This window comes from Molossus molossus, unplaced genomic scaffold (genome assembly GCF_014108415.1).
Source record: "Molossus molossus isolate mMolMol1 unplaced genomic scaffold, mMolMol1.p scaffold_m16_p_10, whole genome shotgun sequence".
Lineage (NCBI taxonomy): Eukaryota > Metazoa > Chordata > Mammalia > Chiroptera > Molossidae > Molossus > Molossus molossus.
In genome coordinates, this window is record NW_023425345.1 from 108608581 (window position 1) to 108846400 (window position 237820).

Sequence of the window (237820 nt, forward strand, 5' to 3'; positions counted from 1 at the left end):
CAGGTGGCGGCGGGACCAGGAAGCGCGGGCGGGGCCGGCGGAGCGTGACGCGCGGTCACGTGACGCCCGTGGAATGCCAACAATGTAGCGAATGTCCCACTTGGGTCTGCGCGTCGGAGCGGCGGCACGAGCGCCCGGGAAGATGGAGCCGCCGCCGCCCGCGCCGCCGCCCGGGGCGCCCGGGTCTCCGCGGGGCCACCAGCCGCTGCCGCCACCGGCGCCCGGTCACGGGGCGCGCGAGGCCCCAGAGCCGCGGACGAGGGCGCCCCCGCGGCGGTAGACGGCGCCGAGGTGAGCGGGCGGGCCGGGAAGTCGGGCGCGGGCCCCGCCCGGAGCCGCCGCGTCGTCGCGGTCCTGACTGCCCGCGCGGGCCCGAGCCGGCGGCCGGAGGTCGGGCGCGCGGCGCCGCTTTGTTGCGCGGGGCGGGCTGGCGAGGGACGGCGTCCGCGCGGGGCCCGCCTCCCCCGGAGCCCGGGACGCGTCCCCAGCTTGGGCCGCCCGTCGCGTGTCCCCTGCCCCGTCTGGCCGCGCCGTCGCGTGTCCCCTCTCCCTCCCCGGGCCACGCCGTCGCACGTCCCCTCCCCCCTTCGGGTCGCGCCGTGGTGTGTCCCTCTCCCTCCCCCGGCCGCGCCGTCGCATGTCCCCTCCCTCTCGTCCCGGGGCCACGCCATCCCGTGTCCCCTCCCCCTTCCTCTGGGCCGCGCCGGCTCCGGGGGCCTCGGGCTGGCCTCCGTGACGCGGCCTCGCGACAGCCCCGCGGGACCCGGGCGGGCGGCTCCGCTGGGCTCTGTCCCCGCGCTCCCTCCGAGCCTCGCGGGGACGCGAGGAACTCCGCTCGCGTCGGGGACGCCCGCCCGCGGGGACCCGCCTGCCTGCTAGTCCCGCGGCCGGTCGGCGCACCCGCGTGCGGCGAACTCACCTGCCCGCCGGGCGGGTCCCGGGCTCCGGCCGCTGGCCTGGCTCGGCGGCCCCCCGGGAACAGGCCCTCTCGCTGGGACGCCGTGGGTGCACGTTGACCAAGTTTCCCCCTCCTGTGGGACGCGGCGGGCGTTCCGAGTGCTGCAGGAGCCCCGACGAAGGTGCTTCAACCTTCCCTGGGACGGTGTCCGCCGGGCCGCAGCCAGGACCGTGCGCTTCCCAGCAGTCAGCCCGTGTGCATCTGTGCAGGACAGTCGTCCGCCCTGTACCAAGAAACTTGATTGTACTGAAAATTGAGTGGAAGTCACAGAATGGGTGTGATCTTCATGCAAATAGTCTCTTAAAATTGTTTTGAAAATCCTCGCTGGAGGACATGCTTAGAGAGAGGAAGGGAGAGAGAGAAACATCAATGGGGCCGCGCAGCCAACCGAGCCACTCTGGCTGGGCTGTTCTGAAACTTTTACTCGGTACTTGAGGAGCCTTTTCATAATGGAGAAAATAATTAACTGGTGGCTGATTATTAGGAAATTTGCATTAAATAGATCTAGCTCCCTATTTTTAGTGAAATTTCCCCATCATCCCTGTGTGATGGATTACCATTTATTTTTATTTTTTTCTTTATTGATTTTAGAGAGAGAGGAAGGGAGAGGGAGAGAGAGAGAGAAACATCGATGAGAGAGAACATCGATTGGCTGCCTCCTGCGTGCCTCCCACTGGGGATCAGGCCCACAATCTGGGCAGGTGCCCTGACCGGGAGTGGAACCGGCAACCTCTTGGTGCAGGGTCAATGCTCAACCACTGAGCCGTGCCAGGCCAGGCACCATTTATTTTTTTAATTAATCCTCACCTGAGGATGTTTTATGGATTTTTTTTTTTTTTGATTGAAAGAGAAAGAAACACCAGTGTGAGAAACATTGTTGGTTGCCTCCTATACATTATGTGTCTTGATAGGGAATTGAACCTGTAACCTTTTGGTGTAAGGACAGGGGCTCCAACCAACTGAGCCACCGGCCAAAGCATACTGTTAATGAGTGCCAAATCAGGAGACTAAGCCATTTTATCTTTTATATTTTTTGTTTAGCAACTGTTGTAATAAGGAAACAGAAAAATCTTCCAAAATAAGAATGCAGAAACTGTTTAACAAAGTCTTTTAGGTTATAATTGACAACCCTGGCTAGGGGTTAGAGCGTCAGGTCACAGGTTCGATTCCTCGTCAAGGGCATGTCCCTGGGTTGCAGGTTCGATACTCCACTCTGGTCGGGATTGTCCAGGAGGCAACTGATCTCTAGCATCAATATTTCTCTCTCCCCACTTTCTACGCTCTTTAAAAATTAATGGAAAAATATCCTTGGGTGAGGAATAACAAAAAAAATTATAATTAATAAGACACTATATTAGCTTCATACAGTTTGGTCTCATTTTATCCAGGTATATAGAGTGCTGTTTAATGAATAAATCTCCAAATTCAAGCAATATAAAGTGGTATATGAGCAGAAGCTGTCATGCAAAATTATTATAGTGAATTACTAGAATCGTGGCGTTTTAGAACTGGAAAAGAGACTCTTCTAACCTCTATCCAGTTTGAAATGGTTTGACTCAAGTGTAAATTAGAGCTGAACATATTTCTTTCTTTTCTTAGTAAATCACAGGGTTGGTGGGAGGGATTTTCCTTTGGTGGGAGGGGAATGTTTTTACAATAAAATGCCTTGTTATTTTAAATGCTGTGTTGTAAATAGCTAGTCCTGAGCTCCCAAATCCCACTGTGTGTATGTGGAGGTGGGGTAAGTGTTGACATTGATAAATTCACTGTAAACACGAATAAAGGATTTGGGGAAGCTTGGTGGGGGGCGGGGGGTTCTGCTTTGTACTGGAAAATTCAGACCAGCACAGATTTTGAAAAGCTGCCTTTTAATTTTATTTTATGGTTATAATAATATGAACCTTTTAAACAGTATTCCTTACTGACTTATAAAAAACTGTGGGCTTGAAACACAGAAGATAATTCTGTGCATTTACTTTGTCTTGACTGTAAATCTGCTGTACCAAGAACAAAATATTCTAGTCAACAGAGTGAAGGATTGGGCTTGATAATTCCTGCAATGACTGACTTCCAGCTCGAAACATTCTCTGAATTTCCTTCCTTTTTAAAAAGCCGGTTGCTTAGTAATTTCTCTCAGCAGAACTGGGCCTCCAAATTACATAGGTTGGGTGTTGCCATCTCGCGGTGTGCTGGGTGGTGCAGCCCTGTGAAGCGGGTCTTTACCATGGGGAGCACCTGTAAGTGGCTCCTGCGTTTGCAGGTGGCCCTGCTTGGCCACTGGTTTGACTGCTAGTCGGCTGTTCTCTCGGTATTTGGAAGGCTAATGGTACCTGATTTATGGTTGCATTTTATTAAAACAAGGTAATGTTGGAAATGATGGTTATCATGCTAAAATTAGGATGGAAATTTGATGTTGCTTACTGTTTGCCATTCACTATATGAAAATTTTATGTCGCTTACCATTCTAGACCATGTCAACTTAATTGTGACAGGTGATTTTTTTTGTTAATTGCTTACTTTTGGATCGTATGCCAATTTTTGACATTCGTAGGAATTTTTCTGGAGGCCAGATGAAACGTCTCTCAGTAGTAGTGGTTTGTATTTATTGTCGACTGATGGGTACTATATTGTGGCATAGGCTTATTCTATAGCCTCTAAATTACTTAGGATGCTAAAGATCTTCTTAAGAACATAAACTGGGCCCTGTGTGGCTCGGTTGGTTGAGCATCGACTCATGCACCGAAAGGTCAGTGGTTCGATTCCACTCAGGGCACATGCTTAGGTTTTGGGTTCAGTCCCCGGTCAGGGTGTGTAAGGGAGGCAGTGGTCGATGTTTCTCTCTCACATTGATGTTTCCTCTTTCAATTTTCCTCTCCCTTCCTCTCTCACTAAAGTCCATAAAAACATATTTAAGAAAAACAAAGAATATAAATTGGCTTTTGAATGGTGTAGGCCTCCCTTTGGAGCGAAGGCCTCACTGCCTCAGGCAGTTAACTTGAGCAGGAATGTTAAGGGCCAGCGTGTTCCATCACTGATTAGCCCATCATACCTCATGGTCTCACTCCAGTGTTTTCACTAAGTGGACGCAGATAGTACGTGCCCCTCCCCAACATTGTCTGCCTGCTCATCTTCTTCTGTGTGAGCCTTTTCACAGGAAGTTCCAGATTCCAAGAATAGCTTCACACTTCCTCCGGCGAATCACATCCTTTAGCCTTTCCAATTTTGGTGAAACACTGCTTTCTCTAGGAGGTTTTCTCCAAACAGGCATGTGCACTGGGATTCTTTGGAAAGCTACAGTATCACCTCTGTTCTGACTTCCCACCTGGGATATACCCGGAACTTGGAGGGAAGGGGTGCACAGGAGGGAGGACTTTCTCAAAGACTGACAAACCTCTGCTGGGGACTGTAAGGAGACCCACCCTGTGCCTTGTATCATGTGGCTATCATTTACAAAGGCAATGCAGGATGTGCTGCTTTTTTGCGAGATGGCGAGCTTTATTTAGAGATGAGACCTATTTTTCCTGGGTGAGACCTCCTAATGCCCGCAGAGTATTTGACACACATGGTACTTCTGAACCTGCGGTGATGACACTATTCGTTGGAGAGTTCGCCTGGATTCCCAGAGGAATGTAATCACTGATCTCCTCAGAGATCCTCCTTGTGGGGTTAGCCTTGTCCTGTGGTTTCCAGGCCAGGACAGCGCTAAGAGGTCCGTCAGCCTCGTGGCTTACGACTCTGACATGCCAGCAGCTGGCTGCAGACCTGGCCTGTCTGCCTTAGTTTCATCTTTGCTAGGTAATTATAATAAGGATATAATTTTTAAAATAATTGGAATTTTAGGTCTAAGAAATTCTGTTTTTAAAAATGTCAACGGTGTCATTAGTGCAGGTCCTGTAATACACAGATTTGGTTGGTGCTTGATTTTGTTTGGCAGCCAGTGTGGGTTTGTGAAGCACTAGGAAAAATTAGAATAAAAATTATTGAACATTTGATAGCGTTTTCTAGAATTGGATTGAGAACTGGGATTGGGTTGTGTAGGGCCAAATTAAGGGATGTTTAACATGTTGCTTTCACATTGTTTTACAAGAGCCACTGATATATTTTATACACACACACACACACACACACACACTAAGTGTAGGATTCAGTACTTGTCTCAGCTCCAGATTTAAAAATGAGGTGTTTTTGTCCTGTGAGTTGTGTTACAGTTTTAAAGTTCCAGTGTCTTGAAGTTTCTTACTTTTTTCCCCCTTGATTTTTAGAGAGAGAGGAAGGGAGAAGGAGAGAGAGTTAGAAACATCCATGAGAGAGAACATCGATTGGCTGCCTCCTCCATGCCCCCCACTGGGGATCTGGCCAACAACCTGGGCATGTGCCCTGATTAAGAATTGAACTGACAGCCTCTTAGTGCATGGGTCGATACTCAACCACTGAGCTACACTGGCTGGGCACTTCTTTTTTACATTGATTTTTTTTTTTTTAGAAAGAGTGGAAGGGAGGGAGGGAGAGGGGAGAAAGAGAGAGAGATCAATGTGAGAGAGACATATTGATTGGTTGCCTCCCACACGCATGTGTTCCCCAACCAGGGCCAGGTATTGAACCTGAAACCCAGGTATGTGCCCTTGACCAAGAATCTAACTCACGACCCGTCAGTGCTCGGGCCAACGCTCTAACCACTGAACAACACTGACCAGGGCGATACCCCCATTTTTTTTAATCCTCACCTGAAGATATTTTTCCATTTATCATCAGATGGAGTGGGAGGGAGGGAAGGAGGGGGGGAGAGAGAGACAGAGACAGAGACAGAGACATCGACTGGTTGCCTCTCACAGGACCCAACCAGGTCCAGGGACAAACTGCAACCGAGGTACGTGCCCTTGACCGGAATAGAACCTGAGACTCATTGGTCCCAGGCTGATGCTCTAACCACTTAACCAAACCAGCCAGGGCTGATACCCCCGTTTTATAAAGTTCACATCAGTGAGGCCTTATAGTTATATTTATAAAATGTGTGATGAAGGAAAATTTCCATGTGTTAACTCTTATTAAAATGATATAGTAGTGTGTCAGAGTAGCTCATTTCTAGCTGCAAATGGGCATTAATTTGACTGGTGAGCATTCTCATGAAAAACATTTCAGAAGTTCATAATTTGGCCATGAAAGCCACTGTCTTAAAACTAAAGTCTAAAATACAAGGTCTCAAACTGAGAAAATACTTTCATTCTTTATGAGACCGAGGAAAGTTTTATCCTTTCCAAGTGGTTTGGGCAAGAGCACAAATTGCCTGTAGGAGCTATTTTACATATTTACTTAAAAGGGTAGGAACTTGCCCTGGCCGGTTTGGCTCAGCGGTTAGAGCGTCGGCCTGCGGTCCGGAGAGACCCGGGTTCGGTTCCCGCTAAGGGCACGTACCTCGGTTGCAGTTTGTCCCTGGCCCTGGTTGGTTGTGCGGGTGGCGACCACTCGATGTGTCCCTTTCACATCGATGTTTCTCTCTCTCTCTGTTCCTCTCTCTCCCTTCCACTCTACCTGAACAAAGAATGGAAAAATGTCCTCCGGTGAGGATGATAAAAAAAAAAAAAAAAAAGGGTAGGAACTTGCCCAGCTAGTGTGGCTCAGTGGATTGAGCGTCATCCCACGGACCTGGACCTAGAGGTCTGGGTTTGATTCCTGGTCAGGGGACATACTCAGGTTGCCGCTCAATCCCCAGTGTGGGACATGCAGGAAGCAGCAGCCTATCGATCGATATATCTCTCTCACATCGATGTTTCTATCTCTGTCTCCCTTCCTCTCTCTTTAAAAAAAAAAAATCAATAAAAAAAAATTTTAAAAAAGCCAGAAACAGTACCTCTGGTATACCTAGGAGCAGTGCACCTGTGAGACTGGAGGAGGATGAGAAGGAGATGTGGTGTATCCTCCTCCCTCCACACAAGGAGAGTCCAGTGGGGTTCATGGGGTGTCACTGATAATTCTTCCAACTCCTCTTATGTTTGAGAGTTCTTTTTAGTAAAGTGTTGGGGGGGGGGCAGGACACCAGGACATCAGATCTAGATTCTGTCCAGGGAGCATGCATTTGGGACTTCCCGGTTCCGGCATCAGCACAGGCATCGGCACAGAGAAGTGTGGTGTCACCTGAGCTGGTTGCTTTATCACTGGAGTGTGTGTGGTGCACGTGGGCTGCGAGAGGGGGCTCTGCAGAAGCTGCTCCCCAGTGTCTCAGGCCCTGATGTGGAGGTGACAGTGCATTCAGGGTATGTGTGCAGTGCGGGGCAGTTAGGCTCCACTCTGCCAGGGGCCTTTGTGCCCAGTCCCAGGGTCTAGTCTTCTCATCATGTAGCTATGTTTGTCAGGGGAACCATGGTTAAATACTAGTTATCTAGATATGAATAGTTAGGCAGCTTTTTTTCATTTATTATTATAATTTTTTTTTCATCCTCACCTGAGGATATTTTTTTATTTATCTTCAGATAGAATGGGGCGGGGTGGGGGGGGGCAGCGACGTGAGAGGGACACATCAACTGGTTGCTTCTTGCACAACCCTGACCAGGGCCGGGGATGAAACCGCAACCAAGGTAAGTGCCCTTGACCAGAATCAAACCTGTGACTCATTGGTCCACAGGCTGATGCTCTAACTGCTGATCCAAACCAGCCAGGACATTTTTTAAAAATCAAGGTAAAATTTACATAATAGTTATAATTTTAACCATTTGTAAGTGTGCAGTTCACTGGCATGAAATACATTCACACTGTTGCTGCAACTTTCACCAAGCTCTATACTCAAAAGTTAAAAAAAATTTTTTTTTCTTTATTGATTTTAGAGAGAGAGGGAGAACATCAGTTGGCCTCCTCCTGCACGCCCCCCACTGGGGATCTGGCCCACAACCTGGGCATGTGCCTTGACCAGGAATCGAACTGGTGACCTCTTGGTACATGGGTCGGCGCTCAACCACTGAGCCACACTGGCCGGGCAGTATACTCAAAACTTTTTCATCATCCTAGACAGAAGCTCTGTACCCATTGAAGGTAACTTCCCATTACCCCAGCCCCTGGTGATCTCCATTTCACTTGGTCACTGTGAATTTGACTGCTTGCTCTGGGTGCCTCGTGTAAGTAGAATCATACAGTATGTATCCTTTCATATCTAGTTTATTTTACCGAGCATAATGTCCTCAAGGTCTATCCGTGTTGTAGCATGGTAGTTGTCAGACTATAGTAGTAAAGGTCACTTAAGAACATTTCATTAGGACCTGCATCTTAAACTTCGGACAGAGCACTGTTACTTCCCGAGTGCCTTGTGCGTATGCAGCAGTGTAGTACTCAGTGCTCCTGCAGCACCTTCTTTCTTTGTTTTTCCATTTCATTGATTTTTAGAGAGAGCAGAAGGGAGAGAGAGAGAGGAAAAAAACATCAATGTGAGAAACATTGATCAGTTGCCTCCCCTGTGTGCCTCAAGCCAGGATCAAACCCGAAACCTAGATATGTTCCCTGACCAGGAATTGAACCCACAACCTTTTGGTGTATGGGATGACACTCCAATCAACTGACACTTCAATCACTTGGCCAGGGCAGCATCGTCTTTTTTCTTCCTCTTCTTCTTTTTAAAAATAAGATTTTATTGATATGTGACAGAGAGAGGAAGGAAGGGGAGAGAGAGAGAGAATAGAAACATTGATGTGAGAGAAAAACATCGGATTGGCTGCCTCCTGCGTGTCCCCTATTGGGGATTGAACCCGAAACCAGGGCACATGCCCTGACTGGGAATCCAACCGGGACCTCTCAGTCCATGGGACAACATTCAATCCACTGAGCCACACCGACCTGGCGATACTTTAACTTTTTAAGCATCATTTTCACTTACAGAGGAGTCACACTGAATGAGCATGAAATACCTCCACTTCTGCATTCACTTTGGTACCTTTTTCATTAAGCTCATCTGCATTTTGCCTTGGACTTGTCTCCTGATTTGATTAAAACCTTTCTGTCTGATTCTGAGTCCTGAACTTATCAGCAGTTCTAATCCTTATCCAGCGCCCTGCATTGCAGACAGGCATGATCTCACACGCACCGCCGCCGGTGGTCCTCAGAGCAGCTCTGAAACAGCAAGCGTGGTCAGCACAGGACCATGAGCGGGGACAGAAGCTCCGGAGGTGCAGTGCCAGCCCAGATCACACAGACCTACTGACAGTGCCAGGCTCCCAGCCTCTAGCAGGTTTTCTTTCGTTTTTTTTGGTTGTTGTTGTTACTCCTCACCTGGGGATATTTTTCTATTGATTTTATTTTTAGATAGAGTGGAAGGGAGCGAGGAGAGAGAGAGAGAAACATTTATGTGAGACATAATTGATTGGTTGCCTCCCTCACATCCCTGACCTGGGCCAGGGATGGAACCTGCAACCTAGATATGTGCCCTTAACCAAGAAGCGAACCCTTGACCTTTCAGTCCTCAGGCTGGTGCTCTAACTGCTGAGCCAAACCAGCCAGGACTGCCCTCTCCACCGCCCCCAAAACAGCCATCTTCTGAATTAGCCTTCCCCAGCTTTGTCTTCACCTCCCAACTGCTGCCCCCTCCATCCACACTCTGCCTGCTCTCTTGAAGGTCCCCAGTGTTCTGATGGTCGTATGGCTCAGAGAAGGCACCATCATCGGCTCTGGTTTCTAAGCCAGAAACTTTGGCTTCATCTTTCAAGCCCTCTCTCTAGTGAACACCACCAGCTTCTTCTGCCTCTAAATCACTACTGAGTCGCCTCTTCTTCTCTACCCTCCAGTTGCTACTATATTTCAGACGCCATAATTCTCTGGGCAAAATTTTATTGTCATTTGTATTATACTATACTTAAATAATTGCTTTATGTACCTGTCTTCCCCATCTTGAACTGTGAGCTCTTTAAAGTCAGAGGTTGGTCATTGTTTTCTGTATCCCTAAGACTTAGTAACAGGTCCACCTTGGGTGTTCAGGTTGTGTACTGCTCAAGGGGCCTGTGCATGGAGGGCCATGCCTCACATCACAGACATGTATGTGCGGGCATGCACAGCCCACTTGCAGACTCTGGGCTGCTCAGAAGATCTGGGCAGCAGCAGGGAGTCAGCGGCACAGGTCCAGGAGGGCGCGTGCGCTCACACTCCTCCGTGTGACTTCCAAGGAGGCCTAGTCCCTACTTTCCATTTGATTTAGACTTTACTCGCTCCACGGCACCTGGTGTATGTGCATGTGTGTGCTTGTGACATGGAGTCAGGGTGTGTCTGAAAATGGGCCAGGTTGCTGCCCCTAGGGCTCAGGAAGGCTCCTCAGGGCAAGAGCTGCTCCTGTTGTGCAATAATGCAGTCGCAAAACAATTGACTTGAGGAAGGAGTACCTTTTTATAATCCCACAAAGGCACCACATGAACCATCCAGGACTCTGCCAGTAACTGCACAGAAAGCATTTGGTGGTGGTGGTAAAGCAGCGTTTGGGAGCTGGCTGCTCACGCAGCTCCTCACAGCTGGGGGCATCAGCATCCTTACGGCAGCAGACCGTTTGCAGAGCCCCAGACCAGAACAACTCAGATGTCCTTCTGTGGCAGAATGGATAAATAAGTATAATATAGTTGGACCATGGAATATTACTCAGCAATGAAAAATGGCCAACTATTGCCACACACTGCATGTATAAATAACCAACCGTGGGGTTGAACAAAACCAGTGGGACCATGTACTTACATGGATATAAAGTTCAGAAGTGGTCAAACTAGCCCTTGATGTTAGAAGCCATGAGGGTGGCTCCTTGAGGCGGCAGTCTGCGGAGGGTGGGGTGCTGGGTTTGTACCGATAGACCCCTCAACCCAGATGCTGTTTGTAAGAGTGTGCTGTTTGTGAACATTTGTCAATCTATGTTTTGTGCACTTAATAAGAAAAGTATGGCTCTGGTGTGTTACTTCAGTTGTTTCCAGTGTTGTCCTAACATGCCAAGTTTGAGGGGCTCAGTCCGGTCAGGGCACATACAAGAATCAACTAATGAATGCATAAATAAGTGGGACAGCATATCGATGTTTCTCCCTCTCTTTTCCTTGCCCCCTCCCTCCCTTCCTCTCTCTAAAATCAATCGAAAAACAACAAAAAAGGTACATTAAACTTAAATACATTCCACCTACCTTCCCCCCAAGCCTTACTGCTGTCCCAGTTTTCAGTAGCTCCTTTTTGAACTGAATTCTAGGGAGCACATTCAAGCCTCAGAATCAACTGGGTCCTCCTTCCTCTGCTGTCCCCAACTCCCCTGGTGTCTGCCAGTGAGGCCGGGCAGCGAGGATGTCCCATGTCTGGCTCTGACTACCTTGTAGCTCTTTTTTTTTTTTTATCCTCACCCGAGGACATTTTTCCATTTTTTTGTTCAGGTAGAGTGGGAGGGAGAGAGAGGAACAGAGAGAGAGAGAGAAACATCGACGTGAAAGGAGCACATTGAGTGGCTGCCACCCGCACAACCGACGAGGGCCGGGGACAAACTGCAACCGAGGGACGTGCCCTTAGCGGGAACCGAACCCAGGTCTCTCTGGACCGCAGGCCGATGCTCTAACCGCTGAGCCAAACCGGCCAGGGCGTAGCTCTTTTTTTCTTTGATCTGGGCCATCTCTTGTGGCCCTTGCCCTTTCTTAGCTTCTTTTCTTTAGTCTGCTGGTGTCATTTGATGGTCACTGACTGCTGTTCTGAGAGATACCAGTTGGGAGGGACGGGAGCTCTCCCTCCCTCACCTAACTGCTTGCTCCATTTCATGGCTCTGTAAGCAGGTCACTAGCTGGGTAAATGCCCCAAGTGCTGGTGGCTTCCCATCTATAGATCTTTAAGCCTAGACCCTGGGCCACGGTGTAACTAGTTCCTGAATCCGACCCCCCTTGCTCCTAGGGGTTGCTGCTTCTCACCCAGGCTTCGTCACCTACCTGTAGTGCTCTGGTTGCCCTTGCTAGGTCACCTTCCCTATGGCTTCCAGCCTCAGCTCCCTAAAGGGTACTCTAGCCATGTCACTCTTCAGCTCAGCTGCAAACAGTGGTTCCCCATCTTCTGCACTGGGTCCAGGCAATTAACATGGCCTTGGAAATCCTTCTAGATCCAGCCCCTTGCACATCCTGTTCTCATCCCTCCTGCACTCTTCAGGGAGACCCTCTTGCCCGCATATCTAACTTTGGTGGGTGGGTGGCCCTGCAGATTTCACCTTCCCCTGCTGCTTTGTGTGTGCTGTTCCCTGAGGCTGGAGATCATTCTTCCTGCCCTCAGGGGCGGCATCTCTGCTTCCAAACGCTTCCTGGCTTTCTCCTCTATTCTCCCATTTGTTACAGGATTTGTTTCTCCCTTTAGGCATCTCTTTTTCTTTGAAATTTGTTTGCCTACCGCACCCTCACCTCTCACTTGACCTTGAACTTGCTAAAGGCAAGGTTTTATTGTTTATCCCCGCAGTGCCTGAGATTCGGGCATTTGGTAAGTATAGGTAGCCTGTGGGTGGGAGAGATGGGGGTGGGTATGACTACCTTTGCTATTGTCAGGCCCCTTCTTTGCCTTGATTGTTTATTGTGAAGATAGTGTGATTGATCTCTTCTGGGTTTTAGTTTTCAAAGAAAAGGAGGAGCAGGAAAGACTGCACACAAGTGATTTGTGTGAGTCCCCTGAAGAAGTCAAAGCTGAGACGGCCATAGCTGGTGCTGAATCTTGGGCACTCAGGGTCCCCGCTGTGCGGCAGCACCTGGCCCAGCTCTGTTGGGATGTGAGCTTGGGTTTCAGAAAGAGAGGTTTTCACAGCAAGTGCCTAGACCAGGAAGTCACTGAAACCTGTGGTTGCAATATGTCCCAGTTTACACCAGTTGGGCAGAGCTCTGGGCTCTGGCCCTTGGCCAACACAGACCCAGGGGACTCCGTCCCGGATCTGTCGTTTACTATCTGCATGGCCTTACAACGGTCCTTTCAACGATTTTAATGCAGTGGACGTCATGCACTCGAACATGGGTTTCATGTTGAAAATGTGTCCAGTCTGGTATTTTCTTTGTAAATGCAGTCAGTCTTCTCTCAGCTGCCTTCAGAAGGGGATGCTGATGACCCTGCATCCTCCCACCTTTAAAAAGGACTAGTGGTTCCAGTGTCATCTCTTTGGGTTTGCTGTTGTATACGAGTATATCATAGATCTAGATACATTCGTTCACATACAGCTCTTAGAACAAACCTGGCACGCAGTGAATACTGGGTAAATACTAGCTGTCCTGATTTCTTTCCACATAAGACCGTCTGAAGCAGTTTTATGTCATAGTTCTAAAATTCCTTCCTGAGACAAAGCCCAGTCCCCTGCATCCTTTCCTTTTACAAGACGCTCTTTTCTGGGTCAGTTTTTCTTTGTGCCTTTGCCACCTGTGGGCTTCAGGCAGGGGCAGTGGCAGCCATTTGAGCAGCGGTCTCCTCAGGACTGCCGAGACACCCCGTCTCACTCAGTGCTCGCCCCTTCCCAGGTGCTGCCCTCTGCTCCCTGGAGGAGGTGGGAAGGTTAGATAACTTGCACAAGGTCACCTAGATAAGTGACTTGAGCTAGATACTTTGCTGGCTGCTAAGGGCAGTCAGAGGTTGGTCTTGGTTTTCTTTTCTTTTTTTTTTAATTCCTCACCTGAGGATATATTTTTTTTCCATTTATCTTCAGATAGAGTGGGCAGGAGGGAGGGAAAGAAGAGAGAGAGAGAGAGAGAAACATCAATGTGAGAGAGATATATCGACTGGTTGCCTCCCGCACGATTTCCGACCAGGGCTGGGGACCAAACTGCAAAATCAGGGTATGTGCCCTTGTCTGGAATCGAACCTGAGACTCTTTGTTCTGTGTGCGGACACTCTAACTGCTGAGCCAGATGGGCCTGCTGCTGGAGATGCTGAAGGCACTGCTGATCGTGCTTGGAACCGGAATGTGTTCTTACTGTGGTCTCAGTGCATTCTAAGGAAATACCACGTGCCTCTCATATAAGTGTCAGTTTCTATAAGAAAGTCTCCTGACAAATTGTGCTGGAACTACTTTCAATTGCAATATAGCACACCTTTGGTGTGATAAGTTTTGTGGTATCTTTCAGGAAATTTGGGAGGATTTTATAAGGAAAAATGTCCAAAGAGATAGAAGGACCAAAGCTTCAGGTGGGTGAGAAGTTGGAGAAGCCCCAGGATAAAGAACAATGGTATGGACCAGGAGTTGATTGCTTATTAGGAACAAGCCAGAAATTCAAGACCCCATGTAAGAAATTTATCCCAAATACTTAAGCTGTGGATTTCAAAATGAAATTATATTATAATGAAGTATTATTGCCTTGAGTTGAATATTTATTAGTCAGTATCAGCTCGTGGAGGTTGGCTTTATTGCAGATTGCATAGTTGAGGAGGCATCTTGGGAGAACCTGGATGTCTAGCCGGACATCACGTGCTCTAGCCGGAGTCGAACAGTTTTTTTTTTTGTCGTTTCTGAGAGTTGATGTGTTCTTTCTTGGTCTTTCCAAGTGGAATGTTTTAAAGATCAATGTCCATTTCTGCAAAGTGTTGTTAACATGTGAAACCACAAGTGAACATTGTCTTCCACCCTCTTTTTCAGATAGCAATGATCTTCCCTATGAAGGCTCTGGAGACTTTTGGGTTCTCTGCAGGAACTACAGAAACTGAAGGAAAGAAAATGTTTAAAAGGAAATTGTTTTGAAACTATGTTTACAACTAACTGATATTGCTCACAGTTTTTACAAATAAAACCCTTTAATAAGATTGTATTTATGGTAAGAGGAAACTGGACTGACAATGAGGCCAAAGACTTTTCCTGCCACGACTTACTCTGGAAACAGCCGGCAGCGACTACAGGAGATTCGCGAGGGGCTGAAGCAGCCCCCGAAGTCTTCCACTCAAGGGTCACCTGTGGGACCAAGCAACACTTCCCTGGATACCAAGGTTCTGGGGGGCAAGGATGTTGCCCGGCAGCAGCAGCCAAGAGCCACTCCAAAGTTTGGGCCATACCAGAAAGCCCTGAGGGAGATCCGATACTCCTTGTTGCCCTTCGCCAACGAGTCGGGTCCCCCGGCTGCTGCAGAGGTCAACCGACAGATGCTGCAGGAGCTGGTGAACGCGGGCTGTGACCAGGTGGGTGAGCTCCCAGGCCTGTGTGGTCGGCGCGGTAAGGTTCCCCATGGAGCTGCTTTGAGGGGTCACTACTCAGAGGAGGGTTTCCAGGTCGGAAGCCCTAGGCCCTTTACAGGCATGTGGAGCATTGGACTGATCTCCACCTTCTCTCCAAAAGGGTCTTTTTAACAGCTTTCCCTTCTTAGGCAAGACCCAGAGCTTCTGAGTGCTGCTGAGTGGGCAGCTTGTGTCCTGTTCTGTTCTTGAGAAGGGCTTGCACACCGAGTCCTTGCTGTGGGGCTTCGTTGGGCTTATTCTGAACTGTCCCGGGGAAGAGGAGGCTGGTTTCCCTTATCTTATTTTTGGTTTGCGAATTTTTACTTAGTTAAGGGGGAGGTTGATTAACACAAATTACCAATTCCTTGACTTCTCTGCTATTTAAGGATTGAGGAAGACGAGAGAAATCTTCAAAATGGCAGCAGCACAGACTTATTTCTCAGTTGCTAAAGAATGAGGGATACGTTAATGGGGGTGGCATTAATCAGGCACAAATACACAACTTATAGCTGTACCTTTATGATCCTGTAGCAGCTCACAAAGATGGATGAAATCCAGGTAGAAGGGCAGGGCCATAGAAGACAGAACCGGAGCTCACTTCAGCAGCACGTACACTAAAGGTGGAATGAAACAGAGAAGATTAGCTTGGTCCCTGTGCAAGAATGACATGCAAATTTGTGAAGCATTTTATATTTTTATTGGTAATTACAAAGTAGTCACAGGGATGTAAAGTACAGCATAAGGAATATAGTCTATAATATTTCGATAACTATGTATAGTGCCAGGTGGGTACTGGAAATACCCGTGGGGGGGGGGGGCACTTTGTAAAGTGTATGAGCGTCCAATATTGTACACCTGAAACTAATACAAAATAATACTGAAAGTAAACTATGACAGAAAAATAAAAATAAAAAATGTAAAAAAATAGCCCTGGCCCATTTTGCTTAGTGGTTAGAGAACATTGGCCCGCAGATCAAAGAGTCATGAGTTCAATTCCGATCAAGTGCACATACCTCAGTTATGATTCGGTCCCCGGCCCTGGTCAGGTCATGCAGGAAGCGAACTGTCCATGTATCTCTCACACTGATGTTTCTCTCTCCCTCTCTACTTCCCTCCCACTCTATCTGAAGATAAATGGAAAAATATATTCTCGAGTGAGGATTTAAAAAAAAAACAGAATCAGGGTTGAGCCAAGGTAAAAATGTAATTAGTAAAATGTAACCAGTAATGTAGTTGCTTTATAAAATGACTTCCGAAAGCCATCCTTTATTATCATCTGTCATACGGAAAAAAATCACAGCTACACAAAAATGGAAGTAAGTTAGGTTTTTTTTTCCTTATCGATTTTAGAGAGAGAGAGAGGAAGGGAGGGGGAGAGTGAGATAGAAACATCACTGAGAGAGAACATTGATTGTCTGCCTCCTGCATGCCCCGCACTGGGGACTGGGCCCACAATCTGGGCATGTGCCCCGATCAGGAATCGAACCGGCGACCTCCTGGTGCATGGGTCGATGCTCAACTACTGAGCTATACCAGCTGGGCATAAGTTAGGTATTTTTGCTGCCTTGGAAAGTTATGATTTCATGCTCAAAGCACAGGATTGCTTCAGCACTTTTAGTTTCTTAGAAATATCCAAAATATGCATCTCAGTCACAGGAAAAGGCTAACAGTACCCTCTGTTATGTCCTAAGGTAATCTCAACCCTCCTCTTGTTGTTTATTACCACAGAACTTACCTAGAGAATTTATATTTCTCAGATGATATGTTCATGAAACTAACCATGTATTTTGTAGGGCCTTCCTTGACACTTTGGGACATGCGTGACTGACTTGTCTGTAGCGAGCATTGTGATGTTGAGAGTTGCTCTCATGAAGCCCAGGGTCATGAATGATGTGGTGTGGAGCATTCCCGCAGTGGGAGCTGGAACAAAGGCATGGCCTTCCTCACTGTGGACACACAAAGTTAGATGTGCTGCGAAGTGCTGGCCCTGACAAGCACAGCTTGTGGTTTGAAAGTAGGGTGATGGTCCTGGGGAAATGCTAGACTGACATTGCTGAGACTTGCAGCCCAACAGCAATGCTACAACTCTTCTTCTGTAAATAAAAGAAGTGATCGGAGTTGGCTGTTCTTTGCAGTTGTGTTTCAGCTGTGACAAAAAGAAACAACTCAAGCAAATAATCTAAAATACAGGTAAAATCCATTAGTGATCATTACAGTGCAAGAAGTAATGAAGCTGGTGCCCTTCCAGTGCAGTAAGATGCAAATGCAGTTAAACTGAGGCTCATGATACCAGTAGGGTTCCCATCAACATTTAATATATGTTCATTGTTAGCAGAGAAGACTCCATTTACCATATTAAATACTCTTGAAATGATTCAGTCAGTTTGCTGTATGGTGTCACTTTATAAAACTTAAAATAGCTCCTCCTCCATGGTTTTCCTCCAACACAGACTTGTTTGGTCTGATAGAGGGTGCATTTGCTTTCAGAGGATTCTAGTCGGAAAGTCACTTTGTGAACCCAGACAATGTGAGAGAAAAAGATCAACAGCACCTCTAGAATTGTATTGTATCTTGAATATAGCGATTGTTCAAATTCCAATATAAGTACAGAGAATTCCTATTATTGGAGCTTTTCCCCTTTGTCTCCCATGGTAGTGTCTTGTAATTGAGGTTCAGTTTTGTTCTCTTGTATTTTGAGTCTAAGTACCATTTTAAACCCTATATTCATCAGAATAGCAATGAACTCCATGTTTTCCTGAGGTCTTACCGGTGTGTAGTGATGATACACACTTTCACACTATGTCTGTTGCATGTTCACACACATTTTTTTCATTTTATTTGGACTAAGACTTACTGAAAATATTTGAGTGTTTATAGATAAGTTTGTTGTTGTTTTTTTAATCCTCACCCGAGGATATTTTTCCATTGATTTTCAGATAGAGTAGGAGGGAGGGAGGGAGAGAGGCAGAGAGAGAAACATTGATTTGAGAGAGACACATAGATTGGTTGCCTCCTGCACAACCCCCACCAGGGCGGGGGATCAAACCGAAAACAAGATACATGCCCTTGACCAGAACTGAACCCGAGACTCTTAGGTCCACAGGCCAACACTATAACCACTGAGCCAAACCACCCAGAGCTATAGATACGTATTTTTTAAAGCCTTTTGTTACAATAAAATTTATGTAAGAAAAGTACATGATTCCTCAGTGACTTTTACCCAACAAATTACATCTATATAACTAGCAGGTATAGTATATATATTTCAATCCTCACCCGAGGACGTTTTTCCATTTTTTGTTCATATAGAGTAGGAGGGAGAGAGAGAGAGAGAGAGAGAGAGAGAGAGAGAGAGAGAGAGAGAGAGAGAAACATCAATGTGAAAAGGGACACATCAAGTGGCTGCCACCCGAACAACCCAACCAAGGCCGGGACAAACTGCAACCGAGGTACGTGCCCTTAGCGGGAACTGAACCCGAGTCTCTCTGTACCGCAGGCCAACGCTATAACCACTTAGCAAACTGGCCAGGGCTATAGTATATTTTTAATTAAGTATTTTTAAATAGAAATTTCTAGAAAAGTAAAGGACTTTAATATTGTCTATGTAATGGTATAATGTAGATGTCAGATGATACAATGTTCATAAATCTTTTGCACATATATTACTAAAGACATGGACACTTTTATGGGAAAAGAAAATAATGTCAGTAGATTAATATTCCTTAAGGAAGGAGCTGTTATTTAAATACAGATGCAACGAAGTGGAAAGATAAGTGTTTTGGTTATGAGTGTCATTTTGTGTCTTTGGATACTTTTAAAAAAAAAATTTTTTTTTTCTTTATTGATTTTTAGAAAGAGAGGAAGGGAGAGGGAGAGAGAGATAGAAACATCAATGAGAGAGAACATCGATTGACCGCCTCCTGCATGCCCCCACTGTGGGTTTGGCCCACAACCTGGCCGGGAATCAAACTGGTGACCTCTTTGTGCATGGGTCGACGTTCAACCACTGAGCTACACCTGCCAGGCTGGATACTCTCATTACCTGAATAAGTAATAATTTCAGTATAGCTTTTACTTTTTATTTTATTTATTTTTATTTTTTATTGATTTTTAGAGGGAGGAAGGGAGAGAGAAACATTGATTTGTTGTTCCACTTTATATATTCATTGATTGCTTCTTGTATGTGTTCTGACTTGGGATTAAACCTGAAACCTTAGCATGTTGGGATGATGCTCCAACCAACTAAGCTACCTGACCAGGGCAGCTTTTACTTTTTGTTGTTGTTGTTGTTAATCCTCACCCGAGGATATTTTTTTCCACGGATTTTTAGATAGAGTGGATGGGAGGCAGGGAGAGAGAGAGAGAAACATTGATGTAAGAGAGACACATCAATTGGCTGCCTCCTGCACAACCCCGACCAGGGCCGGGGATTAAATATGCAACCCAGGTACATGGCCTTGACTGAATCAAACTCACGACCCTTTGATCCTCAGACTGACTCTCTAACCACTGAGCCAAACTGGCCAGGGCTGCCTTTACTTTTTATAGCACTTAGTTTCACTCATTTGATTTTGCAGTGATGTTGATATGTGTAACATTTCTGCTTCTCAGAAGCATGTGACTTGTGTTCTCAGTGCATGGCAGGGGGCTAACAGGTGCGAGGGTACTCACTGCACTCATGCAGGGTGTGCAGGGAAGGTGGGGCTTGGGGGAGTCAGGAGCTGATTCAGTGGTCATAGACCCTTAGAATAGCAAAGCACTTTACCATGTGTGTCCCCTGGAGGAAGACAGGTGAGAGATTTCCTTCAGACCTAGGAAATGCTTGAGCAGTTGCCATGTGCTTTTCTCTGCGGACAACCTGCATCTTGACCTCCCTAAGCCTCCCTCACTGATCTGGGCGAGGGGTGCCAGGTGTGGTGGCTTTGCAGACACTGGGGCCCTGGCCTGGCATACTGCGTTCACTGGCCCTGAATTTCTCTGTTGGTGTACTTTCCTCATTCTGATTTGTGTGAGTTGTATGTGTGTGAATAATTTAAATTTGCAATGGAATGAGGTTAGGAAGAAATGTAAACAAACAGATCTATTTATTACACCAAATTCAGCAGAAGAAAAAAGTCAGTGGTCAGGATGTGCAGTCAGAGGCAGGTTTCCTGAGAACAATGGTCACAACACTGAGCAAGTCAGGGTGATCTGGTTAGTAGGAAAAGGGGATGAATTCTTTGCATTCTCAGGCTAAAAAGTGCAGAAAGTCAAGCTTCTCAGCTATCCTATACATTACTCCTTGACGCTGGTCCTTTTGCCAAGTGAGAGAGACCTATAGGAGGTGAGAGCTGCTGGGGTCTTCAGACCTCCACAGGACACACCTGTTGTGTGAACAGCCTGGGGACCAAGCACTGCTTTAATTCTGAGCGTTGGCCACATAGCCTCGCCAGAACCACACAGCATTGGTCTGACATGGACGTCAGTGGTCCTCCCATCATCTCAGAGAAAGCTGTGGCTTGGGGGGAGGTAACACAGGTGGCTGGAGCTCTGCCCTGCTGCTGCCCTGCCCCCATTGTTACTACCTATGTTCCAAGCAGGTGCCATTTAGCTGTGCTTGTTTCACACATGTGAGGCAGGACAGCAGCACTCCATTAGTGTGGCCCGTGCATGCTGCTGTCTCCCCATGGTGGACTACTTCGGCCATTGTCCGTGTTGTTTGCTGATGTGTGTCCTGTCCCCTGGGCTTATTCTCTGGGACTTCTTCCTGTCTGGTCTGGCCTCCTGCAGCCCAATAGGTTGGTCCTCCTGGGGAGCCCCCTTACTGGTGGTGCCCTGTGCCCCATGACCTGGCCTGCTCCCAGGCACTCTCCCAGTGGCTTCTTGAGGGGTACTTTTGACATTTTGTTTTGTTGGCTGGTAATGTTGCCTCCCCCCTTCCTGTGTGTCTGGATTTGGGCATCTGTTGTGGTTCAACTTCAATTCTTGTTGCCACAGAGTCTTCCCAATTCTTCTAGCTGCATATAAGCTGCTCCTGTCCAAACGGTCACTGCTTTCTTACTCCTAGGGGTCTGGTGTGTTTGGCCTGTGTCAGCAGATTGCTGTGCCCAGCCCACTCCCCTGTTGTGTGCAGCTGCTCCCAGGACCAAGTGCTTGTGGGATGTGCTCAGTCCAAGGTGAACAGAGAGCTCTGCAAATATGGGCCGGTGGACTGGCCCTCTCAGGAGCCCAGCTCACGCATCAGATGCTGACATGGACAGAAACGTGACTTTGCTTCATTACTTGTTTAGCTCTAATGATGTGCCCGTCAGGAAAGCTGTGGAGGTGCAGAGAGGAAGGCTGCAATGAACCGCTCTCCATACCCAGTGACAAGACTCTGCCTCAGGACGGCTTCACTGTAATGTGGGCATTTGTTAACGGAAAGGTGAAGTCGATCCTGGTGAACGGGAATGACTTCTCAGTGTTCTGAGCGCCCAGTGGGCCCTGAAATGCTAATAAAAGGAGAAGGAAAAAAAGGAACACTTCAGTGTAGGAATGTCAGTAATGTCACAGGAAATTGTATTACAATGGGTTTTGGGTGTAGCAGTTCCTTGCCTCCCCCCCCTTCCCCCCCGCCCCCCGCTTTTTGACTTTCAAGTCAAATTTGGCCCTGCCAAAAGATAAACTATAGCTTTTAAAAGTAGAATTTAAAATTACTTTGACAAGACAAACAAATCATACTTTTCTACCATATTCCCCTGTCCTGCTTCTCCCTAGTTATTAAAGTAGTATGTGCTATTGTATAAATTTGGAAAATATAAAAAAGTATAAAAAGAAAATAATTCAAAAGTGCCTATATGACCACTCTGGACATTTTGGTATGAAAGTGGCCAATTTTTTTTCTAATGAAAGGAAATTAAGGAAACTGAGGAGGGATGTGCAATGGTGCCAGGGATAAAAGAGTTGATTACAAGAAATACGTATGTCCAGCCGTTGTGGTTCCGTGGCCTGAGCACTGCCCCGTGGCCTGAGCTCTGTCCCGTGGCCTGAGCACTGTCCCCGTGGCCTGAGCACTGCCCCGTGGCCTGAGCACTGTCCCCGTGGCCTGAGCACTGCCCCGTGGCCTGAGCACTGCCCCGTGGCCTGAGCACTGTCCCCGTGGCCTGAGCACTGCCCCGTGGCCTGAGCACTGTCCCGTGGCCTGAGCACTGTCCCCGTGGCCTGAGCACTGCCCCGTGGCCTGAGCTCTGCCCCGTGGCCTGAGCTCTGTTCCGTGGCCTGCGCTCTGTCCCGTGGCCTGAGAGCTCCCAGTTCGATTCCCAGTCAGGGCACATGCCCAGATTTCCAGCTCCATCCCCAGTAGGGGGTGTGCAGGAGGCAGCTGATCAATGTTTTTCTCACATCGATGTTTCTCCCTCTCCCTTCATCTCTCTCTAAAAAATCAATAAAAGCATATTTTAAAACATTTTTTAAACAATAAATACAATATGATCCCAATTCTTCTGTTACAAAATATGCATGCGTATATTTCATTATCTAAGGTGCCACCAAGCCCAGTCAGTTCTCTTCAGAGTGTGTCTGGTACCTGTCCTCCTCCCTCTGTCTTTCCTGACTCCTCCTGCCCTTCTCCCAGCCTGTTCCCCGCACAGAGCCCTCCAGGTGATCACCCTGCAATGAAACGGTTCTGTCACTTCCCTTCTGGGAGCCCTTTCCACTGTACTTGGGATGGAGTTCCTGGCTGGGCAGGCAGGCCCAACTGCAGCGTCCGTCACATCGCTTTTCCTGCAGTTGGTGCTCTGGTCCATCTAGCTTTACTGCTTTCCCCAGACTTCCCTACACTGGCCCCTGACTCAGTGATTCCCAGTCCTCGAAAGCTTGTCTGTGTCGTGGACTCAGAAAGCCTTTCTGATCCCTGAATCTAAAACAGATCCCTCTGTTTTGTTCTCTCTCATTACATTGTAATTTCCCTTCATAACATTTATCAGAATTGGTTATTAAGCAGTTGTGTATTTTGTTTAATATCTATCTCTGCTTTTATTTTATTTTCAAAATGATCTTTATTTACACGAAAGCCCTCAAAGAACCTACAAATAAATTATAAGAGTAAAAAGTTGAGCAACATTAATGATACAGTATCAGTTTGAAAAGTCAACTGCATGTCAATGTAACAGTCACGCCTATGAAAGGAAATTTTAAAGGTACCATTTACTCCCCCAAAAAAGCAACAGAAAAGCAGAAAACTGCTTATGCATGAATCTGACTAAAGATTTGTGCATCTATTGTTTTAAAAAATAAATTAAACTTTATTGAGAGAAAATATAGGAGACCACAACATACAAATTCAGGTAAAGAAAGAATAACATAACTATATTAATTCTTCCCCAAATAAAAATAAAGTCAGTACAATTCCACTTTTTTTTTATCCTCACCTGAGGACACTTTTCTGTATTTTGTTCAGACAGAGTGGGAGGGGGAGAGTGAGAGAGAGAGAAACATCGCCATGAAAGGGACACATTTAGTGGCTGCCACCTACACAACCCACCCAGGGCTGGGGACAAACTGCAACTGAGGTACATGCCCTTAGCAGGAACTGAACCCGGGTCTCCAGACTGCAGGCCGATGCTCTAACCACTGAGCCAAACAGGCCAGGGCCACTTATACCTTTTCATGTTCTAAATTTGTCATGGAACAAAAGGCCAAGAAAGTGAGACATTCATGAAGAACCAAGGTGGACAGACAGACATGAAAACATAATGTAAAGCTACAATAGTTAAGAAAATGTGTATTGGTACAGGCACAAACACATGAACAGAACAGAGATATAAGAAACAGACCCACAAATATAAAGCAACTTGATTTACAACAGAGCTAGCACTGCCGATTAGTTGAGGAAGGCAGAACAAATCAATACATGATGCTGATATAACTGCTCATCTAAATGCCAAGGAAAGGAAATTGGATTCCTAACTCACATCATGTACAAAAATAAATTTCAAATGAATTAAATTAAATATGAACAAAATGAAAACTCTTTTAAAGTACATAGGAACATATCTTGATTTAATTTTAATAGGACACAACAAATAAATTATTAAAACTTAAGAATTGACATGAAATGTCAGTATGTTAGATCAATATGAAAACTATTGATGGGACTCAAAATTAATACAAACACTCCTAAACATATTTCTGAAAGACCTTTTGTGAATTTAATTTTCCTAAATTTTGAGAATATGACCTAGTTCAGAAAACTTTTCTAACTTCATAAAACTCTCTTCTGTTATCTTCATGTGGCATTTAAAAATACAATGGCTTGCCCAGCCAGTGTGACTCAGTGGTTGAGCATCAACCCTGCACCAAGAGATCGCCAGTTGAGTTCCTGGTCAGGGCACATGCCCAGGTTGTGGGTCCCATCTCCACTGGGGGGCGTGCAGGAGGCGGCCAGTTGATGTTCTCTCTTGTTGATGCTTCTGTCTCTCTCTCCCTCTTCCTCCCTCTCTCTGGTGGTTTCTTTTCTCAGATCATGTATGTCTGTTAGTCCTCACTGTAGAGTCGTGCCCTTTCTTCACTGTACTGGAGGCAGTCAAACAGAACTGTCACTCAAGTGTCCTGTCACAGGGAGGACTGGATCCCAGCTCTCCTTTTAGATGTCGAGCTCCATGAGGCAGTGGTTTTGTCCTGACCACCATTCTTTAGAACCTAGAACTGTGTAACTTCTCAAAAATATCTGATGAATAAATGAAAGAATAAACATTTTGTTATAAATATTTTCATTTAAAAACATGTATTGATTTTTTTTTCTGGTTTTAGAGAGAGGAGGAAGGGGAAGGGAGGAGAGACAGAGAGAGAGAGAGAGAGAGAGAGAAACATTGATTTGTTGTTCTCCTTGTGCATTCATTGGTTGCTTCTTTTTTTCTCTTTAATCCTCACCCAAGGACATTTTTCCATTTTTTTTCTTCAGATAGAGTGGAAGGGAAAGAGAGGAAGAGAGGGAAAAACATCGATGTGAAAGGGACACATCGAGTGGCTGCCACCTGCATGACCCAACCAGGGCCAGGGACAAACTGTAACCGAGGTACATGCCCTTAGCGGGAACCGAACCCGGGACTCTCGGGACCACAGGCCGATGCTCTAACCGCTGAGCCAAACCGGCCACAGCTCATTGGTTGCTTCTTGTTAGTGCCCTGAAGAGGATTGAAGCCGCAACCTTGGTGTATCAGGTCGGTGCTCCAACCAACTGACCTACCCAGCCAGGACCAATATTTTCATTTTTGACTTCTGCATTTTAATTCCTTGTTTAAATAGATGTTCTGTAATTCACTGTAAATAACGGTGTTAGGAGCCAAACTGAAGGGGTCAGGATGGCGGGTAGGTAAACATGGTCCCGCCTCCTGCACAGCCATGTCCGAGTTACAGCTAACCTGCAGCACACACTTCGTGCAGAGCCGCCTGAAGCCTGGCTGAGTAGAAGCCCTACGACTAGGGAATTAAGGAAGCAGCCACATGGCCCTGGCCGGTTTGGCTCAGCGGTTAGAGCGTCGACCTGCGGTCCAGAGAGACCCGGGTTCGGTTCCCGCTAAGGGCACGTACCTCGGTTGCAGTTTGTCCCCGGCCCTGGTTGGGTCATGCGGGTGGCAGCCACTTGATGTGTCCCTTTCACGTCGATATTTCTCTCTCCCTTTCTCCCCTTCCTACTCTATCTGAACAAAATATAGAAAAATGTCCTCGGCCTTGGTAAGGATAAAAAAAGAAAAAAGATTTAAAAAAAAAAGAAGCAGCCACATGGAGACTGGTAGGAGGGGCGGAGGTGGACAGGCTGGTCCCACACCCATGTGTGGCGGGTAAAAATCAGGAGGACATCTGGGCTGGGAAGGTCCTCCCTGAGGACTGAGGGGTCCCCGTCCCACACCAGACTCCCTGCTCAGGGTTCCAGTGTCGGGAAGAGAAGTCCTCGTGTCTGGGGACTGTGGCTGAGTGACACGGAGGCTGCTGGAGTTTCAGGCAGTTCTTCTTAAAGGGCCCGCACACAGATTTACTTGGACTCACCCTCTGAGCTCCAGCGTTGGGGCAGCAGCTTGAACCAGGGATAAACAGGGAGAAACAAACTTCTCTGGCATCAGGCCAAGAGCCCGGGTGGGGAGGCAGATTTCTCCTAGAAAATAGTTCTGGCAGAGGCCATTATTCCTTGCTGAGCCCTCCCCAACACAGAGCTGATAGGCGGGCACCATACCTGAGACTCCATTAACCTGGTCCCCTGCCCTGGTGATTCCCTGAGACCCATCCCACCCAGCTTGCAGGCCCACCTGAGCTGTTACCAGTGGCTCTGCCAAAGGATTGGCCTGTCTTGGCTCCTGCTTCAGGTTTTCCTAAATTCTTTCAAACAACAGCATCTGTCCTCTGTGTGCCCTGTACCTCTCTAAGTAGCCCCAGGCCTGGCACTAGTGGCTGCTTACCATGGTTCACAGCTTGGCCTCTCCTGGGCACATCCAAGCCCAAAACAATAGCAGCCGTCTGAAGATTGCTTTGTAGCTCCTGCTGGGTGGCCCCAGGCAGGGCACAGGCAGTGGTTACTGCATCTCCCGGGAGGCCCCAGAGCCAGTCACCCAGTGGTCAGCCTCAGACCACAAAAGATTACAACCCTACTACCTCCACCAGCAACACACACAAGGGACAGACTCGGTTGGCACCAAAGCCCCACTGAAGCAAGTCCTGCTCCACAGGGTCGGCTCCCATTCAGCAGCTCTTCAGCTGGTCCTCACAGCCGATTGGCCTGGAGGTCAGTCCCTCCCAGTGACACCAACAGCAATCAGGGCTCAACTACAACAGGGCAGTGCACACAGCCCCCACCGGGGTGCACCTGGAGTGACTGGGGAGGCTGAGCCACTGGGCCCTAGAGAAGACGTACTACACGAGGCCACTCTACCAGGTCTGGGAGACACGCAGCTCTGTCAAATACATAGAACAAATGCAGGGAAACAGCCGAAATGCAGACACAAAGAAACGTGTCACACATGAAAGAACAGGAGACGTCTCCAGATAAAGAACTAAATGAAATGGAAGCAAGCAAACTACCAGATACAGAACTCAAAACAATGTTCATAAGGATGCTCAAGGATCTTACTGAGAACTCCAAGGAACTTAGTGAGACCGTCAACAACATAAAAAAGGACCAGTCAGGCCCTGGCCTGTTTTATTCAGTGGTTAGAGTGTCAGCCCTTGTACCAAAGAGTTGCAGGTTCGATTCCAGTCAAGGGCACATACCCCAGTCCTGGTCAGGGTCATGCTGGAGGCAACCAGTTGATGTGTCGCTCTCACATTGATGTTTTTCTCGCTCTTTCTCTCCCTCTCTCTCATTCTATCTGAAGATAAATGGAAAAGTATCCTCAGATGAAGATTAAAAAAAAATTATTAAATTGCATTTATATTTCCACGCTGACCAACAATGAATGCTATTACTACTATAAAAAATAAATAAATAAATAAATAAACATGTTTGTGTCAATTTAATAGTTTGTTCTGTGTTTTTTTTAAATTAAGGTATAATTGATATACCTCATTATATTAGTGTCAGGCATTAGTGATTTAAATGTGTGTATATTGTGAAATGATCACCAAAGTAAGTTTGGTTAGAATCTATTGCCACACATAGTTGACATTTTTTACTTGTGAGAACTTTTAAGATTAATGTTAACTTTCAGATATACAATGCGGTATCATTACTCCAGCCACATCCCCACGACTGACGCATGTGATAACTGGGTGTCTGTGCCTTTTGACCTCCTTCACTCACCCCCCCACCCCGCCTCTAGCAGTCAACAGCCTGGTCTCTGTATCTATGAGTTTAGTTCTTTTTGTTTTTTAAGATGTTTTTGTGCCCTGGCCGGTTTGGCTCAGCGCTTGGAGCGTCGGCCTGCGGTACAGAGAGACCCGGGTTCGGTTCCCACTAAGGTCACATACCTCGGTTGCAGTTTGTCCCTGGCCCTGGTTGGTCGTGCGGGTGGCAGCCACTTGATGTGTCCCTTTCACGTTGATGTTTCTCTCTCTCTCTCTCTCCCTCTCTCTCCCTCCTGCTGTATCTGAACAAAAAATGGAAAAATGTCCTCGGGTGAGGATAAAAAAAAAAGATGTTTTGCCCTGGCCGGTTTGGCTCAGTGGTTAGAGCGTCGGCCTGCGGTCCTGAGAGACCCGGGTTCGGTTCCGCTAAGGGCGCATACCTCGGTTGCAGTTTGTCCCCGGCCCTGGTCAGTTGTGTGGGTGGCAGCCACTCGATGTGTTCCTTTCACTTCGATGTTTCTCTCTCTCTCTCTGTTCCTCTCTTTCCCTCCCACTCTACCTGAACAAAAAATGGAAATATGTCCTTGGGTGAGGATTAAAAAAAAAAAAAAGATGTTTTTGTTTTTAAAATTATACGGTATTTGTCTTTCTCTGTGTGATTTATTTCTCTTAGCATAATGCCCACAAGGTCCATCCATGTTATCCATGTTGTTGCAAGTGGCAAGATTTCATTATTTTTTTAATTAAAAAAGTTTTTTATTTTTAATCCTCATCCAAGGATATTTTTACATTTATCTTCAGACAGTGGAAGGGGGAGAGAGAGAGAAACATCGATGTGAGAGAGACACATTGACTGGTTGCCACCCACATGACCCCAACCGGGCCGGGGACAAACCACAACCAAGGTACATGCCTTTAGCCGGAATCAGACCCAGGACTCTTTGGTCCACAGGCCGACACTGCTGAGCCAAACCGGCCAGGGCGATTTTAAAAAAGATTTTTTTGTTAATCTTCACCCAAGAATATGTTTCCATTGAATTTTAGGTAGAGTGGAAGGGAGGAAGGGGAAGAGAGAGAGAAAAGCATCAGTGTGAGAGAGGCAAATACATTAATTGGTTGCCTCTCTCACGATCTTGACTGGGGATTGAACCTGTAACCTAGGTACGTACTGTTGACCGGGAATCAAACCTGACACCCTTCAGTCCTTGGGCCAGCACTCTAACCTCTGAGCCAGACAGGCCAGGGCAACATTTAATTATTTTTTATGGCCAAATAATATTCCACGTGTGTCTGTGTGACATCTTCTTTTATCCATCCATCTTAGGACACTTACGTGGCTTCTATATCTTGGCTGTTGTAAATAATGCTGCAGTGAACATGGGAATGCAGATATATTTTCGAATTAGTATTTTTATTTTCTTCAAATAAATACCCAGATGTGCAATTGCTGGGTCATAAGGTAATTCTTTTTTAGAGGACCCTCCACACTGTTTCCATAGTGTCTGCACCAGTCTGCATTCCCACCAACAGTGCATGAGGGTTCCCTTTTCTCTATATCCTTGCCAACGTTTGTTTCTTGTCTTTTTAATAATGGGCATTCTAAGAGGTGTGAAGTGGTAGCTCATTGTGGTTTTGATTTGTATTTCCCTAATGGTTAGTGATGTTGAACATCTCATGTACCTGTTGGCCATTTGTATGTCTTCTTTGGAAAAATGTCTATTCAGGGCCTCTGCCCATTTTGTAGTTGTTGTTAATCTTCACCCAAGGATATTTTTCCATTGATTTTCTGAGAGAGTGGAAGGGTGGGGGAGAGAGAAGCATCGATGTGCGAGATACTTCAATTGGTTGCCTCCTGCACAACCCCAACCAAGGCAGGAATCGAACCTGAATCCCAGGTATGTGCCCTTCACTGGGAAACCTAAAACCCTTTGGTCTGAGAGACCACATTCTAACCTCTTGGCCAAACCAGCCAGGGCTATTTTTATTGATTTTTAGAGAGAGAAAGAGAAACATTGACACAAGGTGATCGGACACACCCCTAGTAGGGGAATGGAGACCAAAACCCCTGCATGTGCCCTGCCTCGAATCAAACCACAGTCTTTGGTGCACGGGAGGGAGCCCGACCCACTGAGCCGCACCTGCGGGCTTCTTCAGGCTTCAGTAGCAGGAAACTCATGCTGTGAGGAAGCCTCTTTCTAGTGTCTGAGATTGGCCCTGTTTTCCTGTTAAAATGAGATGCCAAGTTTAGAACATTAAGACCAGAATATACCTTTTCTCTCTCCCCTGAGTGACTGACATTTGTGCATGTACAAGTCCCTAGAGCAGCGGTTCTCAACCTGTGGGTTGCGACCCCTTTGGAGGTTGAACCACCCTTTCACAGGGGTCACCTAAGACCATCAGAAAACATATTTCTGATGACGATTCATAACAGTAGCAAAATTACAGTTATAAAGTAGCAACAAAAATAATTTTATGGTTGGGGGTCCCACAACATGAGGAATGTATTGAAGGGTCGCAGCGTTAGGGAGGCTGGCCTAGAGTGACACAGGAGCCTGCCCCTGGGGGAGGACGGCCCTGAGGCCGCAGGAGGGGCAGCAGCTGGTGTTCCGCTTGGTTTGCTGTAGGAGAGTTTTGTGCAGAGCAGAGCTTCCTGGCTGCTGCTGAGGGACAACGGGCTACAGGTTTGGGAGGAGTTGGTTCCTGCTGCCCTAGGAAGCTGGGTTCTGGCTTCCATTTCAGGCAGCCTTGTCCCTTGACCCTGTCGTGTAGTACACATATCAGCGTTTTCTGTTCGTGTGTAAGCTGGTGGGTGGTGTCGCAGATGTTAATTTACCACTTGTTATGTCACACTGAGCAGTATCTTTCCTGCAAGATTATTTGTTTTGTGGTCATGTGCCATTTGATGGATCCTACCATCCTCATAGGTGACAAATGGTCATTTTCATCTGCTCTGTAGCATCCGTCTGTACTCCTTACCGAGTGTGTGTAGGCAGATGTATCACGCTGCTGTAGAAGGACCTGAGAATGTAGAAAAACACTTGCCTAGGTCCCCACTCCAGAGATAGGATATTTGGTGAGGAGTGGGCCTCAGGCACGAGCCCTTCTTAAGGTCTTGGGTAGTGACACATGCAGTCAGAGTAGACCTCGTTGTGCGCTGGATGGACTGAGTCCTGCAGCTGGGCTCCAAGTTGTGCATCTCGTTTGCATACAGCCTGTCTGGCTCTTACACGGTTTGTCATCGTTATCCCGTTTATGAATGTAAAGAGAAGGGAAAACCCAATAAAGAAATTCAGTTTTGCCCTGGCCGGTTTGGCTCAGCGGTTGGAGCGTCGACCTGCGGTACAGAAAGAAGTTCAGTTTTTTTATACTTACCTGGCAGGGGAGATGCCGTGATCGTGAAGGTGGTTTCCCAGGGCGAGGCTTATTCCTTGCCCTCCGGATATGCTGACCCCTGCGGTTCCCCAGGTGTGGGAGACTGGACTGCACAATTTGTGGTAGTGGGGGACTGCGTTCGCGCTCTCCCCAAAAAATAAAAAAAAAGAAATTCAATTTTTAATGTCATTTAACAATATGTTTTAGAACTATTTTTAACAGGGTAATTATGAATTTCAAACTTAAAGCCACATCCATTATTAAAGTCACTACCCAGCTTCTTTTTATATGGATATTCAAATTTAGTTACCAGCCCTGGCTGGTTTGGCTCAGCAGTTAGAGCATCGGCCTGTGACCAGAGAGTCCCGGGTTCAGTTCCTCCTGAGGGCGTGTACCTTGGTTGCAGTTTGTCCCTGGCCTGATAGGGGTCGTGTGGGTGGCAACCACTCGGTGTGTCTCTCTCACATCGATGTTTCTCTCTCTCTCTCTTCCTCCTTCTCTCCTTCCCGCTCTATCTGAAGATAAGTGCAAAAGTGCCCTCGGGTGAGGATAAAAAATAAATTTAATTACCAGATGTTCGTAGTTTTCGAGTTTAAAGCAAAATGCGATTACCATGCAATTTTTATGTTAAGTTGTACACATCTTGGATTTATTTTATTATTTGGAAGGGAGATGTTCTTCATAATTATATTTTCCCAATTTGTAATTTTATATAAATGACTTATTTTTCAGTGCAGTGATTTGAATGTTTATGTGTTCTTGATATCTTTCTTGTAGTTATGGGATACTACTGGGAATCTCTGCTTTGTGCCCCTTTTCCATCCCCACATTCCCCAGCTCTGACACAGCCCTGGGTAAGAATGAATGCAGGTACTTCCAGGGGTCAGGGCAGACGGGCTCTGTGTTAGACTGACTGAGCCTGCTTTAAGTATGATATGGAATTACATTAAACTGCTGGTCATGGGCCTGGCCGGTGTGGCTCAGTGGTGGAGCATCGACCCAGCACCAAGAAGTTGCCAGTTTGATTCCCGGTCAGGGCACATGCCCAGGTTGTGGGCCTGATCCCCAGTGGGCAGTGTGCAGGAGGCAGCCAATCAGTGTTCTCTCTTATCGATGTTTCTATCTCTCTCTCCCTTTCCCTTTCTCTCTAAAATCAATAAAGAAAAAAATTTTTTAATGAATTAATTAAACAATAAACTGCTGGTCATGGGTCCCCATACCCATATGTGGAATGAAAAGGAAGGCTCAAGGTTGGCATGATGTGGCTGATTTGGGTTCTGTGCGTCATCAAGGACCCGGGTTCCTCCTCTCTTTCTGCTCTGCCATCCTGATAAGAGGCCAGCTTCAGGTGCACCCGGTGGCACCTCTGCAGTTAGTACCCATGCCAGACGCAGGTGGGCAGCGAGAACAGGCTACTCTGGCTTTGGCTCTTTCTTGAGGACTTTCCCCCCACCCCCCACTTCACTGGCCAGAACCTAGTCACTGGGTCCCTGAGTCTAAAGCAGCCTTGGAAATGTGGTGCCCTAGAAAGCTGGGCTCTGCCAGTAGGTAAGAAAGGAAAAGTGGATCTCGGCTAGGAAACCAGAGGGTAGCCAGGTGCTGTGCTGGCTGTGTCTCCAGAGCCTTCCTCTTCCAGGCACTTGGGACAGTGATTCTGTCCCATGGGTGTGCTGCAGACCAGAAAAAAGTGTTTAAGTGCCTGGCACATGGTAGGCATGCAAGGGATGGTGCTGTGTGCCATCCGTCTTGGAAATGTGGAGTGGCCAGAGAGCTGGGCTTCAGATGCTTCATGTGAGATGTGTCCATTCTCAGCAGTCTCCGGGCTGCAGGTCCTCTGTCCCCCAGGAGCTACCCAGAGATTTACTTTAAACTGTGCAATGTGTACGCCCTTGTGGGTTTAAAAACATTTTTTTAATCCACACCCAAGAACATTCTTTTCATTGATGAGAGAGAGAGTTATCAGTGTGAAAGAGAAACATTTATCACACACACTCCAACAGGGGATCAAACTAGCAACCTGGGTATGTGCCCTGATGGGGAGTCGAATCTTTGATCCTCCAGTGCATGGGACAACACTCTAGCCACTGAGCACGCCGGCCAGGGCTGCCGTGTGCTTTTGGCACACAGTGGAACCTCAGTTCTCAAACTTAACTCGTTCCGGAAAGCTGTTTGAAAACTGAAGCATTTTTTTCCCTTGGAAATAATGTAAATTTAATTAATGCCCGGCCAGTGTGGCTCAGTGGTTGAGCATCGACCCGTGCACCCAGAGGTTGCCGGTTCAATTCTCGGTCAGGGCACATGCCCAGGTTGTGGGCCCAATCCTCAGTGGGGGGCATGCAGGAGGCAGCCAATCAATGTTCTCTCTCACCGATGTTTCTGTCTCCCTCTCTCTCCCGTCCACTCTCTTTAAAACCAATAAAGAAAAAAAAAAAAAAAGAATGTAAATTTAATTAATCTGTTCCAGACCTTCAGATGATTCCCTGTTTTTTTTTTTGTTTTTTTTTATCCTCACCCGAGGACATTTTTCGATATTTTGTTTAGATAGAGTGGGAGGGAGAGAGAGAGGGAGAGAAACATCGACGTGAAAGCAACACATCGAGTGGCTGCCACCCGCACGACCCAACCAGGGCCGGGGACAAACTGCAACCAAGGTACATGCCCTTAGCGGGAACCGAACCCGGGTCTCTCCGGACCACAGGCCGACGCTCTAACCGCTGAGCCAAACTGGCCAGGGCTGATTCCCTGTTTTAACCTTTCTTATATATAGTACTTGTTTAATATACTGTTGAATTTATAAACAAAAACTTTAAAGACAAAAAGGACATGAAATGTAAATGAAAATTTAAAAGGAAATAAAATGTACAGTAATAAATGAAAATTTAACAGTAATAATAATGAGCAGCAACAAATATCCACAGCACAATTTCCTGAGGTGTTAGCAGCAGTAAATTGACTCATACTGGAGAAGTCTCCTCTGTCACCTGAGAGACCGTGACTGATCACACAGGTATCAGCATGTAAGTTGTTGGGTTGAGAAGCGAAGTGTTTGAGATGGGAGACGTTCAAAAACTGAGGTTTGACTGTATATTTGGCCAGTTATAACATTAGAAAAATTATTAATCATGTGGCAGAAATAAAGGTTGTTTTGTAAAAAAGGTAATGGTTAACAGTGACATTTCCCTAGCCAACAAGTGAACATGGGATGTAAATTGCAAGCAGGTTCATGTGACTTATAAAAGCTTTTATTCAGCAGAGAGCCATTGTAAAGCTAGTGGCCTTTGGCATCTAGAAGGCCCAAGAATGTGGCCAAGCATATTGGAGTGGGTCAGCCTCTATGCCAGCCATCCACCTCCAGTGACCTAGCTCAGGCACAGGCTAGTGCATGGGCCTCGGCTTCATCCAACTGCTGCTGTTGCTGGAAGACAATTCCCACTGTCTTTCTGTTGTTTTCGGCTGGAAATGTTATTAGCACAAGAGGTCCCAACGTGTGGCTGGGGATCTATTAGTAAATCTTGATATGTTTGTTACCAACCTGCCATATTTTCATCCATTCCTTTTGGGCCAAAGTTTCTGAGATCCCCCAGAGAAAGGGGATTCACAGAGGCAGAGACTCCGCCCTTTTGGCAGGATTTCACAGGCAGATTCAGAAGTCTCTCCTGCTGTGTGAAGGTGTGTACTCTCTTGTCTCTCCCTTTACTCTCTTTCTTCATCTTTCTGTCTCTTCAAGAAAGGCTGAGAGTAGTTCCTAATAAAGGCCGAGAACTCTATCTTAGATTTGTCTTTAACTATGGTCTCTGCTTGAGTCATTATATTAATGAGTACTTTCCCCAATAACTGCTATTTTTCCCCCCTAAGTGGCTTTCAAATGTGTCTTTTCAGTTGCTAACACCTTGTACACCTGGATTCTTCTAAGCCGTCTCCCTGACCTAGTACTTCTCCAGTGAACTTTTTAAAAAACGAGACCATCAGTCACTGTCTTGCTAATCACTGCTTTTCTCCTCCTATCATCTGGTCTCCACCTCTCAGACTTCATGGTTTCTCTCAAGACCAGCCCGCCCACCAGCTCCAGCTGTGTCTGTCTCTACGCACCAGCTGCCATCTAGCTGTGTGGCTTTCTCCCACGCTGGCTTCACTCCTGCTGTTCACCCCACTGGGACTTATTCCCTTAGCCCAGCCACATCCCACCCACGCCAGGCCCACTTCTTCCATAATTCATCCTGTGACCTTCTCCAGCTATTCTTTCCAGACCAGGCTGAATTCTCCCTTTTCTCAATTCTGTTTTTATCAGTATCCTCCAGACAACCATGATGGCTACACAGGGCCTTAGGGGTCACCCAGCCCATCCAGCTCTTCTCACAGGTGAGTCCCTAAGACCCAGAGAGGTGATGTGATCAGTTCCAGACTTTACAGCAAGTTGGGGGGGCAGAGTTGAAGCTAGAAACAGCTCAGTCTGGGCCATGAGGCTTGAAAGACAGAGAAAGACAAATAACTGCCCCCCCTATTTATAAAACTAAGATAATTTCTTATAGTAAAATCATCCATCCACTATTTAGAGGTAATCATTACTACTTGGTCTGTGTGTGTGTGTGTGTGTGTGTGTGTGTGTCATTTTGCTTAGCTTTTAGTTTGGAAAAATTTTAATAAATAAAATAACATAGTGAAAGACCGCACATACCCATCAATTAGCTTCAACATTGGTCACTCTTCTTTTCTTGTTTCATCTGTCTCTGGAATAGTTTTTAAAATAAACATTTAATTTAAGCATGAGATCAAGGATATTTCAAAAATAAGTACTAAACATCAATACTAGGCATCACTCATATAATTTATCACCTATATATACTTAAGTAGGTCTCTAACAGACAAAACAAAAAAGATTGAAAACCACAAAAGAGCCTGGCCAGTGTGGCTCAGTGGATTGAGCACTGTCCCATGGACTGAGAGGTCCCAGTTGGATTCCCTGTCAGGGCACAGGCCTGGGTTGCAGGCTCCATCCTCAGCAGGGGGTGTGGAGGCAGACGATCAATGTTTCTGTCTCTCTCTTCCTCTCTCTCTAAAATATCAAAAACATATTTTTAAATAAGACAAAAGAGAAAGTAAAATATAATCCCCATACTGTTACCACATATACAAAACTAACATATATTTTTAATATGTTTTATTGACTTTTTTTTTTAGAGAGAGACAGACAGAAACATTGATGTGAGAAACATCAACTGTCTGCCTCCTGCACGCCCCCTACTGGGGATCGCGCTGAAACTCAGGCTTGTGCCCTGACAGGGAATCCAACTAGGAATCCAGCTGGGACCTCTCTTTCCATGGGACTAGCTCAGTCCACTGAGCCACACCAGCTGGTGAAGTTAACATAATTTTTATGACTTCTTATTTAACACTCTACAACTACTTACTGTATAAGTGAAATTAATATTTTTTGTGCAAAATTAGCGGAACTAGGAATTAAATCCAGATCTGGCTGTGCCTTGTTTTATGTCTTGAATTCTTTCCTCACAAATTAATATACAGAGCATTTCTTCATATAGATAAGAACATTATTCTACAATGTTTCACATGCCATGTGGTAGCTATTATATTCCAGAAGTTTTTCCTTTTTTTTTAATCCTCACCAGAGGATATTTTTCCATTGATTTTCAGATAGAGTGGGAGGGAGGGAAAAGGAAGGGGGAGAGAGAAAGAGTGAAACATCAACATCGATTGCCTGCTTCCCACACGACCCCAACCAGGGTGGGGGATCAAACTGCAACCGAGGTGCATGCCCTTGACTGGACTCGAACCCGTGAGTCTTTGGTCTGCGAGCTGATGCTCTTACCGCTGAGTCAAACCAGCCAGGGCATTCTCTGCCAGAATTGAACAAGTCTCTTCTTTTTAGACTATGAGATTGTTTCCAGTTTTTTACTATTATAAATAAAGCTACAGTGAACATGTTTATTCATAATATTTGAAAGACCTCTCTATGGTTTTCCTTAGGTCAGATTTAAAAAAAAAATTTTTTTTTCTTTATTGATTTTAGAGAGGAAGAGAGAGACAGAGACATCAATGAGAGAGAACATCGATTGGCTGCCTCCTTCACGCCCCCCATTGGGGATTTAACCCACAACCTGGGCATGTGTCCTGACTGGGAATTGAACCGGCACCCTCTTGGTGCATGGGTCGATGCTCAACCACTGAGCCACACCGGCCGGGCCTTAGGTCAGATTTTTGAAAGTGAAGTTACTCCAGGAACTTGATTCTGTCATTGTTCCATGCAAGTTAGTTTTGCCTAGAGTAGATCACATAGTAGTAAATGACAAGTGAACTGGAAGTAACCCCAAGTCATGTTTTTAGTCATCTTTTAGCACGCATTCACTGAACACTTTTACTGGGTGCCATGCACCATGTTAGTTCAAGCATTGAGAACTCAGAAATATGAGCCTGAGACCCTTTCTTTTAATACCTGGTTGATTCTGGACTCTTTCTCATTTACCAGTTAAACTCTGTGGTTGGTGTTTTCACTAATGGCAGAGGAGTTAGGGGGTAGCAAGAACCCTCATTCTATAACCATTATAAAAACTAGATTTTAAAAATTAAATATTTAAAGACACTGGAAAGTGTCTGAAAACAGACACCACAGGAGAGATTTAATCTCCAAAAACTAATGGAAATGGTAAGAAACGGGAACTTGTGGCTTGTAGCCCAGGGGTCTTGTCTAACCCCCACAGCTGCAGGAGATGGGATGGCAGAGTGATAGCTTCAGCCTTACCGACCAGAGTTCAGGCAGCTGGGGATGTGAAAGGGAAATTTAGGCAGGAGAAGATTACAGAAGCCATGAACCTGAAATTTCGAGTGCAAACTCCCCCAAATCCCTGGCAACAGTTAAACTGTACATGTGTGGCCCTGGCTCAGTGGTTAGAGCGTCAGCCTGTGGGGTGTGGGTTTGATTCCTGGTCAACTGCATGTGCCTGCTTTGGGGTTTTGACAGTCAGGATCATTCAGGAGACAACCAATTGATGTATCTCTCTCATGTTGATGTTTCTCTCTCTCTCTCTCCCCCCTCCACCCTCCCTTCAACTCTATCTAAAAATCAATGGAAAAATATCCTCGGGTGAATATTAACAACAAAAACTGTACATGCGTAGGGGAGAGCCCAGGAGGCTCAGTCAGAAAGCAGGCATAGGCCGGAAAGAAGAGCTGTGTGAGCCAGACTTGTTTCCTTTTACTGTGCTTTTAAACCATGTGCAGTGTAGGTGGCAGACAGTAAAATCCTTATGGACTTAAAGTTTCAGAGGGCAGAGCAACTAGAAATTAGTGGTGAAATGGGAAGAAGTCCCTAGAAGCAAGAAAATCACAGACAAGCCAAGCCTCAGCTCTCCCTATAGCCTTTGCTGATGACTAATTAGGTAGGCACAAGAGAGACCACCACAAGGGTGCCAGGTTAAAAAAATTGGGAAGCCTTAAGAATAGAACGGAGATACCAGTTTTTATGTGCTGCAGTTTGAATCCAGTCAGGTTACTTACTGTCTGTGATAACAAAATTACTAATCTCAGAACCCAGCAGAATGAAATGTTGCTGCAGTGTGTTATCCACAGTGTTCAGTTTGTTTGTTTATTTTAAATCCTCACCCAAGGATATGTTTTTATTGGAGAGAAAGGAAGGAAGAGAGAAGCATCGATGTGAAAGAGAAACATTGATCAGTTGTCTCTCATACACAACCCAGTCCGGGATAAAATCCACAACTTAGGTACGTGCCCTGACCAGGAATTGAACCCAAAACCTTTTGGTGCACAGGAAAATGCTCCAACCAACTGAGCTACTTGGCCAGGGCTCCAGTGTACAGAATTTTAACATGCAATGTAAAGGGAAGTGAGACCCTTTCTCAGAAATAAGGCAACCAGTAGAAACTGACTTTGGTGGCACCAGATGTTGGCTTTAGCATAAAGATTTAAAGAACATGTTTTTAAATGGTTAAGATGGTAAATTTTATGTGCTTTAAAAAAAGCCCACAATTTTCAACAAACTATTAAAAATATATCCAAATAACGAAAAGTAAATGTGTGAAAAGAATTCAGAGAAAATAAAGTATTGATGAGTGCACAGACAGAAAATTGCAGCAGGGAAATGGAAACCACAAGAACAGAAATTCTAAACTTCAGAGTACACTGACTTGGGGGGAGGTAGGAGGGGGTAAAGGGGCCGCAAATGGTGATGAAAGGAGACTTTGGATGGTGATACACAATAAAATATACAGATGATATATTATAGAATTGAACAGTTGAAACCTATATAATCTTATTAACCAATGTCACCACAATAAATTCAATAAAAATTAGAAAAACAAAGTACACTGACTAAAATTTTAAAATTGGCCGGAGGGGGTCAGCATAAGATTAGGTACGACAATAGAAAGAATCAGTGAACTTAAGTATAGATCAGTAGACATTACCGAACCACAAACAAAAGAGATTGAAGAGAAATAAACAGAATCTCAGAGACCTGGTCAATATCAAGTGGTTTGGTGTGTGTGAAATTAGAGTTCCTAAAGGAGAGGAGCAATAGAAAGAGGCAGAAAAATATTTGAAGCAATAATGGCTGAACACTTCCTAAATTGTTGAAAATCTTCTAGGTACAGACTCAAGAAGCTCAGGGAACTCAAAGCAGGACGAACTAAAGAGAAAGCCACTCCTAGACATAGCATAATTAAACTAATGAAAACCAGAGATAAAGACAAAATTTTGAAAGCATCCAGAGAAAAATGATGTGTTCCACACAGAGGAATGTACAGGATTAACAGCTGACTTGTCATCAGAAAGTGCAAAAGCCAAATGCATTGGAATGACATGTTCCAAGTGCTGAAGGGGGGATGTCTATCCACTGAGAAGTCTATGTCTAGCAAAATGTCCACCAGAAATGAAAGTGAAGATATTTCCAGAGACACAAAAGTCTGAGAAAATCTGTCAACAGGAGACCTGTGCTAAAAAAAAAAATGCTAAAGGACATGCAAGCAGGAATCAAGAGCTCTAGAAGTGGTAGATGTCAGTACATATAAAAGATGGATTTATTCTTTTTTTCTGTTAATTTTTTTATTTAATTTTTTTTTTTTATCCTCACCCGAGGACATTTTTCCATTTTTTTGTTCAGATAGAGTGGGAGGGAGAGAGAGAGAGAGAAACATCAACGTGAAAGGGACACATCGAGTGGCTGCCACCCGCACAACCAACCAGGGCCAGGGACAAACTGCAACCGAGGTACGTGCCCTTAGTGGGAACCGAACCCAGGTCTCTCTGGACCGCAGGCCGACTCTCTAACCTCTGAGCCAAACCAGCCAGGGCATCTGTTAATTTCTTTAAAAGATATGTCAGTATTTAAAGCAAAAATAACACTATTAATAGGATTATCACACATAAAGATGTATAGAACAATATGGATAGGGGTTGATTTGAATTATATTGCAAGGTTTCTATATTTTTTCTGACATTAGACATTAACATTTAAGCCCTGGCCGGTTTGGCTCAGCGGTTAGGACATCGACCCATGGTCCAGAGACCCAGGTTTGGTTCCCACTAAGGGCACGTGCCTCGGTTGCAGTTTGTCCACAGCCCTGGTAGGGGTCATGTGGGTGGCAACCACTCGATGTGTCTCTCTCACATCGATGTTTCTCTTTCTCTTCCTTTCTCCCTCCTGCTCTGTGTGAAAATAAATGCAAAAATTTCTTCTGGTGAGGATAAAATAAAAAAAGAAATTAACATTTAAGTGGATTGTGATAAGTTAAAGATGTATGTTGCAGTCTTTGGACTAGAGCAATCACTAAGATGTAATTTGAAGACATAGCTAGAGGGTCAACTGAGGAATTAAAATGGAATGCAAAAACACCCAACTGATTAATATGAAAGTAGCCAGGGAAGGAGGGACAAAGAAACAAAACTTAGATGAGATAAATAGGAATGGCAGACCTAAATAAAACCATATTAATAATTATATTAACTGTAAAGGGATAAAGCACTCCAGTCCAAAGGAGAGATTGTGCTGAATAAAAAAGCAAGATCCAACTATATTATATCTATAAGACACACTTGAAAAATTTATTTTAGTCCGGCCGGTGTGGTTCAGTGGTTGAGCATCGACCCATGCAACAAGAGGTCGCTGGTTTGATTCCCAGTCAGGGTACATGCCCAGGGTGTGGGCCTGATCCCCAGTGGGGGGCGTGCAGGAGGCGGCCAGTCGATGTTCTCTCTCAGATGTTTCCATCTCTCTCTCCCTCTCCCTTCTTCTCTCTGTAAAATCAATAAAGAGGGAAATTTTTTTTTTAATTTCTTTTAATTTTTTAAATTAAATGTATTGGGGTGACATTGGTTAATAAGATTATAGGTTTCAAGTGTACAGTTCTATGATACATCTTCTGTATATTACACTGTGTGCTCACAACCCAAAGTCTACTCTCCTTCTGTCACCAGGTATTTGACCCCTTGACCCTCTTCTACCTCCCTCTACCCCCTTCCCTCTGGTAACCCCCATACTGTTGTTTGTGTCTATGAGTTTTTTGTTTGTTCATTTGTTGCTTTCTGTTTTATATCCTACATATGAGTGAAATTATATGATTTTTGTCCTTTTCTGTCTGACTTATTTTGCTTAGCATGATACTCAAGATCCATCTGTTGTCGCAAATGGCAGTATTGCATCCTTTCTTATGGCTGAGTAGTATTCCATTGTATGTATGTACCACATCAGTGGCAAAATTGATATCAGGGACCCTTCAAGATGAGTATACTTGAGACAAAGAGGGATACTTAATAATAAAAGGGTCAAGACACCAGGAAGATGTAGTAATGAGTATGTACCTAAAAACAAATCTTCAAACTATAAGCTAAAAGGAGAAATGGGCAAATTCACAATCACACCTGGAAATTTTTTCTTTATCCTCACCCAAGGATATTTTTCCACTTTTTGTTTAGATAGAGTGAGAGGGAGAGAGAGAAACATAGACGTGAAAGGGACACATCGAGTGGCTGTCACCTGCACAACCCAACCAGGGCCGGGGACAAACTGCAGCCGAGGTATGTGCCCTTAGCGGGAACCGAACCCGGGTCTCTCTGGACTGCAGGCCGACCCTCTAACTGTTGAGCCAAACCGGCCACGGCCACACATGGAAATTTTAACCCACCTCTGTCAATAATGGATAGAACAAGGAGAAAAAAGTATCAGTAAGGATATAGGAGATTTAAATGACACTGTCAACCACTGTAACTTAATTGACACCCATGAAACACCACACTCAGTGACACACACGCTCTTTCCTGCAGCACACGGGTGTTCACAGAGATACGCCAGCTGTTAGGATTGATGTCTCAGTAGCTTTTCAAAGATTGAAATTTTATAGAATGTTCTCTGACCACAATGAAATTGTTAGGAAAAAAATAAAATCTTGAAAAGCCCCAAATATATGGACATTAACCAACTCACTTCTAAACAATTCATGACTCAAAAGAGAAGTCACAAAGGAAATTATAAAATATTTGTTCTAAGTAATAAGAATAGAATACATCAAAATGTTTGAGATTTTGGTAAAACGGTACCTAGAGGAAAATTTATAGTTTAAAATGTTTATTTTAGGAAAAAGTGGTCTAAAAACAATTCTCAAAGTTTTTTCCTGGGGAAGCTAGAAAAAGAACAGTAAAAAGTAAACTCAAGGTAAGTCGAAGTAAGGAAACAATAAAGAGAACAAACAGAAAATCAGTGAAGCTAAATGCTGGTTCTTTTAGAAGATCAGTAAGATTGATAAACCTCTACCTAAACTTACCCTAAAAAATTAATAAATGAAGAGATAAGAAATTTACAAAGCACAGAGGAAACAAAAGACCAATTTCAGGAGTGAACGAAGGGATCCTACAGATATTAAAAATGTAAACGTAAAGGAAGACCGATGTAATTGATAATAAATTCAGACCGAAGTTAACGTGGGAAGCCCTAGTTTCCTGGCCTGTGCGTGCTTGTCTGTGGCTCAGAGGACACAAAAGTGCCTGTTGTCCTGCCCAGCTTGGCGCTGGCCTGAGCCGCTGTGCATGGGGCCCTGGAAACGGGGCTTCTGAGTTGAAATGCTGACTGAGTCTGTGATACACATTTGACTTGGAAAACTCCATGCAAAAAGGGAATGTGAAACATCTCAGTATATATATATATATTTTTTTTTAATCCTCACCCGAGGATATTTCTCCATTTATTTTCAGAAAGAGTGCAGGGGTGGGGGTGGGGGGTTGTTAGAGGGAGAGAAACATTGATCTGAGAGAGACACATCGACTTGCTGCCTCCTACACGACCCCAGCCAGGACCAGGACCAGGACCTGAACTGCAACCACGGTACATGCCCTTGACTGGAATCTAACCTGCCACCCTCTGGTCTGCTGGCCAACGCTCCAACTACTGAGCCAAACTGGCTGGGGCAACATCTCAGTATTTTTAATATGAGTTACATGTTGAAAAGCTGTATTAGGCTACATAATCTATATTAATATGAATTCCACTTTTAGTTTTTTTCCTTCTTTAACGTTGCCACAAGAAAACTGGGAGTTATTTTGTGGCTCACGTTACGTTTCCACCAGACAGTGCTGTGCCGGTCTGGGTAACAAGCAGAGCTGAGCGTGTCTGACCCCCCTGCTTGCAGGAGAGCCCCCCCTTCCTGCTCCTTTAGAACAGTGCTTTCAACTGTTTCCATCCCCTGGCACACAAACTAATTCCTAAATTCTGCGGCACACCAAAAAATATATTTTTTTGCCAGTCTGACAAAATAATAGGTGTAATTTTGATTGATTCACACCAGACGGCTATTGCTGTGCTGGCTGTTGTCATCATTTTATTAGACAGTCTCAGGGAAAGAGGGCAGTGCCCTGGCGAATAGCCAGGTATTGCACACCGGTTGAGAATCACTGCTTCAGAGGTTTGCTGACCAGACCACTGGCACTAAAATCATCCTCATTAACACTTCAGCCAACTTAGAAAGGGTAACTTTTATAATCTTATTATTTTTTAGTTTCATTATTTTAAATATATATATTTTTTATTGATTTTTAGAGAGCGAGGAAAGGAGAGGGAGAGAGAGATAGAAACATCGATGAGAAAGAACATTCATTGGCTGCCTCCTGCATGCCCCCCACTGGGGATCGGGCCCACAACCTGGGCATGTGCCCTGACCAGGAATCGAACCGGCAACCTCTTGGTGCATGGGTCGACGCTCGACCACTGAGCCACACTGGCCGGGCAATTATTTTAAATGGTAGTTTATACTCATTGTAGAAAACATTAGGCACTGGAGGTAAAGAAAACAAGCAACTGCCCTGGCCAGTGTGGCTCAATCTCTAGATGGCTCTTGCACCGAAGGGTCTTAGGTTCGATTCCTGGTTGCAGGTTCAATCTCCGGCCCCATTGGTGGCACATGCAGGAGTAAACCAATCTATGTGTCTCTCTCACATCGATGTTTTTCTTTCTCCCTCCTACTCTATCTAAAAGCAATGGAAAAATATCCTTAGGTGATGATTAACAAAAAAAACAAGCAAACAACGGAGACTCTTTTCTCTGAAAGACAACCGTTGGGAAGATTAAATTGTTAACATGAATATTTTGATATGTACACCTTCAACCTTTTTCTATGTGTATATTTTATAAGAGAACAAACTAGAATTACATTGTTTTGGAATCTCACCAGCTTTCTGATTTTTTATCCTCACCTGAGGACATTTTTTTTTTTTTGCATTGATCTTCAGATAGAGCAGGAGGGAGACAGGGAGGAAGAGAGAGAGAGAGAAACATCGATGTGAGAGAGACACATTGAGCCTTGGGCGGTTTGGCTCAGCGTTGGCCTGTGGACCAGAGAGTCCTGGGAGAGTCCTGGTTTCGGTTCCCGCTAGGGACACGTATCAAAAAAAAAAAAAGAGAGAGACACATCGAGTGGCTGCCACCCACATGACCCCAACCGGGGCCGGCGACAAACTGCAACCGAGGTACGTGCTCTTAGCGGGAACCAAACCCAAGACCCTGGGCGGCGGGCCGATGCTCTAACCGCTGACCCAAACCGGCCAGGGCAGCTTTCTGATTTTTACTAGAGGTTTTATGAAGGTTTATCATTTCATGGATTGCTTCTTCTCCATATTTCACTTCTTTTTTCTTGTGTTTAAACCCATTCATGTCATTTTTCAAACTGATGTTTTGTTTCATAGTCAAATATTTTACTTTTCTCTGTGAAGGCTTATGAACTCGCCGTGGGGCCCTCCTCCACAGGGTGCCACAGTACCTGTGTTAGTTTTTCCCAAAGTCTCCTGATTTTTTTCTTAGCTAGTTAAAACAATGTGTCATTAATTGGATCTCATTTCATTGTTGGTCCTCGATTTCAGCCGACTCGGGTTGAGTGTTCTCATTAAGGGTGTTCCACCACTGCCTGATGTCATTCGGTGTGCTGAGCAGGTGGTCTGGATGAACACCGGTCCAGGCTGCAGGGGGTCTGTGTGCAGCAGGGCCACAGATGGGAAGCCCAAGGGTCTAATTCTCTTGCAGCTGTGTTTTATTCTACCCCACACTTTTGTTTCCAACCATTAAAAACCAGGAGCTTTCACATTAAAAATTGGGCTTTTTGCTTCCCTTGAAAAGCAGAAGCCATGACTCATCTCTTCTTGGGAAGCTGGTTCCAGGGCTCTTGGGTGACTTCTGAGCCCTCTGTCAGTGCTGACGCAGGAGAAGTAGGATCTAATGGACTCTACCCTAAGCCCAGGGCAGCTGCTTACCTGAGAGAGCAGTGAGCGAGGAACTGTGCTGGGGACACAGTGCTGGCTGCAGGAGCACCCGGCAGCCATATCCCTTCCAGAAACTGCCCACTCCTTCTTCTAAGCAGTTAGGAGCTCAAAGCCTTTGCTAAAGAAGAGGAAGATTAGCCCTGGCCAGTTTGGTTCAATGGTTAGAGCATTGGCCTATGGACCAAAGAGTCGCAGGTTCAATTCCGGGCAAAGGCACGTACCTTGGTTATGATTTGGTCCCCGGCCCTGGTCGGGGTCATGAGGGAGGCAACTAGTCAATGTGTCTCTCTCACATCAATGTTTCTCTCTCTCTCTCTCTCCCTCTCTCCCTTCCACTCTATCTGAAGGTAAATGGAAAAAACATCCTTGAGTGAGGATTAAAAAAAAGAAAAAGAAGATCAAAATGCTCAGGTGCAGGGAATACAACACACGAGTCACTGCAAAGCATCCAGCTGAAGGATAAAAGGGAATTTTTATTCTTTATTTATATGCAATCAAGATAATAGCTGTGTCTCAGAAAAGTGCTGATCTCCTTTCAAGCAGGGTACTCTGGTGTGTTTCTCCCCCAGAGTAGCTGATATCTGGAAAACCCCTGTGCGAGGGTGATGAGGATCTTTCATTCTCCATCAGGGTAACTGTGTACATCGACTGCAGTTTCTCAGAAACACATAGGTGAACCCCCACTTTTGTTATCTGCGTCGACTCTGTGTGCTTCTGTAATGTTCCTCGTCTGTATTTCCCCGCTTGCTTGAGTTTTTCATTTCTCTGACTCGGGTGGTAAACACAGGATTCCTAAAACTCCTTGACAATGAAACAGAAAGCTTGACTCTGACTTCAGTGTAGCTCGCTTGTCTCTTCAAACATTTGGAAAAGGCGACAAGATTTACTCTGTATGTTTAGAATGAGGGTCAGTGGGAGCGAGGTCCTGTGCAGGACACGGGAAGAGCTTTCCGACCGCAGTTGGAAGCTGCCGTGTCGGGCGAGCCCCACCGGCAGTGGGGAGGGAAGGCGGGCGCACTGAGGACGGCTGGACATCCAGCCAAGGTCTCATCCCTGACCACAGTGGACTCGCGGGGAGCTCCGGGAACACGAGTCATGCAAGACGCACACACATACATATACTCACACACGTTCACATACACTAGCATATACACACACACTCAACACTCATACACATGTACATGCAAACACACATTCAAATGCACACACATGCAAACTTACACTCGCACATATGCACACACTTACATTTACATATAAGCACATGCCTTTACATGTGAACACACACATGCGCATTTACACATATACATGCATACACACACACTGACACACACACACTCTCACATGACACGCAGGCACAGGCCTGGACACCAGCCCCATGGGTACAGATTTAATTGCTGTCTGGTAAGTTCTGGCCATTGATGTTTAAAACCTCTTCACCAGTTTGAAGACCCCCATGACCCCAGTAACATGGTGTCACCAGTGAAATTGAGCGCTGTGATTTGAGGGTGACAGTGTGGAGCACGTCCTGGTGCAGGTTTGCAGCACTGAGGTCAGGAGTTCCCACTGCTGCTCGGTGGTAACAGCCTCTGAGGCTGTGCGGAGCTGCCCTGGGCGGTCCAAGAGGCCAGGCGACAGGCCCAGAGTGTGCGGTGCAACAGCGCCTGCTCGGCAGGGGCCTGGGCCAGGCCGTGGGAAGTTTTTACTGAGGGCAGCAGGAAAACTAAACATCTGAGTTAAATTGAAGCACAGGAGAGTCAGGGTTTGGAGAGGGTTTTATTATTTTCTCTGGAACCTTTATGCACATATCAGAAATGCTTCTAAAAGCACTTTTTTAAAAAATTGAATTTTAATTTCTTTTTTTATTGATTTTAGAGAGAGAGGAAAGGATAGGGAGAGAGAGATAGAAATATCAATGAGAGAGAACACCGACTGGCCGCCTCCTGCATGCCCCCCCTGGGGATCAGGCCCACAACCTGGGCATGTGCCCTGACCGGGAATCGAACCGACAACCTCTTGGTGTGTGGCTCAATGCTCAACCACTGAGCCACACCAGCCAGGCTAAAAGCACTTTTCATCATGGAAATGTTCAACGTGTTCAGAACTAGGGAGAATGAAATAATGATCTCTTCAGTATCACTGCCCAGCTGTAACTGAGCCCATGTGCTGATCTCTTCTTCCCAGCCTCCCTTCAGATAACCCAGACATCGGACCGAGAAGTGCTCTCCGTGTGTGCCAGTCGGGGACCTCGCCCACCCCCGCGGTGCTCACAGATGATGGAGGGCAAGTGGAGAGAACAGAAGGGTTAGGTGGCGTCCAAGCTGTGGGCCAGCGGGTAGTGAAGACTGGTGTGACGGAACTGGTGGTGGCAGTGTGACAGAAACACAGGGACAGGACGGCATGTCCGTGGGAAAGGTGCTGTGTGAGAGGACGGGCTAGCACCCGTCTCCTGACCTGGGCAGACACTCCCTGTGACCAAAGCACAGTGCTGACCAGTGGCAGGGACTGACCCTGGCTGGGCGGTGTGACTCAGGTGCGCCCACTTCACGCAGGGCAACGTCTGTGACATCGAGCCAGCTTTGAGAGCCCTTCATGGAGGTTTTTCTCACTTAGCATTCTGTTGTAAGCAGAAGTGAGGTCTTGTGAATCGGAAATGCCATTTTATGTGTGGAGAGGGGTGTCCTCACAGACCCTCTCTGAGTGCTTCCTGTGCACACTCCGGGCCCAGAGGGCGCGCCAGGCTGGCTGTCGTGCGAGGACTCGAGCGGCCCTGGGAGCTGCAGCACCCTGCCCTGGCATCGTCACCTGCCTGGCACACTGAGGAGCGACTCGCTTGTGCAGGTGCCTTCTGCCTGTGGTGCAGTCCTGCCAGGCTCCTGTCATGGCAGGACTTCGTGTTGTGCTTTCAGGTACGTAGGTGAGGTCTGTGTGGCAGGAAAGGTCATACACCTCCTCCCTCTCACTGGAGCAGAGTGAGAAGCCATTAACAAGAGAATCCATGTCCCCTTCTCTGTAACATGTGCCACTAAAAACACACATAAGCAGTTTTGAGAGATTAAAGTTCTTTAATAAAATATTTAAGTAATGCCCTGGCCGGTTTTGCTCAGTGGTTAGAGCATCAGCCCACGGACCAAAGAGTCCCAGGTTCAGTTTCCACTAAGGGCACCTACCTTGGTTGTGGTTCGTCCCCGGCCCTGGTCGGGGTCGTGCGGGAGGCAGTCTTCCTATGTCTCTCTTCCTCCCACTCTATCTGAAGATAAATGGAAAAATATCGTTGGGTGAGGATTTTAAAAAAAAGAAAAAAGAAGTCACGCTGAAATACAACATGATTTCATGTTCCTAAACGTGCGATCCGGCGGTGTGCCGTCGCTCTGACAGCTGGCGTTCCCTGCTGCTGACGGCGCCAGGCACCACCGTGATGCTCAGACAGGAGAAGAGTGGGCGCAGTTGTTAGTCTGCTTCTCAGAAGAGACAGTGATTAAGGAAGGTCCCTCACACCGTGCAGGTAGCCCAAGGCTGATCCCAGGCTGCAGCCTGGAGGCTTGGCTCCTGCCACTTCCAGAGCAGTGGGGAGAGGGGAGTTGCAGGGGGGTCAGCCAGGGAGAGGGCCTTCGTACTTTCCTGAGCACATTGATATGAAATAGCCTATCATTGTTGGGCACCTGGGTGACAAATGTCAGAGAAGTCTTCCTGGCCTCCCCCTGCCCAAGCAGGTGTGGTTTGCCGGGTGCTTCCTGGTCTTCCCTTATCAAAGCCTGTAAGACCCTAGGGAGCGTCCCTTCCCCTTCTGATCCCTTGCTCCCTAGCAGTTTTCATCTGCCCTCTGGCAAGGTGTTTGCCTTATTACCTCAGCCTAATAAAGCCCTCTCCTGTCACTGCAGACCGAGCCCAGTAGCTCACACTTAAATGCTATGGGTATGATCTGTGCCAAGTCAGGAACAAACTTGCCTTTATTATTTCCTTAAAAAGTATTTTTAAAGTCATTGTTTATTTTCCCATCATAGTCTACGTATTTCACACATGCCTAAGGGTTGTCTTAGGTTGTAGAGATCTCTGTCAACGTGCATATCTGCTGGCTAGCCGGAGCCCATGTGCCATGAAGAGGACCCGAAGAGTGAGCTAGGCCAGTTTGCAGTCTCCTGCTTCTGCTGGCAGCTTCAAACCTGGAGGCTGGAAAGAGGGTTATGGCACTTGATTGAAGGGATGGCATTTTCCAAAGTCTACATTATTTATCAATTTTTAGAGAGAGAGGAAGGGAGGGGAGGAGGGGCATGAAGAGAGAGAGACTGAGAAACATCATATGAGAGAGACACATTGGTTGCCTCCCTCATGACCCCAGGTGGGGGATCCAGCCCCAGGCACGTGCCCTTGACCGGGCAGATACTCTAACCACTGAGGCAGACTGACCTGGGCAAGACATGCTTGACTCGTACTCGAGGTCGCGTAAGAGGCTGCTGCAGTGTCTTGGTATTTGCAGCAGAGTGATGATGTTTCCAGGCCGTAGGACGAGGATGAAATGAGAAGGAAGATTTTCTCCCATTTCTAAAGGAATGAAATGGTATAAAAAGAGAAATGGAGCTTTTGCAAAATGCTGGTTATAGAAAATTAATTTCACAATTGCCTGAATTCTATTTAATACATACCTAGGAAAGTTTTAGAAGTTGGGCATTAGTGAAGCCATAGATACTTTATTTGTCTTCTTATTACAGAAGTTTAGGGATAAGTTTTATTTGGATTTTAGGTGAGTGGATGTGTATAGTGTGCATTACTAACTACTATTAGTTATGTCTTAAGTATGTTTGGAAGTTACTTTCACACATCTCAGAAATTGTGCATAAGGGGGTGAGGCATCTGGGCCTTGCTGGAGGCCTGTCCTCACCGACTGAGGCACTGGGCCTCTTCGCGGGCAGGTCCTGGCAGGTCCTGGCAGGGTCCTGGCAGGGTCCTGGCAGGAGCAGCACACCTGGCGGGAAGCTGCCTGTGCTTTACCTCTTCAGCGCGCCTGGACTTACTGCCGTGGCTGCTGTCCACGCTCCTCCGAGTGAGGGCTCTGATGACAGGAGAGTGGAGAATGGGATGTGAGCTGCTTCTGCCCGAGTGCAGGACAGCTGACCCGTGAACAAGGTGTGAACTTCATGGTCCACTTACACACAAGTTTTCCTCAGTAAATACTGAGAATGTGTTTTCCTCTTCCTTATGATCTTTTTTTTTAATCCGCACCTGAAGATGTTTTTGCATTTACCTTCTGATAGAGCTGGAGGGATAGATGGAGGAAGAGAGAGAGAAAAACATCAAGTGGTTGCCACCCACACCGGGGACAAACTGTAATCGAGGTACATGCTCTTGGCAAGAACCGAACCCGGGATTCTCTGGTCCAATGTTCTAACTGCAGAGCCAAACCAGCCAGGACCTTTATGATCTTCTTTTTTTTTATCCTCACCTGAGTACATTTTTGCATTTATCTTCAGATAGAGTGGGAAGAAGAGAAGGAGGAAGAGAGAGAAGCATCAATGTGAGAGAGACACATTGACTGGCTGCCACCCACACGACCCCATGGGGCCGGGGACAAACTGCAGCCGAGGTATGTGCCCTTAGCGGGAACCAAACCCAGGACTCTCTGGTCTGAGGGCCGACTCTCCAACTGCTGAGCCAAACCGGCCAGGGCTGATCTTCTTAACATTCTTTTCTCTAGCTTACCTTATTGTAAGAATACAATATGTTATATAGTCAGTGTTATCAGTAAGGCTTCTGGTTAACCATAGGCTATTAGTAGGTTATGTTTTTGGGAAGTCAGAAGTTATATGTGGATTTTTTACTGTGTTGGGGGGTGGTCAGCATCTCTAACTGCCACGTGTTCAGGGTCAACTGTAAGTTCTCAGTCATCATCTGAATATTACTGGATCAACACAGTTACACAATTTAACCTAGAGCTCATACATTCGAAACTTCAAAGGAGTTATTAATGCCACTGGTCAGCCCATTTTATCGCGGTTCATCTGTTCCAGGCTCTACCGCGATAAATGAATTTCTGTGAAGTAGGATTCTTTATTTATAAATCGAATATTTTTGCAGTTAGAGCATAGAAAACTTGTTTACAACCTTCTAAATATGTTTTTTAACATTATTAGAGCCCTCTAGACATGAAGTAACACCCTTAGTCACCATTACACTTGCATTACCCAATATATTAGACAAAATAAGAGAAAATAAGACATTAGATGTTATAAATTATTCTACATTTAACTACACACACACAGTTCTTACAACCACTAACCTATGAAAATAGTGCAACTTGTTCGATGATGAAGATGAAGATGGAGAGATGTACTGCAGAGCAAAGGAGCAAGGTCACTGCTCCTCTGCAGGCACGACCTCAGTAGGAGAGTCTTCAGGTGGTGCGGTATCTTCAGCAGGTGTGTCGTCGCTTTCTGCTGAAGGAGCACTGGGAGCAGGCAGTGGGTGTCTGGGTGCGCGGCTGAAGAACATCGTGATAGGCAGTTGCTGGCGCTGTCTTTTCATATGTGTGAGGAGGCTTTTGTGGGGTTCTATCGCTCCATCAAGTGCATTCCAGAACCGCGATGCACACATCATTTGTGGGTCCCATTCGCCAATCATGTCCTGTACTACCTTCATAGTCCTCACGACTGGCGAGAGACACTCAAGTGTAAGGCCACCTTCTTCCTCCTGACCCCCAGGAACCTCTGGCTGCTCTTCCTCCTCCTCACTCGCAGACTCACTCATCTCCACCAGATCCTCATCAGTTAAGGACACCTGTTCTGGATGAAACTCGCCCTCCTCCAGGATCTTCTGGAACGTGCTGTTCACGTAGTCCTCTGCTGCAGGCTGGTCAGCAGAGGCAGCTTCTCCGTGGAGAATGACACTCTTCAGATGATACCTCTTCTGGAACTTCTCGAACTGACCCTTGCTCGCTGTGAAATCCACGAACATTGCAGAAGAAGGTCCTGGTTGAGGTTTGTCCCCCGTAAAGTGCTGGTAGAGCTGCCTCGCCTTCTCCCGGATGACCAGGGAATCCAACGGAATGTTTTTCTTGCGCTGTCGCTGATCCAAACGGCTAGGGCAGACTCCGTTTTTGCTATGAACTTATTACGACTTGTCACGATGCACTTTGCTTCCTTGTTGAAAGAGACAGTAGCCTTTGCACGGATGTTCTTTCCACCTTTATGGATGGAGCGAACGGTAGACTCATTCAAGTCGTAATGGCGGGCAACTTCCACGATTTTCTTGCCATCTTTGATCATATCCAAGAGTTTCACCTTCTCCTGGATGGTAAGCATCTTCCTCCGGCACTTAGTTTCATTGTCAGAAGGCTTAGAAGAAGCACACTTAGGAGCCATCGTGGGGCTTAGATAAAAGTTCTCAGAAATTGCAGACATAAGAGCAAAGATGGTTCTGATGCACAGCGATGTAGGATCGCCTATGAGAGAAACAGACTTGCGTGAGGCTGAGCCAATCAGTGGCCAGGATAGGAGAGGATAGGATAGCCAATCAGTGAACAGCATGCTCTGATTGGCTTGGTTTCACCACACCCGATTTTTTTTAAAAAGTAAGGGGTGGTCAAGCGGTTGCACCTGGCGTTGAAGGATTCCTGGGGTGCTCAAATACATAGGCCTACAGTCCATACATACAGTAATTTTAATTGTAATTGTAATACAGGGGTGTATAATTGACTCGGACAACCACGTGTGCACTGTATCATTTTCACTGTCGCGATTAACTTCTTAATGAACATATTTGAAAAAACTATGATAGAGTGAAGCCGCAAAAGTCAAAGAAGGAAGTGGTGGGGATGACTATATCAAGTGCCAGGCACCTTGTTAGGCCCTGGACGTACAAGAATGAACCTAAGAGACCTGGCAGACCCTCTCGGAGTTTACAGCCAGCCAACAAATACATTGTCAGTACCTTTTTCTCAAAATTAACATAATTATCACCCTGTGTGGCTCAGTTGATTTAGTGTTGACCCTGCACCAAGAGGTCACTGGTTTGATTCCCAGTCAGGGCACATGCCTTGGTTTTGGGCTCAATCCCCAGTAGGGAACATGCAGGAGGCAGCCAATGAATAAAAACCTTATTTAAAAAAACTGCCCTGGCTAGCAGTTGGAGTGTCGGCCAGTGGACCAGAGTCCCGGGTTCGGCTCCTGCTAGGGGCACGTACCAAAAAAAACACCCAAAAGACTAAATTATCATAAAACAGACTTCTTGGAATAGTTTATATTGCCCAGAAAAAAGAATGTTATGTGTCATTAGTGAATTTCTGAGAAAGGAGTTTCATTTGGTTAAATCTGTAAATTAAACCACTCAACAGACAATTTTTAAAAGTATCATTCATGTTCCATCTTTCCTGGGCCCTGTGATGTTTACTTTGTTGCTCAGACTGGACTTTAAGGCTGATAGCAGCAGCACTGGCTGCAGAAACAGCCTTTTTCAGTTGAGTGAAATCAGCAAAACTCTTGAGTTGCTGGTCGACGGCTTTCCTGACTGACGGCCCTTTCCATGCCCACCGCAGCCTCCAGCCACCTGGACGAGCTAGCGCAAGCCCTGCCCAGGTGTGGGGTTTCCAGGTGACCACCAAGCACATCCTTTCCATTCAGACATACTCCCTCCCCGCATTTCCTTAGAGACGGCCATGTTTCTCCACACCCCAGGGTTCTGCGAAGCCAGAACCACGTGCCTCAGGGCTTTCGGGTTGTTCCCCTGACTGTCACCGCGCTCTGGGGCCACTGGGTCAGTATTGGAATCTGTTTCTGATAGGTCGCTCCACCTGGGAGCATAGCTAATTGTCTTCTGGGGCCTCTCCCTGGGAGGGAACAAGTAAGAAGGCAGCTGCTCTACCTGCACTCGGAGTGGTGACCTGCGTCACAGACAGCACATCGGCCTTTTCCTGTTTTCTAGAATCGTTTTATTTTATCCTCTTTTTCTAAATTGTTTAGCATTTTAATTCCACTTATTTCATTTTAGTGACCTTACAAATGTAATGGGAGGACAAGAAAAAGGACATTTCAGAAAGTAAATAAGAATATTTCCACATGAACGTGAAAGAGGCTCAAGAAAATCAACTCTGACCCAGGGCCGTGAAACCAAGGTCTGGGCCTTTCTTTGTGCTGAAATCTTCTGCAGAAGCTCGGGCCGTCCCAGGGAGTGTGGATGCACAGACACTGCCCTGCTTGTGCGAGGTGGAATGATGCACGCCCTCAAGACATCGCTCACATGCTGAGCAATGGCGTGGAGCTTGGGCAGCTCTCAGGTGCCATGAGCTCTGCTGAGCACTGCTGGTCACCCTGGGAAGCAGTCCTGCTTCACCTGTCCCTGTAGCTGGTCGGGCTGCCTGCCCCAGAGGCCACCGTGGGGACTTGTACACAGGAACATCCCTCCCAGAAGAGTGATCCCCATGCAGGGGCTCTGTCTGCTGGCACTGCTGCATCACCAGCATCTGCAACAGGGCTTCTCACTGCTTGATGTGTAGTAACTGGGATGAGTGAAGTATCACAGCTGAGGCCGTGAAGTCACTGACTTGAACAAGGTCTCTGCCTGAACTCCTCACTTTGTAATAGAGACGAGTCTGTTGATCTCCTCTCCTGAGCACCACCCCGTCTATGATGGCTTTGAAACTTGGAGTGAATTTCTAACCTGCTTTGGTCTCAGTTTTTCTATCTTTGAACCATGGCTGGTAATGCGTGTTTCACTGGGTCATCGTGGGGTTGGCAGGAGATGATTTAGGTAAAGAGCCTGGTATAGCACCCAGCCCCTTGTCACACTGTCCACTCCATTGTCTTCTCAGATGGCTTGTTTTCCTTAAACACCCACCCACAGCTGACATTTGTGGCCTGACAGCAGCAAAGTGGCAGTTTCTGAGAACATGATCTGAAGGGAGGGACACTACTGGGTAGGGTATTTGACTACAAATTCCTAGTAGAGGAGTTGAAGCTTTGAGAAAATATTAATAAATGAAACAATTCTGTCATTGTGGAAATCTGCTCTACAGTAGCCAGCTGGTATTTTGGCCCCAGATTTTCCAGAGTCAAGAAACGAAGTGAGCAGCAGCAGGTGTGAGAACAAACACCATTTCGGCTGTCACCAGAGTCACTGGCTGAGCGGAGCAGCTGCCTTCTCAAGGAACAGCAGTGGTGGGCTGTGGAGCTCTGGAGGTGTTTTCTGATTTCTAGTGCACTGGCTCCCTGCCCTTCGTGGGCACCGTGCTCAGGACAGAAGCACGAGTCCCCATGTCATTGCATGCGTTGCTCCGGCTGGGTCATTTGCAGCAGTGTCAGAGTGGGACCCGCACAGGAGGGCCGAGGTTGGATGGATCGACTTTCTACCTGAAGTTGACACATACTTACCATTTAAGAAGCCAGTTTCAGCCTTTAATAAGGCTGAGGGAATACACCAGGTATTTCTGACTGGTAGCCAGAGACAGGTCCTGACGGAACGCGGATGCATTTCTGGAAAACGTCTTGTCATTGCCACTGTCCGTGTGATGGTAGATGCTGTTTCCATTTCACAAGCATGGGGTCGTATTGTAGGAACCGTCAACTTGTTGGTTTCGGCTTTGTGTTGAAAAACATTCTCGAGTATGAGTGATTCTTGCCTGTTTGTCCATATTGTGGGAGTGAGCACTACAGTGTGGATTGGGCCATGATTGTAGGTTGATCAGGTGGCCAGGCAGACCCACAGATGTTCGCATCTGACACAGGCCCCCCAGTTTTCCCAGAGGGTTCTCAAATCTATAAGGTATGGGGGATGGACAGTGGCAGGGAAAAGTATACCGAAGGCCTCAGGTCTGTCATTGGAGCCTTCCCTGCCAACCTTCTGCCTCGTTCCTGTGCTTACTGTTCTGCCCTCACTGTGCTACAGTCTCTGATTGGAGCTTCTGGATCGGTGTCTCCAGGGGTGGGGACTGGGCAGGGTGGAGACCCAGGCAGACCTCCAGCCAAGTGCCCCTTCCCACCCCACACCTCATCCTCTGCCCAGTGGGCACACCATGCACTCAGTGTGCCATCCTGTGTTGTGTAGGCAGCTACCCCTCCATCTGAACTCTGCTCACCGTGATATCACATAAGAGCTCTGATGACACAGCAGAGTGATGAGAGTGTGATTTGGTGTGGCTAGTGCACACGTATGAGCCAGATGCTGTGTGGTACATGTTTTTGTGACCCACTCTTGCTTATTTGTTTTTATAACAGTATGTTATAAACATTTCCCCATGTCATTAACTTTTGTTCTCTAGCACATTGTTTTTAAACAATGTTTTATTCTATTGAGTGGCTGGTAGACCGCAGTCTTTTGGGGAACACTTAGTTTGTTTGCAGTTTGTTACCCAGAAGCCACACTCATGTGGGAATACATTTAATTAACTGTTTCACTGCTGGGCATGACTGCAGAGCCAAGAGAGTAAATACTGTTTGAGACCAGTTGTCCAGCAGAGGGTCTGAACCAGTTGTGAGGATTCCCGATGGTCGCCTGAGAGGGGCGGTGGGGAGGCCGGAGCGGGTGCAAGGGTAGCGGTGTCTGGGGACTGAATCAGGCCTGAAGTGTGTTGTTGCTGCCTTCGGAGATCTTCAGCGTGCCTGGGAGGCCCTGTGGGAAGGGCTGTGCTTTGGGATGTGTGCCCTTGTTCCTTCATCGCCCATGAGCCTGGTCTGCAGCTCCAATTGGCCTGGCACAGTGAACCTACAGGACAAGAGGCAGGGCTGTGAAGAAAGAGCAAGGCCGTGGGACCAACAGAACTCAGGCCTTGGTTTTCCTATTAAATATATTTGGTGCCCATTGATGATGTTGTCATATTTCAACATTTATAAAAGTAGGGAGAACAATGGAGCATTTTTTTCTCACATTTGTTTCAGAGACTTTCAAACGAAATACTGTGTTGCACATGGAGCTGAGCTCATTCAGCCTCCCTCGCTCCTTCCCTCCCAGAGGCAGCTCCTATCCGAGGTCAGTTTTCTCATCCCCACTCATATTCCATACTTTTACTCCAGAAGCATACTGCAACCAAGCTGTACTATTGTTTTACAGGTTATCTTTAATTTAAAATTTTTTTTTTCTTTATTGATTTGAGAGAGAGAGAGAGAAAGGGAGAGGGAGAGAGATAGAAACATCAACGAGAGAGAACATCGACTGGCCGCCTCCTGCATGCCCCCCACTGGGGATCAGGCCCACAACCCTGGCATGTGTCCTGACTGGGAATCGAACCTGTGACCTCTTGGTGTGTGGGTTGACGCTCAACCACTGAGCCACACCAGCTGGGCATGTTTTACAAGTTTTTGAAAACTCTACACTATGACTTTGTAACTTGCTTTTTTTCATTTAACATTATGTTTTTAAGACTTATCCACATTGATAAAGGAGGTTCTGACTCATTTTAATTGCTGAATTGCCTCACATTATATCATTACACTGCCACTTACCTGTTTATTATCCTGTTGATGGCATGTAAATTGTTTCCAGTTTCCTTTACAGACAAGTACAGCCAGTATTCTTTTGCGTGTCTTCTTGTGAACGTGGAGGTTTCTCTGGAGTGTAAACCCAAAAGTGGAATTTCAGGGTTGTAGAGTTCGAGCACTTCAATATGACCAGATATTGTCAAAGCGTTCCCTGTGTGGTTAGCCCAGTTCACACTCCTTTCCTCTGCATCCTTGCCCACACTCGGAAGCATCAGACATTTTAAATATTTTTCACTGCCCTGGCTGGTGTGACTCAGTTGGTTGAGTGTCATCCCATGCATCAGAAGGTCAAGGGTTCAATCCCCGGTTAGGGCACATTTGGGAGGCAACCGATTAATGTTTCTCTCTCACATCGTTGTTTCTCTCCCTCTCTCTCTCTCCCTCCCTCTCCCTTCCTCTCTCTCTAAAATCAATAAAAACATAATTAAAAAATATTTTTCGCCCTGGCCAGTTTTGCTCAGTGGTTAGAGCATCAGACTGTGGTCCAGAGAGACCAGGGTTTGGCTCCCTCTAAGGGCATGTACCTTGGTTGCAGTTTGTCCCCGGCCCTGGTTGGGTCATTTGGGTGGCAGTCACTCGATGTGTCCCTTTCACATCGACGTTTCTCTCTCTCTCTCTCTTCCTCTCTCTCCCTCCCACTCTATCTGAACAGAAAAAAAAAAAAGGAAAAATGTCCTCAGGTTAGGACATTCATATACACACACACACACACACACACACACACACACACATATATATATATATTTTTCAATCTAATGAGTGAAATGATCCCTTGTTTTGAAAAATGAACTTCTCTGGCTATTGATGATGTTGGACTTCTATTGACTGGATGTTTGATTCTTAACTTTACTGCCGACTGCATGAACTTGGGAATGATTGCTCATTCTGAGCCTGTCTCCTGGTTTTGCTACAATGTGATTGCCTACATTTTAGAGTTACTATGAGAGCTAGAGACCCAGTTCCTGGCTCTATTTCTGTCTCAGTGTGGAGTGATTCTGCCAACAGTGCCCAGAGGCTGCCCCACCCCATGCAGAAGACCCCCCTAGAGCTCTGATCTGGAGCAGAGGAGTCAGTCACGGAGGTGGAGGTTCCCTTGCAGCGGAAAGGATGGTCCCTGGAGAGTGCCCACATGTGGACATGTGCTGCAGAGGAAAGGCGTCAGCAGTCTCCACAGACAGACAGAGTGATCCTCTGAAAACAAAAGCCAGATTTTGTGCTTAAAACCCTCTAGTGGCTTCCTGTCTTACTCAGGATAAAAGCCAAAGTTCTCATAATGTCCTGTGTGATGGATTTTCACACTGGTTTGTCACCCATTTAAATCCCGAAGAAATCAGCTTTAAGGATGATGGCTGTCATTCCCAAAACATGAAGTGGAATTGGGGAGAAGAGTGGGACTTGGAGCTGGTGTTGAATCAGTGGCCCAGTGATGTGCATGTGTGCTGTGTTTTCATGTAAAACGAGTTGTCTCCTTGGGTCCCTGTGAGGGGCCCCACCACCCCTGCCTGCCTGCTTTGTTCAGCCACCTGAACTTTCTATGCCTTGAACACACTAGTACCTGCCTCAGGGCCTTTGCAGTTGCTCCGCCCACTTCCTGCAGAAACCTTCAGGGCTCACTCTTCACTTCCTTTAGGTCTCTGCTCACATGTTCCTGCAATAGAAAGGCTTTTGAACACCCTTTATGAAATAGCAACCCACCACCCCAACACCCTTATTTGACATTTTTCTCTGTAGCACTTGTCACCATCCTACATATTTACCTTTTTTTTTTTTTTTTTTTGTATTGGTCCTATTAAAATATGTGCTCCATGCCGGACAGGTGTGGCTCAATGGATTGAGCATTGTCCCATGGACTGAGAGGTCCTGGTTTGATTCCTAGTCAGGACACATGCCGGGGTTTCATTTGGGGTTGTGCAGGAGCCAGCCAATTGATGTATCTCTCTCACGTTAATGTTTCCATCTTTTTCCTTTCTTCTTTCTCTAATAAAATCAATAAAGAACATATTTTTTTAAATGTGCCCTCAGTTTTGTTCACCCCTGTCTCCCCAGAGCCTGGAATGGTGGCTTGGCACAGTAGATGTATTTGGGACAGACAGTATGTGACCAGTAAGTACAACACAGTGGCATCAGCTTGATGATGACATGTGCCAGGTGCAGGTATAAGAAGATGGAGAAGTCCATCGTTTGGTCAGGGTGTCAGGAGGGCTCGCTGTGGAGAAGGCTGGCCTGGCTCTGCGGGGGGTCTGCGTCTGTCCCCCAGGCCTTGGCTGGGCCTGCACTGACCAAGGAAGTGGTGCGGTTATGGCGGCAGGACATTAAGCCAGGAAGACAGATTTCTATGTGCATTTCAGAGCGGTCCATGGGGTGGGTTAAAGCGGGGGAGGGCCGCAAAGGCCCGAAAGGGCAACTCTGTAGGGGGCTGGGGTGGGGGGAGGTGGCTCCAGCCAGTGTCAGAAAGGCCAGTCATTAGTAGAGTGGGGTGTTTATGTGTATGTGGGACGCACTTTTGCTAAGATTTTATTTTCTGAATATAAAAATAATATAGAATCATTATAGAAGATTTGGAAAATGTAAGAAAAGAGAGGACTGCCCTGGCCGGTTTGGCTCAGCGGTTAGAGCGTCGATCTGCGGTCCGAAGAGACCCGGGTTCGGTTCCCGCTAAGGGCGTGTACCTCGGTTACAGTTTGTCCCTGGCCCTGGTTGGTTGTGCGGGTGGCAGCCACTCGATGTGTCCCTTTCACGTCGATGTTTCTCTCTCTCTCCCTCTCTCTCCTTCCCACTCTATCTGTACAAAAATTGGAAAAATGTCCTCGGGTGAGGATTAAAAAAGAAAAAGAAAAGAGAGGACACCCTGGCCGGTTTGGCACAGTGGTTAGAGCGTGGCCCTGTGGTCCAGAGAGACCTGGGTTCGGTGTCCACTAAGGGCTCGTACCTCAGTTGCAGTTTGTCCCCGACCCTGGTAGGGGTCCTGTGGGTGGCAGCCACTCGATGTGTCTCTCTCTTCCTCCCTCTCTCCCTCCCACTGTATCTGAAGATAAATGCAAAATTGTCCTCCGCTGAGGGTAAAAAAAAGAGAGAAGACTAAAATTCACATCTGATCCTACTGCACAGAGATGATGGCAGTGTTAACACCTTGGGTTTCTTTCAGTACGTATTTAATCATATGTACTCATCAGTAACAGTTTTTCTGAAATTGTTTAGTTTTGTGAGGTGGTTCGGTTGTGAGCACAGAGGGCACCGAGAGTTGCGCGGTGGTGGCCGGAACCGGGCGTGCAGGCGGTGGTGGCCAGGGTGGGGCATGCGGGCGGTGGTGGCCGGAACCGGGCGTGCGGTGCGGGCGGTGGTGGCCGGAACCGGGCGTGCGGTGCGGGCGGTGGTGGCCGGAACCGGGCGTGCGGTGCGGGCGGTGGTGGCCAGGGTGGGGCGTGCGGGCGGTGGTGGCCGGAACCGGGCGTGCGGTGCGGGCGGTGGTGGCCGGAACCGGGCGTGCGGTGCGGGCGGTGGTGGCCGGAACCGGGCGTGCGGTGCGGGCGGTGGTGGCCGGAACCGGGCGTGCGGTGCGGGCGGTGGTGGCCGGGGTGGGGCGTGCGGGCGGTGGTGGCCGGAACCGAGCGTGCGGTGCGGGCGGTGGTGGCCGGAACCGGGCGTGCGGTGCGGGCGGTGGTGGCCGGAACCGGGCGTGCGGGCGGTGGTGCCACAGGGTCTCCTCTCTTCAAGCTCAGTCTTTACGGAAGATACTGAACGACAGATTTCAGGCCTCTTATTTCCAACCCACGGTCAGTATTTCTTCATCTGCCCATCTGTCTCACACACCCAGCTGCACCCAGACGTAGACTCTGTCCCCCGAGGGTCCGGCCTGCACCCCACCCCTGCACGGGGGAGCTTGCTGCCCTATGGAGCACTGTAGAGAGTCTTCACAGGCCTGGGAATACTCCCGAGGAACTGGCATTGGTAACTCCCTCCTTCCTAGGAACATTTGGGGCAGAGAGGTGTGTTTGTCAAATGAACTTGGTAAAAGCTGTTCTTGCTTTATTGGGTAGAGCAAGATCTTGAATGCAGCATTCTATTTATTTATTTATTTATTTATTTTTTATCCTCACCCGAGGAATTTTTTTGATATTTTGTTCAAATAGAGTTGGGGGGGGGTGGAGAGAGAGAGAGAGAAACATTGACGTGAAAGGGACACATCGAGTGGCTGCCACCCACACAACCCAACCAGGGCCGGGGACAAACTGCAACCAAGGTACGTGCCCTTAGCGGGAACCGAACCCGGGTCTCTCCAGACCGCAGGCCAATGCTCTAACCGCTGAGCCAAACCAGCCAGGGCTCTATTTATTTACTTTTAAACATTTCTTTTTGTTTGTTAATCCTTACCTGAGGATATTTTCCATTGATTTTTTTATAGAGAGTGGAAGAGAAGGAGAGAGAGAGAAACATCAGTGTGAGAGAGACACATCAATTGGTTGCCTCCCGCACGACCCTGACCAGGGTCAGGGAAGAACTTGTGCCCTTGACTGGGAATCAAACCCAAGACCCTTCAGTCCGTAGGCCTACGCCGCTCTAATCACTGAGCCAAACCAGCCAGGGCAGTGCAGCGTTCCATTTAATAATAAATATATTAAAATAAAATGTACACGCAGAATTTTTTTTCATGTAAGAAAATTTATATCACTATTCGCAGTGCGCATGTCCTGTGATTTCACTCTTAGCAACATAGAATTAAAAAAAAAATTTTGCCCTGGCCAGTGTGGCTCAGTTGGTTGGGCATCATCCTATACACTGAAAGGTTGCGTGTTTGATTCCCAGTCAGTGCACATGCTGGGGTTGCAGGCTGCAGGCTCCATCCCTGATAGGGAGCATGCAGGAGGCAGCCAATCAATGTTTCACTCTAACATCGACATTTTTCTCTCCCTTCCTCTTCGTCCCCCCAAAAAAACACAAAGAAAATTTCAACTGGTCTTCACAGCCAAGTCTTAAACAGAACTATTAGATGTTAAAGCACTGTTGAAAAAATGCAAACTGTCACAGGGATTCTGAGCCTTTGGTGATGAGAATTAAAAGTTAACCCCAGCCCTGGCCAGTTTGGCTCAGCGGTTAGAGCGTCCGCCTGCAGTCCGGAGAGACCCGGGTTCGGTTCCCGCTAAGGGCATGTACCTCGGTTGCAGTTTGTCCCCGGCCCTGGTTGGTCGTGCGGGTGGCAGCCACTCGATGTGTCCCTTTCACATCGATGTTTCCCTCTCTCTCTCTCTTCCTCTCTCTCCCTCCCACTCTATCTGTACAAAAAATGGAAAAATGTCCTCACGTGAGGATTTAAAAAAAAAAAAAAAAAAAAAGTTAACCCCAAAAAAGTATCCATTTCAAAGTTATACTGTCACTTTTTCTAAAAAAAAATACATAAAAATGTAACTAATAGGGCCCTGGCCGGTTTGGCTCAGCGGTTAGAGCGTCGGCCTGCGGTCCGGAGAGACCCGGGTTCGGTTCCCGCTAAGGGCATGTACCTTGGTTGCAGTTTGTCCCCAGCCCTGGTTGGTCGTGTGGGTGGCAGCCACTCGATGTGTCCCTTTCACGTCGATGTTTCTCTCTCTCTCTCTCTCTCTCTCTCCCTCCCTCTCCCTCCCTACCACTCTATCTGTAAAAAAAAAAAAAAAAAAATGTAACTAATAGGGAATTTCAGTTTTCACTTCATTTCATATGTAAAATATTTGTACATTTCAATAAATTATATTGTTTAATAAAGTACATTGTGTCTTTTAAGGATACTGAGTAAAAGCATATTCCTATCTTCTTAGATGAGCCTCTGGTTTTCTGGATCTTCCCATTGACTTGATACCATTTTTATTTATTTATTTATATTTTTTTTAGCAGGAGGGAGAGAGGGGGTAAGAGAGAGAGAAACATCGATGTGAAAGGGACACATCGAGTGGCTGCCACCCGCACAACCGACCAGGGCCGGGGACAAACTGCAACCGAGGTACGTGCCCTTAGCGGGAACCGAACCCGGTCTCTCAGGACCGCAGGCCAACTCTCTAACCGCTGAACCAAACCGGCCAGGGCTTGACACCATTTTTAAACAAGCACATGAGAGAGAGCTCTGTGTGATCTGCACCCAGTGACCCCCCTTGATGTGATGGGCCCACCGTCCCCAGTGAGTGAGACAGGCAGCAGGAAGGCTGTAGAACACAGAAAAACAGAACAGCCCCTCAGTTAAAAGGCAAAGGAGAAAGCTTGGGGTCTGGGACAGAGCTGGTCAGGGTGAAGTGGGCCGGTGCGTTTCGGGGGCGGGTTCATGGTGGAGCTTACAGGCAGCATTATCTGGAGGGGAGCAGCCAGTCCTCCCCACAGCTGACTCAGTTTCTCAGAGTCTCATTCAAGCTGCCTGTGTATTTCAGCATTGATGACTGGTTTGCCTTTCGGACACCTTGTGCTCAGTCACGGCACAGGTTCGTCCCACCTGAGTTCAGTCTCTTCACACCCAGGATCACAGTGCAGACAGTCTGCACAGAGCTGACCCACACCCTCTGGCCCTGTTCGAGGATGGACACAGTGGGCTTCAGGACCCGGGTCAGGCGCTGCTGCCTTCCATGATCACGTGTACTCCTGGAGTTGTGGTTCTTCTGCTCACCAGTGACATTGCTCTGCCTCGCAGACAGGCCACTGGCCTGTCACCTTTCTTGTGACTTTTCTTCCTCAAGCATCATGGGCTGAGGCATAGACTGAATTGTTTCCTTTATGAAGACCTTTTTCCTCTGAAGATCGAGTTCCCATCAGGAGTGTGAATTAAAGTTCCAAATTTATTCCCTTCATTCTGCTCCCGACCACTGAGCAGCACTCCTCCAGAGACAAGGGCAGGCAGCCTTCTGTGTGACCTTCAGTGTTCTGTCTCCATCCCTGTCAGAGATCGCATCGGAAGTTCAGAGCTGAGTTTCCAGTTGGCAAGCCCCTCTGGACACTTACCTGATCTCTGACCCTTGAAAGGGAGAGAGCGCCGCACTGAAGTCTGGGGTGAGTGCATCCAGGCGGCATGAGCCCTGCCCAGCTGGGAGCACAGGAGACTGGCTTTGGGCTCCTTAGCGTCTGACCAGTTTAGACCATACTCTGTTAAGGTCAGCTGTGTTCTTTCTACATTTGCTCCATCTGTGGTTTTTTTCCTGTCTCCCAGAAAGTGTATAAGCTACCTTCTGAGTTCTGCCCACCCCCAGCCCCACCCTCTACCCAAGTCCTTTAGCTCATACTTTCAAGTACCTGTCTCTCTAAACGCAGTGTTAGGTTTTCTTTTGTGCTGGGAAAACATGAACCTTTACCTTCTTGTGATGTCAGATCCTCTGGATGATGCTTGCCAGGATTTTCCCCAGAAGTCTATCTTCTGTGGGACCAAAATAATTCCTTTCTGTGCTGTCTGATAAAACTTATTGATTCCCCAGCACTGGGAACATGGGGGCTCGTTTCTGTTTCTGGAAGCAATGCTCTGGTTTCCTGCAGCTTGCTTTAGAGACCTTGTGAACAGGAGGTACATGTGAACTCCCTGTGCTTTTGTGTGCTTAGTTTTTTGGTGAATTATACAAGCCAAATTCTAGGGTTCCTATTGCCCTCCTTTAAAACAGGAGGCATGTTCTGGGGGTGGAGACACTGTGTGAGGTCTGCAGCAGCTGCTGCCTGGGGAGGCACTTGTGCAGTTTCTGTGGGGCTTTGACTCCTCGTTGGCAGGATGTGCTGGGACAGTCCCTGGGTGCCAGGGCGCTGCAGGTTGGGGTGCAGTGCTGCTTTCCCGAGCCGCAGCAGGCTGACGTGTGCATGTGCACAGCCTGGGCACGTGCCGTCATGCCTGCACACATGCCGTCATGCCTGCACACGGTCAGGACCCAGGAGTTCTCCTTCAGAAGACATGGCACCTACAGCCTGTTAGATTGTAGATTGGTTCTCCCATCCTTTCCTGAGGTGGTTTTATAGGTTATATTCTGTTTTTCTGTTGATTTTCATGATTTCCCAAAAAGAGATTGGACCTAAGTCATCATAGTCACCATATCCAAGAGTTTAGTTATCCTTTAAGAACAAAATCATTTAGCCCTGGCCATTGTGGCACAGTGGTCAGAGTGTTGGCCCATGCACTGAAGGGTCTCGGGTTTGATTTTCAGTCAAACCTGGGTTGCAGGTTCAATTCCCAACTCCCGTTGGGGTATGTGTGGGAGGCAATCGATCTATGTCTCTCTCTCGTATCAATGTTGCTTGCTCTCCTTCTCTCTCTCTCCCTCTTCCCCCTCCTTCCGTCCTTTCCACTCTCTCTAAGAAAATCAGTGGAAAAAATATCCTCAGGTGAGGATTAACAACAACAAACAATAACAAAAACACTTAAAGATAACAATAATAATTTGTGTACTCAGATGTTAACCAAACCAAATTTTATGTGAGGGCCTACAGAGTTGCAAGAGCACTTCAAAAGGCAGTGCATAATGCTGAACATGCAGCCCAATTAGGATAAGTAAATGTACAGTGAGTATTTTTTTACTGGAGGCATAATAGAAAAACTAGAATAAGCTAACAGAATACATTGGAATAAAACATGTTTGTTTAGGTTCTCAAATTTCACTAATCACTATTGGGATAATATTTCCATTTTCTGATGAAATAGTTTCTTGGCATCTTTTCAAATGTTGTTGTTTTTTTTCCCATTGATTTGAGAGAGAGAGAGAGAGAGAGAGAGAGAGAGAGAGAGAGAGAGAGAGAGATACATCAATCAGCTGCCTCCTGTTCTCCTACTGGTGATCAAGCCCAAAACCTGGGTATGTGCAGTGATCGGGATTCGAACCAGTGACCTCTTGGTGCATGGGACAAATGCTCAATCCACTGAGCCACACTGGCCAGGCAATGTGGAGAATTTTTATCTGCCCACAATTATGTAACAAGATAATATAACCAGTTTTATCATTTTGGGAATTTGCCATGTGCCAGTATTCTTATTGTCTTACTTTTTTTAAAAAATCCTCCCCTGAGGATATTTTTTCCATTGAGTTTTAGAAAGAGTGGAAGGAGGGGAGGGAAGGGGGAGAGACAGAGAGAGAAACATCAATGTGAGAGCGATACATCAATTGGCTGCCTCCTGCTCAACCCCTAGTGGGGATGGAGCCCACAGCCCGGGCATGTGCTCTGATGGGGAATCAAACTGGGACCTCTCAGTCCGTGGGACAGTGCTCAATCCACTGAGCCACACCAGCAGGGCCCAGCCCACTTCTCTTTAAATTATTTATTTTATTTTGGTGCTAACAACTGTTATAAAATGCTTTTATTAGTGTTTCTTTGATCATTGGCAAGGTTAAAAAATTTTTATGTTTGTTTAATTTGAGGCCAAATTTGTTCTTAACTCCATATGTATAAGTTACTTTAAAAATATTTTGTGCCCTGGCCGGTTTGTCTCATTGGTTAGAGCATTGGCCAATGGACCAGAGAAGTCCGGGTTCGGTTCCCGCTGAGGGCACGTGCCTTGGTTGCATTTGTCCCCAGCCCCAGTTGGGGTCGTGCGGGTGGCAACCACTCCATGTGTCCCTTTCACGTCGATGTTTTTCTCTCTCTCTCCCTCCCACTCTATCTGAGGATAAATGCAAAACGTCCTCGGGCGAGGATAAAAACAAAAAACAAAACCCAATGTTTTGTTTCCCACACAAGTGCTCACAAACACCCTGCCCCTGCCCCTTGCTGTGTGACAGTCTCAGTGTTGGTGCTGTGGCTTCACCAGCAGGCGTGTACGAGGCCACCCTGGGTGGGAGTCTCTGGAGCAGCACATCCCTGAGGCAGTGACTCACTTCCTTCTGCACACACGTTGGCCATTCAAAGGCAACTTCTTTGTTCTTCACTGCATTTTTCCACCATTGTTTGAGCACATACAAAACGAGAAGCCTTAAGAAGCCCAGTGGACTTCCGCATTGTCACTGGGAAGTACCCAGAATGCGGAGAGTGGAGCGCTGGGGGGCCCAGCTGGCCCGAGGCTCCCACACGTTGTGCCCAAGGTCCGTGTTTTGCCGAGACACTGTCCCACCGTGCCCCAAGGCACTGGGAGCCTTGGCCAGGGAGCAAGTGCAGCAGCGAGCCTGCCAGAGCTGTGGGCTCTGCTCCCCGTGTCACCGGGCGCTTCCTCTCGGGCTGTGACCATGCACACACTTCAGAAATCCCCTGCTTCTGGCTCGGTAGGCTTCATCTCGGTCCTCGAGAAATGTAGTTTTGGGTGAGATTTCTTTTTAAGGTGAAGGAGAGGAATACCACTCAATTTAAAGGCTGGCTATGCTATCTTCTTTTTCCTTGACAAGCTGAGGATGTGCTTGTTTATTTTAGGGTACAGTGTCTGGGGTCCTCAGAAGATGCTGGAACTGTTCCCCCCCAGGACAGCAGTGCTCAGGTGGCCACCAGGTCTCAGCTTCTTTGGCCAGCCCTGGGTGGGGACTCTTCCTCCACTGGGATTTGGAGCCTGAACTGCTGGTGTGTGTGAAAAAGACCGCGAGGCGGGTGGGCAGGCATGCGGAGGCCCACATGGACCCAACAAGGCCAGAGTTGTTCACTTCTCGTTTTTCAGCCATAACTGAATTACAGTGTGGGGATATAACTTTGCTAACATTCGGAAAATGCTTTCCTACCAGGAAGGGGTGGGAGAGGATCTCCAGGGGAAATTCTTTTCTTCGTACATCATAACTTCTCACTGAATTTAATTTGCGCTCGGTTCTGTGTTAATGCTGGAAGACAGCCGAGCTGTATGGAGCGTGTGAACCCAGCTTCTGTCTTCCTGTGAGTCATGAGTCATAAATTGTATGAGCATGACGGGGTGTGCCGAGGCTTTGCCCCTCGGAGGGTGACAGGCCAGGAGAGGGAAGGCAGGCGCACTGTGCCGGGCACCTCCGGAGCCCGGGACAGCGAAGCCGAAGCCAGCTGCCAGCCCTCGCTGCCCGGCGGTTCCTGCTCTGCAGGCCACAGGCTGGCGGGGGCCGGTCTTTGGGGGCCTTTTGGGACCTGTGACAGTTGGAGAGCTGGTCACTGGTCAAGAGGGAATCTCGCTGAGGTGCCCCCACCATACTCCCTGACCTGTGCCAGGAGGGGCAACTGGCCTTGGTGAGGCCTTCTCTCACCAGCCGCCGTGCTTGGCTCTCCGACAGCGCAGGGGGATGCCCGAGGTGCTGGCTGCGCCCCCACTCTGCGGCTCTCCTCCACGCAGGTTTGAAGTCACTTCTCAGCAACGCACCAGCCTGCTGGCTCTGCGTTTGAGTACTGCACCACAGGCCTGCGTGTCGCTCAGCCACCCACAGGGAGCAGGCTGTGCTTCTGGGTGGGTGCAGGGCTCACTGACGTCTTGCTGGGGCCGTGAACAGTCACGGCAGACGGGGAGCTGAATGTAAGGCAAGGCTGCATGTTCCTGGTGGGTCTGGGCACGGTTCTGTGTGTCCCATGGCTTGACAGCAAAGCTGTGTACATGGTACAGTCTCCTCTCCGCACAGTGCTTATAGAAGCTATGTTGGCTCAGTGCAGGGCAGACAGACAGGTGGACCCGCCGACTCTGGTTACTCCAAGGTGTTAACTGATACACGAGCTGGCTTATTCAAGGGGTTTTATGACTTGAAATGTTCCTGTGAACATTAGTCATTCTTTGTGGTCTCCTTGTGTTGATTTTCTTGGTTAAGTTCCTAGATTTGTACACAATTAACTTTTGGTGCCCAGTAAACAAGGTGAGATTGGAATATGTGCACACTTAACTTCGTCAGTCCCTCAGCACGGGGCAGGTTCTGGAGCAATGAATAAGCCTGTAGTTCGCCCTGACAGAGACAGGAGCTGGTGGCCACGCTGCAGACGAAGCAGGTTGGACAGTTCCTGCTGTGGGAAGGTCTTTCCTAATGGCACACTGTTAAACAGCTCCAGAAGCTCAGGGTGACCTGATAACTTCTTTCTCCAAGCTGTGGAGACCTCCGCAGAGAGGACCTCCTTGCAGAACAGAGGTGGGCGGGGTGGAGCCCGTCTGCCACCCTTGCAGGCGGGGAGGCACTGAAGGATCCACTTTGAACTCTGCCCCCTCAGCCGCTCATTCAGCATTCCGACACGTGCCCTTTCTGTCCTTACACCATCTCCCAGTCTGTAAACTGTCGCCTCGAGTTCCTCCTCCCTGGCATCGCCTCTCCAGGCCTTGGATGTCAGGATGTCGTTCCTGGCCCCTCCACGGCCCCTCTCTGCCCCGTCACCTTGCGGTGTCGCACGCTCGCTCCGCTGAGAATAGAGGCATGCGTTACAGCCAAGTACAGCCTCCGTGTTTTGTCCTACCGCTCATCTGGGGTGTTGCCAAGAAGGGCAAATTTGATTTTAATGTGATATAGTCAAATGACTATAAAACACTTAAGTTGTTCTAGTCTGGTAGGTGGGTGGATACAGCCATAAAGGACAAGGGAGTTTCCAGCCCTGCCAGCTTCTCCAGTCCTCAAGGGAGAGACGGTCTGACAGAGGTCAGGGCTCGTGATGCCTGTCCTGGGGCAGCGGAGCACAGTGGGCCTGGTCAGCCTGAAGGAGGGAGCATCTGGGATGGCGGCTGTCTCCTGGGTGGCCTTTTGCGAACACAGCCACTCTCTTTCTGCAGTAAGACAGCCCTGACCTGTCTCGGGGTGCTGGGGTCCCTGCACATCCTCACTCTCCCTTTTCCCTGTCTGACTTCCAGGAGCGCTCTCCCAGCCTTTGCCCTCAGAACTTCTCATCTCCTGTCATCACCCCCCTCCCAGATTTCATTTTCCTCCTCTCTGTTTGCCACCCCTTGACTGTCAGAACAGCGAGTCCCCTTCTGCTGCTTCTGCCTGCTCCGCCCCTGCCCCCAGCAGGCTGGCCTCTGTGGTCGTCCCTCTTGGCCCACAGTTCTGCAGCGCTCCCTGCCCTGTGCCCTCCTGTCTCCTCCAGCCTGCTTGATCGTTCTCCTCACTGACCTGCGTTCCTCTTGGGAAGTTTCTGCCACTACTTCAGATGGGGCAGACTCTGGGCCAGCTTCCCAGACCGTCCCTTTCTGCTGCCTCCTCAGGCCTCCAGCTGCCTTCCCACTAGGCCTCCACTCTTACTGTTCCACCTGCCAAGAATACCTTTTCTCTCCTGGGCTCCCCATCTGCCCAGATTATCTGTCCTGGGAGAGCCATCTCTCCCACAAGCAGCCTCTGGTGCCCACTCCCTTGGCAGGAAGGATCTGATTCCTCTGACCCTCATCCACTCCACCTGCATCTCCCTGTAGTGGCTGCCAGTGTCTGTCTTGTAGTCATCCCAGAGCAATTCTGAGGGACCTGTCTGTGCCACCCAGGGGTCCGTGGGCTCCTTTAGCCTGTTCTTTCCTTCTCCCGCTGGTCCAGGGCCCTGAGCGCGAGCCCACGGCTGCTGTGGGTGCACAGGGCCCTGCAAGCAGCAGGCACCAGGAGGGCTTTTACAAGTGACTGTTTGGAAACCCCCGTCCTCTAGGGCAGATCACCTGATCCTGACTTCAACATTGCAGTTGCCTCTGTCCGAGTCAGCTGGGAGTGAGCTGGGCCCAGCACGTTTCTCTGGCTCCCGCCATTCTCCACAGTACACTGTTCTAAGTTTAGGGTTATCCCCAGCCCCAATGTTTTCTGAGGAAAAACAGCATTTAAGATTCTTTCACGACCACTATCAAAATTCCTGTATGTCTTGACACATGCTGAACAGCCTGCAGTTCAGTGCAGCTTAGACCCTCATCATCAGGCACCTGCGGACATGTGACCAGCTGTGCCCATTCCAAGACTTGTCTGCGGTGCCCCCCCGCCCCCCCCAGTCCCAGGAGGCCAGGGTCACAGCAGTGAGGAGCGGGCAGGGACAGACACCCTGGTGCTCAGGTGCCCTGTGCTTCTGCAGGAGATGGCGGGCCGGGCACTGAAGCAGACGGGCAGCAGGAGCATCGAGGCTGCCCTGGACTACATCAGCAAGATGGGCTACCTGGACCCCAGGAAGGAGCAGATCGTGCGCGTCATCAAGCAGACCTCCCCGGGTGAGCGAGACCTGCGGCCGGTGAGAGGAGGTGGCTTGTACCCTAGAAGCACATAAGGGAGGTCCCTGGTCAGAAGATGGCCTCTGGGCACACGTGCGTGTGGTGGCTGAGCCGAGCCTGTCCTGCTCTGGCACTCTGGCAGGGGTGGGGGCACAGCTGCAGACCATGGGACCTGCCTGGGTGCCCTCCATCTGAAATAACCTGTGGTACTTCCTACAGGAGGAATTCTTGTTTTTTTGTTTTTAATGAAAGATTTAAAAATTCACTGGCTATTAAAATTAGGCAGAGTGAACCTAAAAATGTTCTTTGCAATTTCTCTTAAGCCTGTGGACGGGGTCTTTCAAAATCCAGCGACTGTAAAACATGCCACTTCCCATGCTGCGGGAGCGGCTGCCCAGTGGCGAAGGGGTGGTGCTGGCGGGCGCTCCAGCGGCAGCACTGCTGGCTGTCCAGTGCCCTCCAGGGCGCCGCAGGTGGGGCCTGCTCTGCAGCCCGAGGCCCGAGTGTGCTAGGACTCGTGATGCGCAGCAAAGGAGTGGGCCTGGGATGAACCCACTTCATTGCCGAGTGAGAATTATACAGGCTTTGTAAGCTGTGCCTTTGCTCTTAGGACAGCGGTTCTCAACCTGCAGCGCGACCCCCTTGGGGGTCGAACAGCCCTTTCACAGGGGTCGCCTAAGACCATTGGAAAACATTTGTGATGGTGATTCATATCAGTAGCAAAATTACAGTTATTAAGTAGCAACGAAAATAATTTTATGGTTGGGGTCACTACAATATGAGGAACTGTATTAAAGGGTCGTGGCATTAGGAAGGTTGAGAACCACTGTGCTAAGAGGACACAAACTCTTGATTTTTTCTTGACAGAAGGAGTCTCCTTACACAGTGCTGGGCCAGCTGTCCGTCAGGGTGCTTAGCTTTTCCCGTCTTGTCTCAGAGCACAGCTCCCAGGGGTCCGCGGGGCCATGCCCCTGGGGGTTCCTTCGGCCCCCTTTGTGCATGCTCAGGGTGCGGGCCCAGCAGTGGTGGCGGTGCCTGCTGCCCCTGGTGGCGCTGTGGAGGGCCTGCCTGTGCTAGGGCTCCAGGGAGGCTCCCCAGCAGGGCAGACCTTTGGGCTTCGAGGCCGCGGGACTGCGCAGCAGAGTCTCCTCTGCTCTGGTGCCTTCGGTCATGGAAGAGCCTGAAAATGCCAGAGCCCGATGGGCAGCCTTCTCTGATGCCACTCTGTTCTTCCCTCTGCAGGAAAGGGCGTGGCCCCCAGCCCTGTGCCACGGAGGCCAAGCTTTGAAGGCGTAGGAGACCCCTTCCCCCCCTACCACCCGCTGAGCGCGGCCTACGAAGGCAGCGGCGCGGTGGAGGAGGTGCCCCGGCAGTACGCGGACTTCCTCTTCGCCAGCGTCGGGCCCCACAGCGCACCTGGCGGCCCCCAGCACCAGCCCAAGGGCTACTCTGCAAGTATGGAGGCTGCCGGGATGAACTTCCCCGTGGCTGGGCCTGCGGGCCAGGGCCTCCCAATGCAGGGCCCACACTACAGGCCACACCTGCTGGTACCCGGGGAGCCCCTGGGCTACGGAGTCCAGCGCAGCCCCTCCTTCCAGAACAAGGGGCCTCCGGACACCACGGGGTATGCCAATCTGGGTGCCAAGGGCCCGGCTGGGCAGCCAGGGGCCGGGCACACTTTCCAAGCAGTGGGGGCCACAGCGGGTCTGTACGTGCCGCACCCACACCACAAACAGGCCCCACAGGTGCACGTGATGGTACCCCCACAGAGTCTGTTGGCCCCCTCCAGGAGCAGCCTCAACATGGATCTGTACGAGGCCGGCAGCGCCCCTGTCCAGCCGTGGCAGGTGCCCACCCTAGCCCGGCGCGACTCTCTACAGAAGCAGGTGGCGTTTCGGCCCGAGGGCTCTGTCCCCAGCAGAAGCAGCTCTTTCAATGGCCACCAGCAGCCCGTGGCGGTGGCTTCCCCCAACACCATCACAGCGGTGACAGCGGCACACATCTTGCACCCGGTGAAGAGCGTGCGTGTGCTCCGGCCTGAGCCGCAGACGGCGGTGGGGCCCTCCCATCCCGCCTGGCTGCCCGCGCCCACCCCTGCAGACGGGCCGGACTCTGCGGAGGAGCAGCCCCCGCCCTTGGTGGGCGCAGGGCCCTACCCGCGGGACGTGGACGTGAGGTGCCCACCCCCGCCCTACCCCAAGCACCTCCTGCTGCGGGGTGCAGCCGAGCAGGTGGATGTGGACTGCCTGTGTGTGGGGGTAGAGCAGCGGCTGCGGGGCACGCCCTCTGAGCCCCCCGACAGGGGTCTCAAAGGCGTCAAGGCAGACCGAATTGGGAAGGATAAGAAACTGATCCAGACGTCTCCAGTCCCGGTTCGCAAAAACAGCCCCGATGAGGAGAGAAGAGAGTCTCGAATCAAGAGCTACTCGCCCTACGCATTCAAGTTCTTCATGGAGCAGCATGTGGAAAATGTCATCAAGACCTACCAGCAAAAGGTCAACCGCAGGCTGCAGCTGGAGCAGGAGATGGCCAGAGTAATCTCTTCTCAGCCTTCCTAAGCCCTGAACGGGAGTTGCAGGAGGGTTTCTTTGCTTTATGTTTCCTGCGCTGTTGGCACCAACCAGTCATCTCCCTGCCTGGTCTGGGTAGGAGGGGAGGCCCTGGAGAGACCACAGGTTTCCCAGCCTCCCTTCCCTTTCCCTTGGCGGAGGGGTCATCTGTGGCTGTACACCAGGTGCCAATGGGAAATTACCAAATGGCTTTTATGTGTTTTTATTCATTAGCAGAATTCATTATGTTTTACTAACTAGTAACAAAACACTTGGGAAGAGTAGAAACAAAGTGTGAGGTTTTATGAATTGAAATTGTGGGATTTATGAAGAAAGTAGGGATTCATTTATCCTTCCTTTAAGTCCATAATTAATAAGTAGTGGTGTTTTTTGTTTTTTGTTTTCTGTTTTTTCAGGGAGAGAGAGAGAGAGAGAGACAGAGACATCAATGGGCTGCCTCTTGCACGTCCCCCACTGGGGATCGGGCCCAAAACCTGGGCATGTGCCCTGACTGGGAATCGAACCAGGACCTCTCAGTCCATGGGAGGACACTCAGTCCACTGAGCCACACCAGCCGGCAACAAGTAGTGTTTTAAAGAGAACTTACTTGACACAAAACTGCTAGAGAAGGTAATTAATGAAATTATTTAAATTAAGTCTTACAGCAAATTTAAATTACACAAACCAATAATTTTAAATTATAAAAATAAGATGTGTGCACTTACTTTCTGCTCTTCCATTTTCATTGACTTTTTCTTTTCTGTTTTCTCATTTTCCCTAAGCTACTAAAAAATGAGGTTGCTCTTAGAGTTCCAGGAATTTTGTGGTCCTCTTTCCACAGAATTTGTTCATAGAAGTTTCCTTTAGTTTTTAAGGGCCTGAAGTCACCCAGAGAGAGACTTCTTTTCTATTATTCTCTTTGGATTCTGGATTTGTGTCTGTATATGAATATAAAGAACAAAACAGATTGTTCTCTTGCTTGGAATATATTGGACCTATTCTCCTATCTAATTCTTATAGATCAAGTCAGGGTCCTCTCAGTTCCAGGGTATCTCCAGCCAACCATCTCGTGCTGGGGCTCCTCTGATGTGACCCTTGTTTTCCTGCTTTGCAGGCCGGACTCTGTGAGGCTGAGCAGGAGCAGATGAGGAAGATCCTCTACCAGAAGGAGTCCAACTACAACAGGCTGAAGAGGGCTAAGATGGACAAGTCCATGTTTGTGAAAATCAAAACCCTGGGGATCGGTGCCTTTGGGGAAGTGTGCCTGGCGTGCAAGGTGGACACTCACGCTCTGTACGCGATGAAGACCCTGAGGAAGAAGGATGTCCTGAACCGGAATCAGGTGGCCCACGTCAAGGCTGAGAGGGACATCCTGGCTGAGGCGGACAATGAGTGGGTGGTCAAACTCTACTACTCCTTCCAAGACAAGGACAGCCTGTACTTTGTGATGGACTACATCCCAGGGGGAGACATGATGAGCCTGCTCATCCGGATGGAGGTCTTTCCTGAACACCTGGCCCGCTTCTACATTGCAGAGTTGACTCTGGCCATCGAGAGTGTCCACAAGATGGGCTTTATCCACCGAGACATCAAGCCAGACAACATTTTGATAGATCTTGATGGTCACATCAAACTGACAGATTTTGGTCTCTGCACTGGATTCAGGTGGACTCACAACTCCAAGTACTACCAGAAAGGTATTGTCTCAGGCACACCACACCTGCTGTACATGTCTGCACACAACTGAGCCATCTGAAGGCAACTGTTTCCCACCCTGGTAGCTCCTAATTATTGTGAAAGTATCTGTCACTCCATTATTTTATGATTTGGTGTGACATCTTTCTCCCTAAAGAAGCAGTACGATATGTATGAGTGGATTTGAGCTTACAGTGATATTTTAGGGCAGTGGACCGAGGTGTCAGGGGTCCTTTGTGAGGGCCATCACTCTTCCCTACTGAAATGAGTCGTAAAAAGTAAGCCTCACCCTGGCCGGTGTGGCTCGGTAGTTAGGGTGTCAGCCCGCAGACCAATGAGTCTTGGGTTTGATTCCAGTTGAGGGCATGTACCTTGGTTGCAGTTTGTCCCTGGCCCTGGTTGGGTCGTGCGGGAGGCAACCAGTCAATGTGGCTCTATCACATCGGTGTTTCCCTCCCTCCCTCCCTCTCTATCTGATAATAAGTAAAGAAATATCCTCAGGTGAGAAATAAAATACAAAAAGAAAAGAAAAAATAAGCCTCACAGCCTCCTGAGGAGTCCTAGCCCCGCTTACCTAACTGTCCTGCAGTATCTGCAGCACCTGTAGGTGTGGGTGTGGTTATAGGTATGATCACAGTCAACTCCAGCTCCTGTTGTTCTGCTGTTTGGAGTGGAAAGAGGGAGAGATGCCATCTATGGTTTACCTCCTGTACAACCCCGATCAGGGCTGGGATTGAACCTGCAACCTAGGCATGTGCGCTTGACCAGAATTGAACCCAAGACCCTTCGGTCCTTGGGCCGATACTCTAACTACTGAGCCAAACCAGCCAGGGCGTGGCTCAGATTCTTGAAGTAGTTATTTTAGTACCATAGTTGAGGCTTCTGTTTTTTTATTCTTCACCTGAGGATATTATTTTATTTATCATCAGATAGAGTGGGAGGGAGGGAGAGAAAGAAACATCAATGGGATAGAGCCACTCATCGACTGGTTGTCTCCGTGTCACACGATCCAATCAGGGCTGGGGAGAAACCAAAACCAAGGTACGTGCCCTTGACTGGAATAGAACCCGAGACTCATTGGTCCATGGGCCGACGCTCTAACTGCTGAGCCAAACCGGCCAGAGCTCAGGCTGTATTTTTTATCTTAACGTAAATCTAATCCTAAATTGCCCTGGCCGGTTTGGCTCAGCAGTTAGAGCGTCGGCCTGCGGTCCAGAGAGACACTGGTTCGGTTCCTGCTAAGGGAATGTACCTCAGTTGCAGTTTGTCCCCGGCCCTGGTTGGTCGTGTGGGTGGCAGCCACTCGATGTGTCCCTTTCACGTCGATGTTTCTCTCTCTCTCCCTTTCTCTCCCTCCCACTCTGTCTGAACAAAATATGGAAGGATGTCCTCTGGTGAGGATTAAAAAAAAAAATCTAATCCTAAATCATTTAATTTATTCTCGTTTTTTTAAACTGCATCTAAAAATCTCCGTATGTGTTTCCATGCTCATCTTAAAGCACGTCTTGGGAGGTTCCCTGGGTTATCGGAGCCTCAATGCAGCTGGTCCCCAGGGCACGGCCGTCCCCCCCCCCCGCCCGTTCCCACGGCACGGCTGCCCCCCCCACCCGTCCCCACGGCACCGCCGGTCCCCCCCGGGCCATGCGCTGTTCACCTGGCCAGCCTCAGACCCAGATGTCAGGCTGCCCTGCTAGCAGCTGGGCAGGGTCTTTCTCTTGGTGTGTCAGGAGCTGAATTGAATTGTTCTCCAGTTTAAAGCTAGGGGTTTGTTGAATACTGAAAACTTACTTTGTTTTGTGTTCTTTTTTTCACTGCCCCGATTCCTGGTGAAAAAGGGAGCCACATCAGACAGGACAGCATGGAGCCTGGTGACCTCTGGGACGACATGTCTAATTGTCGTTGTGGAGACAGGCTGAAGACCCTGGAGCAGAGAGCCAGGAAGCAGCATCAGAGGTGTCTGGCACACTCCCTGGTTGGGACCCCAAATTACATTGCACCGGAAGTGCTCCTCCGAAAAGGTGGGTGCTGCGGGCACTCGCCTCGGGCGTCCCACACACCTGCCCATCTTGCTCCAGAGCTGTGGAGCCAGAGGACCTCAGGGAGCCTCCTGCTTGCTGAGACCCTGACCGTCCCCACTGGGACAGCCCACAGGAGTGCGTGTCTCTCCGAGTGGACCTGCCCTCGCTCCCAGGGTGGCAGCAGACTGGCACCTTTAGTCTGTCTCTGCCCCTTCCACTGGGACGTGAGAGGTGGGCATGAGCTCTCCCCCTGGAGCCCAGGAGGCTCACTGCAGCTGGGGAGTGGGGGGAGGGGGGAGGGGGGAGGGGGGAGGGCAGGAACCGCTCTGTCTGCCACGTCAGTGTCCAGGCTCTAGCTGTGGCTCCTTTTTTAATTTTTATTTTTTCCAATTACAGTTTGCATTCAGTATTATTTTGTATTAGGTTCAGGTGTACAGCATAGTAGTCAGACAATCATACACTTTAGGAAGTGGTTCCCCCTGATTTCAAGTGCCCCCCCACCGCCGCACTGTGCAGAGTAGTTGCGATGTCGCGGACTGTCTTCCCTGCACTGTGCTTGGCATCCTCACGACTGTCTGCTAGGCTGTACCTCTCAGTCTCGTCATCTTTGGACCCAGTCCCCCATCCTTCCTCCCCGCTGCAGCCTCAGTCTGTTCTCGGTACCTGGGAGTCTGTTCTCTTTTATTTGCTCGTTTATATTGTTCAGTAGACTCCACGTATAAGTGAAATCATGTTACTGGACTTTCTCTGACTGATGAATTTCACTCAGCATAATACTCTCCAGATTCACCCGTGCTGTTGCACAGCATACCGTTTCGTTCTTTTTTATGGCCAAGTAATACTCTGTTGTATATATGTGCCAAAGCTTCCTGCTCAAGTTCCGAGCTGGTTATCGAGTACGACAGAATACAAATATTATTTTCCTCCAGTACCAAAGCATCTTGAAGGTCAGCTTTGGGGACAGTAGTGTGCATAACACCACAAGTGCTCGGCAGAAGTGGTCCTGGATGGACTCTGTTCCATCAGACGTGACATCTGACTGACCACCAAAGGAATCGTCCAATCGTCAGTGGCTTATCATCCTGAGTCCACCCCGTGAATCCAGGGTCGGCGGTCTGTCTTTTCACACGTGCTGCTTCAAGTCTCTGCAGCCAGCCAGACTCAGTCCCAGCTGTTCCTTTGTTAGCTGTGGTGACCGAGGCAGTGGTGACCACTCAGAGCCACATTGTTGCCCAATCACGGTCTCAGTAGGAGGGAGGTGCTGGGCTGTGGGGACGACATCCTGTCTCCCCCCAACCCCTCTCCAGTGTCCAGCATGGACACTGTCTAGGAACCAAGGTGGGGTCACTCTGCAGCCCCCAGTGCCAGATGGGCAGGGAGGAGTGGAGGGAGGGCAGCCTGTTCTGCGCCCCCGTGGGGCTGGCTCCCACGGCCTCGGCGCGTCCTGCCTTGGCCTTGTCTTGGCAGCGTGGTGAGAGTCTGGCTGGATGGTGCCTTGCACAGAGGTGGTGTCTGCAGTGACAGTTGTTGTCTTTGCCAAAGTGACGCCTTTCCCCTCCGCATTCTTTAACCCCTCCAAACCTCTTGGGAAAGCCTGGCCAGGAAGGTTCATGCTGGACACACCTGGATTGGAGAGAGAGCCACTGGTGTGCGCTGTTCCACTTGCTCTTGCATTCACGGGCTGCTTCCTGTCTGTGCCCTGACTGGGGATCCAACCCACCATCTTGGTGTATCAGGATGTCGCTCTAACCAACCGAGCTACTCAGCCAGGGCAACAGTAATCTTTTTTAATTAAGGTCTTTTCTTCGTACAAAAGCATCCTGTGTTTATCACAGACCAGTGACTGAAAATAAGGAAAAGGACAAGTGACCCGTCCTCCTCCCCAGCACGTGCCCTTCCCAGCCCTTCCCGGAGCCGCACGTGCCGGAGCCGTCTTGTGTGGGTGGCTGCCCGGCCGCGTGCCCGGGCGGAGGGGCGTCCCCGAGGAGCCCTCTCTGGGAAGACTGCTGGCTGGCACTGACCGCGCCTTGCCTTCCAGGGTACACTCAGCTCTGTGACTGGTGGAGCGTCGGCGTGATTCTCTTCGAGATGCTGGTGGGGCAGCCCCCCTTCCTGGCGCCCACGCCCACGGAGACCCAGCTGAAGGTAAGGGGGTGCACCTGCCGGCTGCGAACAGTTTTCCGACCTGCTCTTCCGAGTGGGGCAGGGGCTCACTGTAGGCAATTTTTAAAGTATTACTCTTATTACCTATTTTGAAAATGTTTATTTTACTAAGTAAAGCCCCAGAGTTAGACCTGAGATTTTTTATTTATTTATTTTTTTTAATCTTCTCCTGAGGATATGTTTACTGATTTGAGAGAGAGAGGAAGCAAGAGAGAGAGAGAGAAAGAAACATCAATCGGTTGCTCAACTCCCACCATATACACCCCAACCAGGGATCAAATACGAAACCTAGGTGTGTGCCCCGACTGGGAATCAAACCCTCAACCGGCGGAGCCACCCGGCCAGGGCTAGACCGGAGTTGTGAAATACAGTATATGTGCGTCTGAAACTTGACTTGAACCATTGGTCACTTGCCATCCTGATGTCTCCAGGTGAGAACAAGCATGAATGGTCAGGCACGGTCAGGTCTGCTCTCTGCAGCACTGTGCCCATGGTGCCCACCGTGCCCACGGTGCCCCAGCAGGAAACTCGATAAATGGTCTCTAGCCCTGACAGGTGTGGCTCAGCAGTTGGAGCGACTCAGTGGGCATGTACCTCGGTTGCAGTTTGTCTTTGGCCCTGGTCGGGTTGTTTCGGAGGCAACCAGTCTGTCTCTCTCACATCAATGTTTCTCTCTCTCCCTCTCCCTCCCTCCCTCCCACTCTTTCTGATTATAAATGGAAAAATATCCTCGGGTGAGCATTAAAAAATAAATAAAAATATCAATGATCTCTAAAGAAGTTTGTCTATTTGATTGTTATATCATTACTTTTTGCAAATTATCAGCTGTGAGGTTAGGCTAGGTGTGCAAGTGAATTTCTAATAGTCACTTGAGATAAATAAATAGTTTTAGATGATGGCCATTCACTCTCTGAGATAAATGATTTGATTACTTAAGAAAGACTGAATTGAGAATCTGTTGAAATCTTGGTAATTTCTCAGACAGCGCCTTACCCACTGACACATATTTACTAACAATTCTAGGAAGAATCTATATGCCCTGGAGGTCATGGTAGACCCTAAGGTAATAGTCTCTTAGTTAGCCCTGGCCAGTTTGGCTCAGTGGTTGAGCGTCGACCTGCGGACCAGAGAGTCCTGGGTTCGGTTCCCACTAGGGGCACGTACCACCAAAAAAAAAAAAGTCTTAGTTAGAAGAACCCTAAATTAAGGCTTTGTTTCACTCTAGTAGCAATAAAATTGGAAGTTGGCATTACTGTATTCTCATTGGATAGCTAAACCACTCACTGATTTGCCTGCATGATCATAACTCAATTTCTATTGTGATAAAACTTACCATTCTAACTACTTTTAAGCGTGCAGTCCAGTCCAGGGAGCACACTCGCAGGGCCGGGTGCGGTCGGGACAGGGGGCACACTCGCAGGGCCGGGTGCGGTCGGGACAGGGGGCACACTCGCAGGGCCGGGTGCGGTCGGGACAGGGGGCACACTCGCAGGGCCGGGTGCGGTCGGGACAGGGGGCACACTCGCAGGGCCGGGTGCGGTCGGGACAGGGGGCACACTCGCAGGGCCGGGTGCGGTCGGGACAGGGGGCACACTCGCAGGGCCGGGTGTGGTCGGGACAGGGGGCACACTCGCAGGGCCGCGCACCCGGCACCACCATGCATCTCTAGTCACTCTTATCCTCCCTGACAGAATTGTGCCCATTGACATTGGCCCGTGTGGCTCGGCAGTTAGAGCATTGGTCTGAGGACTGAACAGTCTTGGGTTCAATTTCTGGTCAAGAGCAGTACCTGGGTTACAGGTTCAATTCCAGAACCTGGTTACAGTCATGGGGGAGGCAACTAGTTGATGTGTCTCTCTCTCTCCCTTTCCCTCTCTCTCTCTCTCTCTCTCTCTCTCTCTGTTGCTTCTCGCTCTCTCTTTCTCCCCCCCCCCCCTTTCTTCCTCCCTTCCACTCTAAGAAGCTATAGAAAATATTCTCGGTGGAGGAGGGGGAAAAAAAGAAACTCTACCCATTAAACAATAACTCCCCATTCCCTCCCCCACCCCTATAGCGTGTCTTCTACTTTCTGTCTGTGTGAGGTTGACTGTTGGTGCTTCAGATACCTGGACTCACACAGCATCTGCCTTTCTGAACGGTTTGTTTCACTGAGCATAATGTGTTCAAGGGTCACCCATGTTGTTACATGGGGAAGAATTTCTTTCTTTTTGTTTTTACTCTTTGGGTGAGGGGGGATTAATCCTCAATTGAGAATATTTTTTCCATTGATTTTTAGAGAGAGTAGAATGGAAGGGAGGGATGGAAAGAGGGGAGAGAGAGAGAGAAACATCAATGTGAGAGACACTTTGGTTGGTTTCCTCCCACACAACTCCTACTGGGGATGGAGCCTGCAACCTGGGCATATGCCCTGACTGGGAATTGAACCAGACCTCTCAGTCCATGGGGTGATGCTCCATCCACTGGGCAACACTGCCAGGCATTTTTTCTTTTCTATAGTAGCCATCTCAATGGTGGCTTCACTTCGTTCCAGTGCAGTGACATCTCACTGTGGCTCGGACTTGCATGTCCCTGCTGGGAGCAGTGCTCAGCGTCCGCCGCACACTGCTGGGCGTCATGTCCCTTTCTGCATCGGGCCATTGCTTTTGTTGCTCCGTTGTAGGAATTCTTCATACATTCTGAGTAATAACTCCTTATAAGATGCATGTTTTACAAAAGTAATCTTTCATTCTTTCAGTAGTGTCTTTTCATGAACTAAAGTTTTAAATTTTGATAAAGTCCAATTTATATATTTTTCTTTTGTTTCCTGTGCTTTTGTTATCATATGCAAGAAATCATTGCTGAATCCAATATCATGAAGATTTTCCTCTCTGATTTCTTCCAGAAGTTTTATAGTTTTAGCTCTACTAAAACTACTCAGCGTCAGACCAGCCCTCCACCCACGTGCCCCCTGGTGTTCAGCCAGCCACCTGGCAGCAGCACGTGCGCCTGGTCTGCAGTGTGAGCAGTGAAGTCCCTGGGCTTTTCCCTTCCCGAGACACATCCCCGTGACACATGCTCACTGCGCACGGAGGTGGCCGCTGGTGGTTGAGCCAAGGCCAGAGGGCAGGGCAGCTTCGTTCTTCTCCATGAGGTTGCTTCTTAAATCACAAGACCCCAGCTGACCACCTCTAGGCCGTAACAAGTGTTGAGTGAGAACCATGATAGTCAGCAGAAATCTCTTGCCAAAGCTAAAGAAATGACTCAGAGAGGATCAGTTTCCCGTGTTTGTGGAAAGCACGAAACTATTTTGCTAACCAATCTTTCTGATAGAAGAAGATCAGTCTCGCCCTGGCCAGTTTGGCTCAGAGGTTAGAGCGTCGGCCTGCGGTCCGGAGAGACCCGGGTTCGGTTCCCGCTAAGGGCATGTACCTCGGTTGTAGTTTTTCCCCGGCCCTGGTTGATCGTGCGGGTGGCAGCCACTCGATGTGTCCCTTCACGTCGATGTTTCTCTCTCTCTCTCCCTCCCACTCTATCTGTACAAAAAATGGAAAAATATCCTCAGGTGAGGATAAAAAAAAAAAAGATCAGTCTCTCTTGGTCTGTATTTGGCTTCAGCATCCCTGGCCTCAGGCTGTGCGCCCCAAACCAGAGCATTGGCCCTCTGTAGCTGCTCCGTCCTCAGCTACGGCTTCCGAGTCCATCCTGACTTTCCTGCCACCATGAAAACAAAACTATTTTACAGTCACGCCATCACATACTGACCCAGAACTGCCCATATAGGCCTTTTGAGATGTTGGGAGAAACTAAAACTTTGATCCTCTTGTCTCTTGAGGTGATAAACTGGGAGAGCACGCTCCACATCCCAGCCCAGGTCAGGCTGAGCCCCGAGGCCCGGGACCTCATCACCAAGCTGTGCTGTGCCGCGGACCACCGGCTGGGGCGGGGTGGGGCCGACGACCTGAAGGCCCACCCGTTCTTCATCGCCATTGACTTCTCTAGTGACATTCGGAAGCAGCCAGCTCCCTATGTTCCCAAGATCAGCCATCCCATGGACACCTCAAACTTTGACCCCGTGGATGAAGAAAGCCCTTGGAGTGCTGCTAGTGAAGACAGCACCAAGGCCTGGGACACACTCAGCTCCCCAAACAACAAGCACCCTGAGCACGCATTTTATGAATTCACCTTCCGAAGGTTCTTTGATGACAACGGCTACCCTTTCCGGTGCCCAAAGCCTTCAGGAGCAGAGGTGGCGCAGGCTGAGGACTCCGATTTGGAAAACCCCAGCCTGGTGGATCAGACTGAAGGCTGTCAGCCGGTGTACGTGTAGACACCCTCGGCACTGACACCCGGGCGTGGCCGGTTCCTTCAGGACCGAGGGGAGGGCCAGGGTGGCTTTGTTTTTAGTCAGCCCATTGATTACTTCACTTGAAATTCTGGTCTTCACCAAAAAACCAAACCAAAACAAAAATGCTATTTAAAAAAGGACTCAAGTTTAGCATATCTTCATTTCTAGACTCTGGTTGATAAGGGGATGGTGTCAACATGGCTTTGAATTGGCTTTTGAGGATCTTCACTGCATTGAAACAATTTTTTAAACATTTAGTACAGTTTAGAAAGAGCACTTATTTTGTTTATAGTCATTTTTCTTACTAAATTATAGGGATTAACTCTGACAAATCATGCTGCTGTCATTTTATACATTTGTATTTTATCACAGCACTTAGCTCACATTTAGGAAAAGAAATGAAAACTGAAGACCGTGATAAGAAATCTCTGTGCAATAAGTAAAAAAAAGATAACACTGTTTTGATATTACTGATACCATTTTATTCACACAGTGGTTTTTGTTTTATATTTTTCCGCATTTCAAAATTGTAATATGTTAAAAGCTGCTTTTTTTTTCTTTCTGCATATTATAGTATCATAGACAGTGTGAGCACGGTGACCCAGGGGTGTGCTTCCTGATGTCTGGCGTGTGGAGTGACGCGAGCCGGGTCTTCTGTTACAAATGACCTTGTCTTGCCATTCACAGCGGGTTCTGTGAAGACTTTATACAGTATCTATAAATGAGACATTGTAGACAGTGTGCGATGATGTGTTGTGTGGGTGCCTTCACTGTGATTGTATCCCTTACTGTTTTGTTAAAGAAATGCAGGTGTGTAACTGAGAATTGACTTTCTGTGTGTGTCTTGGGTATGGTTGGATTCTTTGGGGGCTAAACTTAAGCGTTTGTCATATACTAAACTTGTGTACATCTAAAGGGATTAATTTAGCTATGCCAAAAAGTTTGAAGTTAATCACAGAAGCCCGTCTGTTTCACCAGTCGTCTGCTCTCTCATTCTTGGCATAGCTGCTGTGTGGAGTCCAGTGGCTGCCACCAGCCAGGCCCCTGAGGTCCGCCTGGTGAGCTTTCTGCCGACACAGCTGCGCCCTAACCAGGGTGGAATTCAGTAACCTCGGCATTCTTTCACTTCTTTTTTTTTGGTGTGCTTTGAAGTATCAATGTTAACTTGGTTTTAAAAATACATTTTCCTCATCTTTGTAAAACAGCAAGGATTATTCAAAGTGACATTGGAATAAAAAAATTAAGCCATACATATTTTCTTAGATGTGTAGATGTATATATAAGTACATAGATAAACATACAAAATATTCCTTATCTTAAATTAGTATGATTCCTATTTAAAGTGATTTATATTTGAGTAAAAAGTTCAGTTCTCTTTTGCTTTTTAAAAATCCAATACATCATAATTTCATTATATTATTCCACATATTTTTCCTTGACGTTTTAGCATAATGTATTCATTATTTAGTACATATCTAGGCAACAACACATAAGTTTATCAATGTCTAACTATAAAAAAGATCCCTGTGTACCGGTTTACATTTTGTATGAATGGCAACCCTGATATCTGCTGTGCTTGTGCCGTGACAGCCAGTGTCCCCGCAACTTGGCAGCATTGCGTGTTGTTACTCACAGTGCTCGGACACACTTACGTGGTAGGCTCTTTCTCAGGAACTCAATTTAACTATTATTTATTGGTGTATCATTCATTGCCTTTGAAAGCTTCTACTGGCACAATTTATTATTAAAATTTTGAATACAAACCCCTTGGTGTCATGTTTTATTGGAATTTTAATATGTTAATTTTTTTCTTTATTGACTTTAGAGGGAGAGAGAGAGAGGGATAGAAACATCAATGAGTGAGAACATCAATTGGCCGCCTCCTGCATGCCCTGCACTGGGAATTAGTCCCTCAACCTGGGCATGTGCCCTGACTGGGAATCGAACCGATGACCTCTTGATGCATGGGTTGATGCTCAACCTCTGAGCCACACCACTGGGCTTTATTGAAATTTTTAAGTTCTTGATTTTATCAGTGTGTCATATGAGACAGTTAAAAGTAATTTTTTGTGTATCCTTAGAGAAATGAGACTTTATGTATATATGGCACAAAAAATATTTATACATTTTAGCCTCTTTTACACAAAAGGGAAAATTATGCATATTTTCCTGCATCTTTTTTCTCAGCAATCTATACCCACACATAAAGAAATTCTTCACCCTTTATTATTACTGGGTAATATTCCATTGTAAGGATCTATTATAAGATCAGTCCTGTATCAATAGACATTTCACTTTTTCCAGTATTTCACTACTATTTTAAATGGTGTTGGAATAAATAACCCTTCATAGCCATCATGTTGTGCACATACAAGTAAATATGTAGGATAGATCCCTAGAGGTGAAGTTGCTAGGTCGAAAGTTAAGTGTTTGTGTGATTTTTATTGCAAAGTAATCCTGGGCAATTGTGGGAGGAACTGATGTACCGTGCTGGTAGCTTAGAATGCATGCCCTGGGCCTGTCTTCACGTGCACCATTTCTCAGGGTGGAGTTTGCAGTGAGTACCTTCAGGGCCCAGGTAATGTGTCCTTCCAGGACCAAAAAAGCAAGCTTTCTTACTGCTTACTATGAAAGGGGCAGCTTCCTCCAGCTCAGGGAGCCTCCACAGAATCTATCTGGACCTCCTGTGCTTCCCAGAGGGGACCTGGGCCAGGAAGACCTGTGCAGACACTGTCGCATATGCTTCGTGTGCTGTGAGTAGCGGCGTTCTTGGTCTCTGTTCCCAGCATCTCTTGTTTTAGTCCAAGATCTATGACAGAGTAAGCAGGCTCACTTATTAGCTTGTGAGTAGGATGAAATCAAATCTTAGAACTGACAACAGGTATTGGTTAACATACATTCCCAACAGAAATATACAGCTAGTTTATCTAGAGCCTTGCCAGCCACACAATGTACAAACTTTTATGGTCTTTGCCCATTGACTAGATAAAAACAAAAACAAACAAACAAAAATAATACCTTGGTGTACCTTTACTTGACATTCTTCCTATTTTGAAAGAAGTTGATATACATTTGAATATCCTTGAAATTGATGGTCCTAATTTTATACATTAATTGAGTGTTGGTGCCTAAGACCTTCCCCAGAGACTCAGAAACAATTTCCATTCTCTTCTCTTCATCTTCTCTTCTTGCTCAGCAACATGAATCATTTAACTGGGCTAGTGGCCAGGCAACAGAGTACAGAGAACAGACTTCAGTGTTTTGACAGATCCCATAGGAGACAAATGCTCTCACACTCATCAACACTCTGCTCAGAGGGTCGCCAGGGCACAGTTAGGCCTGGCTTCACCTGCTTTATGGTCATTGTTGGATGTGATTGTAGTTTGTTGAGGGAACAAATAGCTTATTACATTCCTTCCAAGCTTCCTTCTCCACACTGGCATGCTATGCGTCCTTTGATAAGTCAAAGTGCAAATCATGACTTCCAGTCAGGATGGCGGGTAGGTAAACACAGTATCACATCCTCCCACAACCACATCAGTTACAACTAAACTGCAGAACAACCATCATTGAGAACCGCCTGAAATCAAGCTGAATAGCAGTCCTATAACTACGGAATTAAAGCAGCAGCCACATCCAGACTGGTAGGAGGGGCGGAGGCGGATGGGCTGGTCCCACACCCACGTGTGGCGGATAAAAATCAGGGGGACACCTCGGCTGGGAAGGTCCTTCCTGAGGACTGAGGGGTCCCCATCCCACACCAGGCACCCAGCTCAGGGTTCCAGTGCCTGGAAGAGAATCCCCATAATTTCTGGCTGGAAAAACCAGCGGGAACTGAGGTCCCAGGGAGGCTGAGGCGGCTGGAGCCCCAGGCAGCTCCTTAAAGGGCCCGCGCAGGGACTTATCGGACTCTCTCCCTCTAACCTTGGAGGGGAGGCAGCTCGAGGGGCCCCAGAGACATACAGCGAAAAACTGAGCTGTTTGGCATTGGAGTGAGGGCTGGAGAGGGGGCTTTCTCTGGGACAGATGTACTGTCAGAGGCCTTTGTTCTTTTGGTGAGCCCTTCCCTGGGGTGGTAGACAGTCGCCATACCCGGGACTCCAGCAACCTGGCTCACACTGGTAGCCCCACCCTGGTGATTCCCTGAGGCCCCGCCCCACCCAACTTTCAGGCCCACCCAAGCTGTTGCCACTTGCTTTACCATAGGATTGACCTGTCTTGGATCCTACTTCAGGTTTTCCTAAATTCTTTCGAACAAGCAGCATCTGGTCTCAGCTAGCCCCATACCTCTCGTTAAGTAATACATAGAAACAAACACAGGGAGGCGGCCAAAATGAGGAGACAAAGAAGCAGGTCCCAAATGAAAGAACAGAACAAAACCCCAGGAAAAGAACTAAGCAAATGGAGATAAGCAACCTAACAGATGCAGAGTTCAAAACACTGCTTATAAGGATATTCAATGAACTTAGTGAGAACCTCAGTGAACTTAGAGAGGGCCTCAAGAGCATAAAAAAGGACCAGTCAGAAATGAAGTAGGCACTAACTGAAATAAAGAATAATTTACACAGATTCAATAGTAGAGTAGATAAAGCCAAGAAGCAAACCATCGATCTGGAATATAAGGAAGCAAAAAAACACCCAATCAGAACAGCAAAAAGAAAAAAGAATCCAAAAAAATGAGGATAGTGTAAGGAGCCTCTGGAACAACTTCAAGCATGCCAACATTCGCATCTTGGAGGTGCCAGAAGGAGAAGAGAGAGAACAAGAAATCGAAAACCTGTTTGAAACAATAATGGCAGAAAACTTCCCTAACTTGGGGAAGGAAACAGACATACAAGTCCAGGAAGCACAGAGAGTCCCAAACAAGATGAACCCCAAGAGGCCCACACCAAGACACATCATCATCAAAATGCAAAAGGTTCCAGACAAAGAGAGAAACTCAAAAAAGCAGCAAGAGAAAAGCAGTTAGTTACCTACAAGGGAGTTCCCATAAGACTGTCAGCTGATTTCTCAAAAGAAACTTTGTAGTCTAGAAGGGAGTGGCAAGAAATATTCAGAGTGATGAAAAGCAAGAACCTACAACCAAGATTACTCTATCCTGCAAAGCTGTCATTTAGAATCGATGGCCATATAAAGAATTTCCCAGACAAGAAAAAGTTAAAGGAGTTCATCACCACCAAACCGTTTTTATATGAAATGTTGAAGGGTCTTTTTGGGAAAAAAAGAAAAAGGTAAAATATATGAACAAACAAAATGCCAATGAATACATATCTATCGACAATGGAATCTACAAACAAAATGAACAGGCAGAACAGAAACATTCTCATAGATACAGAGAACATTTTGTTGGTTGCCAGATGGGAGGGGGTTGGGGGAATGGGTGAAAAAGGTGAAGGGATTAAGAAGTACACATTTGTTGCTAGACTGAAAACCTCAAAGGGAAAGGGGTTGGGGGGTGGGAAGAAATAAACCAAAGGACTTATATGCATAACCAATGGACACAGACAACAGTGTGAGAAAAGGCGGGAGTGGGGCGAGAGTGGGGAGGAGGGGATCAACGGGGGAAAAATGAGGAACATCTGTAATACATTCAACAATAAAGATTTAAAAAAAAGAAAAAAACAAAAACAAAGTGCAAATCATAAAGAAAAACATGAGTCAGCATGGCAGGCTTCCCCTCAACCTGTGATCTGAGCCATTTTTAGTTACAAATTTTTGAAATGGAGTTTACTTCCAGATTTGACTTACAAACCAAATTTAAAGCCCCAGTAGTTAACTAATATTTTATCTCGACTAGCAGAATTCAGCATAATCAAGAAGATTGTTGCCATTATGTGTGTATTTATAAGCAGTATTCGCCCTGGCCGGTTTGGCTCAGCGGTTGGACCGTCAGCCTGCAGACCAGAGAGTCCCGAGTTCGGTTCCCGCTAGGGGTACGCACCAAAAAACCCCCCCAAAAAACAGTATTATTAAGCATTGTAGCCTATCCACCCAAAAATAACCATTTCCTTAGCAAGAGAATTTTCCATTTCCCAAAGCGGCAGCTTAAACTTAGTGGATAAAGCATACCTATTCACTGTGAAAAGGAAGAAAAATTCTGTGGTTATCAGGCACTGTGATGAAATGCATACAGCCTATGAGAGAAGTTCCCGATGGCAACAGCATTCTTTTGAAACTAACATCAGATAGCGTTATATATTAGTTCCTACCATTAAACATACTGTAGAAAACTCAAGAAAAGAAAAGCCAATTGCATTTACTAATAGTTTTGCTTACTGAATTCTTGCTTCCTGATGTACTAAGTCTTTTTTCTTTTACTTTTCCTTCTTTTAAAAAACTTTCTTTAGCCCTGGCCAGTTTGGCTCAGCAGTTAGAGCGTTGGCTTACGGACCAGAGAGACCTGGGTTTGGTTCCCACTAAGGGCATGTACCTCAGTTGCAGTTTGTCCCCAGCCGTGGTTGGTTATGCGGGTGGCAGCCACTCGATGTGTCCCTTTCACGTCTCTCTCTCTCTCTTCCTCCCACTCTCCCTTTTGCTCTATTGGAAAATACAAAAATGTCCTTGGGTGAGGATAAAAACAAACAAACAAACAAACTTCCTTTAGCCATTCTTTTAGGATAGGTCAACTGGCAAAAAATTCTTAGTTCTCTGTCATTTAAAAATGTTGTTTCTCTCTTTATTCTGAAAGATATTTCAGGCACATCTATTTGGGGTATAATCTGGTTTGGGGCATAGGGCATTGGGTTGACACTTCTCTCAGCAGTTGAGAAATATTGTACCACTTCCTTCTGGCCTACATGGTCTCCGGTGAGAATCTGTTGTCATTCTAATTATTTCCCCCTGTAAGTAAGATGGTTTCCTCTGCCTGTTTTTAAGTTTTATTCTTTGAGTACCTTTCAGAAATTTAATTGTGACATGTCTTGGCGTGGATTTCTCTGGGCTCACCCTGTGTGTGGTTCGCTCGGCTTCTTGGATCTGCTGTGAAAACCTCGTCTCAAGCCTTCCCTTTACTTTCCCCAGCTCCTGCACCAGTGTGGTCTCATGTACCCACATCTTCCTGTCTCTAAAATGGAAATGGATTTATCCCTTTTTTTTTCCTCACGCGAGGACATTTTTGCATTTATCTTCAGGTAGAGCAGAGGGAGAGAAGGAGGAAGAGAGAGAGACATCTATGTGAGAGAGACACATCAACTGGTTGCCACCCACATGACCCCAACTGGGGCTGGGGACAAACTGCAACCAAGGTACATGCCCTTAGTGGGAACCAAACCGCGGGCTGACACTCTAACCACTGAGCCAAACCAGCCAGGGGCTTTTGTTTTTATATATTTATTTATTTATTTATTTATGTATTATAATCCTCACCCGAGGGTATTTTTCCATTAATTTTTTTTTTTTAAGATAGAGTGGAAGGAAGGGAGGGAGCGGGGGGTGGGGAGGGGGAAACATCAATGTGAGAAAGGCACATCAATTGGTTGCCTCCCGCAAGACCCCGACCAGGGCCAGGGATCAAACCTGCAACCCAGAAACATGCTCTTGACTGGGAATTGAACCTGTGACCCTTCAGTCCATGGTCCGAAGCTCTAACCAGTGAACCAAACTGGCCAGGGCTATCCCTTTTTTTTATAAATTCCTGAAGCAGTACTATGTAAGAAAAAGAATCACAGGCTTTGACTCAGGGGCCTTGAGTCTAACCTCAACATTGTATAACTTTTTATTATAATATGTTTTTATTGATTTTTTTTTTTTTTTTTTTTTTTTACAGAGAGAGAGAGGAAGGAAGAGAGAGATAGAAACACTGATGTGAGAGAAACAGATCAGCTGCCTCCTGCACACCTCCTACTGGGGATGGAGCCCGAAACCTGGACATGTGCCCTGAGCGGGAATCGAACCGGGACCTCTCAGTCCATGGGACAACGCTTAATCCACTGAGCCACACCGGCCGGGCAACTTTTTATAATTTCTTTCAGATTTATTAGTTATATGGGTCAAAGAGAGTCTAAATTGGTAAGTTTTAAAATTCTTCAGAATTAGTGTTCTAAGAGGGGGTGTCTCAGAGGCCCCTAGGGCAAGCGAGCTCTGCCCTCTGCTTCTCCCGGATGTGCTGTGCTCTTACTCTGCAGAAGACTGGGGGAAATGTTCTGCTAACAAAAAACAAAAACTTTAAGACTATAACTATTAATTAATTAATTTGTTTTTTAAATTAATTTATTTTTAATTTTTATTTTTTTGTCCTCACCCGAGGACATTTTTCCATTTTTTGTTCAGATAGAGTGGGAGGGAGAGAAAGGAAGAGAGAGAGAGAGAAACATCGATGTGAAAGGGACACATCTAGTGGCCGTCTCCCACACGACCAACCAGGGCCGGGGACAAACTGCAACCAAGGTACATGTCCTTAGCGGGAACTGAACCCAGGTCTCTCTGGACCGCAGGCCACGCTCTAACCGCTGAGCCAAACTGGCCAGGGCTATTCCCTGTATTTGAAGTAATTTCTCTAGGACTTTCATGATATTACTGATAGCTTTCAGTGATAATTCTTGATTTCTTATATCTTTTCTATCAACTGCATATTGTGTAATTTATCTTACATCCCTCCTCTGTTTCCCAGTATAGTTATATCAAAATGTTTAGTTAAATCAGTTGTCGCCCTGGCCAGTTTGGCTCAGCAGTTAGAGCATCGGCCCACGGACCAGAGAGTCCTGGATTCGGTTCCCGCTAAGGGTACATACCTAGGTTGTAGTTTGTCCCGGCCCTGGTTGGGGTCATGGGGGTGGTGGTCAGTTGATGTGTCTCTTTCACGTTGATGTTTCTCTCTCTCTTCCTCCCTTTCTCCCTCCCACTCTATCTGAGGATGGATGCAAAAATGTCCTCCGGTGAGAATAAAAAAAAATTAGTTGTCAGCACGGCTGGTGTGGCTCAGCTGTTGAGTGTCGACCCATGCACCGAGAGGTGACTGGTTCAATTACTGGTCAGGGCACATGCTCAGGCTCTGGGCCCGATCCCCAGTGAGGGTATGCAGGAGGTGGCCAATTGATGTTCTCTCTCATTGATGTTTCTCTCTCTCTCTCTCTCCTTTCCTCACTAAAATCAATAAAGAAAAAAAAAATTTTTTTTAAGTCAGTTGTCAGCGTAAATATTACTAAGACTATGCTAGGTAGTCTTTGAGGCAGATAGTGTATTGTGATTGTTTTTTGTATGAAAATTTTGTTCCTCCTGGACTCAATTACCTAGTTTTTTTCATTTGCTTTGTTTTCTTTATTTAGTTTTTATTTTTTATTTTTTTATCCTCACCTGAGGACATTTTTCCATTTTTTTGTTCAGGTAGAGTGGGAGGGAGAGAGAGAAACATCGATGTGAAAGGGACACATTGAGTGGCTGCCACCCGCACGACCGACCAGGGCCAGGGACAAACTGCAACCGAGGTACGTGCCCTTAGCGGGAACCGAACCCGGGTCTCTCTGGACCGCAGGCCGACACTCTAACCGCTGAGCCAAACCGGGCAGGGCTGCTTTGTTTTCTTTAAAACAGCTTCCTCCCTCCCCTCACTCACCTTCCTTCCTTCCTCCCTCCCTCCCTCCCTTCCTCCCTTGCACCCTCCTTCCTTGCTCTCCAGCTGCTACAATAGGTCTGTGGCCACCTGCCTGTTCCCCAGAGCACAGCGCTTTGTGATCTTCCCCTGCAGTCTGACAGGCAGCTTCGTTCTGGAAATTCCTTGTCACTTTCCTGCGTGGAATCTCGTTTTTTTGTTTGTTTGTTTGTTTTTTATCCTCACCCGAGGACATTTTTCCATTTTTTGGTACAAATAGAGTGGGAGGGAGGAGAGAGAGGAAGAGAGAGAGAGGGAAACATCGATGTGGAAGGGACACATCGAGTGGCTGCCACCCGCACGACCAACCAGGGCCGGGGACAAACTGCAACCGAGGTACATGCCCTTAGCGGGAACCGAACCCGGGTCTCTCCGGACCACAGGCAGATGCTCTAACCGCTGAGCCAAACCGGCCAGGGCTGGAATCTCGTTTTTGCTAAGTGTCTGAAACTGTCCCTTTTCTACTTGACTAAAAATATGGGTAGGCATAAAGTTCTAGCATGAAAAGTCACACAGCACTTTGAAGGCAGAGTCCTGTTTCCCTGCCTCCGAGGTGACCCATTCTGACCCTCAGTTCTGTACGGCTGACCTCTCTCCAGACATTCAGTATCGTCTCTGTCTGCCCATGGTCCTGTGCGTCATGATGGTATTCCTTGACCTAAGTCGAACATTCTTGGAGCTTTCAGCCTAGAGATCGGTGCCCTTCAGTTCTGGAAATCTCCTTGCGCTATTTGAGCTTTGTTCTTTCTGTTCTCTAACTTCTATAGGTGGGATCTCCTCATATGACCCTCTGATCTTCTCTTGTTTATATCCTATGATCCATGTCTTTTTTATTTCACTTTCTGGAAGATCTCATTGACTCTATCTTAGATTTCATATTACATGTTTTTGAGGACAGGCATTACAATCTGTTCTTGTTTTATGTCTTTACTTTTTATGTTTATTATTTCTCTTACTATTTCAAGGTTCTTTTTTCCCTGCTTCCCAAATGTCTCTGTGTCCTGTGGGGTTCTTTTGTTGTTGTTGTGCTGCTTCTTTCTTTTCATGTTGAGGCTTTCCTTAAAAGACTTAGACCACTTTTTTTTTTTTAACTTTTCTTTCAATGATTTTGTTCATTTTTGTTTTTTTAGAAAGAGAGGAAGGGAGAAGGAGAGATGGAAACATCGATGGGAGAGAAACACGGGTGGCTGTCTCCTGTGTGCCGCCTGCTGGGGTGAAGCGCACAACTCAGGCCTGCGCCCTGGCCAGGAATTGAACCAGTGATCTCTCTCTCTCTCTGTCTTTTTTTTTAACTTATCTTTATTGTTGAATGTATTACAGATGTTCCTCATTTTTTCCCTATTGATTTCCTCCTCCCCACTCCCGCCCCCCTCCTGCCTTAACCCACACTGTTGTCTGTGTCCATTGGTTATTCGTATATACATATAAGTTCTTTGGTTTATTTCTTCCCACTCCCCACACCCCCTTCCCTTTGAGGTTTGTCAGTCTAACAACCAATTTGTACTTCTTAATCCCTTCACCTTTTTCACCCATTCCCATAACCCCTTCCCATCTGGCAACCAATAAAATGTTCTCTATATCTATGAGAATGCTTCTGTTCTGCTTGTTCATTTTGTTTGTAGATTCAATTGTTGATAGATATATATTTATTGCCATTTTATTGTTCATATTTTTTATCTTTTTCTTCAAGAAGACCCTTCAACATTTCATATAATAATGGTTTGATGGTGATGAACTCCTTTAGCTTTTTCTTGTCTTGGAAACTCTTTATATGGCCATCGATTCTAAATGATAACTTTGCCCTGGCCAGTTTAGCTCAGTGGTTAAAGCATCGGCCTGCGGTCCAGAGAAATCTGGGTTTGGTTCCTGCTAAGGGCAGGTACCTCGGTTGCAGTTTGTCCCTGGCCCTGGTTGGTCGTGCGGGTGGCAGCCACTCGATGTGTCCCTTTCATGTCGATGTTTCTCTCTCTCTCTTCCTCTCTCTCCCTTCCACTCTATCTGAAGAAAAAATGGAAAAATGTCCTCGGGTGAGGATTAAAAAATGATAACTTTGCAGGATAGAGTAATCTTGGTTGTAGGTTCCTGCTTTTCATCACTCTGAATATTTCTTGCCACTCCCTTCTGGCCTGCAAAGTTTCTTTTGAGAAATCAGCTGACAGCCTTATGGGAACTCCCTTGTAGGTAACTAACTGCTTTTCTCTTGCTGCTTTTAAGATTCTCTCTTTGTCTTGAACCTTCTGCATTTTGATGATGATGTATCTTGGTGTGGGCCTCTTGGGGTTCATCTTGTTTGGGACTCTCTGTGCTTCCTGGACTTGTATGTCTGTTTCCTTCCCCAAGTTAGGGAAGTTTTCTGCCATTATTGTTTCAAACAGGTTTTCGATTTCTTGTTCTCTCTCTTCTCCTTCTGGCACCTCCAAGATGCGAATGTTGGCACGCTTGAAGTTGTTCCAGAGGCTCCCTACACTATCCTCATTTTTTTGGATTCTTTTTCCTTTTGCTGTTCTGATTGGGTTTTTTGCTTCCTTATATTCCAGATCAATGGTTTGCTTCTTGGATTTACCTACTCTACTATTGAATTTGTGTAAATTATTCTTTATTTCAGTTAGTGCCTTCTTCATTTCTGAGTGGTTCTTTTGTTTTGTTTTGTTTTTTCAGATAGAGCAGGAGAGAAGGGGGGAAGAGAGAGAAAAACATTGATGTGAGAGAGACACACTGAGTGGTTTCCACCCACATGACCCCAAGTAGGGCGGGGACAAATTGCAACCGAGGTGTGTGCCCCTAGCGGGAACCGAACCCAGGACTCTCTGGTCAGTGGGCCGACGCTCCAACCACTGAGCCAAACTGGCCAGGGCCTGACTGGTCCTTTTTTATGCTTTTGAGGCCCTCACTAAGTTCGCTGAGATTCTCACTAAGTTCATTGAGCATCCTTATAAGCAGTGTTTTGAACTCAGCATCTGTTAGGTTGCTTATCTTCATTTACTTAGTTCTTTTCCTGGAGTTTTGTTCTGTTCTTTCAATTGGGACCTCTTTGTTTCCTCATTTTGGCTGCCTCCCTGTGTTTGTTTCTATGTATTACTTAACAAGAGGTATGGGGCTAGCTGAGACCAGATACTGCTTATTTGAAAGAATTTAGGAAAACCTGAAGCAGAATCCAAGACAGGTCAATCCTTTGGGTAAAGCAACTGGCAACAGCTTGGGTGGGCCTGAAAGTTGGGTGGGGCGGAGCCTCAGGGAGTCACCAGGGCGGGGCTACCAGTGTGAGCCAGGTTGCTGGAGTCCCAGGTATGTCTGCCGCCCCAGGGAAGGGCTCACAAAAGGAACAAAGGCCTCTGACAGCACGTTTGTCCCGGAGAAAGCCCCCTCTCCAGCCCTCGCTGCAATTCCAAACAGCTCAGTTCTTCCTTGTATGTCTCTGGTGCCTTTCAAGCTGCCTTCCTGATGCTGGAGCCTGGAGGGTGCGAGTCCAATAAGTCCGTGCGCGGGCCCTTTAAGAGGAGCTGCCTGGGGCTCCAGCAGCCTCCGCCTCCCTGAGCCTCAGTTCCCACTGGTTTTGCAGTCAGAAGTGATGGGGATTCTCTTCCTGGCACTGGGACCCTGAGCTGGGCGCCTGGTGTGGGACGGGGACCCCTCAGTCCTCAGGGAGGACCTTCCCAGCTGGTATCCCTCCCAATTTTTATCCGCCACACATGGGTGTGGGAGCAGCCCGTTTACCTCCACCCTCCTACTAGTCTCGATGCGGCTGCTTCTTTAATTCTGTAGTTGTAGGGCTTCCATTCAGCTCAATGTCAGGTGGTTCTGAATGACAGTGGTTCTGCAGTTTAGTTGTAACTTTGATGTGGTTGTGGGAGAATGCAATACCGCGTTTACCTACCTGCCATCCTGAGCGGAAGTGAACCAGTGATCTCTTTGTTCATAGGTGGATGCTCAACCACTGAGCCACCCCGGCCAGGCCCACCTTTTTTTTAATAGCTTTATTGAGATGTAATTCACGTAAATCCACAACATTCACCCATTTAATTCAATTCAACAGTTTTTAGTATATTTACAGAGTTGCACAAACATTACCAGTCAATTTCGGAGCATTTTTATCATCCCCAAATAAACTCTGTTTCCTTTGGCAATCACTCGCAATTCTCATCCCTACCCCAGTGTCCCACCTTAGGCCATCCTTAACCTGCTTTCTGTCTCTAGGTGCTGTGCCCAGTGCAGACTTCCATGTGAACGGCCTTGGGGACTGGCTTCTTGCAGTCAGTGTAATGGGTTAAAGGTTTATCTGTGCTGTAGCCTGTGTCAGTATGTCATTACTTTTTATTGTCAAATAATATTGCATTTTGTAGACTTACCCCAATTTACTTAACAATATAGGCCTATTCAGATTGTCTTTTTTTTTAATCCTCACCCAAGGACATTTTTCCATTTTTTTGTTCAGGTAGAGTGGGAGGGAGAGAGAGGAACAGAGAGAGAGAGAGACATCGATGTGAAAGTGACACATCGAGTGGCTGCCACCCTCACGACCAACCAGGGCCGGGGACAAACTGCAACCGAGGTACGTGCCCTTAGCGGGAACCGAACCCGGGTCTCTCAGGACCACAGGCCGACGCTCTAACCGCTGAGCCAAACCGGCCAGGGCCAGATTGTCTTTTTATTCTTGTTGTGTCTTGGCACCAATTCTCAAAGAATTGGTCAGTTTCATGTCAGATATCAAATTTGTGGACATAGAGTTGTTCATACTATTCCTAAATTATCCTTTCAATGTCCTTGTGGTTGTAATGTCCCTGCTTTCACTTCTGATACTATTGATTATATTCTCACTCTCTTGCTTGTCAGTCTGGCTAGAAGTATATTGATTATATTGATCTTTTTAAAGAATCAGCTTTGGCTTTTATAGATTTTTCTCTTCTGATTTCCTGTTTTCAATTTCGTTGATTTCTGCTCTAATATTTATCATTTATTTTCTTCTGCTCACCTTGGATGTAATTGCTCTTCTTTTCCTAGTTTCCTAAGGTGGAAATTTAGATGACTGACTTTACATTTTACTTCTTTTCTAATATACATATTCAATATTATAAATTTCTTTCTAAGCACTGCTTTTGCTGTATCCTAAAAATTCTGATAAGTTGTATTTTTATTTTCATGTAGTTCAAAATATTTTAAAATTTCTTGTGAGATTTCTTTTTTGACCAATGTGTTACTTAGGAGTGTGTTGCTTAATCTCCAAGTATTTTGGCATTTTCCAGCTGTCCTTCTGTTACCTATTTCTAGTTTAACTCCATTGTGGTCTAAGAGCTATGATTCCTATTCTTTTTTTTTTTTTTTTTAATATAGTTTTTATTGAATTCAGAGAGAAGAGAAGGGAGAGGGAGAGAAAGATCGGTTGCCGCCTCCTGCACACCCTGCACTGGGGATTGAGCCCACAACCTGGGCATGTTTCCTGACCAGATATTAAATCAGCGACCTTCTTGTGCATGGGGAACACCTAACCAACTGAACCACACCTGCCAAGGCAATGACTTCTGTCCTTTTTTTTTTAATCCTTATCCATGGATATTTTTACATTTATCTTCAGACAGAGTGGAAAGGAGGGAGGGAGGGAGGGAGGGAGAGAGAGAAACATCGATGTGAAAGGGACACATCGATTGGTTGCCACCCACACGACCCCAACCGGGGCTGGGGACAAACTGCAACCGAGGTACGTGCCCTTAGCGGGAACCAATCTCAGGTCTCTCTGGTCCACAGGCCGACACTCTAACTGCTGAGCCAAACTGGTCATGGTTAGCATTAGCTTTTATAGACCTAGGATTCATGTCAAAGTATTTATGTTTAGTGATTTTTGTTGAAGATCTCTTATTCTACCATTGACTTTCTGTACGTAGCACATAGTAGGCATTCACATTATTTGTGGTTTTTTTTTTTAATCAGTATATTCTTTTTTATTTTTCTTTATTGATTTTAAAGAGAGAGGAAGGGAGAGGGAGAGAGAGATAGAAACATCCATGAGAGAGAACATCGATTGGCCGCCTCTTGCATGCCCCCTAGTGGGGATCCAGCCTACAACCTGGGCATGTGCCTGACCAGGAATCAAACTGGCGACCTCTTGGTGCAGGGTCCACACTCAATCACTGAGCCACACTGGCTGGACTCACATTATTTGTTAAAGTCACATATTCAACTACAAGTTCCTTCAGAGCAGGGCCTGCTGTGATAGTCATTTGTTTTATCCATGACTATCTCCTTTACCTGGTGCCCAATACAATGTTATTTATACATAATAATAACCCTTAACACATAGGTGCCCAAAGAAGCCAAGAGCAAAGGCTACAGCTGTTTCTTCTTGTGCCTGTGAAACCAGGGCCGGGTCTCGTGGGTGTGTTCCCGCAAATGAAGAGAGCCCCATCCTGGGTATGGAACACAGCGCTGGGAGCCCTGGGACAGACAAGGATGGCTCTGCCATCAGCCTTCTGGTCCCGTCGTCCTGGGCTTTCGCATTCTGCCAAGAAACGTGTTGCTAGTCTTGGTTTGTAGGCTCTGAATTTTAGACAGCTTAGTCTTGTAAGCTGGGCCCGTTTGTCTTCGCCCTGGGAACCCTTCAGTCCTAAACCTTGTCTCTTAGTGGCATGGAGTCTCCTTTCAAAATAAACACCACCTGCCTTGGGCGTGCGCACACAGTCAATGTTAGCAGATCGTTAATGCTTAGACACAAACATTTAAAAAAAAAATTTTTTTTTCCCTTTATTGATCCTAGGAAGAGAGGAAGTGAGAGGGAGAGAGAGATAGAAACATCTATTGGCCGTGCCCTGCATGCCCCAACTGGGGATTGGGCCCACAATCTGGGCATGTGCCCACACCGGGAATCGAACCGGCGACCTCTTGGTGCATGGGTCGATGCTCAACCACTGAGCTACACCAGCCAGACACAAACTTTTTTTTCACTTTTATTTATTTATTTTAATTAATTTATTATTTATTTATTAATTTGTTTTTGTTACAGATGTTTCTCTCTATTTTTTTTTTCACTGTTATCTACTCCAATACAAGGTAAACAAAATCAACCACATCACATGACACAGCCAGCTGCTTTTGCTGAGAACAACCCAGTCTCCACCGGCTCAGCCACAGTTGAGAGAGGACAGCACTGGAGGGATGCAGGAGGACAGCAGGGAGACACGGTTGGACCACCCACTGATCTCCTAGAACAGCCACTGCGCTGACGTGTTCTTGTTTGGTTCATCTTTTTTCCTTTTTCCTGCAAGAAAGAATGATACGAGAAAGCCAGGAAGTGACAGCTGTGGAAGACTGCCATGCCCAAGCGTGAGCATTGGTGCTGCTAGCTCTCCATGCCAGGAGAGCTCCTCCCTCCAGCCTCCTGGATGTGCCCCATCTAGGAATGAAGGGCCCTGGACCAGGTCCACCAGAAAGGGTTGGGCCAGGAGCCATTCATTGGTAGGGCTGTGCAGATCCGGCTGTTCAATGAGGCCAAAGCCGTGGTTTGTGAAAGGAACAGGCTATGTGGCTGAATTAATTTTCAAAGTAGTGAAACGGTTCAAATGAGTCATGTGATTTATAGCAACTCCTAGGAAACCGTTTTCCAAACAGAATTTGTCTCTAGTCTGTTGAAACATTGTATAGGTTTCCGCTAGAGCGCTGCATCTGAGGGTGCAGAAATCTCCACGGAGACCAGCAGCAGCTGTCTGTGTTCTGCAGGTGCCCAGGCCACAGGCCCTGTTCCCACTGTGCACCTGGGCAGCTGGATTCTCTCCATCGCCTTCAACTGAAACATGTCGCAACAGACTGAATGTGGAGGCAGAAACAAGGAAGCAGATATTCTAGAGATTTGCAAAATATAAAACGATGCCACTCATCCCATCAACATAATTTTGTTTTGTGCTGGAAAAAATTCTTTGGCATAAAACATGTTATTTATGTGAACATGCAATGTTTTATTATTTTTTCAGTTAATAAACATTTAAAATGTCTTAGTTTTAATTTCTACTATGGTAAATATTGATAGATGTAGCTCTTTTCCACACCCTCCACACACACAAAGTTCTTTGGGGTCCTCAGTCATTTTTAACAGTGTAAAGAGCTCCTGAGTTAAAAACAAAACAAAACAAAACTGTAAGACACACTGGACTAAAGCAAGTTGTTATCCCCAGCAGTCAAAGCCCTCAGGACAAGGAGACTCCGCCTTGCAGGCCACTCTGCACCTGGAGGCCCTGGAGCGGCCACGTGACCGCGGCCCAGCGGCTCCAGCTTGGCTTGCGTTGTTGCCCGTGAGGCATTTCACATGCCTGCCCCTCCAGGGCTGTCCTCCAACTACCTCTGTGCCCTTTTAGACCAAAACTAATTCTAGACTGTAATAAAGAATAAAAAGTATGGCCCAGCGGGTGTGGCTCAGTGATTGAGCCTCCACCCACACACCAAGAGGTCACCAATTCGATTCCGATCAGGGTACATGCCTGGGTTGCAGGCTCCATCCCCAGTGGGGGGGGCAGCAGGAGGGGCCAATCGATGTTGTCTCTCATTGATTTCTCTCTCTCTCTCTCTCTCCCTCTCTCTTTAAAAATAAATAAAACAACATAATAACAAAACAAAATAAAAGAATAAAAAGTATTTATTTGAGCAAAAGGAGTTGCAACTCAGGAGACGCAGATTCATGTGGCAACTCACCTACTCCAGAGAGAAGAAAGAAAGTGAAGCTTATTAAGACAAAAGCTAGCCCTGGCCGGTTTGGCTCAGCGGTTAGAGCGTCCACCTGCGGTCCGGAGAGACCCGGGTTTGGTTCCCGCTAAGGGCATGTACCTCGGTTGCAGTTTGTCCCCGGCCCTGGTTGGTCGTGCGGGTGGCAGCCACTCGATGTGTCCCTTTCACATCGATGTTTCCCTCTCTCTCTCTTCCTTTCTCTCCCTCCCACTCTGTCTGTACAAAAAATGGAAAAATGTCCTCGAATGAGAATAAAAAAAAATAAAAAAAAAAAGCTAGTACAGAACTATTTATTTCAACACATATATAGTATTATTTTAAAAAAACAATGACATGTCCAGTGACAGGAGACAATTAAAAATATTATGGACTAACTCTATGCCATATTGACTGTTAATGAATCTTCAGAAATCCTATTTTCCAAGAGTTTTTAATGACAAACTAAATGATCACTATATAATGTTAAAAGTAGATGCTACAGCCCTGGCTGGTTTGGCTCAGTGGTAGAGCATCGGCCCACGGACCAATGAGTGGCAGGTTCGATTCCAGTCAAGGGCAGGTACTTCAGCGATTCATCCCCAGTCCTGGCTGGGATTGTGTGGGAGGCAACCACTCAATGTGTCCCTCTCACGTCAATGTTTCTCTCTCTCTCTTCCTCTTTCTCCCTCCCACTCTATCTGAACCAAAAAAGTGTCCTAGGGTGAGAATTAAAAAAAAAAAAAGGTAGATGATACAAGTTGTGTGTATAATATGATCTCAATTATGGAATGTAGAGAATAAGAAAAAAAATTATCAAATTTTTAAATGTCTGAAAAGAAATATGACAAATTGTTAAAAAATGGTTGCCTTTTCTGGGTGGTGTGATTGTGGGTGGATTTTTTTTCTTCCTTCATTATATTTTCTATTTATTTCTAAATTTTCTGCTATGATAGTGTGACCTTTTTTTAAAAAAATGTTTTTCTTTATCGATTTTTATTTATTCTTTATTTTTTGGTCCTCACTCAAGAGCATTTTTGCATTTATCTTCAGATACAGGTGGAGGGAGAGAGGGAAGAAGAGAGAAAGAAACATCAATGTGAGAGAGACACATTGAGTGGTTGCCACCCACACGAACCCAACCAGGGCAGGGATAAACTGCAACTGAGGTATATGCTTTCAGCAGGAACCAAACCCAGGACTTTCTGATCTGCAGGCCAACTCTCTAACCACTGAGCCAAACCGGCCAGGGCTCCAAGGTCACTTTTGGACGTCAAATTCTTTATGATTCAAGGTATATTCTTATTACTAGGTTTTTAAAATTTTTTTCTTTTTTTACATATTTTTCTTTATTGATTTCCTAGAGAGAGGAAGGGAGAGGGAGACAGAACATTGATTGGCTGCCTCCCAAACACCCCTAGTGGGGATGAGCTGCAACCTGGGCATGTGCCCTGACCGGGAATCGAACCAGCGACCTCTTGGTGCAGGGGTTGATGCTCAACCACTGAGCCACACCGGCCGGGCAATAGCAGAATCTATTTACAGGTTTGCTAATTAGCCATGTTTTTTTCAGCATGTCACTGCCTGAGATTTCTAAACATTGGGTAAGACCAGTGTTGTCTGCAGAACCAAATGCACTGCTGTGACCTTCCACGAGGCTTGTCAACACTTCCACAGGCTGAGCGTTGAGAAGGTGATGCCAGGAGGTGATACAAACTATTACTCATACATGTGACATGACAAGTAGTATTGTTGTAGGACAATGAAAACCTAGGAAACTTCTGGAACTAGTGGATGGAATAGGGCAACTGGGGCAGGAAAGTTAAACACAGCCAGAAAGCTTTACAGGCTGCTGGTAGCAGGGCCTTAGCTTGAGAACAAAGGGTTAAAACCTCTCCTCACAGAAGAATGCAGGAGAGGTGGGGGAATCCCAGACCACTTATCAAAAATCATCCTTAAATTGTTAGAACAGCAGGGAGGAGGAGGAAAGAGGAGTATAAACAACAGCAACACAAAGCCAGAAGCCTGGCAGGTGTGGCTCAGTGGACTGAGCATGGTCCCATGGACTGAGAGGTCCCAGTTTGATTCCTAGTCAGGGCACATGCCCAGGTTGTGGGCTCCATCCCCAGCAGAGGGTGTGCAGGAGGCAGCCAATCAATGTTTCTCTCTCTCCCTCTCTCTAAAAAAAATCAATAAAAACATATATTTTTAAAAAGTGTATGTTATTTAGCCCTGGCCAGTTTTGGTCAATGGTTAGAGCGTCAGCCTGCGGTCCAGAGAGACCCGGGTTCGGTTCCCGCTAAGGGCATGTACCTTGGTTGCAGTTTGTCCCCGGCCCTGGTTGGTCGTGCAGGTGGCAGCTACTCCATGTGTCCCTTTCACATCGATGTTTCTCTCTCTCTCTCTCCCTCCCACTCTATCTGAACAAAAAATGGAAAAATATCCTTGGGTGAGGATTAAAAAAAAAAAAAAGCCAGCAGTCACTTCCCAGGGAAAGCCATAACAAAGAAAAGGACCCCCCCAACTTTTATTAATTTATTTTTGTTACAGATGTTTTTCCCATTTCCTCCCTAGATACCCTCCTCAGCCCCCCACCCGCAGCATTGTTGTCTATGTCCATTGGTTACGCATACATGCATACATAAGTTCTTTGATTCATCTCATCACTGTCCCCGCCCTCCTCCTCAGTCTGAACCATGTTCCTTTCTATGTCTCTGTGTCTATTTCGTTCATCAGCCCACATTGTTCATTATATTCCACAAATAAGTGAGATCATGTGGTATTTGTCTTTCTCTGATTGGCTTCACTTCGCATAATACTCTCCAGGTTCCTCCATGTCCTCTCAAAGGATAAGAGATCTTTCTTTCTTACAGGTGCATAGTATTGAAAAGGAGAAACTTTTAAAGTTCATCTGTACCAGGATACCTAGCAAAAGAACTTTTAAAAAAATCTTATAGACAGGAGGGTATATAAGGCAGAAACCCACCATCCCACTTGCTCTCAGATGAGCTGAGAGCCCGTCTGTGCTTCATGAGCCAGATGTACAGGTTTGCTCCCTTTATTTCATTAGTGAATGTGCATGCTTTAATGTTTTAAATAAATTCATTTGCTTTAATGTTTTAAATAAATTCACTGAACATAATGCCAATATTATCTAGAGTCTCTCCTATAAATGCATTTATATGAGAAAACAAGGACGAAGGTTGGGGACAGCCCGCTCCCTCTGACTCAGGGGCTGTCCAATAACACCTCTCTGGAGTCTGTGAGAGGTGCCCGTCACAGTGTGACCATTAGGATAGCACTCAATCATCTAAGAGACATTTTAATTTTAATACATTATAACTCTCCTAATAGTTTCTGTAAGACAGGGAGCTAAGCCCAGTCTACTCAGAATGGTAACCAAACAGGTATAACCTTGTGCATTTGAGTGTGTGGCCATATGCATGTCACCCCCAAATTCTTGTCCTTTGTTCCCATCTGGGAGAAGGTATACAGAAAGGAGGATGGGGAGTCTTACCTCCAGGCCTCTAGCCTGCTCAAGGGAAGGGGTAGGAGGTCCACCCTCCGCCCTGCAGCTGACTTTGGGGCACCAGACTACACTGGGTCAGACCCGGTCCCCCAGCAGTTGGCTGCAGAGCAGCCTGCTCTCCAAGTCCCTGTGGCAGGAACTGGTGAGGCCCTGGCTGCCCTCAGAGTGGAGCTTGCCGAAGTCAAAGCTGAGTATTCAGCTCCCAGTGGGATTCGGGCCCCTCAGGTTCCTGACTATTGCCCCCTCAGTAGTCTCACCCTTTGCCTCCACCATTAAGGCAGTGGGGGTCCCTTCTGAGATGAGTGTCTTTGATTAGATCCTGGGTGACCCAACCCAGTGATTCCTGACTTGCTAATCCTCTCTCTCCATTTGTCCCACATCTTTTTTTCCTTCTCTGTTGATTTTTATTTTTTAAATATTTTTATCCTCATCCAAGGACATTTTTCCATTTTTTGTTCGGATAGAGTGGGAGGGAGAGAGAGGAAGAGTGAGAGAGAGAGAAACATAGACGTGAAAGGGACACATCGACTGGCTGCCTCCTGCACGGCCCTGACCCAACCAGGCTGGAGACAAACTGCAATCAAGGTACATGCCCCCAGCGGGAACCAAACCCGGGCCCCTCTGGACCGCAGGCCAAGGCTCTAACCGCTGAGCCAAACCGGCCAGGGCTCTCTGTTGATTTTTAAAGAGAGAGGAAGGGAGCCCTGGCCGGTTTGGCTTAGTGGTTGGAGCATCGGCCTGCAGTCCAGAGAGACCCGGGTTCGGTTCCCACTAAGGGCGCGTAACTCGGTTGCAGTTCGTCCCCAGGCCTGATTGGGTCGTGCGGGTGGCAACCACTCGATGTGTCCCTTTCACGTCGATGTTTCTCTCACCCCCCCCCCCCACTCTATCTGAACAAAAAAATAGAAAAATGTCCTCGGGTGAGGATAAAAAAAAAAAGTGTAAAGAGAGAGGAAGGGAGAGGGAGAGAGAGATAGGAAACATGGATGAGAGAGAACATAGATTGGCTGACTCCTGCATGCCCCCCACTGGGGATCAGGCCCACGACCTGGGCATGTGCCCTGACACGGAATTGAACCGGCAACCTCTGGGTGATGGGTCGATGCTCAACCACTGGTGGGCATGTCCTTTGTTGTGGGTTGGTGCTTACTAGTACTCAGCCTGGAGGCAAGCAGTTGTCCTCCTGCCCATGAGCTGTCCCCACTGATCATGCCCTGCAGCTGCCACTGCTTGGGCCACTAACTGAGTAGGACCACCACGGCATGGTCTTACGTTGCTCTTCCACAGACTTGTAACAGAAATGGAAATTAGGTTGGCAGAAAATAGTGTCCAAAAGAGCATATCTTTGGCCCTGGCTGGTTACAGTGTTGGCCCCCAAATTGAAGGGACTCAGTTTCGATTCTTTGTCAAGGGCACATACCTGGGTTGCTGGTTTGATCCCTGGCCCTGGTTGGAATTATGCAGGAGGCGGCCAATGGATATGTCTCTCTCACATTGATGTCTCTCTCCCTTCCTTCCACTCTATCTAAAAAAAAAATCAATGGAAAAATATCCTCGAGTGAGGATTATTTTTGTTTTATTTTTTTTTTATCCTCACCCGAGGATATTTTTCCATTTTTTGTACAGATAGAGTGGGAGGGAGACAGAGGAAGGGAGAGAGAGAGAAACATCGACGTGAAGGGACACATCGAGTGGCTGCCACCCGCACGACCAACCAGGGCCGGGGACAAACTGCAACCGAAGTACGTGCCCTTAGCAGGAACCGAACCCGGGTCTCTCCGGACCGCAGGCCGATGCTCTAACCGCTGAGCCAAACTGGCCAGGGCTCGAGTGAAGATTAAAAAAAACTTATCTTTGTAACTAAGTCTTTTTCTGCATCTCTACTTATATCCTTAAGACCATTTTTAAAGCTCTGGTTACATATTTTCAAACCAATTTCCTGGAAGAGTTGTGCCAATTTATAGTCCCACGAGAGTGTTAATGTCATAATACTTCTTTTGAATGTTATCTTTATTTTATTCTTTAAACATTTCATTTCTGTACTGTGAATAAATGTACATTATAGTTCATGGAAGCTTTCCTTTATTTTTAAAATTTTTATTTATTGATTTTAGAGAGAGGAAGAAATAGAGAGGAGTATCTATTTGTTGTTCCACTTATCTATGCATTCATTGGTTGCTTTTTTAAAAATTGTTTTTCTTTATTGATTTTAGAGAGAAAGGGAGGGAGAGAGATAGAAACATCAATGAGAGAGAACATTGACTGGCTGCCTCCTGCGTGCCCCCCACCAGCCGGACTCATTGGTTGCTTCTTGTATGTGCCCTGACCAGGGACTGAACCCACAACCCTGGCATATCGGGACAATGCTAACCGACTGAGTACCCTGCCAGGGCTAGGCTTTCCTTTCATTCCAGACTTGCTGCTGAGGCCCAGATCCCTGGACCAGAGAGTTAAGAACCCCACATTCTATTTAGGGAGTCTCTGAGACCCCTTGCGCTTGCAGAGAAATGCAGGGGGGCAGCCCACCCCATCATCAGGCAGCTTCTCATGTCCCTGGTCAACATAAACGGTTTTGTTCACCAGCTGGACTTTGGCCAGCGTTATTGCTGATCAGGGACCATGTGCCCCAAGTGGGGGAAGAAAACCAGGAAGAGGTGGTGAGAGAGGGAGGCAGAGGAACTCACGACTGATTGTTTGGCTGGACTGCTCCCCTTGGATGAAGTGAGACTGGGTCAGTCCACTGGATCCACGGGTGACAACCGGACCCGAGGCAGCCAACTCAAGATTGCCCCCTTGGCCAGTGTGTACAATCTGGAGGACTGAAGGAGGCGGAGCCTGCTCAAAGAGGCTCTGCTGGAGCTGGACCTCCTCCCATGTTGGGGGACTGTGCTTCTCCCAGAGGCCTCTGCAGGACCCTCCTGTGGAAACCTCAGCATCTGGAGGCTGCCTCACAGCGCTCAGCCGGCAATAGCCAGAGCTAGGATGACCAAGAAATGAGAACCTACCATGAGGTAAAGAAGTTTGGTTTTGCCCTGGCTGGATTTGCTCAGTGGTTAGAGCATCGGCCTGCGGTCCAGAGAGACCCGGGTTCGGTTCCTGCTAAGGGCATGTACCTCGGTTGCAGTTTGTCCCCGGCCCTGGTCGGTCGTGCGGGTGGCAACCACTTGATGTGTCCCTTTTGCATTGATGTCTCTCTCTCTCTGTTCCTCTCTCCCCCTCCCACTCTACCTGAACAAAAAATGGAAAGATGTCCTCAGGTGAGGAGAAAAAAAAAAAAAGATGTATTGCTGTGGTTCTCAAACTGTATGCCAAGATGCCCTGTGCCTAGCAAATTCACAAGGCCTGCAGGGATGTTTCAGGTTTTCCTGGGATACAGAGTGATGTCTGCTGGACACCACTCTAACTAGTAGCTCAGTTTCCCTTTTTGTTTTTCAATTATTTACTTATTGACTTTAGAAAGAGTGGAAGAGAGAGCAAGAACTACCCAGCAAAGGCTCAAGGTACCTCAGTTTCAACATTAGGTCATACCACATTCCTTGCATTGACATATATTTTTGCAAAGTTGGGGTTTTGCAAGTTCCATGGTAAAAAGAAAGTAAGTACTTTGTGTATTTTCATTTCCAGAGTCTAAGGATTCCATAATCTCTAAATTCTCTTTTTTTTTTTAATCCTTACCTGAGCATATTTTTCAGATAGAGTAGGAGGCTGGGAGGAAGAGAGAGACAGAAACATTGACGTGAGAGAGAGACATTGATTGATGACTTCTGCACAATCCCAACTAGGGCTGGGAATCAAACCACAAATGAGGTGTGCGCCCTTGACCAGAATTGAACCCAGGACTCTTTGGTACAAGGGCCAACGCTCCAACTGCTGAGTCAAACCGGCCAGGGCCTCTTCTAGTTTTAAAATTGACTTTTTCTTGCCTGTCCAGTATGGCTCATTGGATGGAGCATTGTCCCATGGACTGATTTGTCCCAGGTCCTGGTTTGATTCCCAGTCAGGGTACATGCCAGGGTTGTGGGTTCCATCCCCCGTAGGGGGTGTGCAAGAGGCTGCTGATCGATGGCTGTTTCTCACGTTGATGTTTCTATCTCTCTCTTCCTTTCTCTCTAAAAAGTCAATAAAAACATATTAAAAAATAAGCCCTGGCCAGTTTGGCTCAGTGGTTAGAGCGTCGGCCTGCAGTCCAGAGAGACCCTGGTTCAGTTCCCGCTAAGGGCATGTACCTTGGTTGCAGTTTGTCCCTGGTGCAGGTTGGGTCATGTGGGTGGCAACCACTCGATGTGTCCCTTTCACATTGATGTTTCTCTCTCTCTCTCTCTCTCTTTCTCACTTCCACTCTGAACAAAATATGAAAAAATGTCCTCGGGTGAGGAAAAAAATAAACAAACTAGACTTTTCCTTTGCACCAGAATGTCAGCAGTGGAAATAGTAACTATATTTTTTGCTTAACAAATGTTCTCAGAGAACCATTAATTTAGGAACGACACAAAATTTAGAAAGGTTGGCTATAAAGCAAATCTCACTGGTTTACATGAAACAACACACACACACACACACACACACACTCCAGAAAGGAAAAAAAAACCCTATTTTTCCCCAAGGCATTATATTACATACTCAATTGATCACTTTTGGTGAAGAATAAGGTAGAAATAATTTTGTAGCCCATGACATTGTTAAACAAAAAACCTTCACATAGAACATTTTTCTGAAAGAGTTTATTGAACTACATGGTAGTCATAAAGGGACCAGGCCCTGGGGTGTGCAATCTAAACCCCCAGCAGAAGGGCTAGATGGGGTAGATAAACATGTTCGCTGTCCTGAGCACTTTTATATATCATGCTTTGGGGAAGAAAGAGGTAAGTTGTTTTGGAAGAATTTACAGTGGCTATAGATAAGGGGGTGGGAAAGATGAAGCCCAGGCAGTTCTGTGATAGGATCACAGTCTGCAAGGAAGAAATATTTACTACTTTAAAAAAAATCCTCACCCGAGGATATGTTTTTACTGATTTGAAAGAGAGAGAGAGACAAATATCAATGAGGAAGAGGAACATTAATCAGTTGCTTCCCATACAAGCCCTAACTAGGGATTGAACCTGCAACATGGGTATGTGCCCTGACCAGGAATCCACCCCATAACCTTTCGGGATATGGGATGATGCTCCAACTGATCCACACCGGCCAGGGCTTTAAAACAAAACAAAACAAAACATGTTTTTATTAATCTTAGAGAGGAAGGGAGAGGGAGAGAAACAATGATGTCAGAGAGAAACATCAATTGGCTGTCTCCTGCATACCCATTACTGGGGATTGAGCCTGTAACCCAGGCATGTGCCCTGATTGCAACTGAATTGGGGACCTCTTGGTGCATAGGATGATGCTCAACCAATGAGCCATACCAGTCAGTGCAGTATTTTGATTGGTTACAGGCATGTGCGGGATATGGTGGTCACTGAATAAGTTGATTCAAAGCTTCAACATACATTCAGGAATGTGAGAAGTCTACTGCTAATTGGTCCACAGCTATTAACTGGTTAATTACTCGTTTTTTTCTCTACTCTCCAGCCTTGGGCTATAATTTAATTTAGCACATCTCAAGATTTTTCTGTCAACATCATAGATGTTAAAGGAGTACCTTAGGAGGGTGGGAGGAAAGGGAAGAGATAAACCAAAGAAGGTATATGCATATATGCACAACCAATTGACATGGACACTAGGCTGGGGAAGGCAGGAGGGGGGTGGGAGCAGGAAGGAGAGGGTCAATGGGGAAAAAAGGGGGACATCTGTAATACTTTCAACAATGAAAAAAAAAAAAAAAGACTTTAGAGAAAGAAAGGGATAGGAAATGGTACTCACTCACCCATTCCAGAAGCCTGGGAGTCATCCTTGATTCCTACCTCCCCCTCACTTCCCTCTATTCAATCTTTTGGTTACACCTGACAATTCTATCTTCAAAATTTTGGATCATGCTTGCCTACCTCCAGTCTATCATCATGTGGTCGTAAAATTATTTTCTTAAAATGTAAAAAAAAAAAAAAAGAAGTACCCCAAAAGCAGAGAGGGTAGGGTGTACTTGTGAAAGGTTGATTTCAGGAACATTTCAACCAGGCAACTACTCTTTCCTAGACTATAAACATTTCTCTCCTGCCTTGTGAGAAATTATTGGAATTTGCACAACTTTCTTCCCTTCCTCTGTTTTAGGATATGAAGACCATGTGGCTGCAATACTACTCCTTACCCCTCCCCAAGAGAGTGCTATTGTTAAACAGTAAACCAAGAAACAACAGTCAGGCATTTGGAGGGAAGTTAGTAGATAAATTTTAGTGTTTTCCAACATCGATATTCTACAACGTCAACGTTTGCCCTAATGTTCATGGCTCCAGAGTGTGAGATATCTGTAGCACTTTATAAAGCCTCTAAATTCAAAATACTGTTAATTTGTGAAGAAGGACACACACTCTCACATTTGGTAAAATACTTTTCTTTCTTCCTCTGAAAGAGTGTCTAGATGCAAAGTTCTTATGTAATTGCACAAAATAAATGTTTTGGAGCAGAAGGCCCAATCTGAAGCATTACAAGCCTCAGACTTTCAAAGTCACAAACTACTCATTTGTCTACACTTCTGCAGATATGTCACTGATCTGCCATAACTACTTTGTTGCAGCCACAGACACCTAGTCAAATATTTACTGTAAGTCATTATTTTGACCACTTTGTTTCACACAATTTTTAAAATAAAAAAGGTCATTAACTGCATTCTGGCTCACTTTACCTTTCTGTAGTGAAATGAAGTTACTTTCTCAAGCAATAAAAATTGTTAATTCACTTCTTTTTTTTTTCTTTTATCCTCACTTGAGGACATTTTTCCATTTTTTGTTCAGACAGAGTGGGAGGGACAGAGAGGAATAGAGAGAAAGAAACATCGACGTGAAAGGGACACATCAAGTAGTTGCCACCTGCATGACCAACCAGGGCCAGGGACAAACTGCAACCGAGGTACATGCCCTTAGCGGGAACCAAACCTGGGTCTCCCTGGACCGCAGGCCCACGCTCTAACGGCTGAGCCAAACCGGCCAGAGTTTAATTCACATTCTCAACTTCAGGTTGTAGAGATGCCAAATGAAACAACCTGTTTTTCAAAGGAGCTAACAATACAATTCTGTTGCAATGGCAAAACAAACAAAAAACAAAAAAAATCTTCAAGCCCTGGCCGGTTTGGCTCAGCGGTTGGAGCGTCAGCCTGCAGACCAGAGAGTCCTGGGTTCGGTTCTCGCTAGGGGCACATACCCAAAACAAAAACAAAAACAAAACCCCTCAAAAGTGTGACTTATAACTAGGAAGAACTATAGGAAGATTTTAACAGAGGAAACTTAATGAAATGAAGTTGACTTTCTGTTGTCAAGCGCTGGAACTCAGTCTGGAGGCTTTGACTAGAAATAAGGATTTTTTTTCAAGGGTCTTAGGATTTGCAAACCAGGAACAAAACTCCAGAAGTTTTCTTATAGAAAAAAATACATTCTTATAGAAGAAGAAAGAAAAGTTTTCTTATAGAAAAAAAAAAGTTTTCTTATAGAAAAAAATACATTCTTGAGAGTTATCATTCCTGCATTCTTAGTCCTAAGACTGATCCAGGACAGTTATCAGTCAAATGTCAGGTGTCCTGGATGATGGACACCAGGTGTGGTCAAGTCCCCCCCCCCCCCCCCGTCTGGATATGTGAGTCCTTGACCGAGGTAATCAGAGGGGCTACCTGGAGGTCTAGTGTATGTCCAGATGTACATTCAGGCGTTGACATAAGGCTGAAAAGTTAAAAAGGTTTGAGTTCCCAGGCTAGTTAGAACGAGAATGGAGTCCTTCCTCATGCTTCAACTTTTCTAATGTTAATCACTTTTAGCAGCTTGGTTAAAGTGACCCCGTTTTATATATTCCCTGTCTTCATTCTTTCTTCACTGTGTAGCCCCAGGAAGCAGAGGAGCAGCAAAGGCAGAAGTTACAGGAACAGGGATGTCAGCTCCACATGAAATAAATGCAGCCTCACTCAAAACCTGCAGCCGTCAGAAACGTGCCTGACGCTGGCCGCAGACTGACGGCGGTGAGGCGTTCCTGGGCCCCCGTGGCCTTCCCGCAGGGACGCAGCGTTAACACGACGAACCCCGTGAACACGGCGGAGCTGGCGGCCCCGAGGCCGCAGGTGCTCACTTGTTCGAGAAGCAGGCCGGCCGTCAGCCTAGGTCCGGCTTTTCCGCCGGTGTCCGGGGCCCGCGGGACGAACGCGCGCGGACCACGCCTTCCGCAGGGCGAGCCGCGGCGCGCTCTCGCGGGCAAAGGCCGGGCCCCAGCTTCCAGGCGGCTGGGTTGGCGTGGACCGGGGAACGGGGGGACGGCTGCGTCCGCGCGGTGCTGGGGGCTCGGGGTCACTGACGCAACCGCGGATCTGTGCGGACCGCCGCCCGACAACCCGATACCAGCAGCGCGCAGGCGCAGCCATCACTGCCCAACCAGCAGCGGGCGCCTAGTCTTCGTCCCTGCTCCCCAAACCCGGTCCCGACCCCGTCCCCGCCTTCCCGGCCGCGCCGTCTCCACCCCGACCGGTCTCCAGGGAGCCGCCCGGCCCCCACGCCGTCCCCACTCCGCCTCCCCGCTCCGCCTCCCCGCCTCCCCGCCTCCCCGCCTCCGGCACTTCCCCGAGCGGCCTGGGGAGCGCGGGGCGGGGCGTGCGCCGATTGGTCGGCCGCTGCGCCGCTCCCAGAATGCACCGGATGGCGCGTCATTGAAGAGAGACCATGATGGCGGCGGCACTTGGGCCCCCAGAAGTGATCGCTCAGCTGGAGAACGCGGCCAAAGTTCTGATGGTGAGCGCGCCACCCCGCCCCAGCCTCCGCGCCCGCGCGGCGCTGCTGCGCTCGCCGGACGCCTGGGAGCCCACGAGGGAGGCGGCGGCGCGGCGCAGCCCAGGAGTCTCGTGCCGCCGTCTTGCTGCCCGATTCACGTCCTGGGGCTGCGTATCCCAGGGATGTGCGGTGGCGGGACCAGGGCTTCTCGGGCCGTGGGGTCCCCCACACTGCGCGCAGCATGGGTGCGGAGCCGTGTGTGGGGCTGTGCGCGCCGCCGGGACGCGGGGCAGGAGGGAGGAAGGGAGGCCCGGCCCGGCGCTGTTAGCACCCCTGCGCCCTGCTGCCTCGGGCTCCCAAGTGCTTCCCCGGCCTGCAGGCGCCTCGGGGCCACCGCCGCGCTAGCACGTGGACGGGCGGCAGCGGGAGGGAGGGGACTCTTCGGGACCAAGGTCATTGGGGCCAAACTTTGTCCGATACTCCCCGTGGGTTGCGCGTCCACTTCATTCTGACACAACACGTTAAACAGTTCGATGAGTAGGTTCTTCATCCAGGGAATTCGGGAAGAATAAAGGGTGAAATAGGATTCGTCGCAGGGAGAAGTCAGGATAAGCTATATTTCTTTACTCGGTAAACTGTATTTGTTGGCTCAGTTTTTTAATTTTATTTTTTAAGAGTTTTTTTTATTATTAATTTGAGAGAGAACGAGAACGAAAACATCGATTTGTTGTTGGACTTACTGATTGGTTGATTCTTGTTTGTGCCCTGATCGGGATCCAACCCGCAACCTTGGTGTATCTCAAACTCTAAGTAACTGAGCTACCCTGCTAGGGCTCAATTTTGTTTTAAATGATGACTTCTGTGTTTGTAGACGATGATGATGATGCTGATGATGATTATTATCATTATTATTTTTGGAATTTAGAGGCTCATTTGGTTCCTTGAATTGATCTGGCCTTTCCTTTTTTTGTGTGTGGTACGTGCCCCTAACGGGAACCGAACTCGGGGATTCTCTGGTCCGCAGGCTGACGCTCCACCGCTGAGCCAAACTAGCTAGGATCTGGCCTTTCTAAGAATTGAATGTAGTCAGGTTTTTTATCCTTTTGGACTTTAAAAAAAATTGAGTTGAGAGAGAGAGAAGAGAAACATAATTTGTTGTTCCACCCATTTATGCATTTATTGGTTGATTTTTGGGTGTGCTTTAACTAACTGCGCTACCTGGCCAGGGCTGGACTGTTTTTTCTTTTCTTTTTGGTTTGGTGTTTGGGTTATGTGTTTGAACATCACATTTAAAAATATTTGAACTAATTCTAATACAGTTTGTAGTTTCATTTATCCAGATTTGTTTTCACATACAACACCAGATAGGCCTGAAATTGAGAAGTCTAATAAAAAACAGGATTTACTTGCTCCATTTTGAGCAAAGTTAAGTGAAACATTTTGTAATGTTTTCTGGTTCTTGCCAGTAAGTCCTAGTTTCCCTTTTAATACAAGATTATTAAGGTACCGGACCGAATTTCCTGATATGCTGGTTAGTTTTTTAGGAGCCCCCATTTATTAGATTCCAGAAGAAAGAAGCATGTGACCAAAAAAAAAAAAAACCCCACTGCATTACTTCTTTCATTGGTAGGAAAAAATTAGTTCCTTGATCATTGGCCTGAGTATTAGGATTTGTGCTTGCCTGTGCTTTCCCTTTTCCCAGGCAAAGCTAGTTTTATCACCTATGTGGAGTAACTTAGGAGAATAATCATAATAGTTTGAGTGCATTCTACATATATTGTGTTTGATGCTTTACATACTTAGTGCTCCTTGCAATAGCTTTATAAGGTTGAGAGAGAGTTTTCGTGGCCTGTATTGCATAATTATTGAGCCACCAAATTAGGTCTACAACTCAGACCTGCCTGCCTCTACAGCTGGATTTCTTTCTACTCTACCTCACCACCTCTTATATATGTTGAATAGATAGCTGTTTACATTTTTTATTTATTTATTTATTTATTTATTATTATCCTCACCCGAGGACATTTTTCCATTTTTTTGTTCAGATAGAGTGGGAGGGAGAGAGACACATCGACATGAAAGGGACACATTGAGTGGCTGCCATCCACACAACCAACCAGGGCTGGGGACAAACTACAACCGAGGTACGTGCCTTTAGCGGGAACCAAACCCGGGTCTCTGGACCACAGGCCGACGCTCTAACTGCTGAGCCAAACCAGCCAGGGCCATATTTTTGTTTTTGTTTTTTTTTGATACATGCCCCTAGTGGGAACTGAACCCAGGACTCTCTGGTCCGCAGGATGACGCTCCAACCACTGAGCCAAACTGGCCAGGACCAGGGCCATATTTTTAATCTTTCCAGGGAAGAGTATCAGAAAAAATGTTATTGAAAACAGGAAATTTCTGTTTTAGAAATTTATACTTGCTATTTAAAAATGTGTACCAAAATATGAAAGTTACTGCATTATTTCTTAGTATGATAGCTACATTTCAATTTATTAATAATAATAGGTCACATTTATTAAGTGTTTTCTGTATGTGAGGCACTGTGCCAAGCACTTTGCATGTTTTACCTCAGTAATTTTATGAGGTACTTCCATTTTTATTTTATGGACTAAGGGATTCAAACATGTAGATGCTTAGTAACTGCCCTAAATTTTCAACGGAAGTGGTTGGAGCAGGGACTCCAACTCAGATCTGTTACCAGTCTGTGGTTCTTAACCTATAGGGTAGTGGAAAAATTAAGCAGGAAAATGAATTTATTTGGGGGTAGCTAAGATTGTTAAATCTCCTTAATTTATTAAGTTTTAGAATATTAAAAAAAGTAATGGGTGATTTTTTTTTTTTCATTTATTCACCTGTGAGTCATGGATGGATATCTATCTGAGGCAACCTTGTTTACAGAAATTTATTAACTCTTGATATGTTTTGGGATTCAAAGTAAGTAGTGATGTCGTTCATAGTATTTTTGCTTAATTTTTCCTTTTGGTATATTTCATGAAAATCAGAAGAATTTTATTTATTTTCATTTTTAACTTTTTTTTGTTAATCCTCACTGGAGGATATTTTTTCTTTTGATTTTTAGAGAGAGTGGATGGGGAGAAGAGGGTAGGGGAGAGAGAGAAACAAACAAATATCAGTATGAGAAAGACACATCAGAAAATCAGAACAGTTTTAGTGTGTAGAATAATCCCAAGACATCTTTTTGTCCAAAGGTCTTAGGGAGTCCACGATGGATGTCAGAAGAAAATTGTAAACACATTTTTGGGTGCAAACATACATTTTTGGCAGTAGGTTCTATAGCTTTTTATCAGCTTCTCTCAGGAAAGAGAGACCCCGAAATATAAGAACCTAGTCTAAGCATTCTCCCTTCCATTCTACAGATGGGGAAACAGGTTCAAAGAGGTAGAAATTACTTACCAAAGGTAGGTCACAGAACAAATTAGTGATAAGACTAATCCAGAACCCAGAGCACCAAATTCCCCTATCAGAACCATGTTGCTTCTTGGAGTCCACATAGTATAATACCATAAATGTTACATTTTATCACTTGAGAAATTTTGAAATGTATTTTTAGGTATCATAGTTGCTTGACTCTGAACATCCATATTCATTCTTATTTAGGTTATTGGTTAAGCTGCCAAATAAAGTAGTGTATTAGTCTTTTAGAGTATTTATGGTATTTATGTATTTTATAGGTCTCAACAAGAGTGATTCCCCCCAAAAAGGTAGTAACAGAATATTTATAGATGCTTTTATATACTACTTAATCTTCTGATTCAAGGCAGTGAGGTTATTTGCTAGAAAATAAATTTGAAAGTGAACAAACTAGAACAACGAAGGATTTTGTAAATTAATGATAGTGTGCAAGTGAAATTATCTTTTGTGAAAATTTTGCAAATGGAACATTGTTTTAATACAGCCTGAAAATTTCTTTTCAAAATTATTTCAGTTATTGACTTTTGCTTAAGATAACTAACCTACATTTTTGAGAGGATATTAAATACATCCCAGAGTAAGTAAAGTACTTAACTTTACTACTAAAGTAAATGTTAGTTCTGTACTAACATTCTCATCAGTGAGAATCTTTCTAACTATAAGAATTTAGCAGGTTACATTTATAGACCTGAAAATTTGGTGTTGTAGATATATTTTGTGTTAATTTAAGAATTATAACAGTAATACTGGAACATATTTTAAAGTATATCAGCAAGACACAAATAAAAGTGAGGCTCTCTTCCTCTCCCTTTCTCTACTCTACTTTTTCTAAGTAATCCATATTGTTTGAGTATACTTAGTTTTTTTTTTCCTATACATTTTACAGTATGCATTATATGTACTTTTGCATAAATGATATACTGTAGATATTATCCTTGACTTAGGAATAAAAATCTTAGAGATATCTTTCTGAACAGTGAGAAATTCAAGCTGTTGCAGAAAGGTGTATAGGGGAAAGTAAAATTTCTTAAATTTATATTCCCTCTCTTCAGAGGTGACCTTCTTTGGTATCTGTAGTGAAAACCTCTGAGCGTCCATATGTCACTTTTTTTTTTAATCCTCACCTGAGGATATTTTTCCATTTTTGTTCAGATAGAGTGGGAGGGGGAGAAAGAGAAACATTGATGTGAGAGAGACACATTGACTGGTTGCCACCCGCATGACCCTCACCAGGGCCAGGGATGAACTGCAACCAAGATACATGTGCCCTTGACTGGATTTGAACCCACGACTCATTGGTCTGTGGATTGATGCTTTAACTGCTGAGCCAAACCGGCCAGGGCCATACATCATTTTTTAAATTTATTTTATTTTTTTATCCTCACCTGAGGACATTTTTGCATTTATCTTTAGATAGAGTGGAAGGGAGAGAGAGAAACATCGATGTGAGAGACATCGAGTGGTTGCCACCCACATGACTCCAACTGGGGCCAGGGACAAACTGTAACCGAGGTACGTGCTCTTAGTGGGGACTGAACCTGGGACTCTCTGGTCCACGGGCCGATGCTCTAACCACTGAGCAAACTGGCCAGGGCACATCATTTTGTTTTTAACTGTCTTTTTTTTTTTTTTTTTTTTTTTATAAATGAGATTGTGGATTCATATTTTTCTGTACTTTTCTTTTATCACCTTATTGTGCATGAATTTTGAAGGGAGTTTCATTGTCTTTTTGTGAATAGATATAAACTGTAGGATGTGTTTTGGTTTTAGAGACATCATAATGGGAAGGTATAGTATTCTTTTAGTATTTATATTGCAGTTGGCCCTCGTTTATCGCGGTTAAACGCTCCCAGACTCTACCATGATAAATGAATTTGCGCAAAGTAGGATTTTTTTTTGTGTGTGGTATGTGCCCCTAGGGGGGAACCGAACCCGGGACTCTCTGGTCCTCAGGCCAACGCTCAACCACTGAGCCAAACTGGCCAGGGTGGATTCTTTATTTATACTTTTGTCCCTGCCACTTCGCGCTTTGATCTTCGTGGCTTCACTCTATCACAGTTTTTTCAAACACTAAAAATGCGATAGAGGGAAACCACGATAGAGTGAAGCCCGAAGTGGTGAGGAACGACTGTGCATCCATTTGAACTATAAATTCAAAGAATGCTTTATTTATTTATTGTCTTGAATTTCTTTGGTTTTGTTTCCCTGGGTCCCTTGGGCTGTTAGGGATTGTCTTTAGTGAGTGGTGATAGAAGATAGTGCACAGCATTTATGTTAGCTGGTACTTTATAGAAAAGTATTGCATATTTGTTTTAAAACAAGAGTGGGTTTTATTTTTTAAATATGTTTTTATTGATTTTTTAGAGAGATAGAAACATCGATGTGAGAGAGAAACATCGATCCTTGCTTGCCCTCCTGCCTGCCCATTACTGGGATCGAGTTTGCAACCCAGGCCTGTGCCCTGACAGTAATCAAACTGGGACCTCTCAGTCCATGGGACAATGCTCAATCCACTGAGCCACACCAGCTGGCAACTGGAGTGGATTTTAATAGATCTAAATGCAACTTGAATGAAAGTGATAGTGACTGGCTTTCATAGTTTTTATTGTAGTGAAATTTGGTTAATGTTTTGAAAATTGTGCTATACAAACATTTATATTATATTATTTGAGTCTCACATTAATCCTGAAGTAAATCGGAGAAGAGATATTTTTAAGTTTTATAAATTATAAAATCTGAGATTCAGAGATAATTAATGATTAGCCTGTGGTCATATAGGTGGTTTGGTCCTGAAATTCAGTCTCTGGCCACTTACTCATTCTAGAGCATTTCTTCAGTATGTATATGGGAGGCACGATGCCATATTTGCTGAGTAGACAGGAGAAATACCTTGTTATTAAGGATGACATAGTCTAATGAGGGAGAAAGGCAAAACTATTAGCAGTTGTTAGGTAATTTATAATTAGAAGTGTATCCAGTGTCCTGTGAGAATACAGAGGAGAGGCTTCTATCTCATATATATACATATATATACATATACATATATATATATATATATATATATATTTTGGTACGTGCCCCTAGCGGGAACCGAACCTGGGACTCTCTGGTCTGCAGGCCAACGCTCCAACTGCTGAGCCAAACCGGCCAGGGCAGAGGCATCTATCTCAAAATGAGGTGGGGACCTAGAAATGGCTTCTCGGAACAGGTGATTCTTTAGCTGAGTCAGGAAGAGCAAATTGGAGTTTTCTAGTTGGATATCCCAAGTATCCCAGTTAGAGGGATCTATCTGTATGAGGGTCTGGCAGAACCAAATGCAGGTTGTTTGGGGAGTATTTGAGCATTTATCTTGTAGAATTTCCTGAGTCCCTCCTTTGTGTAAGGTACAATGCTTTTACACTTTTTGTAATCAATAATGCATATGTCATAAAATTAAGAGTTTTGATTATAGCATTTACTTTTCTTATTGGAAAGATGTATATTCAGTAAGCATTTTTATTTATTTCAACCTTATTGTTTAGTCTCTGCTGTGGCACTAAATATTAGAAAAGTGTCACTAACAATTCTTTTTCTCAAAAAAACTAGTTAGTAGGAAATTTTTATTTAAAATTCAGGTGAATTTTATGTGTATTTTGCAGTTGGACTTGTGTCAATTCAACTAATTGGAACATAGCCAGCGACCCAGAGAAGAAATGTGAAAAGACCTTTGAAATCATTCATAGGTACCTAAAAGGCTATTGATAAAATTTAACGATTTTGATTAAAAATTCAATAAACTAGGATTTGATAAAAATATAATTAAAACAGTTCTTTGAAACCACTAATAAATGGTGATAATCTTTTTTAAAACATTATTTTTATTGCTTTTAGAGAGGGGAAGGGAGGAAGAGAGACATCAATTTGTTCACTAATTTATGCATTCATTGGTTGTTTCTTGTATGTGCCCTGACTGGGGATTGAACCTGCAACCTTGGTGTATCAGAACAACTCTAACCAGCTGAGGTACCCCACCAGGGCTAAATGGTGATATATACATATTTTTTAAAAATATTTTTTTTTTTTTGCCCAGCTGGAGTGGCTGAGCATCGTCCCACAGACTGAGAGGTCCCTGTTCCATTCCCGGTCACATGCCCAGGTTTCAGGTTCAATCCCCAGTAGGGGGTGTGCAGGCAGCAGCCAACCAATGTTTCTCTCTCTCATTGATATTTGTATCCCCCCCTTCTTCTCTCTCTAAGAAATCAATAAAAACATAAAAATATAATTTTTCTTTATTGATTTTAGAGAGAGAGGAGGGGAGAGGGAGAGAGATACAGACATCACTGAGAGAGAACATCGATTGGCTGCTTCCTGCTTGCCTCCCACTGGGGATCAGGGGCACAATCTGAGCATGTGCCCTGACCAGGAATCAAACTGACGACCTCTTGGTGCATGGATGCTCAACCACTGAGCCACACTGGCTGGGCAAGTGGTGATATTCTTTTTTTAAAATATTTTTTTAAAATTGATTTTAGAGAGAGAGGATGGGAAAGGGATAGAGAGAGAGAAACATTCATGAGAGAGAACATCGATAGGCCGCCTCCTACATGCCCCCTACTGGGGATTGAGCCCACAACCTGGGCAGGTGCCCTAAATAGGAATTGAACCAGCGACCTTTTGGTGCATGGGTCGACGCTCAACCACTGAGTCACACCGGCCCAGCAGTGATATTCTTGAGAGTATAATAGGAAGTCCTACTATGACTGTTACTCAAAACCTCTGGAGGGCCTAGTTGATACAGTAAGATAATAAAAAGGAGTAAGTGCAGGTATTGGGGAAAAAAGTAATAAAGATGATTGTTTGCAGGTGATATTTAGGAAAAAGAATTCTAAGGAAATGAAACCATTAGAACCAATAGTTGTTTGGTAAAGTGGCTGGATGTAGGGCAAATATTTTCTTTATACCAAGAATGATTAAGGTAAAGATGGAAAAACGACCTCAATGTTAGGAATAAAAATTGTAGGAATAAATTATAGGGAACTATTTAATAAGAAACATGCAACAGCTTTTCAAACAAATCATCAACTGAGGATGTTTCTGTTGATTTTTTTTTTTTTTTTTTTTTTTTTTTAGAGAGGAAGAGATAAGGAGAGAAGGAGAGAAAAACATTGATGTAAGAGAGAAACATTCATAGATTGCCTCCTGTACTTGCCCCAACTGGGGATTGAACCCGCAACCTTTTGATGTAGAGGACGAATGTCCCAATTAACTGAGCCACCTGGCCAGGGCGAAACACATTTTTATGAAGAAAAACTATACAGTTTATTTGAAGAATATAAAAGAAGATAAGAATTAAACGAGGTCTGCATTTGTCTGTCCAAAGAATTAATTTGGTTAAGGTGGCAATTCCTCCCTCATTAATTTGTAGATTGAATGTAATGTCAAACAAAATTCCTCATTCCTCCTCACTCTTTTTTGAGGTGGGAGAAAAACTTAACTAATTAAAAAATATATCTGGAAGAATAATTATATGAGAATAACAATGAATATTTAAGAAATGAATGAAAGGTTTGAGGGACTTGATGTACCAATTGTTGAAATGTATTGGAAAGCAGCAGTAATTGAGACATTGTACCAGTGTCATGGGAAGAGAATAGAAAGCTGGAATGGAATAGTTCAGAACCAGAACTATGATTAAAAAGATTTTTTTTTTTTTATACTCTCCCAAGGACATTTTTCCTTTTTTTTTTTTTTGGTTCAGATAGAATGGGAGGGAGAGAGAGGAAGAGAGAGAGAGAGACATCGATGTGAAAGGGACACATCAAGTGGTTGCTACCCGCATGACCAACCAGGGCCGGGGACAAACTGCAACTGAGGTACGTGCCCTTAGCGGGGGCCAAACCCAGGTCTCTCTGGACTGCAGGCCTTCGCTCTAACCGCTGAGCCAAACCGGCCAGGGCTTAAAATATTTCAAATTGTAAAGATATGGAGAAGCAGAGAATGCTAGTGGAAGTATAAAAAGCTACAAGATTTTAGTAGTTAGTTCCAAAACCTTAAAAAGCTATATGTCTACTCTGGCCTGTGTGGCCCTGTTGGTTCGGCGTCATCCCAGGCACCAAGAGTTTTTAGATTTGATTCCCAGTCAGGACACATGCCTGGGTTGTGGGTTGTGGGCTCAGTCCCCAGTGTGGGGCGTGCAGGAGGCAGCCAATGGATGTTCCTGTCTCACATTGATGTTTCTCTCTCCCCCCCCCCTTTTTTTTAACCTTTAAAAAAAATGATTTTAGCCCTGGCCGGTTTGGGTCAGCGGTTAGAGCATTGGCCCACGGTCCAGAGAGACCCGGGTTCGGTTCCTGCTAAGGACATGTACCTCAGTTGCAGTTTGTCCCCGGCCCTGGTTAGTTGTGCAGGTGGCAGCCACTCCATGTGTCCCTTTCACATTGATGTTTCTCCCCCCCCGCCCCCACACTCTACCTGAACAGAAAATGGAAAAATGTCCTCCGGTGAGGATAAGAAATAATAATAATATTATTGTTTGTAGTTATTTTTATTTTTTTAAGAGAGAGTGAGAAACATCATGTGAGAGAGAAACATCAATCAGCTGCCTCCTGCATGCCCGGTACTGGGGATCAAACCTGAAATCCAGGCATGTGCCCTGACTGGGAATTGAACCAGGGACCTCTCAGTCCATGGGACAATGCTCAATCCACTGAAATTCACTGCCCTTGCTCTTCCTTTCTCTCTTAAAAAAAAGTTTTCTGAACCCATTTCACTTTTAGCCATTTAATCAGTGTCTGACACACACACACACACACACACACACACTATAATAACAAAGAACTGAAAATAAACTGGTATTTTGTATAATTTTGGGGAACTCTTAAGAAATGTGGATCTAATATGTAGTAATATTGTGTGTGTGTGTGTGTTTTCTTTTTTTCTTTTTAATGGGGAGATCTGAATAGACATGGAAAGATGGATACCTTTACAATTTGACATATCATTTTAATCATAGTTCTGGTTCTGGACTATTCCGTTCCAGCTTTCTATTCTCTTCCCATGACACTGGTACAATGTCTCAGTTACTGCTGCTTTCCAATACATTTCAACAATTGGTACATCAAAGTAACTGAGGAAAAAGTGCAGAACAGAATATAGTTTGTTTTTTAAATTAAAAAATAAATCTCTGGCCCTGGCTGGGTGGCTTAGTTGGGTGAAGCATTGTCCTCCCGTACACTGTAAAGGTTGCCAGTTTGATTCCCCGTCTGGGCACTTACCTAGGTTGTGGGTTTGATCCTAATTAGGGTACCTACAGGAAGCAACCAATGTTTCTCCCGCGTAAATGTTTTTTCTGTCTCCCTCTCCCCCTCCCTTCTTCCCTTACTCTACCCCTGTCTCTCTAAAATCAATTGAAAAAAATAGAAAAACATATCCTTGGGTAAAGATAAGAATATGTACATAGATTTTTTTTTTTTTTTTTATCCTCACCCAAGGACATTTTTACATTTTTTTTGTTCAGGTAGAGTGGGAGGGAGAGAGAGGAACAGAGAGAGAGAGAGAGAGAGAAACATCGACGTGAAAGGAACACATCGAGTGGCTGCCACCCGCACGACCAACCAGGGCCAGGGACAAACTGCAACCGAGGTACGTGCCCTTAGCAGGAACCGAACCCGGGTCTCTCTGGACCGCAGGCCGACACTCTAACCGCTGATCCAAACCGGCCAGGGCATACATAGATTTTTATATGCACAGAAGCAGAATTGGAAGATATATACTAAACTTTTAAGAATAGCGATAGCCTGTCAGGTGTGGCTCAGTGGTTGAGCATCGACCTGTGTACCATTCCCATTCAGGGCACATGCCTGTGTTGGGGGGCTTAATCCCTGGTAGGGGGTGTTGATACTACTCTGTCTTATCGATGTTTCTGTTTCTTTCTTCCTCTCTAAAAAAATCAATAAAAAATAAAATAGATGTATAAAATAGTAAGAGTCCTCAATTTCTAAGTTTTAATATTGAATTTTTAATACTATATAAAACATGGGATCACAAATAATAAAATTTTGATAAAATTGAATGTTACATGTGTTTATAAAATCTATGGTGACTTTCTTGAATGTTCCAAAAATTTCTATTTCAAAGAATACTACAAGCTGTTTCATGTTTAGGGTTGAGTAAAGACTAGATTGGTAGTTTTGCATTTATGTGAGGTTTTCCCATTTCTGCAGGTTGTTTCATCACTGCTATAAGTATAGCCTTGCTAGCAAATAAGGAAAAAAGGCTTTTAAGAAAAAAGGCTTATTAGAAAAACAATAAACTTTATTCTGGAGAAGAGATAAGGATTTACTTAGAGCTTTTTGGGCAAGCTCTATTCATTGTGATTGTGGGGAAAATTAGGCCCACTATAAAATGACAAAAAAAGAATATTCTGCAGTAGGGGCTTTCAAAGTTTAGAATGTACATAATCAGTCTTGGGGTGATTGTTACAACTGTAAACCCCTCTGTCTTAACTCTAAGATTCTGATTTTCTGGACCATGTTCTCTCATTTTCATAGCAGTCTCAGGAGGTGCAGAGTCAGCAGAGTTGTTGGCCCTCCGGAGTCCAGCTGTAAGGTAGTCCTGTCACTATCTGTGTTTCCCAGCCAGGGTTGGCCACAATCTGTGGGGCCCTTGGTTCAAAAAGCAAGGGGAAAAGTGCCATTAAAGGTTTTAAAATACAAAGCTTTTTCCTTTAAAAAATATTTTATTATAAAACAATAGGAGTAATAGTGCTTTCTGAGTAATAAAAGACAAATTACAAAAGAGTAATGTTTTGGTATCATAACTATATAATACGATAAATAATGTCTTCTGTGATATCTTGATTGGTCATAGGATATTTTTGGCATGCTTTTCTACAAATATATTAGGTCATCAGAATTTTACTTTTAGTGCCCTGGCTGGTTTGGCTCAACGGTTAGAGCGTTGGCCTGCGGTACAGAGAGACCTGGGTTCGGTTTCCGCTAAGGGCATGTACCTCGGTTGCAGTTTGTCCCCGGCCCTGGTTGGGTCATTTGGGAGGCAGCCATTCGATGTGTCCCTGTCACATCTCTCTCTCTCTCTCTCTCTCTCTCTCTCTCTCTCTCTCCCCCCTTCTTTCCCTCCTCCCCCCTCCTCCCCCTCTCACTCTATCTGAACAAAAAATGGAAAAATGTCCTTGGGTGAGGATAAAAAAGAAATTTTACTTTTAGCAAGTTCATTTTTAGTCAGTATAATCAAAAGTGAGATCAGTTGCTCTTTGCAAATGTAAAATTGCAAATACTTTTTTTGTTGTTGTTAGTCCTCACCCAAGGATATTTTTCCATTTATTTATTTTTCTTGAGAGAGAGCTGAAGGGAGGGAGAGAGAGGGAAAGAGTAATTGATTGGTTGGTTGCTTGCTTTCCTGCAACCCAGGTACCTGCCTTTGATCAAGAACTGAACCGGAGATCCTTTGGTCCTCCACTGATTCTCTAACTCCTGAGCCATATTGCCAGGGCATAAGTAATTTTTGATAACTTTTTATTTTGAGTAGGGTTTTTCTGCTTGATGCCCCTTTTCTTGGAGAGCTTTTATATTTTATAGGCTGAGACAACTTTGGGATAAATTTCTGATGATTTACAAATATAAATTTTAGTACATTTGGAGCTGAAGATTCTTGCAGAACATTTTTTTCTAAAAAAGATTTAACTTCATGTAAATCATTTTTTATAAGTTTGAATTTAACTTTAGATGTAAATTTATATAATATTTTTAATGTTTTCTCTGATAGTTCTTACTTATAGAGGTCATACAAGAAACCAAAAGTAACTTAATGATGTGTATATCATTAGAAATGCCTGTTTATATCCTGCTATCGCATCTTCAATTATACGGAAAAAGTAAGGTTGTCTTCATCATTAATAAATGGTTTGTCCAGAGCTTTCTATGGAAGGCAACAATCTTTAAATTTAATTTTTGTTTCTAAGGCTGTAGATACTTGCTTTGCTGTAGCAGTTTTGAAAACCAGAGATTCTAAACTCTTTGAAGAACTCTAATAAGTCCTTGATGCTCTACAGCAGTGCTGTGTATACTTGTTGTATAATTCACTGTGCCTGCGTTCTGTTGCAGCGCTCAGGCTGGAGGGGTAACACTTGTGCTGGAGCCTCAGCGACAGCCACTCCCATCCCAGTGGCCCTGGGTACCTGTGCACCCTAGACTGCCTGGAGGCCTGCACCTGTGTATTTGGCCACCAGCCTGTCTTCACAGCTCCCACATACCCATTGCCCAATTGGGCTTCACTTAACAAATCACAAATTCAGGGGTAAAAACCATTAAGGATTTCAGGATGGCAATAGAGTATGAGATCAGGCATGGGTCCATTTAAGAGCTGGGCCCTGTGTGACTGCACAGTTACACTCACGAGTTGGCCTTGGGCTTGGGCCCCAGTCTATCACAGTTGATCTCCTCTTTCTAGAACCTTGCATGCATGTACTTCCTTGGTTTGGAACACCCTGTTCCCTGTTTTGCCTAGTTAACATTTAATTCCTTGGATCTTAGTGCAGTGGTTTACTTTGTAAAAAAGCCCGACCTAGCTGAATTAGCCTAAATTCTTTTTCATCGTACCATTTGCTTAGTAACATTTATTACATCTGTGGTTTTATGCTGTTTGTGTGATTCTATGATTGACTCTTTTTGGATTGTAAGCTCCATGTGGGACAGGTATTCTGTTTGGTTTTGCTTATCATTGAAGCACTGTTGTGTTTGAAGCATCTGGCCCATTGCCTGGTACATGGTGGGTGTTTGGTAGTAGTTTGTGGACTGACGTATATGAACATAGTTCTGCAGGGGAGGCATGTAGTGTCGTGGGGTGGTTACACAGATTACCCAGCTTTGGATTGAGGTTTGTTACTGATTGCTCTTGGTGAGGCTTTGGGCAAGCTTTTATATTTCCAGCTTCTTAGAATCCTGCCGCTGCCTTTTCTCTGCGTCAGCCACACCAGCTCTCTTTTCAGTCCATCGATGTCTTGCCCTTCTTTCATGTACTATTCCCTCGCTGAGAATGCTCTTCTTCCTGTTCCCTAATCCTGCTGGTCTCTGTATAGTCACTTTCTCAGGAAAGCTTTACCTAACCCCCTGAAAACTGAAATTCACCTGTCCTGTACTTCGATAACGGAGGCTTATCAACACCTACCACATTCAGAGTCTGACGTTTACTTGTGCTGTTAATTAACGGATGTGGGCTCCCTTGCTAGACTCTAATATGTATTAGTTTAGGAACCTTGTTTGCACATAGTAGTTGCTTAGTAATATTTGTTAAATGAGTAAATGAGGAAGGCAGTAGTGTGAGATGGGCCCCAGGAAATAGGCAGGGGCTGGGTTATCCTGGGGCCTCATTTGCCACAGTGATTAGCTTGAATTCACCCAGTAGTGTGACGTGGCAGATGCGAAGGGCAGCAGTGTGAAATCTGGTCTGAGGGAAGCAAGAGGGGTAGGAAGACCAGTTAAGAGGCTTTTGAAGTTACTAAAAAAAAAAAAGATGATGAGATTCTGAACAAAGCTAGGTGGGAAGGGATGTATTAATATTCTCAAAACATTTTTTTAATACCAGAGCAACTCTTATGATAAAGGAGAGTGAATATATATCTGGGGGAAGCTGGGGAGTATCCCAAAACAGCTGTGTAAGCTCAGAATTTTTCAACTTTTAACTTAAAAAATTAATAGAAATTTTATTCTAATCCATAATATTTTCATCTTTTATAATTTTTTTTTTTTTTTTTTTTTATCCTCACCCGAGGATATTTTTCCATTTTTTGTACAGATAGAGTGGGAGGGAGAGAGAGGAAGGGTGAGAGAGAGAGAGAAACATCAACGTGAAGGGACACATCGAGTGGCTGCCACCCGCACGACCAACCAGGGCCGGGGACAAACTGCAACCGAAGTATGTGCCCTTAGCGGGAACCGAACCCGGGTCTCTCCGGACCGCAGGCCGACGCTCTAACTGCTGAGCCAAACTGGCCAGGGCTATTTTCATCTTTTAATATAAAATTATTTGGCTGTGATATTTGAACAGTATTAACTTTAGAAAGCTGGTCTATATTTTGTGGTTTTTATGTTAGGGATAAGAGAATAAATTAGAAAGCAACAGTTGCATGATAGTGACCTAACTAGATGAGAGTAGAAAAATCACCCTATTGCTATATTAGTTAAGCATAAATGGGAATTATTAAAATTTGGAATTGAAAGGCAGTGTAACATTGACAGTCTGGAGCCAGACTATCTGATTCTTCTGGCTCCACCTAGGAGTAGCTGTGTGACGTTTGGTAAGTCATTTGACCTCCATGTGTCTGTGTCTTCGTCTCCAAAATAGGAAAATAATGGTGTCTACCTCAGGGGTTAATGTAAAGATTAAATGATTTCATTTGAATTAGAAGGAAAGTGTTGAATGTAGTTCCTGGCACATAGTAAGTGCTCTATATGTGTTAACAATTATTTTGTACTTTAATGTATCAAATAACATGGTGTCAAAGCAGGTTAATCAGGGGAGCCTTATTGTAAGCACTCAGTAAATATTAGTTTAGTTCATTAAATTTCTTCTAGAGCAGTGTTGATAGAATTTCTCTGATGATGTAAATGTTCTGTGTCTACACTCATCAGCATGGTAGCCAGTAGCCACATGTGGCTGTTGAGCACTTGAAATGTGGCAACTGCAGTGGAGGAGCTAAATTTTTAATTTTACTTAATTTAAATGGCCACACGTTAGGAGTGGCTACCGTAGTGGACAGCAGAGGTCTGGAAAGTGGCTGTGTGTCTGTTTGCATTCTTTTATTTATTTTTTATTTTTATTTTTTATCCTCACCCGAGGATATTTTTCCATTTTTTATTCAGATAGAGTGGGAGGGAGAGAGAGGAAGGGAGAGAGAGAGAGAGAAACATCGATGTGAAGGGACACATCAAGTGGCTGCCACCCGCACGACCAACCAGGGCCGGGGACAAACTGCAACCGAAGTACGGCCCTTAGCGGAAACCAAACCCGGGTCTCTCCGGACGCAGGCTGACGCTCTAACCGCTGAGCCAAACTGGCCAGGGCTGTTTGCATTCTTTTAAAAAATTTTTTTAATCTTTACCCGAAGATATTTTTGCATTCATCTTCAGATAGAGCAGAAAGGAGAGAGGGAGGAAGAGACAGAGAGTGAGAGAGACACATTGACTAGCTGCTACCCACATGACCCCAACCAGGGCCGCGGACGAACTGCAGCTGAAATTTATACCCTTAGTGGGAATCGAATCCGGGTTGCTCTTGTCCGTCTCTAATCGAGGCTCTAATCACTGAGCCAAACCGGTGAGGGCTCTTGTTTGCATTCTTCTGTTTTGTAATCTGATCCCTGGGGTTTTTGTTTTGTTTTGTTTTTGTTTTTTTCCTTCTTCATCCTCACCTGAGGACATTTTTACATTTATCTTCAGATAGAGTGGGAGGAAGAGAGCGAGAAACATCAATGTGAGAGAGACACATTGACTGGCTGCCACCCACACGACCCCAACTGGGGCCGACCCTAACTGGGGCTGTGGACGAACTGCAATCCTCAGGTGAGGATTAACAAAAAAAATAGTATCTACCTCACAGGGTTATTGTGAGTGAGAGAGAAACATCAATGTGAGAGAGACATATTGACTGGATTAGTGAGGATTAGTGAGATCCTTTCTATCTGTTATTTAGATTATACTTCATTGTTTATGAAGTCTGATATTATAGATGGAATATCAGCCCTGGCCAGTGCAGCTCATTTGGTTGAACATCATCCCATGCACCTTGCTGGATCGATTCCTGGTCAGGGCATATGCCCGGCTTGTTGGCTCTATACCCTGTGGGGGGTGTGCATGAGGCAACTGATTGATGTTACCCTCTCACATTGATGTTTCTTTCTCTCTCTCTCTCTCTCAACTCAATAATGGAAATATTTAAAATGGAATATCATTCTTTGTTATATTAAAATTATATTCAGATCTGACTTCATTAAGTGTGTGAATATCGGTGTCCGCAGAGACAATTAGCTTTAGGAAATGTTTTTGTAGAATAACTAGCATATTAATTTGAAAAATTGTGCCTGTGTAGTGCTGCTTTTGAAGGGTGATGAGAAAAAAAAAAGAATGTATAACTCAGAAATTCTCTGGGTAATCCATAGTTGATTTGTATTTTCAGCAGTGTAATGTGGTAGGTAGTGCTTAGTAATGTGCTGAGTATTCAAGGTGTAGGCAGTGGACATTCGTGACGCAATGCCTTGTGAAAATAAACTCTACATGTTGACTTGGGAAAGATGGTGGGAATGAAGAATTTGCAAATGGAAAGAGAAACGTATAATTAGTAGTTAGCTGTTCACAGTAAGTTATTAATAAAGCCTTTAAAAAATATTAGGAAGTTGAGACATTGCTTTGTTGGGGATGTTTGTATTTTTACCTAGAGAGCTATAGAGGGTGCTGTATCCTTAGCGATAGTAGTGGGAACTGGCTTTAATTATAAGAAATTATTTTGGGCAGAGCATCGAAGTTAATTAATTAATTTATTTTAAACTATTTTAACTGAAATTAGAATGACTTATGTTGCATAATTGATATAGTTTATAATGAATATTGATCTAATGTACGTGGTTGTAAAATGTTTTTTTGTCTTCCAGATTCTTTGAATATAGTTGAAATTATGATTTCTCTACTTTATACCCATTGCAGTAACAAAGGTTTCTTTTCCTACCATCTCCCCTCTCCCTCTCCTCCCAAACTGAGAATTGTAATATTTTGATTGGTAGGCTTTACAAAGCAGTCTCTTCTCTTCAGAAGGGTCAAAGACAACCCAACCATATCGTGGGACTGTATGCTTAGGTAGGTCTGCTTCAGAGGGGATTATCTTGAGAAGATGGTTAGAACAAACTATAATTTAAAAACCTGGGCAGACTTTAGAATCTCTTTTGTTAAGATATGTCTGGCTTTTCTGGCTGATTAATTTATTATTCAGATAGGAGTTTTGTATATTCCAGACTTTATTGTTCCCTAATTTTTTTGATGTAATGGTGATTTTAGAAGACTTGAGGTGTAATTATCTGACAATACTGTCTTTTTTTTAATGGTTAAATTTTGGGTTTTTATTGTTTTTGCCAAACAATACTGAAAAAAATTTATTTTGAAGGCAGGGCTTGGATTATTAATTTTGATCCATTTAATTAAAGAAAAAGGAGGGGAAAGAGATGACGGCCAAAAAGAAATAGTTGTTAACCCCCACCTCACACTTGAAGCTCTAGCCAGTGACCTGACAGTGCCTAATGTTCAGATGGTGGCAGACTCCGCTCCCCTGGATGGCCCTGAAGGCACAGGGCCGTGGGGGCCAGTTTTAGTTCTCAGCAGCTTATTCAGACCAGGTAGACTCGTGGGCTGAAGTACATGTATGAATACAGAATCCTACTTCAAGGAAATTCATTTATCACAGTAGAGTCTAGAACTGATTAACCTTGATAAACGAGGACCGACTGTACAGACATTCTTTCCAGATTTTCTGCCCATTGGCTGACCACATACAAACTGTCATAAGCTTATAAAATATAAGGGGTGGGGAAGGCCATAAGAGGAGGAAGCTGGCAGAAGAGAACCTATAGGTCACTCACGCTTTCTCTTGGGCTAGTGACTCTGGATACAGACTGTAAGAGAGGTTGGAATAGGTGGACTCTAGGTTTCTGATGAAAGAAAATCCCCAAGGAGGAGCTGAAATGTGCCATGCAGAATAGTTCCTCCTGTAGAGGGCACTGGAGAAAGGGGAGTTGATCCTCTAATCTATGAGACAGGACAGTGGTAAGGAGGTTCTCCTAGTACCATGAAGTAAGACAGAAAGTTGCTGGAGAATCCTGAGGGTTCGGCCAGATGTGAGAAAGACTGAAAAGCCATTAGTAACCCTCAAAGCTGACTCCCACCTGCATATACTGGCTCTGCAAAGTGCTGCTGGAGATTCTTGCTGTGAACTAAGTCAAGTTAGTGGCTATGATATAGTGAAAAAAGACTTGCAAGAAGCAGAAAATACTTAGAGAACATTCCAAAGATCTCTTTCCAAAGATATGCACACATTTAAAGTTAAGAAAAATAAGACTGATTCAAACCATGCCCTGTGCAAAAAAAAGAAAAAGAAAATTAAAAAAAAAATTTTTTTTCCTTTATTGATTTTAGAGAGAGAGGAAGTGAGAAGGAGAGAGAGATAGAGAAACACTGATGAGAGAGAACATCGATTGATGGCCTCCTGCATACCCTCCACTGGGGGTTGGGCCCACAACCTGGGCATGTGCCCTGACTGGGAATCAAACCAACGACCGCTTGGTGCATGGGTCGACACTCAGCCACTGAGCCACACTGGCCTGACAAAAAAAGAAAAATTTAAAGTGAGACCTGTCTGATGCTCTAGCCTCAAATATCAGTCAGCTTGTTACTTTTATTTTGTAAGAGAAGATGTAAGTTTCATTCATTCAGAAGCTATTGTAGCCAGTTATAAAAACAGAAAGGCAGGCACAGACTAGATAAGGAAAGTAACTTTGGATTCAGTTTCACTGGTGCTGAAGAATTTTGAAATTATTTGAACTTGGTCAAGTTAGATGGAGTGGTATACTTTGGAATAGAAGACAGTAAATTAGCTGTGTTTAAAAAAATACAAAAAAGCAGCCCTGGCCGATTTGGCTCAGCAGTTAGAGCATCGGCCTGCAGTCCAGAGAGACCCAGGTTTTGTTCCCGCTAAGGGCACGTACCTCAGTTGCAGTTTGTCCCCGGCCCTGGTTGGTCGTGCGAGTGGCAGCCACTCGATGTGTCCCTTTCATGTCAATGTTTCTTTCTTTCTCTCTCCTCCTCTCCCTCTCCCTCTCCCTCTCCCTCTCCCTCTCCCTCTCCCTCTCCCTCTCCCTCTCCCTCTCCCTCTCCCTCCCCCTCCCCCTCCCCCTCCCCCTCCCCCTCCCCCTCCCCCTCCCTCCCCCTCCCCTCCCCTCCCCCTCCCCCTCTCTGAACAAAAAATGGAAAGAAATGTCCTCGGGTGAGGATAAAACAAAAAAAAACCAAACAAAGCATATATCCATCTTTCTAAAATGTTGGCAACTATAAAGGATTCTGACTCAAACCTTGCCAGGAATTTCTTCCTTGTTCCTGAAACTGTATTTTATTTTATTTTATTTTTTTGTTCAGATAGAATGGGAGGGGGAGAGAGAGAGAGAGAGAAACATCGATGTGAAAGGAACACATCGAGTGGCTGCCACCCACACAACCCACCAGGGCCGGGGACAAACTGCAACCAAGATATGTACCCTTAGTGGGAACCGAACCCAGGTCTCTCGTCCACAGGCTGACACTCTAACCGCTGAGCCAAACTGGCCAGGGCCTGAAACTGTATTTTAAATATTTATTTTGAAGTTTCATAGTAATAGTGCCAAAAAAATATATAAATAAAGTAAGAATTTGTGTGCTTGTTGCCCCCCCAACATGAAAGTATTTTCTCATTGTGAGTAAAGGATTGCTGCTGTTCAAGCTCTTATTGAACACATGTACTCTTTCTTTGTCTGTTTGTCTTAAATGTCAAGGCACCGCCTTCCATGGTCAATAATGAACAACGCCAGCATGCAGAGCACATATTCTTATCATTTAGGAAATCAAAGTCACCATTTGCAGTTTGCAAGCATATTTTGGGTAAGTATTCAGTTTAAAAATATTTGTGCATAATCAATTCTAGTTTTTCTATCTTGAACATTAGATATTTTAAATTTAGAATAAGCAGGTTTGTACAGTTACAGTTTTTCATTAATAATCATTCTATTAAAGTGGCTTTAAAGATACCCCATATAGCCAGACAGAAAACTTTTTTTAACTTTAGATTTTTCTCCCCTGGATATAGTGTTCAAAAATTTATTTTATTATTTTCTATAATGTGAAGGCTGTTCAGAGTGGGGAAAACAATCATATTTTTTCAATTATTTTCAAGTATTTATTATAGGAAATGTATTATGTCTTACCCCAGTGTTTTAAAATTCAGGTTGCCTTTGGAACTTTCTATAATTTATTTCTTTTAATTCCTTTTTTTAAATAGTGTTTTTTTTTTTTTTTAATCATATAGTTTGTACTCAGCTTGTGTAGTGAATATTAGTCAGCTCTGTGTAGGTTATCACTGTATATCCTAAAATGAAGCACCGATTTTTTACCCTTGTAAAAAAATGTTTTATGAGTACCTTTTATCTGGCATATGTACAGAAATGATCTCTTCCAAAGATGGTATTTTCTAATATCTATAGCTATATCTATCTACCTATAGATATATCTAATTTCTATAGATATTAGAAAATATCATATCTATATATATAGATATATATAATGGTCTTCTGCCCCTTAGATATTTTATAACCTTTTTATTGTTGTTTTTTACTTTTTTTTCTTTTTTTTCTTTTTGGTACGTGCCCCTAATGGGAACCGAACCCGGGACTCTTTGGCCCGCAGGCCAACGCTCCAACCGCGGAGCCAAACCGACCAGGGCTTAGAGAGAGAGAGATAGAAACAGCAGTGTGAGAGAGACATATTAATCGGTTGCCTCTTGCATGCCCCTTACTGGGGATCAGTCCTGCAACCCGGGCATGTGTCCTCACTGGGAATTGAACCAGGACCTCTCAGTCCATGGGACAACTCTCAATCCGTGAGCCATACCGGCTGGGCTACAGAGCCATTAGTTTTTTAATTTTTATTTATTTTTTTTGTCACTCATATTTAAGGCTCTGAAATGCTGTTATCCATGACCACATAATTGGTTAGTTGGGTGTTAAGAACTAAAATATTTGACCTTTTATTCTTGTGCTTTGACTTAATTGTTAGCCACCAGATAGAAATTGCCTACATTGAAAGTTATGTTAAAAATGCTCTACATATATGGGCTTATAAATTAGAGTTGTTAGATTGATTAGAGTGGAAAAGCTCTGGTATAGGAACTATTGAGGTCCCAGCTCCGGTGGTGCCTGCTGCGTGTGGTCACCTTGAGGAGTCTGCTCTCACCTGTGACATGGCAACAGTGATGTCATGTTCCTTCATGGATTCTGCTCTCTTAAGTTGTTGTGAGGTGCAAATGTACAACAATGTAGAAAAGCATTGTGTAAACAGTCAGGTAAATGTCATGACCCCATTACCTCATTAAAACACAATAAGCTTAGTAACATTATTATTACTTTTTGTGAGGAGCTAGTAGCAGTGATGGAGGTGGCCCCTCCTCATGGTTAGGTCTCACTGTTAGAGGGGCAGCTTTAATAACTGCCTTTCAGAGTCCAGATGAGTAAGTTCTAAACATTTTTTTAAAGTGGTGAATTTGTTTCTGTCACAAAGAAAATTTATTTTATGCCTGTGGAGAATATTTAACTCAGCATTCAATTAAAAAGAAGCAAAACTAAACATTAGCCTTAAGAATTTAAGGGAGACTTACTTCATTCTTACTGCCTGGAAATTGCTCACCATTAATGGATTTAGAAAACCATTTTGTTAAACTAGCACCTACAGTAGTCTTTTTTTTTTAATCCTTACCCGAGGACATTTTTCCATATTTTGTTCAGATAGAGTGGGAGGGAGAGAGAGAGAGAGAGAAACATCGCCGTGAAAGGGACACATCGAGTGGCTGCCACCCACACGACCCAACCAGGGCCGGGGATTAACTGCAACCGAGGTACGTGCCCTTAGCGGGAACCGAACCCGAGTCTCTCTGGACCACAGGCCAATCCTCTAACTGCTGTGCCAAACCGGCCAGGGCCCTACAATAGCCTGAGAATGGTTTTCATGGCAGGCGCTGTAACCTCATTAACTAGAGTTCCATCAGTGTTTCATCTGACTTTCTGTTGTAACCCAGTCATCATCTGTACTAGTTGGGAAGTAGTTGATCTAAGTTATAAGTATTTTTTTAGAGTGTATTTGTTTATATCACTCTTTCCTTTTTCGAGTATGTGTATTTATGAAGTATTGTTGCTTTGTTATGATTTGAGTTTGTTTTGGAAAACTTGTTTTTCTGATAAAAATTTCTAAAGAAGAGTGTTGCCAGTTCCAGTCATGCTTCTAAAATCAGTTTGGGTTTTGAGACACGAACTATTTTTTTAAAAGCCTGAGTGCATGTATTACAGTCATTAATGTACTGCCAAGCCCTGTGTTACATTAATGTTACATCTAAACTTCACAGAGTATCTTTTAACTCCGTCCTCGGTTGCCACAGCACGGAAGGGTTAATTCCTCTAAGAAGACTTCTCATGCAAGTGGCAGTCAATCACAATTCAGAATTTTCACATTCTTGTCCAGGGATTGTATGTCATTTTTGTAGAATGTCGGGGTAATATATTCTGATAAAGGGGAGACTTTCTCCTTGATGCTTCCCTTTTTGGCCTCTTAAAATTTTTCCTTTCCCCTTCTCACTTCAGTTTTATTACGTTTCTCATTTTTCCTCATTTCCTTGTCTTATCCTTTTGTTTTCATTCTAATTTTTTTTTTTTTTTTTGCTCATTTCTCTGTGTGCACACTCATGTGTGCATGTCCATGTTGCATGCTTGTGCATTTTGTCAGAAGAGCACTGCATCACCTCAGAAGTCTTTGGCGTAAGAATTTTCTACATTTGTAGGGTCAAATGTTCCTTCAGAAAACCCAAGTTCTCTTCTTGTTAAAGAACTATTATACGCCCAGATATTGAGGGGCTGGTTCAGCATTCCTGGAGCTTTGTGACATTCTTTTGTCTTTCTCTCAGGGAGAAATGGAATTCTTTTATTTGTTATCTCAGAAGTAGCCAAAATGAAACAGGAGACTTATTGTAGGTTGGTGTGCATGTGTGTCTGTTGTTAAGCAGACTTTGGGGCTTACATCATCTGTGTTCTAAGGCCAGAGAGGTGATTGTGGTCACTGACATTAGGGGTTGACTACTAGGGTGTTCTTAAACAACAACAACAACAAAAACAACGTTCTGATCAGAATGTATTGTGTACATTTTCTCTCTGACATTCATTTTAACTTTTGTTTTCATGGTTCTGTCTAGTTTCAGATGGCTGATAAGATACAAATGAATTTTAGTTACATAATTATTATTAAAGTTACTGTAGTAGGAAATGAAAGTATCCTGCTAATGTGGCCTAAAATATTTGGTCACCTAGACCATGCCCTATTCAGTGGAAAGCCACTCTAAGAAATTCTAGGTGAATGTGAGTTCCTTGTGATGACCTGGCCATTTCCAGCATCTCTCCAGCAGAGAGAGAAGAATAAGCCCCATATATTATACTGTGGGTCTTGCTGACAAGTTGCCAGAGCTCCTGCAAGCAGCTTTCACACATTTATGTTAGGGGTAAGTGCAGTGCATGGAGGCTAATAACGGTTTTCATGAGAAGGTGTAATTTATTAGGGTAGAAAAATTCCTTCTTTGAAATTTGGAATTTGCCTTGCTTTTTTCTAGATTTCTCCATGGGGATAGTAATATAGAGATCTTCATTTAATACCGTACAGTAGAAAAGAGTTACCTTGAGCCCTGGCTGATTGGCTTAGTTGGTTAGAGCATTGTCCCGATATGCCAAGGATACAGGTTCAATCCCCAGTCAGGGTACATACAGGAATCAACTATGGATGGATGCCACAGATTGATGTTTCTCTCTCTCCCTCCCTGCCCATCTCCCTCCTTCCCTTCTTTTCTCTCTCTCTCTCCCCCTTCTTCTCGCTCTAAAAATAAATTTAAAAAAAACATTACCTTGAAAATTTTGAATGTCATTCACCTTTTGTAATTGTGCCTCCAGCACATATAGTTAGGAGTAAGCATGTTCCATTGCTCTTGAAGACCAGAAGGTGCTTGTTGATCTTCCCTTCATTAGCCTGTGCAGTTAGGGGTGGATCAGTATTGCTCAAGGAACACACTAGCCTTGTGGTCTTGGATTTCCTTCATCTCTTGGTGCTTCAGTTTCTTTAACTGTAAAATGCAGGAATTAAACTAGATCTTTGGAGTTCTATTTCTAAAATTCTGTGAGTCCCTAAGATTTTGCTTTCTTGTTAAAATCCATGGTTAAGGATTTCAGGTGTCTTGTTCTTAAAATTTTTACTGTTGTACTGGAGTATGAAGATAGGTAGAAACTCATTTTGTTTCAAAAAGAGATTTATTATAAGAGAGTACCTTTATGAAGCAGTACTATATTTTTTCTTAAGTGATCGAAATAGATATAGCTGGTTTCTGTTTCAAATCCTTTTTTAATAAAACACTTATTTTTCTCCTGGAACTTGAAATACATCTTTTCAGTATAAGTTTACATTTGTGGAAGCTTTTGCTTTATTTACTGATTATATTTTAAGGTTTCTAAATTTTTGTGAGTTTTGATGATCATCTCAATTAGAATTCATGTTAAGATAGCATGGAATAATAAAATATTAAAAAAGAAGGTCCAAGTTGGTTCCTTTTATTAGTTTTGGTATTTTCAAAATTCCTAGGTAGTAGTGTAATGTAATAGGAATTTATGTAGGGTATACCTTTTCTCTCACATTTTTATGGCTAATGTGTCAAGATCACTTGTAAGATTTTTAAATGACCTAAACTTAATAGGAGAGAAAATGGTGTGCCTGACTGCATCTTCCTGCTCTTCTGCTAACTTCCTGAGGCCACTCTGCCGGAGCGAGTTTCTCATGGCACTCAGACATGCACGTCCAGCGGTCTTGGCAGATGACCTGCAGTCTAGACAAAGACATTTCATAGATTTCACATGGTGGTTATTTTTTGGAGCTTCAGAAAATTTCCACTTTTTCTTGACTTTATTTTGACTATTTCTCCCTTTTGATAATGCTGTTTGGAAACTGACTGGCGTTGTACTGGTGAATTTAAAAAAATAGAAAATTAATATAAAATATTTTTTAGGTATGTTAATTTTCTATTTTTTTCCCCTCTGGATTCAGTTTTTAGTTCAGATGCTATCACTTGCTAGATAAGGCTGGATCTTTCTAAGTGTAGCTTTGGGATTTTACTCAGTTTGATCAGTATTGCAATCAGAAAATTCACAAGAACTTCTCACCTTGTGTAAATTTGATTCTTTTTTTTTTTAACCCTTTTTTGTTTTACATTTTGAGAAAAATAACTTAATGATTGTATTTATTTCTGAACTTGCTGTTGGAGATGGGTCATCCTGCTGAAAGCTTAATTACTTAAATTGAAATATTTTAACAGTGTGGCTCATCACAAATAGTAATGTTCAAAGACTAGTTAAGGTATTTTGCAGATACCAAGTTCTGTTTTGCGCAGGGTGAGAATCTCTTAGGAAGTTTTCTGACTGCTTTATATTTTTATTTTATTTTTGTTAAAGCTGTGTTATTTTTTAGTTCTTCATGCTTTGGAAGTAACAGTTGAAGAGAGGTGAGGAAAGTTTGTGAAAATTGTGATCGGGGATTAGCTGCCACCTGCCAGAGGTGTCTTCTGAGAGGAACTAACCTCTTTGTGGTGCTAGAGCAAGGTCACTGGATTAAAAAAAAGAACAGGTAACCATCTTATTCCTTGTCTGAAAAGTTCTGTTTTAAAATTAAAAAATGCAATGTGTTCAAGGGAAGATGAGCTGCTGTTTACAGAAAGTGTGTAATTCTTTCTTCAGAAACAAGCAAGGTGGACTATGTCCTCTTTCAGGCTGCCACGGCCATCATGGAGGCTGTGGTCCGAGAGTGGATTCTCTTGGAAAAGGGCAGCATCGAGTCACTGCGAACATTCCTTTTAACCTACGTCTTACAGAGGCCCAAGTAAGTACACAGAGGAGGTTCTGCTGAAACACTAGTGCTAAGCTTTTCCTTTTGTTTTTTTTGTTGTTGTTTTTAATGATAGGCGTTATGGTTAAGCTCTTTGTGGGCTCATATTTTAAAAAATCATACACATGATTGTAGCTTGTTTTCCTACTTAATAAAATAATGATTTTTAATGAATGTATTGGGGTGACATAGTTAATAAAATTATATAGGTTTCAGGTATAGATTGATTTTGGTCTCAGTTGAAAAGCCTTTGTAGTTATCCTTTTTTTGGTGCTTGGTAAGTATTATAAGCCAGGTGAGTATCCCAAGGTGGGTGAGGGAAAAATCAAGTACCATTGACAAACCAAACATGACCTATATATGTGTACGGAAATGCATGTTATATAAAAAGGTTGTAGAAGGAAAAAAGCACAAAATTCTTGAATAGTTCCTTTGGGGAGAGGCTCCAGTTTGAGGGATGGAGTGAAGGTGAATTTCTTTTCATGTTATACACATTGTAGTGTTTAAACATTTTACAAGATTGTGTACATTTAGTACTTTATGATTTTTAAAAAAAAAAAAATAAGAGGAGATTTATCAGCCACACAACTTTTGGGGAAATAGTCATTTATTACTTTTTTTTTTAAGTCACCTAAATGCCAAGTTGTCTTATAAGAAGAGGCGCTGCACTTCTCTGTGTGCTGTTTGGGTGGTTGGATACTTTTTACATACATGTTGTTCATTTCTAAGTTCAATGAAGAAATGTTATGTAATTAGAAATGCTGGTAATGAGGAATGTTGATTAATGGTGATAAACATGCGTAAAGCTTTAAAAATAATTTAGAGCATACTGTTATACTGTCTTTCCTACTGATAGTTCACTGACAGTGTCTGAGTTTGTAATATTGTATCATAATTACTGGTATGACTTTAGCACTCAGTTAAGTGCTAACTGCTTTGCATGTAGAGGATGCATGAGAGAAAACAGCCAAGGTTTACTTAGTAGCCTGTTAGCATGGCAGGTGCAATGAATAATATGTTCTATAATGAGTGGATAGACATGTATGTGAAAGGAGGAAATGTCTTATTTTTTTTTCTGGTTTTAACAGAGTAAGAAAACATTGCTCCAGTTTTTAACCTTTCCCTTTTTTTGTACTGGTTTTCTTTATTTAAATTTTGTTTGTTGCCAGATGAGGGTACTTGGTTGTGATATGAGCTTGCCCTGGAGCTGCTCATTTATCACAGCTCCCTCCCCCTCCTCACCAGCATGGGAACTACTGAGCTCTGGAGAGCTTGGTAGACTTAGAGGTGTGGCAAATTTTGATTGTGAGTATATGTATGATTTCTTGTATTATCTAAAGTAATCTCACCCTTACATAGTTTTGATTAGTTCAGAAGTTATTTTAGAGTTGGTTATAAAAATAATAGTACATGCATATGCCCTTTCCCTAGGAGGGGCTCAGTCACTGTTTTATCATATTGGACCTCCCTCGTGTGTGTATACTGCGTATATGTGTGTATACTACGTGTATGCATACTATGCATTTTCTCCTGAACCATCTGAAAGGATGCTGCAGAAACTGTGATGCTTCATCTGGAAACATTTCAGCATGACTTCTAAGGACATCATTTCTGTACTCTACTATCTAATGTAATTCTGATTTCCTGTTTGGATTTTTCCAGTTGTCTGAATAACATTATTTATGTCCTTTTCCTTTTTATTTTATTTTTTTATTTATTTTATTTTTTTGATCCAGGATTTAACTACAGATTATACATTGTAATTAGTTGTCATGTCCCTGTAGTCTCTTTAATCTAGAATAATCTGCCTCTTCTGGTCTTTTCATGACATATGTTTTTATCTAGTAGAATGCCCTACAGGGTGAATTAGAGTCAAGTTTTACAACTTTTGGTATACTGTGTAGGTCAAATACTGCAGGTTATGTAGGATAGAACACTACCATTTTGTGCACAGAATTTTTACTTTATTATTTATTTATTTTTTAATTCTTATCTGAGGACATTTTCCCATTTTTTGTTCAGATAGAGTGGGAGGGAGAGAGAGGGAGAGAGCGAGAGAAACATCGATGTGAGAGGGACAGGTTGACTGGTTGTCTCCTGCACAACTCCAACCAGGGCCGGGGGACACACCGCAACTGAGGTATGTGTCCTTGACTGGAATTGAACCGGCGACTCATTGGTCTGCAGGCCGAAGCTCTAACCACTGAGTCAAACTGGCCAGCACACAACATTTTTTTCCGTTCTATTAAGGTGAAATTTGCATAGAGTGAAATGCAGGGTACACTTTTATAGAGGCAGTATAGAACAGTGGTTGACAAAAGGACTCCCACTTCTGCCACTTCCTAATCTGTGACCTTGGGCTAATTATTTCACCTCTTTGTGCATTAATTTCCTGATTATTAAATAAAGTGAATAATATTACTTTACTGAAAAGATTGTTGTGAGCCCTAGCCCGTTTGGCTCAGAGATTACAGCATTGGCCCTCGGAATGAAGTGTCTCAGGTTCAATTCTTGGTCAAGAGCACGTACCCGGGTAGCAGGTTTGATCCCTGGCCCGGTTGGGGTCGTGTGGGAGGCATCCAATTCGTGCATTTCTCTCACATCGATGTCTCTCTCTCTCTCTCTCTCTCTCTCTCTTTTTTTCTCTCTCTCTCCGCCCCCCTCTCTCCTCTTTTCCATCTCTCCCTCTCCCTGGGAATCAATGGAAATATCCTCAAGTGAGGACTAACAACAAAAAAGATTGTTTTGAGGATTAAATGTATTAAGTTTTGTGAAGTTAGTTAATAGAAAAGTTTTGCATATTATAAGTAGTACCTGATGTTAACTATTATTATTTATTTTCCTAGTAACTAATATTTCTTGTCAATAGAGATATTTAAAACTTGCTTTATTTACATTACTAGTAATAGTATTCAACTTTATGTGCGTTTTCTAGTAGTATTCAGTAGATGTATTTGAAACTGTTGTGTCCCCCAAAAGTACAAAAATTCCCTTTCGTCAATTCATAATCTTGCCCATGATAGGATCTCTATTTATTTGCTTTATGAATGCTTCAAGTCTTTGTTTTGAAGAAACATTTTTTACTTTAGTATAGATACAGGGACACGTGCTCATTCGTTTGCATACATTTCTAAGAAATACCTGTGATGTGACAGGCATTGTGCCTTACCATGGGACTGCAGTTGCAGTGGCCTAGCATGGTGGCCAGTCTGAGAGGTGAAGTTAAACCCATGGTAGCAGATGTGTCATGTTATAACAGAGAGGTATAGGAGAGCCCTCCTTAATAGTGACCAACCAGATGTACGGGCGCTGTCCATGGATGCTGTTTGGACAAAGTGGCATCATGGTCTGGGCAGAAGGCAAAGCAAATCAGAGGCCTGAAAGTACATGATCCTTGTGCTATTAACTGAAGGAAGTTCAGTACATCTGTAGTTCTGAATGTGCATAGAGGGCGGCAGATACCCAGTCATAAAGGGCCTTAGGAGTGGGTGACTATATTATTTATGTCCTATGGGGACACTTGAAAGAGTAAAAGAAAGCAGTGTTAATAATTATGTTGGACAGCTGATAAATTGCGAGCGTCCTAGGAAAGGTGGGCTGGGTCCACCTTATAAGCCTTATTAAGGAATTTAGTTTAAAATATTTTTTTTTTTTTGCAAGAGCATGGGTGGACCTTCAGGGTATTATACTGAGTAAAATAAGTCAGACAGAAAGACAAATAACATGGTTTCACTCATATGTAGAATCTAAAGAGCAAAATAAGTGAACAAACTCATAGATACAGAGAACAGACGGATGGTTACCAGATGGGAAGGGGATGGGGGTGGGGCTGAAAAGGGGAAGGAATTAATAAGTACAAATTGGCAGTTACAAATAGTCCCAGGGGCCCTTGCTGGGTAATTCAGCTGATTAGAATGTAGTCCTGATGCGCCAAGTTTGTGGGTTCCATCTCCAGTCAGGGCACATACAAGATTCAACCATTGAATGCATAAGTAAGTGGAACAATGAAGTGATGCTCCTCCTCCCTTTCTCCCTCTCTCTCCCTCAAAATCAATTAAAAAATAGTCACAGGGCTGTTAAGTACAGCATAGGGAAAATAGTTAATATTGTAATAACTATGTATGGTGCCAGGTGGGTACTTAACTTATCTGGGGGATTTGTAAATTATATAATTGTCTAACCACTATGCTGAATACCCGAAATTAATGTAAAATAATATATTTTCAACTGCAATAGAAAACTTTGGGTTTTGTTTCAAGGGTACTTGGTGGTTGTATCTTTGTGCATTCTAGAGGCTGGATTGTTAAATTCAGGATTATGTTTTCTGAACTTTACTTTTAAGAAACAGTTGTGCAAAGGCAGTTAAATCTCTATGCCCTTGTGTAATGGGCTTTTTACAATGCCTCCCCTTGGGACCAGTGCTTCTGCCACCACACCCAGGAACAGAACTTAGAGATAAGATTTTTTAAAAGATTGTGTAGAATTTGCATGTTTCCATAATGTTGTGTCTTGGATAGCTAGCTTGTTGCCTTTCCACATTAAAGGGAGTGGATGTAAGATTATACTACTGGTTGGAGATGGATATTAGGTCAGAATTTCTCTCTTAATTGGTGGAGTCTTAATCTGGCTCTTAGTGAGCTTACTTGTATGTATTGAATACTGATTGTAGCAGCTAATGCGTGCATAGTGCTTTGTGTGCACTGGGCTTAGTTTTAAGAACATTTATTCTTATAGTAACCCTGCTACTGTTGTCCCCATTCCACAGATGAGAAAACCGAGACTTCGAATGTTAACTGTCTTACCTAGGGACACACAGCCAGTAGATAATGGAGCATGGATTTTCACCCTGGTTTGGCTTTGGAGTTTGTGCACAACTAGTAGGCTCCACTCCACTCAGACGTGAGCGGGGTTATTAGGAGTTTCAGGCATAATGAGAAGTTTGAGAGTGTTTTTATATTAGAATTATGTAAAAGTTTTCACTTTGATCTTTATGTTTTACAGCCTCCAAAAGTATGTTCGGGAACAGATTCTCTTAGCTGTAGCAGTAATTGTAAAACGAGGCTCACTAGATAAGTCAATTGACTGCAAAAGCATTTTTCACGAAGTCAGCCAGTTGATCAGTAGTGGCAATCCCACTGTGGTAAGTGTGCTAACTGTTCACATTTGTAAATATTTAATGTTTGTATTTTGTATTATACAGATACCATTATAGCAGTAGTAACATCTACATGAAAGAAAAAGCAGTGTTTATTTCTTCCTGTTCTCTAGTCTTTTTCATGTGTGTAGAGATATAGTGTATTCACGTTTTCATTTGATCCTATGTTTCCATGTTGCTGTAGCATTCTTAATCATTATTTTAATGGTATAAAATGTATCATTAAGCTAATATATCACAATGTTTTTAGCCATTTCTTTTTTTTGAACATTTCTTCCATATTTAATAAATCTTTGACAACTACTAGTGATAGTAGGAATGTTTGAATAAAATATGGAATGATATTGAACATAACAATTACTAAACATAGCTACACAACATATATATATTATGTATAGCCGATGGTGGCACCCGGTGCCACTGTCAGCTGAGCACATCTGAGAACTGTCGTTGGTTGAGCTAGCCTGGGAGTGTGATTGGCTTGTTCCTCTCTCAGTCTCCTGTGTACCTTTCGGGAACTCTCTGTGCCTGCAGAGGGACTGTCTGGCTATAGCTGCTCTGTTGGGCAGCAGGGCTTGGAGTTGGTATTAGTGATCAGCTATCATTCTTGGACAGAACAATTGACTTCTATCAGCTGCATGGTTTTTAACTCATGCAGACTTAGCATTGGTATTGCCTGCTGTTCTGATTCTCAGGTACTAAATCTTTAAATATTTTGAGTAGTTTTTTACTTTACCAGTGATTTAGATCATTTAGAAGGTGCCTGTGTAAGGTTTTATGCCTCACAGTCTGGATGAATTGCTTTAGATCTTCAGTGGTCCCTCAGTGAGTTTGTAACTTTAATCATTTTGTTGATACCTTGTGGTTAGGAGGTCGAGGTACATTTTAGGGGGGCTGCTCACCGTTCCTTCCTTTTCACAGTATCTTGGATCTCTCCTCTCCCCACCTTTTATCATGCACAGATGTGTTCTCATCTCTGCTCCAGCCACTTGCCCCTCACTCTGGCTGAGACCCTAGAATGACCTCAAGGGTCTGGACTGAAGGAACACATAAGCAAGTTGTCGGGACTTTGGAACTTCCTACACAACCCTGACATTTTTTTGTTTTTCCTTTGAAATTCCTCAGTGGGCATGTGTGTGTTCTTTTTTTTATCAGCTTTATGAATAATTTCCATGAATTACTGCATCCATGTAAAGTGTACACTTGGATGCAGTGTGCAGTTGTGAGTACCAGTGAGCTACCCTCAGTCACAATGCAGAGCATTCTTGCCTACATCTGATTTTGATTGTGTGGATACTGTGTTCTATGCCATGGTTGTGGCAGAGTCTTCAAGGGCAGGTGCACATGTCCTGTATCTGTAACTCTAACACCAGCCACATGTTGGCTTTGAGCATTTGAAATGTGGCTGGTGTAATTGCAGAACTGAAATTTAAATTTTATTTAATTTTGATGAATTTACATTCAAATAGCCACATATGGCTAGGCAGTGGCAACCATATCGGACAGTGTGTTTTTAGAGATGTTAATAATCCAGAGGTCTAATTTAATGTCCTTTGCACTTAGTATTGTAAAATTTAATTGTTTATATAAAAGTAACAACTTCAAAATGTGCTTTTTTTAAAAAACCCTCACCTGAGGATATTTTTCCATTGATTTTCACATAGAGTGAAAGGGAGGGGTAGAGAGAGAGAAACATCAATGTGAGAGAGACACACTGATTGGTTGCCTCCTGCACGACCCTGACCAGGGCCAGGGATGAACTGGAACCGAGGTACGTGCACTTGACCAGAATTGAACCTGCAAATCATTGGTCCACAGGCCGACACTCTAACTGCTGAGCCAAACTGGCCAGGCCAAAATATTTTTTATTTAATTTTTTATTTGTGTTAATCCTCACCTGAGGATATTTCTTTCATTGATTTTTAGAGACAGTGGAAGGGAGGGAGAGTGTAGGGGAGGGTCAGAGAGAGAGAGACAGAGAAACGTTGACATCAATTGGTTGCCTCCTGCACACGCCCTGACCAGGGCCAGGGATTGGATCAAACCAGCAACCCAGATATGTGCCCTTGAACAGGGGTTGAACCCAAGACCCTTTGGTGCGAAGACCAAGGCTCTAACCACTGAGACACACTGGCCCGGACCTGACCAGTAAATATTTTAATGTATGTTCTCTCTTTCTCTTCCTCAAACTGTTGAGAATATTTGGGAGGTTAAAGAATTTACTTAAGATTTTCTTAGTCTCAGAGACATGAACAGCAGTGGGAGAGAGGTTTAAGATTATAAGAAAGGAGAATGATAAAATCAGAATAGGGATCATAGTGTTGGCTAGAAACTTTCTTTTTAAAGGTGATTTTTAAGAGATATTTGAAAAAAAAAAAAAGAGATGATTCATGGTATTCTGTGGATGAAAGAGGGCTGACCTTATGAGCTAAGTGACTAACTTTTCAAACCCCACATCTTCATTGGCCAGAAACTATGTCATCTGGCTTTCACGCTTCCCTTTCTAAGAGTATATTTTTTGGTGGTCCACCCCCTTGTACTAGTCTAACTTACATGTTTAAATAAGTTTGGGGGCAGTATAGTATGATTTGCTGATTTTTATTGTGGATTAACACTTAGGGGCTGCCTAGCAGAGGAGAGAGCGCTCAGTGAATTTAGTAAGCATTCAGCAAGGGTTGCTCTCCCCATTGGTCTCACCTCTTTATACAGTCTTAGGATACAAATGCTACTAAGTTATATCTTTTTCTGTCAAATAATATTTTAAGTATTGAAAGTCAGAAGAAAGTATTTATGCTATTATCCATGAGTGGAAACTAATTGTGTATTTAAAAAAATAGAAAACCAACATATTAGCTCTACTTTTAGTGCTTTAAGAAATTTTGTTTGTTTGTTTGTTTGTTCAGATAGAGTGGGAGGGAGCGAGAGGAAGAGAGAGAGAGAGAAACATCGAAGTGAAGGGACACATCGAGTGGCTGCCACCCGCACGACCAACCAGGGCCTGGGACAAACTGCAACCGAGGTACATGCCCTTAGCGGGAACCGAACCCGGGTCTCTCTGTACCGCAGGCCGACACTCTAACCGCTGAGCCAAACCGGCCAGGGCTTTAAGAAATATTTTATAGTTTTGGTTCTCTATTGATTAATTTTATGGAATAATATCTAATTCATAATATATTTCCTAAGGAGATTATATTTTTTGAGCAGTAGAGTTTTCCATGTATCATGTTGCATTCTCAGCAATTATGCTTGTATAGTTATTAAATAATAGGTTGTTTCTTGCCTGTCTTCGTGGACAGGCTGTTGTTTCTGTCTATAGAGGTTGCTGCAGTACTTCACTGCGGTTTGCAAGGGTTTAGATCTACTGGCTCCTGGCTTCAGAGGGATAGTTAATGGAGACTTGAATTTCCTAGGGAAAGTAGCTAAAGTTTTTATTTGAAAATTTTTTTTTTTTTTTTTAATCCTCACCCGAGGACACTTCCATTTTTTTTGTTCAGGTAGAGTGGGAGGGAGAGAGAGGAACAGAGAGAGAGAGAGAAACATCGATGTGAAAGGGACACATCGAGTGGCTGCCACCCGCACAACCGACCAGAGCCGGGGACAAACTGCAACCGAGGTACATGCCCTTAGCGGGAACCGAATCCGGGTCTCTCAGGACCGCAGGCCGACGCTCTAACCGCTGAACCAAACAGGTCAGGGCAAATTAATTTTTAAGCAAATGTTTAATCTGTTTCATATTTGTTTTATTTCTTTTGAAAGTAGTCATACATTAAATTACTTTTAAAGCTGTTTAATTTAGCATTTAAGCCTCCTGTCTTTCTCTTTGCCATGTGAGAGAGAAGTGGGTGAGAAGCTCACTTGTCCACAGCAGCGCTGCCCTGGATGTGATACTAGCTTAATCTCTCTCATCACAGGTCTCATTGATGTTTGCTTAGAGGAGCAGCTGGAAGTCTGTATGGACGGCAACCTTTCATAAAGTTTATTCTTGGTAATAAAGCTCCCGGGGAAAGAGCCAGGCTATTATAAGAGACAATCCTCTCTGAACAAGAGTATTGTATTTTGTCAGCTGGAGTTAGTGTTTGAGTATCTTGTGCTTGTGACAGTAAGCTGGTGAGTAAGGCAAGCTATCTCTTAGGGTATTTTTTCATAAGCATGAAATTAATGGCTTTTACTAGAAATGAGAGTGCTGCTGTAAGACTTTAATGTGAAGACCACAGTTACTTAGTTGTTAGTGAATTAAATTGTGGATTTTCATGACTTCAGTGAAAGAGAACAGATTAGATGATTTTGTAACCTTGATTAGATTAGATTAGATGATTTTGTAACCTTGAGGTCTCATTGAGTTTCTTCTGCTTGTTCTACATATTTAAATTTTCTTTTTGAAATTTATCAGCAGCTAAAAATGTAGGGAGTACATCGTGTTCACTTTCCCTTTGTGTTAATATAGTGGTAGGTGTAGAGATAAAGTTGATCCATTAATCCAAGTAACATTTACTGAGCATCTACTCTGTTACGTTAGTGATGCTCTAGTTATGGTTTTCCGTTATTAATTGATAGCCTATTTTGTGATTTTAATTTGGTGGAATGTAGATAATCAAGATGTAGGACCAAAATAGGTGATTATTTTTTGTGATCTTGATAAAAACCCTGTTGTTTCTTTACCTCATGGTGACCTGCTGCATTTTACCTGCGTGATTTAATTTGAATCTTAGAACAGTCACATTAATTAGGCAGGGCAGAGGGTGGTGACCCTTTTTGTAGATGAGAAGAAAGAGGCCAAGACAGAGGTGAGTTGCCCTCAGGTACCTGAAGTGGTAAATCCTGGACTGTTGTAACCTAGATTTCCTGACTTATTTGAACAGTGGGATTCTTGTACTGGACTGCGGAAAGAGTCCTGTAGTGCACTTATGTAGAGTTATTTTGGATATTGTTTTAATAAATTGTATTATTTGGTTTCTAAGTTGTTGGAAATGAGACCTACCCATTTAGGACGGCTTGTTAGTGCTAGTTGCGTTGCCAGCAGCAGGTGTGACATTAGACAAGGACGAGAGTGACGTACGTCATAAAGCCACTTGGTCACAGCCTGTAAAGCCTGTGCATGTTAGTAGATTCCAGGTGTTTGCTACCACAGCATCAAATAGGAAGTGCCTTAGAGATAAGTCTTCTGGAAACATTTACATGAAGTAAGTTCCACTAAAAGTGTTTGCTATGTTTGGAAATGAACAGGTATTCACTTAATTCTCTTTGATCTTGGGTACCTGAGGACTTGCTATGCTAACCTCTTAGAAGTCTCAAACTTGTACTAATGGTATTTATACTAGTCTAATCCCTGTAAACTTTATAGATAATCTCTATCCTCTCTTGTTTATCAGTCTCAATTTTGACCAGATTTCATTGGAAATTTACTACTCTAAATTATTTATTTAGAGCAGCTTGTTTTTGACTCTCTTGAGTATTAGAGTCAGTGTCTCCAGTAGAAATAACATCCATCCCTGACAGTGACAGGAACAGAGAGGCAGGTACTGTAAAACCTCGGTATCATGGAGCCGAAAGTCCATTATATGTTGAAGTAGATTTTCCGAATACATATGTTAAAAATTTGACAAATTTGTTACTTTACCTGTTTTTACTTATGTGGACACATTTGTGTAATTAAAATTAAGTATGCACAGAAAGTTTAATTTCACAGAACAGTTTTCTATATTTATCACTGTAATTTTAAATTTATACTGAATAGGTCTAGTAAATGGGTGTGTTCACTAGTTACCAAAAGTAAATGCACACGGCTAGGGCATGGTTTAACACAGGTGTGAACATTGACCGACATTTGTTAAACCTGCTGCAGAAAGTCACGTCACCTGACAACAGAACCAATGACTGCATGTAATTCGGTGTGATCATGCGCTCATCATTTGCTGAACATTGTTTACCAGTGGTGACTCTTGGATTTAAATATGTAGACAGTAGTTGTAGATAGGTAATGTTTATATCAGCACATTTACTTCAGTGTTTTTTCCAACATAGAGCTTATTCGCTAAAATTTGTTTAAAATAACTGAATTAATAACAAAAAACCAACCTATTAATTTAATTATAAGCAAATCTTGGTTAAAAGCATTTTAAAATTAACAGGGTGTTAATTTTCACATATGACATATGGACAGGAAATTTTGTCTTTAAATCTGAAGTCCATTAAATTGAAGCCCTCAAAATCGCACGTTTACTGTACTGATAGGTGGGGGGTTCGGAGGTAATGCACCCTTAAGATCTACAAGTTTGAAGTAAGCACATAGGAACTTTCTTCTACAGTGTAAGAAAAACAAACACTTGTGACCTCCTTTAGGCAGGTTGGAATGCTTCCCCTTTTTCTCTCTGTCCTGAGAAGGAGTGTCCCTTTTCTCTGTACTTCCACTTGAAGCTTGCTTCCCAGCTATTGTCATTATAATGCGCCTACGTGAGAGTAAATTTATTTTAATAAGATTTAATTTAACTGATAATTAAATGCTGTAAATGAGTGAATACTTTGGGAAATGAGGCCTAGGTACATTGAGATGTGTTTAATTCCTCTATAAATAGGGAGAAATACTGTGTTTGTATGTGGAGAGGAGCTTGGTTCTCTTAACATACAATCAATAATTAATGTTATTCCCCAGGAGTTTCTATTCTTTTGGCACCTTTGAGCATTAACAGTATAGTGTAATTAATGTTTATGGTACTGCTCTCAAGCCCTTACAGAGCTTCCAAACAGAGGAGCAGTTCAACTGTTTGGTGTCTTTTAATAATGAAAATATCTTAGTTCTTTGCATGCCAGTGGCTTTAGGTACGTTGAAACCAGAACATCTAATTTCTGGTAAAAATTTTTAACCATGTTGTGTATTTTATTCTCATGTATTTCTTAAGCTTTGAGTGGTGAATTTGAAAAGAGCATGCTTCCTTTAAAAAATTTATGTATTTATTTTATAAGTATAAAGAAGAAAAAGGAAAATACAAAACAGGACATCTGGGTTGATGGTAATGGTGCGTATATAATGATACCTGTGCACTAACACATCGGGAAGCTGTGGACAGATGTTAACAGTAGTAGCCCCTGGATGATAGGATTGTGGGCAATTTTATTCCCTTTTATGCCTTTTTTTAAAGATGAAGATACATTATTTTTGTAAGAATAAGAAGTTATTTAAAAACAAAATGTTCAGCCCTGGCTGGTTTGGCTCAATGATTAGAGCGTTGGCCTATGGACCAAAGAGTCGCGAGTTCAATTCCTGTCAAGGGCACATGCCTCAGCTGCAGTTTAGTTTCCTGCCCTGGTCAGTGTTGTGTGGGAGGCAACCAGTTGATGTGTCTCTCTTACATCACTGCCCCCCCCCCCCCCCCCCCCCCCGCCCTTCACTCTGTCTGAAGATAAATGGAAAAACATCCTTGGGTGAGGATTTAAAAAGAACACATTAAAAAAAACCATAAAATGTTCAGAGAGCTAAGTCTGTAATAAGAATGTGATTTAGTCTGGCAGGTGTGGCTCAGTGGTTGAGCATTGGACCCATGCACCAAGAGGTCGCCAGTTCGATTCCCAGTCAGTGCACATGCCCAGGTTATGGGCCCGATCCCCAGTGGGGGGCATGCAGGAGGCGGTCAATCAATGTTCTCTCTCATCGATGTTTCTATCTCTCCCTCTCACTTCCTCTCTCTCTATAATAAATGGAAATTTTTTTTTTAAGGAATGTGATTTATTTTATTATTATTTTTAAAATTCTCACCCAAGGATATTTTTCCATTTATTTTCAGATAGAGTGGGAAGGGGGTGGGGGGGGAGAAAGAAAGAAAGAAACACCAATGTGAGAGAGACACATCAATTGGTTGTCTCCCGCATGACCCTGGACCAGAGCCGGGGACCGAACTGCAACCAAGGTACATACCCTTGACTGGAATCGAACCCGTGATTCTTTGGTCCATGAGCCAACATTTTTAACAGCTGAGCCAAACTGGCCAGGGCAAAATGTGATTTATTTTCATTATCATGGATTAAGAATGTATTTTCTTTTATGGGTGAAGTAGTACTTCCTTAGAGTGAAAGGTTACTGTTTTGGAAAGATGTCTTTTTTTTTTTTTTTTTTTTTAATCCTCACTCGAGGACATTTTTCCATTTTTTGTACAGACAGAGTGGGAGGGAGAGAGAGGAAGAGAGAGAGAGGGAAACATCGATGTGAAAGGGACACATCGAGTGGCTGCCACCCGCACGACCAACCAGGGCCGGGAACAAACTGCAACCGAGGTACATGCCCTTAGCGGTAACCGAACCCGGGTCTCTCCAGACCGCAGGCGGACGCTCTAACCGCTGAGCCAAACCGGCCAGGGCGAAAGATGTCTTGATTGCTACATCTCAAAAGCAGTCCCATCCCACTGAGGGCTCCCTTGTATGACAAAGTTTGTAGTTAAAGGAGACACTTACTTTGAAAAGTCTTGACTTTTTCTGAGCAATCGTAACCTCAGAAAGGTTCTCATCTTTCAGTGCTATTGCCCCTTCTTTGGGTCTTAATGGCAAGCACATGCATGTAATATTAGGAAATGTTTATCTCATACAAAAATAAAGCTTTGTTGTGAATACACATTTTAATCATTAGAGTTGTGTTACTGAAAATCTGAATATGGTCATAATTAAAAAGCATACAGTTTTGTGGTGAATATAGTTTGATACTATAAAGCAATTTGTGGCAAGTTATAAATTGCTTGTGCAAAACTATTATAGATAATTTATTTTTATTTATTTATTTTTTTTACCCTCATCCGAGGACATTTTTCCATTTTTTGTACAGGCAGAGTGGGAGGGAGAGAGAGGAGGAGAGAGAGAGGGAAACATCGATGTGAAAGGGACACATCGAGTGGTTGCCACCCGCACGACCAACCAGGGCCGGGGACAAACTGCAACCGAGGTACATGCCCTTAGCAGGAACCGAACCCGGGTCTCTCCGGACCACAGGCGGACGCTCTAACCGCTGAGCCAAACTGGCCAGGGCAGATAATTTATTTGTAAGAGTAAGTTTGTGTTTAATGAGTACTTCTGGGTTCATAATGTTTTTCTCAGTGAAATATTGTATAGGAAAGACAGGAGGAAAGCTAAGGCTAAAAGACATAAAAATATGGGATACTAAAAATTATTTTCAGAATCATAGAATCTTGTAATATGTGTTAGATCTTTATAAATTAACTTTTCCCTTTGAATTTCATTAATTTGAATTTAATACCTATTGTCCCCACCAAAGCCGATGTGTATTTAAAAACTATGTTCATATTTGACCCCAACGTTATTTGTATCTGTGAAGTTTTCATTGCTGGCACTTTAATCATTAATATACCTTTTTTTTTTTATCCTCACCTGAGGACATTTTTCCATTTTTTGTTCAGTTAGAAGGTGAGAGAGAGAGAGAAGCATCGGTGTGAAAGGGACACATCGAGTGGCTGCCACCCGCACGAACCAGCCAGGGCCAGGGACAAACTGCAACCGACGTACACGCCTTAGCAGGAACCGAACCTGGGCCTCCCTGGACCGCCGGAGTGCTTCAACCACTGAGCCAAACCAGCCAGGGCTAATATACCATTTTAAAAGAAACTTATTTTTAGCTCCATTTTTGTTAACTAAAAAATGAAGGGATTGTACTTAAGGGGTTTTTAAGATCCCCTTAAACTGTGAAATGAAATGAGTGTGTGATGAACTGTTTTCTCTATAAGAGGCTCCTTAGTGTCTGGTTTCTTAGACCAGGTTTCTTCCTCCATGTGCCTGGGGCCATGCAAAGGCAGTTAAACTTGTACACTTCTCTTGACGATTTTGAGAAGAGGTAACATTTTTATATTAAAAAAAATGTATATTTTGAGGTAAAATTACAAAGTGTGTATATGTGTGTGTGTGTGTTTAAAGCGGATTCATAGTACTTTATCCTTTTTGAAAGCAGTTTGGTCTGTCCCAGATTTTTGGGAAATTTGCACGTGTTCTCTATTGTCAGGGCTTCCTGGTGTGGAAAAGTGTGAGAAACTGCTGTAATTTATGGGCTGGTATGCCATCTATAAGTATCAGTTATACATCATGTGTATTTTAATTTGTATTAAAAGGCAAATAGGAATTTAATTTTTTTCTCACATTTTTTAGAGAAAAATTTCAGACATATGCAAAAATAGACAAAGTAGTATATTGGTCACCCGTGTAACCATCATTCAGCTTCAATAAATACCAAGTCATGGCAGTCTTTGGGAATTTGATTTTGTGTGTATTTGCTAGGATTTGCCAAGATAAGCATCTGTAAGGTCAAGGTGCCCACATCAGAAGCATTTCTGAACAAAGATGTGGCAGTTGGTGGGTGGGATGACTGTTCAGCTGTTGTGTTAGCTCGCATAAATAGTATCGTCTTGACTTTAATCTTTGGTTGTTCAGAGGTAGTGAGCATATTTCTGTTTAACCCCTGGAAGTGTGCCAAAATAATTTGTATCCTCTTTGTCCTTGGCACCTTGACTCTAAATAGTCTGAATAAAAATGATGAGTTGATATTAGGAGCCTGTTGGATAGAACCATTGTTAAGGAAGATCTTTATTTTTCAATTTAAAAATCTTTGAGAGAACTTATATGCATAACCAATTGACACAGACAGTAGTGTGGGAAAAGGCAGGACGGGCGGCGGGAGTGGGGAGGAGGGGGTCCATGGGGGAAAAATGAGGAACATCTGTAATACATTCTACATTCAACAATAAAGATTTAAAAAAAATAAATTAAAAAAATCTTTGAGTACCACTACCTGATTAATATTTGGGAGACTATGAACTTTATACTTTTCATCTGTTTGGAAGTACATTTTTACAATCATCTGGGCATAGACAGACCTGCGCTCAATCTCAACTGGCCTTCATTTCTTATGTCTCTGAATCTCACTTCTTTCATATATAAAATGGGGTATAGATTATTGTGTGAATTAAGTGAAATAATACAGTCAACACGGATTATCTTAAAACATCACTTGCACACTGTGATCAGGTTAGGAGTATGTCCTGGGTTCAAGTCTTGGATGGATTTGGGTAAGTGGAGCTGAGGGAGAACTACTATCAATTAGTAGGCCTCTTAGGAAGTGTTTTGTCCTATCTGATTTTCTGTTTGGTAGGTATACCATCTAAAGATAGAAAATGTTTCATTATGTTTGAACAAATGTGGTATTGATACAAAGTATTAGAAAAATAATGCCTCTCAATTATTTCTTAATCCAATAATTATAGCAAACTCTGGCCTGTTCTATTCTGACTGCACTGTTGAGTGAGTTCTCAAGTTCAAGTAAAACTAGCAATATTGGACTGAGTATGGAATTCCATGGTAACTGCAAAAGAGTTTTTCAGGTATTGGCGTTTTTGTTCTTACATTTTAATTATCAGATTGTTCACTTTTTATATAATCTGTTCCCAGTGCAGTGCAAACATTGCCTGCACCTGGAGGTTTGTGTTGTGATTTCATAGGATATAATCAATTGATAGGTCTGGTGAACATAGTTGACAATTGAAGGTTACTTGTTTAGTGCTAGTCTTTAAAGAACACAAGAAGGAAATACTACTCTGAAGACCTTTAGTTTATTTATTTTGTCCTTACTGTGTTTAGATATCAGTACTTCAATTGGTGGGACTCTGCTGGCCTTAAAAATAGGCCTGGCAGAATGCCCACAAGGGCTGTGTATATAAAATGTTATTGCAGATGGTGTGGGCTCTTTGTCTTGTGTGTATTGTTTGGCTCTGAAGTAAAGTTATGTGAAGGCACTGGCTTAAATCAGAGGGCCCTGCACTGGAGCAGCCGAGCCCTGCAGTTCTGTAGTTGTCGGACCCCCCTCTTCACAGAGGACCATTTGTGTCACAGTAAATGTCAAGCTGGTGTCATTGAAATCTCACTGTGGTGAAAATATGTGCAGTTTGGAAAATGGAAAATGTGCCTGAAGAAATCATGTTTTCCACTGGAAATGTTAAGGTTTTAGTTTTTCTTTTATGGTTCTAAAAGGGAATGCAGTTTGAACAAGCTTTTGACACAAAAATACTTGTGACTTACTTACTGCAGGAAGAAGACCTTCGTCAGATCTTCGTGTTAACTGTAGAAGTCCTGCAGGAGTTCAGCAGGCGGGAGAACCTCAGTGCTCAGATGTCCTCGGTGTTTCAGCGCTACCTCGCACTCGCCAATCAGGTCTTGAGCTGGAACTTTCTTCCTCCAAATTATATCCTTTAACTACTGAGCAGATGGTAGTTATGGCTGAAAGTACCTTGTCTCTGTGGTTTGTAAAACATGTTAAAAGAAAATAAGTGTTTTTATTTATTTATCTTTTTATTTTGAAAATAAGTGTTTTTAAAGAGTGGAATTTAATTTATAACACACAGTGCAGTGGGCTACTTAGAAGATTTAAAGTTACATTTACAACTTTGAGAAGTAGGTTGACTGACTAGGAAACTTGGCTGGGTGTTGGGACTCTCGTTTCCTGGAGGAAGGGGGTGACTCTCAGGCAGGGAGATGGGGAGATGGGGATTGCGTTTCTATCAAGCAGCTGGGTCACTCTCTCTCTGTGGAATGTAATGACTTGGGTTTTTAAATTTTTTTTTTTATCCTCACCCAAGGGCATTTTTTTCCATTTTTTGTTCAGATAGAGTGGGAGGGAGGGAGAGAAAGAGAGAGAAACATCAACGTGAAAGGGACACATCGAGTGGCTGCCACCCACACAACCAACCAGGGCCGAGGACAAACTGCAACCGAGGTACGTGCCCTTAGCGGGAACCGAACCCAGGTCTCTCTGGACCGCAGGCTGACGCTCTAACTGCTGAGCCAAACCGGCCAGGGCATGACTTGGGTTTTTAAATTGTCTTTCCTTAAGTCTAGTTTGGTTTCCCTAACTTGATATTTTTGAATTTTTACCCGAGGATATGTTTAAAGAGAGGGAGAGAGAGAGGGAGAGAAACATCAGTGTGAGAAACCTTGATCAGATGGCTCCCATATTTGCCCTGACTGCTCCCTGACTGGGATCAAACTACAACCCAGGTATGTGCCCTGACCAGGAATTGAACCCTCTGCCTTTCAGCACACTGGATGACATTCCAACCAACTGAACCACCTGGACAGGACTCTAACTTGATTTTTTTTTTTATTCCTCACCAAAGGATACTTTTCGGAACCATAGGCCAACGCTCTAACCGCTGAGCCAAACCAGCCAGGGCCCAAGGATACTTTTCTGTTTATCATTAAATAGAGTGGGAAGGAGGGGGGTGGGGGAGAGAGAGAGAGAGAGTGAGAGAGAGAGAAACGTCGATTTCATAGAGCCACATCGACTGGTTGCCTCCTACACGACCAGACCAGGGCTGGGGACGAACTGCAACTGAAGTACGCGCCCTTGACCAGAATTGAACCCATGACTTACTGGTCCGCGGGCTGACTCTAAGCGCTGAGCCAAATTGGCCGGTGCTCTAACTTCATTTTTATGGTGACGATATTGTTCAAGGGTAGATAATAAGGTAGTTATGTTTATTCTTCGAAGATTTTTTCAAGAAAGATATGAAAATTTTATTCCTAGCAAATTCTTTATTAGTAATACAAAAGCAATTTAAGTGGGTTAGATTTCAGCTATAAATATCTGCCCTTTTTATTTATTTATTTATTTATTTATTTATTTTTGGTTAATCCTCACCAGAGGACATTTTTGCATTTATCTTCAGACAGAGTGGGAGGGAGGGAGAGGGGAAGAGAGAGAAAGAAACATCGATGTGAGAGAGACACATCGACTGGTTGCCTCCTGTATGACCCCAACTGGGGCGGGGACAAATTGCAACCGAGGTACGTGCCCCTAGCGGGAACCGAACCTGGGACTCTCTGGTCCTCAGGCGGACACTCTTAAATGCTGAGCCAAACCGGCGTGGGCAGCAGCTCCTTAGTTTAAAGTTAATTTGCTCTTTTGGAACATTTGCTGCCCATCAGTGGATTGAAGGCAGTGCTGCCCAGTGGCTCTCATTTGTGTCATACTGAGTCAAACATATCTAAGATCAGTCTCAGCTGATTGAGGGCAAAGTACTAAACCTCTCTGAGTCTCAGTTTACCAAATGTGAAACGGAGATGTGGATTGTTAGGTGGATTAAATGAAACAATACATTTCTGTCACTCAGGAGTTAGCCAGTATTTGTTGAGCTCCTAATAGTCTCCTTGAATAAAGAAGTTCATCAGCTAGGTGCCTGTGAATTCTCTTCTGTATTGATCTGACATGCTCCCTGTAGTGCAGGAAATTACAGTAAGTTTAATTTAACCTGTTCTAGATGTCTTGAATTAACCCTCTCCCCAAGGCAGTTATGGTGAATTGCTGCTTTGTGGAGCATAACTTAGAGCAGGTTTGCCTCTTAATCTTTGATCTCTGATCATCTTTCTCCCTTACAATCAATTTTATATCTTCTTTATGTATGTATTTTCATGGGTTGTTAAGAAGCACATTTTCCTAGGTGTAGTTTAAAAAAAATTTTCCCTTTGTGTATTGCAATATAATCTTTGCTTCTGCTTTTGTTAGTTTAAAAAAAAAAAAGATGTTGAAAAACTTTGAGACAGATTTACAAAGTAATAGGACATATGGAGCTATCAAAACATTAATTATATTATATTGCCCAGGCCAGTTTGGCTCAGTGGGTAGAGCATTGGCCCTCAGACTCTGAAGGGTTGCGGGTTTGATTCCTGGTCAAGGGCCTGTACCTGGGTTATAGCTTTAATCCCCCCAATGCCAGTCAGGGTCATGCAGGAGGCAGCCAATGGATGAGTCTCTCTCACATTGATGTTTCTCTCTTTTTCCCCCCTTTCTCCCTTCTACTCTTGTCTAAGAATCAATGGAAAAATATCCTTGGGTGAGGATTAACAAAGAAAATTTATTTCAAAAATCCCAATTCTGGTCAGGCCGGTATGGTTCAGTGGTTGAGCATCTACCCATGCACCAAGAGGTTGCTGGTTCGATTGCTGGTCAGGACACATTCCCAGGTTGTGGGCCAAATACCTAGTGCGGGGCATGGAGGAGATGGCCAGTCGATGGTCTCTCACATTGATGTTTCTCTTTTTCTCCTCTCACTTCCTCTCTCTAAAAAATCAATAAAGGGAAAGTTTTTAAAAAAAAAATCCCAGTTCTGACATAATTTCTGATTTTAGCAATTACTCTGAGGTCTATTCAATCTTGAGGGGAGACTGGAATAAATATTTGGCTTTGTACTTTGAAGAGGGTCTAATGACTAAATTTAACAGTTAATATATACAGGGGTGGGGCAAAAGTAGGTTTACAGTTGTGAATACATGAAACATTTTATTCTTGTATTTTTAATTTATTATATTATTTTCCATATAAACCACTGTAAACCCACTTTTGCCCCACCCTGTATTAATTTGGTGGCTAAAAATAAAAAAGGTTTGTCTTATAGGATAGACAGATGAATAGCAAATACACCCTATAAAATAATGTTGTATATTTTGTATCAAATATATTGGATCGTTTAGAATGGTGCCATGTTAAATGAGGCTGTGTTAAATTATCAGTATCAATTCTTATTGATAATTTTTTGTAATCCGCTTTTTTGTATCTTTTTATTTTGATGTAATTTTAAACATACAGTAGTAGTTCAAAGAATTGCCATATGCCCTTTACCAAAATTCACCAATATTAACATCTTATCCCATTTATTTTTCTTTGCCTTAGACATACCCACACACACCCAACACGCCCACACACACCCAACACACACTCATGCACGTTTGTACACTTTTATGCAGATATTTAAACTCATTCTTACTTTCTAACCATTTGAGAGCAGTTGTAGATATTATACCCATTTACCTCTGAATACTTCTCTGTAGATTTTCCTGTGAGCAGGAATTTTGAAATCTGTAGTTGTTATAGAATGTCATACAAAACTATAGTATGTTTTCAAAATCAAGAAATTAAATATGAATATAATATCGGATCTACAGTCCATATTCAAGTTTTGTCCGTGGTCTCGGTAATGCCCTTTGTAGCTGTTCTCAGTACATTGTGTTTACTTGTCCTAAGTCATCTTTGGTCTAGAACAGTTCCTCAGCTTTTCTTTGTTTTTCATGAATTTGATGTATTTGAAGAGTATTAGTCAGTTTCTTTTATAATGTTCCTCAGTTGATTTCCTTGCGATTAGATTCAGATTGCTCACTTTTTGTAGGGCTAGACACAGTAATGCTATTGTGTCCTTCTCAGTACTTTATGTCAGGAGGCCCATGGTGTCAGCCTGTCCCATTGGGGGAGTGTCCATGTTGATCACTTGGTTAAGGAAGTGTTTTCCAAGTTTTTCTTCCCCTCAAACCTATAGCAAGTACTGATCTTTACTCTGTTCCATAGTTTTGTCTTTTCCTAAATGTTATGTAGTTGGAATCAGACAGCATGTTGTCTTTCGTGTTGGCCTTTCTCCCTTAGTAACATGCATTTAAAGTTTCTCCATGTCTCTTCAAGGCTCGATAGCTCATATGTTTTTATCACTGAATAATATTCCATTGTCTGGATGATAGTTTACTTATCCATTCACCTATGGAAGGACATCTTTTTTGTTTTTTCTTAGTAACAAGAATGTTTATTTAACTGGAGCCATCAGCAGACTCCATGGTCTTTACCAGTCCTAAGGCCACTGACCCTTTTTTTTTTCTATACCAGAATCATTGGTTTAAGGCAAGGATGGGAGGACATGAGGACATGATGAACCAAATCCAAGCAGAGGACGTGTGGCATGGCAGAAGACTGAGCTGTTCTTCTAGTCCAGTCCTGGGGCAGTCCAAGAACCCTCCAGCCATCTCTGAGCCAATGTAGTTCGAGGGCAGTTGTGATCCTTGTCCTTGAATGGGAAAGATCCAGCACATGCCAAGCCCAGGTCTGTCCCCACAGATCCATTGCTCACTGGGGCATAGCAGAGCTGAGGTCAGGTATCTAGTGTCTTGCTGTGTTTCAGCTCCTTGAACTTCTCAGCTAGGGCCAATTGGCGCTCTTCAGATTTCTTGAGGAAGTACAGACGATGGCCCTGCTGGGCCTGATGGCGCGGCTCCTGCTTCAGAGCCAGGCACCGCTCCTTCTGCCACGTTCAGTCCTCCTGGGCCATTTCTTGCTGCTCCATTCACTGAAGTGGCTGCTGCAGTTCCGCATGCTCCTCCCTCTGAACAGTGCTTCTTCAGTTGCTTTTTCACAAGTTCTTTCTCTTTGGCTCGGATGTCATTCAACACTTCCACGATTGTATTCCCCTGACAAATCGTCAAAACAGGAGTCCCAGACTACCTTCTTCTTACTGATGGGGACAACTTGATACAAAAATGGCACCCAACTTTGACATTTCCAAAGGCCTGTGCTTATCTGCAATATATCCATTTTGGATTGGTGGTCTAGAACCTTGCTTCTTAGGGCTGTTCCCAGCTGCCAATTGTTTGTATGTCTTAGTCCCCACTTGGCTCTGCAATTCCAGTGGCTCCTCAAATGACATGTTAGATGTGTCTTTCTGCAGGTCCCTGGGCACCAGGTTCCCACTGTCTTCCCCACCATTCCTGGCTTTCGGGGAGTCAGTGGCTGCCCAGGCATGGAGCTTTCTCTTGGCATTGGCCTGGAAGGACTTTTTTTAAAAATCCTCATCTGAGGTTATTTTTACATTTATCTTCAGACAGAGTAGGAGGGAGAGAGAGAAACATAGATTGGTTGCCACCTGCACAGTTGGGGCCGTGGACGAACTGCAGTGGAGGATCATATCCTTGACCGGAATTGAACCTGGGACTCTGGTCTGCAGGCCATGCTCTAACCACTGGGCAAAACCAGCCAGGAAGGATATCTTGATTGCTTCCAAGTTTTGGCAATTATGAAAAACCACCCACATGTAGGTTTTTGTGTGGACATAAATATTTCATCTCCTTTGGGTCAATACCAAGGAAGCACAGTTGCTGGTAAGAGCATATTTAGTTTTACCCTGGCAGGTTTGGCTCAGCAGTTAGAGCGTCGGCCCGCGGTCCACAGAGACCAGGGTTTGGTTCCCGCTAAGGGCATGTACCTCGGTTGCAGTTTGTCCTCGGCCCCGGTTGGGGTCATGTGGGTGGCAACCACTCTATGTGTCTCTCTCACATCGATGTTTCTCTCTCTCTCTCTCTCTTCATCTCTCTCCTTCCCACTCTATCCGAACAAAAAATGGGAAAATGTCCTCAGGTAAGGATTTAAAAAAAAGAGTATATTTAGTTTTATAGGAAACTGCCAAATGTTTACAAAGTGGCTGCATCGTTGGAATCCACCAGCAGGTGAGGGTTCCTATCGCTCTGCATCCTCAGCAGCATGGGGTGATGTCAGTGCTCTGGATTTGGGGCGTTCTGATAGGTGTGCAGTAGTCTCTCATTGTAATTTGCACTTCCCTCACGACACGCGGTGAGGAGTGTCTTTTCATGTGCGTGTCTGCACCTGTGCATCTTGTTGTGCGTGTCTGCGCCTGTGCATCTTGTGCGTGTCTGCGCCTGTGCGTCTTGTTGTGATGTCTGCGCCTGTGCATCTTGTGCGTGTCTGCGCCTGTGCATCTTGTTTGTATCTTCTCTACATCTTCTTTGGTGAGGTGTCTGTTAAAGTCTTTGGCCCATTTTTTAATCAGGCTGTTTATTTTCTTATTGTTGAATTTTATTTTTTGTATATTTTGAATAAGTCTTTTATCAGAAATATGTTCTGCAAACATTTTCTTCCAGTCTAGCATATCATCTTATTCTCTGGACATTGTCTTTCACAGAGCAAAAGTATTTGATTGTAATGAAATTCCGCCTACTAATTCTTTCATGATCACACCTTTTGTGTTATATCTAAAAATCGTTGCCAAACCCCTATCAAGGTCACGTAGTTTTTTTCTCATGTTATCTTCTAGGGATATTATTAGTTTTGTGTTTTATATTTAGGCCTATGATCCATTCTGAGTTTATATTTATGAAGGGTATAGGACAAGGTTTGTGTCTAGATACTCATTTCTTACATGTGGATGTCCAGTTGCGGCACCATTTGTTGAAAAGACTATTATTTCTACATTGTGTTGCCATTGCTCTTTTGTCAAAGATCCTTTGACTACATCTGTGTGGGTCTGTTTCTGGGCTCTCTATTCTGTGTCACTGAATCTATCTTCTGTTCTTTTGTTAACAGTACATTGTCTTGATTACTATTGCTTTAAAGTAAATTGGAGTTGTATCAGTTCTTAGACTTTGTTCTTGTCCTTAAGGTCATAAAGATTTTTTTTTTTTTTTTATTCTCACCCGAGGACATTTTTCCATTTTTTGTACAGATAGAGTGGGAGGGAGAGAGAGGAAGAGAGAGAGAGAGAAACATCAATGCGAAAGGGACACATCGAGTGGCTGCCACCCGCACGACCAACCAGGGCCAGGGACAAACTGCAGCCGAAGTACGTGCCCTTAGCGGGAACCGAACCCGGGCCTCTCTGGACCGCAGGCGGACGCTCTAACCGCTGAGCCAAACCGGCCAGGGCCATAAAGATTTTTTTTTATCCTCACTTGAGGATATTTTTTCATTAATCTTCAGATAGAGTAGGAGGGGGTGAGGGAGGGAGGGGGAGAGAAAAGAAGAGAGAGAGAGAAACATCAGTGTGAGAGAGACACATCAACTGGCTGCCTCTTGAACAACCCTGACAGGGCTGGGGACCAAACCGCAACTGAGGTATGTGCCCTTGACTAGAATTGAACCCACGACTCTTTGGTATGTGGGCTACCACTCCAGCAGCTGAGCTAAACCAGCCAGGGCAAGGTCACAAAGATTTAATCTTTATTTCTTCTAAGCGTTTTATAGTTTTAGCCCTTACATTAGTTCTGTCATCCATTTTAAATTTTTTTGTGTGTACAGTATAAGTAAGGATCCAATTTGTGTAAAATCACCTGACTGTAAATGTAATGGTATATTTCTGGCTTCTGAATTCTGTTCTATTGGTTTGAATTTATGCCAGTACCACACTGTCTTTTTTTTATTATTATTAAAAAAATTTTTTTTCTTCATTGATTTTAGAAACAGAGGAAGGGAGAGGGAGAGAGATAGAAACATTGATGAGAGAGAACATTGATTGGCCGCCTCCTGCACGCTCCCCACTGGGAATCAGGCCCACAACCTGGGCATGTGTCCTGACCGGGAATCGGACTGGTGACCTCTTGGTGCATGGTTGATGCTCAACCACTGAGCCACACCTGCTGGGCCACACTGTCTTGTTTATTGTAGCTTTGTAATAAGTTTTGAAATCAGGAAGTGTGAGTCCTCCACCTTTGTTCTTCTTTAAGGTTATTTTTTCTTCTTTGCATTTTCACATGAAATTTAGGATCAGTTTCTATTTCTGCAAAAAAAAAGGGCACCTGATATTGTGCACAGGGATTGTGTTGAGGCACAGATCAATTTGGGAATGTTGCCATGTTTGATCCATAAGCATGAGGTCTTTTTGTTTATTTAGATCTTTAACTTTTTTCCAACACTGTTTTATAGTTTTCACAGAATAGAAGGTTTAGACTTCTTTTGTTGAATTTATTTCTGAGTATTTTATTCTTTTTAATTCCGTTGTAAACAGAGTTAATTTTTTATTTTCAGATCATTCATTGCCAGAGTATAGAAATAAACATTTTATTTTTGATCTTGTACTATGTAACCTTGCTAAACTTGTTTATTAGCTCAGGTACTATTTTTAGTGGATTTAAATTTCTTTTTTATATACATGATGTGGTCTGCAAACTTTTTTTAAAAAGGATTATTAAATGTAGACTTTGTGTGTGTAGAAGGTGATTTATGTAGTCTCCTCTCCTGTAGACCTGGATGTGGTACAAAGGCTACAGCTCCTGAGATTTGGTGGATGTTAAAGTCACCCTGGCCCAGTGAGCTCATTTCATAGTTATCGTGCCCTGTCTCTCTCTCTCAAAAGAAACTGGATGAAAGCCACCTGCTTTTTATTGTTTTAGGTCACTGCTGTCCAAAGAGAGTGTCCTTGTCCTATGGCCATCATCCCCATTTAAAAATGGGCTCTGAGAGCCTGGATGGTCTGATCTCTGCCTCCCTCTCAAAGCTCTCTTCTGTGCTCTCCCAGTTAGAACTGCACTGCAGGTCCTGTTTCCTTCGCCCTGGCACCTTCACACAGGAATTCTCTCCCTGGGCACCTTGTACCCTTCTGCCTAGTCACCTCCTAATTGCACCTCAGGTGTGTACCCTAGACCAGGTCAGGCTTCTTGTGCTGTGGCTTCTCATATGCGTGTTACATATGCTTTACTTCCACTTGGCTCACTCCTCACTCATTTGTTAGCTGACTTGAATACTACATGTTCACCCACGGGTTTGGGAGCTCACGCAGGCACAGGTCACGCTTTGCTCACTGTATTGCTAGCACCTTGCACAGTGTCTAGCACATAGTAACAGATGTTTAACAGTATGTGTTATTTAATTATTGAGGTGAGGTGTTTCAGAAGTATTATCTCAGTTCTTGGGTATCTGTTTATGCTGCTAATATTGTTTAGCTAGTGGTTCACCTGGTATCCGTGAATGCTTAAGGGTTTTGGCAATGCTCATCATAAATGACAATACCGTTTTGTAATAAGAATGTTTGGCAGGTATGTTTGGTATGTTGGCTTCAGGGATACATCTATTTTTAGTTGGGTTACACTGCCTTTTATTGGTATTCTATTTTTGTGGATCTGATTTGGTTTGGTAAAAAAAAAATTTTACCTTCAATCTCTTGGGGAAAGTTAACTGGATCATAAAATAGTAGTGGGATATAGACGTCTTCACCTAAACTAGGATTTCCTATAAAGTCAGCATTATTATTTGGAGGTAAGGCCTGGGAAAGCCTCCCGGTGAGGTCAGCTCTCCTTTATTTCAGAGGACTTCTGGTTCCTGGTACTAGTGCCGTCTGTGAGATTGGCACATGGCATTTGTGTTATGCCAGACGAGAAGTAGCAGTTTTTGTTACGAAAAACTGGGCTTCCCTTGCTTCTGAAGCTTTGTTTTTATTAATGAGGTAGCATAAAAAGAATATGGGAGGATGGAGAAATTATTTATTACTTTGGTAAAACGTCCATTGTTGCCACAAGCATGTATTGTGAAGTACTTACTATAAGAATTGGCAGTGGGAAATTTCATACTCTTCATATTTGCTTGAGGACAGTTTTTAGATATTATATGGCTCATTTAATTGTCTTTTTGCTGTCATTCACCAGCACAAATGATACCTTACTGAAGATGTTAATAAATGAACAAGAACCCATTGTATATATAAGAACAGGTATATTTCTAAAGATGGCTTTTCCCCCTCATGCTAAGAGACATGTACTTGTGATAATATGGTTTGTTGTCCAAGACTGAAGACCCGGTGTGATTTTTCCAGGACAGTCAGTAGCAGTGTGTGATCAAGCTCCGTCCTTCTGGCTGGGGCCTGGCTGTGCTTGTCTCTGGTCATGCAGCTATGGAGCAGGGCAGGTGCTGTAGTTTGTGTGCCTTTGGCTTCTCAGACGTGGTGAGCTTTCCTAAATGGAAAATGTCAGAGCTAGGTAGGATCACTGTGGCTTGGATATGATACAGTGACAGAAAAATCATCATATTGTAACTCCTGATTCTTGAATTTGGTGAAAACATGGGAAGATGAAGTACGAGATGTTGAAGACAATTTTTTAAAAGGACAGGATTATTAAAAGACTGAAAGTAGCACTGTATGGCTGTCTTATTGGTTGACTTTTATTTTATTTGGTTACAAATGAATTATTATGATATAATATATAAATTATCCAAGTTCATTGTTCATTTTAGAAGAGTATGTAAAGCCATAGCCCAAGAAAATTCTTTCTTTTTAAATTTTATCTTTAGCCCTGGCCAGTTTGGCTCAGCAGTTAGAACACTGGCCCGCGATCCAGAGAGACCCGGGTTCGGTTCCCGCTAAGGGCACATACCTCAGTTGCAGTTTGTCCCCAGCCCTGGTTGGTTGTGTGGGTGGCAGCCACTCAATGTGTCCCTTTCATGTTGATGTTTCTCTCTCCCTCCCACTCTGTCTGAACAAAAAATGGAAAAATGTCCTCGGGTGAGGATAAAAAATAAAATAAAATAAAAATAAAAACCTGATTGAACCCCGGCCAGTTTGGCTCAGCAGTTAGAGTGTTGGCCTGCGGACCAGAGAGACCTAGGTTCGGTTCCCGCTAAGGGCACGTACCTCGGTTACAGTTTGTCCTTGGCCCCAGTTGGGGTTATGTGGGTGGCAACCAGTCGATGTGTCTCTTTCACACTGATGTTTCTCTTTCTCCACCCCCCGCCCAATATCTGAGGATAAATCTGATTTAAATTTTGGTAAATGATAACTATTTAGTATTAATCTGTTGTGATTCATATGTGTTCTAAAATCTGACAAGCATATAATACGTATAATAAATAATTACTAAAAGAAATCACTTACTTGTTAGACTTGTCTTTCATTGGTGACATATTTGGATAAAAAAGATAAAGCCATATAATGTCCAGATATTATGACATGTCAACGTAGTATTATAAACTAAAACTTGAAAGCTTTGAAAAGGGAACTATTATTATATTTAAAACTGTTTTTTTTATCCACACCCGAGGACATTTTTTGCATTTATCTTCAGATAGAGTGGCGGGGGGGGGAGACATTGATGTGAGAGAGACCCATCGACTGTTTGCCACCCACAGGGGCCAGGGACCGACCGCAATCAAGGTATATGCCCTTAGCAGGAACCGAACCCGGGACTCTTTGGTCTGTGGACCGACGCTCTAACCACTGAGCCAAACTGGCCAGGGCTAAAGCTGTTGTTTTTAACAGCAATTATTGCTTTATTCAAACTTGAAATCATTTAAAAAAATTTTGTCTTAAGGATAGAAGTCCTAGATTTCTTTTTTTGGCTCAGAGGAGGCTTAGGTGCATCTTTTCCTCCGTTGTCCCAAATCTGGGTTCATCTGACACCAGCCACCTCCACCATGCCACTGAATCTTGACCCCTGTGAGATCTAAGTCGTATACCTGAGGTGCACTGGTGGGGAAGTCAGTGTCATGCTGCCCTCACCCCCAGGATTGTTCCCTGGGTCTATCTCCAGAAAAGGTTGGTGATGACATTGCCGAAGACAACCAGTGATTGGAAGGGTCTGAGGATTACAGTGAAACTGACCGTTCAGAACATACAGGCCCAGATTGGGATAGTACCTAGCCTCTGCCCTGGTCATCAAAAAACCGCCAAGAGACAGAAAGAAGCAAAAAAAAAAAAACATTAAGCACAGTGAAAATATCACTTCTGATGAGATTATTAATGTTATGTTGCCTGACAAATGCAGCACTGATCTGTAGCTAGAGAACTCTCTGGAAACATTAGATTGTGAGGCCTGCTCAGTCTGTGGGCTGCAGTGTTGATGACCACCGCCCTCATGACATCATAGATGACATCAACAGTGGTGCAGGGGAGTGGCCAGCTAGTTAGAACTACAAAGGAAATGCCCCTCCCCCGCAAAAAGAATAGAATCTTAGATTTCTCAGTTTTAATGTAGTCTTTATGTTTTATCTTTTTTTTTTTAATTATTATTTTTTTTTTATCATCCTCACCCGAGGACATTTTTCCATTTTTTGTTCAGGTAGAGTGGGAGGGAGAGAGAGGAACAGAGAGAGAGAGAAACATCGATGTGAAAGGGACACATCGAGTGGCTGCCACCCGCACAACCAACCAGGGCCGGGGACAAACTGCAACCGAGGTATGTGCCCTTAGTGGGAACTGAACCCGGGTCTCTCCGGACCGCAGGCTGATGCTCTAACCGCTGAGCCAAAACGGCCAGGGCTTTATGTTTTATCTTAATAATATTCTACATTAAGAATCACCAGGGGGAGGAGGAGTATTTTGGAGTCTTCTACACATACAAAAATAGTCAATTAATTGGTAATACCACATTAAAATTTGGATTATTCTAATTCTTTACATCATTTTGAATGTATTTCAGTATTCTATTCATATTGTAATATACTTCTTACTAGTTTTAAAATTGAGAAGTAATACCTGAACATACATAGTAATCTTTCAGGTAACACAGAAGAGTCCTAGTCTCCTATTTGGAGGCAATAACTTCAGCAGTTTCCCCATACAATCTGCTAATTAAAACATACATTTCTTGTTGGAATAACATTATTAAAAGTTTTGTTCCATTCGTTATTATACTGTTCTTTTTTTTTTTTTTTTAATTTTTTTTTAACTGATATTTAGAGAGAGAAGAAAGGAGAGGGAGAGAGAGATAGAAACATCGATGAGAAAGAACATTCATTGGCTGCCTCCCTCATGCCCCCCACTGGGGATCGGGTTCACTATATGGGCATGTGCCCTGACTGGGAATTGAACCGGTGACCTCTTGGTGCATGGGTCGATGCTCAACCACTGAGCCACACCAGCCGGGCTGTACTGTTCTTTTTCTTGTTTTTATGTTTAAGTTTTTATTAAAATGCTTTTTGGGATAATTACTTTTTTAAAATAGATATTATTTGCAATTAAGCTACATGGGTACATCTTATACAAACTAGGATATGGGCATTTTCATAATGAGAATGTGGTATTGTTAGTGGTAGCACTAGGCTGACTAATAGGGATGGTGGTTCTTCCAAGAAAATCAGCGTGACTCTTTGTGAATGCGGTGCCTTATAAGTGAGCTTTCGTGATGAAAGGCAGACTTTGTATCAGAAAACCCCTTCCAGGTTCTGAGTTGGAAAACAAAATCATATGTAGAAAGACCTAGTGTTCAGTCAGGGTGTTATATTGTGAGTGAAGCTCACATTGTTAACAGCTAGTGAGAACATGAGATCATTTTATAAAATGTTAGCACACTGGAAATGAAAACAGTATTCATGGATTGACTTCATTTCTCTCTTTATTTTATTTTTTAGTTAATTCTCACCCAAGGATATTTTCCCATTGATTTTCAGATAGAGTAGAAGAAGGGAGGGGGAGAGAGACAAAGACAGAGACAGAAGCATTCATGTGAGAGAGATCAATTGGTTGCCTCGCGCATGACCCCAACTGGGGCCATGGATCAAACCTGCAACCCAGGTATGTGCCCTTGACTGAGAATTGAACTCGAGACCCCTCAGTCTGAAGTCTGACTCTCTAACTGCTGAGCTAGACTGGCCAGGGCTCTTTTCTCTATTTTATTTATTTATTTTTATCTTTCTATTTTTGTTCAGATAGAGTGGGGGAGAGAGAGAAAGAAAGAGAAATGTCGACGTGAAAGGGACACATCGACTGGCCGCCTCCCACATGATCCCAACCAGGGCCCGGGACGAATCGAAACTGTGGCCCATGCCCTTGGCCGGAATCAAACCCGTGACTCATTGGTTATGAGTAATTGGTAATGCCCTAACTATTGAGCCAAACAGACCAGGGCTCTTTTCTCTCTTTAAATTCAGGCTGGCTTTATTGAGTTCCAACAATTTCTTTCTTTTGGCATTGGACTCTCCCTGCACCTCCACAAGGGGGCAGGTGAGGAACTGAGATGGATCTGGTGGTTTGAGTCTTACTTTTATTCATCCATTGAGTGGAGTGAGTGATCTTTCAAAATCCAGCAAGCCGACTCTCTTCTGAAACTAGTAGCAGTGCTCCCCAGCTCTTTAGACACAAAGTAACATTAGAGATTTAAAAAGGGGGTTATGCAGTAATCTTTTAAAGTGGTTTCCAAAGCATTTTTACAGCCTTTGATGTTCTCTGTTAATGATTTGGACTTTAATGAAATTACAGCATTTTAACTTCGGTTATATCTAAGCTTTGCAAGCTGTAGGTTTGGATAACTGTTGTTGCAATTTCTCATGCGGTGATGAGAACATAGCCTAGTGGATTTATTTCAGCTGAGCATTTGATGAGCTGTGGGATAGGCAGAGTTACTTACTGTCTTTAGGCCCCAAAACCTTCCAGTTCTGAAAGACCTCGGCCATGTCAGTGTCACTGAGTGAGTTATGTTCATAAACTCTTGTAAATATATTGTGGTGACTTACGTATGGCAAAGGCAGTATTCTTTTATTTTTATTTTTTTAAACTTACCTTTATTGTTGACTATATTACAGATGTTCCTCCTTTTCCCCCTATTGATTTCCTCCTCCCCACTCCTGCCTCTCTCCTGCCTTTCCCCACACTGTTGTCTGTGTCCATTGGTTATGCATATATGCATATAAGTTCTTTGATTTATTTCTTCCCACCCCCCTTATAGGGAGTATTCTTTTAGAAGTATATTTGATTTGGAACACCCGAACATCATACAAACTGATTTTTAGTCTGTAGGGTTTTAAAATGAGTATTGATAGAGTTTTATGTGAACCTAGTATTGCTTTGTGCTGAATTGGTATTTGATTACCGTGATATGGTAGTTTCTCTTCTTCAATGTGATAGATGTTTGTTCTTGAATATATTTCTTTTGGAGAAATGCTATTTTCCCAAGTCGACTATGTAAGACTTACATTTTGTACGTGAGGATTCAGCTATTACAAGATATTGGGGATCAGGGGAATGATGGAATAAACATGCAGACATTGATTTCTGTTATTTTGTATATATTTTTGCATCTGTTTTGCATGAGTGTTCTTCCTTCTGTCGCCACTGTTAAGATCTCTGGTCATCAAAGTTTCTGTATTCCTGCAGTGTGCTATATCATTACAATGACACTGTTATCTTACATTCCTATAGCATTCTTTTTTTCAGCACTTAATGCCTTTTATTCCTAAGCTTCATGCATGAATTATGTAGCATATGTGAAGAGGCTTAAACTGTTTCCATTACATTCTTTCTGGATGGCTCCTGTTATATTTAGGGTATATTTATACTTTAGACAAAGTAAGAATGTTATTGTTGTTGACCTTGACACCAGATAACTGGGCAGACATTATATAGCCATGTTTGAATCCTCACAAAATGTGCTGTTAAAGCCAACGGAGTCCTGGCGGGAGACCCTTCTGGACAGCAGAGTCATGGAGCTTTTCTTTACAGTAAGTCATACCTTTCCTCTCCGGCAATAGAGGTCATGGAAAGGCTCACTAAAGGAGTATATGCTTCTGTAGTTTTCTTAGGTAAAAATGCACAAATCACTTTTGTCCTCTGAAGCCTTTTGTTCCAGTCAATGTATCTGCTCAAATAGAAATTACAAAGAAATGTTCTTGCTAATTTATAGAAGTGTCTAGAATTATGAGGGGCTTAATATCCTAGACCTGAAGTTCTCAAACTTTTTGGTCTTGACCCCTTTATACTCTTAAAAATTTTATTGAGGATTCCAAAGAGCTTTTGTTTATGTGGGTTATACCTATTAATATTTGTCCTATTGAAAAATTCAAACTGAGAACTTTAAAAATAATTTATTGATTTAAAAATAGCCATACCAATCCATGACATAATAATAATATTTTAATGAACAAATAGCATATTTTGGGGAAATAAAGTTTAATGAGAAGAGTAGCACTGTACATATTTTGCAAATCTATCTGATGTCAGTTTAATACAAGACAGCCGATCTCGTGTGTGCTCCTGTGTTCAGCTGGTTGCAGTAGCACACACCTCGTGTAGCCTCGGGGAAGCTCCAGTGGCTACATGTGTGACAGTAGGATGGAGAAGACAGATGTTGTTTCATATTCTAGGAAAGCAGTTTTGTCCTTAGAGACAACTTGGCAGGGTCATAGGTACTCCTAGGGATCCCTGGACCATATTTTGAGAACTGCTCTAGAGTAGTGTACTTTTTATGTATAAAGTCATGGGTGAATTTAGGGTTATTGCATACAAATAACTTTGTTTATTTTTCTCTTTTTAAAAAATTTTTACTGTTGAAAGTATTACAAATGTCCTCCCCCTGCCACTGACCCTCTCCTCCTTGCTCCCCGCCCCCCCCCCCCCCCGCCTTCCCCATACTATTGTCTTTGTCCATTAGTTATGCATATATGTATATATGCATATAAGTTAACTATAAATTTAAATAGGGCTGTTTCTTATTTGCTAAATATAAAGAAGTAAGCAGTTTGTTCCATGTTTGCTCACAACCCCAATATAACAGTGAGAAGCTGGGAAAAAATACTCACATGCACGTGTGTATGTGTGTGTGTGTGTGTGTGTGTTGGAGGCTGAATGATGTTATGGCATGAGCATATAGTTCAGTCAGATTTAATGACTAAGGCAAAGGCCCAAATAAAGACCAATTAAAAAGAAGAAAAGACTGTTTTGCTTAACTCCAAACATTAATTATACTGTCTTACCTCTTCATGTTTTTAAAATATTATTTATTAGTGTTACAACTGTGTTGCTTTTTTTATTGAACCATTTAAAACATTGTATATATTTAAAAATCTCTAGAATGAGGTTTCTCATCCATAGGTGTATTAAGGTGTTTTCTGTGAAAAGGTTCAGACTAAGCATTACCTTTATTTTTATTTTTTACTTTAAATCAGAAAAACACTGTCATTATCAAAGAGATCATTGTAACTAAATTGAAAAATTCTGTTGCCTGCCTCATGTGACAGAAATTGTTTTGATATGGATCCAAGTTCAGATCTTTGTATTGCTCACGCGGCTGAAAGTAGACCCCACTCCAACAGTTCGTGAAAAGGTGGAAAACTTGCCGGCAGCCCTGGAAACTGCGACTCCAGATCTGAACAGCTGTCTCCACAAACCAGACAGCTGCTCCTGTCAGCTGCGGAACACCACGTGCAAATAACTTTCGAATTTGAAAGTTAACCCTTTTTCATTTTGTTATTTCAACAGCTGTGTGTTTGTGGCCTCTGACTTTCATTTAAGCAGTTTATAAACAATTTAAATTTTATTTGTTAGAAAAATGACAATTGCTAATCTTAAATTTCATTCAGTTTTTGTTAAATATATTTTCAATTATATGATTCATTACCTAATTGAAAGCAGTTTTCCATGAGTTATTACTGTTTCTGTATTGAATAAATGTAAATATACTATTGCATGGAATCAAGACTTGGAGTATATTGATGATCTGCATTTAGGAATACTTTAAACCTAAAGTATTTATTTGACCCTCTGAAGTTTATAGACTTCTCTGTTTTTCTCTCTTTCATAAGGTGTTGGAAAAGCCAGTCTTATTAATCCTTCCTCCTCTTTGTCAGATTCTTTTTTCTATGTCAGTTCTCAATTTTGCTGACTGCATACCCTCTCCTTGAGCTGCCCCTTCCCCGCGTAGGACCTCAGACACCACTTCTACACTGATGACTCCTAGGTCTATATTCAGCACAGGCTGCTCCAGAGTCCAGGGCCTTATAATCCCAGTGCTTACTGGAGGTTTGGATTTGGAAGGTCCACAGACATCTCAGGGTCAGCCTGTTCCATAGAAATCGTCACCTCATTCACTGGCTCTCTCTGCTCTTTGCCTTCATCTTCATCACAGTTCATTTCTCTGGGTGTTCTGCTAGACTTGACTTTTCCTGATCCCTCTGCTTCTTTCCTTTTTGGGTGATGAGTTCAGTTTTAAATGTGTAGAATGTAGTTCTGATATGGTAGAACTCCTTTGTAATGCTGACATTGGAAGAAGGACATGAACGTACTGTAATGTAAGAATTATTGGTTTATCATGGGTTCTTTGTGGCTCATATTTCAGAGAACAGTACAGGTAGGTTCTGAGGATAGTTCCTTATTTTTATTTTATTACATAGTCAATATTAGTTATTTAAGTGAAGGTCTTCTTCCTTTTGATTTGTCACTACAGGGCCAGGAACAAGCAACCATTTGGGTCTCTAGGCAGAGAAGAAACCCACTGTTGTCCCAGATTGCATTATATCTATTGTTATGTATCCCTGGATAACATGTTTCATGTTGGTGAGATGCAAAGACATAATGACAGAAATTTAGTTACAGTTTTAAAACAATGAACTTCCAAATGAGTTGTGGCCAAAATTTCATGAATTAGACAATATAGACTTAGAAATTTGTGTATTGTACTTTAAATTTACTATATAGAACTTAAAATACAGAATATATTTTGGAAAACATTTGTGGTGTTCTAGACCAGGGGTTGGCAAACTTTGTAAAGGCCCTTGTGAATATCAGACTTCGGGTCGTGTGTTCTCTGAGCAGCTCTTCGGCTCTGCCATTGTAAGTGTGGTACAGAACGGCCATAGACAATACCCAGACACATAAACGTGGCATGTTCCAGTGAAGCTTTGTGAACTGCTTAAAATGTGGATTTTGTGTAATTTTTACATGTCTTGAAATATTCTTAGATCTCCTTCCCACCCCCTAGCTGCTATAAAGATGTAAAGCCACAGCCATACACAATGGACGGGAGGCCAGTAGGCCTGTGGGATGTGGTTTGCCAACCACTACTTTAGACCAGAGAGGATAACATAGTTTAAATATGTCAGTAGATCAGTTCAGTTTATGACTTTTTATTATTTTAAATTTCTTAGAACCCTAAGAAGTTCAGGGATTAAAGCTTAATAGAACCAGCAGTGAATAAGGATTTTTTTTTTATTCCTCGCCCGAGGATATTTTTCTATTTATCATCAGATAGAGTGGAAGGGAGAGAGAGAGAAGCACCGATCTGAGAGAGACACATCGACTAGCTGCCTCCTACACAACCCAACCAGGGCTGGGGACGAACCGCAACCAAGGTACGTGCCCTTGACCGGAATTGATTCATTGGTCTGCAGGCTGACGCTCTAACTACTGAGCCAAACTGGCCAGGGCTGAATAAGGATTTTTTAAATAATCTGTTCACTGTGTCCCAGCACTATACCAGTGACTACTTAAGAGAAATGTTTTCACTTCAAGTAATTATTGTGATTTGCAGAGTCAAAGTGACCGTAGCCTGAAACAAATAGAGAATAAATGTTTACAATTACGTTACATCGAGAAAGCAGAGAGAGTTGTGTAGGAAAAGGAGGGCTGAAGAAGTCAAATGCTCGTGGAAAGTAGAAAACATTCACAACTTCTTCACTGTTTTCCTTGGCTGTTTTAATTAGGTCAGCTCACAGAAATGAAGCATCTTTAAAATCTGAGAATAGTAGTAACACTATAAAATTAGAGAGCAGTATTTTGGGAGCACTTCCTTCTATGGAACATTGTACATACTGGTGTTTCATGTCGGTATTGCAACATTGAAATAAAATCTAGATGAGGTTTAAAGTGGATTTAAATATAATTTGAATACAATTTTTATTTTAAAATATTGTGTTTATTAATGATGTATGATAAAATGAGATTGAAACAAATTTTAGGCAGTCTCAGAGTTGTTGAGAAAGTGCATTATATCAGTTGAATGAATGAATGTCTAGGAATTGAATGGTATATTGGTTTTCTCCATGTGCAGCTATTTACTTCCACTAAAGCAGCATCTGTATACTCCTGATTGAACTTGTCTGCTAACTTTAGCAAGGAGCTGTAGCGAGGCATAGCTAGCATAATACAGATGACTGTCGTTGTTGCTGTTTTTAGAAGAAGCACTATGTCTGACTGGCTGGCATCTGTTTCTCTCTTTGTCATAACATGCTGGAGACAGTTCAATGTTCAAAATGTAGGTAGCCCTCAGTTAAAATTAATTGATATGTTTAAAATCATGGCCAATAATGTAAAGTGGACTGCAGGACATTATCAAATTTAGCTTGATTCAGGAATTAATTTTCTAGAAATAACCAGCTACTGTGAAGTTTTCTCTTACCTCATTCGGCATGATAGTCACATGACCCTTACAAAAGAAGAATTTATTTTTATGGATTAGTAATTCTTTCTAACAGGTACATCGAAAAATCAGAGAAGATTCGGATATGGCACAAGATTCTCTGCAGTGCCTCGCCCAGTTAGCTTCTTTGCATGGACCTGTCTTCCCCGATGAAGGAGCACAGGTTGACTACCTAGCACACTTCATTGAGGGTTTACTGAGTACTATCAATGGGTAGGTATACTTGCCCTTTGTCACTGAAAAAGAAACTTTCAGGTTTTTCTTTATGTTTAACAGTGGTGGAAAAAAGAAGTTAGTGACCTCCCCCCCTTTATATATTTTGAGTTATGTGGGTAATTTGAAATTAATACAGAGACATGCCTTTAAAAATGATTGGATAGGTGATAATTTTTGCATGTTTGGAAATGAGTTATTGTAACTTGTCTTCTACCACCAGTAACACTTGTTACCTGGTTTATAGAATTGAAATAGAAGATTCTGAAGCTGTGGGGATCTCCAGCATTATCAGCAACCTGATAACTGTGTTCCCTCGAAACGTCTTAACTGCCATTCCAAGTGAACTTTTCTCATCCTTTGTGAACTGCCTCACACACCTCACTTGTTCTTTTGGGCGTAGTGCTGCACTGGAAGAAGTGGTAAGTGCTGTTCTGAAATAAATGGTGTCTGTTGTTCAAAAGGAAATTTGCTGTGCCTTTGTGACATTTCTCATGACGTAATAATTTTAAGTGAGTTCTAGCTATTGTTAAAATCACATTTTTGTTTGTGCAAATTATTTGGCAGTCTGTTTTTGGAAACGTGACTTTTAAAAAGTTGTGGATTAAAATCACTTTAGTAGATTAAATTGGTATCAAGATTTTAACTTTGTGATAATTTAGTGCTTGAATGTAGGAAATGGAATGAAACGTTTATATTAGGAATTATGTTGAAAAACTATTTTAACAATAAAAACTTTATGGTTAAGCGGTGCTGCTAATTTTGTGGTATGATTGTGATTATGTATAACTGTATATATTTATTGAGATTTTAAAAATTTGGGCTTATGAAAATTATGTAATTATTATTGGTTCAAACAGTTGTAGCCATGCATATTTTGATTAGACTGTGCACTTTAATTTTTTTGCTACAGTTTAATAGTATATCTTAACATTTAATTTACATTAAAATGAAGACCAATAACAGTACTGAAGATGTTTTTGATAAAAGTTTTCAAATATATATTTTCCAAATTTTATATTTAATTTTGAAACCATGTACCAAAACTCCTTGACAGCATAGCTGCATTTGTGACAGCTACTGTGACTAACCACATTAATCGTGTGAAATTGTTGGTTTTATTCCCTACAGAGTAATTATTAAATTATAGAACTGCTCTCTTTATGAATCAAAATGTGGAGCTCTATAAAAGATTGTGAGAGTTAAAAGAGTATAGATATCTGCTAGAATGTCACACTGACCCTTCACGGAGTTCTTGTTGGAGCCTGGCAGTGGTTTTTTGTTTTTTGTTTTTTTTACACCTTAGAAATTCATAGGATAAATGCTTGGGAGTGGTTGTGTTTTTGTAATTGGGCATTAGTGGTTGATGAGGAAAGGAACCAGGTGAGGCAATTATCTGTATGTTGGAAAAAATGTAGGTAGTGGACGAATGTAAGCTTAAAGCCATCATATGTGAGATGTGAATCTCTCAGAGGGAAATTATGTCCTAAGCTTGTAAATACAGGGAAGTTCTAAGTATTTAAGCTTTATTCAGTCCCTTTCAAACCATCACAGATTCTGAGTCTGTCGGGTTTCATTTAACATGGTTTAATTGTCCTTTGTACCCCCTTTTTGTGCTCTCTAAACCAGATGGGCTAAATAGCACACTCATCTCATATTGAAAAACGCAGCTATCTTTGGTTTCTGTCTGTGGATTAAAGATGCTCCTAAATGTTTTAGAGAAGAGTTGCTGGAAGATGCAAAGCGTTCTTGGTTTGCAGAGTTTAAGTTTAGAGCTTATTTATTTTGACCAGGAGACGGACAACTTGGCAACAGTTTTCTCCCAAGGTCTGATACAGAATATTAGAATACAGAACCCTAGACACGCTTTCTGAGAAGTGTGCTTTTCCTTTTTTCTAATCCTCACCCGAGGACATTTTTCCATTTTTTGTTTAGATAGAGCGGGAGGGAGAGAGAGGAAGAGAGAGAAAGAGAAACATCGATGTGAAGGGACACATCGAGAGGCTGCCACCCGCACGACCAACCAGGGCCGGGGACAAACTGCAACCAAGGTACGTGCCCTTAGCGGGAACCGAACCCGGGTCTCTCTGTACCGCAGGCCGATGCTCCAACCGCTGAGCCAAACCGGCCAGGGCGAAGTGTGTTTTTCATAAGAAGGTGTGCTGTAGTTATCACGTACCTGATAGTTGTCACTGAAGAAAAGTGTTATTTCTTTACATTATCCATTTTCTTTTAACTGATCTGTTTATGACATTTAAAAATGTTTTAAACGATAATCCATTACCTGTTGAAAAAGACAGAGGGAAGAGATTTGTGTAAAACTTGCATGACTCATGCTAGCTGTGTTGGCGAGGTTGATGAAGTCAGGGGCTGGAGTGGGGAGCACCCCACAGGGTGAACTGCCAGGTGACAGAAGAGATCCTCATGCGTGTCTCTCCCCGTTTGCATGTGTCTCATGCGTGCTGGTCCAGGGCCCGTAGGTGCGCCTGGCACAAAGTACCTGAACCAGAATGGAGCTTCTGAGACAGAGGGCACATCATGTCTCCCTGAGGGCCTGTGGCTGTGGTGCCAGCACACCATGCAGAGCTGCTGAGCAAGGTGGGGTGCATAGTAGGTAGAGGAGTAGTCTTTTACGCCAGAGTAGAAAACTGAGGGGTCTAGACACTGCTTTGGGAGTCAGCATGGAACAGAAAGATCATGACGTTCGGAGGGCGACAGGACATCATGAGCCAAGTAATCGTCCCTGGGAACATTGCTTCCCTGGAGGGAATGCTGTAGGTGGGGGAGGGGGTGTGAACCGCGTGCGTGCGTGCCTGCACACGGCACAATGGAAGTGGATCAGTGCCAGAAGTCTGAGCCTGCATTGTCTGGGTGCTTACCAATCCTGATTAACTTGCAAACCAGTAATTTTAATATTGGCTTTGTTTATAATTTTAATTTTGTGAAATGTTTCCTATTTTTCTTTAATATAGAAGGATTACCGATAGGAAAACATTGAGCATATAAACTTGTTTTATTGTGATATTTTTTCAGAACTACACTTATTTAGGAACACACATAGATTGTATCCCTTTTTAGAAATTCAGTCTCTGATCTTGGTTATGTTGCTGTAGCAAGGAAAAAGGAAAGAGCGTCTTGATGGGAAGAAAAATTCTTCTAAATAGACAAAGTTCTTTTTTTTTTTCTTCAGTTAGTCTTAGAGGAAGTGGGGGAGAAAGAGAGAGAGAGAGAAACATTGATCAGTTGCCTCTCGGACGTGTACCTGGGGATTGACCCCACAATCTCTTGGTGTACGGGTCGATGCTCCAGGCAACTGAGCCACACTGGCCAGGGTGGGAAGAAAAATTCTTGATGCTTGTGTTTGTTCATGAAGCATGCCCTTGCTCAGTGACTTTCACCTGCGTGTGAAGAGATTATTTTTTATTTATTTTTTTTTAATCATCCTCACTCGAGGACATTTTTCCATTCTGTGTTCAGATAGAGTGGGAGGGAGAGAGAGGAACAGAGAGAGAGAGAAACATCGATGTGAAAGGGACACATCGAGTGGTCGCCACCCGCACAACCAACCAGGGCCGGGGACAAACTGCAACCAAGGTACATGCCCTTAGCGGGAACCGAACCCGGGTCTCTCCGGACCGCAGGCCGATGCTCTAACCGCTGAGCCAAACTGGCCAGGGCTGAAGAGATTATTTGTGACTGACCCCCACCTTGCTGTGACCTGAAACTCTGTGCTTGAAAGAGCATTTCCAGCCTTTAGCCGTATCATCCCTGGCTGTTAAAATTTCTTGCTATTACTTGTGGCTTCTTGAAGTCAAGGAATTTTTCATTGCTCCCCAGGTAGCAAATTATTGTCTGTTGCTGGGCTGAAGAGGTGATGAGAATGTTTGTGGTTATGAAACTATTGACTTTAAAATTAAAATCCTGCCCTGGCCAGTGGTTGGAGCATGACCTGTGCACTGAAGGGTCTTGGATTTGATTCCTGGTCAAGGGCACATACCTGGGTTGCAGGTTCAATCTCCGGCCCCAGTCGGGGCACATGGAGGCAATCAATCAATGAGTCTCTCCCATGTTGATGTTGCTTGCTCGTGCTCACTCGCGCGCGCGCGCGCTCTCTCTCTCTCTCTCTCTCTCTTTCTCTCTCTCTCTCTCTCTTCTCCTCCTCCCCCTCTCTCCATTCCATTCTCTAAAAATCAGTGGAAAAAATGTCCTTGAGTGAGGGTTAACAACAGCAGCAAAAGAAAAATCCTAACAGCCCTGGCCGGTTTGGCTCAGCGGTTAGAGCGTTAGCCTGCGGTCCACAGAGGCCCGGGTTCGGTTCCCGCTAAGGGCACGTACCTTGGCTGCAGTTTGTCCCCGGCCCTGGTTGGGTCGTGTGGGTGGCGGCCACTCGATGTGTCCCTTTCACATCGATGTTTCTCTTCCTCTCTCTCCTTCCCGCTCTGAGTAAAAAAATGGAAAAATGTCCTCGGGTGAGGATAAAAAGAAAAAAGAAAAATCCTAACAAAAAAGCTGTTTATATTATTATGTCAGCTATTCTATAAACTGTATATTCTATAAACACATGCATTTGAATTCAGTAAAAGTTGAAGAGAATATGACTCAAACTCAGTACTCTGGTTTCTTGATTTCTTCTCTCAGTAGATAATTTTAAGCTTAGCCTCCAGCAGGTTCATCAGACAGAGCAGCCCTGGTGACATGCTGGGTTCAGTGCACAAGTGGTCATCATGCTGCTTGAATGCTGGCATGAGAGGGAGGCGGTGTTAGATAGACCTGGTAAAGGAGTGACTTAACTTCACACGTAATTTTAGTGCATTTGTAGCCCATTCTCAAGACCAGGAATACGAGGTTATACAGAAAACGATACTTGATGAAATTGTTAGAAATTCACTATATAGTGTAACATCTAGTGGATGCATTTAAACTTAAGCATTCTTTTTTTTTTTTTTTAATCCTCACCTGAGGATTTATCTTCAGATAGAGTGGGAGGGTGAGAGAGAGACATTGATGTGAGAGAGATACATCAACTGGTTGCCTCCCACATGACCCTGACCAAGCTACGTGCCCTTGATAGGAGTCGAACTGCAACTCGTTGGTCCGCAGGCTGACGCTCTAACCGCTGAGCCAAATTGGCCAGGGCTAAACTTCAGCATTCTTCTCCCCCCCACCCCCACCCCCTTTATTGAATTTAGAGAGAGAGGAAGGGAAGGGGGAGAGAGAGAGAAACATTGATGAGAGAGAACATCGACTGGCCTCCTCCTGCATGCCCCCACTGGGGTTGGGCCTACGACCTGGGCATGTGCTTTGACTGGGAATCGAACCAGTGACCTCTTGGTGCATGGGTCATTGCTCAACCCCTCAGGACACCATCCAGACTAAACTTCAGTATTAATTCAATATTGGTTTTTCGAGCTCCATGGACAGTTCTTTGTGGAGAGGAGTTGTGGTCAAAAGGAGGACATTGAAGTCAAATTAGAAACTGAGGAGCAGGAAGCAGAATGGGGTGATATTTCAGTGATGAGGAGGAAAGCATGGCCTACTTGAGAATGGTGATGTCAGCACAGTGCACCTTCACTCACTGGAGGTGGGACTGCTGTGAAACCACACAGCACACCCACCTAGTGGTGGCGATGCTGTGGAGAGCAAGGCACAGTCCAGCTCATTATGGGCATTCACGCTCTCTGCTTGAAAGAGCAAAGAATTAGATGAGATGAAGGAGTATTTTTTAAACCTTGCACATTTTTTTTTCCAGTATATTTTTATTGATTTTTTTTTTTTTTTTAAGATACAGAAGAAGGGAGAGGGGGGAGAAAGAGATAGAAACATTGATGAGAGAGAATCATTGATTCTCCTGCTCGCTCCCTGGGCATGTGTCCTGACTGGAATCAAATCAGCAACCTCTCAGTGCATGGGACAGCGCTAAAAATCCATCACGCCACACCAGGCAGGCAAAGTGGACTTCTTTTAAATACTTAGAGTAACTTGATCTCTACTAGGGTACTTGGAAGAAAACTGGTTACTATTATATCTTAAATATAGATTCTCATTAAAAGAAGGCTTTAAGACCTGGCCGGTTTGGCTCAGCTGTTAGAGTGTTGACCTACAGACCAAAAAATCCCAGGTTTAGTTCTGGCCAAGGCCATGCACCTTGATTGTGGTTCGTCTCCAGGCCTGGTTGGGGTCCTGCAGGTGGCAACCAATTGACGTCTCTCTCACATTGATGTTTCTCTCTCTCTCTCTCTCTCTCTCCCCCTCCCTCCCTCCCCCTCTCTCCCACTCTGTTTGAAGATAAATATAAAAATATCCTCAGGTGAGGATTTAAAAAAAAGGTCTGACTGGTTTGGCTCAGCAGTTAAGAGTGTTGGCCAATGGACTAAAGAGTTGCAGGTTCGATTCCGGTCAAGGGCACGTACCTCAGTTACGATTCTGTCCCTGGCCCTGGTTGGGTTGTTCGGGAGGCAACCAATTAGTGTGTTTCTCTCACATTGATGTTTCTCTCTCTCTCTCTTCCCTCCTTCCCTTCCACTGTATCTGAAGATAAATAGAAAAAAAATCAAAAGAAGGCTTTAAGAAAAATTTGTTTTATTTAACTCTTATTGGTTTATAATTTTACCAACGCTGACTTGTCAGCTCTTACTTTTTCAGTGTACACAGAACCAGTGTTTAAGTTTTACAGACTTCAGGCATGTGAAATGAAGTGTAGTGGGTTTAGAATAAAGCCAGTGTACTGTCGTAACTATTGTTCTATATGGTGTGCTTTGTATTGTTTATAATTCTATCATTAAAAACATTACGGATCTAATGGGCTAGTGAGGTAGAAGAAAGGGGGTTGCCCTTCTACCAGGTAAGCCAGAGGAGTCCCCGAGATGTCACTCCAATGGGAGTGTCGCTGCTTAAGTCACGTCCATCAGTATGTGCTGTGTCCCTCCTGTGTGCCAGGCACGGTGCTCGCCTCGTGTATGCATTTCCAAGTGGAAGAAAATATGTTAATCTGGGAGTGTGACATTTAAAAACTCTTTTGTCAATCACAACTCATGGTGTTTTTGTAGGGTAGATTATTTTTAAGCGATCTATCTATAGGACTCATTGAACAGCTGCACTGTTTGTCCACTAAATCAATTTCTCCTGAGGGATTTCAGAGGCTGGGAACACTGTCAGCTGCATAGGTACTCCAAAGTTAAATACAAATCATGAGAGAATGAATTAATTTTATTTTGCATTTGACATTCATAGACTTCTAAATTCTTACTTTTTTAGAATGAAGAGTTCATGAAGTTTTATTTGTGCTGTCACTTATATTTCTCCAAATTGCCACAAGTGACAATTTGCCTTAAGTGACACTGCTACCCTAGGAGTAGAACCTCGGTACGCACACAGATGTATAGTCTGCAGTTGCCCTGTCTTGTGGGTGTCTTGCTTGCTCTGTGCAGTGCGTGCTGTTGAGCTGTCATTGGGCTTTGAGGGTTCTGTCAGTGCCTGTAAATGCTCTCCTGGCTGTGAAATACTTCATTTACATGAAGGAAAACTTTGTATGTATATAGACGTTATAAGAAGAGTGAAATGAACAACTGTGTACCGACCATCCAGATTAAGAAATGGTAGCTTGATAGAACCTTTTCTTCCCTGGAGTTTTTAACCCCCTCTGTTATTGCAAGCGCATTTTTTTGTGGCCTAAGTTATTTCTGCCACATGATTTTTTCCCCATCATGTTTGCAAATGAATGCTGTGAATAAATTTCCTGCCCGTGTTCTTGGCATTTTTATCCATTCCCCATGAGCGCTGATTGTGAAATTTGTTCTCATCCTTGAAGAGCAGTGTGGCAGCAACAGCCTCCAGCTGGAAATTGGAACACAGTCAGGGGCCATGGAACTTCTTCTTTTTTTTTCTTTATTGATTTTAGAGAGAGGGGGAGGGAGAGGGAGAGGGAGAGAGAAACATTGATGAGAGAGAATATAGATTGGCCACCTCCTGCATGCCCCCTACGGGGGATTTGGCCCACAACTTGGGCATGTGCCCTGACCAGGAACCACTCTTGATGCATGGGTCAACGCTCAACCACTGAAGCACACCAGCTGGGCCTTAAAGGTGGTTTATTCCTTAGAATAAACTTTTCCATGTGAGAATTGATTGCCCACTCCCATCTTATTGCTTTTTTGTGTATCTGTGATCAGTGCTTTTGAAAACTGACTTGTAATTTATGTTTATATATGAAGACTCTAGTAATGATAGAAGACAGAGCTTTCCAATTCAATAGAAAGACTTGGAGTGGTCATGTTGGTTAAAATCTAATGGAGGATGGTTTATACCAAAGCCTGATTGTAACTGTAGTGGTTAGGAGGAACTTTGGAGTTTGCAGCATGACAATTGGATTTAGGGCTGCTCTCCATGAGATTTGTCTTTTATACGAGACTTATCCTGTACTTTTCTGCAGTATCTGATATTAGGTACACACGCACACACACTTTCTCTCTCTCTCTCTATATATATATATAGTGCGTGTGTGTGTGTGTATATATAATTTTAATCCTCATCCGAGGATATTTTTTCATTAATTTTTAGAAAGAGAGGTAGGGAGGGAAGGAGGGGGAGAGAGAGATAAAGAAACATTGATGTGAAAGAGAGACATAGATTATTGCCTCCCGCACGACCCTGACTAGGGCCAGGGATCAAACCTGCAACTAAGGTATGTGCCTTTGACTGGGAATTGAATCTTAGACTCTTTGGTCCATGGACTGACAATGCTCTAACAGCTGAGCCAAACCAGCCAGGGTTATATACAATTTTAGAGCACTTTTGGATTCACAGCAAAATGAGTGAAGACACAGTTTCCTCATAGCCCTGCTAACACACATGGCCTTCCCACCATCAACATCTACCACCAGATGGTACCTTGATTATAGTGAAGAATCTGCATTGACCCGTCCATATGAGCCCTTGTCCACAGTTCACACTAGGGCTCACTCTTGGTGTTGCTCATTCTCTGGGTTTGGACACATGTATAACGTCATTTATCTACCATTATAGTGTCACAGAGTAGTTTCACTGCCCTGAAAATCTTCTGTGCTCTGCCCAGTCGTCCTCCCACTCCACCCCCTGGCAACCACGATATTTTTATTGTCTCCATATTTTTGCCCTTTTCAGAATATTATGTAGTTGGAATCAAACAGTAATGTTAGATTAAATTTCTGAAATTTAAAATAAAAAAGGAGCCATTTGCATACTGAATGTTTTGTTTCTAGAGCTTCATTTGTCTTTATAAACATATTTAATGACTTCTGTGCATTCACACCAGACGAAAGCAGACTGCTGTGCCGGGAGAGTTGTGGACTTACTCCTGTGCACTTCCAAGTTAATTATGGGCATTGAAATGTAAGTGCCGATATCATATTTTGATCACCTTCCCCACCCTTCATCCCCAAATGGAGTGAAGTGGGGTCAAGCAGTTTCATGAGCTCTAAGTCCTTTCCAAAGCCTCTGGCAGCAGGCCTGCCCATACTTGGGGCGTGAGTACATAGTGTTTAGCTGGGACTCCTCCGTCATCATTGTGCACGTGCTTGGGTTTGGCTGCTGGGTGTTGGCCAGGTGGCCATGGAGCAGGGCCAAAGCTTTATGAAAAAGCACCCGGTTAGGTTTCAGTTCTCCATGATTAGACTGAAAGCTCTGGTTGCCAATTGTCATTCACCGCATTTCTCACACTTGGCCTGATGAGTTACTTGTATTGGTGTTCGAAAGGTGCCAGGAGGCTCTTTAGCAGTTTAGTTCTTATTTTAAATCACCATCCAATGAATGGGAACTCTTTCAGTCTCCTATGATCTGTTTTGTCTCCTATCAGGGCTTTATAGGAGAGGACTGTTGAATTCTTTGTCAACAAAAAGGCTTTTACATTTTATTTGTACTTTTCTCTATATGAATAAGTAAACTACAATAGCATGCATGATCTGTGTACTAAAGAACAATGAAAGTAGTTCTTGGAAAATGCCCTGCTGCTTCTTTGAGGCTCTGGAGGTCAGAGGATGCTACTCCCTAAGTTCCTCTTAAGATGTGTTACCAGTCTGTTTATTTTGGCAAGAGAAACTGTTAAGACTTAACAAATGATATCTGCAAAGCACATGCTTTGTGAAGTATATAAACAGGCCGCAGATGTTTCAGTGTGAAGAAGTGATCTTACTCGTCTTCGTATTCCACATGCTTAGCTCTTAGCATTCAGTGACTGTTTGTTCAGGAGTAAAGCCACTTTCTGCTGCTCCTAACAATTTCAGCATTGAGCTGGCCTTCTCAACACTGTTTGGTCCTCAAAACAACCGTAGGTGATTTTAATGGATATGTATGTTGTTCTGAAACGTAATGAAATGACCACGAGTGAACCCACAGTCCAATGCAAGGATGTTACCAGTACCACCGTTGATTGCACAAGTGAGCCCCAGCCACTGACCGTGCAGTTTCTGTACACCTTTACCAAGTTCCCTAGTATTCCTATGTCTTCATTGTCACAGTTCTTGCCAAACTTTCAAGTACTGTATAAAACATGGTCTTACTTTGCTTTCCCAAGTCCTGTTGACATGAGCATGCTTTTATGTTGTAAATGTGTAATTTCTGGGTCATTCACTATGAAAGGCTGTCTTTGTCTTACTGATTTGTAGAAATTCTCTGTATATCCTATGACTCCCAGCTTGTGGCTTCTCTTCACACTTTATGGTATTTTTTTCTTTAATTTGGAATTACTTTAGATTTACAGGAAAGTTGCCTAGATAGTATAGTTTCCATATATCTTTTACCAAGTTTCTCTAGTATTGCCATCTTCTGTAACCATGGTATGTGTCAAGCCTAACAAATATACAGCATTAAGTTTTTAATAACTACATGCTTTATTTGGACTTTACTGACTTCCCACCAATGTCCTTGTTCTGTTCCAGGACCCACTCCCGGATACCATGTTGCATTTAGACTTTATGGAATCGTGTGATGAATGAGCATTCTTGGTCTTATCTGAACTCACTGTCATTTCTTTTATGATTTGCATTATTGGCTCCTTGATTCAGATACCCACCCTTCCTGTGTTTTTCTTCTAGATGGTTTGGAAGTTTCATGCCACGGCCGGGTGGCTCAGTTGGTTAGAGTGTTGTCCTAATACACCAGCGTTGTGGGTTTGATCTTTGGTCAGGGCACAAACAAGAAGCAAACAATGAATGCATTAATAAGTGAAACAATAGCTCAATGTCTCTCTTTCTCTCAAATCAATAAATAAAATTTTGTTTTTAAAGTTTGCCTTTCATGACTTTACCACCTTAGAATTTAATTTTGAATGTGGTATCAGGATTTTACTTTCTTTCTTTCCATATGGCTTTTTTTTTTCAGTAACATTCATTAATTTACATTTGTAATTTCTGTCCGTCTACCCCGTTTTTATTGAGAAATAATTGACATACATCATTGTATAAGTTTAAGGTGTACAATAATGGCTTGACTTACATATATTGTGAAATGATAACTGTAATAGGTTCGGCTAACATCCAACATCTCATATAGATAAAAGAAAAAGAAAAGAAAAAATAGTGTCCCTGTGGTGTGAAAATTCTTAGCATCTACACTCTCTCTCTCTCTCTCTCTCTCTCTCTCTTGTTAATCCTCACCTGAGGATGTTTTTTCCATTGATTTTTAGAGAGTGGAAGGGAGGGAGGAAGGAAGGGGGAGAGAAAGACAGACACATCACCTGGTTGCCTCCTTCATGTATCCCGACCAGGACCTGGGATTGAACCTGCAAACCAGGTATGTGCCCTTGACCAGGAATAAAACCTGTGACCCTTTGGTGCACAGGCCAATGCTCTAACCACTGAGCAATGCTGGCCAGGGCTCTCCCTACTCTCTTAACAGCTTTCATATCACACAGCAATGTTAGTTACAGTCATCAAGTTGTATATCATATATCTAGTACTTTTTAATCTTACAACTGCAAGGTTAGACCTTTGGAACTCCTTCCTCCCGTCCCTGAGCACTTATAATCACAAATCCACAAGTTGATCTCTGTGAGTCTGGTAGTGGTGTTTTTTCCCACATGTAAGTGAGATCATATGGTATTTGTCTTTCTCTGTCTGACTTATTTTACTTAGCATAAAGCCTTCAAGGTTCATCTGCGATGTCGAAATGGTACAGTGTCCTCGTTTTTTTATGGCTGACGAATATTCCATTGTATATGCACGTGTGTGTGCATACATGTGTGTGTAACACTTCTTTATTCATTAGTTATTTGATGGATACTGAGGTTGTTTCCATGTCTGGGCTGTTGTAAATAATGCTGCTGTGAACACGGAGGTAAAGATACCTCTTTGAGATAATGTTTTTTGGTGGGGGGAGCCCTTGCTTTTTATTTATTTTTTCAATTTTTATTTATTTATTTTTGTTACAGATGTCCCCCCCCCGCCAGACCCCCTCCTCCCCACCTACCTCCCCCACCCCCTAGCATTGTTGTCTAAGTCCATTGGTTATGCATACATAAATTCTTTGGTTCATCTCATCCATCCCTCCCACCCTCTTACTCTGAGGTTTTGTCAATCTGAACCATACTCCTTTCTATGTCTCAGTCTATTTTGTTCAGCAGCCCACCCTGTTCATCATATTCCACAAATAAGTGAGATCATGTGGTATTTGTCTTTCTCTGATTGGCTTATTTCGCTTAGAAAAATACTCTCGAGATCCCTTCATGTTGTCTCAAAGGATAAGAGATCTTTCTTTCTTACAGCTGCACAGTATTCCATTGTATGTATGTACCATAGCTTTTTTATCCACTCATCTGTTGATAGACACTTGGGATGTTTCCAGATCTTGGCGATTGTAATTAGTGCTGCTATGAACATGGGGATACATATATTCTTTCTGATTGGTTTTTTAGGCTTCTTAGGATATATTCCTAGAACTGGGATCACTGGGTCAAATGCAATTCAATTTTTACTTTTTTGAGGAAACACCATAGTGTTTTCCATAGCGGCTGCACCAGTCTGCATTCCCACCAGCAGTATACTAGAGTCGCCTATTCCCCACACCCTCGCCAATACTTGTTTGATGATTTGTTGATGGTGGGCATTCTGACAGGTGTGAGGTGATACCTCATTGTTGTTTTAATTTGCATCTCTCTGATGATCTCTAGTGATGTTGAGCATTTCTTTTTTTTCCAATCTTCACCCAAGGACATTTTTCCATTTTTTGTTCAGATAGAGTGGGGGGGCAGGGAGAGAGAAATATCAACGTGAAAGGGACACGCCGAGTGGCTGCTACCCGCATGACCCAACCAGTGTCGGGGACAAACTGCAACCGATGTACGTGCCCTTAGCGGGAACCGAACCCGGGTCTCTCTGGACCGCATGTCGACGCTCTAACCGCTGAGCCAAACCGGGCAGGGCGAGCATTTCTTCATATGTCTCACCCATTTGTATGTCCTATTTGGAGAGGTGTCTATTCAGCTCCTCTGCCCATTTTGTAATTGGGTTGTCTTCCTTTTGTTGAGATGTATGACCATTCTGTATATTTTGGAAATTAATCCCTATCTGATGTATCATTGGCAATTATGCTCTTCCATATGGAGGGTTCTCTTTCCATTTTGATGGGTTTTTTTTTTGTTTGTTCGTTTTTTGCTTTGTTTGTTTGATGCAGTCCCATGTGTTCATTTTTTTCTTTGTTTCTCTTGCCTTAGGTGATGTAGTATCAGTGAAAATTCTGCTACGAAGGATGTCTGAAATTTTGTTGCCTGTGTTTTCTTCTAGGATTTTTATAGATTCACCAGTCACATTTAAGTCTTTTATTAATTTTGAGTTCATTCTTGTGTATGGTGTAAGTTGATGGTCTAGTTTCATTTTTTTGCACGTAGCTTTCCAATTTTCCCAACACCATTTATTAGTTTGTGCCCTAACATGTGGTCTGTCCTTGAGAATGTCCCAGGTGCACTTGAGAAGAATGTGAATTCTGCAGTTTTGAGGTGTAATTCTCTATAGATATCTATTAAATCCATTTGATCTAGTGCTTCATTTAGACTAGAGTCTCTGTTTCCTTGTTACTTTTTTGTCTAGAGGATCTATCCAGTGATGCCAGCGTGGTGTTGAAGGCCCCTGCTATGATTATATTGCTGTCGATTTCTCCTTTAAAGTTCTCCAGAAGATTTTTAATATATTTTGGTGGTCCTATATTGGGTGCATATATGTTTACCAAGGTTGTATCTTCCTGTTGTATAGATCCTTTCAATATTATATAGTGGCCTTCTTTGTCTTTAGTTATGGCCTTCATTTTGAAATTTATTTTATCAGATACGAGTATTGCTACCCTAGATTTTCTTTTCCTTTCCATCTGCATGGAAGATTTTTTCCCATCTCTTCACTTTTAACCTATGTGTCTTTTGTTGTGAGGTGGGGCTCTTGTAAACAACATATATGTGGGTCATGCTTTCTTATCCAGTCAGCTACTCTGTGTCTTTTTATCTGCGCATTCAATTCATTAACATTTAAGGTGATTATTGATATGTATTTATTTATTACCATTTTTGTTTAGTGTGGTTATATTTTTCTTCCTATTTCTTTTACTCATTACAGCAGTCCTTTTAACATTTCTTGCAGTGCTGGTTTGGTGCTAATATATTGTCTTTGCCCTTTTTTGTCTGGGAATCTCTTTATTTGACCTTCTATTTTGAATGATAGCCTTGCTGGATAGAGTAGACTTGGATTCAGATCCTTGTGGGTTCTTCTTACTTGGGGCTCTCTGTGCTTCTTGAACTTGAATGCCTTCTTCCTTCACCAAATTAGGGAAGTTTTCTGTCACTATTATTCAAATATATTTTCTAACCCTTGCTCATTTTCTTCGGGAACTCCTACGATGCAAATGTTGTTATAGTTCCAGTTGTCCCACAGTTCTCTTAAGCTGTCTTCCTGTTTTTTTTAATTGTTTTTTTCCTTTTGGTTTTCTAATTGGGGTTGATTTTTTTTTCTACCCTATCTTCTTTTTTTTTAAATTTTTTTTATTTTATTTTTATTTATTTATTTTTATCCTCACCCGAGGACATTTTTCCATTTTTTGTACACACAGAGTGGGAGGGAGAGAGAGGAAGAGAGAGAAAGGGAAACATCGATGTGAAAGGGACACATCGAGTGGCTGCCACCCGCACGACCAACCAGGGCCGGGGACAAACTGCAACCGAGGTACATGCCCTTAGCGGGAACGAGACCCAGGTCTCTCCGGACCGCAGGCGGACGCTCTAACCGCTGAGCCAAACTGGCCAGGGCTCTACCCTATCTTCTAATTCACTTATCCGGTCTTAAGTTTCCTCTACGCTGCTGGTTATTCTTTCCATTGTGTTCTTTATTTCTGCTGTGTCATTGTTCATTTCCACTTGGTGGTTTTTCATTTCTAACTGGTTGATTTTCAATGTTTCTATGTCTTGACTCATTTTGTTGAGCTCTTTACTCATGCTGTTGAGCTTCCTCATTATTATTTTTTTAATCTTTATTGTTGACTGTATTACAGATGTTCCTCATTTTTCCCACACTGACCCCCTCCTCCCCACTCTCCCACACCCTCCCACCTTTTCCCACACTATTGTCTGTGTCCATTGGTTATGCATGTAAGTTCTTTGGTTTATTTCTTCCCACCCCCCAACCCCTTTCCCTTTGAGATTTGTCAGTCTAGCAGTGAATATGTACTTCTTAATCCCTTCACCTTTTTCACCCATTCTCCCACCCCCCTCCCATCTGGCAACCAACAAAATGTTCTCTGTATCTATGAGAATGTTTCTGTTCTGCCTGTTCATTTTGTTTGTAGATTTCATTGTTGATAGATATACATTCATTGCCATTTTGTTTGTACATAAATTTTATCTTGTTTTCCTAAAAGACTCTTCATCATTTCATATAACAATGGTTTGGTGGTGATGAACTCCTTTAACTTTTTCTTGTCTGGGAAACTCTTTATATGACCATTGATTCTAAATGACAGCTTTGCAGGATAGAGTAATCTGGGTTGTAGGTTCATGCTTTTCATCACTCTGAATATTTCTTGCCACTCCCTTCTGGCCTGCAAAGTTTCTTTTGAGAAATCAGCTGACAGCCTTATGGGAACTCCCTTGTAGGTAACTAACTGCTTTTCTCTTGCTGCTTTTAAGATTCTCTCTTTGTCTTGAACCTTTTGCATTTTGACGATGATGTGTCTTGGTGTGGGCCTCTTGGGGTTCATCTTGTTTGGGACTCTCTGTGCTTCCTGGACTTGTATGTCTATTTCCTTCCCCAAGTTAGGGAAGTTTTCTGCCATTATTGTTTCAAACAGGTTTTCGATTTCTTGTTCTCTCTCTTCTCCTGGCACCTCCAAGATGCGAATGTTGGCACGCCTGAAGTTGTCCCAGAGGCTCCTTCCACTATCCTCATTTTTTTGGATTCTTTTTTCTTTTTGCTGTTCCGATTGGGTGTTTTTTGCTTCCTTATATTCCAAATCGATGGTTTGCTTCTTGGCTTTACCTACTGTACTGTTGAATCTGTGTAAATTATTCTTTATTTCAGTTAATGCCGTTTTCATTTCTGACTGTGTATCCATCATTTCTGACTGGTCCTTTTTTATGCTCTTGAGGCCCTCACTAAGTTCGCTGAGGTTCTTACTAAGTTCATTGAACATCCTTATAAGCAGTATTTTGAACTCAGCATCTGTTAAGTTGCTTATCTGTATTTCGCTTAGTGCTTTTCTTGGGGTTTTGTTCTGTTCTTTCATTTGGGACCTGTTTCTTTGTCTTCTCATTTTGGTTGCCTCCCTGTGTTTGTTTCTATGTATTACTTAACAAGAGGTATGGGGCTATCTGAGACCAGATGCTGCTTGTTTGAAAGAATTTAGGAAAACCTGAAGCAGGATCCAAGACAGGCCAATCCTGTGGTTAAGCAACTGGCAACAGCTTGGGTGGGCCTGAAAGTTGGGTGGGGCAAGGTCTCAGGGAATCACCAGGGCGGGCCTACCAGTATGAGCCAGGTTGCTGGAGTTCCAGGTATGGCAACTGTCTGCTGCCCCAGGGAAAGGTTCACCAAAGGAACAAAGGCCTCTGACAGCAAGTCTGTCCAGGAGAAAGCCCTCGCTCCAATGCCAAACAGCTCAGTTCTTCCTTGTATGTCTCTGGTGTCTTTCAAGCTGCCTTCCTGATGCTGGAGCCTGGAGGGTGCGAGTCCGGTAAGTCCGTGCGCAGGCCCTTTAAGAGGAGCTGCCTGGGGCTCCAGCTGCCTCAGCCTCCCTGAGCCTCAGTTCCTGCTGGTTTTTCCAGCCAGAAGGTATGGGGACTTCTCTTCCTGGCACTGGAACCCTGAGCATGGTGCCTGGTGTGGGATGGGGACCCCTCAGTCCTCAGGGAGGACCTTCCCAGCCGAGGTATCCTCCTGATTTTTATCCGCCACACGTGGGTGTGGGACCAGCCTGTCCGCCTCGCTCCTCCTACCAGTCTGGATGTGGCTGCTTCTTTAATTCCGTAGTTGTAGGACTTCGTTCAGCTTGATTCGTTCAGCTTGATTTCAGGCGGTTTTGAATGATGGTTGTTTTGTAGTTTAGTTGTAAGTTTGATGTGGTTTTGGGAGGACGTGATACCGCGTTTACCCACGCCGCCATCTTGACCGGATGTCCTCGAGCCTCCTCATTATTATTACTCTGAACTCTACCTCTGATAACTTGCTAAATTGCATTTCATTTATCTCATCTTTTGTAAAATTCTCTTCTTTCATTTGGGATTTGTTTCTTTGTTTCACCATTTTGGCTATCTCAGTGGGTTTTGGAGCCTGCCAAAGTTTCCCTGTGCGTGGTGTTGTTCTTCTGTTTGTGGTTTCTTCTACTTGGTTTGGATGAGTGTGGGAAGACCCATGTTAAACACCACTGTCAAGTCTTATTTTTCTGGGTAAATTTGCAAGCCCGGGAAAGGTTCAGTTATCCTCTAGCTTTTTCCATGGATGCTGTTAGCTATTAGTTTCAGTGACTTGATGAGCCTTGGGTTGTAGCCCTCAGTGAATGAAAAACTTCCTCAGGCGTTCAATGTAAGATGATTTCCTGAGGGTGGAGCAGATGCTGGTTGTTAATGAGTCTCAATTTTCATTTCTCTGGCCCAGCTGGATGGGGTTAAATCTCTGAGGCAGGGGCTGCTGCTTCTCCCCAGAGCTCCAGGAAGGAGTAAGATGGCCCCCTGACCTCTGTGGCCATGACTCAGCAAAAACTCTGAGCACCCTCCAAATTCTGAGTGTCCCCACACAGTTCCAGTCTAGTCTACCTTTTCTGTGCCAAAGCCCAAGGTGAGTAGCTGTAGCTAATTTAGTGCTCTGTCCCAGCCCTCTGTGCTGTGGAGCCGGCTTGGGATTTTAACCCTGAGGGAGCTGCTCACAGTTAAAACTGCTGCTCTCCGTGGGCTCCCAGCCCGCCCTCTCATGCTTCCTCAGACCTACCAGGCTCAATTCAGTGTCGTGGTTATAGGGGTTCTCTCCATCTGCTTTTCCCCAACAATTTGTCTTTATTTTAGTTGTAATTCCGGTTTGGTCCTGGGAGAACATCTGTGTAGCTACCATTCACTCTGCTGCCATTTTGATCTCTGAGATAATGTTTTTGTTTTCTTTGGATATATTTCCAGATATGGAATTGCTGCATTGAATGTTAGTTTTTTTTTTTAATCCTCACCGAAGGATATTTTTCCATTTATCTTCAGATAACGTGGGAGGGAGAAAGAGGGATAAAAAGGGAGAGAGAGGGAGACATCAAGGTGAGTCACATTGATTGGTTGCCTTCTGCACATCCCCAGCCCTGGTTGGGGTTCAACTGCAACCGAGGTACATGGCCTTGGCTGGAATTGAACCTGCGACTCATTGGTTCGCGGGATGAGGCTCTAACCACTGAACAAAACCAGCCAGGGCGAATGTTCTTCTATTAATTTTTTGAGGAATCTCCATACTGGTTTCTTTTTTTTCTTTTTTTTTTATTCTCACCCGAGGACATTTTTCCTTTTTTTTTTTTTCAGATAGAGTGGGAGGAAGAGGAAGAGAGAGAGAGAGACATTGATGTGAAAGAGACACATTGAGTGGCTGCCACCTGCACAACCAACCAGGGCCGGGGACAAACTGCAACCGAGGTACATGCCCTTAGCGGGAACTGAACCCGGGTCTCTCTGGACCGCAGGCCAGCGCTCCAACTGCTGAGCCAAACTGGCCAGGGCTCCATACTGGTTTCTATAGCAGCTGACCAATTTATATTCCCAGTAGCAGTGCACAGGGGTTCCCTTTTCTCCATATCCTCACCAACACTTATTTCTTGTCTTTTTAATGAAAGCCATTGCGACAGGTGCGAGGTGATGGTATATCATTTTATTTTGATTTTCATTTCCCTGATGATTGGTGATGATGAGCCCCTTTTCATGTACGTGTTGGTCACTTGTATGTCTTCTTTGGAACAATGTCTCTTCAAATTTTTATTTTTTTTATTTTTTTTATTCACATGGTGTGTGCTTGGCCCAACATGGGCCATCCGACACTTCAGCAACCAGAAGATTTTTTGTTTCTATCTGATTTTCCCTAGAAAAGCAGTCTCTGAATATGGAATAAGTAAGAGCAATGTGGAAGTCCTGCATGGGGCCAGTGTGATGCACTTTCCCTTCCTCCTCCAGTTCACAGACCACTTCAGGTAGCCACTTGGGAAGAATTTATTTTCTTAATATCAACTTAGCTCAGAATCAATGTCCCATTTTTGAATTTTTCAACCTGTCTAATCCGACCACTTGACAAAATACTGGGAGCTGATTTCTTCTTTTTGGATTTCTTGTCTTTCTGCCCTTTCCTTTTCTTTGTCTTGAGCATATCTGTGTCTTGGGCCGTTCTCTGCTCTTCCTTTACTGCCTTTTTTTTTTTTTTAATCTGCTCCTGAAAAACCATGTAATTCACATAACTCTTTTTGGGACGCTATGCTCCCAGCATAACCGCGTGTTCCGGTTCCAGGACTCATTCCTTTCCTCTCCCATAACCTGTGATCCCAAAGTGGTGCACCTCCAGACAAGCCTTTTCTAAGTTAAATTCTTGTATATTCACATCTTTCTCGAGGACACTAGTTTTGGTCTTTGTGTTCTCGTCTTGATCTGGCATCTGTTTTCTTATTTCTGCTGTGGAATTCACCCACTTCTGCTGGCTCCTTCATGGCTGAGGGAGAGGGAGATGCTGCAGCTTGAAGGCCTTGTGGTCCCGCAGGGGCTGCAGTGGGGCTCACAGTGGGGGCACACGGCAGCTCTTCTCTGAGCTCCCAGAAGAAGCTGAAGCACTCTTCCTCTGGCCTCTTCCAGGGGAACCAGGTGCGGGAGCGGGCTCTGCCCTCAATGCCACTGGAGTCTCCACATCTCTCTTCTTGTTTTCCCTTTTCTTTGTGATCCTTTTCTCTTCTGCTTCATCTTCTGTCTCTCCAAAGTCTTAGAGGTTCTGGGGCAGAGCGTCCAGAAGCTGACAGGAGGGGCAAGGAGGACCCCAGCCCCTGCTTCCACACCATTGTGGGACAGCCTGGAGCATGTGGGATGCGGGCTTGCGGCCCCAGTGCTGATTTTAATGTGATTATTTGGGGGTTTTTTGTTTTGTTTTACTATTCAGTTTTATGAGTTCTTATATACTTTGGATATTAAGTTCATATCAGATATGTGGTTTGAAAATATTTTTTCTCATTCAGTAGGTTGTTATTTCACTGTTGATTTTTTGCTGCCAGCAATGTGTTTTGAATTAGCCCTTCATTTCTCAATGATTTGCTGGGCTATTGCTGTCATATGTCTAGTTTTCACATATAAATGGGGTTGTCTTGCCCAGCCAGTGTTGCTTAGTGGATTGAGCACCGTCCTATGTCCTGGGAGGCCCCAGTTCAATTCCCGGTCAGGGCACATGCCTGAGTTGTGGGCTTCATCCTCAGTAGGAGGCAGCCGATCAGTGTTTCTCACATTGATGTTTCTCTTTCTCCCTTCCTCTCTCTCTAAAAAAATCAATGAAAAACATAGTAAAAGTAAATGCGTTTTTCTTGATTGGTCAGTTTGTCTTTCTGCACCTACATTTTGCTTTGTTCTGGGGGGATGTCTGGATATGGTAGGACAAATGTCCTTCTTTCCTCCCAATCCTCCCTCCAATTCTTCAGAAGGGTCTTGATTATGTTTGCTTTTTATTATTTCACATAAATCTTCTGTTTGTCAATGTGGCTGGGATTATAGGGAACCTTTGGTTAAGAATGGACAGTGCTACTGTATCAGCTCTATCCATAAATGTATTTTTCTGTACTAATTCAGGTCTAATTTCTTGTCTTGCAATAAAGGAACAACTTTTTCTTTAGTACCTTTCATTTCTGTTGCTATTATAAATAGTATCTTTTCTTAACCTGACTTCAGATTGCTGCTGGCATTGAGAAATGCATGCAGTTGGTGTTTTTATGTTGGTTTGATACTAACTAACTTTTCAAAAGTCTTATTGATTCTAATAATTTGTCATTTTAGTTTTCTATGGACAATTATATCATCTATGAATAATGATAATTTTACTTCTTTACATTCTTGACAATTTGTATTTCTTTTTCTTATTCTACAATGTTGGATGCAGGTGGCAACTGAAAACATCTTTTCTGGCTCATCAGTAACAGTGTTTGTTATAGGTTTTTTAAAAACATGGCCCGGCCAGTGTGGCTCTGGTTGCACATCAACCCATCACTGAGGTCACCGGTTTGATTCCCTGTCAGGGCACTTGTCCAGGTTGTGGGCCCGATCCCCAGTGGGGTGCATGCAGGAGGCAGGCAGTCATTGTTTTGTCTCATCGATGTTTCTGTTTCTCTCCCTCTCCCTTCCTCTCTCTCTAAAACAAATAAAGAAAAAATATTTTTTAAAAAAAAGAAATGAATATTGAATATTATGTGTTTCTGCTTAATCTGGTAATGTGATACTTTGCTTTTATACATGCTTCTAATTTTACAATTACTCTTGCATTTCTGAATTAGACCCATCTTGATGACCATGTATCATGGCCCCTTATGACTGCTAATGTGTCTGGTGTCGGTTACACCAGCCTCAAGCTCACTCTCCTGCTTATCTTCTTCTCCTCTTTTCTAAAAATTAGTTTGTATAAGATTGCTTATTTTTATGTTTTTTGGTTGTTTTTTCTAGTCCAGTAGCTGCCACCTGTAAATTGACTGAGCCTGGTATTTTTTGGTGGTGGTAGGGGAAGGGAGGATGTGATTTAAACTAAAAATTATGGGAGTATTCTGGTTTTCTCCAAATACCAAGTCATGTATTGTTTAGGACTATATCTGTTTTTTGCAGGTTAAGTTTTTAATTTTTTTCTTCACATTCATAATTATAATTTTATTACTAAGATCATTTCAGAATGCAGTTTTAATGTTGTGAAAAAGTTGTATGTTCGTTGGTAAAAGTAATTCAAATAGTGCATAAAGTTAAAATTCTCCAAAATCCCGTCACTTACCACTTTCTTGTTACCTCTTTAATCATACATAGAGCTAGCTATATGATACTTTTCCTCTGTGATTATGGGCATGTAAAACTTATTGTTTTAAATTTTTTTTGAAAAAGCAAAAAATTAGAAGAAAACCAATTTATTTGTTGTTTCACCTTCTGAAACTTGTTTTATTAATGTCTTGATGCATTATTTTTCAGATTTTAAGACATACCAATTAGAGTTATAAAAACAAAATCATTACATTTATTTATATTATTATGAGTATTTTCTTATGTCATCGATTGGTATTAGAAATCATGGTTTTTAATGTAAGCAATCAGGGGAATGGTTCGGTAAATTTATTTCACTGTTTTAAGTAATGCTGCAGCCAAGTCTCACAGATAAATCACCATGTGACTCCTGTTAGTAGACATTCCAAGTCAGTTTCTTTTTCAATTAACCCTTCATCTGGTATCTTGTTTCACTTACGTCCACCCTTCACAGCTGCTGTTCATGAATCAGGAGGGCTTTAGAAGAGTGGATATGTTAAAGAGAGAAAGCCAAAAGTTAGTAAGCATGGCAGTTGAAACTTTTTTAGGGATTATTATTTTTTCATAACTTTGTTTCATGCAAGATTCCTATTGGCTTATAAAAAGAACATTTAAAATTGTTTAAAACTTGCAAAAGGCAATCAAAATTAAATGAGTAGAAAGTCAAGACCAGAGAAAAAAAGCAATCCTTAAAAATGAGTTATAAGCTTATCTGTATATAATGAATTTGACTTTAGATTTGAAGTGGGATGGAAGTACAGTTCCCTAAGAGGATCTGGTGCCAAAACAGCTCACTTCACCTCAGGGAATTTTTCCTAATTTAAGTAAAAATAAAAATCGGAAAAAAAGTCTCTTGCAAAGCTTCAAATAGGAGACAGTGGATTGAATCCTCAATCCCATGCCCCCAGATGATGCTTGAGTAGATTTTTCACAGCATTCTTTAGCCGTCAGTGTATTTCCAAAAGCTTGGTTTTAGTTTCTTCTTTGAACAGTTCTGACTAATTTAAACAGTGATATATTTTTTTAAATTTACATGACTGTTCTTTCTTGGGGCCCTTAGGACAAAAAGAGCAATTATTGTCTTACAGTTGTCTTAGGGATGTGTCAGATTTCTTTCGTAGGTCTGAAATATGTTATGGGTCTTAGTGATCTGATTTCTCCTATATCTTGAACGTTTTGCTGTTTTATGACTTAAGAAGTATTTCACCATTACTCAGCAGTTCTCAGCTATAATAAAAAAAGTCTAAAATAATAAGGAAGTGGCCCAGCCGATGTGGCCCAGTGGTTGATTGTCGACCCTGCACCAAGAGGTCACTGGTTCGATTCCCGGTCAGGGCACATGCCCAGGTTGTGGGCCTGATACCCAGTAGGAGATGTGCAGAAGGCGGTGGCCAGTCGATGTTCTTAGATTGATATTTCTCTCTCTCTCCCTCTCTTTTCCTCTCTCTCTAAAATCAATAAAGAAAAAAAATAATAAGGAAGTGGAGGAATGATGGAATCACCAACAAGGGTGATATAATAGTGAACTCAGTCACTACAAATGAAATAATTACACTGCTGCTGTTCGTTATTTTTCAGCTTTTGAATTACATTTTCCAAAACATGGCATGATCGTTCAGGAAGCTATGAAGGAAGTCTGGGGATACTATCTTTTAAGCCTTTTTTTTTTTTTAACTTTTTTTGGATCCTATATGGAATTCAGAATTTTTCATTTTGTGCTCATAGTAATGAGAAGAAAATTGCCACGGTAGGACATTTCACAGTGAGAAAACAAACCAGAAGGTGAATGTAAAGAGACAGCACTTCAGGCTATTTAATGATGGTGAAGTCGTTGGGACCTGTGAAATCTGAGAATGAGTTATAGCGGACTATATCCTAAATTATCACAAACAATTCATGAGCAAACAGTAGATTTCCAAAGCCAAAAAGAAAATTCGGCATTCTCATCGCACAGGGAAACTTCACCTTATTATTATGTAACAAGAGTTTGGATCATCACATTTTGATAGAGAATGTTGACAATGTTCATTGTTTTTGATATTCATGCACAAAATTTACACACTACAGCCTATAATTGGATTAATGTCGAGAGCAGTGTGTGCATAGGTGGTTAGAAGGAAATAAATGATGTAGGAATGAAGAAATTGGTTGATTTGACCTTTTTTATTGGTATTTATAAATCTTAATGGATATGTTATTGCATTTATGGAACTAAGAACTTGGCTGTCCTTTAAGAAAATTTTAATCTATCAGTTTTCAAAGATGATACATGACCAAAAGCAACCAGCTTAGTAGTCAGAACCTATTAGAGACAAGCATAATTGCAGATTTGTGCACATTTTGTAGATTCTATGTTTGCAAATTTGCCCCCTTGCTAAAATCTGTCACTCCAAAATCAGAACTGGTGGCACTTTCACAGTCACTCACAGGCAGGTAGGTGCATGCAAAGAATGATGAGTAATATAAATCACCTGGCTCACTTGGTCCCCACTGAGGTCGAACAAGGCAGCTGCATTTGCAGTGCCCTGCCTTCCTGTTTCAGCCTTCACTGCAAACAGCTGTCCTTTCATGATCTCCAGTGATACATTTTCTGCATTTTTGTGTGAAGTGTGGGGTATTCCAAATTATTTTCACAAGATACTGAAATTCTTCCTGTGTCAGTGACTGGGTGATTTCACCTTTTTTAAAAATCCTTACCCGAGAATATTTTTCCATTGCTTTTTCAGATAGAGTGGAAGGGAGAGAGGGAGGGAGGTGGGGGAAGAGAGAGAGAGAGAGAGGAAGATCTATATGAGACAGACACACCGATTGGTTGTTTCCTGCATGACTCTTACTGGGGCTGGGGATCAAACCTGCGACCCAGGTACGTGCCCTTGACTGGCAATCAAACCCGAGACCCTTTGGTCCACTGGCCAATGCTCCTCCAACTTCTGAGCCAAATCAGCCAGGGCTGATTTCACTTTTTACTTTTTCCCTCATCCAAGGATATTTTTCTATTTATCATCAGATAGAGTGGGAGGGACAGAGAAACATCATCGTGAGAGAGACACATCAACTGGTTGCCTCCCCGCACAACCCGACCAAGGCTGGGGATGAACCACAACTGAGGTACATGCCCTTGACCAGAAGTGAACCTGTAACTCTATGGTTTATAGGCCAACGCTCTAACCACTGAGAAAAACTGGCCAGTGCTGGTTTTACTTTTTAAAATGCACCCCACCCTACTGGTGTGGCTCAGTGGATTGAGTGTCAACTGAAAGGTCCCATTTCAATTCCCAGTCAGGGCACATGCCCAGGTTTCAGGCTCAATCCCCAAGGGGGTGTGCTGGAGGCAGCCATTGATGTATCTCTCTCACATTGATATTTCTGTCTCTCTCTAAAACAAGCAATAAAAAATATTAGTCCTGGCCGGTTTCACTCAGCGGTTAGAGCATCAGCCTGCGGTCCAGAGAGACCTGGGTTCGTTTCCCGCTAAGGGCACATACCTCGGTTGTAGTTTGTCCCCGGGCCTGGTTGGTCGTGTGGGTGGCAGCCACTCGATGTGTCCCTTTCATGTCGATGTTTCTCTCTCTTGTCTCTCTCTTCCTTCCACTCTATCTGAACAAAAAATGGGCAAATGTCCTCGGGTGAGGACAACAAATATATATATATTAAAAATAAAAGGCTGTCCCCCCAACTCCCACCCCAGCATAGTGTTGAGGTGCTGTCTTGTGCTCCAGAGGGCAAGGAGGTGGTGATGTGGAGGGTTAGGCACGCCTCACTCAAACATGGAGTGACAGCACTGGTGGCTGTGAGTTTATTGTTTATGAACCAACAGTGTGTGGTGAATGGAGTGTCTGTCAACACACTTAAAACAAGGGAATGTGTTTACCTGTACCTGGTAAAGAATAGAAGGAACTTAACCCTGTTTGCTAATTCAGAGTTTGTGGCAACTTGATAGAAATATGCGTACAACAAATAACAAGAAACGACTATTTACTAACTGAATATGTTCCAGTTACTATTGGAATGTCATCCATTTCAGTATAAATCAGATTCTTGAATAATGTTTTATATCAATCAGCCCATGGTGAAATTGGTTTTGTTGTATGAGGCTTCACTTAAAGTTGCAGAACCTACTGGTGACATTAAGTGAGGACTTAAACTGTATGTACTTTCAAGGCCAGGAAAATAAAGAATAAAAATTGAGCCCTGGCCAGTTTCGCTCAGTGGTTAGAGCATCGGCCTGCGGTCTGGAGAGACCCGGGTTCGGTTCCCGCTAAGGGCATGTACCTTGGCTGCAGTTTGTCCCCGGCCCTGGTTGGGTCGTGTGGGTGGCAGCCACTCGATGTGTCCCTTCACGTCGATGTTTCTCACTCTCTCTCCCTTCCTCTCTCTCCCTCCCACTCTATCTGTACAAAAAATGGAAAAATATCCTCGGGTGAGGATAAAAAAAAAAAGAATAAAAATTGGGTTTGCTGTGTTTAAATTCATATTAAAATTATCTAATGAAGTTCTTTTAATTTTCCCTTTATTCTTATGTACATTTTTACCAAATTACTTAAAATATTAAAATTTTTGTAAGGTTTATTTGACCCAGAAAATAACTATTTTTCTCTGTAGGCTGTGGGTTAATAAAAGCTGGAAGGCACAAGGAAAAGATCCACTAGCAGCAGTTTATCTGATGCTTAGATACCCTGAGCTGGCGGTGAATTCTGTGGTCCAGCCAGATCTGGGAGACTTCCTGACATGGAGCTCCCAGTGCTTTCCTTTTCTGAGTTACTGACAGATGAACGTGCTCTCTGCCAAGGGTCCCCGAGTTGCGTAGGTGAGGCCAGTCTGTTTGCTGTAGAATCCAGGAAGGCAGAAGGGTGCGCTCTGCAGACCTCCAGCAGTCCTGCGTTCACTGCTGCCAGCAGCGTCAGAAACGGCGGGCTGTGCCGAACCCTCTCAGGGGTGAACATATACATAATTCAAAGACTGCTTCTTTATTTGTAACTATTTACGAGAGATGCTGTTGTTAAAAGCCGACCCTGAAATCTTTTTTTCTCTTATGGCCTTTAGTGTATTTTCTGTGGTTTTTTTTGGTCTGTTTCTCACTCTTCCCCACTGGACTGAGCTTGAAAGCATAAATGATACATTATTTATGTTTCTGCACTAAGCATAATACTTGACACTAAGTATTCTGGGTTTCCCTGAATGGTGACCTAGTGAATCTGTGATGAAGAAATCAGTGCACAGATTAAAGTATATATCCAAGTTACTAATTAAGTAGGAAGGCCTCAGCATCTTCCTCAGACTCCTCTGTAGGCCCTATTCTTGCCTTTATTTTAAAATGTTTTAAAATTTATTTTATTTATTTATTTTTTTAGAGAGAGATAGAAACATCAGTGTGAGAGAGAAACATCAGTCAGCTGCCTCTCCTGCGTGACCCTCACTGGGGATCGAGCCTGAAACCCTGACATGTACCCTGATTGGGACTCGAACTGGGACCTCTCAGTCCATAGGACAACGCTCAATCCACTGAGCCACACTGGCTGGGCTGTTCTTGATTTTTAAAAGTAATTATAAATTGTTAAGGAACGTCTATGATGTTCTCCCCACCTTTTTAAATATGTTGGTTAGGCTAGTCATTATTCTCCATTTTTTTAGTAAACTATTTAAAAGTGTGCAGTAAGCACACATACTTCTTTTCATTCTAACAGGTCTCTTCTCAACTACAGAAAAATGTTCATATTATTTTTATTTGAAAACTACAAATTCCACAAAGCATGGAACTACCTAGTCTTCTTAAGAAATAAACCCTAATTCCTGTTTGTCTAAGAAATATTTAAATTAAGTTAGAAATATTTTACAAAGTTTAATAGAAAGCCTATACATTTTTACTGCAGTGTTTGAATTGGTTATTTTTAGAATGAACTCAGCTAGATTATTGAACAGTTGGGAACCTTTATGAAAGGAAAGAGTTATAAAACTATATGATAGCTATGTGACTTTAGTTATAATGCCCACCTTATTTCTCTGGCCATTGTTTTGTGAAACTTTTTCTCTCTCAGCTTGATAAAGATGACATGGTCTACATGGAAGCGTATGACAAGTTGTTGGAGTCCTGGCTGACTTTGGTCCAAGATGACAAACATTTCCATAAAGGCTTTTTTACCCAGCATGCAGTTCAGGTCTTTAATTCCTACATTCAGTGCCACCTTGCTGCTCCAGATGGCACAAGGAATTTGGTGAGTTTTAAGCCAGATTATGATTAAAAATCTGTTTCATTGTAGGCTCTATTTTATCTGTTTTTATCCTCTTGTACATTGTGTACTGCTAGAAATTGGGCTGAGCTTCTTCAGAAGATTTGCTGAGAGCATTAGATAGAGAGCAAAAGAGGCCCCTTATCTAAATGCACCATATCTTGTGGAATGTGGCAAGCAGGAAGATCCACCTGTGTCTTCCTAGTTGTCACATGGTATTAATGACTTCTTGTTTCCAAGGATCATGGATCTTCGCAATGTCAGATCTTTTTAGTGACAGAAGTTAGAGTCCCTTGTGTGGGAGGTGGGTGTGAGTGGGCAGTTAGTCAGTGTGTTTACATATGCGTGCTGTGGGTTTATATCCTTCGCTTCTTTCTCTTCTGTTTCTCCCATTTCCTCCTCTGTTAGCAGTTAGATAGGGGCCCCTAGACAGCGGCACTGAGGGTTGGCTCTGTCCAGCTCCCCTTCAGTGTGGAAGCTGTTTCACAGTGCGACAGAAATGTGTGGCCCAAGGGACGGAAGTGTGCAGCTCGTTACTCATTATTTCTCTCATTGATAACAGACTGCCAATGGTGTGGCCTCTCGTGAGGAAGAGGAAATAAGTGAGCTTCAAGAGGATGACCGAGACCAGTTTTCAGATCAACTAGCCAGTGTAGGAATGCTAGGAAGAGTTGCTGCAGAGCACTGTATACCTCTTCTGACAAGGTACACACAGTCCAGAGAACCCACAGAGCAATCCTCTGCTCACTCTTCCCTGGAGAGTGCTTTATACACCCCCACTCCTATGTACCCAGCACACTGGAGCACTGCAGCGTAGATGGCAGAGAGATTATGGAAATATGATATGAGACATGATTTGACCCATATCAATAAACACTTGTAATAACTAATTTTTAAATGCCTTTGTAAACCTTGATTGTTTGTAAAGCACTATTTTAATTCTGTCATAAACAGTAAATTACAGTTCCTGTAGTGCTGCGGGAACAGTAGTGTACAATAATAATACTTTTGTATATGTGTTTTTGTGCTAACATTTTAATTTACGTTGTCTAATACATGGAAATTATGTTACTCTAGATCTTTGCTTATTGAACATTATGAGGCTGTTTTTTCCTTCTTTCAGTTTATTAGAAGAAAGAGTAACAAGGCTCCACAGTCAGCTGCAGCGACATCAGCAGCAGTTACTTGCCTCACCTGGGTCAAGCACCACTGACAACAAAATGCTTGATGAGCTATATGAAGATATTCACTGGCTTATTTTAGTTACAGGTTGGTTGTTTGTTTCTCTTTAAAATATAATTGCCAGCTGAGCAGTTTAAGCCTTAAAAAAGAAGCTTCATAATAGTCCATACGTAGTATTGGATGAAATTTGGTAACAGTTGCTATGTTACAGCTACAGATATTTTTTTAAAAATACTGGCTAACAACATATTCAGTGCCTGTTACATACCAGATGTTTTATGTGGAGCTCATTGTAGCCCACTGAATTGGTGCTATTATTATTGCTGTCATTAATATAAATGAAGAATTTGAGACTTAGAGAGTTATAAGAAACTAGCCCATGGTTACACTGCTATTAATTTTTGGAGCCAGAATGCAAATCTAGGCCATCTGACTTTTAGAGTCGTCTTCTGTAACCATACTGTTGGTGTTTCTGTATTTTATTATTATTATTATTTTTTAAATATGTTTTTATTGATATTTTAGGGAGAGAGAGAGATGGAAACATCTATGTGAGAGAGAAACATTGATTGGCTGCCTCCTGCATGGCCCATACTTGGGATCAAGCCCACAACTGGGCATGTGCCCTGACCAGGAATTGAACCAGTACCTCTCAGTCCATTGGAGGATGCTCAGTCCACTGAGCCACACTGGCCAGGCAGTGTTTATGTATTTTAAATAAACGGGGAAAATCTTAATTTTTGAAAAGGCATTCCTAAATTTTGACTTTTGATATAGATAATAGTGGTATTCTTATTAACTTTATAGAATATATTACTGAAAATTAAAAGGTAGTAAATTAAAAAGCCTACATGTCAGTGTGAATGATAAAATTGTTGAATAAGACATTTGTCCTTTGTTTTTTTTCAGAGTTAATTATCTAAGAAATAGAAAGTTTCTTCTCATCAAACTTGAAATAACATTAAATTTATAATTTACATTTACATCAATTTATATGATATATATAAATCAAATAAAACAAAACATTTATAGTGCAATTTGATAAATGTAGATTTGTTAAGTGTTCATTTTTAATTCTTTTTAAACTGAAGGCTACCTCTTAGCTGATGATACTCAGGGAGAGACTCCGCTAATACCTCCAGAAATAATGGGATATTCCATTAAGCACTCATCTGAAGTTGACATTAATACAACACTTCAAATATTGGGATCTCCAGGAGAAAAGGCTTCTTCCATCCCAGGGTACAACAGAACAGATTCTGTGATTAGGTAATATGAACTCTATAGCTGTGCTCTTGTAATTTATTTTGTGTTATTAAGTTCTAAGTTGATGGGTAGATGACTCGAGTGATAGGCACGTTATAAATCTGATACATGAAATAAGATAAAACTTGGAGAAGCCTTGAAATAAACAAGGACGGCAATAACTCAGTATATTTAAGCAATGCCACTCTGGTGAGATTGATAGCCATACCCAGTACTGAGGAGAACAAGCGTCCAGTTATTCTGAATACAGGGAGCCTTTGAGGGGACATTTGCTCTAATGCACTGTGATCATATCCCTGTCCGCCAGAAAGCAGTACTGATGTGGGTACAAGAAACAGAAGAGGAGATTCTCAGAGACCAGATGCAGGTTACCTGCACTCATTGTCCATTGAGCTAGCACTGCACGTCGACGTCTTTCTAAGGAGGACAGGTCCTAGCTTATCAGACACCAGTGCTTATCCTGAGCTTGTGAGACTCGAAAGCCCTGTCAGTGAAGATACAAGACTGTGTGCCTCAAATGAACTCACTTTTGCCCTGGCCAGTCTGGCTGAGTGGTTGAACATCAGCCCTCAGACTGAAGGGTCTCTGGTTCGATTCTCGGCCAAGGGCACATACCTGGGTTGCAGGTTCGATCCCTGGCCCTGCTGGAGTCATGTGGGAGGTAACCAATTGATGTGTCTCTCTCACATCTGTGTTTCTCTCTCTCCCTCCCTCCCTTTCACTGTATCTAAAAATTAATGGAAAAATATCCTCAGGTAAGGATGAACAAAAACATAAAATAGTAAAATAAAAAAGAAAGAATTCACTTTGATTTTCCTAATAGTAATGGCAGCTTCTTCATTAGTTCTTTTTTGTTTGTTTGTTTGTTTTCCATTGATCTGTAGAGAGAGTGGAAAGGAAGGAGGGAGGAAGAGAGACAAACAGCATGAGAGAGAGAGATCAATTGGTTGCTTCTTGCACGTACCCCAACTGGGGCCGGGGGTCAAACCTGCAACCCAGGTACATGCCCTTGACTGGGAATCGAACTCGTGACCCTTCAGTGTTCGGACCAACGCTCTAACCACTGGGACACACTGGCCAGGTCTTCACTACTTCTTCATGGTGACATTAAGGAGGGATAAACCTGAACTAAACGTCCTAAGAGTGAACTTGAAAATAGCATCTTAAATTTTAATATATTTAGATTTAGGTTGCAGGCAGATGTCAATAATGAAATAACATTGATTTTTGTCAGTGCAAAATCAGTAACTCAAACAGGGTGCTGTCCCCCTTATTCTTTTTATCTTAATGCCAAAACACATGCATATCACTTAGGCCTGTGCAGTTAGTAGAGAATATGATGTTTTAAAAATTGAACTCATAAGCTAATACCAAGGAAATGTTTGGGAATTTATTTCTTTATTGTTACATTCTCTTGTTTGAAATAAAATACCAATGCTTTATTAGAAACATTTTCTCTTTTCCTTTCAGGATGACTGTAGGCCTAGGGTTAAGTGTCTGAAAATCATTACTATTGCTTTGGTTTGATTCATGGTTAATGTTATTTCAAGGGCAGTTCATTTCAGGATGCTGTCACATGATGGTCTTTGTCATATTTCTTGTCTGGGCAGTACCATCAGGAATGCTTTCCTTATGTTTTCAGTGCTTTTTCAGTTTTTGCCAGTCCCAGGTATCACTGTGGGAGCAAAACATTTTGGTATCTGAGAGCACAGACTATGGAGGGATGAGATGAGAGTTGGAACAACCACTGAAAAATCACCAATTTTTTTTTAGATCGAAGAATTTAATGTGAAATTGAATGGTATGTAAGAGAGATATTCCTTATTTGATTGAAAGTTAATTTACATTCCTTGAAGTTATTTGACAAATCATTACTTCATACCTCCTACGTATCAGGCCTGTTCTAGGCATTTGGGAGACATTGGTGAGCAGAGTAGACAAATTGCTCCCCTTTGAAGCTCCCTGTACGGGAGAGACAATAAATAAGTTAATTGTGTCGTGTGTCAGGAGACCATAAATGCTGTGGTAAGAAGTTGAGCAGGTTTGGGGATCATGAGTGCAGATTCGGGGACTGCCTGAACTTCTAAGCAGGGCACTTGGTGTTGGCTCTTGTTAGAATGTGTCTGGTGAGCCGAGGCTTGAGGTTGGTGCGTGGCCAGGAAGGCCAAGGAAGAGCCTCACAACCGTGAACAGCTGATGCCAGGCCCCACCGCAGGCAGCCGTCTAGCAACAGCAGGAGCCTTGGGTGGAGCAGAGTTAGGAGGAATTGTGTAGCAGATGGAGTTAGAGGGAGAACAGAGGCGAATTAGTGAAGTCTGGGCCTTTGTAGTATCTGCACTGTCTGGAGTGGGTGCTCTTGTAGGGTTATGAGCAGAAGGTACCGAACTTGCACTGAGGATGAACTTCCAGGGGTAGAGGTGGGAGCAGGGAAACCAGTGAAGAGGCTAGTTGCTGTCATCCAGAGATAGATGCTGTCCAAACCGGAGTGATAGATAGTGATAATGATAGAGAAGTTAAAGAAAGCTCTCTTGGGTTCACTGTGCTGACTTTTGGTTTATGAAATGCAAACATAATCCAAGAATTTCCGTAATACCAAGACTGGAATATATGGGACACATATGCTGTCTGAAGTGTAAAATATGTTCAGATAGCATGCTGACGAGCTGATGTAGGATGAGGGCACCAGTCTTGGGATAGGAACAACCAAAACAATACTGTAACATTATCATCAGTTGTTTTAGCTTCTCTACACGCTGAGGTCTGAGAACACAGTAGAATCCTGATAGAGCGATGGAGGAGGACCGAGGGAGGGCTCCTTGGAAGAGGTGGCATTTAAACGGATGGTGGGGGAATGAATGGGAGTTTGCAGCATACAGAGGAAGGGAAGAGTATTCTGGGCACTGACAGCAGCCTAGCAAGGGCCCAGAAGTGAGAGGAGGCTTGTGTGCACACATGAGGGGACAGGTGTTTGCTGAAGGTGGAGGTGGGCTGTGGACTGGGTAGTGAAATTGGAGTAAAAGTGTTGAAAAAGGTTTGAAACAGAAAAGTGAGCGAATCAAATTGTTTCATTAGAGGATTGCAGTGTGGAAGCTGAATGTGAAGGATGGTTGGTAAGTTAGGAAGCATTTCCATTACAGAGTAAAGCTGGGAAGGGCAGGTAGGTGACAGATGTTTCAGGAGCAGCTCTTGGGGATGGGTTGATCGAGGGTGGTGAGGAGAAAGACAGGAATGAGGATACGCTCCCGGGAGCCCAGGTTCATCTGCCTGTGGTACTTTTCATAACCTTGCTTCCAATTTACAAAAAAAGCACAAAACTGTTTCTTGTTCCAAGTCTCACTGTGGTGGTTGGCAGGGGTGTACAAACCTGTGGAGTGCCGGATGGTGGCATTGCGTCTGTGCCTGGGCAGTGGGCCGCCTGGAGTCTGACCAGTCAGGAGGCTTCCAGTCCTTTGCCTTAAATAACCCTGAAGGGTGACTTAATAAAGTGATTATTAAAAATTGTTTTTGGTGGTAGAGCTCTGTGATTTTTGGCATATAACTGGCAGAAGTTTAAATAATTGAGGGCTCTGCTATTTTTAAAATGTCTTCCATTTACTTGGTTTATCTATTAAAAGGAAAGATGAGCCACATTATACTCAACTATGTCTTATTCTAGCAATAAGTAATATTTTTTCATAGATTCATAAGGCTGATTTGGAAAAATAAAATTTTGTATTTATATTTAATAATTTAAATGTTTTATATTTTGCACAATTGTGTACTAATAATTATTGTAATAACTCAATACAGGAGATATTTTAAAAGTCTTATGATCATTGGAAATTGTATAAAATTATATATTTTTTAAAAAATTTTTTCCTTTATTTTAGAGAGAGGTAGAGAGAGATGGAAACATTGATGAGAGAGAACATCAATTGGCCACCTCCTGCATGTCCCCCAGTGGGGTTTTGGCCCACAACCTGGGCATGTGTCCTAACCAGGAATTGAACCAGCAACCTTTTGGTGCATGGGTTGATGATCAACCACTGAGTCTCACTGGCTGGGCTAAAATTATATTTTAATAGCTAGAGATAATTGTTTCAGAGAAGTATATTGTATGATTAAAGTGAATATAAAATGTATTAGGATAATAGTCTGCAGAGGAATTAAATAAAAATAAAAATTTAAGGACCTGGCTGATTCAGCTCAGCGGTTAGAGCATTGGCCTGTGGACCAGAGAGCCCCAGGTTCAGTTCCCACTAAGGGCATGTACCTTGGTTGCAGTTCGTCCCTGGCCCCGTTGGGGTTGTGTGGGTGGCAACCACTCGATGTGTCTCTCTCACATCAATGTTTCTCTCTCTCTCTTCCTCCCTCTCTATCTGAAGATAAATGCAAAAAAAAAAAAAAATCCTTGAATGAGGATAAAAAAAAATTTGAGAAAAAGAAACAGTGTAAAGTTTCCAACTGTTAGAAACTTGTTTATTTTTCAAATGGACGATGGTGAGTATCATAACACTGTGCTAATTAAATTCCAGTGCATAAATTTAAATCGCTACTCTATTCCAAATTGTGTTATTAAAACTATTCACTTTTAAAATTTTTTCTAGATTTCTTTGTTTTAGAGAAGAACAACTTCTTAAAAGCATCAAATTCTATCTTACCAAAACTATTTTTTCTTATGGGGAAAATTTGATATATCAACTTAAAAGTATTGTGAAGTTGTTAGGATATTATTGTTTACATGCACCCTAAAATAATTTTATTAAAAGTTTGAGCACTGGTGGTGAAAAAGAAGAGGTTCTGGGGACAAAACCTTAGAAACCACCTGTTTATAGAAGGGGTCAGAGGAGAGGAGCATGTCATTACCTAGGGAAGAGTAAGAAACAGATTAGGAAACATATGGTGCAGGGGAAGACGTTTCAAAAGGGTGGAGTGGTCAGTAGTATCTGGTATTTCTGGGACATTCAGCTAGATAAAGAACTGAAATGTCCATAAGATTTCATCACAAGGAGACAGTTCAGTCGTCTTGAGAGCAGTAGGGACAGTAGAAGACAAACTTCCTGTGATTAGACCCCTTTCTTGGCACTGATATTCACAAAATGGTGTGGTGATGAGTTCTTTCAATCAAATCTTTGCTGCTTTGTCTTTTTGCTAATGTCAAGTTAAATATGTATCACTTCTGCTTCTGTGTTCCCCTAACCCCTCACTGGAACAGGCTTTTTATTTATCTGCAGGCCGGGCTGTGTTGTGAACACACAGCCATGTGAATCATGTACTGTAGGAGAAGACATTGTGTACACCATGTAGGTAATTTTTCTAGCAAGATATTTATAATACCATTAAGAATCAAGCTTGTTAGCAAATGAATAGGTCTGTCAGATTTATTTTTAATCCTCACCAAAGGATATGTTGATTGATTTTTTTATTTTATTTTATTTTTAGAGAGAGAGAGAAACATTGATGTGAGAGAAACATCGATTGGTTGCCTTCTGTAAGGGACCTGACAGGGGATTGAACCCAAAACCGAGGTATGTGACCTGACCAGGAATCAAACCTGCAGCCTTTTTGATGTATGGGATGATGTTCCAACCAACTGAGCCATTCTGCTGAGACAGGACTATCAGATTTAGAGATAGGCCCTGGCCGGTTTGACTCAGCGGTTGGAGCGATGGCCTGCGGACTAGAGAGTCCTGGGTTCGGTTCCCGCTAAGGGCACATAACAAAAAAAAAATTAATCAGATTTAGAGATAGGAGTCAATATTCAAAACATTCTGAATTAAATAACATTATTTAAATAACATTAAATAAGTTAATTACCAGACCCTGCACTATAAAATGACCAATGTATTATCAAAACAAACAGTGCTAACCATGGTGGTGTTAAGTAATGATGATGTGCTGAAGAATTTAACATCTGTTCTGAACTTTAAAAATTTTTAAAAAATAAGTCTTCATTGATTTGAGAGAGAGAAAATCATCAATGTATGAGAGAAACATCAATTGGTTGCCTCCTGACCAGGGATCTAACCCGCAACCTGGGCATGTGCCCTGACTGGGAATCAAACCAGTGACCTTTGGTGCATGGGATGCCACTAAACTAACTGAGCCATACCAGCTTGAACTTGAATTTTACATGTTTCTCCATTTGAATCTGAAAAATCTTTTTAGACAGTAAAGCAGGTACAACTTCAACAGAAGGATGTCCCTGGCCACAACTCCTCTCCCTTTCTTTATCTTTATTTATCTTGTTTGCTGCTTCCTGAAAGGTTAGCCACAAGTGGGGTATTTGTCTACAATCTTATTAATGAACATTTCAAGTATGACCTGACTTAAATCCAGAGTTGGGAAACAAAAAGGGGCTCTTATGAAGAACATAACTAATAAAAAGATCAAAGAATAAATGACTTCTTTTTGTACCCGTAGGCTGTTATCTGCCATTCTCAGAGTTTCCGAAGTTGAGTCTCGAGCAATAAGAGCAGATCTCACTCACCTGCTAAGCCCTCAAATGGGCAAAGACATTGTTTGGTTTCTAAAGCGCTGGGCAAAGACTTACCTTCTGGTGGATGAGAAGCTATATGATCAGGTCAGAATGTAAAATTGTTTAACTTCATTTGGATTTATGATTATGGCGATTGTAGAAATGTGAACACTTTCTTAGAGATTTCCTCATCAAAATGTGACTAAGAGCTGACCATTTTCCACATTGAAGAGGACTATATTAATGGCATGCTATTTTAATAACTTTTCTTAAGGCACGTCATTTGATTCAGCATATTTTAATGAATATAAAGTTACAGATTACTGTTTGACAATGAATTAATTTATGTTCATTGTATTTGGTGTAAATATGTTAGTGTGTTAGGAACAGAACAATTAAAACTAACAGGAAAATTACTTTGGGAAACGTAAGTGGATTGAAGATATATATATTTTTTTAATTTACAGCTATGAATTTATAAAATTGATGTAAGCAATAACTTCATATGTAGATGCTAATTTCAGTTTGATTTTTCTATAGATTCTTTCTTTCTGGCCTAAAAAATTGATTTTCTTTTTAAGATAAGTCTGCCATTCAGTACAGCATTTGGAGCAGATACTGAGGGTTCTCAGTGGATTATTGGCTACCTCTTACAGAAAGTTATCAGCAACCTCTCAGTGTGGAGTAGTGAGCAGGACCTTGCAAGTGACACTGTGCAACTCCTTGTCACTTTGGTGGAAAGAAGAGAAAGGTAAGCTGATTGTAAGAGCCATGCTATGTGTGTGCGATCAACTTGCTTTTTATTTATTTTTAATTTTATTTTTTTAATCCTCACCCAAGGATATTTTTCCATTTATCTTCAGATGGAGTGAGAAAGAGGGAGGGAGAGAGAGAAAGAGAGAGAAACATCAATGTGAGAGGGACACATTGATTGGTTGCCTCACCCACGACCTGGACCAGGCCCGGGACTGAACTGCAATCAAGGTATGTGCCCTTGACTGGAATCGAACCCGAGACTCTTTGGTCTGCGGGCTGATGCTCTAACCACTAAGCCAAACCAGTCAAGGCTCAGCTTGCTTATTAGTGTAGACTTTGCAAGTGGCAAGCAATGGAGCATTGTGTTTAAAAAACAATGTCATGCCCAGCCAGTGTGCCTCAGTGAATTGTGTGTCGTCCCATGGACCTAGATATAGGTCCTGGTTCAATTCCCGGTCAGGGCACATGCTCAGGTTGGGAGCTCAGTCCCCAGTGGGGGGTGTGCAGGGGGCAGACAATTGATGTTTCTATCTCTAAAAAAAAAAAAATCAATAAAAACATTTTTAAAAAACCAAACAATGCCATGTTACTGTTACAAGTGCAAATAAGGCTTTCCTGTGTTACAAGTGAGGGTTGCATTGACTTCAAAGACTCGGCATTAAGTAGTTTATGAGTAATGTTCATGTTTAATTTAGTAATTTATTCATAAATGAAAGTTATAAAAAACTTTAATATAAAATAATATCATTTGATTTTTCAGGTATCCTATTAGTATTATCCCATTTTATAGATAAGAAAAACTGGTAATTTAAAAATAATTTAATTTTGCAAAGTAAAATTTTTAGTGCTTTCTACAACAAATTCTGGAAATGTTTTCATTTTTCTTACTGCATAGGAATACGATTATTATTACAAGTCATTGGCTACTATTTATTGACTTTTTTATAATATATTAGCTACTGTTCCAAGCGTTTTATATAAAGTATCTCATTTAATCATATAAGTCTCAGCCATGAGATTTGGGGTTGTTATTACTGTTGTTATCCCTGTTTTATAGATTAGGAAACTGCTAAATAAGAGAGAGTAAATACATTTTACATTGTCAGATTGCTAATGGGATTTAAATGCAAGCTTGTAGGACTCCAAAGTCTGTGCCCAGTTTTCTGTACGTTTGTATTGATTAAGTCCAGCCACCTTCCATTTGTTTACTTAGCATACATATGGTATAAGTAGTACATCTTTCTTTTGTTGTCTCTGCCCACAGGGCAAATCTGGTAATCCAGTGTGAAAATTGGTGGAATTTAGCCAAGCAGTTTGCGAGCCGAAGCCCTCCTCTGAATTTTCTGTCCAGTCCGGTGCAAAGGACGCTGATGAAGGCTCTTGTCCTGGGAGGTTTTGCACAGATGGACACAGAAACCAAGCAACAGTATTGGACCGAGGTAATAGCCTGATTCTGATTGCACCCTCTGGTGGAACTTTGTTGTTTTTATCTGTGTGTTGCCATAAAATAGTCTGTGGAGACAAACATCGGTCATCGCTTTTCTGATATATTTCCCTCATTATGTATAGGTTGAAGCTTATTATTTTATTTATTTTATTATTATTATTATTTTATCCTCACCCTAGGACATTTTTTCCATTTTTATTCAGATAGGGAGGGAGGGAGAGAGAGAGAGAAACATCGACGTGAAAGGGACACATCGAGTGGCTGCCACCCGCGCAACCCAATGAGGGCCGGGGACAAACTGCAACCGAAGTATGAGCCCTTAGCGGGAACCGACCCCGGGTCTCTCTGGACCGCAGGCCGACACTCTAACCGCTGAGCCAAATCACCCAGGGCGAAGCTTATTATTTTATTAATATCATCTTATGATTTGTTTGTATCTGCTTGTGATGACACTGAATATTAATTATCACTTTTTCTGCAGTTTTTTTTTTTCCCCAACTCAAATGAGAACCTGAACTGGTTCTTATTTCTTCTTTATTAAGAATCAGTGAAGTGTTCTTTTGTCTTGAACAAGGAGATGCGAATTAACCACTGTATTAGTTTGCTAAGTAAGGCTGCTGTAACAGAACACCACATATTTAGTGGCTTAAACAACAGAAATGTATTGTCTCGTGGTTCTGGAGGCTGGAGGTCTGAGGTCAGGCTGCAGGGGAGAATCTGGTCCAGGCCCTGCCTGACTTCTGGGGCTTGGCTGGCCATCCTCAGCATCCCTTGGCCTGGAGACACACCACTCACCTCTGGGCTCATCTTCACGTGAGTCTCCATGTTCGCGTGCTGTGTTCAAGTTTCCCTCTGTATGAGGACACCATTCGTACTGGATCAGGGGGTCTACCCTGATCTTAATCTAACCGATTCTATCTATAAACAACCTGTTTCCTCATAAGGCCATGATCTGAGTTTCTATGGGTTTGGACCTCAACATACCAATTTTGGGGGACATAATTCAGCCCATAACAACCATGATGGACATTTCTTCATCTAATAAGCTTTTAAATCAGGAGCCAAGACTTGGCGTTGTATGTAAGCTGTCAGCCCATCATCTTTTTGATGAGAAGGGACAGACATTAGGCAGTTGTGACTTCAGAACCAGAAGAAAAGCCAGACTGAGCATGTGTTTATCATTGAAATAATTGTGTTATTATATGTGCAGCTTTCAACAGAGTTAAGACAGTATCTTCATGAATGTGCCCATTGACTCTCATACTCGGGGCAGGAATGAGTGTCCAACATTGTGTTCTGTCCTAAGTGGGGTTGGAGAGGAGAAAACAGTCAAGAGCTTGTATTGGGCTTGACTGTGTAGAACAGGGTTTGGCAAACTGTAGCCCACAGACCAAATCTAGCCTGCTGTCTGTTCTTACAAAGTTTTAGTGAAACACATTCCTCTCAGTTGTTTGTTTGTTGTCTGTCGTTGTGTCTGAGTTCCAGGACAGTCATTACGGAGTAGTTGGGCCAGAGGTGGTGTCCTGCCAAGTCTAAAATGTTTATCCTCTGGCCCTTTATACAGGCGGGGCAAAAGTAGGTTTACCGTTATTCATATGGAAAATAACACAATACTTAATAAATAATAATACAAGAATAAACTGTTTTGTGTACTCAGAACTGCCACCTACTTTTGCCCACCCCTGTAGAAAATAGTGTCAGTCCCTAATGTGGAAGCTTAATGTTTTATTGGAAAGAGATGAAGGAAGTGGCCAAGTTCTGTGGATGGCATTAAAGTTGTGTTCTGTGATTTGTGTGATTTCCTTCTTTTCTTCCCTCTCTCTCTCTCGAAGCTAAATTACTTAAGGAAGTGAGATGTTGGCATGCACTTAATGTTTTTCCATAACGTGTAATTTTTGTTTTACTGAGATGTAATTGACATACATCACTGTATATATTTAAGGTGTATAGCATAAATGATTTGACTTACATATAATGTGAAATCATTATTGCAGTAAGTTTAGTTCTCATCCATCATCTCATATCGATGCAATAAAAAAAGGAAAAGGATTAAAACATTTGTTTCCTTGTGGTAACCAGGGTCCACTCAGACAGCATCCCTGTATGTCCTGCAGCGCCACTGTAGTCGGCGTGTGCTTCACGTCCCTCGAGCTTGTTTTTCTTATAGTGGGAGTTTGCCTTTGGACCACCTTTTCCAAATCCCTGTTCCCACTCCCACCTTTGGAAACAGCAGAACTTTTCCTGTGCGTTTGTTGTTTTTTTTATCCTCACCTGAGGACATTTTTCGATATTTTGTTCAGACAGAGTGGGAGGGAGAGAGAGAGAGAGAGAAACATCGACGTGAAAGGGACACATCGAGTGGCTGCCACCCACATGGCCCAACCAGGGCCGGGACAAACTGCAACTGGGGTACATGCCCTTAGCGGGAACCAAACCCGGGTCTCTCTGGACCTCAGGCCGACGTTCTAACCGCTGAGCCAAACTGGCTAGGGCTGGTGTTTTGTTTTAACAATAGATTCCACATATATATGAGATCATACAGTGTTTGTCTTTCTCTGTCTGACTTATTTCCCATAATACCCTCAAAGTCCATCCATGTTGTCTCAAAAGAGGATATTTTGTTTTAATTTTTTCTGGCTGAATAGTATTTCGTTGTGTATATACACCATCGCTTTCTTTATCCCTCCTCTATCGATGGACACTTAAACTTAGGCTGTGTCCACATCTAGGCAATTGTAGATAATGCTGCTGTAGACACATGGGTGCAGATATCTTTTCAAATCACAGCCACGCTGGAGGCCCTGTGTGGCATTGCCGAGGCCACCCAGATTGACAACGCCACAATCTTTTGTAATTTCTTTTTTTTTTTTATCCTCACCTGAGGATATTTTTCCATATTTTGTACAGATAGAGTGGGAGGGAGAGAGAGAGAGAAACATCGACGTGAAGGGACATATCGAGTGGCCGCCACCCGCACGACCAACCAGGGCCGGGGACAAACTGCAACCGAAGTACGTGCCCTTAGCGGGAACCGAACCTGGGTCTCTCCGGACCGCAGGCTGACGCTCTAACCGCTGAGCCAAACCGGCCAGGGCTGTAATTTCTTAATAGACTTCCTTCCCAATTGCATTGGATTGATGGAAGTTTACAAAAATACCACAGAGACTGTCAATCTCATAATAGAAGTTTTTGTTGAAGTTGCACATAAACACACAAACAGATATTCAAATTAGTGTTTTCATTTCCTCTCAATATGTACCCAGAAGTGAAATTGCTGTGTCATGTAGTAGTTCTACTTTTAATTTTTTGAGAACCCTCCCTATTATTTTCTGTAGTGGCTGCACCAGTTCACAATCCTACCAGCATTGCACAAGGGTTTGCTTTTTCTCCACATCCTCACCAGCATTTATCTCTTGTCTTTTTGATAACGGCCATTCTAGTGGGCGTGAGATGATGTCTGCCTCATGTAGAAGTTGTGATGGCCCTCAAAATGGGAAACAGCATATGGCTCAGATATTCTTTGTTTTCTGTGCTTTTTTTCTACCTTCCAACAATTGAAAATTTTTTGGAAATTGACTATCCTATTTGAGGAAATAAAGTTGAAGAAATAAATAAGGTATGTGAATCAGCCTTTTAGAAAATCCATGCTTTGTTTTTGTAGGTTCTTCAGCCACTGCAGCAGCGGTTCCTAAGGGTGATCAATCAGGAGAACTTCCAGCAGATGTGCCAGCAGGAGGAGGTCAAGCAGGAGATCACCGCCACGCTTGAGGCCCTGTGTGGCATTGCCGAGGCCACCCAGATTGACAATGTCGCAATCCTTTTTAATTTCTTAATGGACTTCCTTACCAATTGCATTGGATTGATGGAAGTTTACAAAAATACCCCAGAGACTGTCAATCTCATAATAGAAGTTTTTGTTGAAGTTGCACATAAACAGATATGCTATCTTGGAGAGGTGAGCACTTTCTAATTTTATCCCTTCAGGATTAAAACTCCTTAAAGCTATAACAAAATAGTAGGACATTCCTCAAATTTTTTTTTTTTTTTAAATCCTCACCCGAGGACATTTTTTCCATTTTTTATTCAGATAGAGTGTGAGGCAGAGAGAGAGAGAGAAACATCGACGTGAAAGGGACACATCAAGTGGTTGCCACCCACACGACCCAACCAGGGCCGGGGACAAACTGCAACTGAGGTACGCGCCCTTAGCGGGAACTGAACTTGGGTCTCTCTGGCCGACGCTCTAACCGCTGAGCCAAACTGGCCAGGGCTGGACATTCCTCAAATTTAATGAAGATTATCTGAATTTTTTTATGCCTCCAAAGGGTTTTTCAAAAAGACTGTTTTCAAAAGAACTCATAATTGAATGAACACAAATTCTTGGCTTAAAAACATTTGAATACTCAGTAATTTCTTTGGGCTAATATGTTATTAAATCAAACTCATTCACATAAGGAATATTTGATGAAACAAATGAGTTATGGTAGAGAACTTGAACCAATTTCTCTGTGGTAGAACCCTAAGGCCTAAAATTTTAAATGTCAGTCTGTATGTTTTGTTTTGTAAACCAGATGAGTGTTTAGACACACTGAGTTCTTTTATATTCAGCAAGCAAAGATGTACTTTTTGTTCCATTGAATTATTCAGAAAGCTCTTTAAAAACAACCTTAAATATATATTTGTATTTGTTAGCAGATTAGCTTAAATCTTGTCCAAATCATTTAATATAGGCTCCTGATTTGTCATTTAAAAAATTAGATCAAAGGAGCTTGCTCAAAAGTGAGGCTGTATTTAAATATCAAAAATGTGGCCACAGGTAGGTAGTGTAGAGGGTGCTGCAGTGCCATTCTTGCGGCCCAGAGGCCGTTCTCTGGTACGCGGTGTTTTTGCAAGTTGTACTATTTAAAACTTAAAATCAGTATTGAGGTGGAACAGCAGCAGTAGAGTAATTCTGTCGCCAAAATCTTATTTTCTCTAGTCAAGTGAATAAAAAAATTGGATGTCAAATTTTATTGCTCATATTTTAACCATAAATAATTAGTGTGTAATTTTTATTTTTTTGTTAATGTTTTAATGTAGTGTAAAACAAGTATTTGAGATCTGTTGGGATTTAGAGTAAATTTATTAGATTATATTTTTTAATTTATTTAATATTTATATTTGTTTTAGTAGCATAATTTCTGCCTGTTTTCTTACAGTCCAAAGCGATGAATTTATATGAAGCTTGCCTCACTTTGCTGCAAGTGTATTCTAAGAATAACCTGGGGCGGCAGAGAGTAGACGTCACAGCCGAGGAGGAGCAGTACCAGGACCTGCTCCTTATTATGGAACTTCTCACCAACCTCCTGTCCAAAGAGTTCATCGACTTCAGTGATACAGGTTGGGTATAAACTTTGTCGTTACTGTTGCTTTTATTAAAGCAAAGGATATTTATGCTAAGTGAAATCTTAAGAGGAAGTTTACTTTACAGAATAGATGAAAGTGTCATCTGTGTGGTCATTGTAAAGTGAATCTTAGAAGGGACCCCCACCCTTCCTGCTTGGCTTTCCTCTTGTAAGAAGAGTAAAATCTTCCATCTGTTAGGTTCTAATAAATGCCAGCCACTATTCCTATCACAGGCGTGAAGTGGGTACCACTGTTATTCATTTTGTAGATGAGGAAACAGATGCTAGTAAGTTGCAGGACAGATTCACATCCCAGAACCAGGCTTCAGAGCTATGTTTCACTGACTGGTCCCTTCTCTGGGTCCTACATTGGCCGCTCCCAGAAAGCCTTCCAAAGTGAGGCATTGGAATCCTTATGGGGTGGGAAATGCTGATCACCGGAGCTCACATACTGCCCTTGGGAGAGTAGCCTAGTGGCTCACAGACAGCAGGACCTGGGGAAGGCAGTCAGCCTTCCAGGGCCTTTCCTCACTTGTCAGTGGATTGCTGAGTTCATGGATGAGCTCGTAAGGCCCTGGTGCTGAGCTTGGTGCCTGGCAGCCCCGAGTTACTCCAGGTGGGAGCTTCACCAGTAATTAAAACCTTATCTATTTGTAGAGTGCTCCCTCACCTCCCTCCTACCCCATGGCCCATTTTGTCTTAATACAAAAGAGATCTTGCTTTCTAAGAGGAAACAAACTATCTAGTGCCTCCTTTCATGTTCTGCAGATATTTGTGGTTGTGAATGCTTCATCCTTCTAAGATTCTCTTCTTGAGCTGGGTGCTGTAACTTTCCACTCTCCTCATTATGCCCTATACTTGAGCTTGTTTTCTCTGTCTCCTTCTTCACTGAACAGCAGTTCTTCTCAGTGTCTGTGCTACCCCAGGCACTGTCTACTTCACAGTCTACGCTCCTTCGAAGTCCACCTGGCCCCAGGTGAAATGGTTTCCAAGGCCCTGTTCCACCCCTCGGTGCTTTCCCTCTGCCAGGGCTGCAGCTGCCACCACCAGCCCACCTCTCAGCAGTGTTCCCATGCTTTCTGGTCCCTTCTGACTGGTCCTTGGTTCAGGAGTGCTCAACCTTTTCTAGGTCATGCGCCTTTAAATCCTGAGCCAGTTCCTTGAAAAGTGTGTGTTAGGTCCTGGCCAGTTGCTAAGTGGTTAGAGCGTCGACCTGCGGACCAGAGAGTCCTGGGTTCAGTTCCGTGAAGGGCATGTACCTCGGCTTCAGTTCGTCCCTGGCCCCAGTTCAGGTCTTAAGGGAGTCAACCAATCAATGTGTCTCATGTCTACGTTTCTCTCTCTCTCTCTCCCTCCTTCCCACTCTGTCTGAAGATAAATGTAAAAATATCCTTAGGTGAGGAAAAAAAAAAGAAGAGTGCTTGTTAGGCCAACCTGCAGTTTTTTTCTTTTTCTTTTTTTTAAAACTTATTATTGTTGAAAGTATTACAGATGTCCTCCCATTTATCCCCCCACTGACCCCCTGCTCCTGCCCCCTGCTGCCTTCCCCACACTATTGCCTGTTGCATATGTGCATAACATATTGCGTAACATATTGGTTATGCATATGTGCATATAAGTTCTTCGGTTAATCTCTTCCTGTCCTCCCTCCCTCTGAGGTGCATCAGTCTAACAAGTAATTTGTACTTCTTTTTTGTTTTGTTTTGTTTTTATCCTCACCCGAGGACATTTTTCCATTTTTTTGTTCAGATAGAGTAGGAGGGAGAGAGAGGAAGAGAGAGAAAGAGAGAAACATCGACGTGAAAGGGACACATCAAGTGGCCGCCTCCTGCACAACCCAACCAGGGCCAAGGACAAACTGCAACCGAGGTACGTGCCCTTAGCGGGAACCGAACCCCGGTGTCTCTGGACCACAGGTCGACGCTCTAACCACTGAGCCAAACTGGCCAGGGCCCAATTTATACTTCTTAATCCCTTCATCTTTTTCTGCCCATCTTTCCAAACCCCCCGCCCCCTTTGGCAGTAACAAAATAGTAGATACATTGCTCAAATTTAATGAAGATTATTGAAATGTTTTTTATGCCTCTGTATCAGAGTCTCCACCCTGCAGTCCCACACAGTGGTAGTTGATTTGTGGGTTCTTGGAAACTCTTCTGTAGACTTTCCAGGGTGTAAGCACCAGTTCAGAGGCCTGTGCCCTGAATAATCTGAATAAAAAGTCAGAGCTGATATTGGAAGGGAGGGAGAGCTGTTAAGGGTACTTGGAGGGGAAAAGCCCCTACGGTCTCCCAGGTTTATGGTGTAAGTTGCTGATCTACAACGTATGGGAACACGACAGCTAAATAGGGAGGGCAGCTTTTCAAAATAAAAGAGCAAAAGGTTCAAATCAGAATTAAGCATTAAGACAAGAAATTGAAGTTAAAACTCAGGATTGAAAGTACAAAGTAAGGGTGAAAGAATAAAATAAGGGTAGATAGGATTGAAGTTTAGATGAAAGAAAATGAAAAGAGTTAAAATAGAAAGATGATAAACAGCATTAAGGGATTAAATAGATGGTAAAAAGGAAGGTAATATTTTAAGTCATTGTTTTTAAAATAAAGATAATAAGTGAGATAAAGTAAAGTATTTTAAATATTATGAAATGAAATGAACATGCTAGGTGGGTCATCAAAGGCACAACTGGCAGGACCTCTACGCTTTATTCTTGAATCCTCAGCAGAGCATGTGGCCAAAGAGCCAAGCCCAGCAGGCCCCAGGCCATAGCCTCCACGTGACAGCCTGCGGGCAGTGCCAGGACAGCTTCAAGTCCCAGACAGGCCCCGGCTTCCTGTTGATGGAATGCAGGTTCCCATGCCTTGCTTTGGAAGATGGGATTCTATCAGCTGAAACAGACCCCTGCGGAGAAGTTCAGAATTAGGCTGAAAGGTGCCTTTTAATTAGAAGTGCTTTTTTTTTTTTTTTGTGCCCCATTTTATCTTTGTTTTCCCTTGTTCTAAAGTAATAAGCTCTTTTTTTTTTCTTTTCCTTTATTGATTTTAGAGAGAAAGGAAGGGAGAGGGATAGAGAGATAGAAACATTGATGAGAGAAAACATCGATTGGCTGCCTCCTGCATGCCCCCCACTGGGGATCGGGCCCACACCCTGGGCACGTGACGTGCCCTGACCGGGTATCTAACCAGTGACCTCTTGGTGCGTGGGTCGATGCTCAACCATTGAGCCGCACCAGCCAAGCCAAAGTAAAATGCTCCTAATAGAAAAATTTTAAAATACAGAGACAGAAAAATCACCCATACTTTCACATAATCCAGAGTCAACTATAAATTGCATTTTGGTAATTTCCCTTTTGGTTCTTGTATACAATTTTTTTTTGTAGTCATACTCTAAATATAATTTATATTCTGTTTTTTGTTTTGTTTTTTAATCTTGGCCTTTTCCTCCTTGTTAAAATTTTTCATGACTTTTTTTTTTTTTTTTTTTTTTGGTACGTGCCCCTAGCTGGAACTGAACCTGGGACTCTGGTCCACAGGCCGACGCTCCAACCGCTGAGCCAAACCAGCCAGGGCTTTCATGACTTTTTGATGGCTAAATGGTTTTCCACATTTTGGAATTTAATCAGTCTCACTGATATTGGACATCTGGAATATTTATGACTTTGCTGTTATAAATAGCAATGCAATATTCCTTCTGTGGACAAATCTGTCTGAAGTTCTGATTATATCTTTATTAGTATATACAGTGCTCAAAAAGTTTTTATTATATAGCTTTTGAGGGTAACTATTCCACTGTATCCTGACCAGCATGTGAATGTTATGGTTTAAAAGTCATCTTAAGTCCTGGGTGATGATTTTGCTCAGTGGTTGGAGCATTGGCCCACAGACCAAAGAGTGGCGGGTTTGATTACAGTCAAGGGGCACATACCTCAGTTCGGTCCCTGGCCCTGGTCGGGGTCATGCGGGAGGCCACCAATCAATATTTCTCTCTCTCTCTCTCTCCTTCCCACTCTGTCTGAAAATAAATGGAAAAATATCCTCGGGTGAGGATTTTAAAAAACTAGTTTTTTGGGGTTTTTTTTGCATTGCTTGATTAATGATTAGAATGAACTGTTTTTCATTGGATTGGTTGTTTTGTTAGACATTTGTTTATGGACTTTGCTCGCTTATCTATTTAAGTCTTAGGGCTCCTATTACAGGCATTCTTTATGGATTAAGGATAATAACCTTTATCATGGTAGTATTTTTTTTTAATATGTTTTTTATTGGTTTTTTAGAGAGAGGGGAGGGAAGAGAGAGATAGAAATACCAGTCTGGGAGAGAGACATTGATCAGCTGCCTCCTGCACACTCCCCACTGGGGATCGAGCCTGCAACCCAGACATGTGCCCTGACCGGAAATTGAACCAGGACCTCTCAGTCCGTGGGACGACGGCTCAGTCCACTGAGCCATGCTGGCCAGGCCATGGTAGTTTTGAGTTTTTTTTAATGACTTTTTTATGTAACATTTTAATTTCTATATTTTCCCCCATTCTTTTTCAGCTAGAAAAATTCCATGCACTTAAGATAAAATGTGGAAATTAATTAATTTCTAGTGTGACCAGCTTGCCAGTGCAGTAGCTATACATTTTGCAACATTGGTTAAGCATTAGTTTTCTTTTATTATTAAAGAATAGTATGTGATGTAAGCACAGAACACGAGTACTCTGGGACCCTAAAAAGTGAAATACAGAAGAGTGACCCAGGCAAGCTCACTGGTTAGTTGTCTTATTATCCACTCAGATTCATTGTGGCTTAGGGTTTGAATCTGTTTTTACTTTCTCCAGGGTAGAATGTATGCAACTTTACAATTTTGTTCATGTTACGCTGTAAGACTGAGTGGTTTCTGTTTACAGATGAAGTGTTTAGGGGACACGAGCCAGGGCAAGCAGCAAGCAGGTCTGTGTCGGCCGCGGATGTGGTTTTATATGGAGTCAACCTAATTCTGCCCTTGATGTCACAAGATCTTTTGAAGGTAATTGAAGAAAGTGAATGTGAACATTAAAATGTGTATGCTTGAAGTTGCAAGATACTTTAGACCAGAATATGCCTCTGATTTAGTTAAGGAACATGAATGTTTGCTTGTCTGTTAAATATATGTGAAAATCAAATATTTTTATTACTTGTTAGTGCCCTTCACACTCATGTCTACAGCTCAGAACACAGGCCTCTCTGCTCTTGCCCCAGAGTTCTGCATTCAAAATAGGTTACTTACAGAAAAGTGCATCTTTGAGGAACTGCATTCTGATGCTACCGGTTTTGATTCCCTCATTGTTTATCAATAAGCAACTAAAATTAAGTTAGATGTTTATGCATTCCTCTGGTACCTGTGGAGCATTATTTTCAGGTTGAGGGATTGAACAGTGGAAGGAATTGACAAGTCACTCCATGTAGAAATGGGATGGTAAGAAACCAAGACTCATACAGTTTTTAATTTTGTACCTTCTGACTGTGTTGTGTCTTGGTTTCACCACTCAGTGTTGGGTGTATTAGTGATGAGGCTGAGGACAAGGGCATGGGTGGAGGGGAAGAGGGAGGTGTGTTCGCCTGCGCCCATGGGCACAGACAGTAGGGTGGGCTGAGTGTCACAGTAAGAAGGCTGTGGATTGCCAGCGCAGTGCTTCTCTCCTGACAGACACCTGTAGGAAAGGATTCCAGTGCCCCGGAGCCAGATATTTGTGTGCAAGTGCTAGGGTGGGGATGCTCAGTCAACTCTATACGGTGATTGCTTTTAGGGTTTTTTTTAATCAAACAAAGCAGTACACGTTCAGATGTGTATTCTCTTAAGTGAGGTTTAAACTGTTGATTACCTACTCTACCAGGCAATAAATTTTGGGAGTGTGAAGGCTGTTCTACAAATAATCTTAACCATTGGTATTACCTTCTTGTGTTTTTCCAATGTGCTTGAATGCAAATATACACATTTGCATAGGGTTTTATTCACAGGTCATTTAATTATTTGAAATTTGTCTACTTTGTTTACATTTTAAGGTAAACACAGTATCCAAAATGGGTTATAGCTTTTATTAACTATTTAGAAAATAATTGTTTCTGCTATGTGTTACCATCATATCAGTTACTAAAATATTTCTTCTATTGTAACTTATTTTTACATTTAATTAAGTCTTATGTTTTCTATATCTTATATGTGTTCTATTTATTTATTTATTTTATCCTCACCCGAGGACATTTTTGCATTTATCTTCAGATAGAGCAGGAGGGAGAGAGGGAGGAAGAGAGAGAAAGAAACATTGATGTGGGAGAGACACCCACACGACTGGGGCAGGGACAAACTGCAACTGAGGTGCATGCCCTTAGCGGGAACCAAACCTGGAACTCTTTGGTTTGGTGGCTGATGCTCTAACCACTGAGCCCAACCTGCCAGGGCTGTGTTCTTAAAAAATCATTAGGCCCTGGCCGGATGGCTCAGTTAATTAGAGTGTTGCCTCAATATGCCAAGGTTGTGGTTTCAATCCCGGGTCAGAGCACATAAAAGAATCAACCAGTGAATGTATCAGTAGGTGGAACAGCAGATAGATGTCTCTCTCTCTCTCTGTCTCTGTCTTTTTGTATATGTCTCTTTCTTTCTTGAAAATCAATTTAAAAAAATCATTATACTTAGCCCAGCTGGTGTGGCTCAGTGGTTGAGCGTCGACCCATGCACCAAGAGGTCGCCGGTTTGATTCCCAGTCAGGACACATGCCCAGGGTGTGGGCCCAATCCCCAGTGGGGGGAATGCAGGAGGTGGCAAGTCGATGCTCTCTGTCATTGATGTTTCTATCTCTTTCTCCTTCTCCCTTCCTCTCTCTAAAAATCAATAAAGAAAAAAAAATTTTTTTAAATCATTATACTTAGAAGCTTGCCTGTTATTATGTTATTTTTTTGTATTAATGAAAATAAAATTAGATAGCCATCTAAATATTTACTTTTTCTTTTTCAGTTTCCAACCCTTTGTAATCAATACTACAAATTAATCACGTTTATCTGTGAGATTTTTCCTGAAAAAATACCACAGCTTCCTGAAGACCTTTTTAAAAGTCTGATGTGCTCTCTAGAACTGGGAATGACTTCGTATCCTTTAAATGAGCATCGTTATCCCTTGTTACATGGGAAACAATCTTACCTGATGAAAATTTTTCAAAATTTGTATTTTTCTTTTATATTTCAGTTTTCTTTCTTTAAAAAGCTACCATCTCTATAACTGCCCTAATTCTGTGTGTGTTTGTTTTTGTTGTTGTTAGTTTGTCTTATTTTCTTCTTCTTTGACAGATCCCAGATTTGCTCCCCAAATCACTCTTGTATTAAGTTGCCCCGATTGGTGATGCCACACACTGCTGCTGAGTGTCTGACCTCAGCGACCCGATGGTGGCGGCACAGGGTGATGCACACACTGCTGCTGAGTATCTGATCTCAGTGACCCGATGGTGGTGGCACAGGGCCTTTATCAGTATGCCTCACAGTCAGGGACACTCTGCAAGTCTCTAGCCCTGGATCCCAAACACTTGTGGTCTCTCAAAACCTCAGCAGTCTGTTCTCACTTAGCTTAGTAAAGATGTGTTGCACATGGATATACTCTCTTTCCTGCAGTCGTTTCTAGAAATACCTTCCATGTGATAATAGCTGCCATTTTTTGTCTTTAATACGTCAAGTGTGTCCACTTGCATTTGCTCTTTGACCTTCATGATCAGAATGAGCTCAGAGGTTTGCCAGCTGTGCCTGGAGGCCCTGACACCACTGGCCGAGCAGTGTGCCAAAGCTCAGGACACAGACTCACCGCTGTTTGTGGCCACACGGCACTTTCTGAAGGTAAGGTCTGGGTGCCAGATCGTGAGGTCACCTGCTTTGATAAGGACCGTTTGTGCACATAAATCTTTCAAATCAGGAAATGCTTACCTTCTTTAATAGTAACGTTTTATTCACTGTGTTTTCTGGAGATTCACTTTCTGGACGTGTAACTCTCCGCTTCTATTTTGTGTTCTTGAAAATTTATGTAAATATAATGGGGAATTGGATAGTTTAATTACTATACCACAGCAAGTAATCACATTTGTATTTTATCGTTAGACTTTTAAAACACCATTTCTTTAATTTTCAGATTTATGTAATGAATAAGGACAGAGAGGGGCTGGAGGGCTGAGATTCCATGCGGTGTGTCTTTATCCAGCCGTTTCCTTGTGCCCTTTCAGCTGGTGTTTGACATGCTGGTTCTGCAGAAGCACAGCGCAGAGATGACTACAGCAGCGGGCGAGGCCTTCTACACACTGGTGTGCCTGCACCAGGTACGGTCACAGCCCCTCGGGCCGGTCCTCGAGGAGATGGTTCGCCCACCGTGGGTGCTCCCCCTCCAGGTCTTCGGGCTCTCTGACTCAGGATTGCAGTTCTGTTGAAGTGAGGTCCTGTTTCTTCACCTCCTTATTAGCTTTGACTTTTTTTGTTTATTGGACAAGCTTTTTCTCAGTTAATAAGCATTTATTTTCCCTTCTGCACTGCTATGAACCATCCTTTGCCCTAAAGCTTGTCCTTAAACAACTGCAAGGAACCAGGAATCAGATGTGAGAGGATAATGGAGACATGTTCTGTTCTTGAGGAACTCACTTTTGTAAGGAAAACAAGATGAGTGAGACTGGGGACCCAGAAGAGCCTGCCTTCAGAGAACATGGGAAACAGCAGTGTCCGTTTCATACTGCAGCATGGAAACCGTGTTTTCCCTTCCCCCTCCTTCCTCCCTCCTTTTTTGAGTCTTTAAAGACTGAAGCACTCACTGGGGTTAATGTAACAGAAAAAAGGCTGTGCTGGCTGACCCGTCCCCCTTGTCCTGTTGTAAGTGCCCATCAAGTGTATGAGAAGCATCAGTTTCCCAAAACGTTACTCCCCACCCCACCTAGCCCACCCCTGCACATGTCCCAGCATGACTAAGTGATCAACTAGAGGAATGAAGATGTCTTTTCTAAGTGTAGAGGCTGCCCTGGCTGGCCTTGCGCAGCTGGTCGGGCATTGTACAGTATACTGAAGGTTCCTGGTTTGATCCCTGGTAGGGGGCGTGTAGGAGACAGCCAATCGATGTCTCTCTCTCTCTCTCCCCTCCCCTTCTCCCCACTCTCCTCCTCCCTTCCATTCTCTCTCAAGTCAGTGATGGTTTGTTTTTTAAAGTGTAGAGGCCATAGCATTTGCTGTGACTGGCACTCAAGGTTTCATTCATTTTCTTTTTTAGAAAGATAGGATTTTAAGGTGGTCACCATACTCCTTGAAGACCCCCTCAGGCAGGCTTCCCTTAATGTTTGTGCCCAAAGGTGCAGGTACTGTGAGTTCACTTCCTGAGACAGGCCCGTCGCAGTCAGGGGCCTGTCTTTGTCCTTTGACTTCCTGTTCTTACTTGGAAGATGGGCTTCTTGGCCCTAAATACAATCCGTTACATTCTGGTTGCCTTTTTAAACACATGTTCATACATTGTAGAGTAGCGAGCAGGAGCTTGGAGTTGGTGAGGGTGACACCCTGCTGGTCGGCCCAGAGGCCTGGCCATTTCACGTTAGCAGGGATGTGGTTCGAGTTATTCTTGCTCTCTTGTGAACAGGCCTGTCCCTTGGAGGGGCAGCCACTCAGGGCGGGTGCTGCACCCTTACTCTTCTTTTCCAGATGTAACTAATAGGTGGTTTTACCATTTTGGTTATCATGATATCCCAAGAAGCTAATGAAGAACAGTGGCAGACCAGCTTTTCAAGAGAGCCTGTCGCCCTGGCTGGGTGGCTTAGTTTGTTGGAGCATCATCCCATACTCTGAAAAGGTTGCAGGTTCAATTCCCGGTCAGGGCACATGCCTAGGTTGTGGTTTGATCTCTGATTGGGGTATGTATGGGAGGCAGCCGATTGATGTTTCTCTCTCACATTGGTATTTCTCTCTTTCTCTTTCTTCCTTCCTCTCTAAAAACATATCCTCAGGTGAGGATTAAAAAAAAAGAGAAAGAGAGCGCTTATCTAGGAAAGCTGCCCTGGCTTCATTTTCTCTGATGACATACCCCCTCCTCTGTGTAAGGCTTTATTGTGGAGGCTACTACAAATAGAAAAACTACACACACGTCATGCCCCTGTATTTGTTAAGCTCCTGCTGCCTTTGCTCCTAGAGCCGCTGGACACAGTGCTGGTTTGAGCTGCATGTGCATAGTCACTCAGCTATTCCACTTCCACTTGCGAAAGGACCACAAACCCTCCTCCAGCTTGGCCACCTCTCCCCTGCATTTGTGTGACCTGTCCGCAGAACTGTCTGGACATGGTATCTGTCTGTAGACCCCTATGGGAAAATGTTGAAAGGTTGCAGACTTAGATTATGTATAAAATGCAAACGAACATAAATAATGTGCTTTGAAAACACAGAAGAGGCAACAAAATTGGTAATTGCGTGGCTTCTTGGTCAAAGGCAGTATGATGTTAGATGTATTAGATAATCTCACTGTATGTAAGAGTTTCCACCTACAAAACAGGAATATAAGCAGTACCTTCCTCGTAGAGTTGTTATAACAAATGAGTTATCAGTGGAAAAGGTCGGGATAGAACCTAGAATATGTGCTAATTGTGTAGAGCTGCAGACCCTGCCTCTTGGAATCCCACTGTCCAGTGACTGGTGGGACTGACTTGTGTGGAGGTTGAGAAAGATGTGTTCTTACATACACCTTATCTCTTCAACAGGCCGAGTACTCTGAATTGGTGGAAACGCTACTGTCAAGTCAACAAGACCCAGTCATTTACCAGAGGTTAGCAGACGCCTTCAACAAGCTCACTGCAAGCAGTACCCCTCCTACGCTGGATCGCAAGCAGAAGATGGCCTTTCTAAAGAGTTTGGAAGAATTTATGGCAAATGTCGGTGGTCTTCTTTGTGTAAAATAAAGAACAAAACTCTATGCTTAATTTAGATCTTTTTGCAAAGTGCACTGAATTGCTAAAAGTTGACTTGAGTCTTGTCTTGTCCTTCAGTTCCTTGGCCTTTGGGGTTTTGGAGAGCTTGGCAGTGTGACATGTAACGAACGCAGTGAGGTGGAGCTCAGCCCAGATCAGCGTCTGCTGTTAGGTGTTCGCTCAGTCGGTCATAAGTGTTCTGTAGATTTTGAATGGTGATTTAACATTTTCAAAATGAAATTCCATATATGTGCAAACTGATAAGGGCACCATGAAATCATGTTCAGTGCCTTTTCCTTCTTTGTCAAACATTAGGTGGCTAGCCAAAGTTTAGGATTTTCATTATGAAATATTAGGTAGATGTGGTCCATGATGTTTCTCAAACGTCTGGCAACCAGCTGCAGTGCTGAGGAGCTAGGCCGTCCGGGAGGCCCTCAGAGTCAGAATTTCTGTTTGTGGGCTCTCGGTTTCTTCATTTTAATAAATTCTTCCCCTCTGCCACCCTGAGAGTTTCGAATCATGCAAGAGAGGCTGCACACTCTGAAGAGTTCTGTGCTGTGGCACTTCTCTCCCTGTGGCTCAGTTCGAGCTTGCAGAAGGCACCGGGCTCACCGGCCGGGTCACGGCTGGGGGCAGGTTTTGTGGGACACCAATCTCTGGTCAGTCTCTGATGCCTGAACTTGAGGAGG

General features: G+C 43.7%; 3 protein-coding genes, 2 non-coding genes and 1 pseudogene across 17 annotated transcripts; 4 read left to right on the top strand and 2 right to left on the bottom strand.

The window, feature by feature from the left end:
• The first annotated feature begins 269 nt into the window (after positions 1-269).
• Positions 270-86409, top strand: LATS2 (large tumor suppressor kinase 2). Of its 2 annotated transcripts, none has more exons than XM_036252121.1 (8): positions 270-291; positions 14526-15058; positions 72283-72415; positions 73658-74949; positions 76079-76661; positions 78495-78677; positions 80716-80822; positions 84652-86409. In XM_036252121.1, the coding sequence occupies exons 2-8, from the start codon at positions 14723-14725 to the stop codon at positions 85144-85146; spliced, it is 3129 nt and encodes a 1042-aa protein (XP_036108014.1). In that variant the 5' UTR covers positions 270-291; positions 14526-14722; the 3' UTR covers positions 85147-86409. The 2 variants fall into 2 exon arrangements, with proteins under 2 accessions (XP_036108014.1, XP_036108013.1); XM_036252120.1 differs by lacking the exon at positions 270-291 and adding an exon at positions 14051-14174.
• On the top strand, positions 15685-15791 carry LOC118624812. Its single transcript, XR_004958481.1, has one exon. It is a non-coding gene; the product is annotated as a U6 spliceosomal RNA (small nuclear RNA).
• LOC118624853 lies at positions 31191-31352 on the top strand. Its single transcript, XR_004958517.1, has one exon. It is a non-coding gene; the product is annotated as a U1 spliceosomal RNA (small nuclear RNA).
• Positions 86410-115743: 29334 nt separating the features above from the next.
• On the top strand, positions 115744-237171 carry XPO4 (exportin 4). Of its 12 annotated transcripts, none has more exons than XM_036251073.1 (23): positions 115744-115813; positions 136791-136896; positions 142818-142959; positions 147967-148105; positions 159367-159483; positions 160187-160340; positions 176005-176117; positions 180864-181021; positions 181269-181443; positions 209534-209710; positions 210288-210430; positions 210849-210994; positions 211999-212176; positions 218576-218735; positions 219212-219381; positions 220651-220825; positions 224495-224788; positions 226032-226212; positions 231102-231220; positions 233186-233316; positions 233934-234051; positions 234432-234524; positions 236925-237171. In XM_036251073.1, the coding sequence occupies exons 1-23, from the start codon at positions 115745-115747 to the stop codon at positions 237120-237122; spliced, it is 3456 nt and encodes a 1151-aa protein (XP_036106966.1). In that variant the 5' UTR covers position 115744; the 3' UTR covers positions 237123-237171. The 12 variants fall into 12 exon arrangements, with proteins under 12 accessions (XP_036106966.1, XP_036106964.1, XP_036106977.1 ...); XM_036251071.1 differs by having other exon boundaries at positions 115745-115813; positions 181245-181443; positions 236925-237137; XM_036251074.1 differs by lacking the exon at positions 115744-115813 and adding an exon at positions 122869-122952 and having other exon boundaries at positions 181245-181443; positions 236925-237137.
• Positions 165064-165873, bottom strand: RRP36 (ribosomal RNA processing 36). The gene is given in 5 exon segments (XM_036250752.1): positions 165064-165294; positions 165296-165368; positions 165370-165456; positions 165458-165732; positions 165832-165873. Coding segments are annotated over 5 exon segments (708 nt in total).
• Positions 200668-203011, bottom strand: LOC118623256 (annotated as a pseudogene).
• Positions 237172-237820: the final 649 nt, after the last annotated feature.

What these genes read in the sequence shown, in the direction of transcription:
- XPO4 (XM_036251071.1), top strand. Translation starts at nt 115,745, where the DNA reads ATGATGGCGGCGGCACTTGGGCCCCCAGAAGTGATCGCTCAGCTGGAG. An exon ending in CATCGACTTCAGTGATACAG is followed by an intron (nt 226,213 to 231,101) that starts GTTGGGTATAAA and finishes TTCTGTTTACAG; the next exon opens with ATGAAGTGTTTAGGGGACAC. An exon ending in CACTGGTGTGCCTGCACCAG is followed by an intron (nt 234,525 to 236,924) that starts GTACGGTCACAG and finishes TCTCTTCAACAG; the next exon opens with GCCGAGTACTCTGAATTGGT.
- LATS2 (XM_036252121.1), top strand. Translation starts at nt 14,723, where the DNA reads ATGAGGCCAAAGACTTTTCCTGCCACGACTTACTCTGGAAACAGCCGG. An exon ending in TGAACGCGGGCTGTGACCAG is followed by an intron (nt 15,059 to 72,282) that starts GTGGGTGAGCTC and finishes GTGCTTCTGCAG; the next exon opens with GAGATGGCGGGCCGGGCACT. An exon ending in CCACGGAGACCCAGCTGAAG is followed by an intron (nt 80,823 to 84,651) that starts GTAAGGGGGTGC and finishes TTGTCTCTTGAG; the next exon opens with GTGATAAACTGGGAGAGCAC.